The sequence below is a fragment of the Hyperoodon ampullatus genome (genome assembly GCF_949752795.1).
Source record: "Hyperoodon ampullatus genome assembly, chromosome: 1".
Taxonomy (NCBI): Eukaryota; Metazoa; Chordata; class Mammalia; order Artiodactyla; family Ziphiidae; genus Hyperoodon; species Hyperoodon ampullatus.
In genome coordinates this window covers 3,773,811-4,017,603 of record NC_136914.1, presented here as the reverse complement: position 1 = coordinate 4,017,603, position 243,793 = coordinate 3,773,811, and the positions used below count along the sequence as shown (strand labels likewise).

Below are 243,793 nucleotides of genomic sequence, written 5' to 3'. Positions count from 1 at the left end.
TTCACCTTCGAATGATGCTGAGTGGGCGTCCTCCCACGGAAACCTACTTCCGGGCATCAGAGCCACGGGAACCTCAGGTAACCAAGGCGTCCGCACCTCAGGTTGCCAGCGCCACCGCCTCCGAGCGCAGCCCCTCAGCGAGCGGCCCCCGGCGTGCTGCGCAGCCTCCCCCCACTTGAGGGCGCTGTCGCAGCCACGGTCAGACGCGTGCCTCTCTCTGTTGTCGCGATATTCTTGAGGCAGGAAGAACTTAAGATCGAAGGTCATGTAGACAGCGCGTCCTGCCCCGCACCCCTAAGATCTCGCGTGAGTATAATTTCCGTCCTTTTGGCTCTCGGAGCAGCACCATGGCGGTCGGAAAGAACAAGCGCCTTACGAAAGGCGGTAAAAAGGGAGCCAAGAAGAAAGTGTAAGTGGCAACTATCGTGGCCCCCCGCTTTTGGGTGTCCTGCTGGAGTCGGCGGGCGGTTTCTCAGTCGTGGTGTGGGCTGGATGGCGAGGATGCTAGTTGGATTGCGCGGGCCGTACCGGGTTGGTAAATTACGAACCGCGGCCTGGCGGATCCGGGACTGCTCTGCGGCGGACCCGTTGCTTCCCCCGGCCTTGTGGGCCTTAGGCGCGCCCCTTTTGAGTCAGATTGCTGCCGTGACTAGGGACTGGCGTGTTCCGTTTTGTGGGCTCACGGGCCTCGTAAGTTCCTCGGGTAATGCCCTTCCAACAGCTGGAGTTGTGAAAGGCACTTTTCTTGTCCACCCGGGACCTCGCGTCCCTCCCCTGCTGGGGCCGGGTGGAACCTGGGCGATCCTGATAGCTTGCGGCCGTAAGGAGCCCGGGTTACCAGTATGTGTCTTCACGTACCAGTAAAGTTGAAGAGACGTGCATGTTGTTTGGTGGCAGTGTTGCCGGTGTAGTGGAAGCACCGATGGGTGGGTGGGAGTGTATATGTTTGTGGCATAATTTACCAAAGTGTCAGGCCTTCACAGTGAAATAGACATGGTGGGAAGAACTAGATTTTACATATGCGCCCCTCACCTGAGGAATAGTTTACACCAGTGTCTACGTGTCAGTTAGCCTTTTAGAGTAATTGGAATGAGGGAAGTTAAAAAAAATTATGTGATCTGCGATAAAATTTAAGCATGTTTTTAAATCCAGGGTTGACCCATTTTCTAAGAAAGATTGGTATGATGTGAAAGCACCAGCTATGTTCAATATAAGAAATATTGGGAAAACACTAGTCACGAGAACTCAAGGAACCAGTGAGTATATTATTCTTCGTTTGTATTTTTCTTAAACTGAGACTTGTATGTATCTTGGTCTCCTTTTCGTTGTGTGGTGGGATACATTAAGGAAGTGTCAGCTCTTGGTTGCAGCTTTGGGCCCTTTGGGGCTTGTTTTTAGTACAGCACTTGTAGAAGCAAGATGGCACTTTTAGAATTACCAGTGAAATGTGCAGGGGTAGTTTTGAGGTTCTAATGAGCCCTGTCAGTAAGTCGTTGGTGTCCATAGGGATTTGTTTGACGAAAGTTACGGTCTTTATAATTTATCATTAGGTTTCTAAACTTAATGCTTGAATATTAACTTGACTTCGCTTATGTGGTTCCTAACGTTAACAGTTGATTCTTGTTTTATAGAAATCGCATCTGATGGCCTCAAGGGTCGTGTGTTTGAAGTGAGCCTTGCTGATCTGCAGAATGATGAAGTTGCATTTAGAAAATTCAAGCTTATTACTGAGGACGTTCAGGGCAAAAACTGCCTGACTAATTTCCACGGCATGGATCTTACCCGTGACAAAATGTGCTCCATGGTCAAAAAATGGCAGGTGAGAATAAAAGTTCTCTCAAGTGCATGGTGCTCTGCTGTGCATGACCAAAGATGTCATGATTTAATGTCAAGAAAGGAGCGTGTTGTGCATTTGAGGTTTAGAGTTCATTTTAAGCCCTTGATGTTTTCTTGCTGTTATTAAGTGTGCACTCTTGGATCGGCACTGTTGAACTTGAGCAACAGCAGTGAGGCTGTTTAGATTAAATTTAGTTATTTATTTGTTTAAATTGAGTTCAAGATTTAATACTGGATTATCATCAAGGTTTTTTTGCTGCATGGATTAGTGGCTGGTTGAAGCACATTTAGGTGCAGGTTTGCAGTTTTAGCTTTGCCTGTCTTCAGAATACCTTTGGACATCAGAATCTAGTGAATTTGATAGTGAAAGGATGGATTGGGCTAGTTTTGATTATCTATTGTGCTGTAATGGGGCTGGCAGAGCCTCTGGTATGAGACTGAAATTTTGGCTCTTTTTCCCAGTTATGTTGTTTGGAAAGTAACTTAAATCTTGCTAAGCCTTGGTTTCTTTATCTGTAAAATGTAGGTAAGAATATTAGCTCATGGGGCTTCCCTGGTGGCGCAGTGGTTAAGAATCCACCTGCCAATGCAAGGGACCGGGTTCGAGCCCTGGACCGGGAAGATCCCACATGCCGCGGAGCAACTAAGCCCGTGCGCCACAACTACTGAGCCTGTGCTCTAGGGCCCTCGAGCTGCAACTACTGAAGCCTGCGCGCCTAGAGCTCGTGCTCCGCAACAAGAGAAGCCACCGCAGTGAGAAGCCCGCGCACCACAACGAAGAGTAGCCCTCGCTTGCCACAACTAGAGAAAGCCCGCGCACAGCAACGAAGACACAGCTCAGCCAAAAAAAAGAATATGAGCTCATGGAATTATGAGGATGAAATAAAAGATACATGTAAACATGCTTAGTACAGAGCTTGACACAGAAAGCATTTAGTACCCATTGGTTTAACTACAGGAAATGATGGTTCAGATGTGTCTGGCTATAACCATCGCGTTGGGGATGTTTTTTGTGTGGGAATGAATGATGACAAGATGTTTCGGTCCCGTATGATACGATTATTCCGTTATATTTATTCCTGATACTCTCCTAAGGTTTTACAGTTGCATTTTTGGAAGTATCTTAAGGTCCTTTCACTATAATTGTATTATATTCATTTTTTAGACTAAGATAAAGTTAACAAAATGCAAAGAAGGCAATTCACTTTTTGTTGGTACCTAAGCGGGCCTCTCACTGTTGTGGCCTCTCCCGTTGCGGAGCACAGGCTCCGGACGCGCAGGCTCAGCGGCCATGGCTCACGGGCCCAGCCGCTCCGCGGCATGTGGGATCTTCCCGGACCGGGGCACGAACCCGTGTGCCCTGCATCGGCAGGCGGACTCTCAACCACTGCGCCACCAGGGAAGCCCCAGAACATTTTTTTAAATGGAATAGGTTTAGATGTCGGTATTGTAGAGTCCCTTAGAACGTATTTTTCTCTTGCAGAGTTAAAGAATTGATTGGGGGAGGAGCAGGTTGTTAAAGGCTGGCATATGTCTGTAAAAGGCATGTATATGTGAAAGGCGGGGGTTGCTGTGGGGAGATAGTGATAATGAGACAGAGAAGTTACCTGGAGGGGAGGGGGGAAGACAGCTGAGAGGACTCTGTACTTACGTAATTAGATATGGAGGATAGTAAGAATTGGGGGTAATTGTTGGTAAGTTCACTTCAAGGAGGTTAACTCTGTAAATCAGTCATTTATATTATACTTACTATTGTGTAATGAGTACTTGGCCTCCACTTAAAAAAAATTTTTTTTTAATTTATTATTTTTGGCTGTGTTGGGTCTTCGTTGCTGCATGCGGGCTTTCTCTAGTTGCGGTGAGAGGGGGCTACTCTTAGGTGTGGTGCGCAGGCTTCTCATTGCGGTGGCTTCTCTTGTGGAGCGTGGGCTCTAGGTGTGCGGGCTTCAGTAGTTGTGGCACGTGGGCTCTAGAGCGTGGCCTCAGTTGTGCCTCGCAGGCTCTAGAGCGCAGGCTCAGTAGTTGTGGCGCACGGGCTTAGTTGCTCTGCGGCACGTGGGATCTTCCCGGACCAGGGCTTGAACCTGTGTCCCCTGAATTGGCAGGCGGATTCTTAACCACTGCGCCACCAGGGAAGCCCCACTTTTTTTAAAATTAGAATTTGAGAAGTAAAAATAGATAACATTAAAACCTGGCACATCTTTTTTTCACTAGACCATGATTGAAGCTCACGTTGATGTCAAGACTACCGATGGTTATTTGCTTCGTCTCTTCTGTGTGGGTTTTACTAAAAAACGCAACAATCAGATTCGGAAGACCTCTTATGCCCAGCACCAGCAGGTCCGCCAGATCCGTAAGAAGATGATGGAAATCATGACCCGAGAGGTGCAGACAAATGACTTGAAAGAGGTGGTCAATAAATTGTAAGTGTTTTCCCTCACAACACAACCCTCAGATGAGACAAGGTGGGGTCAGACCTATGTTTAAATTCTGCCTGTGAAACCGTCTAGCTGCATCTCTTGAAATGAAAGCATATTGTGTTCAGTAAATGTTATTTGTTGGTTTATTTATCCTTTTTTTGGATGAAGCTCTCTCCTGGCAGTGAGACTTGAAGCCCAGGACTTGCCTTTGCCTTAGAAAAGGCATTGAATAGATAAACCCTTCACAATCAGTAATGTATGGGAATAAGTGATGATAAAATGTTTCGGTCCCAGATGATGTCCGATGATAAAACTGTTAACATTTTTCTGATGTTCCCATGCAGTTGGCTAAGAGGGGTGTATGAAAAAAAGGCATAAGGCTTGGACTCAGAAGGCCCAAGTGCTAATTTTGCTATTAACTAGCTGTATAATTCAGATCATTTAACCTTCACCTATGAAGGGGCAATAACAGAATGAGGATTACTGTGGATTAAATGAAGTGTAGGTTTATTCTAATTTATCATTACTGGTTTTCAGGATTCCAGACAGCATTGGAAAAGACATAGAAAAGGCCTGCCAGTCTATTTATCCACTCCACGATGTCTTTGTTAGAAAAGTAAAAATGCTGAAGAAGCCCAAGTTTGAATGTAAGTGAGAAACCACAGGATTCCTGAAAGAAAAAATTGTGTGGACAAATACATTGTTTGGTGGTTTTATGTTGTTGTTTTGAGGCCACATGATGGCACTTTTTTTTTGTCTTGCCTACAAGACAAAGACTCTTTCAAGATATGGTACGCTATAACTAACAAAATTTCTTCTTCCTTTTAGTGGGAAAACTCATGGAGTTACATGGTGAAGGTAGTAGTTCTGGAAAAGCTACTGGGGACGAGACAGGTGCTAAAGTTGAACGAGCTGATGGATATGAGCCACCAGTCCAGGAATCTGTTTAAAAATCAGACTTTTAATGGTGACAAATAAAAGAACTCATTTGTGATACTTAATTTCTGATCACTCTTTTTAAGTAATCTGACAATAATCCAGTGTTCTTATTTGATAGTAATGTGGTGAATTTTTCTGACCTTTTGTGTGGATTTTATTCACTGCTCTTAGTTACTAAGTAGCTGAGAAAGGGTAGTGTTCAGTTTTCAACTGGGATGGTTTGGGCGTGTTAGAGATGGTGAATAAAAGGAAACACTTCTTTACATGGGTTAAGGTTTTTTTTTTATTTATTTTTTATTTTTTGGCTGCGTTGGGTCTTCATTGCTGTGCGTGGGCTTTTCTCTGGTTGCAGCGAGCGGGGGCTACTCTTTGATGCAGTGCACGGGCTTCTCATTGCAGTGGCTTCTCTCGTTGCGGAGCATGGGCTCTAGGGCGCAGGCTTCAGTAGTTGTGGCGCGTGTGCTTAGTTGCTCAACGGCATGTGGGATCTTCCCGGACCAGGGCTCAAACCCATGTCCCCTGCATTGGCAGGCGGATTCTTAACCACTGCGCCACCAGGGAAGCCCAGGGTTAAGTTTTTAAGGTGGTTCTCACATCATCTAGAAGGTTTGTTAAAACATTGCAGGGCCCTGCCCCTGGAGTTTCTGATTTAGTAGTTTTAGGGTGAGCTCTGAAAATATGCATTTTTAACAAATTTTCAGGTGATGCTGGCGGTCAGGGACCATGCTTTGTGAACCACTGTGCTAGACTGATAGCATAGTGGAAACAGAAGAGCTCATTGGCATTTGGGTTTTTTGTTTTTTGTTTTGTGGGGGGGTTTTAAACATCCAAATAATGCTCTCTTTACTCTAGCAGTAAATGCCCCACTGTATCCCTTAATGGTCAAGCTGAAGTTGGCTAGAGAGATAGAGAAATTGGTTATTGGTCTCCTGTTAAGTGGGCATTTAATGCTGCCCACTATCCAGTATTTCCTCCTAGTCGGTCACCCGTTCTGTTCTTTACTTCTCCCAAACCTCCAACTTGCTAAGTTCAGCTGATGACCTTGCTTCTTGAGAATAGATGACAAGAGAACCTCATAAATGCCTATTATTTCTACACTGCCATCTGTGCATGTGTTTCTCACTTTTTCTGCCTTCCCTGTTGTAACTGGGTGAATTGTGCAAGGACAAGCATCAGATTCCACCTTCTCTTGCCTAGTCAAGTTCTTGGCTCCACCACTTGTCACCTTATCAATATTCCTTCTACAAGTTCTATCAGCATACAACCAAATCCTCTGCCCTTCCAGATATCCCCCTATTCAAATCCCTTATAGCAAAGTTCAAAAGAGTTAACCATATTTCTTGTATTTAATTTTACTTGAATCTGCTGCAGCCACTCTAAGGAAACTGTTGCCGTCAAGATTACCAGATGTCATTGCTAAGTCCAGTGGTTCATTCTTGGCCTTCATTTTACTTGATCTCTGTTAGTGACATTTGACGGTCGATTTTCCCTGTATTTCTTAACTGTCTTCTAGAATTGCACCTCGGTTTTTCCTCCCATGTTGCTGGCTACTCTCCTTTGCTAGTTTGTTTCAGGCCTTAGTGTTGGAGAGCCCTAGGGCTTAGTCCCTGGACGTTTGCCAATACTCTTTCTAGGTATTCTTACTCAATTTCTTGGTTTTAAATAAACTGTCAGATTTTTACTTCTAATCTGTACCTTTCTTTGAACTCCAGGTTTGCCTATCCAACTCCCTACTTGATACCTTCATTGGATGTCAGTGAGGCATTTAACATGTTTGAAATGGTGTTCCTGAGCTCAACAATTTTACCCACCCTTCTGTTTTAGACCAGAGTCCTCTGTGGTCATCCTTGACCATTCACAGTTCATTCAAAATATATCTGGAATCTAACCAGTTCTTACTACCTCTGTTGCTATCACTTTGGAGCAAGTCATTACCAACCTGGATTTTTATTGCTTACCTGGTCTCCCTGTGTCATCGTGTCCCTGTCTGTCCCCCTGCCCACACACTTTGTGGAAGTTTATTTTAGATGGTCAGTTCACCCAGAAGGTCTCGTGATCTTGCCTCTGACCTGTCTCTTAACTACCACTTCCCTTACTCTTCTAGCCAGACTGTCCTGGACAAGCTAGGAACATTCTTACTGTAGGGCTTTGGCACTTGTTTTTCCTGTGCTTGGAACACTCTTCACTTAGATGGCCACAGTGCTTGCTCTTTTACCTCTTAAGTCAGACCCTGCTGATCGGTTCATTTTATTAAAAACCCTGTCCTTCAGTCCTTGTTTTCCCTGTTGTTTTTTTTTCTATAGTTTCACTTGTGGCTACTAGAAAAATTCCATGTGGACAGGCTTTTTGTTTTATTTTTTGGTCCAGCTCACTGATGACAGGGGCTTCCTTTTCAGGGTAGAAAGAAATTGGGTCAATAGCGTGGTCGTTGACGGTGGGGACCAGGAATTGAGTTACATAAGTGGTGGTTTTCTTGATGGGGGGCATCATTTAGTCAGATGATACTGCGAGTCAAGCTCTCATCTGCTACATCTCTGAATAGGGCTTGGCATGGTTCTCTTTTAGAAGGGTTCATTTGAAAATGCTTTCAAAAAGAATGTGTTTACTTTTTAAAAAATGGTTTGGCTTGTTTGATGATTGATAAAATCAAGTTACTTTCCCATAGGCCAACGTGAAGGAGTTTTAACATCCATCTAATAAAAAATACTATAAGAGGTAATTCTTAAGTTTCCCATTTAATATCTTACATATTTAATACATAGATATTAAGTATTAACAGGTGGCTTTTCTCTCCTTGATTCTTTCCACCCAGAACAATTTATCTTGGTCTTTCACAGGAAAATTTCTGTAACCAGGGATACAAATTTTGAATCTTTTGAAAATGATATTGAAGACCTTTATGTTAAGGCATGACTGAAATAGGTAGCAAAACTAACACTTGATTTGAAATTGGCTTTTGCTTCTTTAATGTGTACATTTCAGCAGCACCACTAATTTGAGAGTGCTCATGTGGGGAGAAAAGATACTAGGGGGAGTATCCTAGATTATTAGGATGAGCCTAATGTAATTATACAAGTTCTTAAATGTGGAAGTGTGAGGCCAAAGAGGAGGTTGGGATAATGCGATGTGAAGACTGCCCGATGTTGTTGGCTTTGAGGATGGAGAAAGGGCCAGGGGCCAAGGGAAGTGAGTAGCCTCTAAAAGCTGGAAAATGCAAAGAAGTTCTCAGTGACATGTTGACTGATAGAATGTCCCATCATTATCCCACATTGCATGCATAAGTCTCAAAATAACACCACCACCAATATAATTACTGAGAACAGTTTTAAAACTTTTTGGCATATGGCCCACTATATTTTTACAGTACTGTGTTAACACTGCTTGAGCACATGGTCAGAACTTACATTCTCCCTCTTAGCCCTTGTGTAGTCTCAGTGCTACAAGTTCTTAATGCCCACTTCCAGTCCTTAAGTTCTGTGCTCTAGTTTTTTTGGTTGAAGCTTGTTCTCTGGTTGATTGCTCAGGAAGTTCATTTTCTGCCTTCTTGTATGTTGAATACAGTTGGTTATTTGCTTTATATCTGAAAGTCACTTTTATTGGATCTAAAATCCTCAGTTCGCTCTTTGAGCACCTTAAGTATACCACTCCTATTTTCTTCTGGCAATAAAGGATCGCTAATGAAAGTCTGAGGATAATTAATTTTCCTTCCTTTACAAGTCACTTTCTGGTTTTGGCTAAAAACCCAAAGAATTTTTTGTTTCTTTGAAATCGAATAATTTTGTAAAATGAGTTTTGGTAATAGTCTGATTGAATAGTCTCAGGTATGCAGTACAGGCATACCTTGGAGATACTGTGGGTTTGGTTCCAGACCACCTCAATAAAGTGAATATCACAGCAGAGAGTTTTGGGAATTTTTTTGGTTTCCCAGCGCATATAAGAGTTGTGTTTACCCTATACTGTGGTCCATTAAGTGTGCAATGGCATTGTCTTAAAGTGTATATAACTTAATTTAAAAATACTTTATTGCAAAAAAAAAATACTTTATTGCTAAAAAATGCTAACCATCATATGAATCTTCAGTGAGTCATTTTTTTGCTGGTAGAGGGTTTGAAATATTGCAAGAATTGCCAAAATGTGACACAGACGGGAAGTGAGCAAATGCTGTTGGAAAAATGATGCCGGTAGAACTGCTTGGTGCAAAGCGTGGTCAAACCAAGGAATGTACGCTCTTCATGTATAGTTTCAAAAACTTTTGGGGGGGGGGTAAAATTTTCCTAAATTATAGTTTTTGGCATTTGTTCTATTTCCTTTTTTTTTTTAAATTTATTTAATTTTGGCTGAGTTGGGTCTTCATTGCTATGCGCAGGCTTTCTCTAATTGCGGCCAGCGGGGGCTACTCTTTGTTGCGGTGCACGGGCTTCTCTTGTTGCGGAGCACGGGCTCTAGGCGCGCGGACTTCAGTAGTTGTGGCTCACGGGCTCTAAAGCGCAGGCTCAGTAGTTGTGGCTCACGGGCTTAGTTGCTCTGCAGCATGTGGGATCTTCCCGACCAGGGATCGAACCCACATCCCCTGCATTGGGAGGCGGACTGTCAGTCACTGCGCCACCAGGGAAGTCCCTCTTGACTTGTTTTTAACAGGACCTTTGCCTATAATCTTCTGGCAGCTGTTGTAGTCCCTAACCATCCATGTGATAAATTCCTTGGGCTGTATCTCTGTAAGATGCGTTGGCCAGTTACTGCTCATGGAATAAATCTGGCCAGTTTCTGTTTTGAATGGCTTTCAATTTTTATATGGCTGAAAAAAGTTAAAATATTTCCCTACATGTGAAGATTATGTGAAATTCAGATTCCAGTATCCACAAGTAAAGTTTTATTGGAAGACGGCCACATTCATTCATCTTCATGTATTGTCAGTTGCTGCTTTTGCACTACAGTGGCAGAGTTGAGTAGTTGTGACCATTTGTGGTACCCTCATCACTTTGCACTACACTGCAAATCGCAGTGACTTAACTCCACGTTTTGAATGCCACATCTATGACCTGTGTAAGAACATATCCTCAAAGATGTAATACATAAAATCTCATTACACATCAGCATTAACAGGTGAATCAATTTTTTTCTTGCATGTACAGATGAATCTTTAAAAAAATAGCACTTGAAATAAATTAAAAGGGAAAACCATCAAGTGTTCAAATTGTGAAGAAATAGTTGAAAACCTAGACTCCAAGCTGCCAGGTGAATTGATTTAATGATGGAGGATCACTAACTTTGAACCCTAATTAGGTGAAATGTTATACTCCACCCCAAAAGAAAGATCTGTATTACAGAAAAAAATTTACTCAGTAATCATCATAGTTTGACTTCATTAATAGAAGTTTTATAGAGATTTGTTTCCTCTCTTTATGCTTACGTAATATCCTCAATTTTGCCTCTTGGCCGTTTACAGAAAAAGCTTACTGGCACATGCTGAAAATAAGGAAATAAAGCATTCAAATCCCATGGATAGGGTTTCAGCAAAACTCACAATGAAGAAAAAATTTTTTTATTTATAAAATATTTTATTAGTATGTACGTGTGAGGTCCTCTGGGCCAGTCCAGTTATTACACTTCCATTGCTAAACGTGAGATTGACTGAAAGGAGGCCTGACTCCTTGTTGGATGCTTTGGGTATTGGAGACCTTCCCGGTCAAGTAAAAATAGTGTTTTCTGGAATGCGCCAGCCTCAGAAACACTTAGAAAACTGTCTCCCACCCCATTACCTGAAGCATAGCTGCTGCCTCAAAGGGACCCTCACTTCACAGAGACCCTTAAGTACCTGGACCTGAATCACCAGTGGCTCAGCTAAGTTAAAAGCCAATGGTGTCCACTGTGCTGCTGTGGCTGTCCAACCTCAGCGCCAGCTATGCAGAGCTAAAGTGAATGTGGTGGTTCACTGCTCAGTGAGCTGACCTCGAGGCTGTTTTCGTAGATCTGGTCATGAACAGTCACCTTTGCTTACTCTTGGGCCTGCCACTTGCAAGACTCTTCAGGCAGATTAAAACACCCCTTTTAAAGGCCGTATGTTGTGGGAACAAATTGTGCCTGCTGGTTGGACCCTCTGGGTCACTCATGTAGATGCCTGTGGTAAAGGCCAGTTCTCTGATACGACCTAGTAAAATCAAGGTGCTGATCAAGCTTGCGCCACCCAGACTGCCCTCACACATGGCTACATGTCCACCATCATGGGCTGTGCACACAGTAAAGAACTTTTCCTCGTGCATGGCAGACTCCTGCCAAAAGTCAGCCCATTTGTCTTGAGGTAGTTGAGGCCATATCACATAGACTACTGATGGACTAACTACACCGGTCCTTTGGTCACCTTTCAGGGTGGCTGATGGTGCCTCAGCACTGTTGACACACTTTTAGGTTACAGTGTTGCTGTCCCAGTCGGATCAGCTGACTTTGGTCACATGACTGCAGCCCTTCAAGCTAATATGTCATATGTGTCATGTTCTTAGTTCTGGACCACTTGCGATCTAGCAGTGCAGCACTTGTTACAAAGGCCACCTGGCAATGAGCCCATAGGGTATTTGATGGCTATTTCACAGCTGCCTACCATCCACGGATATCTAGCACTGTTGAGCTTTAAAAAGGCTTCTGACTCTGTCACCCTCACCTCCTGTACTACATACCTGACTGGGTCACAGAATATGGCAATCCCCAAAAAAGGATCATCTCATCTTGGCTGCCTCCTGGATGATAATCAGGACAGAAGGTCTAGGTCAAAGTAGGGATAACTGGAGAAAATAGGAAATTATAGGTACAGATTTTGTGGCAGTGGAGGGAAGACAACAACCATGGCACCTGGGAAGAAAACAACTTAGATCCCAGGGAAGGGGAACAGTTAATGCACACTTTGACCCCTAGGTCATCATTTCTCAACCTTGGGCCTATTGGTATTTTAGGCTGGATAATTCGTAGTTGTGAGGGACTGTCCTGTGCATTGTGGGACATTTCGCAGTATCACTGGCCTCTACCCACTAGATGCCAGTAGCACCTTTCCCCAAGTTGTGACAAAAATGTTTTCAGACATTGCCACATGTCCCCCATGGGGCAAAATTTCCCCCAGTTGAGAACCACTACTTTTCATCCAAAACTGCTACCTGAATCAAGTGGCAGTTGCAGCTAACAGTCTGACTTGCTACTGACTTGTCATTTCTGTCCATGTGCTATGTAAACAGGAAAATTCATATAGACGTGGTTGGTCCTGAACTATTCTGTGCCTGGTGCCATCAACAACAGCAGCTTCCAAATGCAAACGAGTACAAATGTACAAACACAGAACAACACAATCTTGATTCAGTCTGGCTGATCACATGCTTTTTTAAAACAACTGAAATATAGTTGATATGCTAGTTTCAGGAGCATTACATAGTGATTGGCATTTGCATATATTATGAAACAATCACCACAATAAGTTACTGAACTATCTATTCTGAAAGTTATTACAGTATTGACCATATTCCTTATGCTGTACATATATCCTCATGGCTTATTTACTTTATACCTGGAGGTTTGTACCCCTTAGTCCCCTTCACCTATTCTCCCCCATCCCTGGCAACCACAGAAAACTAGTTTGTTCTCTGTATCTAAGTCTTTTTGTTGTTTCTTAGATTACACTTAAAAGTGAGATCATATATTTATCTGACTTATTTCACTTAGCATAATACCCTCTAAATCCATCCATGTTGTCACAAATAGCAAGTTTTTTTTGATGTCTAACTAATATTCCATTGTATGTATATACCACATCTATATCCATTCACCTATTGTAAAAATGCTGCAGTGAACACTGGTGAATATATCTTTTCAAATTAGTAAATACCCAGAAGTGAAATTGCTGGATCATATGCTAGTTCTGTCTTCAATTTTTTGAGGAAACTTGATACTGTTTTCATAGTCACTGCACCCATTGACAATCCCACCAGCAATGCACAAGGGTTTCCTTTTCTTCATATGCCAGATACTTGTTATTTGTTGTCTTTTTTGATGATAGCTATTCTGACAGGTGTGAAGTGTGCTTTTGATATGCATTTCCCTGACAGGGATGCTGAGCATTTTTTCATGTGTCTGTTGGCCATCTGTATGTCTTCTTTGGAAAAATGTCTACTCAGATCCTCTGCCCATTTAAAAATGGGCTTTTTTTTTTTTTTTAATGTTGAGTTGTATGAGTTCTGTGTATATTTTGGATATTAACCCCTTATTGAATATATTATTTGAAAATACACTTTCCCATTCAGTAGGCTGGCTTTTTGTTTTGTTGATGATTTCCTCTGCTGTGCGAAAGCTTTGTAGTTTGATGTTGTCCCATTTGTTTATTTTGGCCTTCATTTCCCTTCCCTGAGAAGATAGATCCAAAAAAATATTGCTAAGACCAATGTCAAAGAGCATACTGCCTATGTTTTCTTCTAAGAGGAGTTTTATGGTTTCAGATCTTACATTTAGGTCTTTAATCCATTTTGAATTTATTTTTGTAGATGGTATGAGGAAGTAGTCCAGTTTGATTCTTTTGCATGTCCCTGTCCAGTTCTCCAGACATTATTATTGACGAGGCTGTCTTTTCCCCATTGTATATTCTTGCCTCCTTTGTCATAGATTAATTGCCCATTTAAGTGTGGGTTTATTTCTGGGCTCTCTATTCTGTTCCATTGATCTATGTGTCTGTTTTTGTGCCACTACCATGCTGTTTTGAATGACTGTAGCTTTGTAATTAGTTTGAAATCAGGGAGTGTGATACCTCCAGCTTTGTCCTTTCTCTAGATTGCTTTGACTACTCAGGGTCTTTTGTGTTTCTATACAGATTTTAGAATTATTTGTTCTAGCTCTGTGAAAAATGCCTTTGGTATTTTGATAGGGATTGCACTGAATCTGTAGATTGTCTTGGGTTGTATGGTCATTTTAACAATATGAATTCTTCCAATCCATGTGCATGGTGTATCTTTCAATTTGTTTGTGTTGTCATTTTCTTTCATCAGTGTCTTATAGTTTTTAGAGTGTAAGTCTTTTACTTCTTTGGTTAGATTTATTCCTAGGTAATTTCTTTTGATGTAATTGTAAATGGGATTGTTTTCTTAATTTCTCTTTGTGGTAGTTCATTATTCATGTATAGAAATGCAACAGATTTCTGTATATTAATTTTGTATCTTGCAACTTTACTGAATTTATTTATTAGTTCTAACACATTTTTGGTTGCATCTTTATGATTTTCCATATAGAATCATGTCACCTGCACACAGTTTTACTTTTTCCTTTCTAAGTTGGATTTTTGTTTCTTTTTTTTTTTTTTTTGGTCTGATTGCTGTGGCTGGGATTTTCAATACTGTGTTGAATAAAAGTGGTGAGAGTGAGCCTCCTTGTCTTGTTCCTGATCTTAGAGGAAATGCTTTCAGTTTCTCACCTTTGTATGATGTTGGCTGTCAGTTTGTCATAGATCGCCTATATTATGTTGGGGTGCATTCCCTCTATACCCACTTTGTGGACAGTGTTTATCATAAATGGATGTTGAGTTTTGTTAAAAGCTTTTTCTGCATCTATTGAGATTATCATGATTTTTATTCTTCAGTTTGTTAATGTGTATCACATTGACTGATTCGTGGGATAAATCCCACTTGATCATGGTATATGATCCTTTTAATGTGTTGTTAAATTTGGTTTGCTAATCTTTTGTTGAGGATTTTTGCATCTATGATATTGGCCTGTAATTTTCTTTTTTTGTGTGTCTTTGGTTTTGGTATCCAGGTGGTGCTGGCCTCATAGAATGAGTTCAGAGCCATTCTTTCCTTTTCAACTTTTTGGAATACTTTGAGAAGGTTAAGCATTAACTCTTCTTTAAATGTTTGGTAGAATTAACCTGTAAAGCCATCTGGTCCTGGACTTGTTTTCTTGGGAGGTTTTTTTTTTTTTTAATTATTGATTCAATTTCATTACTGGCAATTGGTCTGTTCATATTTTCTATTTCTTCCTGATTCATTCTTGGGAGGTTGTATGTTTCTAGGAACTTATCCATTTCTTGTAGGTTGTCCATTTTAGTGGCATGTAATTGATGTAGTAGTATCTTATGATCCTTTGTATTTGTGTTCTCTTCAAAGAATCAGCACTTAGTTTTATTGTTTTTTTAACTCTGTTTCATTTGCTTCCACTCTTACCTTGATGATTTCTTTCCTTCCATTAACTTTTGGGTTTTTTTGTTCTTCTTTTCCTAGTTCCTTTAGGTATAAGGTTAGGTTGTTTGAGATTTTTCTTGTTTCCTATGGTAGGCTTGTATTGCTATAAATATCTCGCTTAGAACTGCTTTTGCTGCATCCCATAGGTCTTGGATTGTGTTTCCATTTTTATTTGTTTCCAGGTATTTTTTTATTTCCTCATTGATTTCTTCAGTTGTTTAGTAGTATGTTGTTTAGTCTGCACGTGTTTGTGTTTTTTTGCATTTTTTCTTGCAGTTGATTTCTAGTCTCATACCTTTGTGCTCAGAAAGGGTGCTTGGTATTATTTCAGTTTTCTTAAATTTATTGAGACTTGTTTTGTGGCCTATCCTGGAGAATATTCCATGTCAGGTGAAGAGAATTCTATTTTTGGATGAAATGTTTTGTAGATATCTATTAATTCCATCTGGTCTTATGTGTTATTTAAGGTCAGTGTTGCCTTTATTGATTTTCTGTCTGGATGATCTGCCCATTGATATAAGTGGGGTATTAAAGTCCCCTACTATTATTGTATTACTGTCAGTTTCTCCCTGTATGTTAATATTTGTTTTATGTATTTAGGTGCTCCTATGTTGGATGCATATATATTTACAATTGTTATATTTTCTTGTTGGATTGACCCCTTTATCATTACATACTGCCCTTCTTTGTCTCTTGTTACAGTCTTTGTTTTGAAGTCTATTTTGTCTGATGTAAGTATTGCTCCCCCAGCTTTCTTTTCATTTGCACAGAATCTTTTTTCATCCCTTCACTTTCAGTCTGTGTGTCTTTAGACATGAAGTGAGTCTGTTTTTTTGGCTGTGCCACACAGTATGCAGGATCTTAGTCCCCTGACCAGGGATCAAACCTGTGCCCCCTGCAGTGGAAGTGCAGAGCCCTAAGCAGGGAAGTCCCTGAAGTGAGTCTCTTGTAGGCAGCATATATATGTGTTTTATTTTTTTGAGTTTTAAAAAAATCTAATCAGCCACTCTGTCTCCTGGTTGGAACATTTAGTTCACTTACATTTAATGTAATTATTGATAGATATGTACTTACTGCCATTCCGTTAATTGTTTTGGGGTTGTTTTTGTAGTTCTTTTTTGTTCCTTGTTTTGCTCTCTTCAATTGTGATTTGATGACTGTATTTACTGTTATGTTTGCATTCCTTTCTCTTTTGTGTATGTGTATCTATTTTAGGTTTTTCGTTTGTGGTTACCACGAGGTGTGTATGTGTGTGCATAAATTTATGATCTCTTATGTTTGAACACATTCTAACCACCCTACATTTTTACTCCCCACCACATTTAATATTTTTGATGTCATATTTCACGTATTTTTGTTTTGTGTATCCCTAACTACTTATTATGGATATAGATGATTTTTCTACTTTTGTCTTTTAATCTTTCTACTAGCTTTGTAAGTGTTGATCTACTACCTTCACTGTTTTGCCTTTACTGATGAGATTTTTCCCTTCATAATTTTCATTTTCTAGTTGTGGCCTTTTCTACTTAGAGAAGTCCCTTTAACATTTCTTGTAAAGCTGGTTTAGTTGTGCTGAACTCTTGGCTTTTGCTTGTCTGTAAAAGTTTCTCTCTCCTTCAAATGTGAATGAGAACCTTGCTCGGTAGAGCATGCTTGGTTGTAGGGGTTTTCTTTTCATCACTTTGAATATATCGTGCCACTCCCTTCCGGCCTATGATTGTGATATTCCTCCTGTTTGTGGGTCATCAACCCAGGGTGTGGGTCCTGACTATACTGAGTTTACACCCCTCATACCCATCTTGTTGGATTCCTTCTTTATGTCTTTAGTTGTGGAAAATCTTTTCTGCTAGTCTTTAGGTTGTCTGCATAGATAGTTGCTCTGTAAGTAATTGTAATTTTGGTGTGTCTGTGGGAGGAGGCAAGTTCAGGCCTGATGGTAGTAGTCCTTATTGCTAAATACTAAAGAAAAAAAGCTTACTTTCTGCAGCTGATCACCAGCTTGAGTGATTTGGGTCCTGGCTTTGTGGGGAACATCAGTGTGAGGAGTCTGCTCAGCAGCTCTATTTGTGAATGTGTATCTCTCAAATAGAATATGATATAGAGGCCATCTATTCTCATCCAGCAGGGATAGCCTGACACACATGCATAGGGGCAGTCGTCCCACTTGGTAGGTAGTCTTACAGATGCACAGTGTCTTGGTGCCCTGTTTTCTGTTGCTCTCTGACCTTGCCCCCAGTTCCCTCATTGCAGTGGACAACCAGGCTTTTTCATAGCCCAGCCAGGCCCCTCTGGCCAGCAAGGATGCAGGCCTCTGCCTGCTCCCCCGCATTCCTCTTCCCTAGAGTGCTCTGGATGTACAGAATAATCGGATACTTTATTCATCACCACAGTTATCTCTTAAAAGCTTTGACGTTCTATATGTCTAAAGAGAAGACACCACTGTTTCCCTAGCATAATCTTAGGCATAGTACTGCACTGAAGAGTTAGCCACATCTCTAAGGCTCTTTTGAATTAACAACTCTGCTCTAAAGCTGCTGGCCACATGGGGGCCTGAGAAACAATGTGGTGGGCCTCAGTGATCCTTTGAGTCTGAGCTCTATCAATCAATCATCTATTAAAAACCTGGATATGATTGGAGAGATAAATGTAGTTGTTTCTTTATTTTAACTGTAAAGAACTAAATGTGGGCCAATATTTTTGTATTAAGAGATTGTCAGTCAATTCCTGTTAAAAGAGGACAGGTAACTGGCAGGTAAGTCTCCTTTTCTGAATAATGAATTTGAGTCATTACTTTGCCTGAAAAAAGTTTCATTGAGTTATTGCCTAATTTGTAGTATTTGTAGATAAATAAACAGTCCATGGTGTACATACAATTACAATTCCTTTAAAAATCCAAAATGTGTCCCAGACTCTGAAATATCAATTTATTGGCGTAAGTAGTTGAGCTGATCTATTAGACTCCAAAATACTAAAATAATGTTTTGTGCTACATGTGTATGAAAACCTCAGTTTAAGATTGATTGCTTTGCTGTTGCCAAGAGCACAGCTCTGTAGACACGGATCTTTTCAAGATCTGATGTTCCAAGCATTCAGATTATTTCCTATTAAACTAAAAAAGGAATCCCCATTAATGGATCAGTCCATGTTTGAGTTTCTAGGTAACATCAATATGAATTGCCTATATAAAACTGAGAAGCCAAGCACGAATCTTCTTTTTTTTTAATTGCCTTTTTTTTTTTTTTAATTGGCTGTGTTGGGTCTTTGTTGCTGCACACGGGCTTTCTCTAGTTGCAGTGAGCGGCGGCTACTCTTTGCTGCTGTGCGTGTGTTTCTCATTGCGGTGACTTCTCTTGTGGAGCACGGGCTGTAGGCTTGCAGGCTCAGTAGTTGTGGTGCACGGGCTTAGTTGCTCTGCGGCATGTGGGATCTTCCCAGACCAGGGCTTAAACCCACGTCCCCTGCATTGGCAGGCAGATTCTTAACCACTGCACCACCAGGGAAGCCCCTTCTTTTCTTCTTGAAAGGAATAAATTCAAGGCTTTGTTCTCTGCAATTCATTCTAATCATAACTATTATATTTGAGAAGTTACAACTTTTTACAATAAAACAAATCAGTTCTGCTTGTTTAACTGTTAAAGAGAAATGTATCACTTCAGCAAAACAAATATAAAAAGTACTGAATCGGGAATTAGTAGAGCTAGGTTTTGCTTTAGCTTTGCCATACCTTTATGACCTTAGGCAAATCATTTAACCTCTGCAGGTTGAGCTCTGATCCTCAGACTTTTCTGTGGTTCAACAGGATGAGGTTGCAGTTAGGTGAAAGGCCCCTAGATGGTGATGTTGTTCTGAGTTAGGCTTTGTATTCCCCACCCTCTGTAACTACAGTGAAATAAAAAGGAGTAGGTTAGAAAATTATTTCCTATTTAGGTCTGAAAAATTCACTGTTAAGCATTCGTTTAAAATGGCATTCAAAATGGCACTGAATTATGAATTATATGGTCCATGTACATCTGACATTAATTAAAAAGAATAAACCATTAATGATTATACCAAATATCCCCTTATAATTAGCCTATATCATCACTATTTCTCTGTGTATATTTATCTAAGCTTAAGAAGCTGAACAAAAACTATAAACAATTATTGTTAAGAGTACTGATGGGGCTTCCCTGGTGGCGCAGTGGTTGAGAGTCTGCCTGCTGATGCAGGGGACACGGGTTCGTGCCCCGGTCTGGGAAGATCCCACATGCCGCGGAGCGGCTGGGCCCGTAAGCCATGGCCGCTGAGCCTGCGCGTCCAGAGCCTGTGCTCTGCAATCAGGAGAGGCCACAACAGTGAGAGGCCCGCATACAGCAAAAAAAAAAAAAAAAAAAAAGACCACTGATACATAACAAACCCTATAGAAAAATATATTTTGTTATTTTCAAATGCCATTTCTAAAATTTTGATAAATGTACTGATTTGTTTTTTCATTATGAATGTTTCAGACTATTAAAAACCTGTGATTTCCATGAGCACAAATGACAGCCATATAAGCAAGGGCATCTTTTAAAGAAATCTGCTGTCTTTTAGTGTTCAAAAGGGTAAGAATAATATATTAAATGACTTCTCTAGTTTTAACCCACCAAAGAAAAAGGATTTGGAGATTCTAGTTTGAGGAGGATTGGATGAACAACATTAGGTTTTCAACTAAAATTCCTGCAAGGAACAAGAATACATTTCTATTTCTTTACTATGAAATTCACTGAGTATAAAAATCATGTTCAGTCAATATACAGAATAAGAAAGTACCTATGAAGGGGCTTCCCTGGTGACGCAGTGGTTAAGAATCCGCCTGCCAATGCAAGGGTCACGGGTTTGATCCCTGGTCCAGGAAGATCCACATGCCACAGAGCAACTAAGCCCGTGCGCCACAACTACTGAGCCTGTGCTCTGGAGCCCACGAGCCACAACTACTGAAGTCTGCGCACCTAGAGCCTGTGCTCCGCAACAAGAGAAGCCACCGCAATGAGAAGCCCGTGCACCACAACAAACAGTAGCCCCTGCTCGCCGGAACTAGAGAAAGCCCGTGCACAGCAATGAAGACCCAACGCAGCTAAAAATAAAATTAATTAATTAATTTTTAAAAAAGTACCTATGAAAAACCTACACCATGCTACATTTTTACTTCTTGTCAGTTGAGTAGGTAATAAATGGCAAGCAAAAAATGTAGCATGAGGGAGTGGAAGACAAAAAACTGCAAATTTTCTTTCAATAAACATTTTTGTTAATAAAGAGGAAAGATATTGGAGCATATTGGATCCAAGATAGTATCGCTATTACATGAAAGTTAGCCAGCCAGCCAACCAGTCAACCAACCAAAAAACCTCTATTGAGCCTATATGGTGCAAAGGCCTGTAGATATAAGATACCAACTCCATTCTCAAAAACCTCAGTCTAATATGTATGAGAAAAGGACTTTGAAAAGTTCAGTTCGGTTTATTATAGTGTCAAGTAGATTTACAACTATTGCACTTATCATTCTGCTGACAGAGGCCAAAATTTAAAAGGAGTATTTTTCTCCAATAAAGCTAAGTTTTCATGATCTTTGATACAAGATGTTAAAATTACACAGGCAAAGAAATATACCTCATGTCCTATCCCAGACACTACCCCCCACTTCTCACTTTCCTGCTGTTGTACACAAGCTTGCTGCAAATAGGAATCTAGTTGGGATAATATGCCTTAAGCCATCCATTTCTTATGAAATAACTTGAGTGAAATTTGACCAGTTTTCTTTATACTGTTCTCTTTACCCAAAACATGTAGAACAAACAGCTCCCATATTCCAAAATCAATTTTAACCATATACTGGGAAATGAACTTTAATCAAAGACAGAGTAAATATCTCCTCCCTTACAGAACCGCCCCGTGGTGTTCACATGATGGTTTCACCACTTACTGCCTAAATTTGAATTCAGACAGTGGAAACAAAAACAAAAGCTAAAAAATGGCCCAGCATATGAAACTCTTCTCAAAAATGGAAGAAAGTTATGAACATAGTTGGGAAAGTGTTTTCCATTTCCAATGAAACTCTATTCCATTGATCAGAAGATTGTCTTTGACCTATTTGGCTTTAGCCCATAAACTGTAATTGATTCAGTGTTGCAAGGAACCACTTTTATCTTAAGCCTGGAATGCATAACAATGGATAGCAGGAAAGTGGTTTTTTATTTACTCTAATAACTGTGCAGGGAAGAGCTGGAGAAAAAAGAAAACAACCCCAAAAGTATCAGCCTTCAGATTCTCTCAGATTATTTTTCACTCTGATTATATTTGGAAGAATAAGCTGGGGGTTTGGCATTGTTTTCCATCTTAAGAGTTGCTCTGTATTCTGAGATATATGTGATTCATAATGTACCACTATAACAAGACAGTTTTATGTATTACTGGGGTAACTCAAAGAAAATGAATTTTTCTTTGGGTACCAGTAATTGTCAAAAGAATGATTGCAGATTCAGAAAATGTGCTTATAATAACCCTGTTAACATAAAGTATACACAGAGGAAAGAAATTAAGTACTGTAGGTATGTGGAAGGGTTAGTTATATTAGCAAGGCATTTCAGGATGGTTTTGGTTCTTTTGACTAAGATACATCAAATTTCAACCCCTTTCAAACACTGGGACAAAGGGGAAACACCTGCTGCCACAGGAGCATGTGGTGACTGAGCTGATTCACCATGTGCTCACAAAGGCTCCCACCAGTCAGTGAACTACCCTCTCCTGGAGCAAGGCTTTGCTCCAATAATAAGGATAATGCGCTCAAGCTGTTAGAATTAATTTGAATATCAATAATGAAATTTAGGTTACCAACCATGGCCTGACAGTTACAGCATGTAGAATAACAAGTGTCCTCTTTTAAAACTAAAGTAGAAAATGAAGAAGCACAGTTAATTTACTTGTGCTGATGAACACAGAGGTCCAAGTGCAACTTCTGCTTCCAAGTGTCCTGCTGCCCTGTCACCAGACGCTCTCCCGGGGGGAGGGTCTGCCTGCCTTGCTAATCCTGCTTGATGTCCTCCTTGGTAGAAATGTGCTCATGGGTTTCTGTGCGCACGTTTCTACTGTGAATGAAAGCTAACTACAAAATCAGATGTTTTCTGCTTTCAGAAATTTCTAGTATACCATGTACAGCATAGATATTTCTTTCAGTTTAAAAAAATAGTGCAAAAACATATCTGATAGTCAAAGTGATAGTTCAAGTGAGTTCTTGTGCCAAGGAACACAGTCAAGCTTCACCTTTAGCCAACTTGTAAAACCTGAATGTAGGTTCTGGGAAATATTCCAGATTTTCCCATCAATTCTCCACTCATCCAGTCATCATCTACAGATTCCAGCTCTGTTATTATGTCTCCAGCCTGTAAGAAGACAGGAATTGAAAACACTTATTAGTTCCTATTGAGGATAGGCATGGTAAGCAGCCCACCTGGAGAGGCATGTACATCTCCTCTTTATATAACTCATTTATCTTGATTTGCCGAGAGGATTAAACAATGTACCACAAAGATGATCTAACCCTAATGATGCCATTAGCTTGTATGCTCTTCTCCTCAGAGCGCATTCCTTTGCCATTGTCACCCTTGTTGCACTTTTATTTTCCTGGTTGTATTTTGTGCCCCCCAAATTCACCACTCTTAATCTAAAATTCTTCTTTAATAAATAAAAATACCAGCTATCCTGTATATAAAAATTTTTTTCCCCATCTAACAATTATTTATCGAGTACCCACTATGTGTCAGACACTATTCTGGGCACTATGGATACAGCAAAGAGTAAAGACCTTATTGTAGAGTTGGGAGATGAATAAGCCAGCAGAGGAGGAGAGAAAGTGTGGGCTGCCATCTCATTAGGGCAGCCAGGTGACACTTAAAGCAAAGACCTGAAGATGAGGGAGCGAGCCACATGTTTACTGTACGCCTTGTCCTTTTCTGTGTACTTCATGGGAATTAACTCATTTATTTTTATTTTTTAACAAACTAAGAATAGTGGAAATTAATTCATTTAAACAACAATGCAGTCCTAGAAGTGGGTACTATTATTATCCCCATTTTTGAGAAATATTTTTATAGATTTCCCTATTTTAAAGACAAGGAAACTGAAGGTCAGATTACGTGACTTGCTCAGTGTTGCATGTCTAGTGGTAGAGACAGAATTCAAATCTAGTGTGATTCCAGTGCCTGTATTGCTAACTATTAGGCATGAGGTCACCACGTTCTACAGTAGACCTTTTTACTTAGAAAGGTTTTTACTGCAATTGCCTTTTCTCAACATCCTGAGCACTTTGTACTCTATATTAATTCTTCCACATAATGGTATTCTCCTCTACCATTTGGTTTATTCCATTTCTCCACGGCCTCAATATCAAATTTGCATTCTTTCCTGTGTTAAAGAGCTTCACCCTGACTCAGCACATGATTTATCCTCATCAGGTTAGTCAAAGGGGTTGTGTATCTTATTCGAGTATGAATTATAATTCCTCAGTTTCAAAAATTATGTCTTCCTCTGTTATATCCTGAAACTATTTTGTTCTTTATGGTTTCTAACTGTTGCTTAGAATCTGGGTTTAGGATTCTATAATGGTCCAAGATGACCCTGGCTACTTTTAAGAATATCTTTATCAGGCTAAATGGATTTATTTGTAGTCCTAGGACATTGCCCTTTGGAAAACTGGTTTGATTTAAGGCCTTTCTTAAGGGAAAATGCTGACTATCCCATGTCATTAATTCACCTTGCTAAAAATCTGTAAAAATTCTGGCATTCTAAGTTTCTGTTACAAGTAAGTTCCTTCCACTTCCTAAACTATAACATAATTACTGACTAAAACTATTTTTCTTAGCTCTGGTCTATACATACATACCATGTCAGTTTTCTGAGGGCTAGGACAATTTTAAAAAAGTTTTATTTACTAATATTCTGTGGATATTTAATAAAATATTAATGATCAACAACTCTGAAAGTGGTGCAGAATCCCTTAACTAAAAAACTCTAGAACTATCTTGCTTACAGCCAGGCATTTGTAAAATGAAGACAACCTATTTTCTGGATGATACTGTGAATTCTGTTACATTGACATAACCTAAATGAAGGCCAAAATAATATCCAAAAAGTCTGAATCCAGAGTGTTCACTTGCAGTAACATTTTATGTAAAGATAAAAGGAATTAATTTTGAGCCACTGACTCTCAAGATTGACAAGGACTAGGGCAAGTTTCCAAACATTTGGATTTTATGGGCCAAGAAATTAAAAAGAAACTGATACAGGGTTACCAGTTATAATTGTGCATAAGAAATCTATTTCATTTACTAATAATATTTTATAATAGAAATGACATTTTAATATGAAAAAGAAGAAATTCTCAGAATAAAACTATCACAAAATAGAAAAGTTAGCAACCTGATATATCTAGGCATGCCTCCCCTTCTCCATGGCTCCCCTAAAGCCTGCACATACCCAATATCACTGTTTTCCTCATTTTGTTGCAGACAGGTGAAAACCTTGTTTGGGTACCCACTGTCTTAAGTCTCATCTTGTCCAATCACTCGGGGATACTTTAATTCCATCTATGGCATCCCTGCCTCTGAGTATCTCCGATAATGGAGAATTTCCCACTGTCTGACACAGGCTCTTCTGACAGCAATGACTTACTAAAGCCACCCTCCTTCCTCTGGACCAATCCCAAAGTACTACCCTGGGTGCTTCCCTCTGACCATGGTCGAACTGTGGACTGCGGAAACAGGATCATGGAAGTACTCTTTTTACTTTAAAAAAATAAATGGTACTTCCTTGATGAAGTAAGATTAAGATTAGATTTTAGGCTTCTAAAAAAAAACTTCCGCAAAGTACCTTAACCTTTTGGGATCATTTCCCTAAAGTCTAGTCAGTGTCTTTGTGGACAAGACTCCGGTGTCTTATGAGGCACTGCTGCAGAGGCCAGCTGTAGTCGGTGCCACCTGATTTCTCCACTGGTTTCAAAGACATGACAGGAGCAGGCTGCAAGGGCCATGTAGAGGCTCATCCTTTACTAGGGCTACCGATGAAACCTCCAACATTAGTGAGGTCACATGTTATAAGGCCAAGGAATAAGGAATTTGGTAGGCGACTGTGGTGCTATGGATATCAATAAGGCTTTCTTTAAGTACCTAAATGCCTTGCTGATAATTTACATTTGCCCTATTCACTTTCTCTAATCTCATCCTTTAGAATGAGGGTCTGAGATCTGTTCATTCTTGACTAATGATCAATACTCCACCCAAATGTTCCACCCTTCAGTGGAAGACATTTCAAAATTTATAGCTGCTTAATACAATTAAAAAAAGATACACATTCTGACCTTGAAGGAAAGCTCGTCTTCATTCTCCCCATGGAAATCATACAAGGCTTTGGCCTTCCTCTCCTTCAGTGCTAAAGCAGCCATACTTTTAGCCTGAGCTGTGAAGACACCAAAAATTCAAATATATAGAAAGACACTGGACTAAAATACAAATCGAACATTTTAAGAAACCCCCTTGTCATTCCCAGGACATAATTTCAATTAATTTTGAATTTACTTAACTTGCAAAAAAGATGAAGGATGCTGTCTTAGCAGGAAAAAAATTATACAAAATATATTAATATTTAGGAGACAAAATTAGCCATTATTATTATTATTTATTTATTTATTTTTTTGCGGTACACGGGCCTCTCACTGTTGTGGCCTCTCCCATTGCGGAGCACACGCTCCGGATGCGCAGGCTTAGCGGCCATGGCTCACGGGCCCAGTCGCTCCACGGCATGTGGGATCTTCCCGGACCGGGGCACGAACCCGTATCCCCTGCATTGGCAGGCGGATTCTCAACCACTGCGCCACCAGGGAAGCCCTAGCCATGATTAATTGAAGGCATTTTAAAATCTTTTTTCCCCATAACTTCAACAAATTATATGAAGAAAGTGTGCATAACTTTATGAATCAACTTGCAAATGTAGGCAAACAACTTAAATTGAACATGGCCAGAGGGAAACGGAATATGTATCATTTCAAAGGTCTCACGCTCCCCTTAGAGGGTAAGGGCCTTCCTTGCAGCTGTCGCACCTGGGCAGGGCCGCACGAAGACTGCGGGGAAGATGCCCTCCCTGTCGCGCAGTCTGCCCTTGTACCAGTCGGAGTCCACACGTTCCACGATCAGGATCTGGTCTCCCCTCTTGAAGGACAAGTCGTCACTGGTTTCCGCTGTGAAACTGTGAAGAGCTTCGCACCATTCTGCAGAAAGACTGTTCTCCTGTTACAAATCAGAAGTTTGGTAAGAAATGTGAGATTTTATTTGAGATTAATTTCTACAAAGCTTAAAAAGTGGTGGAAAAAAAGCTAAGGGGTCATAAGATTTCAAAGCCTGAAGGCCACTTTAAATCACTCAATACCTTATGTCACTATTGAGTTTCAGAAATAAAAGTTGCCAATAACTTTTTTCTTAAAATAGAATTCTAAATGACAGATGTGATAAAATTTGTGACTTTCTGCTTTCAAGGGCTATATAATGCTTAAGTAAAAATTTTTTCTAATTATTTTCTATGACATTAGTTACATTAAAATTAGATAAAAGCTTGCAATATTTGTGTATAGTATTTATGACACTATGAAAACATTCTGGCAAAGCATATAATTTTCAGTGAGGATCATCTTTATCTAAATTAGGAAGGATCAGAATGGGCAGTCTGTTAATTCCCAGATCTCTACATGGTTCAGAGGCTATCAGATTCCATGGCACAGGACTTCATTAGTTCACACTTTTAATTTTTTTTTTGTTTGTTTTGGCTGCATTGGGTCTTCGTTGCTGCACACAGGCTTTCTCTAGTTGCAGTGAGCAGGGGCTACTCTTCGTTGCAGTGCACGGGCTTCTCATTGCGGTAGCTTCTCGTTGCAGCGCATGGGCTCTAGGAGCTCAGGCTTCAGTAGTTGCAGCACGCGGGCCCTAGAGCACGCAGGCTTCCGTAGTTGTGGCGCACGGGCTTAGTTGCTCCACGGCATGTGGGATCTTCCCAGACCAGGGATTGAACCCGTGTCCCCTGCATTGGCAGGCAGATTCTTAACCACTGTGCCACCAGAGAAGTCCCCACACTTTTAATTTTATGAGGTATAGTTAGCTCCAAGGCTGGCAGGATAATCACCCAGATATGCTGGGCTAGTGTGACGGAATGCTCCAACAGGAATGCTTTTACTGCAAACACATCAGAAGAAGGTTCTGCCCTGTGAAGAGGCATCACTGCCAAGTCACGATGGGAGCCCTATGTTGAAGAAGCCCAAGCAGAGAGGCAAGGATAACACTAAGAGCAGAGGCTTGGAGCCCGCCAGTCAGGTCTGCCACCTCCTAGCTGACACTGGGCAAGAAGCTTCTCTACTCTGAGCCTCAGCTTCATCTTAGGGTTGCTTTTGGGATCAAATGAGGTAATGCGTGTAGAATGCTTAGCACAGTGCCTGGTACATCTTGAGTTCTCATCAACTGATGGCTTGAAAGAAAAACGAAAAATTAAACAAAAACCCCTAACCCTACCGCCTTGTTCCTGTACTTGGGTAACCAACCCTAAAGAACGGTACTTGTCACTCCCAAGGAATACAGGGAACCATGTGAACATTTCCTTTTGGAGAACTGTAGTCCCTTTCTTTCCTGTTTGACTTTAGCAGTGGGGGGAAGATGAAAGAATTGAGAGACACACAGCCTAATTACCACTGACATTTTGACGAACAATGACCCCATCAGGCTCACTCTTCTAAAATATCACAAAAAACAATGGGAAGTCACCCACATTCCTATTAAGTTTAAACACTTCTGAAGCCATGTTATTCAGTGTAAAAATTTTAATCCATTTTTTTCTCTCTCCCATTATAAAAATAATACAAATGTTCCTAAACATTTGGCAGTTTGGAAATATACGAAGAATGGGAAAAACACCCAACCACCTATAATCTCACTACCTAAGGGCAACTGAATGGTAACAAACACATTTCCTCATAGTCTTTTTTATGCTATATATTCAACTTCCCTATAATACATGTTTTCCTCCCATGCCATTTATTTTACAAATCTAGTTTTTAATGGCCTCAGAACATTCTCCCGATAATGATCATATTTAGGTTATTTCCAATTTTTTCTTGTTACAATAACACCACCATGACCATCTTTGTGACTAAAACCTTGTCTCATTTTTCATTCTTTTCTTAGGGTGAGAAATAAAAATAATGATAACAATAATCTGTACTTTCTCTGTTTTAACATTCACATACTTATAATTACTTATTTACTGTTGAGTTGTATTGAATCTTCATTAACTAGATACGTTAAATGGTATTGTCTCTTTACAAGGCATTTCTTTGTTTACTATAAGGTTAAATACTTTTTTAATATCAGCCACTTATAGTATCTCTTTCATGAATATTCTAATAATATCTCTTTCCTTGTTTTTTATCAGGGTTTGCATGTCTTTCTAACTCATTTGTACGAGCTCTATATGCAATAATGATATTAATCATCTATTTACTTCAAATATTTGCTACATGAATTAAAAAGTGGTTAAGAGTCCACCTGCCAGTGCAGGGGACACGGGTTCAAGCCCTGGTCCAGGAAGATCCCACATGCCCCAGAGCAACTAGGCCCGTGCGCCACAACTACTGAGCCTGCACTCTAGAGCCCACGAGCCACAACTACTGAGCCCGCATGCTACAGCTACTGAAGCCAGTGTGCCTAGAGCCTGTGCTCTGCAACAAGAGAAGCCACCGCAATGAGAAGCCCACGCACTGCAACAAAGAGTAGCCCCCATTCTCTGCAACTAGAGAAAGCCCGCACACAACAACAAAGACCCAACGCTGCCAAAAATAAATAAATAAATAAAAAGAAACCCAAAATGACTTATAACATTTTCTTTTGATAATTATGATTTTAATAGTCCTCCCAGAGATAAAACTTGGCTTTCACTACAGTTATCTGTTCAAGCAGCCTACCTGATAATTTGCACCAGAATCTTCATTTTTGGTTTTCGGTGGTACCTTTGTGCCTGTATTTAAAAAAAATGTCAAAACTTCAGCTGTAAAGACCACATAGTATTGGAGAAAAACTGCGGGGGGAGAGTGAAAAGTCTGGGATTCCAGATCAGTCTCTTCATGTACGGGCTATATAACTTTGCCCGGCACTACCCTCTCCGGATTTGTTTCCTTTACTGTAAGGTGAAGGAGGATACACATTAGTTACACGCTATAGGCCATTTCCATTTGGAAGTCAGTGATTTTTTTCCTGCCATTTCTAATATGAAGCCACCACTAATCACCTAAAACACCAAAACCAGCTCTTTGAGAGACTGCCACAACAGTGACTATCCCAATAATGATGTTTACCATTTAAAAATCATTTTTCCTTCTACCTTAAAAAAGATGGCAATATGGCTTATTATGCAACTTAAGAATTAACCTACTATCCGGTTTATTTGAATTAGGATGGGACATAATAAAAAACCATATTCTCGGGCTTCCCTGGTGGCGCAGTGGTTGAGAGTCTGCCTGCTAATGCAGGGGACACGGGTTCGTGCCCCGGTCCGGGAAGATCCCACATGCTGCGGAGCAGCTGGGCCCGTGAGCCATGGCCGCTGAGCCTGCGCGTCTGGAGCCCGTGCTCCACAAGAGAGGCCGCTATAGTGAGAGGCCTGCGCACCGTGATGAAGAGTGGCCCCCACTTGCCACAACTAGAGAAAGCCCTTGCACAGAAATGAAGACCCAACACAGCAAAAATAAATTAATAAACTCCTACCCCCAACATCATCTTAAAAAAAAAAAAAAAACTTTCTTAAAAAAACACCATATTCTCTGTACTCACTTGAAACATTTGCACCAGAGGTGGGATGATCCTCAATGAGTTCCACAAAGTTAAGGGGGAAGATCCCAGATCTCTCTCGAAGTTCTCCTCTTGCCCACTCGTCATTCACATACTCTTTAAGAATAATAATTTCTCCCTCTGAGAAACTTAACTCATCCTTCTGGTCTCCAATATACTCAAATCGAGCAACATATCTTGGGCCTCTGAAGAAAGAAGACCACATTTGTGGGTTAAACTAGAGAGTAGTAACTTTCAAAATGCCTTAAAACCTTCATTTAGTCTTTCAATAAATATTCTCTGTTTACTTTGGAACAAGGTATACTAGGCATAGTTTAAAATTTTCCATGAAAAAGAATAAGCTATATTTCTAAATGATAGTCCTTACTTTTTAGATATGAACCTATTCACTCAGAAAGGCTAAAGTCAAGGTCACAAGTACAGGCAGAATCCCAGATAAGCAGCTGGTGGTTGGTTAATGTTGCACATTTTTTGATCACCTTTTCTTCATGACAGAATCTCCCCAGTCTCCTTGTCTTTGTATCCTTGGGCCACAGTAATCCAGGGCCAAGTCTGAACCCTCTCAGTCATAAATGCACTGAGTTCAGGAGTGTTAATCCTGAGAATCTCAGGGCAAGACATCAAACTTCCATGGCAGAAATGCAATGGGCACCAGCTGGGCAGGGTAGATGCTCAATGTATGCTGAATCAGTGAGTTGTGTATATAGATGAATGGCCTTCAAAACTAGAAGGTTCGAAGAAAACAGAAACTCGGCTTATTATCTTATAACATTTAATCTTATATCTTACACTGTTGTTTTAAAAATGATTTTTGTATCTCCTTTAAAAAGGCTTCATTTCTGAGAATTAGAACGATCCTTAAATGATCTACAATTTTGACTGAAAATAACGTAAAAACAGAGATGAAATTGTGTCCCTAGAAGACATTATTGAATCCCAAACCTTTGATTTGAGGCTTTGGAAAGGAAATTTCAACAGCTATGACTAAGGAGATGCAATTGTCTGAAGAGAAAAGGTGGGTACTCGCTCCAATCAAAGTCTGATTTAAGTCAGGTCAATGGATCAACAGCCATGAAAGCCCACTTTAAATTCAACCTGCTGACACAGTAAACACTGCTGAAAAATAGGAGAAAAAGTGAACCCGAAATAGAATTAAACTATTGTGGCATCAGAAGTTTTCTTATTTGTGATAACCTTTGCATTTATTTTCTAAAGTCCTCAGGGAGCATATCTTCTTATGTCTGACCTATTCAAAGACAGGTTTACAGTTTTCAGCAGGTACTGAATTCTATTAATTTGCTCATTTAACTGGAATATAAAGTTGCATTGTGGCATTGTTTTAAATCACAAAGGAGTTACTGTGATGCAGAAAAGGGTACATAAATTCACGGAAAGGTCTTCAAACATAAAGAAGACCCCTCCAAATTAACTCTTCCTTTACTTTCTTCCAGTTCCTCTCAAAAACAAAACAATACAAAATGCCTAGCAGTTTTTGTAGGGTTCATATTTCTGTTAGGTTTACTTTTTTGTTCATTAAAAAAAAAAAAAATTATTTGGCTGCACCGGGTCTTAGTCGTGGCACGTGGGATCTTCGTTGCAGCATGTGGAATCTTTAGTTTCGGCATGCAGGGGTCTTTTAGTTGCAGCATGAGGGTTCTTCATTGCGGCATGCGGGATCTTTTAGTTGCGGCATGCGAACTCTTAGTTGCGGAACATGGGATCTAGTTCCCTGACCAGGGATTGAACCCGAGCCCCCTGCATTGGGAGCTCGGAGTCTTAGCTACTGGACCACAAGGGAAGTCCCTCTATCAGGTTTAAATATTTTCTATTGTTGCTGGAACGGGGGGGACCCCTTCCAGGGCCTGAGAGTGGGCTCTTGTCTAACACTCAGAAATGAATTGTCCGAGGAGACACACGTACTGACAAAGCAAAAGACTTTATTGGGAAGGGGCGCCGGGGTGGAGAGCAGCAGAGTAAGGGAACCCAGGAGGACTGCTCTGCCACGTGGCTCGCAGTCTCAGGTTTTTGGTAATGGGGTTAGTTTCCGGGTTGTCTCTTCCCAGTCATCTTGGTTGGCCCATATTTAGTCTGACTCAGGGTCCTTCCTGGTGGTGCACACATCTCTCAGCCAAGATGGATTCCAGTGTGAAGGATTCTGGGACTTTGGTAGGACAATATTATGGGCTAGTGTATCCTCCCTCCTTTTGGCCCCTCCTGAATTCTTCTAGTTAGTTTTACAAGACATATTATGGGCTGGTATCTCCTCCCTCTTTTCGGCTGCTCCTGAATTCTCCTGGTTAGCAGCAAGTTTCTTATCGGGACCTCTTGCAAGTGGTTATCATCGTGCCTAGCCAAGGTGGGTGGTTCCCTAACACTATGACAAAAATATTTGAACCTTCTAGAAATCTATTGGTAGATAAACAGCAGAAGGCCAACACAAAATGCCCTAGATGATGAAACCTGTCTGCTCGGGTGAGGCCAGGCTGTGGGACGCACCAGGATATAGACTGTTTGTGCCTATCTATATGGCCTGTATTGATATGGAGTTGCTTCTATCAGCATGTTGCAATTTCACCAGAATTTTTAAACAAGTAGTTTTCCTCATAATTAAAAAGACACATTGAGAATCTGAATAATCATACATCTGAAGTGTTTAAGCTTATTAATTCTGTATGACATAAATGCTCACATCCTTTGTATCTTGTGCAAAACAACACAAGTAAAACTTACTTAACACAATGAGATGCGACGGAGTCCCTTTTCCCATTTCCTCCAGGAACATCAGTCTAGTAAAGACAAAAATCAAGACAACAGCTGTATTCTTTCAGATTTTAATAAGATAAATTTAAGCTAAGTAATTAGCAAATTCATGACTGAAGTTAACCAGTTTAGCTAGGTGTTAAACCGACGAAATGTACCACAGGTGCTACAAAGGTATGAAATCCAGAATTTGGGTTTTTAAAAAAACGCGTAACTTGTGATGTAGCCTTCCTTGAATAACCAATCAATCCTCTTATTTGCTGGAATAAGCACATTAATGTCATTCTACCCCTGACTGAGTATACTCTACCCCTTATCCCCTAAGTTGAAAACTTCAGGTGAGGAGGGCTTAGGATAGAAACTAGGCATCAGGCACTATGTAGACACCTATTCAAACTGTTGGTAGAACTCTGCAATACTTGCATGACCCTAAAATAAAATCTTTTAATCACACTTGTGGATTCTCTCCATTTTCATAACTCTGGAACACTTCTTCCCCTTCAACGTGAGTAGGGAAGGAAGAGAGGACTGAGTACTCAGTGAGCATCTACTAAGAGGCGGGCACCTTATATAATAACTCATCTACAAGGCTCCAGAGAGCTGCGTTGTGATGAAATATTTGACCATAATGCACTATAAGTCTGAAAACTACTTAAGGCTTTGAGGTTTACATTAAATAAATCAGTGCCCTTCTTAATGAATTTCAAAAGTTCGAAGTCTTACAACAATTTTTTAAACTTGTAGGCTTAGAAATAACACTTACACCAATAATCTGGCAAATTCAGTGTGATTGATTTCAGTGTGGTAATTGTGCTTTTTAAAGTACTGCTACATTGGGAAGAAGAAAAATGAGGAAGAGTGCTAAAACTAACATTACTCTTTAATATTAATTTAGAGAATGTGGTTGGATTTCTCCAAAGAATCAGGGTATTTTTATATACCAGACAATTTTTAAGACCCACATTTCATAATTCAAGAGACTCAACCTCATTCATACTTGAAAAATACAGGTTTTCTGTTATATTTGTTTGCTAAGTTTCTGATGTACTGGAAAATCATTTTCTTCCCCCCACCCCGCCAAGCAGTTAATGCTCAACTATTTAAGCCAGGTTTATTGATATGTTCCAGTATCAATTAGTTATATTAGAGACTGAGTCATTCTCTTCCTACTGATATAAATGTTCAAGTGGCAGTCTGATTTCATCCCCATGTTTCTCAGCCACCCGGGCTTAGCACTCAGGGCTCTACTTACACAAGTTAGGCTTTGAGGGTGTATAAAATTCGGACACTTTAATATATGTTTCCCAGTCAGACTTGGAATTATTCTGTGAAAAATCATTAATGGACCATTACCTCCAATGAAAGTCCTCTGGTATATTCCCAAATCTATTTTTTTAAAGGTTGAAATAAATGGGAATGGAAAGGATGAAAGGAATCAGTACTGAAATGTCTCCAAAGCAAAGGAGAAGTGGTGCCATAACCTCAAGAGAACACACGTTCCTTCAGGACAATCCAGGATCATTTAATTCTTGTTTGCCGAATGCTGCAAAGAATTAACATATACCCTCACGTGCTTATCAACCCTCCAAGAATAGCTGATTCACCAGTGGACCTGTAGTTTTTCACCTTAGGATTTCAGATAGCATTTAAGCATTAAGTTCTAATACTCCATAATATATTAATAATTAACTAGTATCTAATTGAACAAACCTTTATTTCTGAATTTTTCAAACACCAAATGAATTAACGGAAGAGAGAGAACCAGAACCCAAGAATCTAGGCTTCTGGTTATTTTTTTTTCCAAACTGTAAATTACACAGAATTCACTGAGTATATGACCAATTTAAACAAGCACAATCTACTTACAATCACTTTGACGTAGGTGGCAGGAAATACACCAGTCTGGTTTCTACATTTCCCCCTGTACCAATCTGTATCTACTTTTTCCAGAAGATAAACAATTTCTCCTGAAGTGAGGTTCAAATCATCAACTTGCTCTGTAACATAAAATAAGTATGTGTGATGAATCATCCGGCTTGCAGATCTGATTAAAGTAGCATTTAGTTCTGTCCACCGAGGCAGTATGTGCTACTGATTCTGAGAACAGGTTATACTAATCAAATTGACTTTAAAAATATATTATTTTTTCCTGGCTATCGTTGTTATGAGCTTCCTCTTTTAAGATCAAATTAGATATATTTACCAGGCACTGACTGATAGGAAATGGTTAAAAAACACACACACACGCACACACAAAACATTGTGCTGGCCAAGGATTCTTCCTGTGTCAATATAAACCCTCTGCTGAATACATATTTTAACAATGAAAAGAGTTTTATAGACATGGTATAATATTCATATTATTCTCAACCATGCTTAAAAATCATTTCAATCTCAAAATATTAACTAAGGGAGTCCTACAGCTCTTTTGCAAATAAATTTACTCACAGTGAAATAAAAATCAGTCTACCAAGTGGATAAAAAAAAGGTTATAAATAAATCAGGAATTTATTTTATTTGTAGCCTTGGATATAAAAGGTACTTAAAATTTGATTACAAAAATTTATATTATTTATTTATTTATATTTATTTATTTATTTTTGGCTGTGCTGGGTCTTCGTTGCTGCACGTGGGCTTTCTCTAGTTGTGGCCGGGGGTGCTACTCTTTGTTGCAGTGCACGGGCTCTAGGCACATGGGCTTCAGTAGTTGCAGCACGCGGGCTCAGTAGTTGTGGCACATGGGCTTAGTTGCTCCACGGCATGTGGGATCTTCCCAGACCAGGGATCGAACCCATGTCCCCTGCATTGGCAGGCGGATTCTTAACCACTGCGCCACCAGGGAAGTCCCTATTTTTCATTTTTATACTCATTTCATAAGTAACAGCTGAGCTATGTGTGTTGGTTTTACAACCCTTAGGAGAAAAGAACTCCACTTATTAAATTCAAATTAATTTCATTATAACTGGTATTTGGTACCCCATTTTGAAAGAGTTAAAATGTTTGCAACTGGTAGGCAATTTGCTGATTGTTCATTTGTAAGGGAAACACTCCTCCTCTCTCTCTCACAGGGAGTTTCAAAGGCAAAGCTATTACAGCTAAGCTTTCTGGAATGCCTGGGTACAGCTGACTCTTCCTGAAGGTGGGGTGATGGATGAGATGACCTCTCCAGTCCAGGGCTCTGCTGGTGCAGAAAATGAGAAGGGTGTCCTTGAGAGGTTAACCTGGGGAGGATGCCTGATCCCAGATCCTAAGGTTCTACCACTTTACTACTTATGTCCTTACCTGCCGGAAAATCGTGAAGAACAACAGCATGAGGGGCACCACTGTCAACGGGCTTCTGAGCGTGGCCTGGATCCTTAGGGGGAAAACAGGGCAGTGAGTGGAGTGTGCAGGATGGACGCTGGACTTATTATTCACTCTGAGACCATTTTAGTTTTCCTCATTAGGGTCCTCTTGACACAATTACATATGAATACAAGATGCAAACCACACAGTTGAGCCAGACAAGGGAATCATTACCAAGTTGAAAAGGCATGTGTCCTTGCCAGAGGAAAACAGAAATAACTCTCAATTATAATATCCCTCAGCATTTTTTAAAGCAAGAGAGTAAAACAAAAGGAAATTACTTAACTTTTTTTTTTTTTTTTTTGCCGTACGCGGGCCTCTCACTGTTGTGGCCTCTCCCGTTGCGGAGCACAGGCTCCGGACGCGCAGGCTCAGCGGCCATGGCTCACGGGCCCAGCCGCTCCGCGACATGTGGGATCTTCCCGGACCGGGGCACGAACCCGTGTCCCCTGCATCGGCAGGTGGACTCTCAACCACTGCACCACCAGGGAAGCCCCTGAAGTAGTGGTTTTTGACCTCTTTACCTTTCAAGGGTCACTTTTCCCATAAACTGTGATCAGGACTAAACCTTAAGAACAGAGCCTTAAAAGCAGTCTCTTCATTAAGATGGGAAAAGAAGGAAGTTCTGCAATTTATGCTCTTGTCTTTTGTAATGAAAAGAGCTAATGACTTCCACAAAAGTATAACTCACAAAAAGTAAAATCCATTTCGTTTATTACCACTTAACTGAATGCTTTCTCTAATTTGAAAGCCAACGCTACCTCCCATGCCTGGCCTGGATTTCCTATTTAATCTGAATGGTTTATTCACCAGTAATTCTAAGTAAGTTAGCAAAGAGAATTCAATATTCTCTACCCATCTAACCAACTGCTTAGACTGGCCAGAGGAGAAGCTGAATTTGAACAGTGACCATTTCTTATTGACAGGCAGCTGTTATTCTTCATTTCTTTATATGAAGAGACAGGCTTATCCACATCATCATCAAATCTGAGTGAAGGATATTATTTGAAATTATAACTTAAAATTCTTCAACACTGGCAAACCTGTGCAATAAATGAAGGCAAGTTTTTGTGCCCTTTCTTTTCTCTTCCCTCCTTCAATGGCTCCTGTCCCCTCAGGGCTCGCCCCTCCCCTGGCCATGATGCTCAGCAGGGATCGAGGTCCACTCCTTCCACTTCTGCCCTGCAGCACCTTTGCTCAACTCTTTTCTGAATCAGTCAAAACGCACCTGCACAGGCACGCTGCCTTCTCTCATGTCAGCTGAATGGTAATAGAGGAATAGCTAATGGCAGCTCAGTGTATTAGTTTACCAAAGCAACACTGACATTTTCTTAGAGGATGCTCAGTGCTTTTCCCTAAATCAATGGGCATGATGGGAATTTCAGGGATTGTGGAAAGGAACTGTGAGATATTTTAAGCCTAGAGGGCTTTAAAAATTATTATTTACACAATTTATTACATGTGTGTATGTGTGGTTTTCATTTTTTCTGACTTACATCTGTGGAAAAAGGAATGACTGCTCACTAAGTGGTGTTAGGCTAGATGGCTTTCCATCTGCTGGAAGAAGTCAAGTCAGAGGCCTACCCCACGCCAAACACAAACATGAACCTCCAGATGGACCAAGATCTAAACACCAGCCTGAGAAGGTAGAAGAGGTGGGATGGCAACCCGGGCCTCCCAGTTTCCCTTCTCTGCCTTCCATGCATGGCTACCCCTGGAATACTGCTCATCACCTTGGCCTGGCAGATGAAGGGTGAGAGGCACAGGTGAACAGGGTTGGCCACAGGGGTCTGTACAACTCAGACCATACCATTAGGGTGGGTATCTGGGAGGAAAATCCAACATATTTCAAAGCTCTTTCTAGTATGACAGTATGACTATAATGGTTAATACTAATGAGTAAAAAGAATAGCTAATATTAGGACTTCCCTGGCGGTCCAGTGGTTAGGGCTCCGCACTTCCACTGCAGGGGGCACGGGTTCTATCCCTGGTCGGGGAACTAAGATCTCATATGCCGTGCAGTGCCGCCAAAAAAAAAAGCTGATATTCACTGTTCACCCACTATGCACTACTCACTGTGTTAAACACCTTATATACATTAATTAGCTCATTTAATTTTTTAAGCACCTTTGAGATATAATTCATATACCACAAAAGTCACCCATTTAAAGTGTACCTAGGTTTAGTATATTCACAGAACTGTGCGACCATCACCACAATCTAACTTTAGAACATTTTTATCACTCCCTCAAGAAGCCTCCCACCCATCAGCAGTCTCTCCCCACTCACCCTCCCCCCAGCCCTGGGCAACCACTCATCTACCTTCTGGATTTACCTATTCTGGACTTAACATAAATGGAATCATAATGATAAATCAATTGTATAATCAACTCTGTAAGGAATTATCATACATATTATTTCACATATTAAAAGAAGTTTAGAGAGGTCCAATCACCGCCTCAGGGGGTGGGAGGGAAACCGAAACCCGCGTCCGTGCTGGGAACCAAGTGCAGTGACACTCCCCCGCCTCCCAGCTCCGACAGCCCAGCCTCAACTGATAATGTGCAGTGCCTCCTGTTGACTAAGGTAGGGGAAAGCAGAACACATTTTTAGAAATATTTACCTTAAACCTAGGCTTTCAAATAGGTAAGTTTTATTTTTCTAAAAGAAATGTCCCGTTAGCCATGACCCAGAGCCTAAGAGAGGCTCCACTTCAGTGTCACCAGCTGTAGGCCCTCGGCGACCACCTCTCTGCCCGTCTACGGCACAAGCCTGAGTATGATAATGTTTCAAGTGGACAAAACTGGGGGCTTCTATAAAAGAACAACTTGTAATTTTTTCAGCTTCTATTTTCATCAAGGAGCGCTTTTTGACAGTACAACTCCCATGGTTACCCATCAGTGTGCTCTGAGAGAGGAAGAAGAGCCATGACAGATGTTAATGCTGCATCAAAACAGAGAGAAAATGAGTTAACAGAAGAACCCTCCCCGTGTGGACCAAAGTCAGAAATCTCAGTATCCCAGCTGCAACGAGCGTAAGACATAGCTTCGCTGCTCTCCGAAATCCAAATTTTTAGTTTCTTAGCAAACCTCAAATGATAAGCTGCCTTCTAAGAAGAAAGAACTGGACGAGATTATGAAAACTAGGCTGAATGACGAAGTACTTTACTTGGTTTAAACGACAGATGGGTCTCATTTTTCATGTTTGCTACATACCTAATAGTGAAAATTTAACTGGATACCTTAAGAAGCTCTTTTAAAAGTATAACTCTAGGGCTTCCCTGGTGGCGCAGTGGTTAAGAATCTGCTTACCACTGCAGGGGACACGGGTTTGATCCCTGGTCCGGGAAGATCCCACATGCCGCGGAGCAACTAAGCCCGTGCGCCACAACTACTGAGCCTGCGCTCTAAAGCCCGCAAGCCACAGCTGCTGAAGCCCGCGAGCCTGGAGCCCATGCTCCGCAACAAAGAGAAGCCACTGCGATGAGAAGCCTGCGCACCGCAACGAAGAGTAGCCCCCGCTCGCCGCAACTAGAGAAAGCCCGCACCCAGCAACAAAGACCCAGCTCAGCCATAAAAAAAAAAAAAAAAATATATATATATATATATATATATATATATATATATATATATGTCTATAAACTGTCCAATGGCATTTTTCTTGCTGAACAAACGACCTTCAATAATCATTATATTGGCGCTCCCACCGCTCGGGGACGGGTGTGTGGGCGGGAAGATGGGAGGTGATGGAGGACGGGGGCAGGGAGGGCGAAGTCTCGGATTCCTGGGCGAGGTCTGGGGGTCCTGCAGCAGGCTGGGTGTGGAGAGGCTTCCAGGGGAGGCGCGGGGCCGGGCCGCCTCGGGCTGGGGTGTGAGCGGACCAGGAGGGGCCGGGTTGGGTGGGGGGTGGCAACCCTCGGAGGTTCCAGTTTGCCAAAGGGCGCAGGTTGACGTTTGGCGTGGGGAAGCCTTGGGAAGCGGGTGGGGGTTTGGGTAAATGGTAACGGGGCGGTGTGGGGGGGTGTGTGCGCGTGCGCGGGCGTGTGCAGAGACCACCTTCTTCCCCCTTGGAGAAACTTTAGGGACGGAAGAGTAGACAAGCTTTGGGTCAACGAGACGAAGGAGCAGGTGAACTTCGGGATGACCTGGGCGGGAAGAACAGGTGAGCTTCGGGGTGCAGTTTGGTGGGGGTTGAATTCAGGGGAGAGTCGCTTAGAAGGTCAAGGCCCTGACCTCGGAATAGGGTTTGGGTGAACTGGGGAGCTGGTTAAAGACCTAGATCTTAGGTTACAAAAAATTAGGACTTGGGATTTGGTGATGGGAAGGGGTACGTGGGGCAGGTCTGGGATAACTGGGCGTCAGAGCAGTCCGTGTCCCAAGGCGGGGCTCGGGTATGCAGGCAGAGCTACGAGGACTGTGGGAGAGTTGGGGTGGGGTCAGGCGCCCCCCGAAGTTCAGAGGGCTCCTGGCGGGCGAGCCAGCCCCTCTCGGGTTCTTTGTGCCTCTCCAGCTCGGTAGTGCAGCGGGCAAGGCAGGTGCCATGGCCCTGACCGAAGGGGTGGGTGATGAGGTGACCAGCCTTTTCGCGGTGCGTGCCTGCCTTCCGGTGCTGGCTCTCGCCTGGGCCTCAACACACACTGCCGAGGGCGCTGACCCACTGTCCCAGCCGTCAGGGACCCCGACACTGACAGAGCCTAGAGGAGCCACGGCGGTCACCAACAGCATCGGAGGGGAGGCCCCAGGAGCCGAGACCCCCAGCCTGAGACACAGAGGTCAGGCTGCGCAGCCAGAGCCTGGCGTGGGGCTCCCAGCAACGCCGCCGCCTCCAGACCCCCCTCAGGAGCCCCCAGTACTTCGGCTGAAATTCCTCAACGATTCAGAGCAGGTGGCCAGGGCCTGGCCCCATGACACCATCGGCTCCCTGAAAAGGACCCAATTTCCTGGCCGGGAACAGCACGTGCGACTCATCTACCGAGGGCAACTGTTAGGAGACGACACCCAGACCCTGGGCGGTCTTCACCTCCCTCCTAACTGCGTTCTCCATTGCCACGTGCCCACTCGGGAGGGTGCCCCACACCCACCCTGCCCACCGGGGTCAGAGCCGGTCCCCTCTGGGCTGGCAGCAGGCAGCCAGCTGCTGCTGCTCTGGGACTGCCAGGTCCAGTACGGGCCCTCTTTCCCTGGACCGCCACTCTGGGTCTGGCCGGCTTCACCCTGCTCCACAGTCTCCTGGCCTTTGCCACGTTCCGCCCGTAGTGCCTCCACGGGCTCCTGGCAGTGTTGCTGGCCCCTCCGGACCTTGCTCCCCATGACACGGTGGGAGCTGCTGCCTGCCTAGGCCTGCCTCTCCAACCTGCCTCTTCCCGCTACCCTGGAGCCCAGCCCTGTGCCACAGAGCACTCCAGGGGCCAGTGGAGGCCCCTCCCTGTGACCTTCATGGCTCCGGGCCATCCCCCAGGGCAGCTGGCCCTCCACATCCAGTAACAGTCAGCTCCTCTGGGTCAGACAGCTGCTGTCGCTGCCCCGGCGCTGGGCAGAGCCGGGCCACGCCCCTGGGCCCTTCTTAGTGTTCTGCCTGAGGATCCAGCCTCCTCTAGTTCCTGACAGCTCCTTGGGCTGATTTAGGGACTCCAGGACTGAGGGGCTGGAAAAGGGGAGCTGGGAGGGGTGGAGGGGGTTCTCTAGAACATGTGCAGATTAAATAACTGTGAAGTTTAAAAAAAAAAAAAATCACTGTATTCTCCCAGGCTCGACAAATTTGTTAGGCCTAAATTGTGACTTCAGGTTGTTGGAACATCTCATTTCATTATTTTTATGGGCTATAAGCAGAGAAATGAGGTTTATATTAAGCTTAAATCTTAAAGGAAAGTATTTTTTAATGTCAGACTTAGCATTTATAGGGCCGCCTTTAAAATAATTATCCATTCTGTTAGAAAACTAATCTCTAGTACTTTGGTAAACATGTTTACATTATTTCAAAAATAAATGCTCTCATGGTTGAAAATTAATGACTGAGTGTCCTGGTTGCTGTAAGTCAGCACGATGCGACAAAGGCAAAACACATGGTAGTCACTCTGTATCAAAGTGATTAGTATCGCAGTGGCAAGTCTCTTAGAAGTAATTTACTCTTAAAATGGAATAAAATGCTACTGTAATTTTTACTCTGGTTAAAATAAACGTGCTAATAAAAACCTGAAAATGAGCTATAATTAATAGTTCTATGAAATGTGCTGCCATGTGTGATATGAAGGCGGTACAATATTAATTCCTCACGTTCAGCCTGCTTCTGAGATGTTCATCAAGTGGGGTGATGATCTTCATGTGAGACAGGTGGACTCTGCCGGCGTCGGCTCCCTTCCGGCACTCCAAGTAATTACCTTCCGCCTGCTTCAGTATCACAAGGACGTCCCCACGCTGGAAGGTACGATATCACTCTCTGAAGCAATTATTATTTAATAAAACATTATTACTTTTTCCACATTTTAATCTTTGAAGCCTAAAGCATTTAATAACGTGTAAAACAGTAACAGAGGCCAGAGATTTTTTTTTTTACATTAGTCAGTAAAGAAAAAGCTCTCCTTTACCTTACAAGAAAGTTCTCCAGGGTTTTGCGGGACAATGTCTTCATTGGCAATTCCGTGAGGCACAGAGAGCTTAAACATAAACCAATAAAAGGATTATTCACAATCAAATAACCTCGTCCTAAGAGGCTGATCACGTGGGGATTTGGCACGTTCGCCTGCAGTAGAACCTCCAGCAGTTAAGCTCTTCCTCAAGCTCGGGATCTAGTTGGTGGGGCTGCCATTTCTCAGGGTGCTCAGAGTCCTCGGGGGCCTGGAGCTGAGCCCACAGGACCTCGGCAGCTGAAGGTGGCCTGAAGTTCCCTTAACAACCACATCCAGGAAGTTCTGCTCTACAGGACAAGGTCCACCACGTCCCCAGGGCGTCGGAAGGGTAAATACTCAGCACCTGACCTCACGGCCTTTAGTTCAGGGGCGGCTGATAGGGGACTGGTGCCTCCCCTTCAGGGTCGGACTGGCCGCTTCCATCTGCCTTCAATCTCATCTGCTCCTGCAGTCGCTCTGGTACAAGCGACTATTTAAACCCATCTCACTGCCTGACCTGTCATTCCTGGTCCACTCAGCCCTGTCTGATCTTAGAATGGCTTTTACTCTGGCCAGAGAACTCTGTTCCCCGCCTTGGTAAATTCTAGCTGATGAGCGCGGGTCGGAGGGCCTGTGCAATATAAAAGGCGTGCCCAGGGCATGGGATCACACAAGCTCGCTTCCAACAAGGAAAGGGAGGCTGCACTCAGGAGCAAAGATGTAGAGTACGAGGGTGTGGCCCTGGGGGGCTGGGGCAGGTCGTGCTGCTCCCCAGCATCTCTGTCGGAGCACCAGGGCGCCCAAGGTACCCAGGTTACCCTGATTAGCCATTTAATGGTGGGGCGGCCATAGGAACAATGAGAGATTTAAGGAATTATTTCATAAAGAGACACACTAATACACCATCATTTTGAATTTATTAATTTCTTTGAGTTGTTCAAATGCTTTGTTGACATTATACCGCTATGCTAAGACCTATAAGCAAAATCTCATTCCCCCAAGTGAGGCTCTTGACACGGAACAGCCAATGCAAGCAGAGACTTTACAGTTAGTAACACTATTTTCTGGGGTTTTTTTGGCTGCACAGCATGGCTTGCGGGATCTTAGTTCCCCGACCAGGGATCGAACCAGTGCCCCCTGCAGTGGAAGTGCAGAGTCCTAACCACTGGACCGCTGGGGAAGCCCCACTAACACTATTTTCTTAGTATGGCCTAATGGTAAAGAGCATGGGCTCAGAGCCAGTCAGTCTGTGTTCGAATCTTGGCTCTACCATTACCGGATGTGTGACCCTGGACAGGCTACTTACTCTCTCTGAGTCTTATCTTCTTCATCTGTATAATAGAGATAATAAAAGTATCTACTTCACAGGGTTGGTGTGAGGAATAAATGAGTTATTTACATATAAAGTGCTTCGAAGAATGCCTGGCTTATAAGTATTCAACACATCAGCTACTGCTTTTATTTATTAATTATTTTAAAGTATCCTATCCCAAAGTACACCCCTGGGTTTTAGCAAGTAAAATTTTATCAGTTTAAATGAATATGAATATATATGAATATCCTACCTCCTTCTTATCTCTCTACACCCTTCCCTTAGGAAGATGAAAAAAAATCCTAAATTGCTTAAAGTGAAAACAATTTCCAGCTCAATGATGGAAATGTAGAACAGTATGAAATGAATAATTGCTGTTCTTGTTAAGACCTACTGTTGTACAATTGTTTTAAAAAGTGCCAACACTCCTGCTCTCCTTATCATTTTAATTTGTTCTAGATTTCATCAGGTTAACCTGACCAAAATAGAGAGAGCACATCAACTCCGAAGACAAAGCCTTAAGGTCATATGATGAGAAAAACATTCAAAAGGAACAAAATTAATATCTCAACTATCTCAATTATTGAGGAAAACTTCTAACTGGTAACTATTAAATGGACCATGATAATCAGGTTTACAAAACTGGAAAATGAGAGAAAAACCATCCATTTTAATAAGAACTTTCTACTTCAAATTTTACTGTGGGCAAGGTAGCTATAAGATAGAAACGATATCAAGATATGAATATAATATCTGGCAGAGATACTCCCATCAGTGTAACCTACTGGGTCAGGTTTTTCAGAGTTTCTGTTTGGTCCAGCCAGACAGCAGGTGGCAATCCTTGTCTTCCCTGCTTCCTTCTCCTAGATTTCTCCTAATAATGAAACCCTGCTTTCAAAGACCTAGGTTTTGACATGGCCTACTTGTCTAAAGCACTCAGTGTCAAGGGGCAATTCCACAGTGGTCTCATCATCTTTTCCTAAGGAATAAGGGTCTTACGTATACTTTAGGACAAACCTCTTGACCACAAACATTCTTAAAAGCTAAATTTACCATGTATTTCCTGTAGAGAGGGTGTCCTGGTTTGGGGCGAGGAGGCAGCACCGGATCTTGATGTTTAAGGACTTGACTCTTGGCTTTTGAGAGTCCAGGTGCCAGGTTACTTGGTTTTTTCTGAAGATCCATGTCGGAAGAAGACCGATTAAAAGGCAGTTTTTTATCTGCTGCTCTGGTTGCAGGAAGTTTGGGGGGAGGTGGTCTCTCAGGGGCCCCCTTGGGAGGAGGCTGTCGAGCTGGTATGACTTTTCCATTCACAGGTCTGAAAGTCAACGTTGTAGCTGTGAGTCAGTGTTTGATCGACAGTAGGTTCTGTTTTGTCCTTTCTTACACACACACACACACACACACACACAGCGTTCTGCTAGTGTAAATACCATTTACTGAAACATGCAGGCTATGCTGTTTTTTAGCAAATGACTGCTGCATTAAACATTATATTATTTGAAGAAGTGCCATGATGTTCCAGCTTCCTCTTATCTTGCACTACAGATTCATTAGTTCAAGACCAACAAGCATTTACTATGATGAGTTCTCTAAGGCCCCATTAGCTCTTAAACACACCATGACTGTTTCAGAAAACTAAGCACTTTCTACCAAAGTCTGAGATGAAAAGCTTATAACAAGATATCAGGTATACGTGATGGAGTCTTGTACATGATTAGAAAAGGTACGTCAAACTCCCCTAATATTCATGTCATAGGAATCACTATTAAAACACTAATTTAGGTTAATATAAAGAAAGCTAGTTCTGAAAATGGGACAGGACAATTATTACTTTGAAAGCCATTCCTTAATCCCTATGATAAAAATAATTTCCAACATAGTAATGTCTTATGATAACATCACAGTTTTTTGTCTAAACAGCCCTGGAACTCAGGAGGGCTGGTCACCTCTGAGCTCACGAGGCCTGTCTCCCTTTGGAAATGGCAAAAACCAGGCTGGTTTCTGGGAACAGGGAGAGAGCGAGCGAGTGTGTGTGTATGTGTATGAGTGTGTGTATGTATGCATGTGTGTGTATACGTGCGTGTGTGTTCCCAAAGTGGAGTTGTTTTAGGAGTCTTGTTCATTTGTTTGAGGAAAAGTAATAGATATCCATGTTTGTGCTCTGTGAGTTTTTGGATTGCGTTAAAAAAGAAGCAGAGACTCCTACGCCTGCTGTCAGAAGCAGACTGTGGGCTAGTGGCCTGGGTGAACTTGTGAGTAAATGTATCTCTAAAAGAAGATCGAAGGCCAGCCACACTCAGTTTTCGTGATAGAAAAGAGAGTCCAGTCTCGGAGTCATTAGTTTTTCTCTAACTGACTTTTTACAAGTTTTCCCATGCTTACTTACCTCGGTGGCAACCTTGGGGGTCCTCGCACAGGGCCTCCTGACTGACCAGCATGGTCAGATTCCTGCAAGTATCAGAGAAGGATTTTTAGTTAAGATGAATCTGAAACAAGAGCTTTTCAAGAATTATGGACAACCTTTTGGCTGGACCTATAAAGTGGAAATGTAGCTGAGTTACAGAAAGGAGATTAAAAGAGTTTTTTAGTCTTAAGCAATATTAACTCATTTCTCATTCCTACCTACACTGTCCATGTCACAATGCAAGTGAAAACAGAGAGGAAGAGGATGGGCAGGGAGGGGGGTGTCCTGCTACTGTGGACACCAGCCCAACCAACTGCAGTACAATGGTTACACATCCAGCATGTTCTGAGGAATTAAGGATGCTGTTGAAATCATGTTGGGTTACACGGCAGCAACTGAAGCAGACACTGTAGGGAATTTTTTAAAAGTATGGCATTTATTTATCCCATGACAACATTTAAGATATGCAGTGCTCCTAAGTTTAAACACATAGGAAGTGAGGTGGTGATCAGTTCGTTTTGCTTAGAACAGGCAGATCTCTCATACTGGATGGTTTCCACATTGTGTGGTGGGTTTTGAACCGGAAGGAGGTGGAACACAACAGAAGCTTAAGGGGTGGCCTGAAAGGAAGGCATGTGAGGAAGAACAGAAGAGGCCCGAGAAAGCAGAGAGCTTAGCTTGTACCACTACAGCAAAGGGGCTGGATGTGCTGAGAAGAATTTTGTAGGAAAAAGCAAAGGGAGGTAGTGTGAAAAACAAAAGATAGGGAGAGTTGGAATGTTTTGGCCTGAAAGTAGATGAGAGAAATTGGAAGTATGGGGATCAACAGGAAGATTTCTTCAGAAGGGGTTCAAACTGTGCTAATTCAATAGGTTTTCCGAACATGTTACAGTCCAGGGATTGGGAAATGAGTATAATACATGGAAAACATTTTCAGATATTCTGTTGAATGAGAAGTCAAAGGATCTTAAAGCCAAGACTTCTGTTTTTTAGGGAAAAGTCTTCACTAAATCCTTCTAATTCTGATTGAGTCTCTTTTTTCACCTTTCCTACTTTCTAAGCCCTCACCACTGACCTCCAGGAAATAATATTTCTCCAAGAACACCTGAGAGGGAAAAATACCAGCTCTTTAAAATTATACTGCCTTTTAAAAAAAATTTATCTTATCTTATTTATTTATTTTTGGCTGCGTTGGGTCTTTGCTGCTGCGCGTGGGCTTTCTCTGGTTGTGGCGAGCAGGGGCTACTCTTCGTTGCGGTGCGCAGGCTTCCCATTGCAGTGGCTTCTCTTGTTGCGGAGCATGGGCTCTAGGTGCGCAGGCTCAGTAGTTGTGGTGCGTGGGCTTAGTAGTTGTGGCGCGTGGGCTTAGTAGTTGTGGCTCGTGGGTTCTAGAGCGCAGGCTCAGTAGTTGTGGCGCATGGGTGTAGTTGCTCTGTGGCATGTGGGATCTTCCCGGACCAGGACTCAAACCCGTGTCCCCTGCATTGGCAGGCGGATTCTTAACCACTGCACCACCAGGGAAGCCCATATACTGCCTTTTTTTGTAAAAGAGGTTTAACTCTAGCTTGGAAATCTTTGGGCTAATTCAGGCTGTTTTCCCCCTTCTTATCTTACAAATGAGTTAAAACTCACTTCTATGGTTTTTAATTCAAACTGAATATTTACAAGTTTTCCTTAAATACCAAATGATTAATTGCTAATAACTGCGATCACTTGAATATGTTTCAGTGTTTTTTTTTTTTTTTTTTTTTTTTTTTTTTTTTTTGTGGTACGCGGGCCTCTCACCGTTGTGGCCTCTCCCGTTGCGGAGCACAGGCTCCGGACGCACAGGCTCAGCAGCCATGGCTCACGGGCCCAGCCGCTCCGCGGCATATGGGATCCTCCCAGACCGGGGCACGAACCCGTATCCCCTGCATCGGCAGGCGGACTCTCAACCACTGCGCCACCAGGGAGGCCCTGTTTCAGTGTTTTATAATCCCATTTTGAAAAACAAATTAAGCTTGCCCTTAAAACTTGGGTTTCACTAATGAACTCAGTTAATGTAGTGAGGCAAGTCACCAGCTCATAAACCCTGCAATATTCCAGACTATCATCCATGCCTTATAAATACACTGCTGCCTATGTGCCCCCTGACAAATACTGCTATGATACTTGAAAAACTCATTTATTTCTTTGGCTGCCTTTAAAATTAAAACAAACAAGCAAAGAGAAAAACACTCTAGCAGATAGGTAGGAACTTTTATAGCTTTCCTTAAAGTTACAGTTGTTAGACACCTTAATAATTAAGGGCAGAATTTTAGAAATATAGATATATAAATCTGACATGGAAAGTTATAGATGATGTACTTTAATAAACACATACCATATACTGCAAATCTTGTACTAAATATAGTTTTCTCTGATTGGTTTACTTTTATGGGAAATCTTAAATATATTTTTAATGTCTCAATTTTCTATAATGAGCAAAAATAAATCAGAAAAAAAGGCAGCACATTCAAATCCCCCGGGACTGTTAGGCACATTCCAAAAGGCACTGCTGCACCTGACACACATCAAATACTGAGAGCAGGGGCTTGGTTCCTGTAGGAGCCACTGTCTCATGTTTGCTCAAGTCCAGGTTTGTGTGCAGGTTCTGCTGACAGTCTTTGGAAGGTTACTGATTAGGGATTTCCTGCTCTTCAACAGTCCACACATGAATGGAGCGCCTCTGTACCTGCTTTTTGTAGTTTTTCTCTAGCTCTTACATCCCTGGACTTTGGCTTCTGATGTGGTCGGGTAAGCATTTTAGCTCCTGGTGAAGTTGGTTTTTCGGCTTGTACTGCCCCGCAGATGCCATCTTTTTGCTCATGTTCTTTGGAATGGTTTCTTATATTCTAACTTCAAAATAATTCCCCGTTTTTTTTTTTTGTTTTGTTTTTTTCAAAAAACAGATATTTCTTCCAAAACCACATTCTTGTCTGTTGGAATCACTGAGCAGCCTCTGAAGATGTGCCTTCTCTTTTTTCTCCAGGAATTGGTACCACTTCTCATGTCCTGAATTCATTAGCCATCTCCTACGCTGCAGCTGGGACTCCTTCCACCTTCTGGGCAGCGTCCCCTGACTCTCCTCTGGCACCGGCTGGCAGTCACCTTGGGTTTCCACAGAAGCGTCTGCTCCTGCGGACAGAGTAGCGCCAGTGGCTCCTGTGGTTCCTCACCCTGGATTCCCTCATTGTTTAAGCGAAGAAAGTGAGATTCTGCAACTACAGCCACCTTGTCCTGTGATGGAAAGTTCCCCAGCACTCAAGGCAGGAGAAATAGTCAAGGGTCTTTGTCCTGTGCCCATCAGAAGACACAACATTCAAAGACCGTGCCTTTCCTCATGGGTCATCACAGTGGTGAAGCACTCTTTCTAGAGACCCTCCCCAACACCTGAAGCCTTTCTGGCCTCTGATCTAAAATTCACTCAGTAATTGTAATTCTCGAAACCAAAGGAATTTCTCAGGCATAGTTTTGACTTTTGGGCCCTGGAAATCTAAGTGCATGACTTCAGCCAAATCATTTAACTTGGGGTCTTTTTCGCTCGTCTTCTTCCATCAGACCCAGTGTGTCTATTATTCATTACAGTACAGCACAGAGTGCTTTGACCGCGCCCTCCCCCGGCCCCCACCCTTTGTAAACAGCGCAGGACAGGATTTCCCTCATGTTGTTTATGCGAGATACAAACAGTTATGAATATGGTCCCTCTCCAGATGGCTTAGTTTATTCTAACTTCCTTTCCTTGTTTTTTCTAAAATGTTTGAGTTGCTTTGTGGACTGCTTAACACCAAATGGAATAATACTTAATATTTTAATAGAGCTTTATGGGTTTACAAAGCCCATGACATGACTCAGTGAATGCTTTGTATGCCTACTCATCATCCTCTCATTCTTCTTTACAACCCTTTAGAGCAGAAGAAGCCATTAACCTTCTTAAGTAACTTTTCCTCTATGGAAATTTGGGATTTTCCCATTCAACAGTAGTATGGTGGGAGCCCTATCATCCTCTTTTGGGTCATCTTGGCCCAGGTTTTTTTTTTTTTTTGGCTCTGCTGCACGGCATGTGGGATCTTAGTTTCCTGACCAGGGATCAAACCCGCACCCCCTGCAGTGGAAGCGTGGAGTCTTAACCACCGGACTGCCAGGGAAGTCCCTAGCCCAGTTTTAATAAAAATTTATTACCAAGTATTTTGAAATGCAAGTGATCACTAAATTTTAATTCAGCCTACAGAAAAATCTCATTAACTTGACATTGGCTAATTCAACTTAATGTCTCATTCAAAGAAATTTCTTTTCACTAGATGATTAGATGGGTTTGCGTGTATAATAGCATAGTTAATGCACAAATGTAAAACTATTATGAAGTTTGAACTGAAAATTTGGCTCAAAGACTTTAAGAACTGGTTTCTTTTGAAACAAACCTTAAAGATAGTCTATCATACGGGAAGTTGAAAAAGTATGGAAAAACAGTATTGAGGTTGAAATTAAAAAAAAAAACTTTTTAGGGCTTCCCTGGTGGCACAGTGGTTGAGAGTCCGCCTGCAGATGCAGGGGACACAGGTTCGTGCCCCGGTCCGGGAGGATCCCACATGCCGCGGAGAGGCTAGGCCCGTGAGCCACGGCCCCTGAGCCTGTGCGTCCGGAGCCTGTGCTCCGCAAGGGGAGAGGCCACAACAGTGAGAGGCCCGCGTAACACACACACAAAAAAACACACAAAAAAAACAACTTTTTACCATCTGTTAACAAGTACATGATAAAGCGCTACTTTTTAAATTTAAAAAATAATTCTCTCCTAAATTTCAGATGAACAAATTCTTATGATAATTATCTTAAAATTATGTCACTAATTCAGTATTTTATTTTATTTATTTTTTAAAGATCTATTTATTATTTATTTATTTATTTTATTTTTGGCTGCATGGGGTCTTAGTTGTGGCATGCAGGATCTTCATTGAGGCATGTGGGATCTTTTGTTGCGGTGCACGGGCTTCTCTCCAGTTGAGGTGTGTGGGTTTTCTTTTCTCTAGTTGTGGCATGCAGGCTCCAGGGAGCAAGGGCTCTGTAGTTGTGGTGCATGGGTTCCAGGGCACGTGGACTCTGTAGTTTGAGGCACACGGGCTCTGGATGAGGCACGCAGGCTCAGTAGTTGTGATGCGTGGGCTTAGGTGCCCTGCACGCGGCATGTGGGATCTTAGTGCCCTGACCAGGGATCGAACCCACGTCCCCTGTGTTGTAAGGCAGATTCCTTACCACTGGACCGCCAGGGAAGTCCCTAATTTGTTATTTTAAATAAAACCTGATAATTGAACTAAATCTGTTTCCACAAAAATTAAAGGTTTTTAGAGACTTTCAATAACTTCCTCATTATTAGTGCTATTTAAAAGACAATGCCATAATATAGGTATAGGGCAAATTATTTTATGATGAAGTACAATAAATTAGCCTAATTCTTTTATTCTATAGGAATTTTAAAAGTATTAAATAAGTACATGGAGCTTAGAAATTGGTTTTATCTGGCCAATAGTAAAATAATTTAGACATCAGCTGATTACTTAAAATTAGTGCATAGCTTAGTCTTCAACCTAAGATTACCTATAATGACCACTTACCAAGTTTCTAGTTCTGTTAGCATTACCGAGTTTTCCGGATACTGTGCTGAAGGTGTTTCCAATAGGTTTTTCAGTAGGGAGAGGAGGTGGGCTTTGTGGATCCTCCTCATGTGAACCTGGAAAAATAGCAGTCATTAATTAATCAATAATTTCTAGTCTTCTGGGGTTTCAAGGGATGAAATAATTACAGCTTGGTTCCCTATTAGGAAAATAGCTATTGTAAAAGATCCACACAAAGAATGGATAGCTAAGCAAATGAGAAAGATATTCTGGCAAACTTCAGAAAATTGGTGAGTTAGTAGGCATCGGTTAATTTTTACCAAATGTTTTATAGAGATTAAAAATAATACTAAATAATTATAACAGCAAGCCAGCATTTGTTGAGAAACTTCTACGGGCCATGCATTAAGTTAAGCACTTTATTCATATACATTTCTCCAAACCAACCTCAATCTAAGTGCTAGATCTGTTGAGTCTACTAGCTAGTAGCCACACGTGGCAATTTAAACTTAAATCTTAATTAAAATTAAATAAAATTAAAATTTCAGTCCCTCTGTTGCATTAGCCACACTTCAAGTGCTCAGTAGCCACATGTGGCTATTGGCTACCATATTGGACAGCACTATACTAGATAATATCCTACCCATTTTACAGATGAAGAAACTGAAGCTGAGAAGAAAATAAATGAGCTAGCCAGGTCTTAACGCTAGTAATGGTCAGATGGGTTTGAAACCAAAAGCCTGTACTCATTGTAGTAAGGCATGCTCCTTCCTAATAGGTGGTGTATCCAACCCTCCCCCATCCAAATAATTAAATGTGTTTTCTAATATATTAGCTCCAGATTAATGGGCTTAATTGCTCCCATTTTAACAAGCAATAACTTTACATCCAAACTACATCCTTAACCCAGAGATAGTGCACTCCCAGCTTATTTTAAAAAGAAGAAAACAAAGATGACCAGATTTAATTAGTGACAGCTAATTAAAATCTGTGTGCAAAACACTTGGAGAGAGGATGACTGTAACATACTAAAGGAGGCTAAAGCCACCTTTTACTGGTTCGGGCATTTAAAGGAGATAGGAATTTTTCCCATTCAAATGAACACTCTCTGCTTCCATTTCGCATGAAAAACCTATAACAAAACAAGAGGATGATTTGTCAGCTTCCTGTTTTATCCACAGACAGGAAAACACTCTCAAAAGGGGGAAAATACCCAGGCCAGCTCCTAGGAAAACAATGATTTAGAGACAGACGAGCGTTCTTCGTTGAGAGGCAGTGTTCCGCGGGGAATTAAGACCCACACAGGGACGGTCCAACTCAGTCGCCATCTTGAAGAGCTTCTCTGTGCTGCAGTTTCCTTACTGAAGGGTACAAAGCAGTAAGAATATGAAAGCAGAGAGGAGACAGCGCGTGGGAAGGAAGGGACATAGTAATTATCTGGTGCGGGTATGTGGGGGAGGTGGGGATTTTCCATTTCGAACTATGTGGTCAGCAGAGTGCTAAGTGAGAAAAGTGGCATTTGAGCAAAGACCTGAAGGAACAGTGAAGGAGGGAGCCATGCAGAGATCTGGGGAAAGGACATCCTAGTCAGAAGAGACAGGTCCCCAGGGGAAGAAGCTGACAGGTTCAGAGCAAGGAGTTTTGCTCCACAAAGCTGTTCCTTTCTTTTCTTGTCCATTCCAAGTTCTTTGGATACCAAAAGTCTTATTTTTTTTTCCTCCACAGCAATATATGCATTGCTTAATAATCGCAATAATAAAATTCTGGGGAACTGGTTTTTGATATAAATAGAAAGAATTCTCTAGGAACTGGCACTTCAGTTCTCTCACATATAGCAGTACAGAACTCGGCTTTCTAATAGTTCCTGGAGCTTTGTCAGGATAATAAATAAAGGGGCTTTCTCAATATACCCTTCTCAGGATTTCAGGAGTATTAATCCAATTTATAACTGTGTAGAAAAGAGTAAACATAGCAGGCCTGAGTTACAAGGTTGGTCCTTGCTGGCACCTAGGAACTTGGATTTTGGGAAGCTTCGCACCATTTCTAGAACAGATAAAACAAAAGAATGTGGTTTATGCTGAACACCTGCTTTCCTTCTGGGAAATCTGGAATTTTGGTACATGCCAAAATTCCTAGAGGTGTCCATGTAACCAGCCCCCAACAAAAACCCTGGGTATTGAGTCTCTAATGAGCTTCCCTGATTGACATTTCACATCTGAGTGGAGTTAGGTACACCCTGTGTGACTCCACTGGGAGAGGACTCCTAGAAACTTGTGCTGGTTCCCTCCAGACTTTGCCCCGGGCACCTTTTTCCTTTGCTGATTTTGCTGTGCATACTTTTGCTATAATAAATCACAGCCACGAACACAACTATATGCTAAATTCTGTGAGTCCTCCTAGCAAATCATCAAACATGGGGATCTGGGGGACCCTGACACAACAGGAGAATACATTTAAATGTAAAAGTTGTATTACATAAAGCCACATGAGCTTCAGGTAATATTTATTATCATTCTATCTCACTCAGCTTATTAAAATCCCAAATACTTTTTTTTTTTTGTGGTACGCGGGCCTCTCACCATTGTGGCCTCTCTCGTTGCGAAGCACAGGCTCCGGACGCGCAGGCCCAGCGGCCATGGCTCACGGGCCCAGCCGCTCCGCGGCATGTGGGATCCTCCCAGACCAGGGCACGAACCCGTGTCCCCTGCATCGGCAGGCGGACTCTCAACCACTGCGCCACCAGGGAAGCCCCTAAATACTTTTAACAAGGTAACAGTGAGCAGGCCGACAACCCGATGAGCTGTCCTGTCACTGATCTGTAGGCTATATAATACTGTCAAAAGAAACATACGACCAGGTCTTCAGTCTAACACTACCATATATGCTCCTAAGAAGCGAGAACCCACTAGAATTTAGTGCCCTTGACTTTCTCTCCTCCTCATTCTTCATAGAAACTCCGTTCAATCTTCTCACTACTTGGCTTAGAGCCGTCAGTTAATAAAACTATCAAGAGACTAAAACCAACGTGATTCTTCTAGGTAGTATTTTATAGAGAAACCACACCCCTAAGCTAAGTTTCATGGCCTTCCAGGGTATGCCTACAGTGTCACCCTGGACGCTGCAGGTGAGGGACTGGGACACTCGCTCTGCCGTTGGCAGGAACGGGGCGGCAGAATCTCGTCAGACAAAGGCAAGCACGCAGCTGGGCTGCGCAAAAGCACTGAAGGAAACGAAAGGAAAGCAGAGGCTCACACAGAAAGCTGTGTGATCACCCAGGAACGGCTCTGGAACCCACTGCACGTGCAGGCATGTGCATACATACTCACGCTTTTTCTAATCTCTAGGGCCTAAGGTAAACAGTTCTGACCCTCTTGGCTTCTCTCTTATGATAATATCAGATGTATCTGCAGTACTTATTAAATAAAATTCATCCAAAATTTCATTTATTCTAACACTGAAAAATCAAGTAAGGAAGTGTATCAAAACGTAGTGTTATACTAATTAAAATAATACTTTTATACACTGTTATGTTTTTATAACTCTTGGCTACTCCTCTTCAGACAATTCACACACAGCTATATTTAGATTATGCTCATTGGAATAATACATTCCTGACAGACATATACAACTGTATTTGCTATCAGTTTCAAAACTTTCGTACCAAATCTTTACTACTGGCACTAACATACGATATTACAATTACTCTGAGTTTCAGCCTCCCTCTATTCTCTCTGCCTAAGACAATGTTAAAGAGAAGTAAAAACCAAATTTACTGTACTGGACTTCCCTGGTGGTGCAGTGGTTAAGAATCTGCCTACCAATGCAGGGGACATGGGTTCGAGCCCTGGCCTGGGAAGATCCCACATGCCGTGGAGCAACTAAGCCCGTGTGCCACAACAACTGAGCCTGCGCTCTAGAGCCCGCAAGCCACAACTACTGAGCCCGTGTGCTGCAACTACTGAAGCCCGTGTGCTCTAGGGCCCATGTGCCAGAACTACTGAGCCTGCACGCCTAGAGCTCATGCTCTGCAACATGAGAAGCCACCGCAATGAAAAGCCCATGCACCGCAACGAAGAGTAGCCCCCGCTCGCCACAACTAGAGAAAGCCTGCATGCAGCAACGAAGACCCAATCAGCCAAAAATAAATTTAAAAAAACCAAAAAACAAAACAAAAAAAAAAATTTGCTGTACTAATTGTCTAAAGAATTATGAGAAAACAACTTGCTTTTAAATGTTCTCAAGGGGAGGACCTTCAAGATGGCGGAAGAGTGAGACGTGGAGATCACCTTCCTCCCCACAAATACATCAAAAATACGTCTACATGTGGAACAACTCCTACAGAACACCTACTGAACACTGGCAGAAGACCTCGGACTTCCCAAAAGGCAAGAAACTCCCCACGTACCTGGGTAGGGAAAAAGAAAAAAGAAAAAACAGAGACAAAAGAATAGGGATGGGACCTGCACCTCTGGGAGGGACCTGTGAAGGAGGAAAGGTTTCCATACACTAGGAAGCCTCTTCACTGGTGGAGATGAGGGGTGTGGCGTGGAGGAAGCTTCGGAGGCATGGAGGAGAGCACAGCCACAGGGGTGCGGAGGGCAAAGTGGAGAGATTCCCGCACAGAGGATTGGTGCCGACCAGCACTCACCAGCCCGAGAGGCTTGTCTGCTCACCCACTGGGGCGGATGGGGGCTGGAATCTGAGGCTCGGGCTTCCGAGGTCAGATCCCAGGGAGAGGACTGGGGTTGGCTGCGTGAACACAGCCTGAAGGGGGCTAGTGCGTCACAGCTAGCCAGAAGGGAGTCCGGGAAAAAGTCTGGAACTGCCTAAGAGGCAAGACACCATTGTTTCGGGGTGCGCCAGGAGAGGGGATTCAGAGCACCGCCTAAACGACCTCCAGAGACGGGCGTGAGCCGCGGCTATCAGCACGGACCCCAGAGATGGGTATGAGAAGCTAAGGCTGCTGCTGTAGCCACCAAGAAGCCTGTGTGCGAGCACAGGTCACTATCCACACCTCCCCTTCCGGAAGCCTGTGCAGCCCGCCCCGCCAGGGTCCCGTGATCCAGGGACAACTTCCCGGGGAGAGCACACGGCACGCCTCAGGCTGGTGCAATGTCACGCTGGCCTCTGCCGCCACAGGCTTGCCCCGCATTCCGTACCCCTCCCTCTCCCCAGCCTGAGTGAGCCAGAGCCCCCTAATCAGCTGCTACTTTAACCCCGTCCTGTCTGGGCAGGAAACAGATGCCCTCAGTTGACCTACATGCAGAGGCGGGGCCAAATCCAAAGCTGAACCCCAGGAGCTGTGCGAACAAAGAAGAGAAAGGGAAATCTCTCCCAGCAGCCTCAGGAGCAGCGGATTAAATCTCTATAATCACCTTGATGTACCCTGCACCTGTGGAATACCTGAATAGACAACAAATCATCCCAAAATTGAGGCAGGGGACTCTGGGAGCAACTGTAGACTTGGGGTTTGCTATCTGCATCTAATTTGTTTCTGGTTTTAGGTTTATCTCAGTTTAATATTTAGAGCTTATTATCACTGGTAGATTTGTTTATTGATTTGGTTGCTCTCTTCCTTTTTTAAAAAAAAATATATATTTTTTCCTTTTTCCCTTTTTGTGAGTGTGTATGTGTATGCTTCTTTGTGTGATTTTGTCTGTATAGCTTTGCTTTTACCATTTGTCCTAGGGTTCTGTCTGTCCATTTTTTTCTTTTTTTTTTCCTATAGTTTTTAGCACTTGTTATCATTGGTGGATTTGTTTATTGCTTTGCTTGCTCTCTTCTTTTTATTTTTTATTACCTTTTTATTTTAATAATTCTTTGAGTTTTTATTTTAATAACTTCATTTTATTCTTTCTTCCTCCCATCCTCCCATCCTCCCTTCCTCCCTTTCTCTCTTTCGTTTTCTCCCTTTTCTTCTGAGCCAAGTGGCTGACAAGGTCTTGGTGCTCCGGCCAGGTGCGAAGCCCTGAGCCTCTGAGATGGGAGAGCCGAGTTCAGGACGTTGGTCCACCAGAGACCTCCCGGCTACACGTAATATCAAATGACAAAAGCTCTCCCAGAGATCTCCATCTCTACACTAAGACCCAGCTCCACTCAACAACCAGCAAGCTACAGTGCTGGACACCCCATGCCAAACAACTAGCAAAAGAGGAACACAACCCCACCCATTAGCAGAGAGGCTGCCTAAAATCATAATAAGGTCACAGACACCCCCAACCACACCACAGGACGTGGTCCTGCCCACCAGAAAGACAAGATCCAGCTTCATCAACCAGAACACAGGTACTAGTCCCCTCCACCAGGAAGCCTTCAAACACCACTGAACCAACCTTAGCCACTGGGGGCAGACACCAAAAACAACGGGAACTACGAACCTGCAGCCTGCAAAAAGCAGACCCGAAACGCAGCAAGTTAAGCAAAATGAGAAGACAGAGAAACACACAGCAGATGAAGGAGCAAAGGAAAAACCAAGAGACCAAACAAATAAGAGGAACTAGGCAGTCTACCTGAAAAAGAATTCAGAGTAATGATAGCAAAGATGATCCAAAATCTTGGAAATAGAATGGTGAAAATACAAGAGATGTTTAACAAGGATCTAGAAAAACTAAAGATGAAACAAGCAACGATGAACAACACAATAAATGAAATAAAAAATTCTCTAGAAGGAATCAATAGCAGAATAACTGAGGCCGAAGAATGGATAAGTGACCTGGAAGATAAAAGAGTGGAAATAACTACTGCAGAACAGAATAAAGAAAAAAGAATGAAAAGAATTGAGGATAGTCCCAAGGACCTCTGGGACAACATTAAACACACCAATATTCGAATGATAAAGGTCCCAGAAGAAGAGAAAAAGAAAGGGACTGAGAAAATATTTGAAGAAATCATAGTTGAAAACTTCCCTAATATGGGACAGGAAATAGTTAATCAAGTCCAGGAGGCACAGAGAGTCCCATACAGGATAAATCCAAGGAGAAACACACCAAGACACATATTAATCAAACTATCAAAAATTAAATACAAAGAAAAAGTGTTAAAAGCAGCAAGGGAAAAGCAACAAGTAACATACAAGAGAACCCCCATAAGGATTTGGCTGATTGCTCAGCAGATTTCTCAGCAGAAACTCTGCAAGCCAGAAGGGTGTGGCAGGACATATTTAAAGTGATGAAAGGGAAAAACCTACAACCAAGATTATTCTACCCAGCAAGGATCTCATTCAGATTCAATGGAGAAATTAAAACCTTTACAGACAAGCAAAAGTTAAGAGAATTCAGCACCACCAAACCAGCTTTACAACAAATGCTAAAGGAACTTCTCTAGGCAGGAAACACGAGAGAAGGAAAAGACCTACAAAAACAAACCCAAAACAATTAAGAAAATGGTAATAGGAACATACATATTGATAATTACCTTAAATGTAATTGGATTACATGCTCCAACCAAAAGACACAGACTGGCTGAATGGATACAAAAACAAGACCCTTATATATGCTGTCTACAAGAGACCCACTTCAGACCCACATACAGACAGAAAGTGAGGGGATGGAAAAAGATATTCTATGCAAATGGAAATCAAAAGAAAGCTGGAGTAGCAATTCTCATACCAGGCAAAATAGATGTTTAAATAAAGACTATTACAAGAGACAAAGAAGGACACTACATAATGATCAAGGGATCAATCCAAGAAGAAGATATAACAATTGTAAATATTTATGCACCCAACATAGGAGCACCTCAATACATAAGGCAAATGCTAACAGCCATAAAACGGGAAATCGACAGTAACACAATCATAGTAGGGGACTTTAACACCCCACTTTCACCAATGGAGAGATCACCCAAAATGAAAATAAATAAGGAAACACAAGCTTTAAATGATACATTAAACAAGATGGACTTAATTGATATTTATAGGACATTCCATACAAAAACAACAGAATATGCTTCTTTCTGCTCATGGAACATTCTCCAGGATAGACCATATCTTAGGTCACAAATCAAGGACTGGTAAATGTAAGAAAATTGAAATTGTATCAAGTATCTTTTCTGACCACAATGCTATGAGACTAGATATCAATTACAGGAAAAAATCTGTAAAAAATACAAACACATGGAGGCTAAACAATACACTACTAAATAACCAAGAGATCACTGAAGAAATCAAAGAGGAAATCAAAAAATACCTAGAAACAAATGACAATGAAAACATGATGACCCAAAACCTATGGGATGCAACAAAAGCAGTTCTAAGAAGGAACTCTATAGCAATATAGTCCTACCTCAAGAAACATCTCAAATAAACAACCTAACCTTACACTAAAGCAATTAGAGAAAGAAGAACAAAACCCCCCCAAAGTTAGCAGAAGGAAAGAAGTCATAAAGATCAGATCAGAAATAAATAAAAAAGAAATGAAGGAAACAATAGCAAAGATCAATAAAACTAAAAGCTGGTTCTTTGAGAAGATAAACAAAGTTGATAAACCATTAGCCAGACTCATCAAGAAAAAAAGGGAGAAGACTCAAATCAACAGAATTAGAAATGAAAAAGGAGAAGTAAAAACTGACACTGCAGAAATACAAAGGATCATGAGAGATTACGACAAGCAACTCTATGCCAATAAAATAGACAACCTGGAAGAAATGGACACATTCTTAGAAATGCACAACCTGCTGAGACTGAACCAGGAAGAAATAGAAAATATGAACAGACCAATCACAAGCACTGAAATTGAAACTGTGATTAAAAATTTTCCAATAAAGAAAAGCCCAGGACCAGAAGAATTCACCGGCGAATTCTATCAAACATTTAGAGAAGAGCTAACACCAATCCTTCTCAAACTCTTCCAAAATATAGCAGAGGGAGGAACACTCCCAAACTCATTCTATGAGGCCACCATCACCCTGATAACAAAACCAGACAAAGATGTCACAAAAAAAGAAAACTACACACCAATATCACTGATGGACATACAGCAAAAATCCTTAACAAAATACTAGCAAACCAAATCCAGCAGCACATTAAAAGGATCATACACCATGCTATAGTGGGATTTATCACAGGAAGCAAGAATTCTTCAATATACACAAATCAATCAATGTGATAAACCATATTAACAAATTGAAGGAGAAAAACCATATGATTATCTCAATAGAAACAGAAAAAGCTTTTGACAAAATTCAACACCGATTTATGATAAAAACCTTCCAGAAAGTAGGCATAGAGGAAACTTACATCAACATAATAAAGTCCAGATATGACATACCCACTGCCAACATTGTTCTCAATGATGAAAACTGAAACCATTTCCACTAAGTTCAGGAACAAGACTAGGTTGCCCACTCTCACCACTGTTATTCAACATAGTTTTGGAAGTTTTAGCCACAGCATTCAGAGAAGAAAAAGAAATAAAAGGAATCCAAATCAGAAAAGAAGAAATAAAGCTGTCACTCTTTGCAGATGACATGATACTAAACACAGAGAATCCTAAAGATGCTACCAGAAAACTACTAGAGCTAATCAACGAATGTGGTAAAGTAGCAGGATACAAAATTAATACACAGAAATCTCTTGCGTCTCTATACACTAATGATGAAAAATCTGAAACAGAAATTAAGGAAACACTCCCATTTACCACTGCAACAAAAAGAATAAAATACCTAGGAATAAACCTACCTAAGGACACAAAAGACCTGTATGAAGAAAACTATAAGACACTGATGAAGGAAATTAAAGATGATACAAACAGATGGAGAGATATATACCATGTTCTTGGATTGGAAGAATCAACATTGTGAAAATGACTATACTACCCAAAGCAATCTACAGATTGAATGCAATCCCTATCAAACTACCGATGGCATTTTTCACAGAACTAGAATAAAAAAATTCACAATTTGTATGGAAACACAAAAGACCCTGAATAGCCAAAGCAATCTTGAGAAAGAAAAACGGAGCTGGAGGAATCAGGCTCCCTGACTTCAGACAATACTACAGAGCTACAGTCATCAAGACAGTATGGTATTGGCACAAAAACAGAAACACAGATCAATGGAACAGGATAGAAAGCCCAGAGATAAACCCATGCATATATGGTCACCTTATCTTTGATAAAGGAGGCAAGAATATACAGTGGAGAATAAATCATGCTGGGAAAACTGGACAGCTACATGTAAAACAATGAAATTAGAACACTCCCTAATGTCATACACAAAAATAAACTCAAAATGGATTGAAGACCTAAATGTAAGGCCAGACACTATAAAACTCTTAGAGGAAAACACAGGCAGAACACTCTATGACATAAATCAAAGCGCAATCCTTTTTGACCCACCTCCTAGAGAGATGGAAATAAAAATAAAAGTAAACAAATGAGACCTAATGAAACTTAAAAGCTTTTTCACAGCCAAGGAAACCATAAACAAGATGAAAAGACAACACTTAGAATGGGAGAAAATATTTGCAAATGAAGCAACTGACAATGGATTAATCTCCAAAATCTACAAGCAGGTCATACAGCTCAATATCAAAAAGACAAACAACCCAATCCAAAAATGGGCAGAAGACCTAAATAGACATTTCTCCAAAGAAGATATACAGATTCCCAACAAAGACATGAAAGGATGCTCAACATCACTAATTATTAGAGAAATGCAAATCAAAACTACAATGAGGTTATCACCTCACACCAGTCAGAATGGCCATCATCAAAAAATCTACAAACAATAAATGCTGGAGAGGGTGTGGAGAAAAGGGAACCCTCTTGCACTGCTGGTGGGAATGTTAATTGATACAGCCACTATGGAGAACAGTATGGAGGTTCCTTAAAAAACTAAAAATAGACCTACCATACGACCCAGCAATCCCATTACTGGGCATATACCCTGAGAAAACCATAATTCTAAAAGAGTCATGTACCACAATGTTCACTGCAGCTCTATTTACAATAAGCAGGTCATGGAAGTAACCTAAGTGTCCATCGACAGATGAATGGATAAAGAAGATGTGGCACATATATACAATGGAATATGACTCAGGCATAAAAAGAAACAAAATTGAGTTAATTTGTAGTGAGGTGGATGGACCTAGATTCTGCCATACAGAGTGAAGTAAGTCAGAAAGAGAAAAACAAATACCGTATGCTAATACATATATATGGAATCCTAAAAAAAAGTGGTTCTGAAGAACCTAGGGGCAGGACAGGAATAAAGACGCAGATGCAGAGAATGGACTTGAGGACACAGGGAGGGCGAAGGGTAAGCTGGGATGAATGAGAGAGTGGCATGGACATATATACACTACCAAACGTAAAATAGATAGCTAGTGGGAAGCAGCCACATAGCACAGGGAGATCAGCTCAGTGTTTTGTGTCCAACTAGAGGGATGGGATAGGGAGGGTGGGAGGGAGACGCAAGAGGGAAGGGATATGGGAACAGATGTACATGTATAACTGATTCACTTTGTTATAAAGCAGAAACTAACACGCCATTGTAAAGCAATTATACTCCAATAAAGATGTTTAAAAAATTTTTTAAAAAAAGGGAGGAGATATGGGGATATATGTATAGGTATAGCTGATTCACTGTTATACAGCAGAAACTAACACACCATTGTAAAGCAATTATACTCCAATAAAGATGTTAAAAGAAAATGTTCTCAACAGAAAAATAATAATAAGTGGCTGATTACACATAATTGCAAAAGCAGACGCTGATAAATGAGCATATATTTCTCACTGGCTCTTGGAGAAGCAAATAAATGAGGCAGAGAAGTGCTTACATTTTCCCGGTTTGGCTGGAATTCGAATCACAGTGGGCTTCCTGGTGGGTGCTGGTTGAATTGCTCGTTCCTTTGCTGGTTCTATTCTTGTGGGGAGCTGAAAGGGATCTAATGAAAAACACAGTGTATTTTGCATGTTTTAGTTAACATGGACTCAAACAAAAAACCTCATTCATAATTAAATCGTCATATTTTTCATGCCCTAGGGAAAACTATTCATGGATAAACAAAATCTCAGTCTGCAGAGACAAAAACAAAGTCAGGGCCCATGAAAGGAAATAACTTGGCGCTCGGTAAATAATTCATGTGGCTTTTCTTCCTCTCTGATGAGAGAGATCCAGGACAATCTTCAATTATGTAGAAGCTATCTTTCACAGGAGTGTAATCATTCCATAAGTGTCTGCCTGAAAATGAGGGGCAATTGAAACATGCAGCCAATTTCCCCCCTATAGTGAAGCTTCCCGGATCCCCCAGGAAGGTAGGTCTCTTTGCCCCACCCCTGTGCCTGCATTGGAAAACCTCCCTGAAGGGCTGGCCCTGGGCCTCATCCCACCGCTCATCCCACCCTGCCGGAGCCTGGCAGCAGCACTCTCGGATTGAGTAGTGAAGTGAAACTACACCTTGCTAACATGAAAACGGAAAACGTTTTATCCTGGAAAGAAAAGAAGACATCTCCCTTCAAATATTTAATTTGGGGCCAAGGACATATATTCTCCATCTTAACCCATTCATTTAAAATGGACAGTATGTGCTTAGGGACAGTATTTTAAATAAAAGCATAACCACCAAACTTTTTTCTTCCTTTTTTTGTTTTTGGCCATGCCGCAAGGCTTGTGGGATCTTGGTTACCCAACCAGGGATGGAACCCAGGCCCTCGGCAGTGAGAGCGTGGAGCCCTAACCACCGGACGGCCAGAGAAATCCCCCACCAAACTTTTTTACTGAAAGAAATCGTTTTTTTTTTCTTTAATGTAAATGTTCCTTTAGTAGTTTAGTAGTAGAAATGTTTTCATTTTTTGGGAAGATGACCAAAAAATTTTTAAAAGATGAAAAACCTAAAAATAAATAGATTAGCAAAAATAAAATCAAATGCTGTATAATGCACACTCTATACAGTGCACAGGGTCTCAAGAGGCCGCTTTTGCCTTTATTCAACAAGAGGCAGAATGAATACATACTGTATTCAGAACCTGTTCTCTGCATCTCGCCTGTAGGGAGATATTCCCTATAAACAATGCACTTCACAGCACTTGTGATGAACAGCATTCATGTTCTGCCTGTTATGAGCCGCAGTTCAATAAAGCGTCTTTTGCTGACCAGCTCTTCTCAGGATACATGAAGCGCTGAGCTAAGGATAAGATGGCCTTTCAGCTCCTTGATACTTGCCCTTCCCTTCCACCCAGCTCTCAGGCAGCCCCACTCTCAGACCTGCTACCAGAGCATCACCCACTCACTAGTCACTGGATCTCACGTCTGCTTACCACGTGCCAGTAACGGTGCGAGGTGGGGAGATAGGATGGTTAAGTACACTCCTATTTTAAGCTTATTATCTATCACCTAAGTAAGGCCCCCAGATGGCATGCTAGGTAAAATAATAATTATTAAGCTAGTTAGAAAAAAAAATTAGATGACCCCTCTATGGAAACCGGTCTATTAGCTCATTAGTGAGGCGAGTCTTGTCTATGCTCAAAAATCCAACTCAACATCATCAAAACAATATCAGACTTTCAAAAAAAGGCTCTTGTAATAATATCACTTTCTTCCATTGTAACCTATATCCCCAGAAAACAAACAAAGCTTCTTCTTTTAGGTCTAAAGAAATTCATCAATTCCTTATTTTGTTATAGCATTATTTTTCATTTCAAAAGTAACATTTATTGTAAAAATGGGAAACATTAAGAAATATATGATAGGGACTTCCCTGGTGGCGTAGTGGTTAAGAATCCACCTGTCAATTCAGGGGACACAGGTTCGATCCCTGGTCCGGGAAGATCCCACATGCCGTGGAGCAACTAAGCCCATGAGCCACAACTACTGAGCCTGCACTCTAGAGCCCACAAGCCACAACTACTGAAGCCTGCATGCCACAACTACTGAAGCCCGCATGCCTAGAGCCCGTGCTCCGCAACAAGAGAAGCCACCGCAATGAGAAGCCCTCACACCGCAATGAAGAGTAGCCCCCGCTCGCCACTAGAGAAAGCCTGCACGCAACAATGAAGACCCAATGCAGCCAAAAATAAATAAATTTATTAAAAAAAATAAGTTGATCTTTAAAAAAAAAAAGAAATATATGATAGAAAGTCTCCTGTAATCCCATCCCTGCAGTAGTAATTATTATCTAAAATATGTGTATCTGTCTACAGATATTTTTTCTGTATCATATGTATTATTATGTAGGTACTTTGAAAAACACAAACCTGTATCATAAGTATTATTACACAGGCATTTTGAAAAACACAAACAGGATCATTTTATATCTATTTCTTTGTAACTCACTCTTTCACTTTTTTTCATTCAGTATTGATCGGGTGCCTGCTACACATCAAATGCTATTCTAGAGGCTGGGAATACGTCAGCGAACAGAGCAAAGAACTCTGCCCTTGTGATGCTTCCACTCCAGCAGGAGACGGAGACAATAAACAATAAATGTATTGAGTGATTCATGTGGTCTATTAGAAGGTGAGACATGCTACTGGAAAAGGGAAACGTAGAGCCAGGGGGACCTTCAGTTGTGGGCGGGAGGGAAGCAGGTTGCAGCGTGAAGCAGGAGTGCAGGGGGTGACGGGGAGGAGGCCTCCACGATCCTCCTTCCAACGGAGGGACTGTGCACATTCTAACAGTTCCTCCAAGCTGGAAAATACACGTCTGGGGTTTAGGAAACAGCAGTGCTGATGGATAAAAAGGGGGAGGTAGGCTGGTATTAAAGCCCATTATTGCAAACGTCACCTGAAACTGAACTCCCCGAACGTGTCATCTGTTCTGAGTAATGCTAGCTAGAATGAAAGAATTTGAAGACCCCAATCTCGGCATATATTTTATTCAAACACAGAAACATAGTGTCTCTCCGGTGTGCACACCTTTCCTTCCTGTTCGTCTCTCTCCCCTGCCGTTGCCCCTGCTCGGCCTCCTCGGCCCTCGTTGGAACCCACTGTCCTCCAAGGAGCGACTTTCCTTCCCCCACTGCTGCAGGGACTTGACCGTCCCCCGTCCCCTCAACCTTGGCTGTAACAGCCCATCCTCTCAGGGCTCTGTTTCCTGCTGGGAAAAGGACCAAAATTCAAGAAAAGGATTAAGGCTGATAACTGTTCACTGTGCTCTCCCATTCAAGTGGTATTTCTGCTTTAACAGCTGCTTTGGGCCCCTACAATCTGGTGGTTATTAGGATAGGTTTTTAGTTGGTGATTTTGGGGGGGTGAGTGTGGAGGGAGAAGAAAATCCTGAGCATGGAATCACTTCAATTGTTTCCCACCTCATCTGATGTTCTGGGCCAGGATACCACGTACAGTCTGTCTCTCTCACATCCCAGGAGTGAGAGCACGAACAAGGGGGCAGAGAAGGAGAAAGAGGCCACTCAGTGCCCTTGGAGGGCTGGGCACAGGGGATCCCAACTGTGCTTGTTCTTGGAGGACTAGCCTCAGGGAACCCCGTCCCAAATCCTGCAGGTCTCGACTACCACATTAAAGGGTCCAGTCATCTTTTAAACCTGTTAGATTTAAACTGAAGTAGGAAGATACAACTTAAATACAAAGTATTCAAAGTGTCCTAGCTACCCATTTTCTCTCTTTCTTTTTTTTTTTTTTTTTTTTTGGCGGTACACGGGCCTCTCACCGTTGTGGCCTCTCCTGTTGCGGAGCACAGGCTCCAGACGCGCAGGCCCAGCCGCTCCGCGGCATGTGGGATCTTCCCGGACCGGGGCATGAACCCGCGTCCCCTGCATCAGCAGGCGGACTCTCAACCACTGAGCCACCAGGGAAGCCCATCTTTCTTGGTCTTTATTTTTAGTATCATTAGCTGCTCTTTGATAACTGGCATTCAGATCATGTGTAATTATTCTAGTATACACGTCTTCAAAAAAAAGAAAAAAATAATCTTTCTCAATACAGTGAAGCAAGGAAGTCTGAGTGTTCCAGTACTGTGGCTGTTAGGCAGGAGTGGGTCTGCTTAATGACTTCCCCTAGCTGTGCTCCCTGAGCCAGTGAGCTCGGCCTCTGCCTGTCTGCGCCCCGTCCCAGGCTGCTATCCAGAAGAGGCGTGCCGATGAGCGGACAGGAGAGACAGCATCACTTCAGTGAGAAGGTGGAGCCAGAGGCCTGTTTTTCATCTTGATGATGGTGTGAGAGTCTCTCTCTAGCTACACAGTATGTTTACTTTTTACGTCTTTTCACGAGAGGGGTATTTTTCTCCAACAGCAATGCTAAGTGGGCAACCTAGAAGGCAAGGATGGCAGCTCACGTTTGGGAACTCCTGGCACTGCCAGGTGGGAAACTGGATTGTTGGTACTGTTAATAAGTTTAAAGTTCATGATCTTTAAGCCAGTAGTCCCACTTTTGGAAATTTCTTTATAAAAGCACTAGTAGAAGTAAAAATATTTACAAGAGTGTTTACCGCAGCATTTTTTGTAGTGGTGTCCATCCATAGGGGAAACGTTGACTTGTCTGTGCTGCGCTCATACCAGGGAATATCAGGCAGGTATCAGGGAACAAGGAGTCAGACTTAGATCTTCTGGCCTGGAGAGAAGTCCCTAAACCTCATCACTAAATGAATAAAGTAAGCTGCTGGGTCATGGGTACAGTTAGGTAAACATTTTTGCTGCTGAGTAATGGGTACAGTTAGGTAAAACTTTTTGTAAACAAACAGGAAGAAGTACATGTATGTGTACATGTTTGTAAGCTGTGGTTTGGAATGTCCAAAGGCACAGAAAGCTACATACAACATGGTTCACACTGGTTATTCTGGGGATTTGAGTGGATTGGAGGGAGATTCATTTTTGTCTTTTACTAAATGTTTATATTGTTAGACTTGTTACCGCAAATATATGTTACTTTGTGACTGAAAAAAAATCCAATAAAATAAATTCAATCACATGAAAAAAGTTACAAAATTAAGCTGAAATAACACCCCTGCCAAACAAACTGAAACAAAAATCACTTAGAAATAAGAGGAGGGACTTCCCTGGTGGTGCAGTGGTTAAGAATCCATGTGCCAATGCAGGTGACACGGGTTTGATCCCTGGTCCGGGAAGATCTCACATGCCGCAGAGCAACTAAGCCCGTGAGCCACAACAAAGAGTAGCCCCTGCTCACTGCAACTAGAGAAAGCCGGCACGCAGCAGTGAAGACTCACTGCAGCCAACAATAAAAATTAAAAAAAAAAAAAGAAATAAGAGGAAAAATATGAAAATACTTGTCCCTTTAGCTGCTTTTTCAAGACAATAATGGCCATAAAATTTTCCATAAAGTAACCAGAAAAACAAAAATTCTTTTTTTTGGCTAATACTCCTCAGTGATTCTATTTAAAAGGAAATAATGCAGATATATATTTTTGAATTTGTCTAACTTAGGCATATTTAGTTCATAATAATTAGCTTTTGTTTGTAACCTTGAATAATATAATTGTTTAGAAAAATCATATTTTATTATTCTTAAAATTTCTACACCTCACAAGCTAAGGAACAGTGTGGGGGCAGCTCTTTCTCTGTGGCAAAGACAAGGGATATGTCTCCTAGTTTCTTTCATCCTAATTCGGCTTCCGGTCATCTATTTGAAAACCAGCTTCCCCCATCCTCTCCTGCTGATGGAGTTCCCTCATAAAAGACAGCCTTTGTTAGCATTTTTAATACATCTTCCAAAGACACAGCATATTTACATGTAAATATGTGTTTTAACACCAACACTATAGCAAAATACCATGAATACTATCTATACCTTGCATTTTTCACCCAGAATATCTTGGCGGTTGGTCCATAGTAGGGGATAATAGGTGGTCTGCCTATTTTTTAGCTACTGCACAATATTCCATTGTATGGATGCAACCAGAATTTATTTTAGCAGTCCACTGAAGGCAATTTCCAACATTCTGTAGTAGAAGTCCTTAATCTGGGTTCCAAGAATAGGCCATTGAAGCTCTGGAAATTGTACCTCCAACTGTGCATACATGTGCAAAAGGGTTATTTTCAAGGGAGAAAAAAGATTCGTAGGCTAACTGAGTTCTGTGATCCAGAAAGGGTTAAGAACCCCAGTGTCATAATTTCCTCTATCACAGACTCTTTGCCCTTGCTTCTGTAGAGAAAACACAACTACCTGCAAAAGCATCTCCTAACCAAGTCTAAGGAAAGTCCATGGCATCTTTCTCTACTTTTATTCGCAGTGTTTACTCTGCCCTCCTTCCAGCCCCCTCACACCAATGCCAATTATTCTACACCTGCTGCCCCTTTACACCTATATCCACATGGTCTTCGTTACCGGGTTGAGAAAAACACTGATGATAATGTAGTTTTCTGCCCATTATCTGTCTCTAATAATATGCTTGTCATCATAATTAGTTTCACCATCCTTGGCTAGCTTTTCTGTCATTTATTTCTTTCCCTTGAGTTCTGTTAATAGCATAAATTGGCTGCTAAACTATTACTCTGGTTTGTGTAATGGGGTTGACAGCAGAAGCATTCTGCTTTTTTGACAACTGGGTATGATTTGTAAAGGTGTGAAGAGGAATTGCTAATGCTTCTCAGCTCCACTACATTAACCTGGAAGGCATTCTACCTAAGAAATGAATCCAATATTAAATTGCCTGTTTTATGAGTTTCCCTTTAATAATTTTTCTAATCCTTACAATGTTTTCATAGCTTCAGTATTTTCTGATCTCTATTTCCTGAGATTAATAGGGCAACTTCATTTTATGAAAACTACTGTATTGGATTTTCTTTATGTTTTGAGGGAAAAGAAAAAGAAGGAAAGACATATCTGTGAGTTTCTCTCCTTTCTCCTGTGTTCCTCCCCCAGTTTTTGGCTGATGCCAGGACGATTAAGCAAGGTTTCACCAAGAGACCATAACCCTTTATCTACAAGACAGTGCTACTAATACACCATCAAAAAGTCACAAAGCCTTAGAGCATGGGGAATATAGTCAATAATACTGTAATAACTTTGTATGATGGCAGATGGTAACTAGACTTATGGTGATCCTCTTGAAATATCAAATCACTAGGCTGTGTACATGGAACTAACACAGTGCTGTACGTCAATTATACATAGTGCTGTATGTCAATTATACTTCAATTAAAAAATGTGTAGCTCTCCCACCCCCAAAAAGTCACAAAGCCCCAGTCAGTAAACAAACAAAAATTCCCTCTACATTTTGAGGAATTCAGAGGTGATCTTGAAGGCCTCTGGAGGGCAATAAGCAAGGAAGCAACAAGGTCCAATGTACACTCTAGAAAAATCCGTTGGGTAACCATGATATGATGATGGGTTTGAGGCAGAAGCAGAGGCTCAATTTAGGAGGCTCCTGCAGGAATCTGGGCCTAAAGATTAGAAAAGTGGGCCAGTAGCAGGAGTGACGGAAACTAGAGGAAATTTTAAGAACTATCCAGAAAGTAAAACCAGCAGGACTTGACCACTAACTGGATGTGAAGGACAAGAAGAATAATGACTACCACTTATGGAGCACATACCACGTTTCAGATGATGTGATAAGGCTTTCCTCCATAATCATATTTAACACCTGCAATACCTCCAGGAGGAGTATTATTATCGTGTTTTACAGGTGAGGAAACCGAGGCATTGTGGAGTTAAGTAAATTGCCCAAGGTCACATAGCATTTAAGTGGTAGACCCCGACCTGCCTGACTCTAAGTCCAAACAACTTAGTCACTGTGTGTGACAGGTAGGAAGCCTCAAGGATGATGGATAGGATCCTCTGGGGGGGCTGGTGTGTGATGGTGTCACCAGGACAGGAGCAGAATACAGGAAGAGAAGCAGGTTTAAAAAGAAGACAGAGTGGACTTCCCTGGGGGCGCAGTGGTTAAGAATCCGCCTGCCAGTGCAGGGGACACGGGTTCGAGCCTTGGTCCGGGAAGATCCCATATGCCGTGGAGCAGCTAAGCCTGTGCGCCACAACTACCGAGCCTGCACTCTAGAGCCCGCGAACCACAACTACTGAAGCCCGCGCACCTAGAGCCCGCACTCCGCAACAAGAGAAGCCACTGTGATGAGAAGCCCACGCACCGCAACGAAGAGTAGCCCCCGGTCGCAGCAACTAGAGAAAAGCCCGCACGCAGCAACAAAGACCCAACACAGACAAAAATAAATAAAATAAATAAATAAATTTATAAAATTAAAAAAAAAAAGAAGACAGAGTGTTCAGTTCAGGATAACTCCACAGGTAAGAGCAATGGTTAAAGTCAGGTGGGGCAAGCAAATGAGACCTTTTGCTGAAAGACTGCCTCCGTAATTAAACATTGTGCAAGGAAGTGGGAGAAATCAAGAAACAGAAAAGGCTGAGGAGGCAGCACGATACTGTATTCATGTTGATGTAGCCTGTTGACCTTCCTTTTTGAGGAGGACTGTAATTATCCGCTTGATGACACAGAATAAATCCTCAGCAATTATTAACCAAGTTGCCATTCCCACAGAATCTAGCAGCTTCTACAAAAGGTGGTTATTATTTTGGCTCGTACTGTTTCCACCCCTGAACCGCTTGCTGCTGTTGGACCTATCCCTCCCTGTCCTACTCTGAACCCTGGTAACACCAAAAAGGTTTCAACAAGAAAATGGTATCACAAAAACTTGAAAACTTTTTAATGTGTTGCCTGGTGTAAGGATTCGTGAGTACCAACATGACAGAGCGAAAAATAAATTAGACTTAGAAAGAAAAGACGGACTTTGAATCCTGCTTTGGAAAACTGAGTAAGTTACCCTTTGATCTCCCTCAGTCTCATTTTCTTCATCTGCAAACTGAGGCCAATGATGCCTTGTAAAGGGTTAGTGTAAGTATTAAATTAAATAATGTGTGTCTGGGCATCTGGCAGAGGGTTTGGAGCTATAGGCAGAAGTTCAACATATCCTAATGTTTTTCTTTCCCCTCCTTATGGACAAGAGGCATGCTCTAGCCAGTTACAATGTTGTGTGCATGATAAATATTTAATAAATATGTGGTTGTTATCATTTAAAATATGCCTGTACTTAGCAGAATTTGGTTTTGACTCACAGAGCTTCTATTATTTTGATGCATGTTAAACATTTAGAAGATGACAGCTAACCTTTTTTTTTTTTTTTTTTTTGCGTTACACAGGCCTCTCACTGTTGTGGCCTCCCCCGTTGCGGAGCGCAGGCTCCGGACGCGCAGGCTCAGCGGCCATGGCTCACGGGCCCAGCCGCTCTGCGGCATGTGGGATCTTCCCGGACCGGGGCACGAACCCGTGTCCCCTGCATCGGCAGGCGGACTCTCAACCACTGCGCCACCTGGAAAGCCCGACAGCTAACCTTTTGAAAATACTATTACGCTTACATGTTCATAAATTCTGCCCAAGTAAGTAAACAGCAGTGAAAGGAATCTTAGCAATGACAAGTACAGCAGTTTAGTTTGACAAATCAAAGATAAGCTTTACCATCACAACTCTCCATTTGAACAGTGTGAGGAAAGAAAACATACTCTCTGCCTCTTGGGAAATCTAATTGTCCGTGATCTTGGCAGGAAACTTAGAACTGTTGTAGTTTATTTACAAAACTTCCCATTCCCAAGGGAAGGTGTTCTGTGAAGATTATGGAACAACATTCTGCAACATGTGGCCGGGTTTACTGCTCATGCCAGAGTCCTCCGCGGGGCTGGTCCCTTTCCCAGCACTTCCGCGGGGCTGGCTCCATCTGAGGAGCCCTTCTGGGGCATGACTTCCCCCCTCTGATTAGTTTCCCTCTTTTCCTCCTAATGTTCGAATGTCCACCTGCCCGAGGATGGAGCCAGCCTCTCATCTAGTGAAGTCCCTGGTCCCAGTCTGCTTATTCCTGGCCCAGGTGAGAGTAATCAACACGTGTGCCTCCCTCCTTCTCCGTCTCCATCTCCCCATCCCAGATTTTCCCTTTGCTCTCTGATTCCATCTCCCACCCGGCTCCTTGTTTCTGAATCTCGCTGTGTTTCTCCCTGTCTCTACACATCCACACGCGCGCATGTGCACACACATGCACACCCACGCCTCAATAACTTATGTGCCAGAAACGAAAACAGCAAGTGCCGTTTGAGATACCCTAGGATGAATTTAGATTGCCCTCCACTTCTGAGCTTTACTCACCCAGAACCATCTCGGAATCAACAGAGTCTTCAACCAGGTTCCCAGACGGGGCGGGTAAAACCTCATCGTCAAAGCTGATGAGGTCGATGTCCCCCGGAGGCTTGCTTTGCAGAACCGGGGCTGCGGGGCTGGCCGGGGGTCCTTCTCCCAGGGACCTGAACGCTTTGGCTTGTGACGCCACAGAGAGTCGGGGAGGCACAGTGATGGGTTTCAGCAAAGCCGCAGGGTAGGGGGGCGTTTCTGAGGCCGCGGGGTAGGGGGCCGTTCCTGCAGAAGCTGATTTCTTGGGCAGCAAAGGCCGAGGAGCAGGAGTCGGGGCTTTCTTCCCACTGGCGGGGCTCTCGGCCACGGACCCTCCTCCCAGACTCTCGGGATTAACACTTCGTATGAGGCCAGGATTTGGTTTCTTTGGCAATTCGGGTTTGGTTACAGGGACGCTCCCTGCTTCTTGCGGTGGAGAGTGTGGGGTGAGGCCTTCCCTAGAGGCCCCCCGGAGTCTGTTTGTGGTCCAGGAGTCCCAGCCTCCAGAGGCCCTGTCAGCTGCCGGTTTGGGAGCCACGGAGGGTTTCCCTGAGGAAGCAGCAGGCCTCGGGGGGACTGTGCGGGGGGCAATTTCTGGCTTCTTGGGCAGCCCCACGCTTTCCGCATTTGTCTGACCCTCAAGTGCTTTGATCTTGGAAACGACGGTGTTTGGGCTCCGTTCTGCATTCATGATGTTCATCACTGCCTGGCTGTCTGAGTGGCCAGTATCGTCCCACAGAGGCTGGGGCCGGCTCGGGGTTGCCTCCTCTGGCGTGGCCACTGGGCTGCTTTTCTGGGGATTCTGCTCTTTAATGTGAGACTCTCTGGCCACTGGTCTGAGGTTGCTTTTTGATCTTGGTTTGGGCACTGGACATCTTGTAGCACTGGCGTTTTCTGCACTGGAGTTTTCTGGACAATTCTGTTCTTCAGAAATATCAAAGACTATTAAAGGCGTCTCGTCTGTCGGAGGATCGCTGGCTGAGGCTGCTGGGGAAGGCAGGAGAGGTTTCAGAGGTGCCGGCAGTGCTGACAAGACCAAAACGAACAGAAGCTGCAATGTTATAGTTTCAAAGAAAAAGGATACACAGAGTATAAAAATATACATGTAGAATATCGAGAGATTTTGGTTTCCTTCCTTAGGAAAAAGTAATTCTAAAATCAATGGAGAGATGTTTATATTCAGCTTCCTGCAGGAGGGTTCTTCACGTTATATTTATTCATATAAAAATATTCATTATATAATATTTTTAATTAATTAATGAATTAATTAATTAATTAATTTATCACACTGTGAGGCATACACGATCTTAGTTCCCCGGCTAGGGATGGAACCCGTGCTTCCAGTGCAGTGGAGATGCAGAGTCTTAACCACTGGACCACTAGGGAAGTCCCTATATAATATTTTAAAACACCATTAAATTCCTGATTCTCAGTAGACTTATCAATGACCATTTCTCTCTTGTCAAAATTCCAAAAATTCTTGCTTTACTTTTTCAAAGTAACTTACTCTCATCTGTTATCTTAATATAATGCTTTTTAAAAGCCTAACAGGACAACCACTTTTAGCATCCATCAAGTTAAGTGCTAAATATAACAGCTTTCTCAACAGGAATAAAGGGCATCAGCAGTAATACCAACCATGAGTTAAAAGGATGATGTTTTGGGGACTTCCCTGGTGGTGCAGTGGTTAAGAGTCTGCCTGCTAACGCAGGGAACACGGATTCGAGCCCTGGTCCAGGAAAATCCCACATGCCGCAGAGCCACTAAGCCCGTGTGCCACAACTACTGAGCCCGTGCTCTAGAGCCCGTGAGTCACAACTACTGAGCCGGCATGCCACAACTACTGAGCCCGCGCACCTAGAGTCCGTGCTCCGCAACAAGAGAAGCCACCACAATGAGAAGCCCACACATCGCAACGAAGAGTAGCCCCCGCTCGCCACAACTAGAGAAAGCCTGCACACAGCAACAAAGACCCAATGCAGCTAAAAATAAAATAAAATAAATTTAAAAAAAAATTAAAAAAGATGATGTATTTGTGATATGAACTAGGGTGAACCCTAGAGATTGGGGCTGAGGCTTGTGAGGATGAAGAATGACCTATTATAATAATCACAGCAAACCCAAATAAAGCAAGCACACAGTGATCACAATGACTGGGAAGCAGAGCTCAATGAATTATGCACAAATGGCAAATTATTTTAAAGGCTGGAGCCTACTGATTACTTCCCTAGAACTAGGTCAGAATTAGGGGAGACAAATTACTTGCATTACTTTGAGGCAGATGGTTGTCTGCTTCTTCTGAAAAGTCAGTCTGAGTTGCTGAAGTAATAGTGTGCCTTGGAGTGGCAGCAGCATTATTATTATTTGTAGTGTTAACTTGAACTTGGTTGATTTCTTTTATGACTTGTTCATACGATGGTGGGAGCTGCAGAATGAAGGATGAAGATTTTAGATACCTATGGGTGACAGCCAAGGTGTTAACGGTCTCACTGTTATCTTTGAACTTCATTAAAAATAAAATGCAGAGAGATAATGCGATATTTACTCACCTCAGCAGGAACCAGCTCACTGGGCCTCCAAGGGCCTGCTGCGGAAGATGGGGGAAATGCCAGTCCTGGGGGTGGGGCTCCTGGAAACCATGAGGTCGGCCTCAGTGGCTCAGCCGCCACAATGGTGATCTCTGGGCGCCTAGCAGACAGAAGCCTCAGTGAGATTTTACAGCTTGGTAACAAGCTATTGTCTATTTGTAAATGTCCAAAGATTCATGAAAATAACTACCACCCAAGAAAGTGACATCAGAACTGCCATAGTCACAGAAATGACCTGTCTGACCTGCACTTTCTCTAATAGTACGCCGAGGCAGGCTTCGAGGGAGCACATGACAGCCATCCTCCATGACACTGGCCTCAGAGAGTTAGAGATGTACCCTGAGTACACTTCGCTCTGCCTTGGCTGATAAGAATGAGGACCAAGACCCATACAACCTCTTCAACCCAGGACTCTACTATCTAGCCTATGGCACAAACATAGGGTATCATAAGACAGAAAAATGCACTGGTTGAGTGGAAATGTTTAGTTTTCCGTTATTATAAAGTACGTACTCTGAAATGATACCATGTATTAGAAGAACAGCGTCTTCCTCTTCACTCTACTTCTCCCCCATTCAGGATGATCTTTAAGTGTTTAGAGTCTACTTGTTCACTTCTAGACCCTGATGTGTGTGTCTGTGTTCCTGGTCAGTTTGTATATGAATCTGATGCTTAATCTTCAATACTTGGAGCCACAGTGATTTAGGTGTGGCTTCTTTCATCACTTTCTTAACCTGATTCTACGGTCTCATGTTTACATTTTACCTTCAACCTGATTTCCTAACAAATACCAACTGTGTGACTCTGAGCAAATCAGTCAAACTCTCTGAGCCTCACTTTTCTCATCTAACAAATAGGTATGATGATACCTCCTCTGCCTTTCTCTAGAACTCTATGGAAAATAAAAATAAAAATAAAAAGCACTGCCATTATAAAAACTGTACACGTACACACACTCTCATGCTAGCCTGTGAATCAGTAGAAACTGCCCATTGATTAAATTTGAATTGTATTACGTAAGAACCTCTACTTATAGCTTTTAAAAATTTAAATAATAAGAATTATTTATTAGCACAAATAACTGAAATAAGAACACATATTTTCAACATGAGAAAAATGATCACCTCACAGACAAATATTATTTAAACACAAACAGTCATATATTAGAAGAAATTGGATTGACAAAGGGAAATATAAGATCTAATTATAGAGAAAAATGAGATTCTGAGATGTATGTACAGAATCTTGTTACCTATCTTCATAATCTGGAATGTACTATTCAAAGCTATTAATTGTTGCTGTCTTTATGTAGGAGAGTGAATACGCTGTGCTTTACATTTTTATTAGTTTTCCAATATTTTCTGTAATGAGCATGTATTATACTCAGAGTTAGAAAGAGCGGTTCACAAATTGCATTTAGCTAATCCCCTCTTAGACATTACGCTAAGTGTGCCACAGTGAACTTACTTTCACTTCCCTGCGTGGAATCCAAACGAGTCATTCCCATTTTTATATAGCTTTTATCTAACTAGATAATGAATTACTAGTTAATAAATGTTAACCACTATACACGCATTAACCCTTATGGCAGCCCTATGGGGTAAGTATGATCAGCGCCATTTTAAAGGTGGGGATAGAGAAGCTAAGAAAGGTTAAGGAGCTTGCCCAAGGCCACATGGTGAGAAAGCGAAGTCAGGATTTGAACTTGGCTATGTCTGACTATAAACTCCTTGTTCTTCGTTAGTCAACACGATACTTTAAGAAATTTGACAGTAGGGGCCATATATCTCCCTTTCTATTTAGCCACCTGTCCACACTTCCATCCATCCTACCATCTGTCTGTCTACTGGTCCTTCCTTCTATCTATCCAGTGACTCCCTCCCCCCCACCAGCCATCCAGCCATTTTTATTCATTCAGCTATCCATCTCGTCTGCCTGACTCTTTTCCTTTCTGTATCCTTCCTTTATTCAATTTTCTATCCTGTCATCAGTTCATTCATCCATGTGACACTTACTAAGTAGCTATGAGGTACAAAGCATTTCTTTGAAGTAGTTACAACAATGCTTCCCATAGACCAGTGGCTTAATAAACATTTTTAATTGGCTGCAGTAAAGAATTACTGTCAAAAGAAGATTTTCAGGCTTGTACTGCCTCTTCTCTCAAGCGAAATCATCATTCAAACTTACAGATTAATTCAGAAGATGTACTGAGGAGGCTGTAATACACTCCTTATGAGAGAGAAATATTTAACTTGCTAACTGATGACACACTTTTACTTCATAATTAGCAGAATATATGTCCTCTATTATAAATATAACCATACCTCCTATCTCGATGAAGCTCACTCTGAATAGAAGTCCGAGAAGCTATAAAAGAAAGAATACACTGATATAGTACAAAATTCGTATATTCAATAAAGGTTTAAATTTTTATAGGATATACTATTGAAAAGTTAGCTTATATTTGACATCAGATAGAATGTATGAATTTTAACATCCATAGTAGAAAAGCAAATCAAAACAATCTTTTCATATGGCATAAAGTTAATTATAGTTATATATCTGGATTGCATAAGAAAATATAGATTTCAAAAACTCCCCAAAGCACATTCCGTGGTTCTGAAAAATAATTTGAAGAATGAACAGAGAAAAGACGACAGCTACTAAATAGAAATTGCATGGTAAGAGCATTATGATGACATGAAATAACAATGGGCAGAAAAAATTTTAAATATCTATTCTAATCCATATTACTACACTTTTGTAATGTTTGTTCATAACTCTATGGTAAAGAGAGTGGAAGTGGTCAAATTTCCATCTATTTTCTAATTTTTCTGGAGTTTTACAAGCCTTAAGTTGTTTTATTACTTACATTAAGAGATAATAATAATACATGCAAAAAGTGTTCAAAGCACTTTTATAAAAATGTTTATAGCAGAGAGTATTATTGTATACGCAGCACTAACTTTTCCCTTAAACCTCAAACTCAAAAAGCTAGACGGCTTAAATTTTTTCTAAATTTTATTTTAAAATTAAATTATGTCTTAACCAGATGACCTGGAAAATGTGTCACATATGGGATCACATATTACACACATGTGTAATAGAGAATAGTATTTCCATTTTAAGGAGCACCTTTAAGATACCTTTCAAAAAAACTCTTCAAATACTATACTGTAAAAATTTGTGGACAAAGGGGAATTTGTTTCAGACATAAACTACTTCTACTTTCCTATGTCTCCAATACTCTACTTTTTCAATTCTTCTGACTTGAAAAGGTTGAAGGTATGAATCTTTTCTTTCTTCTTCCTATTAAGTTCTGGTTCTCTCTGAACAAGGAGGATGCCAAAGCTGGAAGGCAGGGGTGAAGACGGGAGGTGGGGATGAAATTTAGGCTGGGGTTGGAGCTGTGACAGCGAACCTACGTGGGGTTAGCAAAGCAAACCTGACACCTGAAACCATAACGCTTGGATCTCGAGTTGGAGGATGTTCTATATTCATACCTTCAACTGGTATGATGGACTGGTACATTTCTATCAAGTGAACCAAGTTGAGGTGCATTTTCTCTACTGGAATAAAGCAGGACAGAGAGGCTAAAGCTCTGAGTGGCAGGTCTGATTTGTAAGAACGGTTTCATTAAGTCAGAGGCTCACCGAGTGTGCTACAATCCCATCACCGCCATCACTAAAGCCAGAATCAGCAGACACAGCACTTTCAAAAGACATCATGTTATTTATCGTCACAAACATACCTCGTCCACGGGGCATTTTTGCTGTGCACTATTCATGAGTGCTAAGGGAAAAAAAGATGGGGTTACAGAAGAGGAAAGGGAGAAAAAAGAGTGAACGCAGTTGCCTAAGCTCTAAAAAGAATAAGCAGCAAAACTGTCTTGTCATGCCACTGTTGCTACCCACCTCTGTACTTCGACGGAAAAGTTGATGAACCATAGTGTCAGAGAGTAAAGAAATATGTTGCAGGCAAAGATATATCTGTACAGACCAGGATAACCACACACATAACCACGGTTAAAAAAAAAAAAATCTTCCTACAGTTTTTAGTAACAGTGCAAAAAAAAAAAAAATCTAAAAATCATTCTGCAAAATCGATTTGCTACTGCAACAGGATCAATTTTAAAGTATGAATAGTACTCAAAAGGTACTTCAGGGCTTCCCTGGTGGCGCAGTGGTTGAGAGTCCGCCTGCCGATGCAGGGGACACGGGTTCGTGCCCCGGTCCGGGAGGATCCCACATGCCGCGGAGTGGCTGGGCCCGTGAGCCATGGCCGCTGAGCCTGCGCGTCCGGAGCCTGTGCTCTGCAACGGGAGAGGCCACAACAGTGAGAGGCCCGCGTACCGAAAAAAAAAAAAAAAGGTACTTCAGTGGTCAGCTTACATCTTTCACATCAGTGGCCTTCCACTTGATTGTGCTCCTTCACCCCGGCTGTCATTAGTAACAGCACCCCAACCCCCGGCTGGCACAGTAGTATTCCTGCGCTGCATGCAGCAGGATGAGGAAACAGGAGGGCTCCCAATCATGCTTACAGACCTCCTCCACACTCCTGGAGAATCGCTTGCTCTCCCCTCTCCTGCTCTGATATTTTTTTGTCTCATATTCACTCATCTTTGAAATCTCTTTTTTCTCTTGATCCTTATAGAATGACTAGCACTTTTGGTCAGTTTTGAACAAGTTTAGTAGCTAGAATCCCTTTAGATTTTCATGGCAGATTTTCATGTCGTGCCTCACATTCTTCCGGCTCATTTTCTCAACTATCTGCTTAATCTCATTCTCACTTTCCCAGATGAAACAGATTTGATGTGGTTGTTACCAGGAGACTCAAATTTGCCCCCAGGGCCCACACAGAACATGTTCCTTTTAAACTCTGCCACACAAGGCCAGTCTTCCATGCATTTGGGATTAAGGCCGCAGAATAAAGGCAGGTTTTTCAGTCAGTTATATCATTTTAAAGAATGATTTTCAAACTTTTCTAGTTCATATGGCTAAATTCTAAGTACAGAGCAAATTCATATTCAGCTGTTTATAAAAGACTGAGATCTGGATTTGCATTATTAGCACTAATAAAGAATTCTCCTAAGTTTCAACAGGATCATAAGCCTGGAGGGACCCCCGCCCACCTTTTTTTTTTTTTAGTAAATTTTTGCTTTTTAAAAAAATTATTTATTTGTTTATTTTTGGCTGCATTGGGTCTTCATTGCTGCGCGCAGGCTTTCTCTAGTTGCAGTGAGCAGGGGCTACTCTTTGTTGAGGTGAGTGGGCTTCTCATTGCGGTGGCTTCTCTTGTTGCAGAGCATGGGCTCTAGGGCTGTGGGCTTCAGTAGTTGTGGCATACGGGCTCAGTAGTTGTGGCAGGAGGGCTCAGTAGTTGCGGCTCGCGGTCTCTAGAGTGCAGGCTCAGTAGTTGTGGTGCATGGGCTTAGTCGCTCCGCAGCAAGTGGGATCTTCCTGGACCAGGGCTCGAACCCGTGTCCCCTGCATTGGCAGGTGGATTCCCAACCACTGTGCCACCAGGGAAGTCCTGGAGGGACCCTTAATGATCATCCTACTCCAACCTTACAGATGAGGAGACTGAGATCAGAGAGGGTCAATGAATTATCCCACCTCACACAGCTCATTATGGGAAGGGCTGGGAGCAGTTTGTTTCCTGAACTAAACTCTTTGTGGAGCCAGGAGAGCTGGATGCTAGTCCTAATTCTAAATAATTCAAAATTATCAATTAAATGATTGTCAGAAGAAAAAAACACAAAGAAGGATTATTATATTACAAGCATCCTTGCTATAGTGCTACCTTACCAATGAAAATCACAATAATAAAAATAACTCACTAACTACATTTGCCTGGGACAGGGTATAAACTAGAGGCGTCTGACATGATAACAGGAACATCCAAGGAGTGGAAAGGTCAACATGGCCCTGGAGTCAGGAAGTCTAGGTCCACATCTCAGATCTACCTTGTGAGGCCATTGAATCTCCGAGACTCAGTATCCCTACCATCTGTAAAATGGGGTTAACACCTACCACACAGTGTTATTTTACAGTGTAAGTGAATAGTTCCTGACTCACAGAAAGCAATAAATACTAGTTAAGTCTGTGAATTTCAAAGAACAATTTTCTCTTAAAACGTTAATGAAAGGAAAAGCACGAACTTCCAGAAACATCCACTTAGAACACTTTCAAGATCTTTGCCCAAAATATTTAGGGCTCCCAAGAACGAACACAAAAAGAAGGATCTCAAGTCTTGACTGGATCCAGAATCATTATGAAAGAATTTAAAATACAACCAGTTAAGGAATATTGCTTTAACTATGTGATAAAGTCTTTCTCCTTGCCAAGGAGAGATGACTGAGTCTGGGATAGGAAAGCGAACATTTTAATGAGTTGGGTAAGGCAGCATCTGCTTACAACGTTTTCTTATAGAATGGGCAAAAAGGGAAAACACAGAGGGGATGACACAATTATTCGTCATTCTGTATTTACGTGGCAGCACCTGAGGGTCTGTCTGGCCATCTTGCCTTAACATCAGGAATAAATACAACCAACACATATTTCTTCAGCATGTACAAAGTGAGTGACATATAAGAATTAAACAATCACTGGGTTATTATTTTTTTTAGAGACACCTCAAAGCAGGCGTTTTCCCTCTGTTTCACCTCCTCCTCCCTCCCTCTCTCCTCGGGCCCTGCTTCACTATTTCCTCTCCTCTCCTGTTCCAATCTGGTCCCCCCGCCGGTTCCTCCCTCCCCGGCCTACAAAAGTCTCCAGGCTTCCTCATCCTACAGTGTATAAACGTGCCCAGATTTCCTCTCTGCCTGACCCTCCATCCTTCTCCACCTGTTTACCACCATGGTTCATGAACGAGTAGCCTACTCAGCTGCCCCAACCTCACGAGCTCCATTCATTGTTGAAATGAAGTGTGGCTTCCAGCTTCAACGTTCTCCTGAACCTGCCCGCTCCAAGGTCACTGCTGAGCACCACACTCAACGGCCTATTCTCAGCTCCTGTCACCTCACCTGCTGCAGCATTAAGAGCTATTTGAGGTTCACTCATTCTCTTTGAAAACCTCTCCCCCCTTGACCTCTAACATACAGCTGTCTCCTAGTTTTTCTATTACTGGGATCATTCTTTTTCAGCTTTTTTGGGCCCACTCCTCCTTAGCTGCCTTCTCCTAAGTCTTGCAGGGCACCGGGGCCTCAGTGTAAGCAAGTGCCATGCTGGAGGATCTACGGGAAATCAGGTACGGATTACAATCCCCAACAAATCCCCTCTGAAATCCAAGAGGGAGGAAAGGTAAGAAGCCAGGGAACAAAGGCAGGGGCCAGCAGACAGGACTCAGTGAGGGGACCTCACGCCTCTCTGGTCCTATGGAACCTTAAAGGCACAGCTTGATCTCTGACACCAATATTTCCTAAGATTCTGTCTTTTGTCACCTTATCTATTCTTTTTTTTAAATTTTTTTCGCCTTCTCTATTCTCAACACTATCTCCTTAAATATTGAGCTACTCCCAAGGTTTTCCCTATAACCTTAATTACCCCGAATTATATCTTCAGCAAGAACATCTTGTCTAAATTCCAAACCCTACTTTTCTTTTTAAATTCCCTCCCTGCCCCATCTGCCCCTTTTTCCCCAAGGGCTCTAAGGCATATAAAGTTACCATGAATTTTTCATTTTCATATATGAATTCCCATCAATATCCACTGTGGCATTCCCACACCTTCGTAATTCACCACCAACAACAAAAAATTAAATGTGGGAAAGCGTGGAATATCTTTCTGTGTTGCCACCTGACAACTTTTTCACTGCAATGGCTCAAATGCATGCTTTTCACACCTGTGGATATCCTAAATTCATACTAAATATTATAACTCATGCTTCTAAAAAAGGATACATTCTCCTCAGGGTGGTGACCTCAGCTCAAATAATGCAAAGAACATTTAATATCCCTTTCTTATCTTTTAAAAAATAGTAACAGGTAATCTGTGTGTTTTTTGGAAAAGGGACATTTGCAGAGCCTTTTATTAAAAAGAATGTTGAACTCCTGCACCAAGAGCAAGTTTTAAAGCTTTAACCAAGAAGTAAAGTCAGAAAGTATGAATGCGCCATTTTAGAGAGAATTCTGTTATGGCACTTCTAGCATGTACGTGAAAGTGTGAGCTGATCTCCATAAGCATTTATTTACAGAGTCAAATTAAAATACTGTGGAAGTAAATCAATAAAAAAGGACAGGGTTTGATATTTTTGAAACCCATCAGATGTCTCTACCTATAGAAAGTGGTTACATACAATTTATATTAGATCATTAAAATTGACTACATAATATAGTTTTTTTTTTAACAGCTTAGTTCTCTAGAGAAAAATATTGTTCTGAGGAACTGGCTTATCAATAAACAGAAGTTGAAAAGAACATTGAAAACCTAGCTGCTTGTCTGAAATGGTTTATTACTCCTCAGGAGAAGCTACTCTTATCAGATTCTTTGTAGGATTCATCAAATACAATCACTTGCTGGAAATCTAAATCATCATTCAAAATTATTCCAGAGGAAAATACAGAGCAGGAAGAAACAAACTTACATCTCTTGATTACTGCTCTAATGGATGACAAGGGTCCTTGGCTAGAAAAAGAAAGAAAGAAAAATTATTACACATTCATTAATCATTTTAAAGAATAATTACTTAGAATGCCAGGTCATTTCTGGGACTCAAATGGCTCCAAGCAGCAAGTTTGATACATGAGTTACTGGTTTATCCTATTTAAGAAACATACATTTTAAAACTTTTCAAATTGCCTTTGATATTTAAGATGCTTTATGGGAATTGACGAGGCTGGTGAGGTGTCTACAGCATAAATAAAATTTTGCCTTAAGCTTGCTTTCATAGCTATCTACATACTGAGTCTTCCAGTGAACTTCTGGACACCGCTTGAAATCAGGTAGAAATTACATGGTGCCCAAAAGAATTCTGACCCCCCTATATCTCTTTTGTGTTTGTCATCAGAATTCCTGTCTTCTCACATCACATCAAAATAGATCATTTTTAGAGTCAATTTGACCTCAGGACCAAAAGCATTTCTTTATAAGATTAGAATTAAAAATATCACCACCTAAAAATAGAAGTCTTCTGCTTGCTTTGAGTTTTGTTCAATAGCTGGTTGGTCCTGGCTACCCCGGACTATGTGACCTTGGGTGAGTCACAGAAGCCTTCTGAGCCTCACCTTACTCACTGCCCAAAACTCTCCAGCTGCAAATGTTAGTGCTTCTAGTTTGTAAGGTTGTTTGCTCATTTGTTTCTTGTCTTTATTCAAACCAGCTGGATTAATTATCTTTGGAGTCATTTAGAAAAAATATACAACCATGAACTTTTAATGATGTGATTTAGGGAAAAAAAACTTGTTTATAAATTTTTTTTTTCAGAATGCTTTTTAAAAAATTTATACTTATTTTTGAATTTGTGCTCTTTTAAAGTTTATGCTTGTGGTAATCTGTATAAATCCTCTTGCCATTACTTAGGTAGATAAAACTTCAGGAAGATACAATGATATATCAGTTCGTTTTATGGGAGGGATACTTTAAGAATATACTATTCTGACAGACAAGAAAAAAAAAAGCTCCAGGAGGTCTCTAATATTATGAAGCTAGGATCGTAATATAAAAATATAAGTATTTTCAGCAATACTTATTTTTAAAAAGGTTCTTGAAGGCTTTCTGTAAACAACTACTTAAAAAAAATTAGTATAAGGTAACATAGAAGAGGCAACAGCACTAAAATGCAAATAGGTTGACTGAAGTTTTCAGAAGAAACTTCTTGGTGTAAAAGTGCAGAGACTGCATGTTAGTATAATGTTGACTCAGGTACAGTAATTAAAAAGATCAGAAACAGTACTTAGAAGCAGGGCTCAAAAAGCCAAAGTTTCGGGGACTTCCCTGGCAGTCCAGTGGTTAATACTCTGCGCTTCCACTCCAGGGGGCACGGGTTTGATCCCTGGTCAGGGAACTAAGATCCCGCATGCCGTGCGGCAGGGTCCAAAAACAGGGCAAAGTTTCATGTATGTATCCAGGCAGGGTATAAGGGATGTTATTGAATGCCTCCACTGATCTGAAGGGATGTTACAACACTCTGTTACTTTTGTGAAGCAGAAAGGTATATGGACTAGGGTGGAACATGGTAGGGGTCATTTGGGTTGAACCATTTCCTCCCCAAAAAAGATAGGTTGAGGTCCCAACCCCTGGTACCTCAGAATGTGACCTTATTTGGAAATAAAGCCAATACAGATGTCATGACTATAGTGAAGATGAGGTCACACTGGAGTGGGGTGGGCCCCTAATTCCAATGTAACTGGTGTCATCAGAAGAAGACCATGCAAAGACAGACGCAAAGGGAAGATGCCACGGAGGTGGGGGGGTGGGGATGCAGCTGCACGGCGAGGAACACCGAAGACACTGGCAGATCCCCAGAAGCTAAGAAGAGGCAAGGAAGGACCCCCTGCGGCTTTCAGAGGGAGCATGACCCCTCTGGCCGGCTGGATTCCAAACTTCTAGACTCTAGAACTGTGAGACAATAAACTTCTGTTGTTATAAGTCACTCAGTTTATAGTATTGTTAGGGCAGCTCTAGGAAACTAATACAGGGTGGCCTTCAGGGGTGCTGAGTAGGTGTGATAATTCGAGGCGCTGTACACTTGGTATATTTTTCTGTATGTTATACTTTAAACAAAAGCTGTGTGTCGGGGGTGGAAACTTTGGCACAAAATAGAATTTTGACTGAGGTCAGCTCAGGTTCTACAATTCAAGACTTGCAGCATCATGTCCAGGCTAGATCTAAAAACCAACCAAACAACCATCTTATGTCTAAAACAACATTTTCCAAACTCTAAAGTTCTCCTTTAGAGGTTGACAGGTTTTGTGGAAGGGAGAATTAGAAAGAAGGCCTGTGGTCCAACACATCTCTATGGGAAGCAGTTTTAGGAGATGCTGGAGTAGCCTCCAGGCTGTGCAGTGCATACAGTGTCTGTATCTCAAACGTAGCTGTAGATGCAAACTCTGGGGTTTTGAAGATGCGCCTTTATCTCCATCTTTCTGCAGAGCCCAGGCTGCAGTGGAAGGTACCACTCTATAGTCTTAAGAGAAGACCTCAGAGGAATCCTCCCTCGGCACGAGCTCAGGCTCACGTCTCAGCTGGGAACATCCAGGCAGGATGGCCACCACGGGACAGTAGACATGGCCACATGACCCCTGGTCAGAGGAGGGGGCAGCAGAGCCTGTTCGGGGTCCAACTGCCCATATGCACTTTGGCGCCTCTGCCTGTCAGCTGGTGTGACTTTGTGCAAATTAAATTACTCAGCTTCTCCAAGGCCCCTCGTTTCCTCATGTATAAAAGCAAGAATAACTCAACTCCTGCATGAGATCATTGTGAAGAGTAAGAGAAAGAATCCATTAAAGCATTTGACACAGTGCCTGGAACAAAGTGTGTGTTCCATAAACGCGAGCCGCTATTAGCATGATTCATGTTTGTTCATAATCTTTAGGGCCATCACAACACATCTGACAAAACATACAACCCTTGACAGGGTCTCACTTTGGGGTCTGATATCATACAGATAGTAGGCCTAACAGTTTATGGGTTTTTTTGTTGTTGTTGTTGTTGTTTTTTGTGGTACACGGGCTTCTCACTGTTGTGGCCTCTCCCATTGCGGAGCACAGGCTCTGGACGCGCAGGCCCAGCGGCCATGGCTCACGGGTCCAGCCGCTCCGCGGCATGTGGGATCTTCCCAGACCGGGGCATGAACCCGTGTCCCCTGCATCAGCAGGCGGACTCTCAACCACTGCGCCACCAGGGAAGCCCCAGTTTATGTTTTTAAGAGATTTTTTTTCTTTGAGATTCACTTGCTCTCCTCTGGTTTCTGCTGTTCAGACAGAACCTGAGCCCAGGCCCCTCCATGACAAAACCCAGGACTGTGAAACTGCATCTTCACTCCATTCTAATTTTCTAAGCCCACGTCCTGGCACCTGGCAGAGCTGACCCAGATCTTTTGCCTTCTGCTCTTCAAGCACTGCTGCCCTATTTTCAGGTGCCCTTGCTCTTGGTGCGGCAGATAAACCCACTACAGAGTATGAGAGTCAAAGAACCTTCCCAGGAGGGAAACGAGGGGTTGGGGAAATGGCTTTCGATCCTGAGGAGGAGAACCAAAAGTTGCGGTCAAGACAGAATTGTCTCAGCTGTGACTGCTGATGCTGATTTGTCTTCCTCCAGGACTCTGGGGTCCCCAGCTGTTCACGGTCCCCTTCTATCCTTTCTTCCCACTTTCCCCCAATAGCCCTTCCCAGGCTGTGCTGTAGGATCACTCTCTCCCACTATTTTTGCATAGAACCTTGCTTAGTTGTTAAGAAAGTGTCTTTAACAAAGAAAATTGCATTAAATAAAAGAGTTTCTCAACATAATGAAATGAGATTTCAGCAATGAAGACGACGATGAGAACAGCTTATTATTACGTGTGCCAAACATATGATCCATTTTGAAAATGAGGAGGAAACTGAGGCTTAGAGGTTAGGGGCTGCAGTCACACAGCTGGTGAGTGGCAGAACCAGATGTGGATTCACCACTGTCTGATCATAGTCCAAAAGTCTACAGTTCAGGCTTGGGTGGATGGGTGTACGTTTCTGAATGTTCCACTGTTCCACAAAGTTCAATATGTAAGCAAATCGCCCCTAGGCATAAAGCTGGCCCCCAAAATTTCACATTGAAGTTTCATCCAGACTCTGCAGATGACAGGAAATAACAAAATAAAAGTTGCTAAGTATGACACTGTGATGTTGTCAGCAACAACAAACACAATGGTTGTTCTTAATCTCATCTAAGAAAATCCAATCTCCCTTTATTTTGGATCATGTTTTATCAAAATAAAACAGATTAAAAAATATTTATCCAACTTTCAAAGCAACAGCTTGTTCCCAAGTTTAAATTCATTGCCCCAACACTCTCTCTGGTAAGGAAAAAAACTGTTTTCCCAAATTCAGGAGTTGCTGGATTTGGCTTGTTTGGTAAACAAATCAGAACAATGCCTCCAAGTGCCCATCCCGCAACATCTTATAGGTTTTGGAGTTCTTTCTATGTGCAGAGGCAACTGAGTATATTTTTAAAAATGCATTCTATATAAAAATCCTCAATAAAGGCCATGGGCATATCATTAGAGTACTAGTCAATAAAGCCATCAGCTTAACAAGGAGTTAAACTAATGTGATCTAGAGGTACAGCCCTCTCGTCAACCTGACAGAGCTGCCAGTGAACATAAACGTTATCCCCTTGTATGTAGCGTCTTCTCCAAAGGCTCTCATCATTTGGACTGATTTATCTCCATCTCCCAGCAGAAAGGTTTAACCAGATCGGTGCGATATTTGCAGGCTGGAAGAGGTATTCTGTCTCACCCATTCTCTCATACATCCAATACTTATTACATGTATAATATGTACCAGGCACCAGAAATGCCTTGAAAGCACAGACTCTGACCTTGGTGAGAAAGACAAATACTGCAACTGCTTTTCTATTAATAGTATACAGGGGTAGGCACAAGGTGCTATGAATGCAGAGAAGGTATACATCATTCAATCTTGGGGTCCGAGGAGAGGCTTCTAACATAAGACATGGATCTTGACTGAGACCTGAAGAATGTGTTGGAGGAAAGGTTCTAAAGAGAGAGTGTCAGGTAGCAAACCATCAGGAGTAAAGAGACAGTTGAGCATGGTTTGAGCCCCACATATGAAGAAGCCATAGTCAAAGATAAGAAGGGAATGGAACCCAAATGCCATGCCAAAGGATGTGGGAACATGCTACAGAGGGTAGTGTTGATGCCAGGCATGACTAGCTCAGTTAAACACTAAGAATCAGTTAAACACTAAGAAACACTAAGGTCAGGGATATGACAGCAAAATGTTTCAAAAGCAAGTAGGAATTTGTCTGGGACATCTCCCTAGAACAAGCACTGTTGACTGTAGCTGGTCTGTATGCACCAGCCATGATGTTTATGGCATGCCTGACATTTTTAAAGGGTTTATGAATAAACCCTGGAGTCTGGCATTACATGTCATTTTTTTTAACATCTTTATTGGAGTATAATTGCTTTACAATGGTGTGATAGTTTCTGCTATATAACAAAGTGAGTGAGCTATATATATACATATATCCCCATATCTCCTCCCTCTTGCATCTCCCTCCCACCCTCCCTATCCCACTATATGTCTTTTTTTTTTTTTTTTGCGGTATGTGGGCCTCTCACTGTTGTGGCCTCTCCCGTTGTGGAGCACAGGCTCCGGACGCACAGGCCCAGCGGCCATGGCTCACGGGCCCAGCTGCTCCGCGGCATGTGGGATCTTCCCAGACCGGGGCACAAACCCGTTTCCCCTGCTTCGGCAGGCGGACTCTCAACCACTGCGCCACCAGGGAAGCCCCCACTATATGTCCTGAATTGTAGGGAGATCCGTATTTTTAGGAACTAAATATATGAATGATGGGGTTGACACACTAACGTTTTAAAAAATAAGTAATGAGTAGATGTAGGAAAAAGAAGATAAAAGTGAGCAAGAGGAGGTTCCTGGAAGTTCCAGAAAGGCACTGGAGAAGTCTAGGGTGTCTTATTCAAAAATGCATTTATTCACGTATGGAGTTCTCACTATGTACTTGACATTTTGCCACCAACCGGGGACACCAATATTGGTAATAAATACCCTCTTCCCTCAAGAAGTATGCAATCTTATTGACAAGATCGACAATTAAAAGATATAAGCAGGATATGAAAAAAATGTTATACAAGGTATTCTGGGAGCTCAAAAGAGGAGTGTCTAAGTTTAGCCCTAGGAGAGGTGAGGAAAAGACAGAGCTGATGCTTGAATAGAACTAGTGCAGGTTTTCTCACCTTTGGTACTATTGACATTTGTTAAGGGGGTAGGGGTGGGGGGCTGTCCTGTGTATTATAGGAGGATTAGCAGCATCCCTGGCCTATACGTACCAGATGCCAAAAGCACGCTCCCCACACCCCTCTGCAGTTTTGACAACCCAAAATGTCTCTAGACATTGCCAAATGTCCCACGGAGGAAAACTGCCCTCAGTTGGACCACTAAGCCCATGGCAACAAAAAAGAGTAACAGTGTTTATACGGATGGGAAAGATGTTGGCTTTGCCATTTCCGGCTGCCACGTTGATGGTGGCAGCAGTGGGAATACATGGGGCAGGGGTGGAGGCTCCATGCGAGGGAACAGGACAAAGGCAGTGATGAGAAGAGGAGAAGGAAAAGAAATTTCTAGCACCAGGAACAGTTTTAGAAAAGCGGTACTAGGGCTCCATCAGGTGAAACAATTAGTCTTTCTAAGAAGGAACATAGGAAGTCAGTCATTCTATGAAAATAACCTTTTTCAGTCAGGTGTTTATAAACCAAGGATTATGTGCACGGCTTTTTTTATGATACTCATTTCAGGACTACAATAAACCTTGACTTGCTGCACGGCAGAAAAAAATCATTACATATACAGTACTTTTATAAACAAAGCCTTGGGCCAACCTTGATTTGCTTCTCAAAACAGAAAGCACTAGTGTTAGAGAATAACAAAAATACTTGGGCTTTCATCTTTTGCGTGCATGACTCAAAATTTATCACCCTGTATTGCCTGCTAGATTAAGACAACATCATGTAATGGGAGAAGAAAGCATGAGTTAGTAAATGATATTTTGCCCCTGAGACAAATATAAAGCTATGACGTCATTTTAAAACTGTCTAAGTTAATATCATCATCATAATATGTAGAGCCAGATCTGATACACTGTGGGGAATGGAAAAAAAATAAGATTAAGTGTAGTTATCTGAAACTCATGAAAACAAATTATGTTTTAGTTCTAAAACTCTGATTGGCGTCCATAAAGTTGGGGTATGGCAAGGGGAGTGAATTCCTTCTTCAGAATTAGAAAATAAAGGTGAGTAAAGAAAAATAATTGAGATCCAATTAGAATGACTTTCGCTAAAGTTAAAAACTAAAACAGAACTATAAAATACTTCTATTAATACCTTGAAAGCTTTAGGCAAAAAGTTGTATGAGTTCTGAGTTCACTAACTTTTTCATCACATCGACAGCTCAAGTATAATCACTGAGATCTATAATATAACATCAAGTTACATCAGGTATTTTTCTACTTAATCTTTTTCAAAGACAAGAAAATCATATGTATAACCTTTATTTACATATTTGGTTTCTGGACAAAAAAGTTAATACATATTTAAAAGGGTTTCATTAACACACTCTACCTGCTATAAAATTTGTAACATGAGTTCTATTGACAGTGTGCCGGTGAACATGAAGAATACAGAGGACAGGCAGAAAGAAAGCAGACAGAATGCACGACGTACCTCCGGGGTATCATGACTGTAGTGGGAAAAGGAGACAATCTGGAGCTGGCCAGAGACGTGCTTTCCTATTTGTGTGAGCTCGGCCAATTTACTTACTTGCTGGGATTGTTTCTTATTTGTGATATGTGGATACGAATGCCCATCTTTTGGCTTGTTACTAAAACTGAATGAAAAAATACTACATAAAATACACAGCACAGTGCTTGGCATTTCTTAGAGTCTCAAAAAATGTTAGTTCTCTTTCCCACCCTGTTTGCCAATACACAAACTTCTGGAGTCCATAATCACATGTGGTTGAAATTTTTGGAGCTATTCTGCCCAGCCAGTTGAGTTGCCCTGTAGTTATCAAACCCTACCTTATAAATTCAAATAATTGACCATTCGCATTTCAGTTGCAATTATTATTCACACCTTAACAACCATTCTGAGTTTCACAATGCATGCTTCTCATGTACCTAATCTCCTACGAAGCTGAAGCAACAACAAAGCCAAGAGAACAAAGCAGACCCCCAGGCTTTTGTGAGCGCTGTATGTTCCCCATTGAGAACACAGATCTCTGTTCCTTTAGGTCATGCTTCCCATGACATTTTTCACAAAATGGGCATGGTGATCAGTAGCTCTGCAGAGTTTCATATTTCTTTAGCTCTATTAAAAAACAAATCCCACAAAAGTGTTCAAAGATCCTGCAAAGAGGCTCTCAGCTCTACTATTAATAACTAGAGTACATTTAAAATTAGAATATGGGGCTTCCTTGGTGGCGCAGTGGTTGAGAGTCCGCCTGCCGATGCAGGGGACACGGGTTCGTGCCCCGGTCCGGGAAGATCCCACATGCTGCGGAGCAGCTGGGCCCATGAGCCATGGCCGCTGAGCCTGCGCGTCCGGAGCCTGTGCTCTGCAACGGGAGAGGCCACAACAGTGAGAGGCCTGCGTACCGCAAAAAAAAAAAAAAAAAAAAATGAAGTCGTATCTAAAATTAGAATATGTTGCCCTGTCCTTTCCAGGGCTTTGTTTTTTTCTTTTTTTCCCACACATGCATGTCTTGACTTCCTAATTAGCCTGCAAACTTCTCAAGGAAAGAGACGGTCTCCACTCGTTTTTATAGTGCAGCTCAGTGGGATCACGTGCTCACTGAACTAATGAAAACTCAATCCTGCTCACAGATAGAAACACATGTAACTTGAATAGCACAGGTGATCCCACCTACAATCTACTTAATAAGCAAATCCCCAGAAATAATTTTGCTGCTGGCTTTGTTCTGTTGGTTTCAGTTCCCAGGTACATCTTGTATGCACATCTTGCCAAAAAGTGTCTGGGTCTGATGTTTAAAAATAGGTATCTTTCCTACAAAATGTCACCTTGATGAGCATCTGGTGTTCAAAGAAGAACAGAACTCTCTCCTAACAGTAGATGGAAAACTGGCCAGGTGCACCTTATTAAGAGATGGCATCGACATGGCACCTAATTTGGCAACAAATACTGTACTTTAAGTGTCAATTAATGGAATTTCAGGGGTAATTTTATAAGTTAAGCCTCTGGTAATTCCCAGCCAATAAGCAGCACAAACTTCACTGGTGTGCTGCTAAATTTCAAACCATGTCTCATACACAATAGCATACAGTGATATTAATCAGATGCAACTGTGGGTTAGAGCATGTACAACTTACTCTGAGAAGAGGAATAGGCATGATGTCAAGTCAGCACCTAAGAAAGGTGGCATTTTCTGCAACATGTGAGAATAGGGTCTTTAGCTGGATCTTCAGATGTTAACACAAAAAGGGTGAAAACTGTGGCTCTGATGTATAACTATGTTCAACAAACACCTATTGAATGAACCAAGGAAATAATAATCAGAATAAATCTTTTCTGGGTTTATATCTTTCCTTTATAGTCACCCTAAAGTGATCTACAGAACGAGTTTACATAGAAAACCCAGAAAGAGAAAAAGGGCTAAAATTTACCCCTCCCCTTGCTGGATATATAGCAATATAGGAGGATTAAATTTTATGACTAAAAGTTATTTGTTGGTAAAGGGCATGAAAAAGATCACACGGTTCTAAAGGGGTGTCCGTTATATATATGCCAGGACAGACTGAGGGATAATAAAGTGTCAAATAAATAGATGGCAAGTTTGAAGTTTGTTTCAAGCAGTTTCAAGTTTGAAGCACCCAAAACATCCAGAGCCTGATTTTTCAAACTTTTGTCTTATTAGCTGATGATGTCTGTATTTTTGACCAAAAGACAGGCATGTACCCAGTTATGAAGAGAAATTTTTAATTTTCAACCAAGAACTTTAATGCTTATTTTATTCCAGGTATTATGCTAGATACCAAAGAAATAAGGTCTACAATTAGGACATGGTCCCTGGCTGTAAGATGCTCATGGTCTAGTGAGAAGCCTGTGGGCAGGAGCTCACACTTTGTGTGTAGTTCTGCTTTTCTTAAAATTAGGTCTTTCATATTCTTGGTACCTTGTATTAGAGGTGTTTTGTTGTATTATTTCCTCTGCTAGTCTATAAACTCCTTCTTAGGCAATGTACATATTGGAACGATGTTGCATATAAACCTTAAATTAAAAAAAATAAGTACAGCCAATTTAAAAAAATTAAGACAACTTTTAAAGTACTTTTGGCATGTTCAGATTCCATGCCATAAAATATTTTAGATCATAAGTAAAGAACAAGTCTCCTAAAGACAAATGACTCATGCAATTCCACCCTATTTAACAATGACTTCTAAATTTTTTAAAGAGAAGTTCTTTTTTTTTTTTTTTTGCGTTATGCAGGCCTCTCACTGTTGTGGCCTCTCCCGTTGCAGAGCACAGGCTCCGGACGCGCAGGCTCAGCGGCCATGGCTCACGGGCCCAGCTGCTCCGCGGCATGTGGGATCTTTCCGGACCGGGGCACGAACCCATGTCCCCTGCATCGGCAGGCGAACTCTCAACCACTGCGCCACCAGGGAAGCCCGAGAAGTTCTTTTTAAAAAAGAAAAAAAAGAAAATCCACACCCTTCCCTAAAATCTGTCATCCTGCAGCAGAGCTTCTACTGGAAAAGGTTGCCACATCCCTTTGGACACTTCCTTATGGATGTTAGGGAAAACCTGGGATAAACTCCTGTGACAGACAGGAGACTGGTAGAGGACTCCACCTGGCAAGAAAAATTAGGACACAGGAAGCTTGGTGGAAATCCAGAGTCACTTGGTCACACTACAGAAGGAACAATTAAAGGCAGATGTTTCCTACATCACAGACCATATACAGAGTCCTAGTGCCTAGATAATAAGAAGCAAACACCAAGTGAAAACCCTCTGCTCAAGGATGAAAAAAATATTCAGGGAGAAAAGAGAAGGAGGAAGAGTTTCTCATAACATTAATTTATCACCTACCTAGAAAAATCTGCTTTTTGGTATAAGTGTGTTTTTTATGACAGTTCTCATCAGAACATGTAATCTATTTTTCTATTCTCTTGGTCCTATTATGCAAAAAGATGGAAGAGGGTGGGACGCAGAAACAGGTAATGACCCCACCCCCTCACTGCTGCTGTAAACTCAGAGACGTAGCTGGTAACACTTTTTGATGTCAGTTATGGAGATGAGCTCTTTTCTAACATTTCTGGTTACAGCTTTTATTTATCTTTTTCCTTCCTTAGTACATGAACAAATCTAACACTTAAAAAATAATCTGAGATCAACTCTATTCCTTTGGAGACACTGAAAAAAAATCAAAGGAATATATATGTAGATAAGTAAGGGAGAGTATCTGATTAATAGATTATTTGAATTTTACGTCATATAAAGGATGCAGGAGGACAAGGTAGGAAGGATGGAAGGAGGAAAAGAGGAATTACACTCTACACACAACTTGATAAATCTATCAGAGTGAAAGTGAGGGGACTAATTTTTAGTGGAGGTACAATTAGGTACAATTAGTATAGACCAATATTTTTGGCCTTCGTTTTGACATCATTCCTAACTCACTTTGAATAATTCAGGACTGAAACCTAGAAGAGATAATTGCATAGCATAGATGCTTGGTGTCTCCTGATGATGTGGGCAATCAAAATCAGTACCAAAACTCAGAAGTTCCAGAAGCAGTTGATATTTGGAGCTGGGCTAGCAACAAAATATGTTCCAAACAAAGGGGTGTGTGCAGGCATATGAATATTTGGGAAGATGCCTTAACCTCAGCATGTGGTAGTTTTCAAATGAGATCAAATTCATCTCAATTAACCACTGTAGTATCCTCTTGTAAAAAATGAAATCTTACTATTAATAATAGCATATGAAAAATCAGTGGGTTTAGTAGAAGGCAGCAGGGAAAGAAAAAAGGTGAGAAACATGATTTCGTGTTTCTCCATTATTTATTTATTTATTTATTTTTGGCTGCGTTGGGTCTTCGTTGCTGCGTGCAGTCTTTCTCTAGTTGCGGTGAGCGGGGGCTACTGTTTGTTGTGGTGCGCGGGCTTCTCATTGCAGCGGCTTCTCTTGTTGCGGAGCATGGGCTCTAGGTGCACGGGCTTCAGTAGTTGTGGCTCTCGGGCTCAGTAGCTGTGGCTCGCAGGCTGTAGAGTGCAGGTTCAGTAGCTGTGGCGAATGGGCTTAGTTGCTCCGCAGCATGTGGGATCTTCCCAGACCAGAGCTCGAACCTGTTTCCCCTGCATTGGCAGGTGAATTCTTAACCGCTGCGCCACCAGGGAAGTCCCCTCGCCATTCCTTTTTTTTTTTTTTTTTTTGCGATACGCAGGCCTCTCACTGTTGTGGCCTCTCCCGTTGCGGAGCACAGGCTCCGGACGCGCAGGCTCAGCAGCCATGGCTCACGGGCCCAGCCGCTCCGCGGCATGTGGGATCTTCCCGGACCGGGGCACAAACCCGCGTCCCCTGCATCGGCAGGCGGACTCTCAACCACTGCGCCACCAGGGAAGCCCCCCTCCCCATTCTTTACGGGATGAAAATAAAACTGCCGCAAGGCAGTTTTGCTATTTTTCATTGCAAAAACAAATATATATTTTAAGCATCTGAAACTGATCAAAATATCAGTTAAGGGATGCTTCCAATAAGATAGAAAATCAGGTCAGTTTGAAACCCTGACTTTAAAACTTTACAAAGATATTACTTCTAAAACGTTGGCTCCATTTTTTATTTGAAATAGTGAGGCAGATATTTTTTAAAAGCTAGGTTTAAATGTTATTAATAAAAATGCATAAATTATTTGTTATAAGGCACTACAAGATTTTTCTAGAACAATAATTTTTTAAAAATCTCTTTTAAAAGTGAATGTTGTAGCCACCCATTTCTTAGCTTTGTAATTTCTTGATCAAAGGTTTTAGGTTGGCTAAATCTTTCCTTTTACCCTTTTATAGTTTCCTAGAGCATTACATTTCTATCTTTTCACCAAATCTCAGTGATGTCTAAGCCAGAATAAAATAGGCTCAATCAATGGTGGAGGAAATAATAATGAAGCAATAAACATACAAAACAGAACAATCTGATCAATGCAATTTCATATGTTGAAGGCCTAAAAAGGCTTTTGTTTTGCTAATAAAAACAAACACATTAAAAAAATCATTTAACCAAGTACTTCAAAAGCTGGCAGTTCTTAGAGTTTCTGTTAAAGCTTAAAACTTTGACTAGGAATTGTAAAAGGGAACACGGAGAAAGCTGAGCTCATTCTAACAACAAACACGCAGATTTGTTCTCCTCTGGGAGCTGGAGCAGAACTTCAGCAGCGGGTGGGCATGAAAACGTTTACTGCAGTATTCAACCACTTCTCCATGACAATAAGGATTGCAAGCAGCGCACCTACCAGCTAACATCTAGTTTTTGCAAAGCCACTGGAAATCTTTTTCATCGTAAAACAAGAACATATTTGGCAGCCAAAAGACTTTAAAGGCATTTAAAATGACGACTACTAGGAGTTACATGAAATTACCTGACAGGTATAGTAAATCGCATTAGGGAGCCCACAGAAAAACAGGCTTTAGGATACACATTAGATATTTGAAGATACCTTCATTCAAGGGTATGACTGTTGATGAAGACTGCAGACACCGAGTACAACTGCCCCCAAACTAGCAGTTCTATTTTTTTTTTAAGATTTTTTTTATGTCGACCATTTTTTAAAGCCCTTATTGAATTTTTTACACTACTGCTTCTGTTTTTTTTTTTTTTTTTTTGCGGTACGCGGGGCTCTCACTGTTGTGGCCTCTCCCGTGGCAGAGCACAGGCTCCGGACGCGCAGGCTCAGTGGTCATGGCTCACGGGCCCAGCCGCTCCGCAGCATGTGGGATCTTCCCGGGCTGGGGCACGAACCCGTGTCCCCTGCATCGGCAGGCGGACTCTCAATCACCGCGCCACCAGGGAAGCCCTGCTTCTGTTTTATGTTTTGGTTTTTTGGCCGCGAGGCGTGTGGAATCTTAGCTCCCCGACCAGGGATCGAACCCGCACCCCCTGCACTGGAAGGCGAAGTCTTAACCACTGGACCGCCATGGAAGTCCCAGCAGTTCTATCTTTACAGGACATTTAAAAAGATTCAGAGAGGGTAAATCTGCCTGCTATAAGCACTAGAAAGCAGCAGAAAGGAGGGAAGCAAGAAAATGCCAAAGAGAACACAGGAGAGAATGGCAGGGATGGGGTCCAGCTACATAGAATGTGGATGAGCCAAGGCTCTCAAGAGAAGGACTCTGCCTGAGGAATGAGCAGCCCACACCGGTGCCACACTGTGATGTAACCGGCCTGCTACTCAGGAGATTTCTGGGGTCCCCTCCCCGTTCATTCTTTCCTCTTCCCTCCCACACTGGAGAGGAGAGGCGTTGTATTCAGCCATTCTCACCCAGTCTGCCTTGTGACCAGCTATACCACAGTGAAATGGCCTAAAGTACAGCCTGTGGCAAAGCAACAGAGTGTGACCAGTACAGAATTTACTTCTATAAGGTAGATAAACAGATCCCCAAACTGAATATTCAGTGTGATCCCAATCTTATTTTTTAAATCTTACCTAAAAAACCATACATATACACATATACATATTATATATATACCCACATTATATATACACATATATAATTTATATATTTATATTTTATATTTATACAAGAAAAGTGAGAACACATCTACCCAGCAGTGTGCTGGAGACAGCTCATACTGGCTCAAGAAAGCTGACAATTAAATTTTCAGAAATTCTACAGGCCAGTGTTTCAAACATAGCCATTATTAAAAATTATATACTTATTTAAATTATATAAACTTACAAGTAAATAAATCACATAAAAAGGTAATAAATACTCAAAACTTATCATCTCTTAATTATTTTACTACATTTCACTATTACCTATGCTCTTGAGATGACGTATGCCTATCATTTCTGAATGGTGGAAATACTATAATAATGATGTGCTACTGTGCAACTTTTTCCAATTCATCATCAGTGGTGTCACGCTGGCCAAGGTGGGAGTATTTACACCGCAAAAATTGGCAAACCAGGGTTGAATTTATTTTACTGATTGCCTAGACTTAAGAAAGTGATGGAGAAAATGTTAATAATGCAGATTCAAAATAAAAGTATGTTGTGTTTGTAGCTGTTCCATGAGGAACATCCTCCAAAACTGAGGAAACAGTCTTCCAGTATTTGAAAACTATTATCTGAATCAGCAAAAAATTTGCTCAGGTCACTGACAAAATGGGTGGAAATTCTGACCTATGTTTTGCTTGTTTCACTGTCATCTTATTTATATAAACAAAAGTATCAACCAACATTCATACTGCAATTACACTTAGCTGGTTGTTGAACATTTATCAGGACACCACTGCATATGATTTGTTATCTACCTGTGTCTCTGTATTTTCCAAGTTTTATGTAATGAACATTATTACTTTTGTAATTTGTAAGTTAGTTTAAAAAAAAGATTTGTTATGGCAAAAAGCAAAAAGAGTGACCAATTTATATCAAAGTCATGACTTTATAATTATTAAAATTACATTCAAACCATCAGATAATGAATCACTTTATGGAAGTAGCAGGCTAAGGTCAAACCTAAATGCCATTATGGGCTGAAAATCCCCCAGAATCCTAGTATGGATAGCAGCATGCATACAACTTCAGAACAGTTTACAAAAAGAAAATGATCTATATATTTTACAAACCCCTATTGCTTCAGCATGAAAATTTAAAAGAGGGAGTTAAGAATCAAATTAAATGAACATGAACATCTAGAGTTTAAAAATCATTAGTGTAACTATTACTTCCTTAGTGTGTTCTACGTTCCAGAGATTCTCCTAGGTGCTGGGGATAAGAATAAAAATGGTGAGCCTCACATTCAAAGAGCTTATAGTTCAGTGGAAAAGACAGAAAAATAAACAGGTAAGCTCCTTTTCCTTTTTTTTTTTTAAATCAGGCAATTTTAATCTGCATTAGTAAGTGTGGGACAACGTAAGGACATCTCCAGATATCCTTTAAAAAAAAATATTGCAAATATAAAACAAATCAGGAATGTCAATTCAAATGAAATGCAATTGAAAGAGATGGTAAAGTATAATCAAACTTTAAAAAATAATAAAATGGCTTCTGAGTGGCAAGACAGTGCAGATAGGAAGAGTCACATCTACCTGCTTGCAGCAGCCAAAGCCAGAACCACTCCTCAAGCTCCCAGCTAGTCCAGGGCTGGCGTTTCTAGAACGGGCTTAGCACAACAATCCAGTCCTAACTCAAACTTCCAGGGGCACCAGGGACATCCTGCTCACCTGCCACCAATGCCTATGTCACCTTAAGAATGCCTATAAGATACGTCAATTGTTTCCTGGGCCATGGCCCCTCCTGTTACAAGCATTCCTGACAACGGGAATCAACTGAAATGAATGTGTGGATGGACAGATGGATGGACAGGTAGGTGGGTGGACAGACAGGCAGATGGATGGGTAGACAGACTTGTTTTTTCTTAATGATGTTACTTTTTAAAAAGAAGATACATTATTTAGTAACTCCTACCACCTATACGTCCCACCTATCTAGGTAGCAAATATCATTCCTGCTTTAATGGAGCTGCGAAAAGAGGAAAGCCCCACACACACCTGAAGGTGGTGTGATAATATTACACATTTTGCTTCCAGACAAACACTCTGTTAAAACTGGGGCCACAGTTTTCCTAGGAGAGATGTACCACTGTTTCAGGCTGAGTTGAACCCAGTCCAACGATACTTAGGGTTCTTCCTGGAATTTCAAGAAAAGAAGAAAGAAGGAGATGGAGACAAAAGAGGAAAGAAACATAACTACCGATGGTGGGGTTAGAATCTAAGACATGTTTCCAAGCTCTCCTCCTAATCTCACCTCATTCCCACAAGCCACAACCCTGATGGCAAGGGTCTAAGAAAGACGGGGTGGGATTCCCGGGACAGGAACAGCAAAGGTTCCCTCTTCGTTCCCACCAGCACCTCTACCAGAAAGTTCGCTGATGTGGGACTATGCTTGGTGGTGAGGCAGCAGGGCCTCTGGAGGATTTCAGCAGCCGGAGAAAACAGCAGTGTGTGGAGATAACCGACACAAGTACAAATCAGAAAGCGTTTTCTACATCATTTATTTACTTTTGCAAGCAGCCTCAAAACGGAGTACACGTCTTGAGATCCTCAGATTTCTAGTTGTTTCTAGTTCACTTGAAAGTATCTCTTCTCAAGTTGGGAAACACTAACTGATCATCTGTCCTGTACCAAACCTGGAGATACAAATATGAACAACTGCCTTCAGGTGGGGAGTGAGACTTGTAAACATATAATGATGAACCATCATGCAGGGTGATCTGTGCTCTAGATAGAACTATGCCGAAGTAATTAGGAAGCAGTCTTTAGTTGGTCAGTTTGTTTGTTTCTTTTTGTCCCTGCATATCAAAATGTTTCAGACAATGACTTTAGGCCCTATTTTAAAATTTTAACAGAAAGACTGTACTCATATTCCCTTTTACGTCTAACATTTCCTTAGAAATGTTTGTTTTCAAACTAGGACTTCGTATAAGAATAGTGACCTTCCTCTTATTGAAGTGATTCAGCCTTGACCATTTTATCTTAGATTATCTGGTAAAGTAGAATAAAAACTGCTCACTATGCTAATACTGAATTGCTGTAAATTATTTTGTCACAGTAATTTTATATGTATTTTGGGGTGGGGGTAAGACCTTTTTAAAAAATAAATTTAAAAATTTTGTAAATACTTTTAGATTTACAGAAAAGTTGTGAAGATTAGTAGTTTCCGTATACCCCACACCCAGTTCCCTCCGTTGTTCACATCTTACATTAATGTTACATTTATCACCATTGTGTGTTTTTAAACTATTTTTATAACTATTTGTTGAATATAAGTGAATCCCACTTTCAAATATATCATCATACAGAAACCCCAATACATTTGTTTGATATCAAATTTGCATTCATCGATGTTTCATGGAGATTGTTTTTTTTAAGTCACGATCCTTTCCCAACATGAGGCCTACCCTAAATGCAAGTTGTGGTTTTGCCTCAGACTTAAGCAGAACAAACCTATGGGAGATCTGAAGGCTATATTCTCAACAATCACTATTATAAAATAATACCAAGATCAAGTCTCTACTCTATGCAAGTAAGGGCCAAACAGAAGAGGGGAGAGGTGATTCACCCTTGTACATAAAGCATCTGAGAGCATTAATGCTATAAGTGAATTCCTGGAGACACAGGGCATGTAGGGCTCAGGACCAAGGATCCTGATAGTTGTCACACACAGAGAGTGGACCGTGAGAAGAGTTCAGAGGTCCGAAGTCCAGTTACAGCCATGCCACTACTCTGAGCATAACTGTAATGTCAGTTTCCTCATCTATCATATACTTTGACTGGATGATCTCTATTCTACCTTTTACTCTAAATTTTTTTTCAATATGAAACTTAAAAAACTCCAAGATCCCAATTTAAATTCCACTTAATAAGAATCAATTACTTAATCCACCTGGAATGAAGAACACTGGGGTTGAGAACATCCATTCCAATGGTAATAATAGCCAACCTTATTGAGCACTGCTCTAATGCCTTACATCCTTTAACTCACTTAATCCCCACATCCACCCTTAGAGGAATGTACTATTGTTATCCCAATTTTACAGATGAGAAAAGAGTTTATGTAATTAAACATTCAAGGTCTCACAACCTGCAAATGATAAAGTCAGGATTTAAACTTTGATGGTCTGGTCCCAGAGCCTGAGTTCTTAGCTACTGTTCATCACTGCCTCACCTACAGCGGAACATTGAGAGGAAATCACCAAAAAAACACTTAAATAAGTAAGAATTGTGAAACAATTACCAAGGAACCTTGAGAACTTGTCTTCTTTCACTGACTCTCCATGGGTGGAAGGTTTAAAATCAGAGGAAGGGGGAAGGTGTCTTGAAGAGTATTAGAAAATTATTTAAGACTTTCATCACTTCTGGGATTTATTCATAATACACAAAATGTCAAGGAGTATATGCAAATAAATGTTTGAAAATTCATGGGCCTGGCTGTATTTTGTGTTTTAGGAAATCCTACATTAAAGAGGGGTGTTAGCCTCAGGAGCAGCAGATTAAATCTCCACAATCAACTTGATGTACCCTGCACCTGTGGAATACTTGAATAGACAACGAATCATCCCAAATTGAGGAGGTGGACTTTGGGAACAATGATATATATACTTTTTTCCCTTTTTCTCTTTTTGTGAGTGTGTATGTGTAAGCTTCTGTGTGTGATTTTTGTCTGTATAGCTTTGCTTTTACCATTTGTCCTAGGGTTCTGTCTGTCATTTTTTTCTTTTTTTTTACTATAGTTTTTAGCACTTGTTATCGTTGGTGGATTTGTTTTTTGGTTTGGTTGCTCTCTCCTTAATTTCTTTCTTTTTTTCTTTATTACTTAAAAATTTTCTTTTTAATAATTATTTTTTATTTTAATAACTTCATTATGTTTTATTTTATTTTATCTTCTTTCTTTCTTTCTTTTTTCCTCCCTTTTATTCTGAGCTGTGTGGATGAAAGGCTCTTGGTGCTCCAGCCAGGCGTCAGGGCTGTGCTTCTGAGGTGGGAGAGCCAAGTTCAGGACACTGGTCCACAAGAGACCTCCCAGCTCCACATAATATCAAACAGTGAAAATCTCCCAGAGATCTCCATCTCAACGCCAAGACCCAGCTCCACTCAATGACCAGCAAGCTACAGTGCTGGACACCCTATGCCAAACAACTAGCAAGACAGGAACACAACGCTATCCATTAGCTGAGAGGCTGCCTAAAATCATAATAAGGCCACAGACACTCCAAAACACACGATCAGATGTGGACCTGCCCACTAGAAAGACAAGATCCAGCCTCAACCACCAGAACACAGGCACTAGTCCCCTCCACCAAGAAGCCTACACAACCCACTGAACTAACCTTAGCCACTGGGGAAAGACACCAAAAGCCACGGCAACTACGAACCTGCAGCCTGCGAAAAGGAGACCCCAAACAAAATAAGTTAAGCAAAATGAGAAGACAGGGAAATACACAGCAGATGAAGGAGCAAAGTAAAAACCCACCAGACCTAACAAATGAAGGGGAAATAGGCAGTCTACCTGAAAAAGAATTCAGAATAATGAGAGTAAAGATGATCCAAAATCTTGGAAATAGAATGGAGAAAATACAAGAAACATTTAACAAGGAACTAGAAGAACTAAAGAGCAAACAAACAGTGAAGAACAACACGATAAATGAAATTAAAAATTCTCTAGAAGGGATCAGTAGCAGAATAACTGAGGCAGAGGAACGGATAAGTGACCCAGAAGATAAAACAGTGGAAATAACTACTGCAGAGCAGAATAGAGAAAAAAGAATGAAAAGAATTGAGGACAGGCTCAGAAACGTCTGGGACAATATTAAACGCACCAACATTCGAATTATAGGGGTCCCAGAAGAAGAAGAGAAAAAGAAAGGGACTGAGAAAATATTTGAAGAGATTATAGTGGGAAACTTCCCTAATGTGGGAAAGGAAATAGTCAGTCAATTCCAGGAAGCACAGAGTGTCCCACACAGGATAAATCCAAGGAGAAACACGTCAAGACACATATTAATCAAACAATCAAAAATTAAATACAAAGAAAAAATATTAAAAGCAGCTAGGGAAAAACAACAAATAATATACAAGGGAATCCCCATAAGGTTAACAGCTGATCTTTCAGCAGAAACTCTGCAAGCCAGAAGGGAGTGGCAGGACATATTTAAAGTGATAAAGGAGAAAAACCTACAACCAAGATTACTCTACCTGGCAAGGATCTCATTCAGATTTGATGGAGAAATTAAAACGTTTACAGACAAGCAAAAGCTAAGAGAATTCAGCATCACCAAACCAGCTTTACAACAAATGCTAAAGGAACTTCTCTAGGCAGGAAACACAAGAGAAGGAAAAGACTTACAATAGCAAACCCAAAACAATTAAGAAAATGGGAATAGGAACATACATATCGATAATTACCTTAAATGTAAATGGATTAAATGCTCCAGCGAAAAGACATAGACTGGCTGAATGGATACAAAAACAAGACCCATATATAGGCTGTCTACAAGAGTCCCACTTCAGACCTAGGGACACATATAGACTGAAAGTGAGGGGATGGAAAAAGATATTCCATGCAAATGGAAATCAAAAGAAAGCTGGAGTAGCAATTCTTATATCAGACAAAATAGACTTTAAAATAAAGACTACTAGAAGAGATAAAGAAGGACACTACATAATGATCAAGGGATCGATCCAAGAAGAAGATATAACAATTGTAAATATTTATGCACCCAACATAGGAGCACCTCAATACATAAGGCAAATAATAACAGCCTTAAAAGGGGAAATCAACAGTAACACAATCACAGTAGGGGACTTTAACACCCCACTTTCACCAATGGACAGATCACCCAAAATGAAAATAAATAAGGAAACACAAGCTTTGAATGATACATTAAACAAGATGGACTTAATTGATATTTATAGGACATTCCATCCAAAAACAACAGAATACACATTTTTCTCAAGTGCTCATGGAACATTCTCCAGGATAGATCATATCTTGGGTCACAAATCAAGCCTTGGTAAATTTAAGAAAATTGAAATCGTATCAAGTATCTTTTTTGACCACAACGCCATGAGACTAGATATCAATTACAGGGAAAAATCTGTAAGAAATACAAACACATGGAGGCTAAACAACACATTACTTAATAACCAAGAGATCACTGAAGAAATCAAAGAGGAAATTAAAAAATACCTAGAAACAAATGACAATGAAAACATGACTACCCAAAACCTATGGGATGCAGCAAAAGCAGTTCTAAGAGGGAAGTTTATAGCAATACAATCCTACCTCCAGAAACAAGAAACATCTCAAATAAACAACCTAACCTTACATCTAAAGCAATTAGAGAAAGAAGAACAAAAAACCCCCAAAGTTAGCAGAAGGAAAGAAATCATAAAAATCAGATCAGAAATAAATGAAATAGAAATGAAGGAAACAATAGCAAAGATCAATAAAACTAAAAGCTGGTTCTTTGAGAAGATAAACAAAGTTGATAAACCATTAGCCAGACTCATCAAGAAAAAAAGGGAGAAGACTCAAATCAATAGAATTAGAAATGAAAAAGGAGAAGTAACAACTGACACTGCAGAAATACAAAAGATCATGAGAGATTACTACAAGCAACTCTATGCCAATAAAATGGACAACCCGGAAGAAATGGACAAATTCTTAGAAATGCACAACCTGCCAAGACTGAATCAGGAAGAAATAGAAAATATAAACAGACCAATCACAAGCACTGAAATTGAAACTGTGATTAAAACTCTTCCAACAAACAAAAGCCCAGGACCAGATGGCTTCACAGGTGAATTCTATCAAACATTTAGAGAAGAGCTAACACCTATCGTTCTCAAACTCTTCCAAAATACAGCAGAGGGAGGAACACGCCCAAACTCATTCTATGAGGCCACCATCACCCTGATACCAAAACAAGAAAAAGATGTCACAAAGAAAGAAAACTACAGGCCAATATCACTGATGAACATAGATGCAAAAATCCTCAAAAAATACTAGCAAACAGAATCCAACAGCACATGAAAAGTATCATACACCATGATCAAGTGGGGTTTATTCCAGGAACACAAGGATTCTTCAATATACGCAAATCAATCAATGTGATATACCATATTAACAAATTGAAGGAGAAAAACCATATGATCATCTCTATAGAGGCAGAGGAAGCTTTTGACAAAATTCAACACCCATTTATGATAAAAACCCTGCAGAAAGTAGGCACAGACGGACTTTCCTCACCATAATAAAGGCCATATATGACAAACCCACAGCCAACAACATCCTCAATGGTGAAAAACTGAAACCATTTCCACTAAGATCAGGAACAAGACTAGGTTGCCCACTCTCACCACTATTATTCAACATAGTTTTGGAAGTTTTACCACAGCAATCAGACAAGAAAAAGAAATAAAAGGAATCCAAATTGGAAAAGAAGAAGTAAAGCTGTAACTGTTTGCAGATGACATGATACTATACATAGAGAATCCTAAGATATACCATGTTCTTGGATTGGAAGAATCAACTTTGTGAAAATGACTATATTACCCAAAGCCATCTACAGATTCAATGGAATCCCTATCAAACCACCAATGGCATTTTTCACAGAACTACAACAAAAAATTTCACAATTTGTATGGAAACACAAAAGACCCCGAATAGCCAAAGCAATCTTGAGAAAGAAAAATGGAGCTGGAGGAATCAGGCTCCCTGACTTCAGACTATACTACAAAGCTACAGTAATCGAGACAGTATGGTACTGGCACAAAAACAGAAAGATAGATCAATGGAACAGGATAGAAAGCCCAGAGATAAACCCACGCACATATGGTCACCTTATCTTTGATAAAGGAGGCAAGAATATACAGTGGAGAAAAGACAGCCTCCTCAATAAGTGGTGCTGGGAAAACTGGACAGCTACATGTAAAAGAATGAAATTAGAACACTCCCTAACACCATACACAAAAATAAGCTCAAAATGGATTAAAAACCTAAATGTAATGCCAGACACTATCAAACTCTTAGAGGAAAACATAGGCAGAACACTCTGTGACATAAATCACAGCAAGATCCTTTTGGACCCACCTCTTAGAGAAATGGAAATAAAAACAAAAATAAACACATGGGACCTAATGAAACTTAAAACCTTTTGCACAGCAAAGGAAACCATAAACAAAACGAAAAGACAACCCTCAGAATGGGAGAAAATATTTGCAAATGAAGCAACTGACAATGGATTAATCTCCAAAATTTACAAGCAGCTCAATATCAAGAAAACAAACAACCCAATCCAAAAATGGGCAGAAGACCTAAACAGACATTTCTCCAAAGAAGATATACAGATTCCCAACAAACACATGAAAGAATGCTCAACATCATTAATCATTAGAGAAATGCAAATCAAAACTACAATGAGATATCATCTCACACTGGTCAGAATGGCCATCATCAAAAAATCTACGAACAATAAGTGCTGGAGAGGGTGTGGAGAAAAGGGAACCCTCTTGCACTGTTGGTGGGAATGTTAATTGATACAGCCACTATGGAGTACAGTATGGAGGTTCCTTAAAAAACTAAAAATAGAACTACCATACGACCCAGCAATCCCATTACTGGGCATAATACCCTGAGAAGACCATAATTCAAAGAGTCATGTACCACAATGTTCATTGCAGCTCTATTTACAATAGCCAGGACATGGAAGCAACCTAAAAGTCCATCAACAGATGAATGGATCAAGAAGATGTGGCACATATATACAATGGAATATGACTCAGCCATAAAAAGAAACGAAATTGAGTTATTTGTAGTGAGGTGGATGTACCTAGAGTCTGTCATACAGAGTGAAGTAAGTCAGAAAGAGAAAGACAAATACCGTATGCTAACACATATATCTGGAATCTAAAAAAAGAAGAAAAAAAAGGTCACGAAGAACCTAGGGGCAAGATGGGAATAAAGACACAGACGTACTAGAGAATGGACTTGAGGATATGGGGAGGGGGAAGGGTAAGGTGGAACAAAGTGAGAGAGAGTGGCATGGACATATATACACTACCAAACGTAAAACAGATAGCTAGTGGGAAGCAGCCGCATAGCACAGGGAGATCAGCTTGGTGCTTTGTGACCACCTAGAGGGGTGGGTTAGGGAGGGTGGGAGGGAGGGAAGGAGATGCAAGAGGGAAGATATATGGGAACAGATGTATATGTATAACTGATGCACTTTGTTATAAAGCAGAAACTAACACACCATTGTAAAGCAATTATACTCCAATAAAGATGTTTAAAAAAATAAAATAAAAGAGGGGTGTTTTGTTTTGTTTTGTTTTTTGGCCTTTTGTTGAAGAAGACAAAACAATAAAGCCTTCTATTACTCACCAAGGCATAGATCTGCTGTCAGTGTTCATAAGACAAGCAATACATTTTCTTCTTCACACAATATATTGTATGGCAGGGATTTGGTCAATATACTCATGGTACCCTAATCTCTGTGGAAATAAATCCTAGAATCAAGGCTATAGTCTGGGATATTCCTAAAGCCAATGTAAGTATGTGATTTTCATTTCTAAATTACAGTAATGTTGATATTCCTTCTAATGATATTACATTAACTCGCGAGGTTAAAAGCAACTGAAACCCTTTCAACTTGAATTAAATAAAAGGAATTTTCATTATGAGTATACAAGGTTATCTCAGGAATTCCCACAAACAGGAAGTACACCTGAACTTCATGCAGCACTGGAAATAAGGTAGTTTCTTACACAAGCTCTCTTCTTCTGAGACCACACTATCCCTGCTTCTTTCTTTAAAACTCCTGCTAGAGCTGGACTCTTTCTGCTTGTTCATCAGCATACCTGGGCAGCGTTAATCAATATATATGCCCCGACCAACCCGAAAGCTAAATAATTAAAAAAAAAAAATTCCGAAGAGTGCAATTCAGTGTATAAGGACTTTTTCTACTTTCAGCTTCTCTCTGGAATCTGTAACCAAAGAGAAACTACTGGGCAAGAGATGGTGATAAACTTTAAGGCCTGCTTGTCATTCCTTGATAACATCCCTGGATAGTCTACACAAGGCAGTGCAGCCAGGGATAATTTTATCTCTAGGAAACAGGTTTACAATTGATGGGATGTTTGTATTTTAGACACAATGTTACTCTGAAGCATTCAGACAATCTATACTTTCCTTCTATTCTTTTATTTTCTTAATTATCAAAGGGTACTGATTCTCAATTCTCCTTTCCAAAAGGAGAGAGAATCACACAAAGTCCTTCTTTGGCACATTTGCCTTATTTTTGTTGCATTTATCAATAGAAGTGCTGTACAAGGGTGGGCAGGCTCATTCTGCATCTCCTGAGAGCTGCTCTACAACTGGAACGAGATGGAAAGTGACAAAAACTTGTCACGGGGCAGAACTGAATGCTCTGATTTGGTGTCCAGAGGAGCCCCTCATCAAAAAGGAAGCCCTCAACCCTGAAATTATATATTTGGGAGCAGGCCTGATTTCTGGTTTCAAGAATGGTTTCATGACAGTATGGAGTTTCCTTAAAAACCTAAGAACAGAGCTACTGTATGATCCAGCAATTCCACTCCATATCTGGAAAAGATGAAAACTAATTCAAAAAGATACACGCACCACAATGTTCATAGCAGCGTTATTTACAATAGCCAAGATATGGAAGCAACCCAAGTGCCCATTAACAGATGATTGGTTTAAGAAGATATGGTATATATACACAATGGAATGTTACTGAGCTATAAAAAGAACGAAATATTGCATTTGCAGCAACATGGATGGATCTTGAGAATATCGTACTAAATGAAATTAAGAGAGAAAGACAAGTATTATATGATATCACCTATATGTGGAATCAAGAAAATAATACAAATGAATCTATATACAAAATGGAAATAGACTTACAGACACAGAAAACAAACTTATGGTTATCAAAGGGGAAAGGGAGGAAAGACAAACTAGGAGTATAGGATTAAAAGGTACACACCACCATACATAAAACAGATAAGCAACAAGTATTTGCTGTATAGCACAGGGAACTATATTCAATACCCTGTAATAGCCTATAATGGGAAACAATCTGAAAAATACATATAAATACATATATATAACTGAATCACTTTGCTGTACACCTGAAATTAACACAATATTGTAAATCAACTATACTTCAATTAAAAAAAGAAAAAAAGGAAGGGTTTTATGTATGAAACAAGACTGAATTTTGATCAACAGCAGTTTACTGTTAACGAGACAGCACGTGACTGGGCTTCTGAATGACTATTTAGGAATTCTGTCCACACTAAGATGCTTCCAGGAATTAGTTAGTACATTTTTATGGTTTATAGCCCTATTCAATACACACATTGAAAAATGTGATCATGCTCTGCCAGTAAGGGAAAGCACTTAAGTAAAAAATTAAAATAAAAAATTAAAGTCCAGCTGTACAAGGATATTTATTAATCGGGGTAAAATCATAACCTAAGGGCAGATAGAGATCTACAAAGATGTATACAAAGTTCATTCAACTAAAGGCTATTTAATATAGATTTTGTAGAACTGTGTAAATAACTGCTTCTAAATTATACCGCAGAAAAGTAAAGAACTAATATAAAATATAACCCAAGGGAAAGAGAGAAAAGAATTAGGATGAAAAGATTTAAGGGCCAGGATGTCCACGTGCTCCCTGGACTGCTGAGAAGTGCAGGCTGCACCTGCCAGTTTTGAGAAAAGCAGCAAACACAGGACCAGCGGCTGTTCCAAAGTTAACTGCCTGCTGATAGTTTAATTTGAAACAGCTTCAGAGAGGCCCCCCACCCCTGCACTAAGCACTTAGGGCAGTGATAGGCCAGCTGATAAAACTTTTCAATTACCCAACTGATAAACCATATAAATGCTTCATTTTCATTCCCATCACACTAGGGGGGAATGCTAAAGTCACATTTCTTAAAACCACAATAAAAAGTATATATTCTCTGTAGAATGACATAAAATGTTAATAACCCTTTCTCATCTCCCATTGCAAAAGGATTTTTTTCCCCAAAAAACCTGCATACACTTTAACTTTTCACCTTGTTTACAGCATTAGAGATGCTACAGCAAAAGTAATGATTTTCTTATAGCTTAGAAAACATAATGCCAGAAAGTAATGACACACAAGCTATAGTTTATAGAGGTATGGGAATCAGAACATAAGGGTAGGGAAATTCTACAGAATGACAATAGTTAAACTAAGCCCAGCAGAGCATGACATTTTAATAGACATATTTAGAAAGGAGAAAAGCAAAAGCAAGTTAAATCTTCTGCTTTTAGCTAATCTATTTAAACCATAATGTGATAATGGTAAAGTGTCAAAATAAAATCCTAAACATCTTTATAAGACCAACAGTAGGGTACCAATGCAGAAAACCAAGACCCTTTCAAATTCTTAATGATAAAGTGGTTGCTATGAGTTTTAGCATCATCAACTATTAACTGTGAGTGCACCAAACTATGTGCTATAAATATTCTTCATGTTGAGTTCACATACCTCTCTGTGTGGGTGACAGTTCAGGCCCATTATGGGGACGGTGGTTGCAACAGGCCCTACTGAACCTGCGCTGGGACCAAACCACCACAAAGCCATCTGAGATTTGTGAAGAAAACAGAAATGTAGGGTATATAAAATGTCAAAATTTAAGTGTGAATGAGAATAGGAGTTCGACAGAAACTTGAGTAAAAATTTTATCTTGTAAGAAGCAAGAGGTTTTCTCACACATGTACACAAAGATATGAACATAAAGATGTTTTACTGCAGCATCATTCCTGTTATGCTATCAATAAGCAATCCAAATGCTACCAATAAAAGACTGGTTAAATAAATAATAATATAACTACACTAGAAAATTCTATGTAGCAGTTGAAAAAAACAATGAAGTGGAAAGTGGCATGATAAAACGTTCTAAAATACAAGTGAAAAGGCAAGTTGGCATAAATATATATATGAATATATATACACACATATATATACATATACACTACACACACATATATATATATCCTCATTTACTGTAAATATTATTTGAATATATACTATGTATGTGCATAGAAAGCAGACTAGGATAGACACTGAACCATCAGACTCCTTTAACAATAGTTGCTTGTGGAATAAAGACAGACACCACATATTTCTATACTACTAAAAAATGTTTTCATGTGGTACTTGTTTAACTCTTGGGTAACAAAATGAGATAAAAATCCACAGAGCAATAAACAGTGCTTTGAGTAGAGGGAACTACAGGAGTAGACTATGAGTAGAAATGAAATGGGAGCAGTGTTTGATCATGTTTTTTTTCTCAACATTCTTGATGACTTCCTCCTTTTTGTTTTCCTCTTTCAGAAATAATCAAAGAAAATTTCACTCAATTTTACGCTCATGTCCTTATAAAAACCATTTGCTGACCTCTGCTTTACATATATGGTATCATACTGTACCTATTTTTTTTTTTCTACAACTTGCTTTTTTTTTAAAAATTGAAGTAGGGGCTTCCCTGGTGGCACAGTGGTTGAGAATCCGCCTGCCGATGCAGGGGACACGGGTTCGTGCCCCGGTCTGGGAAGATCCCACATGCCGCGGAGCGGCTGGGCCCGTGAGCCATGGCCGCTGAGCCTGTGCGTCTGGAGCCTGTGCTCCGCAACGGGAGAGGCCACAACAGTGAGAGGCCCGCGTACCGCCAAAAAAAAAAAAAAAAGAATTGAAGTAGAGTTGGTTTACAATGCTGTGGCAACCTCTGCTGTACAGCAAAGTGACCCAGTTATACACATACACTCATTCTTTTTTTAAATGTTCTTTTCCATTACGGTTTATCTGAGGAGACTGGATATAGTTCCCTACAACTTGCTTTTTATCATCCAAAATTCTGTTTCTGAGATTTATCTATGTTGTCACACGTAGCTGTAGTTCCCTCAGTCCAAAGAGTGCTACTCTCAACATTCCTATACATAGTTCCTTTGGCACAGGTGAAAGAATTTCTCTAGGGTATATAACACCTGCTGGGTTGTATGGTATGGGCATTTCAAGCTTTACCAGACATTGCTCAATTATTCTCTAAATATGACGTACCAAATTATTCTCAACCTCTAAGAACTGTTACTGTCAATCTTTGAGATACCCGTACCAACTCAATGGAAGTGAAATGGTACCTCATTATCCCACGGAACACATCTTCTTAGTAGTAGCAAGGTAAAGAATCTTTTAAAATATTAGTTGGTTCCTTAGGTTTCATCTTTTCTGAGCTCCCTGCCCCTATTTTACTGAGTTATTTGTCTTTTTCTTTCTGATGCATAGTTTTTAATTTATGTTGGACACTAACTGTTGTGGCCTATGTGCATTGCAGCCATGACTTGTCTTTTCACATGCTTCTGCTGTCTCGATATACATAAGTTTAAAGTTTTCACAATGTCAAATTTATCAGTCTTTTTCTTTGTGGTCTGTACTTGTCTAAGAACTCATTCGTTACTCTAAAGTCATAAAGATATCCTTATGTATTTCTTCAAAATGTTTTACTTTTTTACTTTTATGTCTTTAGATTCTACCCTACAGGATAAAATAAAGCAAATTCCATCTAGATTTTTAAATACGGATAATCAACTGCACCACTTGTTGACACGTCCGCTTTCCCTGCTGACCTGTACTGCTGGCTCCATCACAGCATGTGACACAGAACCATGCGTATCCATCTGTGTCTTTGCTGGACTCTCTATCCTGTTCCCTTGACCTGTTTCTCTGCTGACAAAACACTTGCAAGAGTCTACCTCCTGGTCTTGATCTTTAAAGTTTCCTTGGTTATTTGGTTTTTCTTGTTCTTCCTTATAAATTTTAGAATCATTTTGTCTAATATTTTAAAAATTTTGTGATTTTTACTGAAATTCCATTGAACTTTATAAATGGGTATCAAAGGGCATTATGACAGGCTTTAGGAAGACTAATATTCAAATGATAATTTTTGAGAAATAGATTAAGGTTCTCTGTTTTGCTGCCGCCTTTTTTTTTTTTTTTTCCTGCTATAAGTTATTTCCTTGTAGTTGGTAAAGCATTTAAGGCAAAGTAGCTGGTTTTTCAGCCTCCATAAGTCACTGGGATCTATTATTCAGAGCTGGTGGGGTGATAAAAAGAGTTCCTAATTTTCCATTGCTGGCACGGATTGCCACAGGGCTTAACTTTCTTCATTATCTTTAGCTCTTACCTCCCTCCCAATTAGTTTCCCAAACTGCCATTCCATAGTACATTTTTCTAGATGGTATTAATAGCTGTGTCTGGGAAAGGAAGTAACAAATTCAAACAAATTTTAAAAATCCTTTATAGTAAGTCTCTCACTTGGAGTTTTATAATGCACTTCAGTACATCAAAGACTCTCAGTAAAGAAATATGTCTAATTTTGTGTTAACTCACCATCTCCAAACTTTTTGCATGCACTAATTATTCACTTCTTGCATCCTGATATCCCACAAAGAATGTTCCATGGGACAGCAATTTGGGAAATGGTGTATTTAAACTAATAACGAAAAGACAAGAAGAGTTCAGATATTTCTGACGTCTACAAAACAAACGAATCAAAAAGCACCCAGCAAGCCTCTTGAAAATGCCTTAGTGATGTTTTTCAGCTTGGGGTCTTAGTGTTGACCTATACCTAATAAGACTTTTCCTTTAACTTGACAAGAGTTTTACTTTCCTTCTTATTTCAGCACCGAAATGAAAGAACAGGCAGCCGTCCCAGATTTTTTCACCTCTCACTGTGAAAGCTATAGAAGTATTTGGCCTTAGAAAAACACAGACCAAAGAAATGCATCTCTTATCCTTGCTGGGCGTTGAGCCCATGCTCTTGCTGCCAAGTGGCCCGAGGAGAACCAAAAAACATACCAAAATTAAGTGACTTTTATTTATATTTTCTCCTTTCTGCTCTGTTGATGCAGCAGGTATTAATTTGCTTGATGCACTGCTGGACTGACAGGGTGGCCTGGCTCAGCTAAGGATGGGAGGGGAAGAGGAGGTCACTGCCAATCTCAGCAGACACCCTGGACAGACAACAATGACCTTCCCTGGAAAACATTTCTCCTTTCTTATAGGGCATTACTTCTTGCTGTTGTAGTAACAAACATTCAATAACAGTCATGGGCGAGTTTTGAGAGTCAGGTTTTTCCCAATCTGCAAGGGAAAAACACTGGCATTTCCTTTCTCTGTTCGCGTTACATTTGACATTTATTCCATATTCATTTATTAAGTGCTCATTGTGGACCAGGCACAAAGCTAATTGGTAGGGTTACCAAGACCAGCAGCAGAGTCCTTGAGAACCTAAACTATAAATTAGAGGTTGAAGACCGAGTACCACAAGCATTGCCTGAAGCAGAACTAGGAAGACTTGGATCCTGACGTGAGAGACTGGGAATGTAAATCCCAAACAATGGGCGCTCTGTGCTCCACGAAGCTGGAGACTTTTTCTTGTTTTCGGTTGCATCCTGAGCCTGGATATTTATCTGCTACTGAATGAGGAAGGGCTGGAGCCATCTAGAATCATTATTTAGCCATGCATGAATCTTTTCTATTTTATCCCAGCACTAGTTTGTCCAGCTTTTCCTTGACATGTTCCCCTACAGAATGGCGCATTCCATCCTTGACCTGCTATGCCTGGAAATCTTTCCTCGCATTGTGCAGAAATCCACCCCCTCAAGGTTCCACCCACAGACGCATATTCTACCCTCTGGGATGCCGCAGAACACACAGAACCGTTCCCTCCACTGCTACTTTTTATTGTGAAATTTTCAAGTCTACAGAAAAGTTGAAGAAACAGTACAATGAACACCCATATATACTTATCATCTGTTCATCAATTATTAATATCTTCCCATATGTACTCTGTTTTATCTCTTGCTGTGTTTTTTTTCTTCATGAATTATTTGAGAGTACGCTGCACACAGAAGCCTGCAACACCTCTAATACATCTGCATACATCTCCTAAGAATAAGGACATTCTCCCACATAACAGCTTTCCTACTATACACCTAAGCAAAGTAATATTAATCAAATATTATCTAAAATAAAATTCATATTTAAATTTTCTTAATTATCCCCAGGTTTTTTTTATTCTTTTATTTTATTTTTATTCTTTATTTTTTTCTTGGCCACACTGTGTGGCTTGTGGGATCTTAGTTCCCTGACCAGGGATCGAACCCAGGCCCTCGGCAGTGGAAGTGTGGAGCCCTAACCACTGGACCACCAGGGAATTCCCCAAAGTGTTTTTTGGGGTTTTTTTTTTTAATCTGGATTTTAAAATTCCAGGTGAAAAAAAATCACAGCCTTTTTTAATCTAGAATATTTTTCTAACCTTTTTGTATTTTTCATAACATTACCTTTTTTTTTGGCCAGGAACACTACTACATAAGTGATATCTGTGTACACTGCTAAAGCATCAGCTGGAGCCACATACCGTCAGCTTGTCTCACTAGTGGTGATGTGGATATAAGTTGACCACTTGATTAAGAATGGGATCACCAGATCTCTTCATTGAAAAGGTACATTTTCCCCTTTATAATTAAAAACTTAAATATCATCTTATGGGAGTGTGAATATCTACTCCTCCAACAATTTTTTACCCAAGTTTTAGGAGCCACTGGTAATCTTTGCCTGAATCAACTATTACATTGAGAATTATAAAATGATAATTTTCTGATTCTATTTCTTCTTCTACATGGATTTTAAAAAATCCAGTGTGTTAGAATCCACTATCATTTAAAACTTTTTTGCTACTCAAATTGGCCCAGATTTGGCCAGTGGGAGCCCTTGAAGCTGCCTCTTAGGCCTTTTTGACATGACCCCGTTAGTTGAGCATTTCCTACTTTCTGTCACTAGGGGTCCAAGCTTACCTGTACTTTCCCCTTCCCAGGACCTAGAAGTAGCCATTCCTCCGAGGCTCCCTGGTTCCTCTTAGAGGGAACAGCACTTATGAGGAACAGTTTTTCTAGTCTCTTCTATACAGCCCTCCAGGTGTTGGAAGCCAGTTATTTCTGTCCCATACCCCTCCCCAAACTTCCAAACCAAGGCTAACTTCACCCAATTTCTTACACAAGTCTTCCTGCAACTTAGCTTCGATTTCTACCCAGCTCGTCTCTTTCATAGTCCCTGGCCCAACTCAGCTGTTGTCTTCTATCCCAGTGGGTCCCAACCTGGCTCTGCATCAGAATCACTGGAGGACTTCTTTTTTTTTTTTTTTTTTTTTTTTTTTTTTTTTTTTTTTGTGGTATGCGGGCCTCTCACTGTTGTGGCCTCTCCCGTTGCGGAGCACAGGCTCCGGATGCGCAGGCTCAGCAGCCATGGCTCACGGGCCCAGCCGCTCCGCGGCATATGGGATCCTCCCAGACCGGGGCACGAACCCGTATCCCCTGCATCGGCAGGCGGACTCTCAACCACTGCGCCACCAGGGAGGCCCACTGGAGGACTTCTTTAATACACAGATTCCCAGGATCCACTCACTCCACACTTACTGGATGAGAATCTCTGGAGTAGATCAAGGGACTCTGTTTCTGTTTTCTTAAGTTCCCCAAGTAATACCAACATAGCCAGCCCACGGTGTATGCCAATTTTTTAAGGCCTTGTGGACCCAGTATTGGATACAACATCAAAAGTGTGGCCTAGAGCTACCCACTTTTCTTGTACCAGACATTAGAGTTCTTTCAACATAGCTAAATCAATGCTGACATTTCTGGGGAGGTGGAGGCAATGACATGAAATTTTTGACACAAGATGACTGAATTTATTTATTTAGTTGATGTTGTTGGCCCCGTCACGGGGCTTTTGGGGATCTCGGTTCCCCAACCAGGGACTGACCCTGGGCCACAGCAGTGAAAGCCCAGGATCCTAACCACTAGGTCACCAGGGAACTCCCCTCATGATGAATTTATGAATCCTCCAGATCTTTTCCAACATATTATTAAGGTGTATCTCCCCTATCTCTTCATGCTCCACTGATCCTTCAGCCTTAGGTGTAAGGATTTACATTTGTTCCAATGAAAACACATATTGCTTAATTCAGTTAAACTTTCGGTATGTCAAGGGTCTTATGCATCCTGCTTTTATCATCCTAATTATTTTTTACCCTTCCAACTTTATGTCAGTCAAGCACGCTGTCAAAGTCCCCTTACATTGTCTCTTTTTCTTTTTTTTAAAGATTTTTTTTTGATGTGGACCATTTTTAAAGTCTTTATTGAATTTGTTACGATATTGCTTCTGTTTTACATCTTGGTTTTTTGGCCGCGAAGCATGTGGGAATCTTAGCTCCCCGACCAGGGATTGAACCCACACCCCCTGCAATGGAAGGCAAAGTCTTAACCACTGGACCGCCAGGGAAGTCCCTTCTATTATTTTTTTAAGTATTAAAAAATCACTCTTACACATATTTCTATGACTGTGGTTGTGGTTATATAACTGTATGTGTTTGTCAAAACGCATAGAATCATACAGCAAAAAGAGTAAATGTATGTGAATTACAACTGAAAAAAAAAATCAGCCTTATATCCCAAATACTCATTTACATTTTTCTCTCAGATTAGGTCTCACTAACTTATTCTGATTGACAATCTCTGCAAAATGTATTGCTGTTCTAATAGAGTTTTCATAGATTTTGTATTATTATTATTATTTTTTTTGCGGTATGCGGGCCTCTCACTGCTGTGGCCTCTCCCGTTGCGGAGCACAGGCTCCGGACGCGCAGGCTCAGCAGCCATGGCTCCCATGGCTCACGGGCCCAGCTGCTCCGTGGCATGTGGGATCTTCCCGGACCGGGGCACGAACCCGTGTCCCCTGCATCGGCAGGCGGACTCTCAACCACTGTGCCACCAGGGAAGCCCTAGATTTTGTATTTTTATTCATCTGAGGTCAATGCATTCTAGAGTTTGATACCTTGAAAAAGCATCAGGATTTGTTTACCAGGCCACTCAACCCAGTGAATGTATTATTACCATTTTATCAATTCCCACAATATAAAATGCAAAGAAAAAGTGATGGAATGTGGAATAAGGTGAAAATAGTATTTTAAAAATTACAATCCTTCACAGAACTGGGTTAAAAAATCGAATACAGGCCTGTCATTCTTGCCTAGGAGTGGAACTTAGACAATTTGCCACATATAAGTTTGACAAGGATTTAAAATTATACTCTTCAGTGCTGGTGAAGGTCTTGTGAGACATACTCTCAGACAGCATGAGAAAGAGGCTGAAGCAATAGAACCTTCCTAGCCATTTGAAACTATCTAACAAGAACTTAAAGAATTCAACTGGAATACATATATACTGATAAAATCTAGAAAGAATTACATCAAATTTTTAGCAGTAGCCAGCCATTTCTAGCTGATGAAAGACATGCTGGGTTTTTTTTAATGCTTTATATTTTAAAAAATAATTTTAAAATTTCTACAATGAGCCCATGTTAGTTTTATAATTAGGAAAAAAGCAGTACATATTTATAAAAAATACCAATTAAAGAACAAGGAGGAAAGTAAACCACAAAAGGAAAGAAGCAGGGATAAAATAATTTTTTGCAAAGATATACCTGTCACTGATAGGAATTCTCAGAATAAAATATGTCTTCCAGGTAGTCAATAATTTTATAAAGAATTTTTGTTCAGAGAATGAACAGTATTTCCCTTGTGAAACTTGAGTGCTACAGAGGATTCAAATATACAGTATTTCTAAAAGGGACACTTGCACTCCCTCCAAACAATATTTTCCAAATGAGAAGCTTTATACAGAGCTAGTAAATACTATAAATTCATACCTTGAAGAACGATGCTCTGGTTTATTTCGTTCGTTTGGATCTGTAAAGAAAGAAGACAGTTACATTTTAAAATGCTCTTTAGACGTCCTGGGAAAGAAGTTCTTACATCCCAGCTGCCGTACCCTTAGATTTCACAAAGGACTGTTCAAAGGTTGCTGTGTCTTCCCCTTGTAAGGCTCCTCTTCAGAGTTGAAAGGATTTGTCTGACAGAGGAGGTACGAAGGATACGAGGAAGGACGGGCATGTAAGGTTTTTACAGTTTGTTAAAATCACCTCCTTAGAAAATATATCATTACATGTATTGTTTCATTTTCAAAGATCTTTGCTGTTTTAAACACTTTGCTAAAACCAAAACAAATTTAGCTAAGGAAAAAAGTAAGGAAACTGAAAAGCCACAAATTACTCAGCTCAAAAAAATCATTCCATGAATCATGGTTGGCAAAAGCTTCTAACAGGATGGGGAGGGGGAAAAAATGAGCAGTCAGCTACATCTGCAAATACCCGGAGACCAGTAGAGCCTCTTCCTTAACTCTCTATCACCCAGAACTTTTCAGAAGTTGGATTTCCATGTTTCACAGATAATTAGGTCTAATGTGCCGTAAGGCAGTGGTTCTCAACCAGTGTCAACTTTGCTCCTCCTCCCCAAGGGGACATCTGGCAATGCCTGGAGACTTTTTTTGGTTGTCACAGCTGGGGAGAGGGAGCTACTAGCATCTGGTGGGTAGAGACAACGGATGCTGCTAACCACCCTACAACAAAGAATAATCTCACCCAAAATATCAACAGTGCTGAAGTTGAGAAATCAGGAGCCTGGCTGCTTGAAGTTTTTAAAAATGCCTCTTTGCACTGTTCTGAAATGCTCTTAATCAGCCTGAAGACTATTATATACAAGAGAAAGAGCCACGAAACCCACAGGATGTCTTTTTTTTTTTGACTCTGAGTAATTATTTTTTCTTCAGTGCATGCTTAAAAATAAATAAATAAATGAAGTAAAAAGATCTCAGTGTTATGAAAAAACTAACAACAGAAAGCAGTGGGTAAGCCACAATAAAATCCTACACGATGACTTTTAAAAATCCTATGCAATGTTATCAAAATACAGTTCTCTAAAGTATCTTCTGAATTAACACTAACATGATATAATTTAATGGTGAAACAAAGATTAGACAGGGATTCTCTTTTTTTTTCTTCCTTAATTTTACTGCTGATGGAGCAGCATAAAGGCAACGAAGACATTCTCTAAAACTTCTAGAGAGATTTATGGAAGAAAAGGAATCAGATTTACATAGTTAAATATAAATTCTTTCTGAATGGGTTCATAATAAAAAAGAAATGTCTTTTTAAACCAAGGAGTTAGCACACAGGAAGACACTGTACTCTGAAACACTAACAAGTAGGAAGAGTCGCAATAAAACATGTTTGTTAAGATATAACGCTCTTCAAAAGGCACAAGGTTAATATGCTTCTGGTTCCAATTTCTCTACACACTGAGTATTACTGCCGCTTTTAAAACTTTTGTTTTAATTTAACTTGGTTTACCCCTCCCTTAAATAAAAACAGAGTTTTTCACTTGTTGAGTACTAAAAATTTAAAGTCAGGAATACAGCGCACATTTTACTCATTTTTTCTATCGCTCCTCTTCAGCTTTTAGCCTGTTAGTTTTGCTAACAGAAGTAAAGTATGATGTCTCAAGGTAAAGCTAGAAACTAGATGTAGATCAGCTATCCTCATAACAAAGCAACAAGTCTTACCTGTGGCTAAGGATGAGCTAAAAGTCTGCCCGTAACACCATTTGCTGTGGCTGTGGTCCTAGTTTCGTTCAGTTTTTTTAGGCATGTAATAGCGAATTCCCCTACAAATCTTCCTAGTCGTACAACACACAGGAGGAAGGGAGAAACAGAGTCACAATGCATGTAAACAAGACCCAGCATCTGAGGGCTTCCCTCCAGGGCCTGTTCTGATTGGCAGATGTGTTATGATCAGTCTGCACAGCTGGAATGTGGCCATTCAGGAAGTGAATGGCTCATGGTTCTCCTTCTTTTCTGGTTAAAACAGGAAATTCTACAGTCATTTTAATACTTTCTGCTCTAAGAAAATACAAATACCTCCCCACTGTACTTCTCTATTGAGAAGTAATTAAAATCTGAGACAATAACTTGATAATCTGTTGGAGGACATTTTAAACATTTCCTACCAAATTCACTCAGCGTTACATGTGTTACATTTCTATGTAAATATGCATAAACAGTTACTCCTAAGACCCATATATTTGATCATTTGAGGGTAAGGGTAAATTATCCATTACTCACAATATTCCCCAGCCCCTAGCTCTTGGCAGTGGAAAACAAATTAAAATACATGTTCTTGGCTTGATCTTTTTTCTTAAAGTATACAAATAATTGTACTTCACATTTTGCCATAAGCCATCTTTTAGCTTGAAAACATATAAATATGTACTGTCTGTATGTTGTGTACCTCTGTGTCTACACATATTTTTATATACTTATTTTAAGCAAAGTAATTTTCATGATAGCCGAGGCTATTGTACAATTGTCGAGAGATACATTAGTGGTAACACTGAATTTCTGGCAAAATAGTTAAGTGGTCATTTTGATCCAAAAGCTAAGACTGAACAAAACAAAGCACTGAGGGCAGATTTGGGGTCTGGATCTTGCCAACAATAATAAAACATTTGGATTAAAATCCCCTTATGAAAAATGAGAACAGATCTGTAGCAAACATAGAAATTTCATCTTGACTATATACAGTGCTTTAAGCATATGGTTTCTATTTATTTCAAATTAAATACTCTTTGGCACACTCCCCCCAATTTTTTTCAGAGTTTCTAATTTTTAAATAATTAGAATATACTTGCAAAGGCTTCCCAAACTTTTACATATTTAGAAATCACACAAATAACTTACTAGCCCAAAGTCTCACCATTTCCACAAAGAAAAGAGTTATTAGAGATAAGAATGCCCTAACTCTAAAATTTAGTTGCCAAATGGTGCACATTTGCTGTGGATAATGCACTAACTCTGGGGGCCCACCAAGTAGAGCGTGATGATCTTTAGGTCACTCAAAAATGAGCAGTACACTCTCAATGTGAAGGTCAGCATGACTGGGTGGCTGTGTGAAAGTGTGTTGGTTTCATAGGTGTATGTCACCCCCCCACACACACAGACACGCAACGGAGAGACAAAGAGCGGGAGAGCGAGAGACCTTGCATTCCCTGTCCCCATTCATCCACGTCTCCTAGTTGATAAAGCTAATTGAGGAAATGGAAGAATACCCTGCAAGAATAACAAAGGCAGAAAGTAGGCAGAACTGGTGCAAAGGGTGCTGAAGCCTGGATGTGTGTAAATGTTGTGAGGACGTGGAAAGGAGGCAACGTGCACATCAAGGGCACCAAGAATCAGGAGAGTGCTGGGAAGTTTCCATGGGTCTGTGTGAGAACTCCAGATTACCCACGTTTTCCTGCCATGATGACTCCTGGTTCTAAGTAATCGGACATACACGACTCCAATGTTCATATATTTAGGTGGTGTACCACCATTGTAGAAATAGGCCCTTATTCTGGTAGGGACAGCTTTTTGGGAATGGCTAGACAGATTCTACTGATGCTAATTATTCAGGGTGATTCTGAATCTAATAATATGACAAACACTTTGAAATGAAGATGACAAAAATGCAAATGTCATCTTTTGCTTTGATTAAAACTAAGAAGAATGGCCAACTCAGAGCTTATTAGAATCCACTGTAAGACATTCAGGCTTTGAGGATTTGGCTCTGATCACTTAACTGGAAAGAAAAATCAAACCCCACTGGGTAGGGACTTACACTACTTGCTCAAGTCAGCAACAAAAGGTCCTAAATCATTCTTTGAAATTAGTGGGAAGACAGTCCATGGGAATGAAAATACATAGAGTGGGAATCTGTCTTGTACCTCATATTGGAATACTAACATGTCTCTTTAGAATGACTATTATCTGTGAAGGGATTCTGGATCAGACTCCAAAGCATTACTTACATACTCCGGCTTGGGAGTATGTATGAATAGTTTATGTTTTTAAAAAAAATGGTCAATGCCTGTCAGTATTAACTAAAAGATACACACATTCTGAAGAATTCTTTGCACCTACGATATTATCGCCTCTTTACTTACGAGAAGCAGAATAAATAAAACAATGAATCCCTCCATTAGAAGACAGGGTATCTACGCAGGGTTCACAAATCCTACTTTAATGACTCTAAAAGATAGCAAAACTGGTTCTACTCAAATAGAACATGAATGGAGTTTTTTTTTTTTTTTTTTTTTTTTTTTTTTTTTTTTTTGTGGTACGCGGGCCTCTCACCGCTGCGGCCTCTCCCATTGCGGAGCACAGGCTCCGGACGCGCAGGCTCAGCGGCCATGGCTCACGGGCCCAGCCGCTCCGCGGCATGTGGGATCCTCCCAGACCGGGGCACGAACCCGCCTCCCCTGCACCGGCAGGCGGACTCTCAACCACTGCGCCACCAGGGAAGCCCATGAATGGAGTTTTATATATCTCAGTTGAGAGTTTCAGAGGCTTTCCTAAAATCTTTAAATGGTTCTTATATGTAGGCTGAGAAAATGGCAAATATGTCTACTTGAAAAAAATCCAGCATTCGTTCTAGAAATTACTGACACCAGCTAATACCTATTCACCTCCTCTTTCTTTTTTTTTTTTTGGCTGTGTTGGGTCCTTGTTGCTGCGCTTGGGCTTTCTCTAGTTGTGGCGAGCAGGGGCTACTCTTCGTTGCAGCATGCAGGTCTCTCATTGCGGTGGCCTCTCTTGTTGTGGATCACAGGCCCTAGGCACAGGGTCTTCAGTAGTTGCCGCATGCGGGCTCAGTAGTTGCGGCACACGGGCCCTAGAGTGTGCGGGCTTTGGTAGTTGCAGCGCGTGGGCTCAGTAGCTGTGGCACATGGGCTCTAGGGCGCGCGGGCTTCAGTAGTTGTGGCACACGGGCTCAGTAGTTGCAGCACACGGGCCCTAGAGTGTGCGGGCTTCAGTAGTTGTGGCGCATGGGCTCAGTAGCTGTGGCACATGGGCTCTAGGGCATGTGGGCTTCAGTAGTTGTGGCACACGGGCTCAGTATTTGCGGCACACGGGCCCTAGAGTGTGCAGGCTTCAGTAGTTGCGGCACACAGGCCCTAGAGTGTGCAGGCTTCAGTAGTTGCGATGCGTGGGCTCAGTAGCTGTGGCACATGGGCTCTAGGGCATGTGGGCTTCAGTAGTTGTGGCACACGGGCTCAGTATTTGTGACACACGGGCCCTGGAGTGTGCAGGCTTCAGTAGTTGCGGCGCGTGGGCTCAGTAGTGGTGGCACATGGGCTCTAGGGCACGCGGGCTTCAGTAGTTGTGGCACACAGGCTCAGTAGTTGAAGCACACAGGCCCTAGAGTGTGCGGGCTTCAGTAGTTGCGGCATATGGGCTCAGTAGTTGTGGTGCATAGGCTCTAGGTTGCACGGGCTTCAGTAGTTGTGGCATGCAGGTTCAGTAGTTGTGGCTTGCGGGCTTAGTTGCTTAGCAGCATGTGGAAGCTTCCTGGACCAGGGCTCAAACCTGTGTCCCCTGCACTGGCAGGCTTCTCAACCACTGGGCCACCAGGGAAGTCCCTCACCTCCTCTTTCTAATTCCATTTCACCACCCTCATTCAGGTGTGTTTCCAGACTGATTTTTAGCCACTTTTGAGACTCTCACAGTGACTAGTATATTGCTCTTTTAAATGGTAGGTTTTCAATACATATGTATCTGTTGTTGTTGAACTTAAGCAAGAAAGTTACTACTCTCTTGGTCCAAGGAATGAAAGAACATCTGTGAGTGACCATTGCACGAGAGAAGTTGAGGTGTATTTACATAAGCGCTGCCCACGCTTCTGTGGATAAGTGGAAAAGTCTAGTCTACAGCACTGCCAATACTGATACCTTTCATTAATTCTAATTATAAAGTGCCTCAACTCATTCAAATGAAGCACGCTAAAATCACAGGGGGAGAGAAATTAGAGAGGGAAGGGAAGTTTTTTCCACGTGGAAGTTATGTTTCACCAAAGAAGCAGACTGTCTCTGGAATCTTGTTTTCTCCTTCCCATGCCTGCTGCCTTTACCTGCATTTTAGGATCTGATCAGCACTTGTATGAATGGTTGTGTCTTGATCGAATATTCTGGTTCCTGTCTCTTCCCCTCCAATACAGCCGTATTCCTGGCCAGATAAGTCCATGCCTCAGAAAAATTACAAATTACTATGTGCCCCAGACTCTGAGAGGACTCCATGAGGTAATGACAGTGACATCCTTAGAACGCTGCCTGTGCATAATAATAAATGTCAGCTGGCACCTGGTGTTAAAAGGCCAGCTATTAACTAGGTGGAGTGACTAGTCCTGCAGAGTAGTGATTGCACAAGTTACTTAACCTCTCTACATCTCAGTTTTCTATCTACAAAATGGGGAAGAATACTATCTTTGTAGAGTTTTTGTGAGGATAAATGAATTAAAGTGTATAAAGAGCTTAGCGCAGTACCTGGAACATAAGTTTTACAAGTCGAATTCTGCCACGACTATTCTTTTTTCTTTTCTGGCATGCTGCACAGATTGCAGGGTCTGGTTCCCTGACCAGGGATTGAACCCAGGCCACAGCCCAGAATCCTAACCACTAGGCCACTAGGGAACTCCCCTGTTACGACTATTCTTATTATCTTTCATGCCTGGCTCAAGAACCACCTTCTTCATGAAACTGCCCCGACTCCTCTTCCTCTTTAGCATCCTTGTATTAGTTTCCTGTTGCTGCTGTAACAAATCACTTTAACCTTTGTGGCTTAGAACAACGAAGATGTATTACCTTATAGTTCTAGAGGTGAGAAGTCAAAGTAGGTCTTACAAGGCTAAAATCAAGGTGTGTGCACGGCTATATTCCTTTTGGAGGTCCTAGGGAAGAATCAGTTTCCTTGTCTTTTCCAACATCTCGAGGTCACCTGCATTCCTGGGCTTGTGGCCTCTTCCTCCAACAATGTAGCATCTTTAAGTCTCTGACCCTGACCTCTTCCTCCGACTCCCTCTTCCATTGTGGAGAAGCCTTATTATTGACTACATTGGGGCTGCCGGGATAATCCAAAATAATGTTACATCAAGATCAGTTGATGAGGAACCTTAATTCCTCTTTGCCATGCAATACAACGTGATCACAAGTGCCAGGGATTAGGACATGACATCTCTGAGGGGAGAGCATTATTCTGCCTACCACATCCTACCTGAACTCTCGTACTATCTATACCATTCACTCGACATTTAGCAATACTAAATAATACTGTATTATTATTTAGCTTTAGGCATCTGTCTACCCCCTTATCCTATCAGTGTGTCTGATGAAGGCAGAACTCTTAGACTCTGCTTGACAGACTGCCCCTCGTAAATGTTTGTTGATAATGGTAATACCCAATGCCCTCCCAAGCCCTTTCCTTTCCTGCGCTGCATTCTTTAGGCTGTGGTTGGTTCACTGATACATCTGATATTGCTGGAAAATGTGCCTTCCTAAGAATTCCCAAACATTTTTTTTTTTTTTTTTTTTTTTTGCGGTACGTGGGCCTCTCACTGCTGTGGCCTCTCCCGTTGCGGAGCACAGGCTCTGGAGGCGCAGGCTCAGCGGCCATGGCTCAAGGGCCCAGCCACTCCGCGGCACGTGGGATCCTCCCGGACCGGGGCACGAACCCGTGTCCCCTGCATCGGCAGGCGGACTCTCAACCACTGTGCCACCAGGGAAGCCCCCCAAACATTTTTACTTTTTATAAACACCCTAGTGATTTAAGAATCACCTCTGCCCTAAAACAATCCACATTTGGTCTATTCTTCTGTCTCAAAGCAGCTCTCACCAAACCAAACTACACACAGGAGAAAAAAAAAAAAACTACATAGCACATTTGCACTGGAAGAAGAATCAGCTATTTGATAACAGGCTGCTACTTCTTTTTAATAATTCTTCCTTAAATAGTTCAACTGAATCATTTTGATTGTTGAGTGCAACTCACTACTGAAAGAGGCTTTATATGATTTGAGTTTTTTATGTTAGTTTCACAGATGAAACATCAGAGCCACCATCTACACTGCCCACGTTCACCTCAAAGTGAATTCGGTAGAGACCTCTGGAAGATGGGCATTTCATCAGAGCCACTCAGGTCCTGGGAGGCAAGGTGATGAGGGGAGTAGACGGAAGCAGGCTTCGCAGCAAGGTGTCCTCAACACTCCCTGCTGCTCCCACCTCAAGCTCCCTAGTGAGTCTCTTAATAATTACTTTTGCAACTCCTTTTTTAAAATAAATTTATATATTTTATTTATTTTTGGCTGCATTGGGTCTTCGTTGCTGCGCATGGGCTTTCTCTAGTTGTGGTGAGCAGGGGCTACTCTTCGTTGCGGAGCATAGGCTCTAGGCTCACGGGCTTCAGTAGTTGTGGCACGTGGGCTCAGTAGTTGTGGCTCACAGGCTTTAGAGCGCAGGCTCAGTAGTTGTGGCGCACAGGCTTAGCTGCTCCGTGGCATGTGGGATCTTCCTGGACCAGGGCTTGAACCCATGTCCCCTGCATTGGCAGGCGGATTCTTAACCACTGCGCCACCAGGGAAGCCCCCTTTGTAACTCTTCTTGTTACAAAATCTCACTCTTTTCAGCAAGTGAAACTTGTGATTTAAGATGGGATAAAAAGAACTTTTAGTTAAAAAAAAATCTCTAGGGCTTCCCTGGTGGCGCATTGGTTGAGAGTCCGCCTGCCGATGCAGGGGATGCGGGTTCGTGCCCGGGTCTGGGAAGATCCCACATGCCGCGGAGCGGCTGGGCCCGTGAGCCATGGCCGCTGAGCCTGCGCGTCCGGAGCCTGTGCTCCACAACGGGAGAGGCCACAACAGTGAGAGGCCCGCATACCGAAAAAAAAAAAAAAAAAAAAATCTCTATTCCCCCAACTGCCAAGTTAAAAATATTAGACCCATATTCAAAATATTAGGCCACTCCTAAGGGTTTTTCTAAAGGAGGCATAAATTTTACCTGGAATAAGATATGCTACAAGAAAGGTAACCTGAGAAAGTGACCCAATAACAGGGATTGCTTTCAGTGTTTCCTAAATTCTAAAAACCTCTGGGGTAGTCACAAAGCATATTAGTATCTTAAAGGCTCTAAGAAATATTACAATTAAAAAAATCTGTTCGATTTTAACTAGCATTTCCCAAACTAATTTGAAGAGGAAACATTTCGTACAAAATCAGACTTGATATCTAGTACCTTAGCATGAACAATGTTATTTCATTAGCACCATCCACTCCCCTGGGAACCCAAGGCCCCTTTACAGAGCTAGTATTTGCATCTCCACGTCCAGCGCCACCCCTGACATGTAGATGGCACTTCTCTAATTAACTGAACTCCAGCTGATGTAGGGCCAGGCACGGTACCCAAACGCAAAAAGGAGAAGGAACTAATGATGAACAAATCCCCCAACCCGATCGGGTTAAACCCTGATCTTTGAAGATTATATTAAATGTGTCCTTCCTTCAATCCCGTCACTTATTTATCTTTGATTTTGCATTGTTTGGGTTAATTTGTGCATTTTAGAATTACAGGTTCCACGAAGAAGGTTTGTGCATGTAGTGCTTCCAGGTCTTTACTACCGGGTCTTACCCATAATGGGAAATCAGTTGCTATTTCAGGATGACAACCTAGATAGAGGTTCAGGGCAGGAACTCTAGGTCAGACAGGCCTTGTTTTGAGTTCTTGCTCCACTGTTTGTATATTACCTGAATGACCTTAGCAAGATAGTTAGCCTTTGTAAGCCTCAGCATCCACACGTAAAAGGGGGACATGTCATAGTAGTACTCATCTTATCAAGCTGAACAAGGATTAAATGAAGAGATGCATACAAAGGATAGCATTGTGGCTGACCATGATAAATGCTCAATAAATGTTTACTATTATGATGATAATATGGGGGATACAGAATATTCATAGAGTTCATAATATTGTGAATAGAATTATCTAAAAGGTTAATCATCCTTTGTCCAATATGGATTTTGAAATTCTGCAGGATTTTTTTCTTGCTTATTAGTGGTGAAGAGGACAGGAATGCACTAATAAATAATTTCCAAAATCTTCCTTGACCCAACGGCTCCAGCCTCTTTCCCTTCCCCTTCTTTTGAACCAAGGGCTACTACGAAAAATGAATACATATGATTTTCCCTTTTTTTTCATTTTCCCACTGTAGCCTCTGACAGCAGTGATAAATAAGCCCTGAAAGTAAGCAGCAGAAGGAAGAAAGAGAACGAAAAGGCAGACACAGGTAGTCCCTTCAGGATGAAAAACTGTGCCAACCAAGGATCACCACCCCTCCCATCCCCTGAAGCCTTTTCCCAATCCGAGTTCATCCTGAAGGTGTTAAGCCCTCACAGTCATTTTCTGAGACTCAAGATTCTAACATGAATTTCCTGAGAAGGATGAATGAGTGATATAAGGACAGAAACTAAATAGATTAAATATAGGTATTTTATCTGTTTATGAAATTACTGAAATCTGCCTCCATATTTTAGGATTCTATGGATTTCTTCTATAAGAATCCAGAAAACAAAGATTAAAATGTGTTATTTCAGGTGTCAAAGGGTAGGTAACATCTCTAACCACAGGTTGCCTTTTCAGCTCTTAGGGTAAAAATAAAGATGATTCTTTTCCCCCTTAAAGGGCAAAAAGGTCCATTCTTACTGTTCCTCTCCCTTTAGCTCAGGATGAATTTGCAGATGTCGCAACAAGGTTTTTGGTAGAACTGACTCTGCAAAGTGAGCAAATATCAGAAACCACTGGAACCAAGAGACTCCCTTATCTGGGCAAGCAGGAAACAAAGGGAAAATCACATTATTCCAAACACCACACACCTCACTCTGATGTGCAAACCTTTCCTACATGGTTGAGGAGTTTTCTGATCGGAGTCTTATTTTTATCCACAGTGGGGCAGCCTTGGCCTCTAATCTAGAATTATGAAAAACTTTTTTTTTCTTTTAATCAATTAGGTCACATCCAAGCCTGGCCACGTTACCTTACTGACGGGTAGAGAATGTATTCTCTGTACAACAACACACGGCTTCTTGCAAGTTCGGGCCCACCAAGCTCCCTCCTCTCCACTCCGTTAACAAAGTACCATCCACACAGGCACCTTCAAAGGCTACTGGAACACAGACAAGGAGCATGCCCAGTGGCCTCCTGCTCTTCAGCTGTGTGGCTCAGTTCCGAGTCTTCACAGTTCTTAACACACAGGAACTTGGGGTGAGAGGAGGCCCGAGAGGCATCTGCCATCTTTGCTTTGAAGCTTATTTGTTTCCCACGGGCAGAGATAATGCTCTCCCTCCAACCCCCCAGGCCTCCCACCCCCGCCAACACACACAGTGCCCCACACCTGTTGGCACTTATCACATTTTGACTCACATTATAATTCTCTTCATGTCTTCACGCTTCCACCACTATCAGTTCCTCTAAGACAGGGCCTTACGTACCCTGTCATGCCTGGCAGAGCCCCTTACACAGTAGGGAAACCTAAGTATCTGTCATTGAATATACTGGCATGAAACCTCTCCAACACCTCTGCAAAGTGGACAGCTGGGCAAACAGTTTTAATTCACTACCTCGTGCTCTCAATAATCTTATGCTACTAACATGAAATTTATGGGCTCAACAGAGTATGGACACAGGTGCATGATGGGAGGGACAATTCATTTAAAAATTAAAAGATTGTGAGACAAGCTTGAATTCTGTTGGAATACTGTTTGTTGTTAATTCTTGTGCCCTCGGAGTGAAATTTTTAAAAAAGAATAAAGTGACCTCAGAGAATTATTATATTTTTATAGGATACCAATCTGGATGTTGCTGATTTTCTTTTCAAATACAATTAGCTGTCTTTTTTATTGCAATGCAAAGTCCACTCTTAATGACAGCTAAGACATACAAACATTGGGGGATGAGGAGGAAGAATTATAAGATATATTAGCCACATGACCAGAAATTGGCTCTGGGGCAGCTGGTGTATCATTTATGCACACCAGACTTTCAGATATCTTGGGTTTGCCTGTCATCACCACACTACTCCACACCCAGACTCATGGGCACATGGTGAAATATGTTTGTTTGCATCATTCATGGATTAACCCACGTGCCACAAGCAGTTAAAAATTAGGTCTGAAAAACAGAGTGATCATTTGATCAGGGGACAAATCCAGCAATATAGGGATGAAATACAGGACCTATTCAACGTTGTCAGAAACCAAAGTAAGGTGTTGTGTGCTTTCTCCTCACAGAGCTGTAAATGAAACACCAGCAGATGCAGGTGAGTGAGATGATCTTAGCCACTTTCTGGCCCCGTTTGCTCAGGTAGAGAGCTCTCTGATCTACTAAGCTCTGGGGCCAGAGAAAAAAGAAACAAAGATAATGCTGACTGTCTTGGAGGATAAGAGATTAAGGAATACAGCTGGAACACAACAAAATCTGCTTTCGACAAACTCACAATCCATGTTGAGGACTGTAAGAACAATTTCTAAAGCATAATGCGAATACAGAAAGTACATAAAACCCTTAACATTCTTGATTGACATATCAAGAAGAATTGTGAGAATCTGCAAAGTCTTCAACAAAAATATTTGCACAAATTCCCAGACCTCTCCCAAATAACAATTTCATCAAAATCCATGTATTTCCTGTGTATATCTTTGTAGCATGAGTCAACTGCATTTTCATCTTTCACTACAGTTTTATCAATCACTTGCACAGCTGTACTTACCTTGCAGCAGGAATTAAAAAATTCCTGCATTAGCTGACATGCAAATTACTTGGACTTACACAGTTGCTAGTGAATAATCAAATGGTGAATATCAAAATAAATGAATGCCCAAGAGCTACCAAAATACAGAATTATAAGAGGTTTAGTTGTGACTAAGACATCTCCAAAGGCCTCCCAGAGTAGATAGCATTTGATTTGAGCAACACTTTTTTTAAAACAGTATTCATTCATTCATTCATTCATTCATTCATGTGGCTGCCCCTCGTGGCTTGTGGAATCTTAGTTCCCTGACCAGGGATTGAATCTGGGCCCATGGCAGTGAACGCGCTGAGTCCTAGCCACATGAGTCCCTGAATTCCGCCAGGGAATTCCCTGAGCATCACTTTAGGTTGGCAAAATTTGAGAAGTAAAAACGGATGAAGTGCATCCATCTAAGTTTAGGACAATCATATGTACAAAAGTGTGACAGTGCGAAGAACTGAGGGAAAGTGTTGAGTAATCCAGTTGTAGGCAGACCTCAAGGTGTGAGGAAAATATACTGGGAGATAATATTACAAAATTAATTCAGGATCACTTGCAGCAATTCATGGATGTCATGCCTTAGCATCTGTACTTTTCTGTAGGCAATGGAGGAAAGGTAACCTGGTAGGATGGACTTGGTAGAGGGGTGGGGAATGGAAGCAGAGAGACCACTAACAACAGTATAAACCAGGATTAAAAGCAGACGTAAGGAGAGAGTAAGAAGAAATGAAAGTGGGAAGGTTGAGGGGATACGACAGCATTAGGAATGGACGGTACGGTTTTGCAGGAGGAAGCGGCAGTAATGACATGGTACGGGGCATCTGCTAGCAGTAACTGAGGTTAGCAGAAAAGCAAGATGAGAGAACAGGCAGGGGGATTTTAGGGTTAGGATATATTAAGTGTGAGGCTTCTAAGTGAAAAATCACATGGAAATGTTTACTTGACTCATTCAAGATGGCTGAATAAGTAGTTACATCCACCTCCCCTCCCTCTAAATGTGAAATGACAATAAAATAGAACTTCAAAAACTGAATGGAACCATAACAAACAAACAAACAAACCAAGAATGAGAGTCATCAAGGGATCAGAGAGCCTGAGAAACCAGGGTCCAAGACATCAGAGGTTAAACAGGAATTCTCCCTAGGGAGCTCCTTCTGCATCAAAGAATAAAAAGTAGGCCCTGAAGCAACCAAAAAGACACTTAATTAAAGAGCTGCATTCAGGTCACCAGATCCAGCTACTCAGCAGCGCCCAGACCATCCCACAACCAATTACACCTTAATAGTCAGTCAAGGCTTCCCTTTTGAGCTAAAGGCAGAAAACTACTGTCCACACAAAGTTGGTGATCTGCCTGGGAAGATTCCCTGTGGGGGACCTGGGGCTTGCCAGGGAGAAAGACTAGAGTTTAAGGTAATTTACGATTTACGGTAACTTCAGTCCCAGAAATTGAGAGATGGAGAAGAAAGACATGTCCTAGAGGTAAAATACAGTCAACTACTCCATCTCCAGATACATTTAACCCCTTCCTTATTTTGGCAATTTGGGGGGGGTCCTGAGCTTGCCTTCCTCCTCCCCTACAGGAAAGCCCACCTATTACTGGTACACCCATTACTATACCTGTTGACACAGGCAATTACATCATCCAGAAGAAAGCATTTCTGGAGAAACAAACCCACTACCTATACCAATCAATTTAGTCTTTTATTCATAAACATGTACCTACAACCAATGATAAGCAAACATCTATGGAAAATCAATGATATAAAAATAGAAAGACCAAAATGTATGATCATCTCTGGATCAAAAAGAAAGAAAATTTACGGAATAAAAGGGAACATTTAAGATATTCTAATTGGGCTTCCCTGGTGGCGCAGTGGTTGAGAGTCCGCCTGCCGATGCAGGGGACGCGGGTTCGTGCCCCTGTCCGGGAAGATCCCACATGCCGCGGAGCGGCTGGGCCCGTGAGCCACGGCCGCCGAGCCTGCGCGTCCGGAGCCTGTGCTCCGCAACGGGAGAGTCCACAACAGTGAGAGGCCCACATACCGCAAAAAAAAAAAAAAAAAGTTTACGGCTTTTCCATAAAAACAAATGAAATAATGCCATTTGCAGCAATATGGATAGACCTAGAGATTATCATACTAAGTGCAGTATGTCAAAAAGAGAAAGACAAATACCATATGATATCACTTGTATGTGGAATCTAAAATATGACACAAATGAATTTATCTACAAAACAGAAACAGACTCACAGACATAGAGAACAGACTTGTGGTTGCCAAGGGGGAAGGGAGTGGGGGAGGGATGGGATGGATTGGGAGTTTGGGATTAGCACATGCAAACTATATATTACATCAATATATAGAATAGATAAACAACGAGGTCCTCCTGTACAGCACAGGGAACTATATTCAATATCCTGTGACAAACCATAACGGAAAAGAACATGAAAAAGAACTTAAATATATATGTGTAACTGCATCACTTTGCTATACAGCAGAAATTAACACAACACTGTAAATCAATTATACTTCAATAACTTTTTTTTAAAAGTTTATGGCTTTTTCTCCAAAATGCTACTCCTAAAGATCTATCTTCAGGAGAGAAAAGTGAGGGAAATTTCCCTATGAAGATAATTATTGCACAGTTCTTTTTTTTTTTTTTTTTGCGGTATGCGGGCCTCTCACTGCTGTGGCCTCTCCCGTTGCGGAGCACAGGCTCCGGACGCGCAGGCCCAGCGGCCATGGCTCACGGGCCCAGCCGCTCCGCGGCACGTGGGATCTTCCCGGATCGGGGCACGAACCCATGTCCCCTGCATCGGCAGGCGGACTCTCAACCACTGCGCCACCAGGGAAGCCCTGCACAGTTCTTTATAATAGCAAATCCAAGTGATCAACAATAGAGGAATGACAAAATAAATTCTGACACATTCATCCTTTTATAAGCTATGCAGTTATTATCACATTCAACATCTACTGAGTGTCAGGCACTTACTTAAGTGCTTTACTCTTTCAGCCTTCACAAGAACCCTATGAAGTAAGTCCTCTTATTTACTGGTCCCACTTTACTGATGAGAAAGGAAGAAGTTGAGTTACTTTGCTGAGGTCACGAAGCTAGGTCCTAGTACTGGGATTCCAAGCCAGTCCAGCTCCAGAGCCCAAACTATTCAGCATATACTACATTGCTGTTTTGTATGTTACTTTTCAAATGTGATACTGAATTCTATTTTATAATTTTTCTTCCAATATTCACAGCAAAACATCTCTGTTTTTCTTTTAGGAGAAATATCTTTTCCTTGTTTCAATATCAACGTTATTTTCCCTTCCATAAAAAGGAATATGGAAACTTCCCTTCATTTTCTATCTTCTGAAACAGTTTAAAATCATATTGGGGGCTTCCCTGGTGGCGCAGTGGTTGAGAGTCCGCCTGCCGATGCGGGGGACATGGGTTTGTGCCCCGGTCCGGGAAGATCCCACATGTTGCGGAGCGGCTGGGCCCGTGACCCATGGCCACTGAGCCTGCGCGTCCGGAGCCTGTGCTCCGCAACGGGAGAGGCCACAGCAGTGAGAGGCCCGCGTACCAAAAAAAAAAAAAAAAAAAAAAAATCATATTGGGATGATCTGTTAAGGTGTGACAGATGTGCCTTGTGAACCTGAAGGAGAGGGAAGGGAGGGTAGCTCTTTAACAGCTTTATTTCATCAATAATTAATTTTCTTTCAGATTTTCTGTCTTCCGGGGTCAGCTGTGGTCACATACTTTCCATTTCATTAAAAAAAATTAACAGCTTTACTGAAGCACAATTTACATGCCATAAAATTTACCTGTCTGAAGCGTACAATTCAATGATTTTTAGTAAATTTACAGAGTTGTGCATTCATTATCACAATCATTTTCAAACATTCCCATCACCCTAAAAAGATCCCTTCTGCCCATTTAGAGTCAATCCCTGCTGCCACCTCTTGCCCCTCCATTTTAATAGGACAAGTCTATAACCTTAATGTTTATGGAAAGATGCATCTATTTTATATGTATCAAATAATACAGTAGAGTCAAATCTTGAGTCGAATTGCATATAATGTGACTATATTATATTAAAAGGTTCTTTACTTTTGAGAAAACAATGTGGTGCTGTGCACAAGTGGTATAATTTTCTCATCACTCATTAAAGCTACCTGGTACTCATGGAAAAAAAGCAGTATGATTGTTCTCATTTTCCTATCTTCAGTACTGAGACTTCCAGAAACACTTATACTTAATAGCCCCATGGGCAGCAAGCAATAGGAAGCAAATACTAAAATATGATCACCCTGCCTTCTGACACATCAGAGATTGCCATTCTTCCTTATTTCACGTTAACCTTGTTCTCTAACAATAAAATAGTTTTAAATAATTTTCATTTTCTTAATTTCTTTTTTTCTCCTAATAAGAGTCTGGCTATTTCTAAACTGGACAAAGTGTTTTACCCATAATGTTCAGGAATTTAGGGCTGACCAGCTGACTAGAAGTCCAGCCAATATATTTTTAGTTACCATTAAGTAGAAATTTCTTTAATTAGGAAGCATTAGTGTCATCTGATTTCTGATCCTTGCTTCAAAGTTCTCCGGATACAATAGGGAACATTTAGTAAAAGATTAAACTTAATTTAACATGAAAATATTTTTACATGTTCAAACATGCATAATCCAGTCAGGAGATATTTAGATCTAAGATTAGCAAAAACTTCTTTGAGCATCAAGAATTTCTTCCAATGATAAAAGTCAACAGAAAATAGACTCCTGGAGAAGCGGAAAGAGCACTGACTTTGGAACCATAAACATGGGTTGAAATCTATCTTGGTCCTCACAATGAAGGACCCAGGGAAAGTGAAAGGAGAGCCACGGATCTCTGCGTGCTCCTGATAAGCCTAACATTCACTGCCTTTCCAGCATAATCCGCCTTCAGGACTAACTGATCTTTTCACCCAGCCTCAGATACTACTTCTGTGGTCTTCCCTGGCCTCAGGATCACCAAGAACTGCGCCCTCTCCACGATCTCAATGTTAAGCATCTCACCTTCCCAGAACGTTAATTATCTCTCTTCCACTCCTTATAGCAAAAATGCCAATTCCACTATTTTTCAACACCATTAGGATGTATAATCCACTGGTTTTTACCTTGCTTTACTCTCTGCACACCCCCCCCCATTCCTTACTTCCCTCCTTTCTGGCTGAAGCTCCTGATTTATCAGTATAATCACTCCCTTCTCCCTCCCTCTTCACCACATGCTCGGCAGAAATCCTCAACCCGGTTCCAGTCAACCTCTGCCCTCTCGATGCCTCCACCCATGTTACTGAACACTGCTTGTGAACACACGACTATGCCAATTTCACTTCATATTCAAGTGGATACTTTCTGTGCTCAGCAGTCACACTACTGTTTCTCTGGTCCATTCATCTCCCACACTCAGTTCACTCCTTCTTAAGTCCTCAACACTTCCCTTCCCATCCTCAGCAGATGATGGCTTTCCTAGTTCACTGAGGAAATGAAAGCCATCAGCAGACGACTTCTACCACCACGTCTCCCACCAGCTGGCATCTGTGCCCACAGGCTTGCTCGTGCTCTTGTAGGAAAGACCGGTCTGTGCTCCAATCTAAGCATCCTCACCCCCTACTAGTGAGTTAGGCTCAGTCCCCTCCTGTCTGTCAAGGACACCACTTCAGTAATTCTCTCCTGCATCATCAATTTCCCCCTTTCCTGGATAATTCCATCAGCACACAAACATGATGTAATTTCCCTCATCTTAAAACAAAACAACTAAAAACTCTGCGCCACCCAGGTTCTTCTGCCAGCTGTGTCTCTACCTCCTTTAACAGCAAACCTACTCTTCAAAATTGCCTCTATTTGCCGTCTCCAATTACTCTCCTCTTTCTCTTGAATCCATTTCACGATACCAAATCCAATGGTAGGTTCTTCATTGTTTGCAGCACTTGGCAGCCAATCACTTCTTCCTCCTTAAAACACTTTCTCTACATACTTGGCTTCCAGAATACTTCTGTCAGTTCTCTGCCTTCCTCTCTGCTTTCCTCTCAGTCTCTTATTGGTTCCTGCTTATCTCATCCCAACTTTGGTGTGATCAGTCCTTAAAACTCACAGAGGGTTTTATTTATGTTCACTCCCTAGATGACCTTATCTCATCTCTTGGCTTTAAATACTATGACATGCTGACAGCACCCTAATCTAGCCCTTCAGGTTGTGGAATCTCCTCATTCCAGAATGGTATATTCAACTGCCTAGTGGACATCTCCAGTTGGACATCTATCAAGCATCTTTTTTTTTAAAAAAATATTTTATTTATTTATTTTTGGCTGTGTTGGGCCTTAGTTGCGGCACTCGGGATCTCCGTTGCGGCGTGTGGGACCTTTTGTTGCGGAGTGCAGGCTCTTGCTTGCGGTGTGTGGGCTTCTCCCTAGCTGTGGCGGGTGGGCTCCAGAGCGCATGGGCTCTGTAGTTGGCGGCATGTGGGCTCTCTACGTGTAGTTTGAGGTGTGTGGGCTCAGTAGTTGCGGTGCACGGGCTTAGTTGCCCCACGGCATGTGGGATCTTAGTTCCCCGACCAGGGATCAAACCCTCGTCCCCTGCATTGGAAGGCGGATTCCTAACCACTGGACCACCAGGGAAGTCCCGATCAAGCATCTTAAACTTAACATGCCTATGAATGTACTTCTTGTCTACCCCTCAACAACCTCCTCCCCCTACCGTGCACCCCATCTCAGTAAATGGATAGCCTACACTTCCGGGGGCTCAGGCCAAAAACCTTGGAGTCATTATCGACTCCTACCCACAACCAATCCATCAGCAGGTCCCATTCGCTCTGCCTTTAAAATGCAACCAGAATCTGCCACTTCTTACCACTTCTGTCTCAATGGCCCTGGTCCAAAGCCACCATCCCCTCCTGCCCAAATGACTGCAGTAGTTTTCTGACTGGTCTCCCTGTTTCTACCCCTGACCGTTCTCAATCCAGTAGCCAATGGGTTCCATTTAAAACTTTAAGTCAGGTCAAACTGTTGCCATTCTACTTAGAATAGAAACCAAAGGCCTCACAGTAGCCTAGGAGGGCCCACGTGGTCTGGCCTTGTTCCCTGTCTGACCTCATTTCCTATCACTGGAGCCCCGGCCCACTCTGCTCTGGCTTCAGTGTTTCTCAAATATCCCACACACACCCCTGCTCAGGAACCTTGTAAGTTATGCTCTGTGCTTCAACACCTTTATCCCAGATAACCCCCTGGCTCACTGCCTCTCTTTCCTCAAATTCCTGCTCAGAAATCACCTCAGTGATGCCTCCCCTGACCGCTCTATTTAAAAGTGATGCCCACCCCAGCATCCCTATCCTGTTTTACTGTTCTCCAAAGGACTTGTCATGATCTGACCTAAAATTAAAATATAAACTCCATGATGCGGGGCTTTTTCTATGTTGTTACCCCACTATTCTAGAACAGCACCTGGCATGGGCACTGAGAACATGACCGCTACATACATGAGTGTTGACCCTGGACCTGGGAGACTGCCAGAACATGGAGGCAGATTTCTAGACAACAAATCAGAAGATTTAGATTTAAATCTGATGACTAGACTAGGAAATAGAAGCAACACCCAGCTTGGCTAGTGAACAGTATGATACAACTCGTTAAGTCATTTAACCTCCAAGATCCTCAGTTTCCTCATTTATAAAACAGAAATGAAAACATGCTTCCCTCACGGAGTCAATGTGTGGATGAAAATGTTATGCAAACGTAAAATACTGTCAAGCTTCTGTAACTGATCATGTTAAACTGTTTAGAATCAATTTAACATTTGTAGACACTAGTTCATTCTTTTTGTAAACCAAAAAAAAAAAAAAACTTGAATTATAACCAAGTTTGTTTGTTTTTTTTTTTTTGCGGTACGCGGGCCTCTCACTGCTGTGGCCTCTCCCGTTGCGGAGCACAGGCTCTGGAGGCGCAGGCTCAGCGGCCATGGCTCACGGGCCCAGCCGCTCCGCGGCATGTAGGGTCTTCCCGGACCGGGGCACGAACCCGCGTCCCCTGCATCGGCAGGCGGACTCTCAACCACTGCGCCACCAGGGAAGCCGCGGCCCCTCCTTTTGTAATGAACCGGGTACCAATCACAAGGCAAAACCTCCAGGGTTACTTCCTTACTCCGCCCCTCTCGGACTAGACTGTCAGCTCCTGGGGGGCAGGCACCCCCCTGATTCATGCCCCTTTATAGGTCTTGCTCCTTGTACACAATAAACGTCCAATAAATATTCCCTGACTTAGGGAGGCAAGGAACCAGTTACAACAGGTAGAGATGGAAGCAGAAAAGGGAAAGTGAGAAAGCAGGACATAAGGGTCAGCTAACTGACTGGCTTATTTCCTCTTTTTTATCTTCTCCTGTGAGTCCTGTAGCCGTTCTCGAGGCCCAGGACTCGGGGCAGCCCTCCGCACAGCCCTCTGTGACCCAAGCTCAGGGACCTGCCCTGGACTGTTCACCCTCGGCCGGGGGACGGGGGAGAAGATGGGACCAACCAGGGCAAGTCCCTGAGATGCGGCAGACGGGGCAGGGGGCGCCCGTGAGCCTGGCCTCGGCCTCCACCAGGGTCTCTGCACTGCGCGAGCCCTGTCCTTCCAGCGCCCTCCCTCGACGGCCCCTCCTGCACCCACAGGCGGCAAGCCCAGGCACCCTGCTCTGCCCGGACAGCGGCGGGCGCCTCGGGCCCTAGCTCCGCCCCCTGGGTCCTGCAGCTGCGCCCTTCAGGATCTGGGCTGGCCAGGGCGCGGACCAAAGGACAGGAGGGGGCGAAGCCGAGGATCCAGCTAGGCGGTGAAGCGGGCCCCGCCCTGGGAGCCGGAGTCCAGAAGGCAGGACGTGCTGGCTCTGAGGACAGGAACCTGGGCCCTGCGGGCTGTGTGTTCCTGCTGGCCCTTCTGCTGGGGGTCTCAGGTGAACCCCTGGGGTGAGGAGAGTCCCGGAGGGGGTGCTGCACAGGGCCTGGGGTGTGGGCCGCCCTCGGCACTAAGAAGCCATCCTGGGTGTCCCCACGGTCCACCTTTCCTCGTCCTAGGCACAGATGACCAAAGAATCTCGTGAAGTCAAGTACGGCGCCCCAGCCAGGGCCAGCATGGGGGGGGGGCGGGGGGATGGGGCGAAGGAGGAGGGAGGAGGGGACACCAGTGTGGGGAGGGCAGGCCTCCCAGGACTTTCTCCTCTTTGTCCGCGGTCCGTGGGCGGCCCGCGGCCTTATCCGGCACTGCCTCAGGCACGGAGGCCAACGTGGGGCAGTGGCCCTGGCAGGTCAGCAACCGCCAGGGCTTGTTTCACAACTGTGTGGCCACCCTCATCTGAAGGCAGTGGGTACTGACGGTGGCAAGCTGCTTCCGGTGAGCGCGGGGCCTTGCTTCGGGCAGACCCATCAGGGACGAGGGTGACTGGAGCTCCTGGGCTGAGGACAGAGAGGAGTTTACCTTGCACTGCCCGATACAGTATCTGTGCCTAAGAAGTGGGTCCAAATGTTTCCTGCCCTAGCGCTCAGTGCAATACGACTGCTCTTAGACTTCGGGTATCTTTCCATTTGACAATCATCTTGACTGAAATGAGTGCCTAGAAAATGTCACACACACACCCCACCCCCCATCTAATTCTTTACCCAAGGAGACATTCCCCAGGGGGAGCCACTCCCTCTACTGCATGCCCACATCCTCATCACTCTGGATGCACAGTTCTGAGCCCTCTTCACTCTCCCTAGGGGGCCTCATCTATTCCCATGGTTTAAAATGTCACAGATTTGTTAACATCCACATTTACATCACCAGCTCCAAACACTAATTCTGATGCACTTCCATTCAGATATCTCACTGGTATCTCAAAGATGATGTAATCAAAAGAGAACTACAATTCTACCACCAGCAATATCCCCAAACCTTTTCTCTCCCTTTCTTCCCATCTCATTCAACAACACAGCCAGTTGCTCAAGCCAGAAATATGAAGCCTCACTTTCCCTCACCCTTCATAGTCACTGCACACACCAATTCTTCAGTTTTACTTCCACAGAATACTTTGACTCCAGCACAAATGTTCTGGACCACTGCAATAGCAAAATAAGTTTTGCTACCTTCATACACACAACAAAGTGTTTTTTTATTTTAAAGTCAGAGGTAGAATCATGTCATTCCCTCCTTCCAATCCTCCAGTCACTGCTCAAGCACCTAGAATAAAACCTATTAAGCCATGAATTGCCAGGTACCTGCTCATTTCCCTAACATCCCATTCTACTCCAGGTATACTTCAATTTCTAGAAACTGCCAAGCTCTTTCTTATGCCCAGCGCCTTTGCATACGCTATTCCCCCTGGAATGCTCTTCCTTATAGCTCTTCTCATGGCTGACTCCCACCTTGTGGGACTCAGTTGAAAAGTTACCTCTTCAACGAGACCTTCCCCGATCACCAATTCATAGGCTCTTCCCCCATCTTTTACTTTCCACCTCAAAATCCTGTTTTCTTCATAAAATTTATCACAATTTAAAATTTTATACCTGTTTACTTGTGTGTTCTCTCTCTCCCTCCCTCCCTCTCCTCCACCCTCTCTCTCTCTCTCTCTCTCTCTCACACACACACACACACACACACAATCCTTGAGACCAAAAGCCCTGTGAGGGCCAGATCATGTCTAAGTCTCATTTATATTTTCAGGAGATGCTCAGCACTTATTGAAGGAACGTATGCTTCGGAAGAGCTAGACGAAAAATACAACCTCCAGAACTCTGGGCTCTGCTGTGACACTCCACGACAGAGTCACAAGAAACCCACGGTACTTGTTCTGCTCTTCTTCTCAGGTCAGAAAATACAAGGTATTGGTGGGGTCACTTCAGGTCTCTGGTCACCAAGACTCCAAAATGACAATCATCCCCGTGTCCAGGATTATTCCCTACCCCGACTTCCAGAGAAATGCATCCAGCGCCATTGCTGTGGCAGAACTGGCCCACCTGGTTTCCTCTGGCCCCGCTCTCCTGCCCACCTGCCTCCCATCATTGGCAGTCCAGCTGAAGAACTCAACCTCCTGCTGGGTGACTGGATGGGGCAATTCTGGGATATCCCAATGTGAGGATAAGCAGACTTTCTGAGCTCTGTTTCCTCCACTGACAGTCCCTCCCCCTACTCTCTATCCCACTCCTGGCACCAGATATGGTGCGCTCTCGCTCTCCGGCAATTAATCCGAGGTACTGCAGACTTCAGTTCTCCTCGACCCCCAGCTTCCCTCTGCCTCCTTCATACTTCTGCTGCTGTAATCGCTTTGCTTATCTACATCTGCTTCTGCTCTTGTTTCACAATACTACTAAGACCTTAAAAGTGAAAAGGACAGGGCAATGAATTTAAGGAGAGTTGTCAGTTCTCCTTCGGCACCTGGGTAGAGTGTGTGCGGGTAGGTGGGTAGGGGGAAGCAGACACAAAGATGGATCAAAGAGGGAAAGTTCAGAGTGCTCAGCAGGTCCCAAGTCAGACTAGGAGAGTAGGGCTTCATGTATCAATAATTCTTTTTTTTAAAAATTAATTTATTTTTATTTTTGGCTGCATTGGGTCTTCATTGCTGCATGCAGGCTTTCTCTAGTTGCAGCGAGCGGGGGCTACTCTTCGTTGTGGTGCACAGGCTTCTCATTGCGGTGGCTTCTCTTGTTGTAGAGCACAGACTCTAGCCACGTGGGCTTCAGTAGTTGTGGCGCATGGGCTTAGTTGCTCCGCGGCATGTGGGATCTTCCCAGACCAGGGCTCGAACCTGTGTCTCCTGCACTGGCAGGCAGATTCTTCACGACTGTGCCACCAGGGAAGCCCTCAATAGTCTTGATTCTTCTTAATCCATTAGATCCACCTTCTTATGTTCTATGGAATATAAAAATATATTCCAAAGCCAAACAACTTACTATCACATCTTTCATGATTTTAGGTTTTTCTGAATCAGAAAATTCTTCTGTTTTTTGTGGTACAGCAGGAGCAACTGCCATCAGCCTTGTTCAGACCCAGGGAACTCGGCCTTTAGACCATTTGCCCAACCAGAAATCAGAGTGCTGCCTGTTATGGGGGCAGAAACTTGAAATCAGAGCTATCCCTGAAAATCAAAGGCATGAAAGTTATATCCATAGCTGAAAGTTGCTTCAGAATTTTTTAAGACAACTTTGACTCTTTTTGACCTTACAGCTATGAAACCATCTTATACACTGAAGGAGCTAAAAGTGCCCCTCAGTGATCTCCAGACATGCAACAACTGCTACAGAAAGAAAGCTTGTTGCATGGAGTTGAGCCCATCAGTGAAGCCGTGATCTGCTCCAGGCTCCCAGTGGGGCGGACGGATCAGTGCATAGTAAGAATCCATCCTATAGGCACCTTTCAGAGCCCTTCCATTCCCCAGTGTGCTTCCTCCATGTCTCGTAGCTTCGGGGTCCTTGCGTGAACCCAGGAGTGTCTGGACAGGCCCTAACTCCACCCGTGTTGGCTAAATTACTGGAGTCTCTCCCTTTGCCCTGTGCATGGCCCAGCCATCTTTTCTCTCTCCCCCAGGGCAGTAGAGGAGATCCCCTGACGTGTAAAGTGGAGGATTTCTGGGTCCTAGCAGGAGTGGTGAGCTGGAAATCAAACTTCATCGGAACCAATGAGCCTGGAGTATTTACAAACATCAGTTTCTACAAGTCTTGGATTGAGAAGTCCGCCATCTCGCACGCTGACCTCAGGCCGGACTTCTCTGGGCTCTTCCCTGTTGTGCTTCCGCCTCTCGTTTTCCCAGGGCTACCCGAACTGGATGAGGTCGGTATGGCCAAGGTAAAGTGGAAATTAAGAATGATGGAGAAAGTGGAAATTCTAGAAGTTGAGGATTTTGAGGAGAGATTCCGAAGCTTCAGCAAGACACATGCAGTTCTGCTACCTCTGGGTGCAGCCCCCAGGAGCCCAGTCTGCTTGCTGCCTTGTCTCCTGTAGGTCAACCTGGGAAGCAAGGTCCCCGGCATGAATAAAGTTTGGTGGGTTCTAACTATTACTTCTCATATTCATTTTTTTAAAAATGAAACTGGAGTCAGGGCCTGGGGAAATACAGAAGCAAAGAACTTTAGGGCTGAAAGGGATCTGGAAATCACCTGACCCAACCAATTCCTCACATGCTAAAGAAAAAGTAGCTAGGGTACAGAGAGGTTAACTAGTTTGCCCTTGGATGAAGTCAAGATGAAAACCACCCAGTCCGGGACTAGACTGGGTTCTGAAGAAAAAGCAGGGACTCAGAAGATTAGAAGGTTTCAGTTGAAGCACGCCAGGCAAAAGGAGCCTAGGGCAGTGTATTGGCTATCTATTGCTGGGTAACAAATTACCCCAAAACATAACGGCTGAAGACAGCAAATGTTTACTATCTCTCAGTGTCTGTGGGTCAGTAATCAGGGAGGGCCTAGCCAGGTAGTTCTGGCTCAGGGTCTTTCAAGAGGCTGCTGCTGTAAACTGTAGTCACCTCCAAGCTCAACTGGGAAGGACCTGCTTCAAGCTCACTCACACGGGCCTCTCTGCAGGGCTGCCTCAGGGCAGCTGGCTTCACCCAGGGTGAGTGATACAAGATAAAGCAAGAGAGAATACCCCAAATGGAAGCTATAGTCTCTCTATAACTAATCTCAAAACTGACATTTCATTACTTCTATTGTATTCTATTCTTCAGAAGTGAGCTGATAAGAATCACTGACGACATCTCAAAGGCTGCCTTCTGTAAGTGCAATAAGGGAAGGGTCTGGATTAAGGAGCTGGGAGGCGAAAACTGACTGTGTTTAGTGGTCACAGATTAAGGGGAGGCATGGGGGCGAGTTTAAATTGAGGTTTTCAGGGAGAATGCCTTCGGAGTCCCCTGTTCACCCCACCCACTAAGAGTACTTCACGGTTGTGCTCAGAGGTGCACTGGGGTTAGGGAAGGGGTTTATTAGAGAGATATCCAACTTGCAATATCCTGTGACCAGAGAGGAGTCCAAGAACATGTCTCATATAAGAAACGTATGGCTGCCTTATCCCCATCCTTTTCCTGGGCCTGTGGTATATGTATACAAAGAGTAGTTAGGAACATGGGATCTGACGCTGGCCAGCAGTGAGTTAATTTATGGATTTCATAAGATACTGATTAAATAATACAGGATGCTCTGTATTACTCAACAAATAATAGTGAAAAATGATTAGAAGGAGTTTGGGCAAGATGGTGGAATGAACAGCAGCAAAATGATCATCCCTTGCTCAAATTTCATTAAATACCAATAAAATCACTGTTTGAGAATGAAAATTTTCATTAATAACTGCAAAGATAAGATAATTACATAAAAATAAGGAAATTAAATCTGGGCCATTAAAAAGCTTTCCACACATACAAAGAAAATGGTAAGAACTTTGAAAAAAAATAATTTTCCAAATGCAAAAATTATACAAAGTATAAGCAGGATTCAAAGACTGATTACAATTTATTCTCAAAGGAACACTGTTCATGTTAACAAGATCTTCTCAGAATTTTTTTTAGATGACAACACTACAGAATTGGAAGCAAGGCATAACTGACACTGTGAAAATGCTTCGACAAAAGAAGAGATAAACCTATTCAACATGTGAGATGCTAAATAAGTAAAAAACGATAAAAGAATGTGAGTGAAGAGGATGGATCTAGATACTAAAGCCAAGAAATCCAACAAAGAGATAACAGCAGGTTTTAGAATTATAAAATAAAATAGTTGGAAGGTACCTTACAAGTTATTTGATACAACTCTTAGCTCAAGGCATGTTTGCTTGTTTCATAGACACGATGGATGATCTTACGCTTCTTAATATCATAGAACTGGAAAACTAACTATCTAACTAACTAACTAACTAACTTTTGGTATGGAGGAAAGGGAACTATTTTCACGACATGTCACTGTCCCACCACTTGCCCACCAGAATCCTCTAAAACTGAAACTTAACAAGTAAAATATACACAAAATGGGTGAGATGGAAGGAGATCGTTCTCTGTAGAAAGGATGCCCAAAATTTCAGTGAATACAGGTCTTATGTGTTTTAGGAGTAAGCTAAACTTGGAGATTTGGGTATAATCTCAAAGCAGCACACCAGGAACAAGATCATACCTGAGAATGTTTAAGTGTAATCAACAGTTTTCGGCACTAAACTGAAGAAAAACGTCATTAGGAAAGGGAATGGTCAGCATGGAATCTAAGAACGCAAAAGCCAGACCCTAGGCTGCAAAGGAAGAGAGACTCTTGAGTCTGATGAATATAAACTTTGTATTTACTTAGAAAAACATGCTCTGTTATGGAGAAGCACTGTGTCACCCAGTTTTTGTGAAGAAGGGATATTTCCTCCTAGTGAGTGAAATGCTTGTGGAGATTTGCCACTTCCACTTGTTCTGATCCGAAGACTCTTCAAACCACCACCCACCTACTAATTGGGTTTCCCTACTCAATATCGAGAAGGTGTGTCCTGGTTGGGAAAAATGCAAATTCCAAATGATAAAAATGAATAGTCCTCATTGCAAATCAACATTCTGGTTCATATACAAGTCTCTTAAATTTTAGTGAGTCAGTCTCTTGAATTTGATCTCTTCTAGGTGCTCTGACAAGAATTTCAGAAGCTAAGGGTCCAGAGCCTAGATTGAGATGACTTCAGCCTAGTCATGCTGCCTGCCAAAGTGGATTCTCTGAGGGTCATGCCATCTTTATCTTACCTCTAACTATGGCAGGAACGTGTATTTACTTATGCCTTCTATCAGTTACTATGCGGGCCACTTAAAAATCATCTTATTTTGTCCTAACAACTCAAGAAGGTATTATTTATTCCACTTTTACAAATGAAAACACACACAAAAAAACAACTGAGGATCAGAGAAGTTAAGTAACTTGCCTAAGATCACACAGCTAATATCTGACTAAACAGATTTACCCTGGACTGTCTGACTCAAAAGATTTGGCTCGTTCCACTATACCAAATTACCTCCATTCACTGTTAGAAAGCTCTAATAAAGATCTTCCTTATACAATGCCAAAATAACATCTGCCCTTTGGTTCTAGTTACTTGTACCTCTTATTATACTCCAGTCTCCATCTGTAATTATTTGAGTGCACACAGCTTTACTTCTTCTGAATAGATAAGAACAACCTTGAGAAGAGAAACTGCTGTCTTAGTCAACTTCTTGCTGTTCTAACAGCATCTATTATGGTGTCGCAAACAGGAAGTATCGAAACTTGTTTTCTAAATAACAAAATGAAAGCAATAGACTGTAGAAGGCTAGCTATCAAAACGGAAAGGAAGAATTCATTTAGTATAAGTGAATAAACATAGAAACATTTGATTTTAGTGACCACAAGAACAGGACCAGCTCTTGCCGAGGGGAACGAGTTAAAGGGCAGCAGGGCCCAAGGCAAGCGGGATGGAGCTCCGAGCAGGACCAGTCCCTGTGGAGAAGGGGCGTGCAGGCGAGGGAGACCGCAGACTGGACAACGAGGTGGAGAGCGACAGAAGAAGGCTGTCTCTCAAAGGCTGTCCAGCCCTTGGCCCTGACATAACGGAGGCCAGGTGTATGGACTAGTTCCAGGACATACTGGTTAGTGGAACTACAGCTGGACTAAAAGTTTCCTGTCCAAGTTCAAGAACGAAGACCAAACTGGATCTTTTAATAGAGGGCATAGGTGTCTGTTGCTGCTAACATGTGCTAGAGAAATCAATTATGCTTTTTTTTAATGTTTTTTTACTGTGGTAAAAGTCACATAACAGAAAACATACTATTTTAACCATATTTAACTGTACGGTTCAGTGGCACTAAGTACATTCACCTTGTTGTGCAGCTCTCTCCATCATCCATCTCCCGAATTTTTCACCTTCCTAAACTGCAACCCTGTCCCCATTAAACACTAACTCCCCATTCCCCACCCCGCACCTCAGGCCCCTGGCATCTACCAGTGTACTTTCTGACTCCATGAATTTGACTAGACTATTCTAGGTACCTCGTGTAAGTGGACTCAAACAGTGAGAAATTAGTTATTCTTTAGGAGAATTTTATAAAGAGATTTACTCATTTTATAAAGAGATTTATTCATTTTATTCATTTTCATTTATTCATTATTCATTTTCTGATCAATATAATAGATTGATCTGATGGATTGAATTAGAAAAGAGACAATGGAATCCATTTGCCCTTCCTGGAACTACAGATAAAAAGCTACAAAATTGGGGGACTTCCCCGGTGGTCCAGTGGTTAAGATGCCACTGCAGGGGGCGCAGGTTTGATCCCTGGCATGCAGGGACTAAGATCCCGCGTGTCGCAAGCTGCGGCCAAAAAAAAAAAAACAAAAAAACACAAAATCTACAGGACTTGCAAATCTACTGTCATCCCTGTTTTATTCTCAGGGTGCTCAAGAGAAGACTGCACCCTGAAGTGGCATCCTTACTCTACAGCAGTGGTTCTCAACCAAGGGTGATTCTGCTCCCCACCCCAACCCCAGGGGACACATGACAATGTCTGAAGACATTTTTGGTTGTCACCACTAGGGATGGGTGGTACTCCTGGCATCCAGCAGGTTAAGGCCAGAGATGCTGCTTAACGTCCCCCAATGCACAGGACAGCCCTCCACAAGAAAGAATCATCTGGCCCCAAACATCAACAGTGCCAAGGCTGAGAAACCCTGGTCTACAGGCACCATTCACATCAATCTAAGCCATCACCAAGATGACCTGTTTGCCCAGAATTAAGTTAGTACTTAAAACGAGGATATTTGTTCAACAAAAACAATAATAAAAACAGCGGCTACTATTTATCATTTTGTGCTTAAATAGCCTAAATGCAAGCTAAGTACTTGCCCTCTATCTCATTTAATTCCTACCAAAATCTTGTGAGGTATTATTATTCTCATTTTGCTGAGATGAAAAGGTTGTAACTAGGCAACAGCCAGATGGCAAAAGCAATAAAGCTCTTACCAACACCACCACATGGCCACTTCTTCCCAAACCAACAGTAACTGTGTACGGTAGAGGTATTTAAAGATAACGTTAGTGATAACAGGGTAATGATCTGGGAACAGAGACTCTAGGACCTCGAGACAGGGCATGAAGAGAAGGCAGAAAGCTATAAGGGCTGTCTTCAGGAAAATCTCTAGAGTGGACATCAAGCACCTGCCCTCTCACCTCCAACTCCTTGGTACTTCCCTATCTTAGAAGAAGCAAGGGAGCATTAAAATGGAAGACCTGAGGGCTTCCCTGGTGGTGCAGTGGTTGAGAGTCCACCTGCCGATGCGGGGGACACGGGTTCGTGCCCCAGTCCGGGAAGATCCCACATGCCGCAGAGCGGCTGGGCCCGTGAGCCATGGCCGTTGAGCCTGCGCGTCCGGAGCCTGTGCTCCGCAACAGGAGAGGCCGCAAAAGTGAGAGGCCCACATACCGCAAAAAAAAAAAAAAAAAGGAAGACCTGACACATTTCTTGATTGCTGAACCAACAATAATGAAATATTTGCAGAGGAGTAATGGAGGTAATAGATAAAGATAAGTAAATACAGGTAAATAGATAAGGAAGTCAAAATTCAATGTTACATCTGCAAAGACACTTTTGAGATCATCAGCTGATTCCAGTGCCTTCATGGTACAACGGGAAAACACAGGCCTTAGTGGAAAGGTGACTTGCCTAAGGTCATGCAGTCTTCCCCATAAAAATGACAGCATAGCTCTGTGGACTGAAAACCAAAGACGATTTCTCCAATATGATAGAAGAGTTTAGCTTTGATTTAGAAAGGACTCATAGGTTCCAACTGTCTCTTTAAAAATGGACATTTTCTTACGTAACTCAATATCATTATTACACCCATCAAGATTAACAATACTTCCTTCATAACATCTAAGACCCAGTTAATTATTAAATTTCCTTGCTTGTATCAAAATGTCTTCTTAGAGTTGATTTGCTAAATCAGGATCCAAACAGGGGCCACACACACTTATGACTCTTATGTTTCTTTTCACCTAGAGGAGTTTCCCTCCCTTTGTACCCTCATACCATTGACTTGTTATAGAAACCAGTGTTAGTTGTTTTATAAAATGTCCCACATTCTGGATGTGACTGTTAACTTCCTTGGCCTTGTAATTTAACTTACTCCTTCATCCCTTGTATTTGCTATAAGTGGAAGTAGCTTTAGAGATTCAGGTTTCACTTTTTTGACAAGAAAACTTCATTGGATATTCCTTCACATTACGTCATATCAGGAGGCTCATGTCTGCCTTATCCCACTTTTCATGATGTTAAGATTGAACAGATCATTCAAATAGTAACAGCCTGAGCTGTTTCATCTAAAACTTTCAACTACTGATAATCATCCCCTGAATCAATTATCTCATAAAGAGCTGTAAGTATTGCTTTCAAATTCTATCACTCCAACCAGTAAGAATTTATTAGCTGAAATTCTTCCCTCATCAACTAAGCCCGTTTTGTTACCCTGAACTACAGTTTGGACAGGAAAAGCAAGATAGCTATTTAATTCTTTCCTTTTACTTCCAATTTTAATAGTAAGGAGCTCATGTCTTAGTTACAATAAAGTTTATTTCCAACTAAATTAGAACCAAAAATATATTTTCACAAAACATTTAAGCAAAAGGGAAAAAAGATCGTGTGAATGACCCAATTAATATGTAAAGAGTTTTCAGCGACCGCAGATTTGTTCAGGGATATAAAAAAGTCCAAAGGTCTAGGACAACCACAGGACCCTCAGAGGGAAAGGAGTGTCTGGTCAAATTTTGTTCATTTGGTAAATCAACAGAAAGACCTGTTCAGACCTTTAGTGCCTTTGCAAAAAGATGATCTTTACTCCAAACATGACTTGAAGGCAAATCTCAAATTGAGATCTGACTCTTAAAAGCTATATTTAAGTGAGTTGACTAAATAGCTAAAATTGCCTGTGAATACAATAAATTAATTGGAATACCAATTGTGATATGAATAAGGAATCTTTTCTCTGATTAAATGAACAGGACAAAATTGCAGGTTGTGATATTAATTTCAGGAAACTATTAAGGTGAAAAGTACCTAGAGGGTCATCATATAATGATAAAAAGTGCAGTGAGTGGTGGACACATAACCAGAATGAATGGATAAACCACACACACACACAGACAAAACATAGGATGCATAAAACAAAAACCATTAAAAATGTATGGAGGAGGGCTTCCCTGGTGGCGCAGTGGTTGAGAGTCCTCCTGCCGAAGCAGGGGACGCGGGTTTGTGCCCCTGTCCAGGAGATCCCACATGAGGTGGAGTGGCTGGGCCCATAAGCCATGGCCGCTGAGCCTGTGCGTCCGGAGCCTGTGCTCCGCAACCAGAGAGGCCACAACAGTGAGAGGCCCACGTACCGCAAAAAAAAAAAAAAAAAAAAATGTATGGAGGAGATAACATAAATATAATAGTAATAGATTTCCACCTCCACCAAGCAGTCACAAATGAAGACAACTAAACCTGAAAAAGACAGTTGTGGCAGTCAGTAAACAAGGAGATGGAAAATTAATTTTTTTTGAAGTGTTCACTTCTAAAATCTGAAAAAATGTATTGAAAGAGGTAAACACCTTACTGTACTGAGATACAGCAAATGTGGCGTCTGCTCCACCACAACAGTCCCTGCAGCTTAGCTGTGGCCATATTCCTTCATCCTCATCATGCACAAGGGCACTTACTGCAAAGACACTTAGTCCACAGCCATGTACCTAAGGGCTGGTAAGAAAAGATCACCTGTTCAAATTCTGCAGAATTTGAACTGAAAGTAAGGAAAAACTTGGGTAGTTTATAGTGGGATAGAATGAAAAGACATGGAAAGTGCTGGGCCATCCTGATGGCAGAGGACCAGAGTGAGGATGCCGAACTGCTGCTCTGAGCTCTCGAGCCATCGTGGATCCAGAGCCCACTGCCAGCTCCAGTCTCCCACCCTGGTCTCCAGTGTGTCCTAGGATAACTCCAGATGTCCTTGTTACTCTGTTCTCCTTACTGTTCCTCAGAAATCTGTATTGGTTTGTTACGGCTGCCATAACACAGTAGCACAGACTGCGGGGTGGGGTGGGGGGCTTAAATAACAGAAATGTGTTTTCTCACAGTTGCAGAGGTGAGAAGTCTGAGATCAAGGTGTCAGCACGGTTGGTTCCTCCAGAGGGACGGGAGGTAAAGATCTGTTCTAGGCTTTCTTGGCTTGTAGATGTCCGTCTTCTCCCTCTGTATGTGTACAAACTTCCTCTTCTTGTAAGGACATCAGTCATACTGGATTAAGGCCTACCCTAATGACCTCATTTTACCTTAATTACCTCTTTAGAGACACTATCTCTAAGTACGATCACATTCTAAGGTACTGGGGGTTAGAACCGCAACACATAAATTTGGGGCGGGGGGAGACACGTTGCAGCCCATGACAGTATCTTTAAAATAATCTCTCTCTGTTTAAGCGAGTTTCATTGAGTCTCTGCTGCCTGTAACTGAATAACACTTACCCAAACAGCTATATTTTCTGGTCTTATTTTTTAAAATTATTCATGTGTTTCTGTCAAACGTGCCCAAATTTTAAGCTGCAAGAGAGCAACAACATGCTTTAACACTTCCCTGAATTCTGCCTCCACAGACCTACTACCCTACAGACTACGGGTACAGAAAACAAAAAAGGCGCAGAAAAGAATTCTGTAGCAGATGCTGTGCTGCATGGCCCAGACCCCCCTTCAGGACTGAAGCTTTCACTTTCTTAGCAACCAGGAGTGTCGGCTGCAGAGAGTTCGAAGCCAAGTCCGATTCCAAGAACTGCTGCCAGAGCCACCTCACCCAAGGTAATGCTCCCTCCCCTGCAGGTAACCTGCACCCAGTCACTCAGAAGTCCAAGGGCTCAGCCTTCTAGTCTCAGTTCAGGGCATCTTTGAAGGGCCACCCCAGCTCCAGAGCAACCTCTGGGAATGGCTGAGGCCCCTGTTGCAGATGCATTACATCAACTCTCCCTGTGCCCAATCCTGCTTCCATCGCCCCTCGAGGTGTTGATCCTAAGACCACTCCCCAACAAACTTCTTGCACACAAATCTCTTCTTAGAGTCTGTCTCCCAGAAAATCTGACTTGCAGTACAGTCTATGGCTAACACTGTAAATGAAGATGAAGACAAAAAAATTTAGAAAAAAATAGCCAGGTACTGGGTTAATCTCCTCTTTTTCATTTCTAGCTTCTGAAGAATCCTGCCCATCTTCCAACTCCTTGTCAGAGACAGGGTTCCATTCCTTTCTGTATAGCCTCCAACCTGCCCTGGCGGCAGAAGCCTCAGACACCCTGCACTCCCTGGACAGCAGGGGGCACCTCGAGCCCCAGCTCCTCCCCCTGGGTCCTGTAGCTGCATTTCTCAAGTCTGGTCCCTTCAGCGCCTGGCCAGGGTGGGGGCCAAAGGAGAGGAGGGGGCGAAGCCGAGGATCCAACTAGGAGGAAAAGCTGGCCCCGCCCCTCTACGGCGGCTGCTCCCCGGCGGGCCCCGCCCTGGGAGCCGGAGTCCAGAAGGCAGGAGGTGCTGACTCTTGAGGACAGAAACATGGGCCCTGCGGGCTGTGTCTTCCTGCTGGCCCTTCTGCTGGGTGAGCCCCTGAGGCTGGGGGTGGAGTGGAGAGGAGGACGCAGAGGTTTTGGGGCTCAAAAAGTTACCATATAGAGTAACAGGACACTTCACCCACGGGATGGGACTTCTGAATGGTGTGGCCTGCGAAAGTCCTGAGGGGACCCTCTGTGCCAGGCCCCAAGCCGTCCAAGGCTCATGGATATAGAAGTAAACACAAAGATCCCTGCCCTTGGGGGGCTTACAGTCAATGCACACATCAAATATGTAAATTATAAGGCACGTTAGAAAGCAATAAATCCTGTGACCCGAGAGGGGCGTCTAAGGTACAGGAACACTGTCATTTTAAATAGGGTGGTCAAGGAAGGTTTCACTAAGAAGAAGCTATTTTAGCAAAGACTTGAAGGAGATGAGTGATTGAGCTAAGAGGATTGAGGGAAAGAGCATTTCAGGCAGAGGGAACTGGAAGTACAAACGCCCGTCAGTGATTTCAGGAATAAGCTTGTTCATTTATTTTTCTGGCCCACAGTGATTTAAAAGCCGGGTAGGCTGAGAGCAGCAAAAAGATAACAGGTAGCAAAGAAGAAAGATATACAAATACTGCAAAATACTAGTTCAGTTCAAGAAAACATGACAAAAGTAAATAGCTTATAAACCTCAAACTCATCTGAAGGCATTAATGTATTTACAGCCTCACATGCTTGATACTCCTGATGGCAGCCGTGAATCATCAAGTAAAAGTTAAATTATGTTCCATGTATGCTGCTAAAAAAGTTAGGTAAGTATGTAATTATCAAGATTACCACTAATGGGTAGGTATTTATAAAAATTTGGCCTTTAGGGCTTCCCTGGTGGCGCAGTGGTTGAGAGTCCGCCTGCCGATGTGGGGTACACGGGTACGTGCCCCAGTCCGGGAGGATCCCACATGCCGCGGAGCAGCTGGGCCCGTGAGCCATGGCCACTGAGCCTGTGCGTCTGGAGCCTGTGCTCCGCAGCGGGAGAGGCCACAACAGTGAGAGGCCCACATACCGCAAAAAAAAAATTAACACCAATCTGAGAAATTTAAGTAGGTAGAAAGCCTCTCTATTGAGTGAATCTGGATATAAGAGGCATTGTTATATATTAACGATATGGTGTATTTGTTTTAGGGTCTTGCCTATCCTTTTCTTTCCAAAGGAAATCTCTGCAGGCAGGTGAGTGGTCTCCCCTTGGGCCCAAGGCTGCTGGGTTTGGATCTGGAATAGGATGGAGTATAGAAGCTCGGGAGGACTCAGGTCCCAGGAACGGATGGGAGTTTGGAGATGATAAGACGGGGATCAGGAGAACAGCACAACCAGATTCCCATGTTTCTCTCTTTCCTCTTTCTCTAGTGTGCGGACGACCTGTACACTCGAGCCGTATTGTGAGTGGTGAGCACTGGCCTTGGCAGGTCAGCCTGAACTTGGGCCAGTCCCACGTCTGTGGAGGTTCCCTCATCAGTGACAGGTGGATACTGACAGCAGCACACTGCCTACACAGGTGAGTCCTAGCTGGTGCCTAGCACACAGAGAGGTTCTCGATAAATATCTGAATGAACCCATGAATGAACCAACAGACTAAGGAAAGTGCCAAGATGAACAGGCAGGAGGAAACCTAGGTCATCTTGGACTAGGGACAGGGCACAGAGGTAGGAAAAAAAAAAGATGAAAATAGTCACTACATTAGAAACTTTGCTTACTTTTCACATCACTTCCTAAACACCAGTCAGGGAATTTTGTCTTAAGCTGCTTTGGGTCACAAACACAATCTCTGAGAGAAGTAAGGTACCATGTGGTGAGTAAGCTGTAGAGAGAGGCACATGTAAAACTGATGTCTCCAGCCAACAGCTAATGAAGACGTGACAGACCCTCCTGAGTCGGACCTTGAGATGACACTGCAGTCCACCCTGAGTGCAGCCTGGTCAGAGGCACCCAGATCCTGATCCACAGAAACTGTGAAATGTTTGCTGTTCTAAGCCTCTAAGCTTTGTGGTAACTTGTTATGCCACAGGAGATGACATATATACAGAAATCAAAACGACAGGACTTTTCAATAACAAACTGAAAGCTCAAAGAAAATAGAGTAATAACTTCAAAATGCTGAGAGAATTCCAACTTAGAATTCTGCTCATATTTACAAATCATCAATCAAGTGTGGGATAGAAATAAGACATTTTCAAATATACAAAGCAGAAAAAATATTACCCCTCACGCACATTTTCTCAGGAAGCCATAGGAGAATGCACTTCACCAAAATAAAGGGTGGGGTGGGGACAGGAAAACATGGGATCCAGAAAAAACAAAATACAACACAGAAGAAAACCCTCAAGAAAATCATAAAGAAAAGTACCAAGGTTGGAGTTAGAGGGCAGAGGGCTTAAAAAAAAAAAAAAAAAAGACTTCCCTGGTGGCACAGTGGTTAAGAATCCGCCTCCCAATGCAGGGCACACGGGTTGGAGCCCTGGTCCAGGAAGACCCCACATGCCGCAGAGCAACTAAGCCCATGCGCCACAACTACTGAGCCTGCGCTCTAGAGCCCGCGAGCCACAACTACTGAGCCCGTGTGCCACAACTACTGAAGCCTACACGCCTAGAGCCTGAGCTCTGCAACAAGAGAAGCCACTGCGATAAGAAGCCTGAGCACTGCAACGAAGAGTAGACCCCACTCGCTGCAACTAGAGAAAGCCTGTGTGCAGCAACGAAGACCCAACGCAGCCAAAAAAATTAATTAATTAATTTTTTTAAAAAAGGATAGTATTGATAAAACGCCTAACAGGTGTCAACATATTGAGAGATTTACACTTCTGGCAGACAGTTTGGGGAACAAATAATGAGTCAGTGATAGGTACAGAGAAAACTAAAAAAACAAACAAGTGAGACCACATTATTAATTCCAGGAGAAGCAAAAAGTTTTACAAGAAATCGCATTATGGTACTCAACATGGCCTCAGAGTGAATAATGTTTTCACAGTCACAAGGACATACATACTAAATACTGATCTAACAAAAAGTTATATCAGGTGAGGAGGATGGTGGAAAGGAAGTGGGGAGTTGGCAGTACTTGTTGGGTCAGTCCTCACCTTCTACAGGAGGAATACAATATTCTAAAACTGAAAGAAAAAAAGTAATGGCAATATATAGGGTTTCTTGAAAACACTAGGGAAAATGCTAAAAGAAAGAGCTAAGAGTTGAAAGTGATTGCCTTTGGATAGCATGAGTTGAGGGCAGTTGGGCAGAGAACTTCTATTATTTATTTATTTTGTAAATCTGATCAAACTACTGAACATTTAAATTACATATATATCATATATATATATATATATAATGAACTTTGGTGGTTATATTTTGCTTTAATTTTTTAATTTAGAAATAAAGGTCTAGTGCTCAGAACTCAAAAGTGAAAATAAAACAACAATGACTGTTAAGCATATAGGCTATGGCTGAAACCACGGAAAATAGTAGAGGTGAATAAGAGAACCAGGGAAAAGAATACAGGACAAAACTCTGGCCATAATCATATAAAAGGAGACCACAGAAACAGCAGACAACAAAAGAAAGAGTGATCAGGGAGTGAGGGAAGGAGAAACAAAGACAAACCAACCCTATGCCAAGTTGGAAGCAGCCTGGTTAATTCCAAGTCTGTTACCCTCCTTTCTTACCTAAAGACTTAGTGTTACACACAGGCAGCTTGTTCTGACCCAGCTGTAGCACAAAAGCATGCTCCACTTTTATTCTCCTCTTTCTCTTCCCCTTAGGCGCTGGATTCCTTTCTTATATACTGTGTGGCTGGGATCAATTGACATAGGCCATTCAAATACAGGCGTGAAGTATCATGTGTTCCGAATTGTCATCCACCCCAAACACCACGGTACCCCTGCAGACACTGCCTTGTTGAGGCTGTTCTCTAGAGTCACCTACAGTTCTTCCATCCTGCCTATTTGCTTGTCCAGTGTCAAAAAGCAGTGGACAATTCCAGACTGTTGCTGGGTGACTGGATGGGGAAAAGCAGAAGATGAAGGTGAGAATGGGAAGAGAAAGGGGTTGTTTTATACATCACCTTCTTGTACCCATTCTAGAATATTCATATTCTAGGCATTTCATTACTACGGCAAATATTTTCAACAAAACCAGACACTATCTAAAAGTCTTCAAATAAAATGTCTGCTTATTTATATGTTTATTTACTCTTATATCCTGCCTACAGTGTAGCTATAGCAGCAAAAAAAGATACTAACAATTTATTTATTTATTTTTTAATACTAACAATCTAAACACACAATTACCTCTCTGAAACGGAGGTTAACAAGCCTGATGTAAGGTTGGAAAGAGTCTAGTACTTTAAATCTGTTTTTAAAGTGTTGTGTCAACTCTTTCCCAGGATAAAGTAAAGACAGGAAATGATCTGGGAGCAGAAAAATGAGAAAGGAAAAAGTTGTAGAATACTGTAGAATACTCACGTCTTTACCTCATCAAAATGTATCAGCACTTCTCTTTATTTAGAACATTAGGAATGCCCCACCTGGCACATTAGAAAAGCCCCAAACAAATAGAATTTTGAATTATCCATTGTTTTAGATTAACTGTACCAAAAAAACTCTTCCATTAGCCAACGTGATTGGAAAGTGACTGTGTCCTGCTTTTGGATTCCCATTCAGAGATGTCTGCATATCATGAGCGCATGTTGTCCCTGCACCTTTCCAGGCTGCTTTTCCTTTCACCCCTATTTATCTCTACAGATTCTGACTACCCTACCATCCTCCAAGAAGCAGAAATACCCATCGTTGAACACCAGCATGGAGAAATAACCTACAACCTGGTGGGTTACCTACTACCACAGACAGAGCCAGTCATCCAGGAAAGCAAGATTTGTGCTGGTGATCTTGAGAAAAGAAAGGATACTTGCCAGGTCAGGGTTTGCTCTTGAAATTTTTCTATTTTAACATGAGATCTTAATTTGGATCCAGGTTTGCCCAACTGTAAACAACACTGAATTGGAAATCAGGAGACAAATGTTCTGACAATAATTCTGTGTTAACCTGGATAAGTCACTTAACCTTTATCTATTAATTTAATCTCTTCAACTACTGATCTAGAGCAATGCTAACCACTGGTGCTTGGATTTTCACAGTCTCATATGTTTTTATAAATATATTAAGAAGTTGACATAGAAGTGCCAACTTTAATTTTTTGAAGTAAGAAACATTTCATTGTACACTTAAAAGATGTCATTCCATTGTCTCCTGATCATAACTGTCTGATGAAAATTCAGCAATCATTTGTGTCTTCCTCCACTGGGTGTGATGTGTTTTGTTCTGGCGGCTTTCAATACACTTTCCTTCATATGTGATTGTTAGAAGTTTGAATGTCATGCCCTAGGTGTGATTGTCTTTGTCTTTATCCTATTTGGGATTCAGTGACTTGTTTTTTTAATCTACTCTTTTACTTTTCATCAAAACTTGGGAAATTTTCATTCATAATTTCTACAACTATTATTCTGTCTCATTTCTCTCTTTTCCCCTTCTGGGTGAAACAGAAAATGTGTAAGTTACAACTTTTGATATTTTCACACAAGTCCCTGATATTTTATATTTACCTTCTTCTGTTTTTCAAATTGGATAGTTTAAATTAATCTATATTCAGAATCATTGCTTCTTTCTCCTGCCATCTACATTTTACTGTTAAGTTCATCCAGTGAAATTTTTATTTCAGATATTTTAGTTTTTAGTTCTAGAATGACCATTTGGGTTTTACTTCCTCCTTCCCTCCCTCCCCGCCCCCCTCACACGCATTTTTCTATATCTCTGCCAAAATTTCCTGTCTGTATATTCATTATTTACAAATCCAACAACAATGAGACACAACTTCACACCCAGGAGGATGGCTATAATCAAGATAGATAATAACAAGAGTTGGCAAGGAATGTGGAGAAATGGGAATATTCACATACCTAGTGAGAATGTAAAATGGTGCAGCCACTCTGGAAAACCTCAAAAGGTTAAGTATGGACTTACCATATGATCCAGGAATTCCACTCCTAAGTACACACCCAAGAGAAATGGAAAATACATCATATAAAAATTTGTACATGAATATTCATTGCAGCATTATTTATAATAGCCAAAAAGTCAAAACAACCCAACTGACCATCAACTGATGACTAGATAACAAAATGTAGTATGTCAATATAATGGAATATTATTCAGCCATAAAAAGGAATGGAGTACTTACACATGCTATTGACATAACACGGATGAACCTTGAAAACAGTACGCTAAGTGGAAGAGGCCAGACATAAAAGGTCATATATAGTTTCATTTATACAAAATATCCATAATATGCAAATTCACAGAGGCAGAAAGTAGGTAACTGGTTGGCCTAGGACTGGAAGGAATGGGAGGAAACGAGGGTGACTGCTAAAGGGTATGGAGTTTTTTTGGGGGGGTGACCAAAATGGGTTGTGGTAATGGTTGAGCAACACTGTGAATATACTAAAACTGAACTTTAAATGGGTGAATTGTACAGTGTGTGAATTATATCTCAATAAAGCTGTTACCAAAAAATTAGCAAGACTGAGAGATACATCACCAACTACTATCACCGCCATTTTATATAAGAAAGCATTATCTTAACACTAAAAAAGGCAATAAGAACCTAAAAATAGAAAAATAAGGACAGTTCATTCAACTGAATGAATCTAGTGGAAAACTCATCATATTTATTTCTTTTCAATCACAGATGAGTATTTTGAAACTGCTGATATATTTAGCTAAGGTCTCTGCCAATTTCAGATTCTATGATTCTAAATTTCCATGTCAGTGGGAAGTCCAGCTCCCTACGGATTATTACAGCTCTATGGGCTCCACTGCCCCATTCTAAGGAACCTCCACCCCTGTGACCACGCCCTCTTCATGGTCCTCCTTCACTATGCTCATGACCTTTATCTCTTCCTTAGGGTGATTCTGGAGGGCCTCTGTCATGTCATATTGATGGTGTATGGACCCAGATAGGATTGTCAAGCTGGGGAACAGGATGTGGTCTTTCTTTTCCTGGAGTCTACATCAATGTGATCTACTACCAAAAATGGACTATGTCCATTATCTCAAGAGCTGAGGTCTTGGATGCCAACAACCTGGACTTATCTGACTTCTTGCTCCCTACTGTCTGCTCTCTCGGGCTCTCCTGGGACCCTCTTGCGCCTTTGGGCCTAACATTTTACCGGGAGAGTAGGCGGTGTAACTGAAGCTGCTGGCCAAGTACAGGGCTAGGAAGGAGTGCGTGGAGAAGAAGCCCCAGGGGCAGAGAACTCACAAGGAGAGTCGCTGGGAACTCTGGATGACTTCATTAAAATAATGAGAAAGGATTTTGTTTTTGAGGTTCTTGATTCTGGAAGTAGGTTTCACTGGCTGGAATGTGAACAACTGAGAAATAAGAATGCCACTTCTGGGCATGGCATTCTTTGTCCCTGACTATGCATCTTGCAAGGCAAGAAGGATGCCTTCCATGAAGAAGGATTTACAGACACAAAGAAATGGCGACAGAAGCAGGCAACAAAAAAAGTATCTGGGAAGGCAAATGGGAAGGCCCTCAAGAAAGTACCTTATGGGTTTACTTCGTGCCCATAGGTTGCATTATGAGCATCTTACCTGGTCTATCTTTCTCTACTTTCTCTACTCTTTGTGCTTCCCCTCTGTAACAAGGCGTCAAATAAGAAATCCATGTATGTAGCTCAGCTCTGAATATTTCTGAAATGTTTACTTTTTGAAATACCTACCACCAAAAATGGATTAATGCAATAATCTCAAGAGCTGAGGTTTTGGGTTTCAATAATCTGGACCTATCCAGGTTAATTTTACTTCTTAATAAAGTACTTTAAATGTTTATAAGGAAAAGATTATTTCCCTTGCTTAACTAGCATGCTTTTTTTTTTTTTTTTGCGGTACGCGGGCCTCTCACTGCTGTGGCCTCTCCCGTTGCGGAGCACAGGCTCCGGACGCACAGGCTCAGCGGCCATGGCTCACGGTCCCAGCCGCTCCGCGGCATGTGGGATCTTCCTGGACCGGGGCACGAACCCGTGTCCCCTGCATCGGCAGGCGGACTCTCAACCACTGCGCCACCAGGGAAGCCCCTAGCATGCTTCTTTTTGTTGAACAATCATGTGACCTATACTATTTCCTTTTCTGCCTAGGCTTCCAGGAGCTCAGAGCTAAGTTTTATACATGATTTCAGTCATTATCTTTATCCTGTACTCTCTGGTATAATTCTACTCATACTCCTTTTTATTTCAATCATCCTTCATTTCTCATTTGAATGAATTTAAGTTTTGTTGCATCTCTGTCTTTTGGGCTAAGTCAACTTTCAAAAACAATGTTTTTGGATAAATAAATACATTTAACAGGAAGTGAGGGTAGGTTTGCAAAGTTAAAGTCCTTGCTGACCCTGGACCTCACCTCTCCTCGAGGCGGCCACTACAGCCTCCCACCTGCTGTTCCCACGTCCTTACCGTCACTCACACCTATGCTCAAGTGCATTTGTCCTCCACAGAATTCAGACTAGTGTTTTAAAAATAAAGATTTTAAAAATCCTTTTCTCCTCCTTTCTCTTGTTTACCAGACTTCAAAGGCATCCCATTGCTCAAAGAATAAGAACCAAAGTCCTTAACAGGACCTACAAAGCCCTGCTGGCTCTGATCCCAGGCCGCCTCGTCAGCCTCATCTGGCCTCACCCCACCTGCTCTCTACACCCTCACTTCCTCAGATGCTCCAGAAGCCCCTTCTCAGCACCAGACTTCTGTATCTGCTATTTCCCCTTCCCTGCTGTCTTTGCGTAGTTAAGTCTCACTGATCTCAGTTCATTCTTCACTTCCTCAAGGAAGCTGTTCCCAGCTCTCCTGACAAGAACAGATCCCCCCAATATACAGTCTGCACTATGGTGTCCTCCTGGACTCAACACAGGTGTAATTTAACATTCATTTGTGTAACTGTCTGATTAATGTATGTCTGTTTTACCAAAATGCAATGAGGTCCATGAGAGGAAGAATTTTTGCTTTTGCCAACCACTATATTCCAGTCTCAATTAAGTATTTGGTGAATGAGTGAATGAATGAATGAGAAATAAACACACAATCTCTTTGTCTCCCCAACTAAGGACCTTTTGTTTACTGAGGTAGCCCAGAACCTGGGCACAATGTCTTACACAAAGTAGGTTTTCAAATACAGGTTAAATAAAAGGATGAAGGGGGCTTCCCTGGTGGCGCAGTGGTTGAGAGTCCGCCTGCCGATGCAGGGGACACGGGTTCGTGCCCCGGTCCGGGAGGATCCCACGTGCCGCGCAGCGGCTGGGCCCGTGGGCCATGGCCACTGGGCCTGCGCATCGGGAGCCTGTGCTCCGCAACGGGAGAGGCCACAGCAGTGAGAGGCCCGCGTACCGCAAAAAAAAAAAAAAAAGGATGAAGGAAAGACTGTTTTGGCCCCATTCTCTTTCTTACCTCTCTCCACCTATAAGGCACAAAGGAACAAACAGTACACAAAGCAGGTAAACTGAAATCTTTCTCAGAGACAATAATTCAAGCTAAGCAAGCTCTGGAATGATACAGAGGGCAAAGCAAAATGGCAGCTGAGAGAAAAGAAAAAGAGAAAGGAGGGGCAAGAAGGGAAAATGGAGGAGAAAGCACAGACTAAAACCAAGAACTGGAGGAGAACAAACAGGAAGAGAAAACACACAAATGTATGAGCCAGAATATGACACAGCAAGGGGGCATAAAGAAGGTCAAGAAAGCCAAAACACTGCTTCCTATCGCTCCTCCAGACCCTTAGGAAGCAACTGTTCCACAGCCCGGGAATCTGACAAAATTTTTCTCCTGAACCAAGAGTTGAAACGTAAACCTTTTGGAGAGACCAGGCCATTCAAGTGGGAAGAAAGGGATAACTATAGAAGAAGACCACATGACCTCACTGACCTGACTACTACTGGCTGGACTTACGAGGGATGAGCACCTGACTTAAGAGCTGCCTAGCAGGTAGGGGGGCAGGTTGGCCTAGCATCTTACCCAACAGATGCACTAAATACTGGACAACCCAACAGACCCCTTCTCATGGGAAGTCTGAAAATGGGCCCTATAGTATGTCAGTGTGCAATCAACAATATTAAGTGCCCACCATGTTCCGGGCATGTTCTAGGAACTGAGGATACTGCACCATATACAGGGCACCAAGCCTGCCTTCAAGGAGGTTACATTCCAGTGGGGGAGAGAGACAATAACCAAACGCAAAATACGGTCCTCCCTCAGTAGCTACTGGGCTTTGTTCCAGTACCTCCAGGGATACCAATATCTGCAGATGCTCAAGTTCCTTCTATAAAATGGCATAGTAAGCTGACCCTCCAAATCTGTGGGCTCCACGTTCGTGGATTCAACCAATCCCACAGATGTAAAACTCTGGTTACGGAGTGCCAACTGTAAATGTTTATTATAATGTCAAGTACAAGAAAGTCTGATAAAGGAAGATGACACAGAAGCAGCGGATAAGGTATCAGGGTGTGGGACTCCACTTTAGGTCAGGTGGTCAAGGAAGTTTCTCTAAGGAGGTGACATTTACAGAGGCCCGCATGAAGGAGGGAAGCAAAACAAATACCTGAGAAAGAACCTTCCAGGTAGACAGAGCAGCAAGTATAAAGGTCCTGAGGCGGGAGGATGAGTTAGCACACGGCTGTGTGTGTGTGAGTTAGAACAGAGGTCACTGCTGGGCGGAGGCGGCGGGGACAGGGCTGGGAACTGGGAGCAGAGAGGGAGCAGCGCCCTAGGAGCCGCAGTAAGGGCTCTGAATCGCATTCTCCGTGGGATGGGAAGGTACTGAGGGCAGAGAGCAGGGGAATGATCAAAGAAGAGAAGACCAGGAGATCCCACAGCGCTGCTCATGGGAGTCTGCAGAGGCTGTGAGGGAGCCAGGGTGGTACCCAGGGTAGCTGGACGGTAGCAGAATTAGACAAGCAGCAGAGAGAAAGACAATCAACCCCAGTGAGCTAACAAGCAAAACACTGGAGGACTACGGCACCTGAACATCAGTGAGGAAGCTTCGATTCCAGGAGGCTGGGGGCTGTTTCTTGTTTTCCCTGTCCCCTACCTGCACCACCCTTATAAAAAGGCCCCGTGAACCAAGGTGAAGAAAGGCACAAGGCCAAGTTTTTTTCCATCTACTTTATAATTCATCACTAAGACACCTACCTTACTTCCTATTTGTCTTTTCCCTTCTTACCCAGAGCTATATTCTTCTCACTCCTTCCTCCCATTTCCACCTCAAGGCCTTATTTGATCTGTTCTCTATACCTGGAATGCCCTTCTCCTGTATACCTCAACCCAATCAATCTGTTCATTAGAAAAGGAGGCAGTGAATATCTGAAAAACACACTGAAAGGACCCTAGGAAATGGTTTTAAAAACTAACAGGGAATGGGTGAAGTATATGGTATGTGAATTATATCTCAATAAAGTATTGTTTAAAAAAATGAGCAGGGAAGTTTTTTTCCTGCTTATACAAAAAACAACTAGTTTATGGTGTATTTAGGGCTTTCTAAAGATCTTCTAAATAATTCTTATGATTGTATTTCAAGAAAAGGCTCAAAATAACTACATACATTTTCTATTTCCATTGCTAAAACACAAAATATAAAGTGTAACCCAATATATGAGTACAGCAACTGGTAACACATTACTGGAGGACCAAAAAAATCAATAAACATTTGTATTCACAAAACTAAAATGTCACACTTACTGGTAACGAATTTAGTCCACACCACTACTGACCAAATGAGGAGAAAATTAATAGGAACAACTTTACATCTTATTTTGGAGGTGGGCTCAATAGCCTTTCTACCTTAAAAATCTATTTTAATTTGCAGAATACTTTATTCCTTGGAATATCTGCCTTAATATGCTCCAATTTTCATTTTCTTGTCTTGAGGAATTTTAATTAATGTTGGATTTGCTAAGGTCACATTTAACAAATAAAGCTATACACTAAGGCTGCTGAAATCCAACCAGAATTTTTTTCCCCCCAAAGTGAGGAAATATAGTTATTTCCAGATCTTCTATTCATATAACAAATAGACTATTTCAAGTAATCACCCATTTTTTTCTTTATTTCATTAAATTGTGAAGTCACCCCCAGCATGTAGCAACATTACAGAAAAAGGATTCAGAATAATAAAATGTGGAAGCTTTATTTTTATATTATTTCAACAGTGGGTATTTTACCTTTTCAGATGCTTGGCTTCATCCGGAAGCTATAATATTCTCTACACCAAATTTGACTACGTACAGTTTATTCACATACTAGAAATCAGTTGCGTGAGAATTCTGTTAAACGTGTTCCTTCTTCAGGAAGGGAAGGGAAGGAGTCATTCAAAGTAACCAGAGATTAATTTTATCCCCTACAGTCAATAATCGAGAGGAAATGTTCACTGTCATAAGAATAAAAAAAGACTGAAACCTTTAATGGGAAATTCTAACTGCTTTCCAGGATAATTATCCTCAACCAACCCAAATTCTCTCCACAGTGTCTTCCACCATGTAAGTCTTCACTTCCCATCTCCATGTGGTTGGAATAAAGTGACTGAGGTCTAGTCCTGTGGCTCTTTGTGCCACTCTTATGACAGCTAGCCCACAGTGCCCTTGCACCATAATTAACTTTGACAATTAACACCCAGGAGTAAAAAGAATAGGGTGGGATGAGGCCCTAAGGCTCCAACATGTGAAAGGTATCCTGATTTTAGTGGAAATTAGTGAGAAGAGCACAGATTCTGGACACAGTTGGGTAGGACTGTGATAACGTTTTGATTGGATTCAGATGTGATTCGATGGATTGGATGTGGGTGATGGGAGTGAGGGTGGTCATTGGAATAGGAGGATGGGAAAGATAAAGATTTGAAAAGAGAAATCAAGGATGACTGCTAGGTTAGTGGCCTGAGAGTGGCCATACTATTAAATAAAATGAGGAAGGCTGGAGGAGGAACAGTTTGCTGGGCTATCAAATGCAGTGATAGGCTGAATAATGGCCCCCAAGGATGTCCCTGTCTAATCCCCAAACCTGTAAAGAAGTTACATTACCTGGTAAAAGCAAGTCTGCACATATGATTAAGTATGTTGAGATTTGGAGATTACCCTGGATTATGCGGGTGGGCCCAATATAATCACAAATCTTTTTAAAGAGGAATGCAGGAGAGGAAGAGTCAGAGGTGTTCACGAGACTTTGCAGAAGGATGGAAGCAGAAGGAAGAGAGGAACAAAGATGCTGTGCTGCTGGCTTTGAGGATGGAGCAAGGGGCCGCAAGCCAAGGAGTGCAGCTGGCCTACAGAAAGTTTAAAAAGGCGAACAGGATTGTCCCTTAGGCCTGGAGATAAAATGCAGCCCTACCAACACCTTGATTTTAGCCCAGTGAAACGGATTCCAGACTGCTGACCTCCAGAACTGTAGGACAATTTGTAGCAATTTGTTACAGCAGCAATGGGAAACATACATACATGTTAGACTTGAGATGTCTATTAGGTATACAAGTAGAGATGTTGAGGAGGCAGCCTGGAGCTCAGAGAGGGCAGGACTAGAGGAAAAAAATTAGAAGAATCTGTTTGAATTATGGAACCTCTTTCCCACAGTACTCTAACCCTGCATCCCAAAAAAAGCACTCATGCACAGACACAACATTATTTCATGAAATTTCAAGATGGTCAAGAATCTCTGTACTCATGGAACCTCTAGAATAGTGTAAGTAATCACAAAGCAGCCTGTTCTAACTCTGATGATTGTTCCCTCCCTAAGGAGGAGGAAACCAAGTAACTCTTCATTTAAAAAAAAAATCTTTTAAAAAATATTGTTTTTCCTAATTCTGATTATTAAAAAAAAAAACCCCACAATGTTATAGAAATATCTAACATAGGAAGTTCAAATCCCCATGTACCCACTGTGTTCATCACTATCACCCTTTACATGTTCTCCTCTTGCTTAAAGATGTGGCCAACATACCTCTGACTCCTTTTTAAATGTTTATACAGATATACAGGTTTTTTTAAACCTTGCTTTTTTCTTTGATTAAGCTTGCTTTTTAAAGTTAGCTTATGATAACAGAAAGCTGGTTACAACAACTGCAAAGCTTCAGAGTTGAGACTTTTGATTTCTTCTATTAAAAATTCCACATAACTAGGCTAGATAAAAAGAAGGATAGCAGTTGGTTGATCAAAGAAATTTTGTGTCAATGAATTTTAAATAATGAAAACATTTTTGCCTGAAAAATTAAAATCACTGGAGCTTCTTCAAAGGCAAGTATTTGGATTTCTCCTATCCCCCTATGAGTTCAATGAAGCTATTTTTATTTCTGAAACAGAGAGCTAACATGAAAGACCTAGAGGAGATAGTATTTTTTTAAAATGCACTTGCTTCACTTTCTTATTTTTTTTTTTGCGGTATGCGGGCCTCTCACTGTTGTGACCTCTCCCGTTGCAGAGCACAGGCTCCGGACGTGCAGGCCCAGCGGCCATGGCTCACGGGCCCAGCCACTCCGCGGCATGTGGGATCTTCCCGGACCAGGGCACGAACCCGTGTTCCCTGGATCGGCAGGTGGACTCTCAACCACTGCGCCACCAGGGAAGCCCCCTGCTTCACATTCTTTTTGTCTGAAGTTGCTGAGTTGATATCATAAGGAAAAATACGTTAGCTCACTTAAAGAGGGCCAATAAATGACTAGTTCCAAAATGGGCACATTTTAAACTTCTAAAAGCAGGTCACAAAGAAAGTAAAACAAAACAGTGTCAACCTGCCTTTCTTTGGAGCCGATCTGGCTTTTCCAAGCCCTTCCAAGAAGGGGCAATCCACTGAGCATCAGGACAGGAGGATCCTCAACACTGTACACAGTCAGCTTTGCACAATGCTTTTTATCAAGTGTTTGAATCTCTACAAGTGAAAAACATCTACCAAATACTATGTGAGTTCATAAAATATGCTCTAGAAAAATCTTTCTAGAAGAAAGATTATATTTTTCCAGCCATGAATGTAAGCTAAGTATAAGAGGACAGACCTCGGAATTCCCAGAAAAAAATAAAGCAAAAAAAGGTTCAAGGCCATGCTAAGAAATTTGAGCTTTAAGGAGAATATTAAATAAGACATTGAAAGGTTTTAATGCAGAATAACATGATCAGTTTGCATTTTAGAAAGATCACTTCAGTGGTTGTGTAGAGAATGGATTACAGAGAAGCAAGTCAGGAGGTAGAAAGGCTAGTTAGTTACAAGGCTGCTGTGAATGGAGAGAGATGCCCGGACAAGGATGATAGCGATGAGGATGGAGGGAAGAGGACTTAGTCAAGGGCTACCTCGGGGCTGTATTCAATAGACTCCGGTAACTGACTGGTTAGATATAAGTAATCATGGGGAGGGAAGAAGTTAAGAACTTCACCCAGGCAGCTTGAGTTGTGTCATTATATGGAGCCTTGGAGAAGATAGCTTAGGGGTGAGAATTATACGTTAAAGACATCAGGAGTCTATAAAAGAGAAATCCGAACAGATATTACATTCTTACAATGAGCATTTATTAAATAAGCACATTGAGAGATTTGGAATATATTCCAAAAGCTCAATGGGCCAATTTCTAGTTACTTGTTAATTGCACAGAGTTCATGAAAAATATAACACACAAAGAATTCTGAGACCAAGTTTTTGCCATTAGTTTCAGTCTGCTCACACCAGGGAGCCCTTAGGAGGCTGTGGTAGATGGCATTGTTCCCAGTATTTCACAGCTCTCCCTGCAGAAGGATGAGCCGCCCACTCGAGGTACCAGGTGACTTGCAGGGCGTCCTACAGAAGGATTATCCTTCCCTGTACCACTAACATCCAGTTGGCTAAAGAAATGTGAGTACAAGTAATATATGCCACTTCTGAGCAGAAGTTTTAAAAGCTGGCACATCGTTTGTCCATTGCTCCTTTTCCCACTTAGGAACTGCTCCTCCAGCCAGGATCCCAGAATGAAGAAGACAAGTAAGGCTGAGCTGTAGCTCACCAGCTGAACATACCTATCATAAGATACTGAGCTTTAAAAAAAAAAAGATAGTGAGCTTTAGAGGTGGTTTGTAACCACAGCATTAACAAAATATGCCAGACGTATGATGGATATAGGTGTTTAACAAATAACAATGTATAATTTGTATTTCCCCTCTCCAGTTGAATTTTTCTGGTGATCTGCTAAGAAGCAATCTGATGGGAAAAAAGAAATAGTTGGCCCAAATATCCCAAAACTGAAACAGAGAATTTTTAACCTGAAAGAAAAGCTGATAGTCTGGAGTCAGCAAACTTCTTCCGTTAAGGGATAAACAGAAAATATTTTAGGCTCACAAGCCATACAGACTCTGTTGCAACTACTCAACTCTGCAGATATGGCACAAAAGCAGCCATAGACAATATATAAAAGAATGAGTGTGGCTGTGTTCCAATAAAACTTTATTTACAGAAACAGGCAGTGAGCCAGATTTGGTCCACAGGGCTGTGGTTTCCAGATCCCTGGTCTAAATCCTTCATATTGTCAATGAGGAATCTAAGACCTAGAGAGATTAAATCAAGGACATACAGCTAGCTGGCTGGTGTCAAGTTGAGCATTACAATGCAGGTCTCCTCAATCTATTGCTTTAGAACAGGTTCTGTTGCGTTACAACTTGGAGATGAAATACACAGCAAAAAATAAGGCGGAGAACGCTAAGGGTAGGTTTTGATTATGTTAAACAGCTTTCAACAGTGTGGTTATAAATGAGGATCTGCTTTTCAAGTGATTATGGCTTTCATAAAAACAAGTGAGGGCTTCCCTGGTGGTGCAGTGGTTGACAGTCCGCCTGCCGATGCAGGGGACATGGGTTCGTGCCCCGGTCCTGGAGGATCCCGCGTGCCGCGGAGCGGCTGGGCCCATGGGCCATGGCCACTTGGCCTGCGCGTCCGGAGCCTGTGCTCCGCAACGGGAGAGGCCACAGCGGTGAGAGGCCTGCGTATCGCAAAAAACAAAAAAAACAAAAACAAAAACAAGTGAATGTCATAAGATGGAATAGGTGAATGAATGATAAATTAGCCAGTGTTTGAAAAATGATCTTCAGAGGCAACGCAATTATATACTTCCTTCCTACTATCATTTTCTCCAATACTTATCAATCATTTCTTTTATCAACAGGACAGCATTTGCTATGATCACTACAGTAACTCATCTTAAGGCAAAACAGGTTTTAAAACATACCACAAAATGAGCAACAAATACACTAGACCAGCAGGCAATTATTTCACATGGTATTTTTCATTTATTTTCCTTTCTTTTAATTTCCAAAGCAATACTCATTGGAGGAAACTCAAGACAGAAGTATTTTAAGTTACACACTCCACACTCTCCTCAATTCCACTACCCAGTGTTAACACATGACTGATTCATAGCAGGAGAGGGCAATAAAGCTACCTTCTCTAAGTCATTCTTTCAAAAACAAAGAGGAATATAGGTTTCCTGACCAGACATCCCTTGAAAATCATGTTTTAAAAAGCAACAGATGGGTCAGGTGTAGTCTGTGGCCTGGAATTGAGAAAAGCAAGCTGCCTATGCAGGGTTTAAATGGAGGGTCTTGACCCCAGCACTGTAACCAGATGAGTGCGGCTCCTCGAATACCTTGATGATGCTACTGTAAGATGTGCAAACACTTCAAAAATGAGTAAGACTATCCATACTTTCTCTTTTGATATTTTATTGGGAAAACGTGGGCCAATTTGCTCATAAAAAGACCAACAATCTTAATCAGTTTTTCTTTTAATCCATACTTGAGGGACATCAGTGACAATGGCAGAATAAAGAACTCCAAAAGTCTGTCCTCCATAAAAGCAATTTAAAACTGGCAGAGGGCTTCCCTGGTGGCGCAGTGGTTGAGAGTCCGCCTGCCGATGCAGGGGACACGGGTTCATGCCCCGGTCCGGGAAGATCCCACGTGCCACGGAGCGGCTGGGCCCGTGAGCCATGGCCGCTGAGCCTGTGCGTCCGGAGACTGTGCTCTGCAACGGGAGAGGCCACAACAGTGAGAGGCCTGCGTACCGCAAAAAACAAACAAACAAACAAAAAACTGGCAGAAACTGGCAGAATCAACCCTTTTTGAACACTGAAAACTAACCAAAAGCTTACAGCAACCACTTGATGCACTTAAGTACAGTGAAACACTTAATCAAGGAAAACTAGCTGGGTTTTGGTCGCAGTAGCAAGTTTTGTGGCATTTTAACTTACCCTGGTCCCATCCCCCATTCTCCAGCTCAGTGGCAGCCTTGAAAATAATAGCCTGCCCTCTTGGTACTGGTACCAGTACCAGTACCAGAGGGAGCAGAAAAGACCTCATTCACAAAGCATTATAATAATTTGTTTTGACTTGTCCAGTGGAACCCTGGAAGACCAGCACAAAAGACTTGCCTTTATCTTGCCTAACTCAAAACTCTCCAAGTGCTGAAAAGTGGCTAGCTCAAGAAAGCTTATTGAAATCATTTACAGGCAAATAAATATATTTGTTGCTGCTGCATGAGGCAATGGATAATAGTTGGGGCAAACAACAGACTAACCAAAGAAGTTGGGGGGAAAGGCTGAAGGATGAGATGCTTTGGGAAATAAGGGCTTTGAAAAGCTCCCACATATTCCTAGGAATCTAGAAGTCCATGTGCATTCCCAGGGTGAGTGCATGCTCAGAAAGAATCTGAGAGGGCCCTAACCTCTCAGCTCTGGCTGAACTACAGGCTCTGCACAAGCAGAAAGTGAAGGCTAAGGTTAGTTGTACACTGCTTGGCTGAGAGCTGAAGGTGTGCTGTGATACACACACAGAGCCCCCCTGCAAAGACTGGGAGATTTTTTCTTGGTTCTCGGCATTCATTTAAGGAAAACTCTGTCCAATCACTAGCTGACCACTACGCTAATGAAACTGAGACTTCAGTGCCACACATCACACAAAAATTACACACTCTACAAAATTAGTTCAGAAAAATCACTAGACAAGCAACAACAATCATAATAGGCAGCAATAACAAACCCTGGGGAGGTAGAAGAATCTGATTCCACAGTTGCTACACTGCACTATTCAAAATGTCCAGTTTTCAACAAAAAATGATGAGGCACACAAAGAAACAAGAAAGTAATGGCCCATGCACAGAAAAAGAAAAAAAAAAAGCAATCAATATAAACAGTTCCTGTGGAAGCCCAGATATTGGACTTACTAGACAAAGACTTTAAATCAGCTATTTCCAATATATTCAAAGAGCTAAAGACACTGTTAACAGAATGAAAAAATAAACTGCAGACTAGGAGAAATATTTTCATATCCCATATCCAACAAAATATTTGAATGCAAAATATAAAGAACTCTTTAAAATTCCATAATATGAAAACAAACAACCCAATTTTAAAATGTGCAAAGATTTGAACATTCTTCACCAAAGATGACATAATGGATGGCAATTAACCACATGAAAAGATGCTCAACATCATTATCCATTAAGGAAACACACATTAAAGCCACAACAAAGTATCACTACACATCTATCGGAAAGGCTAAAACAAAAACAAAAGCAAACGAGAAAAACTTGATAATACCAAGTGCTGATGAGGGTGTGGAGCAACTGGAACTCTCATGCATTGCTCATAATAATGCAAAATGGTTTAGCAACACTCTAGAAAACAGTTTGGCAGTTTCCTGTAAAGTTAAGCATACACTTACATATTACCCATTAAACCAGTATCTAGGTACTTAAAACAAAGAAATAAAAACTTGTGTTTATGCAAAAACCTGTATGTTTACAGCAGCTTATTCATAAATACCAAAAACTGAAAATCACTTAAATATCCTTTATCAGGTAAATGGATAAGCAAACTCTGGTGCATTAATACAATGGAATACTACTCGGCAGCAAAAGGGAACAAACTATTGACACAGTTAACAACATGAATGAATCTCCACAACAATGTGCTGGGTGAAATGATTCCATTTATATCATATTCTGGAAAAGGCAAAACTACAGAGACATAGAACAGATCAGGGGTTAAATGGTGTAGAGAAGATATGACTGCAAGAGGCAGCATAGGAATTTCGAGGTGATGAAACTGTTCTGTATTCTGACTATGGGGGTGGTTACAAGAATCTGTACGTGTATCACAGCTCACAGAACTACGTACCCAAAAGAAGTCACCTTTACTGTATGTAAATTTAAAAATTAAAGGAGAAAAAAGACTGCAGGGCTTCAAATCCCAGCTCTATTTCTCTTTGCCTCGTTGTTCTTATTAAAAACAACCTGACTTTCTGTGTTGTTAATGGATTACGTGAGTTCCTGGCATACGCTAAGCACTAAATTGGTGAGTGATCAATAAAATGTTTTGTTCAGACATGCTAAAAAGTTGGTACTTAAAAAAAAAAAACCCATTGCAAGAGAAAGAAATCTAGTTTTTAATTAAAAGAGCAAAGAATTGAAGAATATTGGGATTAAAACCCCTAATTCTTCATCACCTTCATTAAACATTCATTGGAAACCTATGAGGTGATCAGTATCAAATTACGTTCTTCAAGGTTTACAGAATCCTTGAGCTCAAGGAGCTACTGAAAGGCTTGTTCCCAGAGCTACGTGGGTATTGGCCGTGATATTTCACACGAAGAGCAAACGGGCTCCAGTCAACGCTTAGTACTCAATGGTGGGTATCATTGCCTCTCTCCTGGGAAGGTGCCAACTGCAAGCTCCTTTTCCCGAGTCAGGGCAGGTCAGCATCCTTGGACTGGGCGCTCACTGTGCTGCGCTACATCCCATCCATCATCAGCCGGGTCCATCCTTCCTCGAAAACATCCTTAACATCCACCCTCCGCCCATTCCGCACAGATAGGGGGTTTGGACCTTTTTAAGAGGCAGCAGCTGCTGTAAGTAACGGCGACTCCCATCTTCCCAGTGTCTCCCTCTTTACCTGAAAAGTAGCCTCCTTTCCTTGGCCAAACGTCCAAATCCACACTTGACCTTTCAGAGCCGATGCGACTGGGACCCAAGATGGCGGCGCCCTTGGACGGGGAGGGGCCGCTCGCCTCCCAGAGGAGAAACCACCGCGGCCAACGTTACCCTAGAGGGAGGCCCTTAGGAAGGACTCCGAGCGCTGGACTTGACATCCATTTGCCGCCCTTCAGCCCAAAGCCTGACGCCAGCCGTACTGATGCCGCCAAGTGGCAAACATCTAATGCTCATCACTGCTAAAAAGGCAACAAAAGGGCTTCCCTGGTGGCGCAGTGGTTGAGAGTCCGCCTGCCGATGCAGGGAACACGGGTTCGTGCCCCAGTCCGGGAAGATCCCACATGCCGCAGAGCGGCTGGGCCTGTGAGCCATGGCCGCTGAGCCTGCACATCCAGAGCCTGTTCTCCGCAACAGCAGAGGCCACAACAGTGAGAGGCCCGCGTACCGCAAAAAAAAAAATGTAATCAAACAAACAATAAAGACAACATTACATCATTAAAAAAATTCTATTCTATTTGACAGACGTGTATTGAATATATGTGCCAGGCACCATTCTGTGTTATGGGGCTATAACAATGAGCAACATAAATCTTCCCTTGTGGAACTCATTACTGAAAGTGTCCGCATGGAACCTGCCAATTTTACCTTCTCTCCATTCTAAGAAACCTCAGAACACCCCCCGGGCCCAGAGTCCCATCTGACAGAATCAGCTGCAGGCGATTCTCAAATTCTCGTGTGGGTACCACAAGACCCTACCATCCCCTCCGGGAGAAGGGACCAGGGAGGGGCCTGAAAAGTTGGCTACTATATACTTTGTCTTTAGCCTCTGAGGTCAACCAGCATGAGACCCCTGCCCCCAAGGGGCACTCTGTGCAGGACCCTGACTGGCCAGCCTACTTAAGAGTCTCTTTCTCAGGGAGGCTGACTGTAAGAAAAACAAGAGTCAATTACTCAAGTAAGTTCAGAAGCCACGGAAGGACACAGAAGTGAACTGAGTCACCAGAATGGTGGTGTTAGTAACGTAAAGAATAACAGCCTTCCCAGCTTACAAAGGAATGTTCTCTGGAGTAAATATTTGCTGTCGGTTTCCTAGAGCTACTCTTATTTCCAAATGACTTCCAAGGCTACTTCCTGTGTCTTCCAACTTACTGGAATATCCTTATAAGCTGCCTCCGGTCAGCTGAGGCTAGCAGAACGGACCTCTATTTCTTGCAATCTGAAAGAACGTTAACTATCACATACGTTGCTTTCCAGTTACTTCAATGATAGGTCCTTACATCATGCTTTACGTGGAGTCTTCTTAGGCTATGGATAACAGGGGGACTGAATAAAATCCATGTATAAAATGCATGGTGGATTCCATTTATTTATTCTGTTTGACTAAAAGGCATCACAACATTAATTACTTATGATGGAAAAATATTACAGTTCAAATTACAAGAAAGCACACTGAAACCACTCAACATCACATTTTTTTAATAGGACACTAAGCCAGTGAGTCTCACCTCACATAGCACTCCCAAAATACAGTTCTCTAGATACTATTCCAAAAGTAATTAATCAGGAAAATCTGAGGGTGGGGTCATGAGTATAGGTCTTTTGAAAAACTCCTCAGTTAATTCTGATGCCCAGCAGCACTGAGAACCCTGGCACTGAGGTAGAGGTAATTGAGTACCTTGTAACTCAAAGTGTGGTCCAGAGACCAGTAGCAGCAGCATCACCTGGAACTTGTTAGAAATGCAAAATCTCAGGCTCCACCCCAACCTACTAAATCAAGATCTGCATCTTTACAAGATCCTCAGGTGATCTGTAGGCATATTAAAGTTTGAGAAGCACTGTTTAAAGGTCCCATTGCTACAGAAATGTGAGAAATACTGCACCACGTTTTAAAGTGGAATGCCTCAAGAAGAAAGGAGAAACAGGAATAGAGCAGCATAACAGATAAGATGTTTGTGATATTAGGCATTTCACGTTATTAAGCATCTAATTAAGAGTAATATTCAAACACAAGTCTGCACCTTTTAAAACTCGAAATACCACGCCTTATTCCAAATGAATTTCACTTACAAACCACACCTTCCACTGGCAAGAGTTATACCTCAACGGAGTGACACAAATCTACCTTATAATCTCCAGGTAGCTCAGCTCCACTGAGCTAGTGTGTATTGAGGGGGAGTCCTTCTGAGGAAATAAAGAAACAAGGGTGGTGGGCTTCCCTGGTGGCGCAGTGGTTGAGAGTCCGCCTGCCGATGCAGGGGACACGGGTTCGTGCCCCGGTCCGGGAAGATCCCACATGCCGCGGAGCGGCTGGGCCCGTGAGCCGTGGCCACTGAGCCTGCGCATCCGGAGCCTGTGCTCTGCAACGGGAGAGGCCACAACAGTGAGAGGCCCGTGTACCACACACACAAAAAAAAGAAACAAGGGTGGTGACAAAGCAAGAAAGGGTCATTTACATGGGTGACCCCATGCTGAGGGAGGGGCCTTCCAGTTTTTTGTGAACACCTCTGTACTAGTTTCAAAGGACTCTTTGGAAATGGTGATATTTATTGCCAGAAAAACGAATTCTCCACATGTGCAAACGTTTTCTTCTGTGCCTTGTTCTTTGCCGGCTCTCAGAAAAACCATTTAGCTTTCTTCCAGTAGAGCGATTCCTTGATTAATGTATCTTCAGAAAACAACACGCCGGTACACTGAAGGCAGCCGTATCGGAAACAAACTCTGAATCCTACACAGCAGCCCCGGCATGAGTTATACGCTCATCAGTGGTGCCACTGAGAATCTGCTCGTATGCATATCACAGCAGGGACAAAATCACCTCCTGTCACAGCTTCTATTTATTTGTTCCCTGAGAGGTATTCAGACCTGGCACTCAGCAAAATGACAAAATCAGAAAACTGTTTTCAGATTCCATAGGTTTCCTTTGCAATACCCTTAAACTTGTCCAAGTATGACCATGACCCTCTTCAAGAAATGTACATCCCTCATGAGAACCTGACGTTTAAAAGCATGTTTCCCGTAGTAAACTTGTATTTAGAGAATGAATAATTCCCATTCAAAAGATGCAAAAAGGGAGGGGCCTTTAAGTTATTTGTCCAAGGTCACATTATAATAAAGGACAAAATAGCAACAAGAACCTAGGTAACCTCATGTTAACAAACATAGCCTGGTGGTAAGGAGAGAAAAATATGATCAAGTCAGAACTTTTATCAGTTAGGAATTGCATTCAGCTGCTAATTAAAAGACCTAACAGTGGCTTAAATAAGACAGTTTATTTTTTCTTAAACAAAGGAGGAACAGGCAATCAAAAGCTCATACGATGATTCTATTACCACTGGAAACTGAGATTCCATCCATTTTTCTGCTGCACCATTCTCAGCACCTGGCTTCCATCCTCAAGATAACCTCATGACCCAGGATGGCTGCTGTGAGCTACACATCCTTGTTCCTGGTAGGGGGATGGAAGGTGATAAGGGCAAAAGGATATTCTGTGCAGTTGAGTCCCCTTTAAAGAATTTTTCTAGAAACCACACTCAACAACTTTTTCTTGCCTCTCATTAGTAGGCTGGGTAAAGCAGATTCACAGGTGGGTACCTTGCCACAGTCAGCAATATAGGGTTCCACTGACCAAGGAAGACGAGAATAAATACTGGGTAGGAGTCTGCACAGAATCCTAGTCCATAGCTTTCTAGCTACGTGACCTTGACTAGATTATTTACCCCCTCTGGGTAAACACCCCCTCCGGTTTCTCATCTGCAAAAATGAAGGAAATCATCACGCCTAGCTCATAAGATTGGTATGAGGACTAAGTGAGAAAAACACATGGAGAACAATTAGAATGCCGCCTGGGACCGAGCACACAATAAGTGTTAACTCATTATTGTTTGATTATCCTAGTCCAGGGCTTTCCCAAGTTCCTCTCATACTCTAACTTCCTCTCCATTTCCAAAATTGTACCTGTTGATACTCTAGTGTGAATGAGTTTTAGTCACAGGTCATCTCAAGTTGGATACTCATTTCATGCCTTCCTTTCTAATTATGAAAGTAAGTGCCAGACAACAGCACACAAGGGATATTCTGGACAGACCTGGGTGGAGGAATTGAGCTTACAGTCCCCAAACGGCAGGGTCTAAACACAATCCCAAGGCAGATGTTTGGAGAACCTGAAGAAACTAAGGTGAGAGTAAAAAAGAATGATATCTCCTGTGCAGAAGAATTCTAGAAGATATATGTAGATATTCTACCCCCAAGGAGGTGGAGCCTAACTCCTTATTCCCTAAGTGTGGGCTCTGCATAGTGACTTCCTTTATTTCCTACAGTATGGTGGTGGTGGTGGTGGTGGGCACAGGGAGTGGTAACCTTGGCCTAGAGAAACCTGAAAAACACTCCCTCAGCCAGGAGATCAAAGTCAACATCAACAGTTATACATGATGTTAATATTAAACCATTAATATGTGGTTAAAATGGTACTTTACCTCCCAAACACCCAAAACTCCAGTCTAAACATGAGAAAAACATCAGACAAATCCCCATAGAGTAACAGTCTACAAAATATCTGGTCAGTACTCCTCAACACAGTCAAGGCCATCAAGCACAAGAAAAATCTGAGAAACCATCACAGCCAAGAGGCGCCTGAGGAGACACAACAGCTACATGTGATGTGGTGTCCTGGATGGGATCCTGCAGAGCAGGAAGAAATTAGGTAAAAACTAAGGAGATGTTAGTAACAGGGAAATCTGGATGTGAGGTAGATGGGAACTCTCTGTACTATCTTAACAATTTTTCTGTAAATCTATAAAAGTATTCTAAAAAAACAAAGTTTATTTAAAAAAAGAAAATAAAACAATGATTTACTGCCTGTACACCCCTCCCCCGCCATGCACCCATCCGCACCCAAAGGCAAGCTCAGAGTCCCTAAAGGTGAGGCCTACAGCTGCTGAGGGGCAGGAATGGATGTTGAACCTTCATACAAACGAGGGGGCCAGGCCTCCTTCCTCCGCACCTTAACCCTGCTCTTTGCTCTGAAGCTACCAGACATATACTTTCATCTTGTACTTAATGGATAATATTTTCATCATACCTATGTTCAGTATTATAAACTCCCCCAGAACACATCCCACGTTCTCCACTGATGAAGTGAAGTGCCCATCTTGAAAGGCAGGTCCCTGCGGCACAACTTAAGCTAACGTGACTGCCTTTTCCCCAGTGAGGCGACATCTTGAGTGTGGCACCTTGGGCTTTTCCCTCATCACAAGGAGCCCGGAGAAACACCCTCCAGATCGGACCCTGCACACTGGCAGGCTTCTGTAAACCAAGTCAGAAGTTATTTTCCTCCTCATCCCCTAGAATCATAAAATGTAATGTTGGAAGCCTCATCCTTTCAATTAATAAGGCAAAAACTAAGGCCCAGAAAGATGCTGTAAATTGATGGAGGCTAAAGCTAACAGAGAGAGACCCAAGCGTTCTGAGGATAAGACTCTAAGTACCATTAAATGTAAAGCTGAAACGATCTGAGGGAAAATAGTTGCCCCCAGAATGTAACATGCCAATGACCTTATAGAAGCACTGCATGAACAGTGGCAAAATTAAAAAAAAAAAAAAAAATGAAGGGATGCACCCTGGTTAAAAAGAGGGTCATCAACTTACCTTTGATTTGTTGAAATCACTTTGAACACAAATAGTTATGTCACAAGAATGAGCTTTTCATTTGTGATGATGAAGAAAGGGGAAACATCAACGACAAGCCACGTTAAAATAGTTTGTATGGTGCAAGGAATGTCAAATGAAGAACTGGTCTCAGTCTTTCGGGGTCTTGTAAGATGTTTCAAAAAGATGTATGAACTCCAAAGCAAAGCAACTACATTTGATTAGAAATGGTGACGATGCAGTTTTACCTCCTTTTTCTCTGCCAACCTGAAACCCCATAACTATTCCCAAAGGGAGAAAAATGTAGGCTCAATGAAGCATCAGATCTTTTAACAAAAATATACATAAATAAACACGAATAACTTTACAGGAAGTATTCACTATGTGCCTAGCTATGTTCTAAAGGTATTACATATACTAATTCACTTAATCCTCAAACCCTATGCAATAGGTTTTATTAATATTCCCACTTTACAAATAAAGAATGGATGCACAGAGAGGTTAGGTAACTTGCACAAGGTCACACAGTAAGAGGTAAGCCAAGAAATGAACCAAGACTGCCTCGTTCTCTTATGCTAAACTCCACTTGCTAGTCACCATGGACTACTTTATATTCTTATTTATTTCTTTAAAGTATATTAGTCTTACCTTTCTTAATTCTATGACATGTTCTTTAAAAGCAGGGAGCCTATTTTATATATTTCTTTGTATTCCTTGTATTTTCTACACCATTTTGCATACATTTTGTTGACAGGATAACTAGACAGGTCTTCTAAAAGAAGTTGGCGAGTGCAGGATTTTTAAATGACGTGTATATATATCCATAGTTTCTATAGGACTTAAAATAACTTCCTCAAAATAAATTAGACAACTTTGGAATTCTAATAACAAAAACTGTAAGATGGTGGCCCAGAAGAAATAACGCAGTTTTCAAAACTACACAACTTACTAGACAGAGCCACAAACTCTGGGCCATATGACCTAACATGCTATATGAATCAAATTAAAGAAACGACAGTTTGGGCTTCCCTGGTGGTGCAGTGGTTGAGAGTCCGCCTGCCAATGCAGGGGACACAGGTTCGTGCCCTGGTCCGGGAAGAATCTTTCTCACATGCCGCGGAGCGGCTAGGCCCGTGAGCCATGGCCGCTGAGCCTGTGCGTCCCGAGCCTGTGCTCCGCAACGGGAGAGGCCACAACAGTGAGAGGCCCACGTACCGCAAAAAAAAAAAAAAAAAAAAAGAGAAAGAAACGACAGTTTATGACTTGAAACACCCAAAAGAGGTAACTGAGGTGCAGCTATACCTAGCTGTATTCTTTCAGATTCTTTTAGATTAAGTCTTTTAACACTTCTGAGTCTCAATTTACTCGTCTTTAAAATGGGAATAATAAAAATGTACTTTCTTCCCTCTCAGATCGTTTTAACAATCAAGTTCCATGAGGCTGTGAAAGCCCCTCCTAAGCAGAAAAGCACCAGATAAATGTAATAAAGTATTTCTAAAAGATAACAAGCAACATGCAGATATAAACGTGTGGAGCATTAAAAGCAATTGACTTGTATTTGCAGCCAGTGGGATAGCTTGGAAAAACATGGACTTTCAGGTCAAACAGACCCGGATTCAAGTCCGCATCCTGCCATTTACTAGCTGCGGGATCTTGGGCAAGTCACTTAAGTATTTCTGAGCTTCAATCTTTTTTTTAAAATTTATTTTAAAATATGTATTTATTTATTTTGGCCACACCAGGTCTTAGTTGTGGCATGTGGGATCTTCATGACGGCATGTTTAGTTGGGGCATGTGTAGCTGCGGCATGCAGGATCTTTTAGTTGTGGCATGCGGGCTTCTTAGTTGCAGCATACATGTGGGATCTAGTTCCCTGACCAGGGATCGAACCCGGGCCCCCTGCATTGGGAGCACGGAGTCGTACCCACTTCAACTATAAAACGGAGAAAATAATACCTCCCTCACAGGCGCTAGCATGTACGAAGCAACTGGTTCATAAAGAATACAAAGAATTTTATTCTGTGACCTCATACTGACAATATTAGTTATTTTACTCAAAACCCATTGGAGAAGTTATATCTGTTCTTCTAGCATTTACCATAAACACATCAACATATAGAGAGAGTACATTTATTTAGTATTTACTAAACCCTATTAAGTGCCTACCACTCTTCCAGGTGATTACGGGAGGACCTAGAATTTTGTATTCCCTGCCCTTTGGATAAACAATATAAAAATGCTGTAGGTCAGTCAGAGGTTCTCAGACCCATTTGAGAGTCTGAAGAAAGCTATGGCACCTCTCCACAAAGGAAGTTAACAAAACTTTAGGAGACAATAGAGAAGATACAGGAGAATATCTTCATGACCTTGGGGTAGGGAAAGCATTCTTAACCAAGGGGGACAGTGAGGGGAGGGGTGACACTAACTACAAAGAAAAAGATTCATATATACACCTACGTTAAAATTACAAATGTCCACATCAAAAGAAACCACAAACAAACATTTTTTAAATAAACCACAGAGTGGAAGCAGATTTTGGAACACATGCAACCAACGGAAGTTGAGATTCCTGAGCAAGTAAAGAACTCCAACAAATCAATAAAAAATAAGCAAAAAGTATGATATAAGAATACAAAGAAAAGAAATTACAGCTGCATGCAACAATAGGGATAAATCTTACAAGCTTAATATGGAGTGAAAAAAAGAATGACACTAAAGAATAATTACAGGATGATGGAACTCACAAGAAGTTGTAAAATAAGCAAAACTAAATAATATTGTATAGGGATGCACAGATAAAACTGTACAGGTGGGGCCTCCCTGGTGGCGCAGTGGTTGAGAGTCCGCCTGCCGATGCAGGGGATACGGGTTCGTGCCCCGGTCTGGGAGGATCCCATATGCCGCGGAGCGGCTGGGCCTGTGAGCCATGGCTGCTGAGCCTGCGCATCCGGAGCCTGTGCTCCGCAACGGGAGAGGCCACAACAGTGAGAGGCCCGCATACCACAAAAAAAAAAAAAAAAAAAAAAAAAAAAAAAAAAAAACTGTACAGGTAAAACCGCACAGAAAAGCAACGGAATAAAAGTGGTTCCCTCAAGGGGAAGGAAGAAGCCATGACGGGGACACAGTAGAGTTTGCTTCGGAGAAATGATAATATTCTATTTCTCAACTTGGGCACAGGTTACAAGAGTTTTACTTTATGATTTACAGGTTTTATATGTTCTCCTGAATGTACATTACAAAGTAAAAAACACATTTCCACAACCACACCTAAATTTCGCATTGAGAGAAGAAGTTCACAGACTCCCTCAAGTCCATAAACCCTCATTTTATGGTGTCAACCTCTGTGAGATCAAAGAAAAATGGAAAATCTTTAGACTGTGAGGTGGTGGAGGGAGGAGGGAGTGGATGAGAACAGGAAAAGTGAAAGAGTAGAAAGATGTGAAAAGAAGAAACATGAAGCCTCTGGGTCAGTTCCTACTTTCTCACTTGGAGAGAGAACATCCAGCACAAAACATGACTAACAAATGCCCAAGCTTGGTAAGGAATGCGATGGAGTCTGAAAAACACACGGGAACTAATGAGGGGTAAGAGGAGCACAGCGTGCAAAGAAATGTAAACTATTAAATAATGTGTCTCAAAAGAAAGAAGCCCGGTAACGGCCAGTTTAACTCCCTGCCCACTCCGTAATATCCCTGCCCCTCACCGCCTAAGGGAGACAGGGGACACTAAATGGTTAGAAACTGCACACACCAATGTCTGAGCGAAAAAGGACACTGTGTCACCTATCAGCCAAATATTATCATGGAACTTAGAAAAGCTTCTGGTAGCCTTGGGAAATTAAGGAACTGGGAAAAACAAGTTACAAAATGCCATTTCCACCAGCCTTGGAATAAACACACATTTTGCAACTAAATGATAAATATCTATCTGGATCATATCTAGTCTGACCTCGGGGACAGCTCTGCACAGTACGTAAGTGAAGCTTTTTGCTGAAGGTAAGAGGAGTCCAAGGCGTGTTCAGATCAGTAATTTAACAGAGGAACATCTTTGTAAAGTTTTTTCATTGTATTCTTGCAAGAATTATTTACTCATACCCAGCAATTACCCATTAATTCATTAGGCCTGGGTTTATACTGAACAAAACTATCAGTTATCTTCAAGACAGCTGGTGTTCGTGTGGTTAGTCAAATGCCTCATTTCGATGGAAACTGTAACGGGCAAAAGGAATTATTTTTAAGGCTCCAAGATTGACTATTTCTTCCTGTTCCACTCCAACTCTTTCCTTTCATCCCATTTTCTACCCTCCAGGTGTTCCCCACAGACCCATTATCTTCTTTTAACTCTTCAACTTTCTCTTAGGTTAAGGGAGCCACATAGAAAAGCTGCTCCATGGCTGGGTGGAATGTTCACTGTATTCCACTTTCTAAAGGGTCGTTAATGAATGTTCACATCTGAACCTTTCTCACGGCCTTATCTCCCTTTTGTTGTCACCTCCCTAGGTTTGTTCCTCCCTCTTGTTTTCGGATACCTGGCTTATCCAGTTGGAACCAAAGACCAAAGAATATCCTCTCTATTCTGTTTAATTGAAAAGCTGCCCGGAAAAGAGGGAAGGGGTGTGGACCTACACTTATTCACTCTTCCGCTTCTGCGCCAAACTATTGATCCGCGCCGCCTTTCCGCACCCCCAAAACACAAGTTACAGGCCCAGAAATGATCAGCCCAAATGAATCGCCTTTTGGAAGGCTATATTCTGGACTGAGGGGTGGGGCTGGGGGTCACCAAGAAACTCTAAAGCAAGTCCTATAGAAAACAGGTGAACTCGGGCGGCTGGGGGTTGGGAGGACAGTCACAGGTCCGAAGTTCAAAAAGCACCGAAACCCGCCTGGACGATTAGCATGTGGTTCGACCCGGTTGCGACAGCGGAGGCAAACCTATCGGGAGGGGGGCATTCTCCACTGGCCTCTGACTCATCCAGAGATAAGTAACCACCCGGGCCACAAGTTCCAAGCCAGCAGCTCGTGGATTTAGTCTGCATGGAAAATTTGTAGTTTCGGCTCCAGGGCCACTAGCAGGTAGAGACAGGTTTGAATTTCCTCGGGCTCGGCCGCAAACTTCGGATGGAGACAGAAAAGCCACTCTCCCTCCCGTTCGCCTCCTAGAGTTAAAGGTGCCAGTCCCCTCCGGGCGGGCGAGGGAGCCGCCGGCGTCCGGGGCAGGACCTGCGCGGCCCCGGGACGCCCAGCCCTGGGTCCCCGGTGCCCCGGTCCCCCCTCACGCTGCCCGCGCCCCTCACCTGCGGCCGAGTGGCCCGACAGCGCACGGCCCCGGGCGCGGCGCGGGCCCCCGAGCTCCCGGCGCTCGTGCAGCTCTTCGTCCTCGTCCTCCAGCCGCCGGCCTTCAGCCATCGACGAGCTGCGGGCCCCGCGCGCCGGCCGCCAGCTCCGGGAGTCCCGCGCCAGCAGCCTCCGGGCCTGGGAGGAGGCCCGGGGAGGAGAAGGCGGCGGCGGCGGCGGCGGAAGCGGCTACCTCCGCGGCTCCACCTGCAGCCCGCGGGGGAGCGGCCGGGCGCGGACCGAGCAGGTTTCCCCGCCTCCTCGCGCGCCCCGGCGGCCTCCTTCTCCCGGCTCTGCCTCTCCCACTCTCTTCCCCCTTCCTCTCTCCGTTAGCCCGCCCCGCAGAGCTGGAGCCGGGATCGGGCGGGGTCTGGCCGGGCCTCGCCTCCTCGGGGAGGGGTTACCGGCCGCCGAGGCTGCCCCAGAGCCGCACGCGCTGCAACCACCCGCTCCAGCAAAACAAACGTGTACAAAATAAATAAACCGGATAGGAAGCGGGGAAAGAGGAGGCGGCCTGGCCTCTTCCTGCCCTTTCACAGTATTCCGGTGTTAACAGGAAACCCATTTGCTTGACACTTAAACCAAAGGAGGAGGAACCTGCCAGTAGCCGGACTTGGAGAGCTGGGGCAGCTGGAGCCTCTGAACTTGGGAACAAACTCGGCTTGCAGTTTGGTAGCGCCTCCGCAGTTGCAGGCTTTTTTCCTTCCCTCTCTTTTCGCCCTTTCAAGTCGAGCCTCTGGATTTTTAAGGCAGTGAACCGACTCTGTATGATACTATAATGGTGGATACATGTCATTACGCATTTGTCCAATCCCACAGAACGTACAACAGGGAGCGTGAACCCCAATGTAAACCAAAGACTTTGGGTGATTATGATGTGTCCGTGTAAATTCATCAGTTGTAACAAATGTACCACTCTGTGGGGGGGTGGGTGTTGATAATGGGGAAGGCTGTGCAGGGGTGGGGACAGGAAGACATGGAAAATCTCAGTCTTCAGCTCAGTTTGGCTGTGAACTGGAACTGCTCCAAAATATAAAGTCTAATAGTAAAAAAAAAAAAAAAAAAAAAAAAAAAAGTACATCTTCTTCCTTAAGAGCCCGGGACCTGATTCTTTGCAGAAAGGCAATTTGGTGAAGTGACAGCGCAGTGGCTCTGGAGTCAAAAGCTGTCACTTGAAGCACTTCCCTAAAGCTGAAAAGATTGGGGTAAGAAAGTTATTCTGTATCTCTGCATAGTACACATCTTCGGTTCGCACTCGCAGGTACCCACTTTCGCACAGAGAGGGGCAGATTCTCACATCTCGGAAAAAGATATCCAAGATGCAGGCAGAGACGTTGCCTGGACATGACTCCGTAGGACACTCCCCGATGGAATGAACAGGCCTTTATCTTCAGCCTCTTGCTCTATTTTTGAAAGCTTGTGAGGGCTCCTAATGTTCAGCATGTAAGAAAGAAAAAGAGAGGGAGAAACGGGTCACTGAAAAGAGAATCGCCAGCCACACCTGAGCGCTGTCTCTTTACCTTTTGAATAGTGCTTGTTGCTGCCAGAGAAAATCTTTCTGCTTTTAGGCAGAAAAGAGCCACGATCGATTTTGTGGAATTGAGGTCAAATTCACAAGTGAAACTTTACTACATAAGCAGTTAAATAAGTAGACATCCGGACCACTTGAAATTAAACTAGAAAGAAAAAAAGGTTCTGGACCTTTAGGGTTGTTTTCAGTGTTTGGGTATTTGTCACTTACCTTAGAGGATAAGTCATTTGGAAGCCCCTACCCTGACAGCAGCCCAATTTCACAAAGCTGTCATTCTCCACTATTCAGTTTCTCAGTTTGAAAAGGGCCGAAAGTGTTCTGGATGTCCATCCAATCAGAGCTTTAGGAACCCGTGCCCTTTTGAGGTGTAGGCTCAAGCTGACTTTCCGTTCAACAAACACTTATGTAACTATTGTATGACAAATACCACAATAAGTGCTGTGGGGAGATTCAAAAGAAGGAAAGAAATATTTACTCTGGGGCCCTATGGTAGGTGCTTTTCACATAGGTTTTCTCATTTTCAATGAACAAAACATATTTCCTGTCCTCCCATGACAGAGGGGGACCGATCCAGTTTACCACAAAACAAGGCAAAATTTGGTAAATTCTACAATAAATGTATAACCTTAGACAAGAGTGCCAAGATAATTCAATAGAGAAAGAACTGTCTTTGCAAAAGAGAATCTGAACCCCACTTTTTTTTTTTTTTTTTTTTTGCGGTACGCGGGCCTCTCACTGTTGTGGCCTCTCCCGTTGCGGAGCACAGGCTCCAGACGCGCAGGCTCAGCGGTCCTGGCTCATGGGCCCAGCCGCTCCACGGCATGTGGGATCTTCCCGGACCGGGGCATGAACCCGTGTCTCCTGCATCGGCAGGCAGACTCTCAACCACTGCACCACCAGGGAAGCCCTGAACCCCACTTTATACCGTATAAAAGAATTAACTCAAAATGGATCATAGATCTAACTGTAGGAGCTAGAATTATAAAGTTCTTCAAAGAAAACTTTGAAGTAAATTAAATTTAAAAGGTTTAATCCTTAAATAGGACTAAACTCTTATGACCTTGTGTTAGGCAATAGTTTCTTAGAGTGTCGCTTATACCAAAACGTATGTGACAAAAGAAAAAATAAATTGGGCCTCACCAAAATCAAGAACTTTTGTGATTCACAGGACATCATCAAGAAAGTAAAAAGAGGGGCTTCCCTGGTGGCACAGTGGTTGAGAGTCCGCCTGCCGATGCAGGGGACACAGGTTCGTGCCCTGGTCCGGGAAGATCCCACATGCCATGGAGCGGCTGGGCCCATGAGCCAGGACCACTGAGCCTGCGCGTCCGGAGCCTGTGCTCCGCAACGGGAGAGGCCACAACAGTGAGAGGCCCGCGTACAGAAAAAAAAAAGAAAGTAAAAACACGACTCTCAGAATGTGGAAAAGATATTCGTAAATCATATATCTGGTAAGGGACTTGTATGCTGAATATATAAAGAACTTAAAACTCAAAAAAAAATTAGCCTAATTTTTAAAAGAACATTCTCCAAAGAAGATATACAAATGGCCAATATGAACATGAAAAAATGTTCAACCTTATTAGTCATTAGGGACAAGTAAATTAAAACCTCAGTGTGATACCACTTAACACATACCAGGATGAGTAAGGTAAAAAAGACAGACGATAATGTGTTACAAGGATATGGAGAAACTTCAGCCCTCATACATGGCTGGTGAGAATGTAACATGGCACAGCCACTTTGGGAAACAGTTTGGCAGTCCTCAGAAGTTTAACCGTAGAGCTACCCTATAACACAGCACTTCTACTCATAGGTATATACTTAGGAGAAATGAAAACATGTCCACACAGTAACCTGTACCTGAATGCTCACAGTGGCATTATTTATAATAGGCAAAAAGTAGATATAACCAAATACTCATCAATTGGTGAATGGATAATCAAAATGTGGCATTAACCATAAAATGGAATATTATTTAGCCATAAAAATGAAGTACTGATATATGCTGCAACATGAATGAACCTTGAAAACATTATACTAAGTTTAAAAAACCAGAGATGTATGGCCCTGTTTATATGAAATGTCCAGAATAGGTTAATCCATGGAGAAAGGAAGTAACGTAGGGGTTTCCAGGGACAGAGGAGAATGGGGAGCCATAGTTAATAGGTATATTATTTCTCTTTGAGGTGTTGAAAATATTATAAAATCAGATAGTGGTGATGGTTGCACAACTCTGAATATACTAAAGGATGAATTTTATTCTATGTAATTATATTCTAATAAAGCTGTTATTTTTTTAACATCTTTATTGAAGTACAATGATTTACAATGGTATGTTAGTTTCTGCTGTATAACAAAGTGAATCAGCTATATGTTTACATATATCCCCATACCTCCTCCCTTTTGCGTCTCCCTCCCACCCTCCCTATCCCACCCCTCTAGGTGGTCACAAAGGATGGAGCTGATCTCCCTGTGCTATGCAGCTGCTTCCCACTAGCTATTGATTTTACATTTGGTAGTGTATATATGTCCATGCCACTCTTTCACTTCATCCCAAAGCTGTTATTTTTATTTTTATTTTTTTTTCTTGCGGTACGCGGGCCTCTCACTGTTGCGGCCTCTCCCGCTGCGGAGCACAGGCTCCGGATGCTCAGGCCCAGCAGCCATGGCTCACGGGCCCAGCCGCTCCGCGGCATGTGGGATCCTCCCAGACCAGGGCACGAACCCGCGTCCCCTGCATCGGCAGGCGGACTCTCAACCACTGCGCCACCAGGGAAGCCCCAAAGCTGTTATTTTTTAAGAAAGGTATAACCCACTCACCGTGAAAGCAAGAAAACAAGGACCAGGGAGAGGACTGCACTCCGAAGTCACCATATTGAACTAGAGAAACCAGGTAGGAGTTACAGGCAATAACTGCTTAATCATATGAAAGAAAAGGAAAGGTGTGGCCAATTGGCAACTCAATAAATCTGTCAAAACACCCCACCCACCCCAGTGACACAGCAAGAGCCAAACCCATAGAAGGAAAATGTTAATGAAAATCCACAGCAAAGCCTAGAACAAGATTTGCCCTCAAAGCTTTAAGGTATTAAGAAAAAATTTTGTAAGAGATATTGAAAAACAGCCCGCATTACAGAGGAAAATGTTCTTTGCTTCTCACTTTGAATATACAGCCTGAAACAAAATGGTGTGAGAATAGAACACTACAAAAAATAAGAATATACTATATAAATACATATGTAGTACAATACTTGGCAAATAGAAGGCACAATAAATATTTGTTTAATGACTGAGTGAATATAATTCCATTTTGTTTTTTTTTTCCTGCTGAATGATCAGAAGACATGAGTCTCAAGTCCTTTAACTTAAATAAAAAGTAAGTACCTGAAATTAAAAATTCACAGTTGAAGACCTCAAAAAAGAAAAAGCAAGGATGGGCGGGGGTATACAGTGGATTTTAAAAATATAATATCTTCATAGTTTTGTTTCTTAAAATATCTGTACCAAATATGACAGAATTTTAAGATTTGTTAAAGTAGGATGGTGGGTTCATGAGTGTTTATTATGTTATATTATTCTCCATATTGCCTGTGTACTTTTAAATTTTCGTTATTTTTTAGAAAAAAAATGGAAAAGATCAATGAAACTAAAAGCTGGTTCTATGAAAAGATAAACAAAATTGATACACCTTTAGCCAGACTCATCAAGAAAAACAGGGAGAAGACTCAAATCAATAAAATCAGAAATGAAAAAGGAGAAGCTACAACCGACACCACAGAAATACAAAGGACCATATGAGACTACTATGAGCAACTACATGCCAACAAAATGGACAACCTAAAAGAAATGGACAAATTCCTAGAAAGGTACGATCTCCTAAGACTGAACCATGAAGAAATAGAAAAGGTGAACAGACCACTTACAAGTACTGAATCTGAATCTGTGATTTAAAAAACTCCAACAAACAAAAGTCCAGGACCACATGGTTTCACAGGTGAATTCTACCAAACATTTAGAGAAAAGTTAACAACTATCCTGAAACTATTCCAAAGTAATGCAGAGGAAGGAACACTTCTGAACTCATTCTATGAGGCCAGCATCACCCTGATACCAAAACCAGACAAAGAGATCACAAAAAAAGAAAACTACAGGCCAATATCACTGATGAACATAAATGCAAAAATCCTTAACAAAATACTAGCAAACTGAATCCAAGAGTACTTTATTTTATTTTATTTTTTTTAGAGCCTTAGAATTTATTCATCTTAGAACTGAAATTTTGTACCATTTCACCAACATCAACACATTTCACCCACTCCTCCAGCCCCTGGAAACCATAATTCTATTCTAAATATGTTTCCATGAGTTTGACTTTTTTTTTTTAAGGTTCCACATAAAAGTGATACCATTAGCCAGTATTTGTTTGGCTAATTTCACTTAGCATAATGACTTTCAGGTTTACTGGTGTTGTCAAAAATTCCAGGATTTCCTTCTTAATATCCCATTGTATATATATTCACATCTTCTTTATCCATTCATCCGTGGATAGACACTTCGGTTGTTTCCATGTCCTCGCTACTATGAATAATGCTGCAATGAACATGGGAGTGCAAATATCTCTTTAAGATAGTGATTTCACTTCCTTTGGATACCAAAAAGTGGGATTGCTGGATCAGATGGTATTTCTACTTTGAAATTTTGGGGGAACCTCCATACTGTTTTCTATAATGACTGTACCAATTTACATTCCCTCCAACAGTTTACAAGGGTTCCCTTTTCTCCACATCCTCACCAGGATTTATCTCATCTTTCTGATAATAGATGTCCTAAAAAGCATGAGTTGATATCTCATTCTGGTTTTGATTTGAATTTCCCTGATGATTAGTAATGTTGAGTATTTTTTCACACACCTGTTAAGCATTTGTATGTCTTTTTGGAAAAATGTCTATTCAGGTTCTTTGCCCATTTTTTAATCAGAATATTTGGGGTTTTTTTGCTATTGAGTTGTAAGAGTTCCTTCTATAGTTTCGATATTAGCCCCTTCTTGAATGTATGCTTTGCAAATGTTTTCTCCTATCCATAATTGAGCTTTTCATTTTGTTGATTGCTTCCTTTGCTATACAGAAACTTTTTGGTTTGATGTAGTCTCACTTGTTTATTTTTGTTTTTGTTGCTTGTGCTTTTGGTGTCAGATCCAAAAAATTATTGCCAAGACCAATGTCAGGGAGTTTTCCCCTATGTATCCTTGTAGGAGTTTTATGATTTTGGGTCTGAAATTTAATCCATTTTGAGTTAATTTTTGTGTGTGGTGTAAGATAAGGATCTAGAATCATTCTTTTGCATGTGGATATCCTGTTTTCCCAACATCATTTACTGAACAGATTATCTTTTCCTCATTCTATATTCTTGGCACCTTTGTCAAAAATTAGTTGGCAATGTATGTGTGGGTTTCTTTATGGACTTTCTATTCTGTTTCATTGATCTATATGTCTATGTTTATGCCAATACCATACTGTTTTGATTACTATAGCTTTGCAATATAATTTGAAACCAGCAAGTATAATGCTTCCATCTTCGCTCATCTTGTTCAAGATTGCATTAGTTAAACACAGTCTTTTTTGGTTCCACTTGAATTTTATATATATTTTTCTATTTCTGTGAAAAATGTCACTGGAATTTTGATAAATATTGCACTGAATCTGTAGAGCACCATGGACATTTTAGCAATATTAATTTTTCTGATCCACGAACAAAGGATATCTTTCATTTTACTTGTGACTTTTTCAAATTCTTTCATCAATATTTTACTGTTTTCAACGTTCAGATCTTTCACCTCCTTTGTTAAATGTATTCCTAAGTATTCTTTTTTTTTTTTTTTTTTGGTTTTTTGCCTGTTCTTTTTTTTTAATATTCTTTCTTTTCTTTTAATTCTTTTATTTTTTTTATTTTTTGCTTTATAACAAATTTAATCAGTTATACATATACATATGTTCCCATATCCCCTCCTTTTTGCACCTCCCTCCCACCCTCCCTATCCCACCCCTCCAGGCGGTCACAAAGCACCGAGCTGATCTCCCTGTGCTATGCGGCTGCTTCCCACTAGCTATCTACCTTACGTTTGGTAGTGTATATATGTGCATGCCGCTCTTTCACTTTGTCACAGCTTACCCTTCCCCCTCCCCATATCCTCAAGTCCATTCTCTAGTAGGTCTGTGTCTTTATTCCTGTCTTACACCTATGTTCTTCATGACATTTTTTTTCTTAAATTCCATATATATGTGTCAGCATACAGTATTTGTCTTTCTCTTTCTGACTTACTTCACTCTGTATGACAGACTCTAGGTCCATCCACCTCATTACAAATAGCTCAATTTCATTTCTTTTTATGGCTGAGTAATATTCCATTGTATATATGTGCCACATCTTCTTTACCCATTCATCCGATGATGGACACTTAGGTTGTTTCCATCTCCAGGCTATTGTAAATAGGGCTGCTATGAACATTTTGGTACATGTCTCTTTTTGAATTATGGTTTTCTCAGGGTATATGCCCAGTAGTGGGATTGCTGGGTCATATGGTAGTTCTATTTGTAGTTTTTTAAGGAACCTCCATACCGTTCTCCATAGTGGCTGTACCAATTCACATTCCCACCAGCAGTGCAAGAGTGTTCCCTTTTCTCCACACCCTCTCCAGCATTTATTGTTTCTAGATTTCTTGATGATGGCCATTCTGACTGGTGTGAGATGATATCTCATTGTAGTTTTGATTTACATTTCTCTAATGAGTAAAGATGTTGAGCATCCTTTCATGTGTTTGTTGGCAGTCTGTATATCTTCTGTGGAGAAATGTCTATTTAGGTCTTCTGCCCATTTTTGGATTGGGTTGTTTGTTTTTTTGTTATTGAGCTGCATGAGCTGCTTATAAATTTTGGAGATTAATCCTTTGTCAGTTGCTTCATTTGCAAATATTTTCTCCCATTCTGAGGGTTGTCTTTTGGTCTTGTTTATGGTTTCCTTTGCTGTGCAAAAGCTTTGAAGTTTCATTAGGTCCCATGTGTTTATTTTTGTCTTTATTTCCATTTCTCTAGGAGATGGGTCAAAAAGGATCTTGCTGTGATTTATGTCATAGAGTGTTCTGCCTGTTTTCCTCTAAGAGTTTGATAGTGTCTGGCCTTACATCTAGGTCTTTAATCCATTTTGAGCTTATTTTTGTGTATGGTGTTAGGGAGTGATCTAATCTCATACTTTTACATGTCCCTACCCAGTTTTCCCAGCACCACTTATTGAAGAGACTGTCCTTTCTCCACTGTACATTCCTGCCTCCTTTATCAAAGATAAGGTGACCATATGTCCGTGGGTTTACCTCTGGGCTTTCTATCCTGTTCCATTGATCTTTCTGTTTTTGTGCCAGTACCATACTGTCTTGATTACTGTGGCTTTGTAGTATAGTCTGAAGTCAGGGAGCCTGATTCCTCCAGCTCCATTTTTCTTTCTCAAGATTGCTTTGGCTATTCGGGGTCTTTTGTGTTTCCATACAAATTGTGAAATTTTTTGTTCTAGTTCTGTGAAAAATGCCAGTGGTAGTTTGATAGGGATTGCATTGAATCTGTAGATTGCTTTGGGTAGTAGAGTCATTTTCACAATGTTGATTCTTCCAATCCAAGAACATAGTACATCTCTCCATCTATTTGTATCATCTTTAATTTCTTTCATCAGTGTCTTATAATTTTCTGCATACAGGTCTTTTGTCTCCTTAGGTAGGTTTATTCCTAGATATTTTATTCTTTTTGTTGCAATGGTAAATGGGAGTGTTTCCTTGATTTCACTTTCAGATTTTTCATCATTAGTATATAGGAATGCCACAGATTTCTGTGCATTAATTTTGTATCCTGCAACTTTACCAAATTCATTGATTAGCTCTAGTAGTTTTCTGGTAGCATCTTTAGGATTCTCTATGTATAGTATCATGTCATCTGCAAACAGTGACAGTTTTACTTCTTCTTTTCCGATTTGGATTCCTTTTATTTCCTCTTCTTCTCTGATTGCTGTGGCTAAAACTTCCAAAACTATGTTGAATAAGAGTGGTGAGAGTGGGCAACCTTGTCTTGTTCCTGATCTTAGTGGAAATGGTTTCAGTTTTTCACCATTGACGATGATGCTGGCTGTGGGTTTGTCATATATGGCCTTTATTATGTTGAGGAAAGTTCCCTCTATGCCTACTTTCTGCAGGGTTTTTATCATAAATGGGTGTTGAATTTTGTCGAAAGCTTTCTCTGCATCTATTGAGATGATCATATGGTTTTTCTCCTCCAATTTGTTAATATGGTGTATCACGTTGATTGATTTGCATATATTGAAGAATCCTTGCATTCCTGGAATAAATCCCACTTGATCATGGTGTATGATCCTTTTAATGTGCTGTTGGATTCTGTTTGCTAGTATTTTGTTGAGGATTTTTGCATCTATATTCATCAGTGATATTGGCCTGTAGTTTTCTTTTTTTGTGACATCCTTGTCTGGTTTTGGTATCAAGGTGATGGTGGCCTCATAGAATGAGTTTGGGAGTGTTCCTCCCTCTGCTATATTTTGGAAGAGTTTGAGAAGGATAGGTGTTAGCTCTTCTCTAAATGCTTGATAGAATTCGCCTGTGAAGCCATCTGGTCCTGGGCTTTTGTTTGTTGGAAGATTTTTTATCACAGTTTCAATTTCAGTGCTTGTGATTAGTCTGTTCATATGTTCTATTTCTTCCTGATTCAGTCTTGGCAGGTTGTGCATTTCTAAGAATTTGTCCATTTCTTCCAGGTTGTCCATTTTATTGGCATAGAGTTGTTTATAGTAATCTCTCATGATCTTTTGTATTTCTGCAGTGTCAGTTGTTACTTCTCCTTTTTCATTTCTAATTCTATTGATTTGAGTCTTCTCCCTTTTTTTCTTGATGAGTCTGGCTAATGGTTTATCAATTTTGTTTATCTTCTCAAAGAACCAGCTTTTAGTTTTATTGATCTTTGCTATCGTTTCCTTCATTTCTTTTTCATTTATTTCTGATCTGATTTTTATGATTTCTTTCCTTCTGCTAACTTTGGGATGTTTTTGTTCTTCTTTCTCTAATTGCTTTAGGTTACCTTATGTTACTATGTTTGGGGTCTCCTTTTTGCAGGCTGCAGGTTCGTAGTTCCCGTTGTTTTTGGTGTCTGTCCCCAGTGGCTAAGGTTGGTTTAGTGGGTTGTGTAGGCTTCCTGGTGGAGGGGACTAGTGCCTGTGTTCTGGTGGATGAGGCTGGATCTTGTCTTTCTGGTGGGCAGGTCCACGTCTGGTGGTGTGTTTTGGGTGTCTGCGGACTTTTTATGATTTTAGGCCACCTCTCTGCTAATGGGTGGCGTTGTGTTCCTGTCTTGCTAGTTGTTTGGCATAGGGTGACCAGCACTGTCGCTTGCTGGTCGTTGAGTGAAGCTGGGTGCTGGTGTTGAGATGGAGATCTCTGGAAGATTTTCGCCGTTTGATATTATGTGGAGCTGGGAGGTCTCTTGTGGACCAGTGTCCTGAAGTTGGCTCTCCCACCTCAGAGGCACAGCACTGACTCCTGGCTCCTCAATTTGGGATGATTTGTTGTCTATTCATGTATTCCACAGATGCAGGGTACATCAAGTTGATTGTGGAGCTTTAATCCGCTGCTTCTGAGGCTGCTGGGAGAGGTTTCCCTTTCTCTTCTTTGTTCTCACAGCTCCCGGGTCTCAGCTTTGGATTTGGCCCCGCCTCTGCGTGTAGGTCGGTGGAGAGCGTCTGTTCTTCGCTCAGACAGGACAGGGTTAAAGGAGCAGCCTCTTCGGGGACTCTGGCTCACTCAGGCCGGGCGGGAGGGAGGGGCACGGAGTGCGGGGCGAGCCTGCAGCGGCAGAGGTCGGCGTGACGTTGCACCAGCCCGAGGCGCACCGTGCGTTCTCCCACGGAAGCCGCCCCTGGATCCCGGGACCCCGGCAGTGGCGGGCTGAACAGGCTCCCGGAAGGGCGGTGTGGACAGTGACTTGCGCTCGCACACAGGCTTCTTGGCGGCGGCAGCAGCAGCCCCAGCGTCCCACGCCCGTCACTGGGCTCCACGCTTTCAGTCGCGACTCGCGCCCGTCTGTGGAGCCCCTTTAAGCGGCGCTCTTAATCCCCTCTCCTCGCGCACCAGGAAACCAAGAGGGAAGAAAAAGTCTCTTGCCTCTTCGGCAGCTCCAGAGTTTTCCCGGACTCCCTCCCGGCTAGCTGTGGCACATTAGCCCCCTTCAGGCTGAGTTCTCGCCGCCAGCCCCAGTCCTCTCCCTGCGCTCTGACCGAAGCCCGAGCCTCAGCTTCCAGCGCCGCCCGCCCCGGCGGGCGAGCAGACAAGCCTCTCGGGCTGGTGAGTGCCGCTCGGCACCGATCCTCTGTGCGGGAATCTCTCCGCTTTGCCCTACCCAGGTATGTGGGGAGTTTCTTGCCTTTTGGGAGGTCTGGGGTCTTCTGCCAGCGTTCAGTAGGTGTTCTGTAGGAGTTGTTCCACGTGTAGCTGTATTTCTGGTGTATCCGTGGGGAGGAAGGTGATCTCCGCGTCTTACTCTTCCGCCATCCATCTTACCCGGAAGTCCCAAGAGTACTTTAAAACAGCAGTCCCCAACCTTTTTGGCACCAAGGACCGGTTTCTTGGAAGACAATTTTTCCACAGACCCAGAGGGGTTGGTTTCAGGATGAGTCAGTTGCATTACATTTATTGTGCATTTTATTTTTATTATTATTATATTGTAATATATAATGAAATAATTATATAACTCACCATAATGCAGAATCAGTGGGAGCCCTGAGCTTGTTTTCCTGCAACTAGTTGGTCCCATCTGGGGGTCATGGGAGACAGTGACACCCGAAATGTGTTGCTATGTTCAGTCTGCTCTGTAATCTCATTTTGGTGGCTGTTACTGCAGAAAACCCTGTTTCACAAAGATAGGATGTTGGAAATGGAAGCAGGCTTTTCAATGCTTTTGTGGCAATCTCAGAATATTCCACCTTGACTTTAATCCACAATGTATGGAGATTTGAAGCTGTCTCAAACATACTTTTTTTTTTTTTTGCGGTACGCGGGCCTCTCACTGTTGTGGCCTCTCCCCGTTGCGGAGCACAGGCTCCGGACGCGCAGGCTCAGCGGCCATGGCTCACGGGCCCAGCTGCTCCGCGGCATGTGGGATCTTCCCGGACCGGGGCACGAACCCGTGTCCCCTGCATCGGCAGGCGGACTCTCAACCACTGCGCCACCAGGGGAGCCCTCAAACATACTTTTAAGGCCACCTTCATTTGCGATCTCAAGCAGTTGATCCTCTTCTAGCACAGAGAAAGTCAATTCACCTGGCTTAGTCACACATGGGTCGCAGACCCATTCCTTCCCAGTTCGGGGGTCTTTTGTGGTTGGGAAGCAATGCTCAAACTCTCTTGAAAGCTGAGATAGGTGATCATGCACCAGCTGGGAGAAAAAAGGCCCTGGCTTAGTCTCTTTCAAAATCTCTGCTAATGTTTGAAACATGTCAAAAATCCCAATGTTCACTCGTCGCCCCCATAATTCCAGTTTGGCTTTGAATGCAGGTACTTTATCTGCTGACTTGAACACAGTTGTTGTTCTCCCCTGAAGTGACAGATTGAGTTCATTGAGCAGGTTGAATATGTCACACAAGTAAGCAAGTTTTGCGACCCATTCTGTGTCACTGAAATGTGCTTCCAGCGGTGACTGTTTTTCTAAAAGAAATCTCTGGAGCGTCTCTCATGACTCAAAAACTCTGGCCAGTGATCTACCTTTAGAAAGCCATCTCACTCTGTGTGTAAGAGAAGACGTGTGTGCTTTGTGTCCATCTCCTCACAGAACTGCGTAAACAGGCATGAGTTAAGGGCATGTACTTTAATATGGTTGATAATTTTAATTACATCCTGCAAAATGTTAAGTTCAGGTGACATTTTTCGGCTAACCAGCATTTCTCTATGGATGACACAGTACGTAGACTCCCATTCAGAAGCGACCACTTTGACCTGAGTAGTGAAACCAGAAAGCCGTCCAGTCACGGCAGCTGCTCCATCCATATATACACTGACACAAAATGACCAATTCAGTTTTCATGATATGTAATCATTCAAAGACTTGAATAGTTCTGCAGCTGCGGTGTTGGCCGGCAACAAAAGTGCACATAACATATCCTCATGCACATCCTCCTGAAAAATATATGGCACAAAAACAAGCATTGTTGCCTTGTTGTCAACATCGGTAGACTCATCAACCTGGATTGCATACCACAGTGACTCATTAGTCCTCTAACAATTGTGCCTCAATATCCTCTGCTATTTCATCAATTCGTCTAGTTATGGTGCTAGCCGAAAGAGGAACACCTGCCACCTTTTGAACTGCAGCCTCTCCTAAAAGTTCATGACAGGGCTTCCCTGGTGGCACAGTGGTTGAGAGTCCGCCTGCCGATGCAGGGGACACGGGTTCGTGCCTGGGTCCGGGAAGATCCCACATGCCGCGGAGCGGCTGGGCCCGTGAGCCATGGCCGCTGAGCCTGCGCGTCCTGTGCTCTGCAACGGGAGAGGCCACAACAGTGAGAGGCCCACATGCCGCAAAAAAAAAAAAAAAAAAAAAGTTCATGACAAATGTCTTTAGCAGCAGGAAGGACCACTCTTCACCAACAGTAAAGGGCTTCTTAGCTTTAGCAAGCAGTTAGCTGCTAAGAATGATGCTGTCAATGCTGAAACATTTGATGAAGTGTTGGCCTTCAACAATTGCTTCTGTTCTTCGTGTTCACGTTTTTTTCTTTTGAAAAACTCCAAAGCCTTGTCTTTTAATGCAGGGTGCTTGGTCTCCATGTGGCGAAGCAGTTTGGAAGGTTTCATGACTTTGTTGAATAGCCAGTTGCCACATATTATACAAAGCGGGGTTGGAGAATGTGAATCACCTGTTGCAATGAACCTGTAAATTAAGCAGGACTCTTGGTATTTTCTTTTAAATACAGCTTTCTTTCTTTTTTTTTTTTTTTGTTTTTTTGCGGTACACGGGCCTCTCACTGTTGTGGCCTCTCCCGTTGCGGAGCACAGGCTCTAGATGCGCAGGCTCAGAGGCCATGGCTCACGGGCCCAGCCACTCCGCGGCATGTGGGATCCTCCCGGACGGGGGCACAAACCCGTGTCCCCTGCATCGGCAGGTGGACTCTCAACCACTGCACCACCAGGGAAGCCCAATACAGCTTTCTTTTTGTTGGCAGTCTTAGAGTCTTCTGCTGTCTCATCATTGGGTCTTTCCCCCTTTTCAAAGAAGCTTCCCAGCGATGTCTGTTTTTTACTCATTTTGGCTAGGGTTAGCTTGTGGGCTTACAAAACTGTGACTGAGACAAGTGCACAGTGTGGGAAAGAGGAATGGACGGAAGTGGTAAATAAAATAATGGGCAGGCCACACTCAGACTAAAATAAGTGTTGGATTCTGACTTAAAACCTGCCACCAGATGCAGTTGTACAATTGAAGTACATCAACTCACTTGCCACTATAAAGGCTGCCACCGGATGCAATTTAACTGTCACTTGCCACTCACTGATGGGGTTTTGATATGAGTCTGCAAGCAACTGATTTATGATGGCCTCTGTGCAGTCAAACCTCTCTGCTAATGATAATCTGTATTTGCAGTTGCTCCCAGTGCCAGCATCACAGCCTCAGCTCCACCTCAGATCATCAGGCATTAGATTCTCATAAGGAGCGCGCAACCTAGATCCCTCACATCCACAGTTCACAGTAGGGTTCACGCTCCTATGAGAATCTAATGCCACTGCTGATCTGACAGGAGGCGGAGCTCAGGCGGTAATGTGAGCGACGGGGAGCGGCTCTAAATACAGATGAAGCTTCGCTTGCTTGCCTGTTGCTCACCTCCTGCTGTGCGGCCCAGTTCCTAATAGGCCACAGACTTGTACCAGTCTTTGGCCTGGGGGATGGGGACCCCTGCTTAAAAGGATCATACACTATTATCAAGCGGGTTTGATGAAACATCCCCAAAATACAGAGACGCAAGGATTTTTCAATATCTGCAAACCAATCAATGTGATACACCACATTAACAGATTAAAGAATAAAAACCATATGATCATCTCCATAGATGCAGAAAAAGCTTTTGATAAAATTCAACATCCATTTATGACAAAAACTCTCCAAAAAGTGGTCATAGAGGGAACCTACATCAACATAATAAAGGCCATATACCTATACACTTTATAACGTGACTTCGCATCTCCTCCCACAAGAGATGGTTCCCTACGCCATGAAATTGGGCTGGCTTTGAGATTTGCTTTAGCCCGTAGAGTATGGCAGAGGAGATGGTATGTGCATTCTAAGTCTAGATTACACAAGGCCTTGCTTGCTTCATTCAGCTTGTTCTCCTGGAAGGTTTCCATCATCATCTGCACAAGTCAAGGTGAGCCCAACATGTGAAAGACTGGCAGACCTGCTGACCAGCAGCAGACCACAGACCCAGCTAAGACCAAAACTGCTGCCAGCTGGCCTCTGAACTCACAAGCAATAAGGAATGCTTCATGTTTTATGTCACTGAGGTTTTGTGGTTGGTTTTTATACAGCCACTGCTGGCTTTGGGATACCCCAGGAATCAGTCGCTGAAAAAGAGTTAAGAGGCGCAAAAAGTTTATTAGAGTGTCACACCTGTGAAAGGAACAGAGAGACAGAAATATTGGTGAAGGGGAACTGTCGTACCACAATGCAGGCCCGAGAAAGCCTCTGCTAGTCCGGTGGTGTACATGGTTAGGCCCTTGGGTCACCACCTTGCTCAGTCATTGGCACAGGCTGCTTGAAAGCAGGCATACGCTGAAGGAGCTGCTAACTGTCGACTTACCACACTCTTTGTACCTGGGCAGCAAGAGCTTTCTTGAAGCAAGGAACACTGTCAGCCACAGTCGAGTTCTTGCACCATGCAAATCCACTTCACTGTACCCATCCAGCTCAGGTCACCCTTCATCACTGCAGTTGGTCTTGCGCCTCTGCTGGTTCTCATAGCCTCCCTTCTCCACCATCCATTCTAAATTTTTCCTGCCCTCAGCTACCACCTCTGCTGGTCTCAGGAGCTTACCTGGGGATATGACCCACACTTCCGCTATTGAGGTATCTTAGCCCCTAGTAATCATATCCTTTTCAGGTTGGGGTTGCTTCACTTGTCTGTTCACAGTTACAGTTGATCAAAGGAGAATCAGAAGCCAAGGAACACCCAAGTGGTCATCTGAGTTCCACACATATGCCTCCGTTTCCCCTTGTGGGAAATCAGCCTTATCTCCCGCTATCCACCAGAGTTAATTATCCCTGCCAAGATGGTCACTCTTCTCACTTGCTGGTCCCTGGTCACAAGGAGTTCCAAGTGCCCAGATGGCAGCCATAGTTCGTAATTCAACTGGACCCTTGCTGTGTGCTCTGGAGAGAACATACCCCTAATGAAAACCAGAACCTCTAACCCTGGAGAACCCACAAAGCATAACTCCATAGGTCACTGGAAGTGATGGTCAGTGGTGCCACGCCTGCTTCTACTCCTCAATTACAGATCCATGTATTCTTCTGACTGGAGACACAGCACCATAAAACGAAAGATCTCTGATATAACGTATGCTGCATTCTGGAGGATTAAAACCCATCTTCACAAAGTACTGCTTCCAACTTTGCACTTCAGCTATGCCTTCCTTCAGCAAGAGTATATATATATATATATATATATATATATATATATATATATATATATATATATATGAAACTAGAGGTAAGAAGCATAACATAATATATAATAGCATTTTAAAATAAGTACTATTTCTAGATGAACTGGTTTGCAGGGCAGAAATAGAGACACAGATGTAGAGAACAAACGTATGGACACCAAGCGGGGAAAGTGGCAGGGGGGAGGTGGTGGTGTGATGAATTGGGAGATTGGGATTGACACGTGTACACTAATATGTATAAAATAGATAACGAATAAAAGCCTGCTGTATAAAAAATAAATAAAATAAAATTCAAAAAAAAGTACTATTTCATCCATCAAAAACAAACCGATAAAGCATATGAGCATAAAACCCAAATCTCTCAAAGTCACATTCACAGAACAAGCAATTATTATTAGTCCCTCTCTTCAAATAAAAATGAAGCTTATGTTGCAAAATCAAGACCAGGGCTCTCAGGAGCTGTAGCTTCAGGTTCAAAATATAATAAAATACATGGAAGTGTCAAAAATGAGAGTTCAGGGCTTCCCTGGTGGCACAGTGGTTAAGAATCTGCCTGCCAATGCAGGGGACACGGGTTTGAGCCCTAGTCTGGGAAGTTCCCACATGCAGCGGAGCAACGAAGCCGGTGCGCCACAACCACTGAGCCTGCGCTCTAGAGCCCGTGAGCCACAACTGCTGAGCCCGCGAGGGCCTAGAGCCTGTGCTCCGCAACAAGAGAAGCCACCTCAATGAAAAGCCCGCGCACCGCGATGAAGAGTAGCCCCTGCTCGCCACAACTAGAGAAAGCCTGCACACAGCAACAAAGACACACTGCAGCTAAAAATAAATAAATTAAATTAATTAATTAATTTTTTAAAAAAAGAGTTCATTTCCTGACAGAAGAATGTTTTTATTCAAACTCTTGACACATCTGAAAAAGAAAAATATTAGTGGTTTATATACAGTGGACTAGAGCTTCTAGTGTTCTTTGGCCAGGTCAAGCTTTAATCTTTTTCCTTTGCCACTTTTTTCTTTCTCTTTATTCCTGTCCACACTTTAACTTTTCAAAAATGTCCCTTTCCCTCCTCTTTCCTTCTTTCTTTCAGTTTGTCTCTACTTCTTTCACTTTTTTTCCCCTTGGCACTCTCTTTGGTTTTCTTGACGGCTGTATGCCTTGGTTTCCTCATCTCTAAAATAGGGGTAATAGAGACTTCCCTGGCTGTCCAGTGGTTAAGATTTCACCTTCCAGTGCATGGGGGTGTGGGTTCAATCCCTGGTCGGGGAGATAAGATCCCTCATGACTTGCAGCCAAAAAACCAAAACATAAAACAGAAGCATTACTGTAACAAATTCAATAAAGACTTTAAAAAATGGTCCCCATCAAAAAAATATAAATAAATCAATAAAATAGGGATAATAATAATATCTCACAATGGAGCTGTGAAGATTAAAATGAGTTAATATATTATGTTGATTTGTTGGGGCTGCTGTAACAAAGTACGATAAACTGAGTGGCTTAAACAACAGAAATCTATTGTCTCACAGTTCTGGAGGCTGGAAGTCCCAATCAATGTGTTGAGAGAGCCAGGCTCCCTCTGAAAGCTCTAGGGAAGGATCTGTTCCAGGCCTCTCTCCTTGTTTCAGGTAGTTCCTTGGCTTGTGCAGAATAACTCCAATCTTCACATGGAGTTCTTCCTGTGTGCCTGTCTTTGTGTCCAAATTTTCACTTTTTTTTTTTTTCGGCATGCGGGCCTCTCACTGCTGTGGCCTCTCCCATTGAGGAGCACAGGCTCCGGACCCGCAGGCTCAGCGGCCATGGCTCATGGGCCCAGCCGCTCCGCGGCATGTGGGATCTTCCCGGACCGGGGCATGAACCCGTGTCCCCTGCATCGGCAGGCAGACTCTCAACCACTGCACCACCAGGGAAGCCCCAAATTTCCCCTTTTTATAAGAACACCAGTCATATTGGATTAGAGGCTCACCCTACTCCAGTTGACCTGATCTTAACTAAATACAGCTGCAGCTACTCTATTTCCAAATAAGGTCACATTCTGAGGTACTGGGACTTTAACATAGGAAGTGGGGGCAGGGGCCATAATTCAACTCATAACATGTATGTAAAGCACTTAGAACAGTTCCTGACACATAAAAAGCACTATATAAATATTAGCTATTATTGATTGCCTACCTTGTGTGGAGCACTGCGATAGGTACTGAGAATGTAACTGGGAATCAGGTGCAGGTCTGTCCCTCAGGGAGCTCATAGTGTGATAAGATTCATGGTAGAGGTGACGTAGGGTGACTATTGTCCCAGTGTGCTTGCCCATGCCTGGGGGATGGGGGGTGGGAGGATGTCCCTGGGACATAGGGACTTTCAGGGCAAACACCAGGCAAGTTTGGGGCAAACCAGGCCAAGTCAGTCACCCTAGAGGTAAGCAAGATGGGAAGATATAGGATCCAAGAGGGAGCATAGGAGAAGTAGAAACTACCTGTTTCCCCCAATATCTGTTATCTCCTTGGTATTTGGTGGTCAAGAATAAAGACTACATTCTCCAGTGTCCCATGGCACTAGGCATGGCCATGTGACCAGATTCTGGCCAATGGGAAACGGTGTGTACAACTTTAAAGAACTGTATTAAAGGGAAGGGACATGCCCTTCTTCACCCCTTTCCTCTGTTGACTAGAATTTGGATGTAATGGCTGGAACTGGAATAGCCATCTTTAACTACAGATATTAAGGAACTAGAAGCCTGTCCCCGTAGTGATCATGGAGAAGGCATACCTATCAGACCTCATACATCTTGACTTCATTTATGTCAGAAATAAACTTCTACTTTTTAAAGCTATGATTATTTTGGGTTTTCTGTCACACAGTTAGTGTGATTCCAACTGTTACAGATATTAAACTCTGTCTTAAACAGTCATGAAAGGAGGTAAGAGGGAAGGAAAGTGTTCTGAACAGAAGAAAGATTATATATAAAGGTTTGCAAGCAAAAGAGAGTCTAAAATAACTTCTGTTTTCACAATGGAGTGAACTAAATAATCCGGAAAAGACCTTTCTATTACAAAATATCGCTACAATTCTGCTCCCAATTCCAACGTGTGAGGGTTTTTCCCACATCACCATGCAATTCTCAGGCACCACCTTGTGTCTTACAATTCAACTCAATTCTGACACTGTCCATCTGGAGACAGCAGCAGATTGGAAATGCTAACCTCCCCCCACTTCCTCTGACCACCCCTTGAGTTTGCTAGAGTGGCCCATAGAACTCAGAGAAATATTATACTTAGTAGATTACCGGTTTATTATAAAAGGATACAACTCAGGAACAGTCAGATGGAACAGATGCATAAAGCAGGATATAGGGAAAGGAGGTGGAGCTTCCAGGCCCTCTCTGATTTTGCCACTCTCCCCAAATGTCCATGTGTTCACCAATCTGGAAGATGTCTGAAGCCGGTCCTTCTGGGTTTTCATGGAGGCTTCATTGCAAAGGCATGATTGATTAAATCACCAGCCAGCCATTGGTGATTGAACTCAATCTCCAGGTCCTCTTCCGTCCCTGGAGGTCAGAGGTGGGACTGAAAGTTCCAGCCCTCTAACCACATGGTTGGCTCCACTGACAACCAGGCCCCATCTTTTGATGGGGTCCAAAAGATACCTCATTAACATAACAAAAGACTTTATCACTTTCATCACAGGAAATTCTAAGGGTTTTAGGAGCTCCTGATAGAAGTTGGACAAAGACCAAATATATATTTCTTATTATAAATCACAGTATCACTCCCCGAATAAATTAAGGGAAATCTACAAGGGCTAAAAGTGAATAAGGAGCTATAACCAGGGTGTTATAATAGCTGACACACATATGGTACTATTCAAAGTGTTTTAAACATCTTAACTTATTTAATTCTAGCAACAACCCTATGATGTAGGTACTATTTGTATTCTTATTTAATTGGTGAGGAAGCTAAGTCACATAAAGGTTATAGAAGATATAATGACCAGGTTCAATGGATGTCCAACTAGAATTCTAGAAAGAAAAAATGAAAAGAATTAAGGGAAGACAACATTTGAAAATGACTGAAAATTATCCAGAATTAATAAAAATCATGACTCTTCAGATTAATAAATTACACCAAATTCCAAGTAGGTCTCTAAAACAATACTAATGCAAAAAATAATAGCTAACATTTATTGAGAACTCAAGAGTTAGGCACTATTCTAAGTGCATTATATAAATTATATCATTTAACCTTCACAACAACCTTAGGAGATAGTTCCTACTATTATCCCCAATTTACAGATAAGGAAACCGAGACACAGAGAGGTCAGGTAGCCCTCTTAGGAGGGAAAAGCCTGCAAATGGTGGAGCCAGGATTGAAACTCAGACATTTTGTTTCCAAAGAATGCGTTTTTTACATCACTCCTTTGTGAAATCTTCTCTGGGGAAAACAATGAGTCTAGGATATTTAAGTGGAGTGGACCAGATGGCAGTGAAAGGGGTTGGTCTTTTCCATGTCCAGAAGAACTTGCTCTGATGATAGCAATGCTCTATGTTGTCCAGAGAGGTCTTTTACCAGATATCCTGTCAAACGCATAGCCATGCCAGTTCAGTTTCCACTTCATAGGGCCAGGGGAGGTATAGTCAGTGGCCAGAGGAGCTGAAAAACAGGGATACCTGAACTAGACACCAGACAAAGCCCTGAGCAGTAAGTCCAAGTACTGTGTGCTATGTATTCAGAGAAAACAAGTAAAAAGAAAGGTCAGAGTCTTTGGGTCCAGTCTTAGGAATGCTGGGGCTGGCCTTGATGGGGGTGGTTTTCATCAGGCAAGGCTTCCTCTGGACCTCCTTACAAGCCTTATCCTTCCTGCTTCCCTGCACGGAAGAGCTACTGAAGAGAACCAGTAGCTGGTCTCTGGACGAGCCCTGAGCTGACCCTTGAAAACACCAATGCCAACGCTCAACCTGGAGCACCATCCTGCCCTCTCCAGCAGCAGACATCCTCCACATCTTCCTGGCTCAATTAGAGACACTACCTCCCTTGGGAAGCACCTCCTGAACCCCCTCCCCTCCCCAGTCTTCATGCTGTTTCTTCTCCATATGGCTCCCAGACCACTTTCTACTTCCCCTTGGGAACATTTTATATTTGTAAATGCATCTCATTCACCCATTTATTCTTACCATGTGCTCTATACCCCAAAGAAAAAATTTTAATATTACTCTATGCCTTATATTTTAATATTACGTCTTACATCTTAATAGTCTATGTCCTTGCTACGAAGTATGGTCCACGGACTGGCGGCATCAGCATGGCAGCACATTTAAATACAGAATAGCAGCTCCACCCTAGCTCTACTGTATCAGAACCTGTATTTTAATAAACTCCCCAGGTGATTCACATGTGAAGTTTAAGAAGCGCTGTTCCATGCACTCACAAGCCCAATCTTCTTGCAATATAGTAATAAAAATGTCTAACTTAACCCTTTGATACAATTGTTTATAAATTTTGGTATTATTAATTAGACTATAAATTCCATCAGGGTGGGGATTGTGTCTGTCTTGATTGTGACTATATTCTTAGTATCTGACACCAAGCTGGGCAATAGTAGATCCTCAGTAACCAGTTTGGTTAAATAAGTAAACAAGTATTGGCAGAAAACAGATTTTTTTTATGGGAACAAGAAAATATGGTTAAAATGACCTCCATTGGTTTGCTTTCATTTAAGTCATATGTTAAAAATATATCAGATTAGTAGGTATTGGTAATGTTCTTCAATTGTTATGAATTGAAATTCAATGCTAATATTTTTTCTATTATATTAAAATCAATGTCAAATATATTAAAAATAGCTAGGCAGAAATTAATTTTCATTTTCTCCCTAGAAGAGAAAAAGTAGAATTCAGCTCTGATGCTTTCAAGGGTATAATAGAGATCAAAGGTAATTTTTCTACTTATTTCTATTTCTTAAATAAAGAAGCCGTTGGATGATAAAAGGAAACGCCCCCACAGGTAAGCATTCCTGTCACCTAGGGGGGAAAGCAGATGGGTCTTCTGTAAAGACTTGGACTCGGTCAATTTAAATTACATTTCCTGAAGCTTCTCTTCAAATTGGTGTTTACTTGCAAAACTTGTTATGTATGGAATCTTGATTTACTGTGCTTCCCTCTAATTTTGCTTTCGGAAGTCAAACGTTTTTGCTTATCTTTGCTGATGTAGTGTCTCAATAGCAATTGTCAGAACTCTCCCTCAGGAACAAACCCACCACACTGACCTCAGCAAGACCAAGAATGTCTTACACAGAGCTTGTCTTGTTCCGTGCACTCCAAACGGAATGTTCAGCTTCAGCAGTTCTCGGAGCTAAATATCATGAGCAAATGAGCGGGTTGCGAGCACGAACTTCAGTACTTGGGAGTCCTTCATAGCCTGACTGCCCAGCTCCACTGCTCACTGCTCCTGTTCTCACCCTCTGTGCTCCAGTCACTCTCAACTTGGCACTGTCCCCAACATACCCTTCTCTTTAATGTCTCTACCTTGGGACATGATGTCACGTCTGCCAGGATCACCGAGACAAGAAGAATAGAGAGGGAACATGGACTTGGGGCAAGCCCAGATTCACTTCCTTCTTCTGTGATTTTGAGCAAGTTAATTAATTACTTTGAACTATTTATTGATCAGAAAAACAAGAGATAGCAATATATAAGGGTTAGGGCTGTTGTAAGGATTAAGTGAAATAATAATAGTTAGCATTTTATGAGCACTTATTATGTGGCTTTATTGTGACAAGTGCCTACATTATCTGAATTACTACTTATATCAGCAGGATACCTACCCTTTTAGTAGCCCTTTTCATACTGTGAAGTGATGAGTTTTTTTTATATACCTGTCATACGCTGAACTCTTAGTTCCTTGAGGACTAGGAAATTATCTTCTTATTGCTCTTGGAATCAAGCAAACACCGTGTCCGACACAAAGCAGGGACCAATGAATGTTTATTTAATGGACAGATAGTAAGGCATTATTGATACTTTGACTACTTCTGCACTGTCACCTTCCCTCTCCAAGTCTCAGGTGTTCATCTACTAAAATAATACTTAACTTGCAGAGTTGTTTTGAAGATTAGAAATAATAATGTGCCACAAAAAGACAGAGAGGAAACTTAAATGCATATTGCTAAGTGAAAGAAGCCAGTGTGAAAAGCCTACATCCTGTATGATTCCAACTCTATGACATTCTGGAAAAGAAAAAATTATGGAGACAGTAAAAAGATCAGTGGTTTCTAGGGGTTTGAGGGAGGGAGGGAGGATGAGTAGGTGGAACACAGTGGATTTTTAGGGGAGTGAAACCATACTGTATGATACAAATGTAACTATTTGTCACAACCCTTAGACTATACAATATTTTACATTTGTCAAAACCTATAGGCTGTACAACATGCAATGTGAGCCCTAATGTAAACTGTAGATTTTAGCTCATGATAATGTGTCAATATTGGCTCATCAAGTGTAACAAATATACCACATTACTGCAAGATGTTAATTACAGGAGAAACGGGGTGGGGCAAAAGGGGGAATATAGGAACTCTGTACTTTCTGCTCAATTTTCCTGTAAACCTAAAACAGCTCTAAAAAATTAAGTATGTTAATTATTTTTAAAGGAAAAAAATAATGTGAACATAATTTCAATATGATAGGCTTTATAAGAATTACATTCATCAAATATTTATTTGACTGCTTACTCTATACTAGACCCAGGGCTAGGTACTGGAGTTGCAGAGATGGAAGACCTTGTCCCTATCTTCAAGGGATTTAATGTAATGAAAGACACAGAGAGATAAAGAGAGAATTTGCAGTACAGTGTGACACACACAGGTATGCACAGAGGAAGCACATCTAACCCAGTCCGGGGAAGAGTGGTTGCTAGCGTAGTGGAGCTTTACTGGAGAAAGTTATGTCTGAACTGGGTCTTGAAAATAAGTAGGTATTAACCAGGCGAAGAAGGGAGAGTGTAAGAAGAGACTTCTAGGCTTGACCAAAGTATTGGGTTGGCCAAAAAGTTCGTTTGGGTTTTTCGTAAGATGGTATGAAAAACCCAAATGAACTTTTTGGCCAACCCAATAGTTGTGAACACAGTAGCCAGGGAATTAGAAGTAGATGAATATTCCTGTGGACAAGAGAAAAATGCTATAAGGGACCATCACAGGTGAAGCTGGCAAGGTAGGGAAAAGTGAAATGAAAACCCTTTGTATGCCATCCATTGATGGAGCGATAGGGATCATGGGAGGAATTTAAGCAGCAGAGTGACCTGGTAGCCAGGAGCAAGGTTGGGAAGGCCCAGTATTTTGGACTCAACTCTGTCTCCTTATCACACCCTTAGTCTCTCTGCAGCATTGCTGCTACCACTTAGGTATTTTGTTTTTGTTTTGTTTTGTTTTTTCCTGGAAAGGGTCTAGTACTGGCAGCAGGGGAAGATTTGGAATTGGAGATTTTAGCAGCCAAATGGAGATGATGTGGGACATGAAATGGAAGCAGAGAAGATGGATGCTTTCTCAGCTGTTCAGGCCTTTGAGGCTGCTTTTCTGCAACACAAACTCTTTCCACTTCAATCCACTACTCATTGGCTCAATCCTCAGGATTTCATCTCCAAAGTCCCAGGTGAGGGAAGTCATCAAAATAAATAAGGAATACCACTATCAAACATCTTTTTTTCTCAAATATTTTATCAACCACCATATATGGTCAATATAAAACTGAGCAGCAAGCAGAAACCCAGGTGTGTAAGAAAAAGGGCAGGAAGGCTCTGTTCGATGATCTCCAAGAAGATAAGCTAAAGAGAATTTCTAGCCCATAATCTGGCTTCAGCATCTATGAAAGTGTATAACAGCCATTTCTGGAGAGATCAGTGGATAAGGTCATGAGTGAGACTTGGGAAACATAGGACTCATTACAGTTGGGATCATTGGCAGGTGGTTTGGGTACAGGACATCTGGCAAGACTATGGTGGGGGAGAGGATTGCTCTGCATTTTCTAAGTTCACCAAAACCCATCTCCAGGTCTGGAGCAGGTCCATGCAGAAAACTTCTGTGAGGTTTAATGAGCTTTCTCAGTCTATGCAGGCAGTAGGTCATAGTGTGGAGCGGGGGAGGGCAGGCGGGCAGGAGAACAGAAACTCTGTGAAAACATGGGTAAGGAAGTACAAAAAACAACCTGGATTATGCTTATTCAGGCATTCCATCTTCAGATTTTAAAAAGTAATCGCAGGGCTTCCCTGGTGGTGCAGTGGTTGAGAGTCCGCCTGCCGATGCAGGGGACACGGGTTCGTGCCCCGGTCTGGGAAGATCCCACATGCCGCGGAGCGGCTGGGCCCGTGGGCCATGGCCGCTGGGCCTGCGCGTCCAGAGCCTGTGCTCCACAACGGGAGAGGCCACAACAGTGAGAGGCCCGCGTACTGCAAAAATAAATAAATAAATAAATAAATAAAAAGTAATCGCAGTTGACATCTTAGTGATAACCTACCTCAATGTGTCTTCTCTCCTGAGTCACATCACTCCTATGGGTACTTGTTGCCCTCTAAACCTGGTACACAGCTCTTACACCACCATCATCCTGAGGACTCACTTCACCTATTTCCTTACTTGGATTTTCTGTTTCCCTATAATCCACACCTCCACACCTTCTTCTTCCTTGGTTTCCTCCCATGCTCTCTCTCTCTCTTTCTGATTTAGCATGTCATCCCTAAGCTTCTTGAGAAAGGGTGCATGAAAAGTAAGCTTTTGGGGAATTTATGTATATTCTACTTTTATTTTTGATGGACAGTTTGTCTGGGTATAGAATTTTAGGTAGGAAATCATTTTCTTTCAGAATTTTGGAGGCATTGCTCTACTGTCCTCAGAGTTCAGGGTTCAGGGTGGTTGTTGACAAGTCTGATGCCATTCTGATTCCTACTCATTTGTATATGTGCTTTTTCTCTTTAGAAGTATAGAGAATGTTGTCTCTGTGTCTGGTGTTCTAGAATTTCATGATAATATGCTTGATATGGATCTGTTTCCATTCACTGAGCTGGGTAATTGTGGGCTCTTTTAATCTGGCAATTTAGGTCCTTCGGTTATCTTTCCTACTAAGGTTTCCTCTGATGTTTGGTAATCCTGGTTGCCTGCTTATATTTAAAGGGTGGGATAGCAAAAAGCTGATGAGAAGCTCTATGCTTTCGGGAAGACTTATTGACCATAAATTTTACTGAAAGATGATATGAGTAAGCTCTTTGTTAGGGAATTCCACCCCTCACCCCATCCCACTCCATATCACTATCTTTAGGGATTTTTTTTTCACTTGGTCTAGTCATATTCCTTAGAGAAGCCTTCTCCAATCTTCTGTCTGGAGGGTAAGGGTCGATTTCTAACCCATCAGGAATTGGGAGAAGATCTGAGCATTTGGTGTGCCTACATTAATTAATCCTTGTTTTCTTGCTAGAGTCCCTAAGCCCCTTCAGCTTTGGGAAAAAAAAGTGAATAAACCTCCACTTCGGTTAGAGTAGAGAGAAGGGAGTCACCCAGTGGAAAAGAGTGGGGGAGAAGGTAGGGTATAAAAGTAGCTACCTCTCAAGTAGCTTCCAACCTCCAACCAGTTCTCTTATTTCAGCCCTCCTGCATCTTTTTTTTTTTTTTTTTTTTTTTTTTTTTTTGTGGTACGCGGGCCTCTCACTGTTGTGGCCTCTCCCGTTGCGGAGCACAGGCTCCGGATGCACAGGCTCAGCAGCCATGGCTCACGGGCCCAGCCGCTCCGCGGTATATGGGATCCTCCCAGACCGGGGCACGAACCCGTATCCCCTGCATCGGCAGGCGGACTCTCAACCACTGCGCCACCAGGGAGGCCCCCTCCTGCATCTTCACTCCACATCCAGAGGGTTTTGCAATGCCACTAACTTAGCATTTGGTTTTCTCAGGTCTGCCAGGTCCTTTATCACTGCTTTCTAGCCTCCAAAATTATGTTGTTATTGCTTCTTCTCCCTCTCCTCCATCCTTATGAGTTTTAGTGGGGGTTCTGGAGGGAGTCAGATTAGAAGCATTTGCTTAATCCTTCATTTCTACCTGGAACCAACTGTCAAACATTCTAAAAAGCTGAGATTCATTTGTCTAATAAATATTGAGTGTCTATGATATTTTGGGCACCTTAATAAATGCTGGAGATGAACTATGATTTATCTGCCATCATGACGATTGATGCCCTAGCTGAAAGGAAAAAGTTCCTTTCCTTGCTACCACCCTGATGTCAGAAATTTATTTTCTAGGGATTGCTCTATGCTGGGGTTTACTTGGGCAGCTTCATAACTGATCCTGATTTGAAACCACATGTTGAAGCCTTGGATCATTTTGAATGTCACTCACCCACTCCCTTAACCTGGCTGTGTTTCTGAGTCTGTAGGTTAATTGGCCTAATACCAAATTCCAAGACTGTATGTGGTGTCAGGGCTGATTTGCCTTAAATACTGTCCATTCTAGGGCTTCTCTGGTGGCGCAGTGGTTGAGAGTCCGCCTGCTGATGCAGGGGACACGGGTTCGTGCCCCAGTCCGGGAAGATCCCACATGCCGCGGAGTGGCTGGGCCCATGAGCCACGGCCACTGAGCCTGTGCTCCGCAACGGGAGAGGCCACAGCAGTGAGAGGCCCGCATACCGCAAAAAAAAAAAAAAAAAAAAAATACTGTCCATTCTAAATACTGCAGAAGCAAAGATCAGATGCCTCAGGCACTGACTGAAGGAGGGATGTGTGGTCATCTTAACAGAGTCCTGACATGCCCCTCATATGTCTCTGTTCCCGGAGACACTTTATTCTATATCTTGTCTTCAAAGTTTGGCAATAAAGCTTCAGTGATTACAATGGTAGAAAGAGGCTTGGAGGGAGGTATGACATTCATTCATTCATTCTTATTTTATGGGAATATAGTTGAGGTACAATATTATATCACTTTCAGCTGTATTACGTAGTGATTTGACATTTTCATACATTATGAAATGGTCACCATGATAAGTCTAGTAAACATATTCCACTGTATGTATATACCATGCCTTCTTTATCCATTCATCTGTTGATGGACACTTAGTTTGTTTCCATGTCTTAGCTATTGTAAATAGTGCTGCGATGAACATGAGGGTGCAGATGTCTTTTTGAATTAGTGCTTTTATAGTCTTTGGATAAATACCCAGAAGTGGGATACCTGGATCATGCGGTAGCTCTATTCTTATTTTTTTGAGGAACCTCCATACTGTTTTCCATAGTGGCTACACCAGTTTACATTCCCACCGACAGTGCACGAGGGTTCCTTTTTCTCCACACCCTTCCCAATACTTGCTATTTGTTGCCTTTTTAATGATTGCCATTCTGAGAGGTGTGAGGTGGTATCTCATGGTGCTTTTGATTTGCATTTCTCTGATGATTAGTAATGTTGAACTTTTTTTTTATGTGCTTGTTGGCCATCTGTATGACTTTGGAAAAATATCTGTTCAGATCCTCTCCCAATTTTTTAATCAGGTTTTTTTGATGTTAAGTTGCAGGAGTTCTTTGCATATTTTGGATATTAGCCCCTTATTATATATATCATTTGCAAATATCTTCTCCTATTCAGTAGGCTAACTTTTTGTGTTGTTCATAGTTTCCTTTGCTGTGTAAAGGCTTTTTTAGTTTGACGTTGTCCCATATGGTTATGTTTGTTTTTTCTTTCCCTTGCCTGAGGAGATATATGAAAAAAAAAATTGCTAAGACTAATGTCTAAGAGCATACTGCTTATATTTTCTTCCAGAAGTTTTATGGTTTCAGGTCTTACATTTAAGTCTTTAATCCATTTTAAATTTATTTTTTTGCACAGCATGAAAAAGTTGTCCAGTTTGATTCTTTTGCATGTAGATGTCCAGTTTCCCAACACCATTTATTGAAGAGGCTATCTTTTCCCCATTGTGTATTCTTGCCCCTTTTATCATAGATTAACTGCTCATATAGGTGTAGGTTTATTTCTGGGCTCTCTATTCTGTTCCATTGATCTATGTGCCTGTTTTTGTGCCAGTACCATATTGTTTTGATTACTGCAGCTATGTAGTATAGTTTGAAATCAGGGGGCACGATACTTCCAGCTTTGCTCTTCTTTCTCGAGATTGCTTGGGCTATTTGGGATTTTCTGCATTTCCATACCAATTTTATAATGATTTGTTCTAGTTCTGTGAAAAATGCCTTCAGTATTTTGATAGAGATTGCATTGAATCTGTAGATTACCTTGGGTTGTATGGTCATTATAACAATAGTAGTGCTTCCAATTCATGAGCATGGAATATCTGTCCATTTGTTTGTGTCATCTTCAATTTCTTTCATCAGTATCTTATAGTTTTCGGAATACACATCTTTTACCTCTTTGGTTAGATTTATTCTTCAATATTTTATTCTTTGTGATGCACTTGTAAATGAGATCATTTTCTTAATTTCTCTTTTATTAGTGTATAGAAATGGAACAGATTTCTACATATTAATTTTTTATCCTTCAACTTTACTGAATTCATTTATTAGTTCTAACAGTTTTCTAATGTCATCTTTAGGATTTCTATACATAGTACCATGTCATCTGCAAACAATGACAGTTTTACTGTTTTCTTTTGAATGTGGATGCCTTTTATTTCCTTTTCTTGTTTGATTGCTGTGGCTAGGACATTCAATACTATGTTGAATAAAAGCAAGAGTGTGCATCCTTGTTTTTTTTTAAATCTTTTATACAGCAGGTTCTTATTAGTTGTCTACTTTATACATATTAGTGTATATATGTCAATCCCAATCTCCCAGTTCATCCCACCTCCCCTCCCCACCTTCCCCCCTTGGTATCCATATGTTTTTTTCTCTACATCTGTGTCCCTATTTCTGTCTTGCAAACCGGTTCATCTGTATCATTTTTCTAGATTCCACATATATGTGTTAATATATGATATTTGTTTTTCTCTTTCTGAATTACTTCATGCTGTATGACAGTCTCTAGGTCCGTCCACGTCTCTACAAATGACCCAGTTTCGTTCCTTTTTATGGCTGAGTGATATTCCATTGTATATATGTACCACATCTTCTTTACCCATTCATCTGTTGATGGACACTTAGGTTGCTTCCATGTCCTGGCTATTGTAAATAGTGCTGCAGTGAACACTGTTGACTGACTCTTTTTGACTTATGACTCTTTTTGAATTATGGTTTTCTCTGGGTATATGCCCAGTAGTGGGATTGCTGGGTCATATGGTAATTCTATTTTTAGTTTTTTAAGGAACCTCCATACTGTTCTCAACAGTGGTTGTATCAATTTACATTCCCACCAACAGTGCAACAGGGCTCCCTTTTCTCCACACCTTCTCCAGCATTTGCTGTTTGTTGATTTTCTGATGATGCCCATTCTATTTAACCAGTGTGAGGTGATACCTCATTGTACTTTTGATTTGCATTTCTCTAATAATTAGTGATGTTGAGCACCTTTTCATGGGCCTCTTGGCCATCTGTATGTCTTCTTTGGAGAAATGTCTATTTAGGTCTTCTGCCCATTATTTGATTGGGTTGTTTGTTTTTTTAATATTGAGCTGCATGAGCTGTTCATATATTTTGGAGATTAATCCTTTGTCTGTTGATTCATTTGCAAATATCTTCTCCCATTCTGAGGGTTGTATTTTTGTCTTGTTTATAGTTTCCTTTTCTGTGCAAAAGCTTTTAAGTTTCATTAGGTGCCATTTGTTTATTTTTGTTTTTATTTCCATTACTCTAGGAGGTGGATCGAAAAAGATCTTGCTGTGATTTATGTCAAAGAGTGTTCTTCCTATGTCTTCCCCTAGAGTTTTATAGTGTCTGGCCTCACGTTTAGGTCTTTTTTTTTTTTTTTTTTTTGCGGTACGTGGGCCTCTCACTGTTGTGGCCTCTCCCGTTGCGGAGCACAGGCTCCGGACGCGCAGGCTCAGCAGCCATGGCTCACGGGCCCAGCCACTCCGCGGCATGTGGGATCCTCCCAGACCGGGGCACGAACCCGTGTCCCCTGCATCGGCAGGCGGATTCTCAACCACTGCGCCACCAGGGAAGCCCAGATCTAGTGAATTTTATATGGTTGTACTTTGTCGTGGATTGTGTGTAGGCTTGTATAGCCCATCAAGACCTTAATTCAAGTAATTCACTCAACATTACTTTATACCAGTGCTTCTCAGACAGGGAAAGTTTTCCCCGCCAGGGAACATTTGGCAATGTCTGGAGACATTTTGGTTGTCATGACAGGACAGTCCCCAAAACAAAGAATTATCCAGCCCAAAACGTTAACAGTGCTGAGGCTGAGAAGCCCTTCTCTCTGTTTCTCTGTCTCTGTCTCTCTTTGTATATATATATGTATTTGTTTTATATATATACACACATTTTTATACGTATTTATATAAATATACATATATTTGTTTTATATATAAAACAAATTTTAAAATCTTTATATGTATGACATATATATTATATATAAATGTATATGACATGCAAAGGTACAGTCATCATAGAAACAGAATGAAAGCGAGCTACCTAGTTAAAAAAAAAAAAAAACAACAAAACTTTTCCAAGGAAAATTACTGATGCGGAGGAAAGGTGGTAAGGTTCAGATTCAGCTGGGTGTCAGGAGAGTCCGCCCCTGGGGGTGGAGGTGACCAGGATGTCAGGTTTCTGAGCAAGTCAGCCAGCTTTCCAATCCATCTGCCAAGAGTACAGCCCAGTTCGGCCTCAGCCGAGTGACCCATCTGTGAGCCTTGGCTGGTGGAGACAACAGTGTTGCTATCTCCTCGTAGAACTGGGCACAATTGCAGAGCAATGCACACTAGCATTTTTGTTTGCAGTTGGCAAGTTCACAACTAGCGCGATTGTTTCAGAAAGTGTGCGAGTACACGATTGCTTCATGTCGTTAATGTCTGCAGTGTGCTGAGCATAAAGGGATGACTGGGGGAGGGGGCTCAGAAGTTTGAATTATTCAAATACATGCAGAATTATACAGCCTTAAAGACTCCGTTTCTGAGGCTCCTTCCTGCATCGACACAGTGTGTTAGATTCTGCCGAGGACTCAAAATAACTCCCTTGCTTCGAGTTAGGAATTGAAAAGAGGTCCATTAATTCTTTCAGGCTACCAGGTGATCATTTTTGTTGTGGGCAAAAGAAAAAAAAAAATCAGAAACGACACAAGACTGGATTGGTTAAAAACCCCTCAGGCACCCCGCCACCTCTTTTTTTTTTTTTTAACATTGCAGCAGCTCAGAGGCCGTCAGTCTTTCATTGTAAGTCCTGCAGTTTATACAGTCATGTTTATCAATGGTTGTTATCATTGCTTTTCCTTCTAATATTTTTAACTAAAATAAATATTTGGAGTCCTATCATTCCAGTATCAAAAGACTTACTCCATGGGCTTCCCTGGTGGCGCAGTGGTTAAGAATCCGCCTGCCAATGCAGGTGACATGGGTTTGAGCCCTGGTCCGGGAAGATCCCACATGCCGCGGAGCAACTAAGCCTGAGCGCCACAACTATGGAGCCTGCGCTCTAGAGCCAGCCAGCCACAACTACTGAACCCACATGCCTCGAGCCCGTGCTCCGCAACAAGAGAAGCCAACGCAATGAGAAGCCCGTGCACCGCAACGAAGAGTAGCCCCCGCTCGCCTCAACTAGAGAAAGCCTGCATGCAGCAAAGACCCAACACAGCCAAAAAAAAAAAAAAAAAAGACTCACTCTGTGACGAATTAAATCCTTATATTTCCAGAGAACGGTATCAAGGTCAGGCCACCAAGATGCTGTTTTGTGTTGGGCTTCCAGGTCGAGGAGTGAATCAGAGTAGACTGCTGCTCGGTCCATGTGATTAATCAACAAATATTTGAAGTGACCCAGGGACTCACCACGGAGCTAGGTGTTTTGAGATCTACAAACCTATATTAAAGATCTATAAATAAAAAGGTAAGTATAAATATACACAGGAAAATATCAGATATTTTTACTTTAGTGGGTTCAGAGGCAGTATCTGTGGTGTAAGGGCGTTTGGTAGGGAGTGGATCAAAAGACTGTAGCGGCCAATAAACACAGTTTCAGGGTTTCAGGATATCATAGTCTAGTTAGGGAGACAAATTACACTGATAGGAGAGAAACCATGATTGCTAAGTAGTTTGATCTAAATTATTAGTGAAATGTAAATTTATAAAAGGAGAAACCAGATTGGCTTGAGTAAAGGGTTTACTTTGTGAAGCAGCTGAAAATAAGATGGGATGAATAATTCATATTATGGAGAACTAGTCAAGCTAAGAAGTCTGAAACTGATCTCTCTCTCTCTCTTACACACACACACACACACACACACACACACACACACTGAAGCAAGTCCCCTGAGCAAGGGAAGGACCATCAGTCAAGAGCCATAACTGTGCCAGACATTGTGCCAGGTGCTGGGAGCACCAAGGTGCCCGGTGTGCAGTACTTGCTCTGACGGAGCTCACACAGAGGCGTTTTAGGAGCCTGATTCAGCTGCCATCCACAGGACAGACGGGAGTGAGGAGGGTCCAGAGCTAAAGAGACCAGCCGTGAGGATGGGCAGAGGGATGATGAGGGCCTGGGCTGGTGTGTGGGTATCAGGAGAGCAGAGAAAAAGTGTCTGAAAGGCTTTGAAGTATTTGGAGCCTGGAAAAAGGGATTGAAAGAGAGGGAAGCAAGAAGAAGGGTAGGAACATGGGGACCATGGCACGGCCACCAATTGCAGTGGGGCACTTGTGAAGGCAGCCAATTGGAATGGAGGAGACTGTGACGTTTTTGGAGATATTGAAACTGAGTTAGTGGCAGGACATGTGTGTTGAAATAAATATGCAATAAAGACGGAACTATGGACTGATGCAAGATAGATGAGAACGGGTGACTTGTACAGGAACTTGGGTTGGGAGGAAGAGAAGGAACTAGAGATCATAGGAGTTGGGAGGGGAGAGGAGAATCGTCAAGAATAAGTAGGGAAATGTAGTGTCGCTGGATCTAAGAGAGGAAAGAATTTGAAGGAGTGGATTGTCAGGGTGGTTAAACGCCACAGAGAGGCCGAAGAGAATGAAAACCAAGACAAAGCCGTTCACTGTATAAGACTGCGCTCTATAAAACAACATCTGGGTTTTTTTGTTTTAAAATTAAATGAAAAGTGGGCTTCCCTGGTGGCGCAAGCGGTTGAGAGTCCGCCTGCCGATGCAGGGGACACGGGTTCGTGACCCGGTCTGGGAGGATCCCACATGCCGCGGAGCGGCTGGGCCCGTGAGCCATGGCCTCTGAGCCTGCGCGTCCGGAGGCTGTGCTCCGCAACGGGAGAGGCCACAGCAGTGAGAAGCCGGCGTACCGCAAAAAAAAAAAAAAAAAAAATTAAATGAAAAGTATCAGATATTAATAAACTGTGAAATCAGACATATATGCAAATGAGCAACGTCAAAGTTTTAGTGACCTGCAGGGCGGAGATAACAGTATCTTATAATCACATGGCATTTTTGTTTTCAAAGCCTTTTCAAATATATGAACTCAACTGATCATTTACAACATTCCTGGGATGATTGTAGCCTAAAAGGAATCAAATTTCCTTTTTTTTCATCTTTTACTTGTTCGGTGACAGTTTGCATTTGTACAGCTATCAGTACTACTAACAATAAGTAACTTTCCAGCAATTTTTAATCTTATTTTATTTTTAAATTTTTCTCGGCTGTGCCGCACGGCTTGCGGGATCTTAATTCCCGGACCAGGGATTCAACCGGGCCCCCTGCAGTGGAAGCTCAGAGTCCTAACCACTGCATCACTGGAGAATTCCCTCTCCAGCAACTTTGCTGACAGAAAATGAAATATGATGATAATGAGGATGAAACCTGCAGGAATAATACCCAACATTTATACAGCATAAGGTGATTTCACATATGTTATTTCATTTTACCTTCAACAGTTCTGTGAGATAAGTTTCATTATCTCCATTTTTGTTCATGTGGGCAGCTTTTAAAAGCCCATGCCAAAAACAAATACATTGAACAGGGCTAAACTAGGCCAAATAAATGGGCTTTTTCATGTTTAATAAACTTAAGCTCTGTTAAAAACAGTGAAGGAAATCTTATCAAAAAACAAGTAAAAAACCTCCAAACCTCAGCATATCAGGACACGTCAATTGATGTATCCCTTTCCTATAAGCAGACAGAATATAAAGTGGCTTATCTCATTTGAAAGTCTCATAAATTTCTGTTAGAAATTTTGTTCTTGCAAATGACAAAATCCACCTCAAACTCATTTAGGGAAAAATGTGGCAGGGGATTAATTGGCTCAGTAATTGGAAAGTTTAAGGGTAGAAGTTCAGTCTAAAGGTTCAGATGTGGCTGAATCCATGGGCAATTCAAGCTGAAAAAGAAGCAAATTCAGAGCTTGGATGGGCTGTGTGTGCAAGTACCACCTACGAGTGCCCATGTATGTGTGTGCTGGGAATCAGTGGGGGCGGGGCAAGGATGAGAATCAGCCCCACCTCAACTGTAAGGACTTAGAGCAGGGAAGGAGTGGCTCTCCAGAGGAAAATCGAGGGGCTCCTAGCAGCAGCAGAAGAATGGATACTGGGTAGGCAAAACCAACAGATTTTCCAAATTACTCCTGGCTTCAAATAGTGTTCCACCAGCTTACTTGAAATTCTCACTGTTTTTTCTCACTGTTGAAGACTGGGACTGAGGAGTTTCTTACAATGATACAGATACTCTGGGGCATTAAAATCACGGGGTGGCCAAAAATGTTTTAAAAAATGCATGCCTGAGCCTAACCTCTCAAGTGAGGTGCAGACATTGGACCTCAACGCCTCAAGCTTTGTCCACGCAGTAGGCGTTTGAAAGGAATAACAAATCGTGCAGTTAATAGCAGGAGGTATCCGTTCGTCATCTCAGAGCCTTTCTCACCTCCCTTCTCCCCTCCCATGCTGTCCGAGAGGACTCTTGGACAGGGTAGGTGTCCCATCAATACTGGCAGAACTGAATCCAGTGGAAATGAATGGAGAGAGTATACTATATTGTCCATGTTCATGTGCTTTCCTCCTTTGAACATACTAGATTCCTACTCTCCGTGATTTACTGTCTCCAAGGAGAGAAAAGTGGTGGACAAAAGGAGGAAGAGTCACGTGGGTGCTCAAGGACCCTCCAGTCCAATAGGGGAGAGAGAGATGAGTTTACAGGGAGCCCCGAACACCAATCAACCATCAACCTCATCTTAGGGAATCAAAAGGAGCCTAAGTCTTAAGGAGATTTAGAAGTCAGGCGGGGGTAGGGGTGTGAGGATGCTTAGCTCGTGTAAGTTCCAGTAAAAGCAAAACGAAGCCTGGACCATTAGGAAACTTGTAAGTCGTTCTTTAGAGCTAGGGGATAGTGCCTAAGGGCAGAGTGACCCGACTGAAGCTGGAGAAACGAGCAGGGGATGGAAGGGCTAAGTTTATTTTCATTCAAGTGCTCTAAAGAAATGTTCTAAAGAACATTTACAGGGCTCTTAGAAAATGTGTATTACAGACCCAAATCCCACGCCTTCTATCATTTTGAGCTTGTACATTTTCTGTTGCTTAGCTGAAAAAAAATTACAGTTTTAAATTGGATTTTAAAAATCAGTCCAAAAAATAACCCCAATGCCTCCCGAAAACCACTAGGCTCTGGTGCTCCTGTGCTGCAGTGTCGCAGCTGGGCCACAGGGGTGCAGTGCAGCTCAGCGGACGGCGGGAACAGGCGCTGCCTGACGAAGGGTCTGGGGGCGGGGTCCCAGGGAATCCCTCCCCAGAGCAGCAAAGGCGGTTCTTCCGGGACTGGGTGGGAGGGCCCCAACCTCTACCCCTCCACGCTTCCTTCCTCTACCATCCATCGATCTTCCTCGCCCAAAACAAAGACAAAACTCTATCATAAATAGTGTGTGTGGAGTACAGAAATGTTTGTAAATTGATGTTCCCTACGGGACTTACTTGTACGTCCCCATGTCCCAGTAAACAGTGGACTTGCCTTGTAAAAAAATTGGAAGTAACCGAAGTGTTCAATGATCAGGGGCTGAGTAAACGACTTCTGGTATGTTCATACAAAGAAATAGAATGCACCTTTTTAAAGGTAGGATACATGATAAGGAAAAAATGTTATGTGAAAAAAAAAAGCAAAATCCAAACAATTTATATTGATATCTTAGCTTTATTAAAGTGTTTATAATATATATATTTACATAGAATTAAAATCTTGGAAGTTACCAGTGATAATCCTTGGTGATAGAATTACTGTTGATTTTTATTTTCTTCTTTATATTGTTTTATAATTTATAAAATAATGAATATGATACTTTTATGCTTAGAAGAAAATTAATGAGGGAAATTCCCAAATAAATAAGTAAATATCCATCCCCAAAGAAGAACAATTTTACGATTTTATCACGGTTACATGAGGCTATGTTGGCTCATGGGACTGATTCCATGTGTGCTTATTCACATTAATGGATCTTGTGCTGATACAGGCCAGGGATTGAGAAGCACACTCACAAGTCCTTGAAAGGATAATGAGACTTGAGAACATATTAGTAGTGATTATATATAATTGTTTATTTTCTTCTGAATACTTTTCTGTATTTTTCAAATTTTCTCTAGAAAGCATGTACAGATTTTATTTTAAAATACAAAAAATTATAACAGGTACAGACTGACTTCAAGATGAAAAACACAGTTAAATGAGTAGGAAGGGAGAAACATATCTTCCAGTCACTGAGAGAGAGGTCTTCCTTCTCCAGTTTGAAACAGGATCTTAAATTGTCAGGTGTCATTTGAGATAGCCATCATTTTTTTTAATGCTAAAAATGACTATTTTGATAAATATACCTTTCCAATCATAAAACTTCAAAAAGTCTAAACTTTAAAACCTTTTTCAAAATCACAAAAGCATTATGCAGTTTTTGTGAAAAATAACTGGTAATTTCTTCACTTAGAACTGTAAATATTTTGTTATATACTCTTCCAGTTATATAAACAAATATTTTTTTAACAAAGTAGGAACTGTTGTTTTGTGACCTGCTAAATTCATATAACTGTATATACTTAACTTTTCCCCATGTCATTTAATACATGATTTTTGATGTCTGGGCTGCATATTTATTTTAACATAAGTGTATATCAATTTATTTAACCAGTTTCCTTTTGTTAAACATCTGTTTGTTTTCTAGTTTTTAACCACTAAGAATAATGATGATTTTAATATCTTTGTTCTTGTGTGTGTTTGACTATTTTTCAGTAAAAGTTGCTAGAACTGAACTGCTGAGTCAAAGACTTTTCAGGTCTTTGCCAATTGACACATAGAAAGGGTGCTCCAATCTACACTTTGCTCGGTAGTATCTATTTTGAATATTATAGTGTTATAAGTCTTAAAATCAGATAGGGTTAGTCATTCAACTGTGTTCTTTTTCAAAGCTCTTTTGCATTCTAGGTCCTTTGCATTTCCATATAAATTTTAGAATCATTTGTTAATTTCCACCAAAATAAAAAAATCTGCCGGGATTTTGATTGGGATGCCATTGAATCTAGAAATCAATTCAGGAAGAATTGACATAATTTACTTAATTGTAAATTTATATGTTAGTTTTTAAAAATTAATAGTTTTTTTTTAAAACTCTGTTAGTTTTGTAGGAAAATTGATCAGAAAGTACAGAGAATTCCCACATACTCTCCTCACTCCCCAGTTCCCCATATTATTTACATTGTGAATTATTGTGGTATATTTGTTGTAATTGATGAACCAATATTGATACATTATTATTAACTGAAGTTTGTAGCTTATGTTACATAGGATTCACTCTTTGTGTTGTACATTCTATAAGTTTTAACAAATATGTAATGATGTCTATCCACTATTACAGTATCATAGAGATTAATTTCACACTATTGATTTTTGTATATTGATCTTGTATCCTACAACGTTGCTAAAATCACTTGTTAGTTCTAGTGACTTTTTTGTAGATTCTATTGGATTTTCTGCATAGATGATCATGTTGTCTGATAATAAGAGTAGTTTTACATCTTCCTTTCCAGAACCTGTAGTACAATGTTGAAAAGAAGTGTTGATTCATGCCTGGCTCCTGATCTTAGGGGGTAATGCATTCAGTCTGTCACAGTTAAGTAAGATGTTAGCTATAGATTTTTCACGGATGCCCTTTATGAGGCCGAGGAAGTTTCCTAGTTTGCTGAGAAAATGGATGTTGGATTTTGTCAAATGCCTTTCTGCATCTGCTCAGATGATCTTATGATTTTTCTTTTTCAGTTTAAGATGGTGAATTACACTGATTAATTTTCTGATGTTAAGCTAATTATGCATTCCTGGGGTAAATGCCACTTGGTCATGGTGATGTATTATCCTTTTTAATGTTCAATTTTGTTTAGATTTTTTTTCTTGCATCTATATTAAAGAGTGATATTGATCTACAGTTTTCTTGTAACGTGTTTGTCTTGTTTTGGTGTTAAGGGAATGCTGGCCTCAGAAATTAAATTTAAAATTTCTGGAAAGTTTGTTTACAATCGGTATTATTTCTTCCTTAAATGTAGTATTCACCAGTAAAGCCACCTGAGCCTGGAGTTTTCTTTTTTGGGAAGGTTCTTAACTACATATTCAGTTTTGGAAATACATATATAAGGCTTTTTTTTTTTTTTTTCTTTTTTTTTTGGCTGTGCTGGGTCTTTGTTGCCGCACGTGGGCTTTCTCTAGTTGAGGCGAGCGGGGGCTACTCTTCGTTGCAGTGCGTGGGCTTCTCACTGCGGTGCCTTCTCTTGTTGCCGAGTACGGGCTCTAGGCGCGTGGGCTTCAGTAGTTGTGGCTCATGGGCTCAGTAGTTGTGGCACACAGGCTTAGTTGCTCTGCGGCATGTGGGATCTTCCTGGACCAGGGCTCGAACCCGTGTCCCCTGCATTGGCAGGTGGATCTTAACCCCTGGACCACCAGAGAAGTCCATAAGGCTTTTTAAGCTGCCTAATTCTTCTTGAGTGAGCTTTGGTAGTTTGTGCCTTTCAAATAATTTTTTCCTCTCACTGTTGTATTTTCCTCACATGCATGCGCTAATCAATACTCTGCTGGAAACTTAAGGGGGCCGTCTGTATATCTCCAGAGTTCTCTCTTCGTGCAGGTCTTTCTTCGCTGGTACTCTGGCCTGTGAACGCTAACCATCTTGCTTTTCTTGGACCCTCAGCTCCATCTCAACTCTGGGAATCTGTTGGGCTGTGCCCGATCCCCCGCACAGCAGCCTGGAGCCTATCCCGAAGCTGTACACTGCAGCAAGAGTGGGCTTCCCCTTCCTTGTTTTCCATGTTCCAGGGATCATTTTACTTCATTGCCTGATGTCCATTGCCTTGGAAACTCTTGTTAAATTTTGTCTCTTTCTTTCTTTTGGGGGATTTCAGGCAGGAGAATAAATCTGGTCCATGTTACTCCATGTTGTATGGAAACAGAAGTCCCTTATGTGTTTTTATATCTTCATAGCAAAGTTTGCCCTTTTAATAGCCCAAAATTCTTAGTTTACATTTGGCAGAGTCTATGTATATTTGAACAACAATGAATTCTTCAAGAACTGTTGTTTTTTTAAAACTCTGTGAGAATTCCTCATAAGTCCTATTACTTACTCTGTGAAAGCCCTATAAACTGTAAAGCTCTATACAGTTATTAAGTATTATCATTGTTATGTATTCCATGGTGTACAAAGCTTTATATATATTTTAGGCTTATATTGTTCCGCTTTCACACAAGATTTAGAGGCAACTGAATAATGAAATTCAGGAAAATAATACTATGAAATGCTTAATTTGGGTAAGTTAACCAATTATATTTAATAAGTTAAAATTTCTAGGTTAATGATGAGTCATTACACCTGAGGATCCTGGATAGGACTATTTCAAAAGTTTATATTGGGGAAGGCTTTCTCTTAATATCTTGCCTTTACAAGTTCTAGAACTTTAGGAAATGTTTAAATGAAAGGAAAGGTAGCGAAAATTATAGTAATTAATGAACATTAAGGACAAAAATTAAAACACCCATTCAGAGCTGCAAATGTAAAGCTGTATCTCTTATCATGGTTTGAATTGAATATGCTCTAGTGAACACGGAAACCTATCAAGTTCAATTATTTTAGAAATGATAAAATAATTAGAAGTTTCCAAAAATAATGGCAGGAATCTCAGTAAGTGCTTTTGGAGCATTAAACTCTATTCAGTTTTTTTTTTTTTTTTAGTAATTGGTAATAGCTTAGTGAATACTTTAGCAAACTCTTAAAACTTTTTTTTCACACATGGTGAATATTTTAAATGTATCATATGATTGGAAAGAAGAATAAACCTAAGGGAGCCTTAAGATAAGGTTAAGCCAGTGAGAAGAATTTCCCTTTCCAAAGAAATGCATTTGCCCATTCTGCCACTGTTCAGCAGACTAATAACAACCAACCAACCAATCAGCTAAAAAAATTAACAACCAACTCTTACAAGACCACCTCATCAGTATTCACAGGTAACTGTTTCCAAGGCTTTAGAGATAAATGAATTAACTCTGAATCCTTACTTGAGAAAAATTCTATTCTCTTCATGATGAAAGAGGAAATGAAACTAGCCCTTTGATGGGTGAGCATTAATACAATGCATGTTTTAAAAGTGTAACTTGCAAGTTGTCATAAACAAAATCAGTCAATGGTAAAGGAACTGAGATTCTAAATCACACCCTCTTCTGTATTTTGAGTCATCCAATTTTGATTCATACAGATACCACGTCCTGTCAAATACAGAAACCAGTGAGCAGGATAAGTTGGACACCTGACATCTTTCTAGTTAAGTAGCTGCAGACTCTTACACCGCAACGATCAGGAAATTTCTACTTGACTTGACTAGAACCACAAGACTGAAGTTTCTTGTAAGAAAAAATGATTACTGACTATTCTATCAATTTGAGACTTCTGGGTTCAGTGGGAACAAGCACGGTATCTTTCCTCCATGGGAAATGCATCACATCAGGCATAGAGTTTATTCTAATCTTCTGCTTCTTCCAGACAAATATGTCCTGCCGCAACTACGAGATGCTGGCCAACGTGAATTAGTTGGGTCTTTGTTGCCGCGCGCGGGCTTTTCTCTACTTGCGGTGAGCGGGGGCTACTCTTCCTTGCGGTGTGGGTGCTTCTCATTCTGGTGGCTTCTCTTGTTGCAGAAAAAAGGCTCTAGGCATGCGGGCTTCAGCAGTTGCGGCATGCGGACTCAGTAGTTGCAGCATGCGGACTCAGTAGTTGTGGCTCGCTGGCTCTAGAGTGCAGGCTCAGTAGTTGTGGCGCACGGGCTTAGTTGCTCCGTGGCATGTGGGATCTTCCCAGACCAGGGATCGAACACCATATCCCCTGCATTGGCAGGCGGATTCTTAGCCACTGTGCCACCAGGGAAGTCCTAGGAGGGAAACTTTAATCCTTTCCTTTAAAAAAATCAGTCCTGGTAGCTCTGTCATATCCTACAGCATGGAAGAATCTGGAAGACATTATCCTGAGTGAAATAAGCCAGATGCTAAAGGACAGATATTGTGGGATTGCACTTATATGAGGTCCCTAGAGAAGTAAAATTCATAGAGACTGAAAGTAGATTAGAGGTTGCCAGGGACTGGGGGCAGGTGGGAATGTTTTTTTTTTTTTAAATTAATATAGAGTTTAATTTCGCAAGATGAGAAGAGTTCTGGTGATTGGTTGCACAACAGTGTGAATATATTTAACCCTATTGAGCTGTACGTGTAAAAATAGTTAAGATGGGAAATTTTATGTCATGTGTACTTTACCACAATTTAAAATCAAACAAACAAACCTCCAGTTGCTTCCCATTGCTGATAACAATAATTCCCAGTATTTTTTTTTTTTCATCAAGGCACACATAGACATGATTACTAGCACACCTGGGTGAATAAGCCAAGTCGTTCATGGTCAGACGTGACCAGCTGGGGTTTCTGGCCATCTCAGGCTCCATTTGTTTGCCCAAAAGGCTGAAAGGATCAACCGCTTGGCACTTCAGTAACCCATTCACAGACCCCTGGTTAGGAATATTTTTAAACAAAAAAAGCAGTGTATTGATGTATATATCCAGGTATTGACTTATATATCCTATAGGCAAGGATGTTTTGAGGGGTGCAAACAGTTTTGTTGGACTTGTGCTCATCTGCCATTTGACTCTGCATCTCACTAGATGTCAATTCCATTTTTTCAGAAGTGCTCTCTCGAAGCTACTGATTTTCAGTCAGAAGTAGAACTGCTTTGCAAAATGTTTAGCATCTCTAGTCTAAACATTTGTGTACCTGCCTCCTGATATACGTAGGAAGAGTTTCTCTAGGGAAATGGTTCTCAGCTGGTGGTCCTACTCTGTTTCTCAAGCTTTGATGTGTTTACAAAGCACCGGAGAGCTTGTCCAAATGCAGTTTCAGATTCCCTAGGTTTGGGGTGGGCCCCACCTTTTGCCCTTTTGCATCTCTAACAATATCTGTAACATTGATGCTGCTGGTCCAAGGGCCACACTTTGAGTATCAAGGCATTAGGGGATGTTCAGACATGTGCAGGAGCATTTTTGGTTGTCACGTGACTGGGGACACTCCTGGCTACACTTTCTGGTGGGGAGCAGGGATGTTAAACTTCTTGCAATGTGCAGGAGAGTTCTACATAATGAAGAATTATCCCACTCAAGATACCAATAGCTCGCCCTTTAAAGAAGCCGTGCTCACAGGCCTGATAGGATGCAAGCCTAAATATTTTAGGGTAAAAGTCACTAAAGTTTTCATAACACATCAGAATAGAATGTGACACTCAAGAAAAGTTAAAAACCACAGAAACGGTTTAAAAGTCATTATTTAAGTTTTTTTCTTTTGGGGGGGTTAAAAAATACCATTAAGGTTTTAGCATCTATTTTTCACATGCTTAGATCAGAATTCAACCTGATTTCAAATCCTGGTTTTAATCTAAAAAAGGTGTTGAGAAGCCAGACACTTCCTCCAAATTTTATGTGGTGGTTCATACTTTAGTGCTATAAGTATAAATGCCTGTATACATGACTGGAGCAGGTGCTGTGAGGTATTTTAGTTAAGATGTGGATTCTCTGCTTGGTGGAAGCATGCCAAGTAGGTTAGATTTCATCTTCACTGCATCCTTTTCTCTCATTCTCACATCGATTTTTGTTAGATGTTTGGCTACGTCAGCCGTTATACTGGGTTCTGAACATTAAGCCAAAATGATATGGTGTATATTTCTGAGAGTGTATGTAATGTTAAGGAAACAGGCTCTGGTCCTAGACAGACTGGATTCAAATCCTGGCTCATTGTGTGACCAGGAAATGCTTCGTTGTGTGACCTCAAACAAATTACTTAACTACTTAGATTCTCAGCTGTGAAATTGGATAATACTGGCACCCACTTCCTCGGTTTTTATGAGTAATTAATAGATGAAAAACATTTAGAATAATGCCACACATATGGTCAGCATTCAGTAGATGTTTATTACGACTAAATTTATCCATTTGAGTTTGTAAAAGTGTATGTTTTATATATAGTATAGTATGGGAAGACAAAGGAGCCTCATAGTACAGAAAATGTTGTGTTTCATAATAAATGTGAAATGGCTCCAAGATAAATTAATTGGGGTGTTTCTATACAACTGAATACTATTCAGTAGTTTAGACCAGTGGTTCTCACTTTGCTGTGCATCAGAATCACCTGGAGTATTTGTTAAACAATAGATGCTGGGCTCTCCCCTCTAAGTTTCTGATTCACAGGGTGAGGGGCAGATTCCTAGAATTTGCAAATTCGAGCAAATTCCCAGGTGATGCTCATGCTGCTCATACTTTGAGAATCACTGGTTTAGATTAGGGTTTCTCAACCTTGGCCCTACTGACATGCCAGACCAGGTAATTTTTTGTTGTGGGCCTGTCCCGTGCACAGGATGTCTAGCAGCATCCCTGGCTTCTACCCACTTGATGCCAGTAGCACCTCCTCCTCCTCTTCCTCCCCCATTGTGACCACCAAAAACACGTCCCCAGATGTCCCTCGAGGGGGCAAAATTGCCTCCTGTTGGGAACCACTGGTTTAGAAGAATGAACTAGTAAAACTTTGTCTATAGTAGGCTGCAAAAAAAGACTTCCAGACGGTATGCATCCATTCCTGTAAAATTTGGAGACACACAAAACAATATATTTTCATAAATACAAAAGTATGTATTAAAAGTATCAAAACTATGGAATTGAAGGAGACACAGCAAAATCATCAAAGCAGTCTCTGCGGGGAGAGAGGAAAGGAAATAGGCCTGGGGCTGGGTGTTCTGTCTGTAGCGGTTGAGTGTTTTATGACTTAAATATTTTTAAAAATCAGGAACTCATTTGACACCTGACCATTTCTGTTAATTGTGAGCCATAGGTATGTGCATATTTATGATACTATTCTCTGTATTTTCCTATATTTAGAACATTATTTCCAAATAAACACACACACACACATATTTAGTAAGGAAAGGAGGGCTTCCCTGGTGGTGCAGTGGTTGAGCGTCCGCCTGCCGATGCAGGGGACACGGGTTCATGCCCTGGTCCGGGAAGATGCCACATGCCGCGGAGTGGCTGGGCCCTTGAGCCATGGCCGCTGAGCCTGCACGTCCGGAGCCTGTGCTCTGCAACGGGAGAGGCCACAACAGTGAGAGGGCCGCATACTGCACACACACACAAAAAATTGTAAATCAACTGTATTTCAATAAAAAATAAATTAATAATAACAAAAGACAGCACCAGTTCATATCAGGAGGGGCTAAGAGCAGAGAACCTTTAAAAAATATTCATGGACTCAAGAGTCATCTTCCCTCAGTGAGAAAGAGAGGACAGGACTTTGTGGCTGTCGCATAAGAATTGTGACTGTAAAACAAAGATATTTCACAAATCGCACATAAAACCCAATCTTAAGACTCCCTCTTGTGAGAACACCAGAATCACGACTAGCTGCTGGACAGTCATCGACAGGAAGACACTGGAACTCACCATGTTTTTTTTTCCTGGTCTTGAGATATTTTTTTAATTTTCTTTTGATTTGTTGACCCATTTGTGGTTTGGCACCATGTTGTTGAATCTCCATATATTTGTGAATTTTCTACTTTTCTTCCTGTAATCGATTTCTTTATAACTTTTCTTTTAACTTAAAAATTTTTTTATTTTATTTATTTATTTTTGGCTACTTTGGATCTTCATTGCTGCACGTGGGCTTTCTGTAGTTGCAGTGAGCGGGGGCTACTCTTTGTTGTGGCACACGGGCTTCTCATTGCAGTGGCTTGTCTTGTTGTAGAGCACGGGTTCTAGGTGCGCGGGCTTCAGTAGTTGTTGCTCGTGTCCTCTAGAGCGCAGGCTCGGTAGTTGTGGTGCACGGGCTTAGTTGCTCCACGACATGTGGGATCTTCCCGGACCAGGGCTCAAACCCATGTCCCCTGCATTGGCAGGTGGATTCTTAACCACTGCGCCACCAGGGAAGCCGTTGTAATCGATTTCTAGTTTCATAACATTGTGGTTGGAAAAGATGCTTCATATGATTTCAATCTTCTTAAATTTATTAAGTCTTGTTTTGTGGCCGAACTTATGATGTATTCTGGAGAATGTTCTGTGTGGATTTGAAAAGTATGTGTACTCAATTAGGTAAATAAACAAGGACATACTATATAGCACAGGGAACTATATTCAATATCTTGTAATAATCTATAATGGAAAAGAAAAAGAATCTGAAAAACTATATAAATATATTTATATATATTTATAAATAAATATAAGATATATAAATATATATGTATATAAAAAGAAAAGTATGTGTATTCTGTTGCTTTTGTATGGAATGTTTTATGTGTCTGTTAAGTCCATCTGTCTAATGTGTTGTTTAAGTTTGATGTTTCTTTCTTTATTTTATTTTTTAAAGTTTTCATTAAAGTATAGTTGATTTAATTTTTTTTTTTTTTTTTTTTTTTTTTTTTTTTTTTTTTTTTTTGCGGTACGCGGGCCTCTCACTGTTGTGGCCTCTCCCGTTGCAGAGCACAGGCTCCGGACGCGCAGGCTCAGCGGCCATGGCTCACGGGCCCAGCCGCTCCGCGGCATGTGGGATCTTCCCAGACCGGGGCACGAACCCGTATCCCCTGCATTGGCAGGCAGACTCTCAACCACTGCGCCACCAGGGAAGCCCTGATTTAATTTTTTAAATTAATTAATTATTTATTTATTTGGTTGTGTCAGGTGCTAGTTGTGGATCATGGGCTCCTTAGTTGTGGCAGGTGAGCTCCTTAGTTGCGACACGCATGTGGGATCTAGTTCCCAGATCTGGGGTTGAAACTGGGCCCCCTACATTGGGAGCATGGAATCTTAACCACTGTGCCACCAGGGAAGTCCCAGTTGATTTACAGTATTGTGTTAGTTTCAGGGGTACGGCAAAGTGATTCAGTTATCCATATATAACTTTTTCAGACTCTTTTCCATTATAGATTATTACAAGATATTGAATACAGTTCCCTGTGCCATACAGTAGGTCCTTGTTGTTTATCTATTTTGTATATAGTGATGTATATCAGTTAATCCCAAGCTCCTAATTTATCCCCACTGACACCCCTTGCTTAACTCTTTGGTAACCGTTTCTTTCCTATGTCTGTGAGTCTATTTCTGTTTTGTAAATAAGTTCATTTGCACCATTTTTTAAGATTCCACATAAAATGATATCATGTGATATTTGTATTTCTCTGTCTGACTTACTTCACTTAGTATGATAACCTGTAGGTCCATCCATGTTGCTGCAAATGGCATTATTTCATTTTTTTTTTTTTTTTTTGCAGTTCGCAGGCCTCTCACTATTGTGGCCACTCCATTGCGGAGCACAGGCTCCGGACACGCAGGCTCAGCGGCCATGGCTCACGAGCCCAGCCGCTCCATGGCATGTGGGATCTTCCCGGACCGGGGCACGAACCCGTGTCCCCTGCATTGGCAGGCGGACTCCCAACCACTGCGCCACCAGGGAAGCCCCTTCATTCTTTTTTATGACTAATATTCCATTGTATATATATACCACATCTTCTTTATCAATTCATCTCTCAGTGGACATTTAGGTTGCTCCTATGTATTCTGTATTGTAAATAGTGCTGCTATGAACATTGGGGTGCATGTATCTTTTTGAATTATAGTTTTTCCTGGATATATGCACAGGTGTGGGATTGCTGGATCATATGGAAACTCTATTTTTACTTTATTAAGGGAACCTCCATTCTGTTCTCCATAGTGGCTGCACCAATTTACATTCTCACCAACAACGTAGGAGGGTTCCCTTTCCTCTATACCCTCCCCAGCATTTATTATTTGTAGAGTTTTTTTTTTTTTTTTTTGTGGTACGCGGGCCTCTCACTGTCACGGCCTCTCCCATTGCGGAGCACAGGCTCCGGATGCGCAGGCCCAGTCACCATGGCTTACGGACCCAGCCACTCCGCCGCGTGCCGGATCCTCCCGGACCAGGGCACGAGCCCGTGTCCCCTGCATTGGCAGGTGGACTCTCAACCACTGCACCACCAGGGAAGCCCTGTAGACATTTTAATGATGGCCATTCTGAATGGTGTGAGGTCATAGCTCATTGTGGTTTTGATTTGCATTTCTCTAATAATTAGTGATATTGAGTATATTTTCATGTTCCTGTTGGCCATCTGTATGTCTTCTTTGGAGAAATGTCTATTTAGGTTTTCTGCCCATTTTTTGATTGGGTTTCTTTTTTTTTGATATTGAGCTGTATCAGCTCTTTGTATATTTCAGAAATGAGTCCCTTGTCAGCATTGTTTGTAAATATTTTCTCCCATCTCATAAGTTGTCTTTTTGTTTTGTTTATGCTTTCCTTTGGTGTGCAAAAGTGTTTAAGTTTAACTAGGCCCATTGGCTTATTTTTGTTTTTATTTCCATTACTCCAGGAGATGGATCCAAAAAAAATATTGCTGCAATTTATGTCAAAGCACGTTCTGCCTATCTTTTCCTGTAGAAGTTTTATAGTATCTGGTCTTACACATAGATCTTTAATCGATCTTGAGTTTTTTTTTTTTAGTTTTTTTATTTTTTAGATGTTGGGGGTAGGAGTTAATTAATTAATTAATTAATTTTTGCTGTGTTGGGTCTTTGTTTCTGTGCAAGGGCTTTCTCTAGTTGTGGCAAGCGGGGGCCACTCTTCATCGCTGTACATGGGCCTCTCACTATTGCGACCTCTCTTGTTGCGGAGCACAGGCTCCAGATGTGCAGGCTCAGTAGTTGTGGCTCACGGGCCTAGTTTCTCCGCAGCATGTGGGATCCTCCCAGACCAGGGCTCGAACCCGTGTCCCCTGCATTAGCAGGCAGATTCTCAACCACTGCGCCACCAAGGAAGCCCATTGAGTTTATTTTTGTATATGGTGGTAGAGAATGTTCTAATTTCATTCTTTTGCACGTATCTGTCCAGTTTTTCTAGCACTACTTATTTAAGAGACTGTCTCTTCTCCATTGTATATTCTTGCCACCTTTGTCATAGATTAATTGACCGTAAGTGCATGGATATATTTCTGGGCTTTCTATCTTGTTTCATTGATTTATGTGTCTGTTTTTGTGCTAGTATCATATTGTTTTGATTACTGTAGTTTTGTAGTATAGTCTGAAGTCAGGAAGCGTGATTCCAGCTTTGTTTTTCTTCTCAAGTTTGCTTTGGCTACTGCGGTCTTTTGTGTTTCCATACAAACTAAAAACATTTTTGTTCTATTTCTGTGAAAAATGCCATTGGTAATTTGATAGGGATTGCATTTAATCTGTAGATTGCCTTGGGAAGTATGGTGATTTTTTTTTTTTAATTGAGTGGAAATCAAGTATACACAGACATTATTTTGATATGCCTGTAAGCAATACTTTTTTTTTTTTTTATAGTGTTTATTTTTACTTGTTGACGGTTTGCTTTATTTATTTATTTATTTTTGGCTGTGTTGGGTCTTCGTTTCTGTGCGAGGGCTTTCTCTAGTTGTGGCGAGCGGGGGCCACTCTTCATCGCGGTGCGCGGGCCTCTCGCTATCGCGGCCTCTCCTGTTGCGGAGCACAGGCTCCAGACGCGCAGGCTCAGTAATTTTGGCTCACGGGCCCAGTTGCTCCGCGGCATGTGGGATCTTCCCAGACCGGGGCACGAACCCGTGTCCCCTGCATCGGCAGGCAGACTCTCAACCACTGCGCCACCAGGGAAGCCCAGTATGGTGATTTTAACAATATTGATTCTTCGAATCCAAGAACATGGTATATCTTTCCATCTGATTGTGTTGTCTTCAGTTTCTTTCATCAGCATCTTATAGTTTTTGGAGTACAGGTCTTTTGCCTGCTTAGGTAGGTTTATTCCTAGATATTTTATTCCTTTTGATGCAACAGTAAATGGAATTGTTTCCTTAATTACTCTTTCTGGTAGGTCATTGTTAGTGTACAGATTTCTGTATATTAATTTTGTATCCTGCAATGTTATGTATTCATTGATGAGCTCTAGCACTTTTCTGGCAGTGTCTTTAGGATTTTCTGTGTATAGTATCATATCGTCTGCAAACAGTGACAGTTTTATTTCTTTGCAGGTTTGGATCCCTTCTATTTCTTTTTCTTCTATGATTGCTCTGGCTAGGACTTCCAAAACTATGCTGAATAAAAGTGGTGAGAGTGGGTATCTTTGTCTTGTTACTGATCTCAGAGGGAATGCTTTCAGATTTTCAACACTAAGTATAATGTTAGCTGTGGGTTTGTCATATATGGCCTTCATTATGTTGAGGATGTTCCCTCTATGCCTACTTTCTGGAGAGTTTTCTTAATCATAACTGGATATTGAATTTTATCAAAAGCTTTTTCAGCATCTATTGAGATGATCATATGACTTTTATTCTTCAATTTGTTAATGTAGTGTATTGTATTGATTGATTTACAGATATTGAAAATCCTTGCATCCCTGGGATAAATCCCACTTGATCATAGTGTATCATCCTTTTAAGGTACTGTTGGATTAGGTTTGCAAATATTTTGTTGAGGATTTTTGTGGCTATGTTCATCAGTGATATTGGCCTGTTATTATATATTTTTTTGGTAATCTCTTTGGTTTTGGTATCAGGGTGATGCTGGCCTCATAGAATGAGTTCATAAGTGTTTCTTTCTCTGCAAGTTTTTGGAATAGTTTCAGAAGGATAGGTGTTAACTCTTAGCTAAGTGTTTGGTAGAATTCACCTGTGAAGCCGTCAGGTCCTGGACTTGTTTGTTGGGAGTTTTTAAATTACTGATTCAATTTCAGTACTGGTAATTGGTCAGTTCATATTTTCTATTTCTTTCTGGCTCAGTTTTAGGAGATTGTACCTTTCTAAGAATTTGTCCTTTCCTTCTAGGGTCCATTTTATTGGCATATAGTTGTTTGTATTAGTCTCTCTTGATCCTTTGTATTTCTGTGATGTTGGTTGTACTTTCTACTTTTTCATTTCTGATTTTAATGATGTGGACCCTCTCTCTTTTTTTCTTGATAAACAAAATTGATGAGTTTGGCTAAAGGTGTATCTTTTCAAAGAGCAAGCTTTTAGTTTCACTGATTTTTCTTTTTTCTTTCTTTCTTTTTTGTTTTAGTCTCTATGTCATTTATTTCTGCTCTGATCTTTATGACTTCTACTAACTTTGGGATTTATGTATTCTTCTTTCTTTAGTTGCTTTAGGTGTAAGTTTAGATTGTTTATCTGAGATTTTTCTTGATTCTTGAGTCAAGCTTGTATCACTATAAACTTCCCTCTTAGAACTGCTTTTGTTGTGTCCCATAGGTTCTGGATTGTTGTGTTTTCATTTTTATTTGCCTCTAGGTATTTTTTGATTTCCTCTTTAATTTCTTCAGTGACCTATTGCTTGTTTATTAGCATGTTCTTATGTTCCGTGTATTTGTGTTTTCTGTGTTTTTTTTCTTGTAGTTGATTTCTAGTCTCATAGCACTGTGGTCAGAAAAGATATGATTTCAATTTTCTTAAATTGAAAGGCTCATTTTGTGACCTAACATGTGATCTATCCTGGAGAATGTTCCATATGCACTTGAAAAGAATGTGTATTCTGCTGCTTTTGAATGGAACACTCTATATCAATTAAGTCAATTGGGTCTAACGTATTATTTAAGGCCTGTGTTTCCTTATTGATTTTCTGTCTGGATGATCTGTCCATTGATGTTCTGTCTGGATGATCTGTCCATTGATGTAAGTGGGGGTATCAAAGTCCCCTACTATTACTGTGTTACTGTTGACTTCTCCATTTATGTCCATCAATATTTGCCTTATATATTGAGGTGCTCCTATGTTGAGTGCATATATATTTACAATTGTTTTATCTTCTTCTTGGATTGATCCCCTGGTCATTATGTAGTGTTTGTCTTTGTCTCTTGTAACAGTCTACTTTAAAATCTATTTTGTCTGATATAAGTATTGATACTCTGGCTTTCTTTTTATTTCCATTTGTGTGGAATAACTTTTTCCATTCCCTCACTTTCAGTCTGTATGTGTCCCTAGATCTGATGTGAATCTCTTGTAGGCAGCATATATATGGGTCTTGTTTTTGTATCCATTCAACCAGTCTATGTCTTTTTGCTGGAGCATTTATTCTATTTACATTTAAGGTAATTATCAATATATATGTTCTTATTGCAATTTTGTTAACTGTTTTGGATTTGTTTTTGTAGGTCTTTTTTCCCCCTTTCTTCTTTTGTTCTCCTCTCTTGTGATTTTTGATTTTTTTGTGCGTATATATACTATAGATGTTTGGTTTGTGGTTACTTTT

General features: G+C 41.8%; 3 protein-coding genes and 1 pseudogene across 4 annotated transcripts; 3 read left to right on the top strand and 1 right to left on the bottom strand.

The window, feature by feature from the left end:
* The first annotated feature begins 327 nt into the window (after positions 1 to 327).
* On the top strand, positions 328 to 5,463 carry RPS3A (ribosomal protein S3A). Its single transcript, XM_079712868.1, has 6 exons — positions 328 to 409; positions 1,153 to 1,256; positions 1,632 to 1,819; positions 4,051 to 4,259; positions 4,794 to 4,903; positions 5,085 to 5,463. The coding sequence occupies exons 1-6, from the start codon at positions 348 to 350 to the stop codon at positions 5,204 to 5,206; spliced, it is 795 nt and encodes a 264-aa protein (XP_079568994.1). The 5' UTR covers positions 328 to 347; the 3' UTR covers positions 5,207 to 5,463.
* Positions 5,464 to 7,922: 2,459 nt separating this feature from the next.
* On the bottom strand, positions 7,923 to 189,787 carry SH3D19 (SH3 domain containing 19). Its single transcript, XM_079707671.1, has 22 exons — positions 189,665 to 189,787; positions 122,293 to 122,332; positions 85,595 to 85,635; positions 79,336 to 79,378; positions 76,973 to 77,111; positions 76,695 to 76,848; positions 74,403 to 75,449; positions 64,123 to 64,230; positions 52,344 to 52,459; positions 46,699 to 46,760; positions 45,363 to 45,627; positions 42,977 to 43,045; positions 42,666 to 42,806; positions 36,331 to 36,403; positions 34,915 to 35,045; positions 33,019 to 33,074; positions 30,271 to 30,473; positions 29,406 to 29,458; positions 26,505 to 26,691; positions 25,767 to 25,864; positions 22,676 to 22,794; positions 7,923 to 8,040 (listed from the first exon to the last, which is right to left on the bottom strand). The coding sequence occupies exons 1-21, from the start codon at positions 189,774 to 189,776 to the stop codon at positions 22,678 to 22,680; spliced, it is 3,255 nt and encodes a 1,084-aa protein (XP_079563797.1). The 5' UTR covers positions 189,777 to 189,787; the 3' UTR covers positions 7,923 to 8,040; positions 22,676 to 22,677.
* On the top strand, positions 40,825 to 41,648 carry LOC307062807 (transmembrane and ubiquitin-like domain-containing protein 1; annotated as a pseudogene). Its single transcript has one exon. The product of its transcript is annotated as a transmembrane and ubiquitin-like domain-containing protein 1 (transcript).
* Positions 143,441 to 148,092, top strand: PRSS48 (serine protease 48; the record flags this gene model as incomplete). The annotated part of the gene is given in 8 exon segments (XM_079724900.1): positions 143,441 to 143,460; positions 143,796 to 144,086; positions 144,328 to 144,472; positions 144,476 to 144,510; positions 145,886 to 146,226; positions 147,319 to 147,398; positions 147,401 to 147,481; positions 147,679 to 148,092. Coding segments are annotated over 8 exon segments (1,407 nt in total).
* Positions 189,788 to 243,793: the final 54,006 nt, after the last annotated feature.

Bases quoted from the DNA above. Each gene is read 5' to 3' on its own strand.
- SH3D19 (XM_079707671.1), bottom strand. From the start codon at position 189,776: ATGGCTGAAGGCCGGCGGCTGGAGGACGAGGACGAAGAGCTGCACGAG. The intron at 75,450-76,694 runs GTAATGCAAGTA...TGGTCTTGTCAG, and splicing joins AGACAACCATCTGCCTCAAA to CACTGCCGGCACCTCTGAAA. The intron at 25,865-26,504 runs GTGCGACAGCTG...GTGTCTTCACAG, and splicing joins CTTCGTGCGGCCCTGCCCAG to CTCAGGCTAAAAGTATGGCT.
- RPS3A (XM_079712868.1), top strand. From the start codon at position 348: ATGGCGGTCGGAAAGAACAAGCGCCTTACGAAAGGCGGTAAAAAGGGA. The intron at 410-1,152 runs GTAAGTGGCAAC...TTTTAAATCCAG, and splicing joins AAGGGAGCCAAGAAGAAAGT to GGTTGACCCATTTTCTAAGA. The intron at 1,820-4,050 runs GTGAGAATAAAA...TTTTTTCACTAG, and splicing joins CCATGGTCAAAAAATGGCAG to ACCATGATTGAAGCTCACGT.